We start from the raw sequence: 281,789 nt of genomic DNA, 5'->3' as shown, positions 1-281,789 counted from the left end.
AGAGTCCGCCTGCTGTTGCAGGGGACACGGGTTCGTGCCCCAGTCTGGGAAGATCCCACATGCCACGGAGCGGCTGGGCCCGTGAGCCATGGCGGCTGAACCTGCGCGTCCGGAGCCTGTGCTCCGCAACGGGAGAGGCCACAACAGTGAGAGGCCCATGTACCACAAAAAAAAAAAAAGAAAGAAAGAAAAGAAAAGAATTGGCCCTTTGGCTGCCCAAAAAACGTTTTCCCTTTAGGAATATGTTCGGGTTCACTCAGCGCTAGGCAGGGAGAGAAGAATGCTGTGTCAGCTTAGTTACTGCTGCAAAGCAAAGGACTGCAAAACTTAGTGACTTTGAGTTACAACAGTGTATTTGCTCACAATCCTGTAGGTAGGCAATTTGAGCTGGGATCAGCTGGTGGTTCCACTCTTGGATATCTCTCTGCTCAATCATGTGGCTACAGTCAATGGTAGGATCGTCTGGGCTGGAAGTTCCAATGGCCTTGCTCACATGTCTGGCAGTTGGTGCCGCTGTCAGCAGGGGTGCTTTGGTTCTCTTTCACGCTCCCTCTCATCCTCCCGACCAGCTTCCTTGCATGGAGGGCTCAGGGCAGCACTGTACTAGGGCCCAGGCAGAAGCTGCAAGGTCTCTTGAGGCCTAGGCTCTAGATTTCACATAATGGGAGTTCTGTTGCATTCTGTTGGCCAAAGCAAGTCACAAAGCCAGCCCAGGTTCAAGGGGTGAGGAAATAGACTCCACCTCTGGATGGGGAGCTGCAAAGTCACATTGCCAGGGGACTCAGCTACAGACAGGGGAGGAATGTTTGCGGCCATCTGTATTAATCTGCTCGGGCTATCCTAATGGAGTACCATGGACTATTGGGCTTAAACAACAGAAATGTATTTTTTCAGTTGAGGTTGGAAGTCCAAGATTAAGATGTTGCCAGGTTTGGTTCCTGAGGCCTCTCTCCTTGGTTGAAAGTTGGCTGCCTCCTCATTGTGTCCTCATGTGGACTTTTCTCTGTGCGCATGCATCTCTGGTGTCTCTTCCTCTTCTTATAAAAACACCAGTTATATTGGATTAGGGTCCATCCTTATGACCTCATTTAACCTTAATTACCTCTTTAAAGGCCCCATCTCCAAATACAGTCACACTAGGGGTTAGGACTTCAATATATGAATTTTGGAGGGACACAATTGGGTCCATAACATCATCTTTGCAAACAATCTACGCAATGCATTTAGTTATAAACACATTACAAGATATTTTACTCCATTTACTTGTTTTGATTTGAGTACAAGGTTTATTTCTTTTGGGAGAATAAATCTTTGGGATGAGACTCAGAAGCTGTCTAGCCACTAACTGGACTGTAGCCTGGCATCTACTGTTACCCTTTGTGAAATCCAAACCATTAGGACCTTCAGGGATATCACAAGCAGGTATTCAGAGATTTGGGGAGGGAGGAGCGATCCTGTTTGGTAACTGGCCTCACTCATTGCCGAATACCCGGCACTGCTATAATTTTTTTATAATCAAAATTTTACATAAGGAGTTCATCTGTCTTTGATAAGGCTGTTACTAATTATCAGGGAAAAAAAGCTTGGAAAGGATGAATATTTTTCTCTTTTTTTAATCCCTGCTCCCCAGAATGTCCTGGGCCTGCGTCTTGCTGCCCCATTCCATCGTGTAGCTTGCCCCCCCCACCCAGCTGCCTAAATACTCTTAAACATTGACAAAATACCTTTTAGTCATAAATCAAAGAAAATCAAAAAGTTTCATTTCTTTAAAAGATTTTGTGGGAACTTCCCTGGCGGTCCAGTAGTTAAGACTCTGCGCTTCCACTGCAGGGGGGTACAGATTCGATCCCTGGTCGGGGAACTAAGATCTCGAATGACGTGCACAGCGGCCAAAAAACAAAAATAGATTTTACTTTGATTTAAAAAGACCATTGTTGGCAACAAAGAAGTTTTTACTATATATATATTTTTTTAAAGATTTATTTTTGGCTGCGTCTGGTCTTAGTTGTAGCATGCAGGCTCTTCATGGTGGTGTGCAGGCTTCTTTCTAGTCGTGGTGCGAGGATTTTCTCTTCTCTAGTTGTGGCGCGCAGGCTCCAGGGCACGTGGGCTCTGTGGTTTGCAGCACGCGGGCTGTCGTCCAGGCGCTCGAGCTCAGTAGTGTGGCACGCGGGCTTAGTTGCCCCGCGGCATGTGGGATCTTAGTTCCCTGACCAGGGATGGAACCCGCGTCTCCTGCATTGTAAGACGGATTCTTTACCACTGGACCACCAGGGAAGTCCCTCAAAGAAGTTTTTAAAGCTTCCTGTCCAACTTGTAGCACTCACACAAGCTATGCTAACACTATGCATATGTACATCTTTATCATCCAATTTTCTGAAAGCTCTAGTGATTATAAGATTATAAACACACACAGTGGGTTCTCCCATAATTGCCAAACTTAGCAGATTAAAAACAAAAAACTCTTTTTCTCTTCAAGTTGCCTATAATCAGGGTATAAACAAGTTGATGATGATGAAATCTGTATAATTTAAAGGGCTCCAGACATACAGTGCAAGCCATATTTTTGGAGGTTTTTTAAAAAAAGCATTTTATTTTATTCAAATAGGCTCATCTTTTTATTCATAAGCTAAAGATCTTCTTTTGTTTCCCTCTGTCTTCTTTAATTGTGTCACTTCGGGGTATATTTCTGTAATAGAGACTATATAGCTTATTGCATGTTGGGTTATACCATACTATAACCATTAGGGCAAGATCCCAAACAAAAACAATTCACCCCTCTCTATCTATGGCCCCTGAGTGGAGATATTAAATTGAAGTATGTATGTTACAAATCCAGTCACCATCAGAAAGAAACATTCAGTAATGACCAAGGGCCTACACTTTAACCAACCCTTTGATTTGTTCTACCCAGCACCCCAAGTGCCCATGTACACACTTACAATAACAATCTTCCTAGAATCAGAGCTGATACAAAGGCCAGCTTGTGTTTTCAGCAGTGGAGGCAGTGCTGGGCATAGACTTGGAATTTCCAAGCGAATTAAGGGAAACTTGTCCTATCTGGTGAAAGCAGGGGACTCAGGGATCAGCCTTCCTAAAATTTGGGGCACTGTGTTAAATTATCAGCAGTCTCCTCCAGGGAATTCCCTGGCGGTCCAATGGTTAGGACTCCACACTTTCACTGCGGATGGCCCGGGTTCAATCCCTGGTCGGGCACTAAGATCCCACAAGTGCCGCGGCACGGCAAAAAAAATAATAATAAATTTAAAAAAAACCCAAAAACCGTCCCCTCCCTTTCAGCATGTGACTGACTCAGGGCAGTGAACAGGGGCCCCACTGCTCCATCTATATCATCTATATCTATATCCCTATGAATCATGTATTTATTCATATTTTTTATAATTCATGTAATCTATATTTGTATTTTAATTTACATATATAATGTAAAAGTTGCAGACTTTAAAATCGGTAACTGGCTATATTGCCTATGATGTATATTAAATAACACATGTCAATCATAGCAATCCTGTCCCATCTGAGCAGGCCTAATGCTCCAAAACCATCACTTTGCACATTGAATACTGGGTAGAGTGTTTATTCTCTTAAACACGTTTTGTCAAAGGCCTCGCCAGTTAGGGCTTTTAACTGCTGTAAGCTTTGTACCTGTTTTGTCAGTAAAATTAATAATTTTAGTACATCGTATTCGAAGACCACAAGATGTTCACTCTGCGATTTACGGTCTTGGGAGAGCCAGACACCCCACGGTGCCCGTCCTACTGCGGCAGGATTTAATTTTATTAAAGTAACTTCTGAGGGGCTTCCCTGGTGGCACAGTGGTTAAGAATCCACCTGCCAATGCAGGGGATACGGGTTTGAGCCCTGGTCCGGGAAGATCCCACATATGACGGAGCAACTAAGCCCATGCGCCACAACTACTGAGCCCGTGATCCACAACTACTGAGCCGGTGCACCTAGAGACCATGCTCCACAATAAGAGAAGCCACCGCAATGAGAAGCCCGTGCACTGCAACGAAGAGTAGCTCACTGCAACTAGAGAAAGCCTGCACGCGGCAACAAAGACCCAATGCAGCCAAAAACAAATAAATAAAATAAATTTATTTAAAAATTAAAAAATAATAAATTTTTAATTAAAAAAATAAAGTAACTTTTGAGAGTTTTCCTAAAACCCTAACTCAAAGAACGCTTTTTATTTTGCGTAAACTATAGAATAAATGAACGAAGAACCACGGCACAGGCATGAAAATCCTAGCGGGTGAGTTACAGAGTTTACGATTGTAACGCCCAGTGCACGAGGCGCCACGCCCTGATGTATGATCTTAGAAAACCCCAACAGTAAACTCCACCTTCTGCCCCTCCTACACTTGAACAATCTGAACTTCTGAGGCTGTATTCAAACCCACCACCCGAAATCCCCAAAGCCCGGCTTAAGTGGCCCGGAACACTGGACTGGCATCTACTGCGCATGCCTCGAACCCATGACCAATGGGAGCCCGGAGCAAGGGAGCGGAGGCGGGACTATATTATTCTCCGAACTCGCGTAGCTTCAAAGAACAACAAGGACGAGAACTCGCTCATCGACCAATCAGAGGCCACGGCGGTCGCCTGCTCTCCCCACCTGTGAGCCAATTGCCGGCTTCGGTGCGTCACGAGCTGCTTCGAAATTAAGGAATCGAGGGGGTGGTGAAAGTGGTTAAGATGGCAGATGTGAGAAGGCTGAGGGTGAGACCACAGAGTGAGGCTCGCCCGAAGCAGGTGGGAATCATCTTGGGACAAGCAGAATTGTGACACTCCCCTCTCCATTAGGGAATGAGGCAGCCGTCTTATCCTTCCCCCACAAACAAAATGGTATGTTGCAAGATGGCCACCCCCTCCGCAGTGGTATGATCCTGGGCGACAGTTCCATTTTGCGTTCCTCCCCACGCCCACAGTGGTCCATTCCAGACTGCCCTGTTAACAGTCTTGGGCTCACACAGTCAAGGAAGTGGGCGGCCCTTGGGACCCACTGACCGGAAAGTTGAAACTCTTAGAGTCACACACTTTCGGGTGTGTATTCTTCTGGTGTCACAGACTAGGAAGTAGACACTTGGGGTCACAGATCGGGGTAGGGGGTAGGGAGTACCCATTTAGGGAAAGTTGGTGGTGACTTTGATGTTGTGGGCAGTGTAGGGACCAGGAGGGGACCTTTAGCTCCCCGGCTGGTCCGAGGTTAGCAGCACAAACCTAGAAGGGAAGGAGAGAGCTGGCTGGCACAGTGTTTTCCCGTGCAGGTGGGAGGAGTAGGGCAGGAAACATGTGGTGGGTGGGACCTCCGAGGTTGGCAGGGAGGTCTCCAGGAACATGTCACGGCCCTGGAAGAGTCTAGCTGGGCCCACACAATGGATCTCTGAGCTGGACTTTGCAGCAAGGAAAAGTAGAGAAAGGGCAGTGGGAAGGTGGCCGTGTTCGGTCTCTGACCATCCACCAATGGTGGTGGGACCTGAACGTCTGATGGAGGAGGGTGAGGAGAGGATTGGTGCAGGAGTGGGGAGAATGCTAGACTGAGGGAAGGATAGTTAATTCATCCAAGTTACTCAGCTATTCCATGAAAACAAACAATGCAAAATTATAACGTGTTAAGCTCTGCCCTCATCAGATGAATTATCTCATTTAATCTTCCCAATAGTCACTACTATTATTATCTCCACTTTATGGGTGAGAGAACTGAGGCACTGAGGGGTTACCAGACTTTAAACAGCTGGTAAGTGCCAGAGCCAGAGCCAGGCTGTAGGGCTCCAGAATCTGGTTTTATCCACTGAGCAATTCTTAATCTCTACAGTCGTCTCTGCTTTTCTGTGCCCACCCTGTCCTCACTCCATCCTGACCAGGACTAGAAATCAGCCCCTCTCCTGAGGGCCCCTAAAGCACCCATTTGCCCATAGCATCAGTGAACAGTGTAGACATCTCTGTGGGAGGGGCTGGCCCCTGCACACTCTGAGCTGTTTTTCTTCCCTCTTTCCCCATGCAGGGAGGTGAAGAGAGGACAGGGGAGCCCAGTGGGAAGAGGGCAGTAAATCACAGCATAGATATCTAGACTGTACAACGATTATTCAACAAATATTGATTGAGCTTTTGCATGCAGGGTCTTATGCTAGGTGGTGGAGGTATGGCAATGAACAAGGCAGACGAGGGTCCGGTTCCTGCCTGCCCTGGAAGTGTTTGGGGAATTCCTGGTAGGCAGACTTTGGTTATCACAATGATGGAGGTGCTTTGGCATTGAATAGGCAGGGGCCTGAGATGCTGGGGGACAGCTCCACACCACCAAGACTCGTAACATCCATGATTGTCATTCCTGGATGGTAAAAAGAGGCCTCCCAAAATGTTTCTTATGAAAAGGGAGCATTGGGTCCAAGGGTTGGGAACTGCTGTTTCCTTAGGCCTCTCCCCAGGAAGCACCCCTCAGTCAGGGGTAGGGAGGACCACGAGGGGCAGGAAGGAAGGGGGAGGAGAAGGATGGCATGGCAAAGGAAATTTTGCCACCTTGGCCTCAGTTTGGCCTTTGAGGACAGCGGTAGTGAAACAGGAGGGAAAGGAGCAGGGCATAACTTTTAAAAGAATGGCATAGCCATAAGACATGACAAAAACTGACTAGAACCGACTAGGTGCAAGATGGTGGAAGATTCAACTTCCAGTAGACCTTGAGCCTCATTATACGCTCATTGTAATACGTTAGCATACACTAAATGACACATCCATCAGCGCCATGACAGTTCCAAAGCTGACCATAAAAGGTCAAAAATGGGTGGTGGCCCAATTCCTGGAAATCCCCGCCCCTTCCCCCAAACAGTTGGAATAATCCTCCCACTCATTAGCCTATGAAATCACCCAGCCCATAAAAACTAACCACGCTGTATTTCGGGGCCTCTCGCCTTCTGAGATGGCCCACACTCTGCAGAGTGCTTCTCCTAAGGCCATTCCTGCCTTTTGAGATGGACCGCATTCTGTCTGTGGAGTGTGTTTCTCTCTAAACAAATCCACTTCTTACCTATCACTTTGTCTCTCACTGAATTCTTTCTGTAAGGAGACATCAAGAACCTGAGCTTCATTAAGTTCTGAGACTAGGTGTGTGATCTCAATTAAAAGACAGTGGGTTCAAGTCCCAATCTGGATTTTGGCTGGGTTCGAGTCCCAGCCTGTGGGTTCAAGTCCCAATCTCAGTTGTGCGCGATTTCAGCAGGACCCTGCCCATTCCTATATCTCCTCCGTGGGTTCAACCGCGTGGCAGTGACTGGGGTGTGGAAGACACTCCCATGTCTTATAACTGACAATGTCTTATTACCTACTCAGGACTTGAGGCATGGCAGTCAGAATCTTGTAAGCAATATCCCCTCAAAATAAAGCAAAATAAGCACAAGATATAAACAGGAAATGACTCTCTGTCTGGTGATCCCTGGGGGTTGGCAGAGAGAGAGGTGATGGGGGAGCATCAGGTGGGTGTAAGTTATTAGGCATATCCTGGTTCTTGGGGGTTCCTGGGTATTCACTGGATTACTAAGAAGTACGTTAAAACTTTTGCTCCCCTCTGTGGTGGGCTGACTTGTAAGTATTCAATCCACTCTCCTGCTGAGAACAACCAGAAAAGCTAGATTAGGGTTTTTGTTCTTTTTTAATCTATTTGAAGGTCCAGGAGAGCAAATTACCTTTGAGGTCATCACCTCACCAAATACTGTCATCCAGTACAGAAAAGCAAGAGTTGATGGGAACAAATAAAAGTAAAATAAACCAGCTCCAAATTATTAGTGCAGGTCACCAGAGCAATTCAATAATCTGAATAAGATGAAAAATGATTGTAAAATGATGACTAAATCACTGTTTTCCAGGGTGGGGAAACTCATTCTATTAGGGACTAAAATAATAAAAATCTACTTTAGGTTTTTCATTTGGAGAAAAATATAAGTTTTAAACCTGTCTGCTCCTTAGAAGAACAGGAAATATACAACTTTTAAATGTTAATTTACAAAATAACCAGCAAATGTAGCAGAGGTTTAAAGCCCCCTGATGTAGACTTAAAGGGGACAGATCTAGGAGCGGAGAAAGAAGGAGAACAAAAGACAGAGAAGGAGCAGAAGAATTTTTTCTGGGGCCCCATGTGGCATTTAACAGTTTAGGAACCATTTCTCACATAATTGGCCTCAGCTCCACCACTCACAAGCTGTGTGACCTCAGGCAAGTTAGCTAAGCTTCTCTGGGCCTCAGCTTCCCTATCAGTAAAATGTAGATAGCTGGAGTGCTTACCTCAGGGGGTCGTCTGTGCCCATGAAATGAGTACATAAGTGTGAGGCACTTAGCTAAAGATCAGAAAACACTAAATCAAATTAGACATTAACCCCTCATTCATTCCTTCAAGAAACATTTATTGAGTGTCTAGTTAGTGCCAGATACTGAAGAGACGCCTGGCACACAGTGAGAGCTCAATGAACAGTGTCAACATGAATGAATGCAGTGGCTTCCTAAGGAAAAATCAGGACCTTGCCCTAATGAACAGGCTGGAAGGGGCTCCAGGCCGGGAGGTATGAAATCACCCGGTAAGTTGGGAGCACCATTCGCTGGGTTGTGAACAGAGAAAGGAGGGAGGGAGGTTGGAATTGCCACACCAGAAGGGGCCTTGAGCCTAGGCTTAGGAGAGAAGCTTGGCACCTGCAGGTGTGGGAGCCATACAGGTTTCCAGGTAGGACTGTGGGTCCTGCCTTGAGATGTGCTGTTTCCCTTCAGGTACCTGGGAATGCCAGGCACACCCCAGACATGCTCAGCTCCCCCAAGCTGCTGTATGCGTACCTGAGAACTTCACGTCTCCAAACAGGCAACAGGCCCAGGGAGGAGTGGGGACCGAGCTGGCATTCACTTGGGGAAACAGTCTGTCAAAGTTAGAGCTACGCAAACCCTACAACGCCCCAATTCCCATCCTGAGTGTGCATGCCTACGTGGACCAGGAGATGCATACAGGAGGGAACACAGCAGCCTTGCTGCCAACCACAAAAGCCAAAATCAGCTCAGATGTCTGTTAACAGGAGAATATGAACAAATTGTACAGTAACACAATAGAATACTATATAGCAGTAACAGGCAAATATGAATCTTAGTAACAGAGCAGGCGTGGAGCATCCTGACGAAAAGTGCACACTCTGTACCCAGCCTGCCTGGCATGCAATCTGGGCTCTACCACTTGCTAGCTAGGACTACTGGGGAAATCATTTAACCACTCTGTGCCTCAGTTTCCCTCCATCAAATGGGCATGGTAAAAATTGTGTGTGTCCCCCGGGCTGATGTGAGGATTTCAATGAGTCAGTATTTAAATGAGTCAATATTTCAGAACAGTGCCTGGCACACACGTTCAGTGCTACATGAATGTTTGTTAGATAAAAATAGAATGTTGAGTGGGGGGAAAGACAAGTCTCCAAATATCACATACTTTCAAAAGTTCAAAGGCAACAGCAACTAAACAAAATGTTGTTTAGGCATTTATATATGCTATAAAATCCATTTCTTACAAAAAGGGGATGATAAGCAGCAAGTAATTTGGGAGCTGCAGGGAGGCAGGGGTAGGGATGGGGAAGATGAGCTGGGTGCGAGCAAGTTGTTGGGGTCTCAGGAGAGGGGTGGGATCCCAGGCGCTCGCTGTGTAATTAAAGGAAAAGCTTTAGCACAGCAACCCTTCAGCGCTAGGGGCCTTGGACCTCGGGCCCAGACTAACTAGATGCTTTGGGGAGGAAGGAGGCCGCCCAGCCCATGACTGCTCCCCGCCACACTGCAAAAATGCTGCAGTGGCCTAGCTCTTGCTGCCAGCCAACCAGGGGGAGGAGGGCCCGAGCTAGTTAGAGGGAGATGGGCCCCAGACAGTAAGAAAAAAGGAGGAGGACATGAGCTGGTCCAAAACATGGGTCTAACCAGTCAAATGGAGGAGGGCCCCAGTCTAAGGGAGGAGGAGGAGGCCAGGCCCACTGAGGGGCCCCTGGAGGACTTGTTTCCCTTGTGGTTTTTTGCACTTCCTGTTCCCCTGCTCGCTGCGAAAGTTCCTCTTCTTACCCTGCACTCAGAGCCTAGCCGGAGAGGACAAGGGCAGGAGGCACCATGAGTGGGGGCCCTTCGGGAGGCAGGCCTGGGGGCCGTGGAGGACCCGGGGTTCAGCAGAACATACCCTCCACCCTCCTCCAGGACCATGAGAACCAGCGACTCTTTGAGATGCTCGGACGGAAATGCTGGGTGAGCTGGGGATCTCCTGGCCCTCCCTGTCTCCCTTTCCTCTTCTTCCTCTCCTCCTCCTCTTCCGCCTCTTCATCTTCCCCATCCTCCCCCTCTCCTCCTTTCCCCTCCTTCCTCTCTCCTCATCTTCCCCATCCTCCTCTCTTTCTCTTTCTTCCCCTCCTCCTCTTCCTCTCCATCATCTCTCCTAGAATCCACTTACCCCCATTCACCAATCCCAGGAAGATCTTGATGTCCATTCAGTTTCCCTCTGGCTGCAGCTCTTCCTTCAGAGCCATGACAGCCATGGGCAAGGAAGGACCAGGTCTGGTTCCCAGACCCTCTGGCTGCCCCTGACCAGATTCCACTGAGTCCTGCTCTCCCCTCCCAGACGCTGGCCACCGCGGTTGTTCAGCTGTACCTGGCGCTGCCCCGTGGAGCCGAGCACTGGACCAAGGAACATTGTGGGGCTGTGTGCTTCGTGAAGGATAACCCCCAGAAGTCTTACTTCATTCGCCTTTACGGCCTTCAGGTGACCCCCGCCCCCCACTGGACAGACAACCCAGTTTTCAACCGACAAACCCAGAGCTGTGTCCATAGCCCTGAGCCCTCAGGCAGATCAATGAACCCCTGAGCCCCAGAACCAAAGACTTCATCCAAATGTCAACCTCTGGTTTGTCTTTCTAAGTCCGCGATGACTGACCCCAGAGTCTTCATGTCAAGATCTATAACCCCCAATATTAGTATACCTCCTAAGTCTGATCTGTTCCACAAACTCCAAAAAAATGAGTACTGTATTTTTACCTGAACCTCCAATCTGTTCGAAACTCAACATTTTGGGTCTCAGAAATCGCCCATCAAAACTCCTGAACTCCAGAATTCTGCCTAGCTCCTAAGTCATAAATCTGTTCCACAAATCCTCAACCTAAACTCTCTAAGCATAAACCCCAAATTCATCCTTCTAAACCATAAAGGTAGATCCAGTAGGACCACATCAAGATCCCAGGGCCATAAAATATTGACCAAACCCCTAAGCCATAACTCTGCTCCACAAACCTCAAATTGCACATACGTTGGCTAAACCCGCCTCCAGAAAAACCTCCCAAGTCTATATGTCTGAACCTCAAATCTCAACCCCAACTCCTAATCCTGGAGCCCTACCTGCCCAAATGAAGGCCCCCATAAAAGGGGGGATTTGGGATGATTCTACGAATGGGCTCAGTTTCCTAGGACTAGAGTCCAAAATCCTCAAATTCAAGCCCCCAAGTTCCACATCTAGGGCCCTGGACCCCAAATCCAAATCTCTCACTGAAGTGTCTGATTCCCATACTGTACCCCAACCCTCCACATCTGACACCTAGACCCCCAACTCTCCGATGCAGAGCTGGAAATCTCCAAATCAGATCCCTGGGCCCCAAGTTTGTATACCATGTTCCCTGTCCAGAAAACAGAGGCCTGCCACCCAGGGCACGCCTCAGTGCCAGTGTGTTCCCCACTTCTCCAGGCTGGCCGGCTGCTCTGGGAACAGGAGCTGTACTCACAGCTGGTCTACTCCACTCCCACCCCCTTTTTCCACACCTTCGCTGGAGATGTAAGTGACCACCTAACCCCTGGGCCTCAGTTGGGGTGCAGGGAGGAGACGGGAAATGTGGGGTGGGCCTGGAAGGCCACTGACCCCCCCACGCACGTGCAGGACTGCCAAGCGGGGCTGAACTTCGCAGACGAGGGTGAGGCCCAGGCCTTCCGGACCCTGGTGCAGGAGAAGATACAAAAACGAAATCAGAGGCAAAGCGGAGGTGAGGAGGCCTTGGGGGAGGAAAAGAGGTTGAGCAGAAGTGAGCGCAAGAGTAGGGAGCTGGAAAAGCCCCTCTCATGGTTCTGGTTCCCAGTCCACCTGTCTCTCCACAGACAGGCGCCAGCTCCCCCCTCCACCAGTGCCAGCCAATGAAGGTGAGTCCTCTAGTGCAAGGAAGAGTAAGAAGGGGCTAGCCCAGGAGCCTGTGGCAGGGTTGCGATAGCTCTCTACCCATTCCGTCTTCCCAGAGAGAAGAGGAGGGCTCCCACCCCTGCCCCCACACCCAGGTGGAGACCAAGGGGGTGAGTGCTATTCTTCCCTGTGTCTCTACATGGGCAGGTGGTGGGGGGGTGAATGGATACACAGGTGGGGAGTGGGTGGATGGATGAGTAGGTGGGTGGGTGCAGCGATAAGTGGGTGAATGTGTGGGTGGATGGATTGGTGGTGGAAAGATGGTTGAACGGGGGCATGAATTGATGGAAGGATGAAAATATAGATAGATGTATAAGTGGGTGTAGAGATGTATAGGTGAGTGGGTATGTGGATAAATGGATGAATACATGGATGGATGATTGAATAAATTAATTAATGAATGAGTGATTGAATGAATTCGGTAGTGAATAAATGAATAAGTGACATAACATTTCAATCGGTGAAGAAAGTAACTATTGAATGAGTGAACAAATAACTTCACAAATTAGTCGATGAGCCAGTGAATAAATGAGTCAGTACTTAAGTGATAAGCATGAGTAAATAAATTAATTAATTAATCAATGAATGTATGGATGGTTTGTGGCTCCCACCCAGCCGCTTCTCCATAAACCCTATCTGGACCCCTCATCCACTCCCTCCATGACCATCAAACACACAGATTCCCTCAACCATCTTCCTGTCTCTTGCTCCTATGCTCTGGTTGGTAGGTAAATGGGTCAGTGGCCCAGTCACCCATTTTTCCCCACAGGCCCAGCAGCTGGCTCACTGTCCCTGGGGCTGGTGACAGTGGACATCCAGAACCCAGACATCACGAATTCACGATACCGTGGGCTCCCTGCACCTGGGCCTAGTCCAGGTGATAAGAAACGCTCAGGGAAGAAAAAGATCAGCAAGGCTGATATTGGTGCACCCAGTGGATTCAAGTGAGAATCTCTCCCCAGTGGGCCCACAGATCCTGGGGGTGGGGGAGCAGATGAGCAGGTGGACAGGAGGATAGTTGAGTGGATGGAAGGATGGGAAAATGGATGGGTGGGTGGGGGAGTAGGTAGATGAGTGGATGGGTAGGTGGGTGGGTTCAAAGCCGGGGACTAGGGAGAGGCACCAAAGGCACCAAGGTTCCCAACTTTTACAGAGGCAGTCACTCTCCGGGCCATGCAACTACAATTCATGACTCAGAGAGTGAATGCCTCCTGAAATTTTGCTCCTCACTCACCTCAAGCTAGTCCCACCCTAGTCCCACCCTGGGTGGGCTGGTGGGTGAGTGGATCGGTGGGTAGATGGATAATTGGATGAATGAATGAATGGGTGGATTGGAGAATGAATGGATGGGGAAATGGGAAATGGGTAGGTAGATGGATGGGTGAGTGGATGAGTATGTGGTCTGATAGGTATATAGGCTGATTTGTTCACAGACAAGGTGGATGGGGATGGATAGGTGGTCAGATATATGGATGAATGGACAGTTCAATGGGTAAATGGACAGAAGTGTGTGGTTGAATGGGTAGTCAAGTGAGTGAATGGATGGAAAGATGGGCACATGGGTAGATGGATGGGTGGATGGACAAGTGTGGGTTAGGACAGATTGGTGGACAAATGGGTAAATAGATGTGTGTGGACAGATGAGTGGGGAGACAAATGTGTATAGATCAATGGTCCGACAGGTGAATGTGAATGGCTACGTGGGCAAATAGATGGGTGGATGGATGGTGGAAAGAGGGCTGGGCGGACAGATGGGTACCACAAACTATGGACCCCTTCTAGTTCCATAACTACTGCTCTCACTCCTTCATTCACTTAAGACTCATACGTTAATTCTGGCCCCTCAGAGTCCCTCTGGGCAGGAGAGGGCAAGAGGGCTTCACTAGGAAGAGAGGGAAGGAAGGGCCGTGGGGCTTCACTGGGATCTCCTCACCTCCCCCAGACATGTCAGCCACGTGGGGTGGGACCCCCAGAATGGATTTGACGTGAGTAACTCCAAAGTCCCCTGGACCCCACTCAACTCCCACCTACCTTTCCATAGTCCACTGCTCCAGACCTACTCCCCAGACCCCACCCTTCCCACACCCCTCTTAGATCCCTCTCTGAGGTGGACCCCATGATAATCTGTGCCCCTTCCCTCCCCACCTTATTCTCACACCCCTGCCCCGGCCTTTTACCTCCTGGGCAGGTGAACAATCTGGACCCAGATCTGCGGAGCCTGTTCTCCAGGGCTGGAATCAGTGAGGCCCAGCTCACTGACGCGGAGACCTCCAAATTTATCTATGACTTCATTGAGAACCAGGGTGGGCTGGAGGCTGTGCGGAAGGAGATGAGGCGCCAGGGTGAGCCCCCCTCTTTCTGGACACCCCCTTCTTCTCCAACCCTGGTAGCTGATCTCTAAGAGATACATTGCAGGCACTCAGTCCTCATGGAAACCCCTATACCGCTCAAATTGGGAGTTGGTCGGTTAGGATACCCATTTTACAAATGAGCAAAACTGAGGCTCTAAAGAAAACTATAATAATAGCTCTGTGTTATCTTTCCCCCTCAGAGCCGCTTCCACCACCCCCACCGCCATCCCGAGGAGGGAACCAGCCCCCCCGGCCCCCAGCTGTGGGGAGTAACAAGGGTCGCTCTGGCCCACTACCCCCTGTACCTTCGGGAGGTGCTCCTCCCCCGCCAACTCCCCGGGGACCCCCACCACCGGGCCGAGGGGGCCCTCCGCCACCACCCCCTCCAGCCACTGGACGCTCTGTACCACCGCCCCCTCCCCCCCCTGGAGCTGGGGGGCCGCCCCTGCCTCCACCACCACCACCACCACCGCCACCACCCAGCTCTGGGGTCGGACCGATCGCTCCCCCACCCCCTCCTCCTCTGGGGCTTGTGGGGGGCCTGGCCCCTGGTGGGGGTCGGGGGGCGCTTTTGGATCAAATCCGGCAGGGAATTCAGCTGAACAAGGTGAGGGCCGGCGTGATGGAGGATTGGGGGACTGGGACTCTGGGGTGTGCTGCACAAGTCAGGATATTAGGGGGCCAGGGCCGAGACTGATGGGGGTCCCAGGATTTGGGGGTTGAGTGATAGGGTTGGGAGGTTGGTGGGGAGACTGGAGTGTGTGGGAGGAGAAAGGATGATGAGGGGCGGGGAGAAGCGCTTCTCTCACAGGCCCTGAGCCTTGTGTGCTGGACCCTGCTTGCTGCAGACCCCTGGGGCCCCAGAGAGCTCAGCGCTGCAACCGCCACCTCAGAGCTCCGAGGGGCTGGTGGGGGCCCTGATGCACGTGATGCAGAAGAGAAGCAGAGCCATCCACTCCTCGGGTAAGAGCTCCCCCTCCCCTGCGAGCCTGCCATTCGGAGCCCATCCTGCCAGGACCCCGACCCTGGTTCCCAGCTAGTGTCAGCCTAAAAACACCCCTAACAGCCACCATCAATAGTAACATTAGCCCATATGTTGATGAGAGCATGAACATGAATCTTTTATCAGTCTCTTTTTCTACAACGTTAACTGTCATTATGTAACAGTAATATGATTAACTCTATCTTTGACAATAGTATTAACATTAATCCCATATGTTCAATAGTATTAACATTAGCCGCTATGTGATGATAATATTATAAGGAGCCCCCATCTTTGACCATCATATTGACTCTAACTCCATGTGTCAACAGAGTAACCTTAACACATTATGTGATAATATAACTAACCCAATCTTTTACAATAATGTTGACATTAATCCCTTAATGTGTCAACAATATTGTCATTATATGACAATTATATGAGGATAATATTAACCTCAACCTATTATGTGACAATAATATAATTAACTCCAACTTTGACAATAATACTAACATCAACCCCAGGGTCTGTTCACAAGATAAACATGAATCCATTACATGACAATATCATAACGAACCTCATCTTTTGACCATGACATCATCATTAACCCCATTCCGTGTCAACAATGTTAACCTTAACCCATTATGAAACCATAATATTGTAATTTCCTCCACCTTGGCTAATATTTAAATCCACCCCATTAAGTGATAAGTCTGTTAAAATCAACCCTTTGTATGACAATAATATCCCAACTAACCACACATTTTTGACAATAATATTAACCTCAACTCCAACTAGAACCCAGACCCCAGCTATAGTCCCTACCTTGCCCCTAAATCTCCCTCCTCTGAGGGGGTCCCTTCTTCATCCAACACACAGGCCCCAGATCTAATTTCCAAGCATGAGATCTCAGTCCCCCAGGGTCCTGAGCCCCAACCTCCCAGGTCCTAGTAACCCCCCTCCCTAGGGCTTTTGAACCCTCCTGCCCATCCTGAGTTCTACTCTCTCTCTCCCTCTAGACGAAGGGGAGGACCAGGCTGGCGATGACGATGAGGATGATGAATGGGACGACTGAGTCACCAACCCCCCACTGTTCTGTGCTCACTCCCTTGGCAGCCCTGCTCGCCACCCTCCACTTCCAGGCCCCTAAGCCCTGTTTCTTCTCCACCCACCCCTTCAATGCTGTTATCTCTGACTGCCCCCCCAATACTCACCCTAGCAATAGTAGGGGACCTTTTTATACAAACTTTCTCAGTTCTCCTCACTCAAGGATTTTTAAACAAAAATAAAATAACTGTCTTTTTGTTTCTTTAAATCTTACTTCCTTTATATTCCAAATGTGGGAATTTGGGGTCCTTTTTCCCCAAAGTCCCTTTTATTCCCATTTCATTTATTTAACCTTATAGGTATACATTCATTTATTCCCTCGGTCATTTAGCCTGTACTTCTTTGTTTCCTTCTGCCCTTTTTTCTTTCCACAGATATTTATTACCAGGAACTACTTTAGGGGCTAGGGATAAGGCAGTGGGGAAAAAACAACAAAAATTCTTGGTCTTGTGAGGTCAACATTCTAGGGCAGAAGACACACAAGAAACAAGGAATTAAATCGAAACAAAAGATAGTTATAGGACTTCCCTGGTGGCGCAGTGGTTAAGAATCCGCCGGCCAATGCAGGGGACACGGGTTCGAGCCCTGGTCCGGGAAGATCCTACATGCCGCGGAGCAACTAAACCCGTGCTCCACAACTATTGGGCCTGCACTCTAGAGCCCACGAGCCACAACTACTGAGCCCGCGTGCCACAACTACTGAAGCCCGCGCACCTAGAGCTCGTGCTCGTCAACAAGAGAAGCCACCGCAATGAGAAGTCTGTGCATGGCAACGAAGAGTAGCCCCCACTCGCCCCAACAAGAGAAAGCCTGCGTGCAGCAACAAAGACCCAACACAGCCAAAAAATAAAATTAATTAATTTTTTAAAAAGATAGTCATAGATCATGATAAGTGCTATGATGTGCTGAGGGGAAGTGACATTAAGATGGAATGTTCAAGGAAAGCCACTTGGAGGAGGTGACCGTTATTCTGGATCTAAAGAGAGAGGAATCAACCATGTGAATATTTGAGGAGAAGGGCATTCCAGGCAGAGGAAACAGCCAGTGCAAAGACCCTGAGGTGGGAAAAAGCTTGGTGTGAGGCTGAGTGTGGTGAATGTGTGAGAGAGTTATTTGTTCAATCACTTACTTATTTTTTTTTAAAAGTTCAATCAACATAATATTAGATCAAGAGAGTACTCGATGGTCAGACTTCCCCATTCTCCATGCACACAACTCACACACTACGATCCTGATGGGCAGGATCTCCCTCTCAATTTTAAAATTTGGTTCTGCCCAGTTCCCAGTGCAAACCAAGTCCTGGCCAATGGCAATGGAAGAAGCAAAAACTTAATAATCAGATAGATCTGCTCTAGAACCCGGGCAAGATGCCTCACCTCTGAGCCTCAGTTTCCTCATCTATACAATGGAGGCAACAATATGTAACCTTTTCCAACTGGGATCCCACTGGGTCACCCTCGTCCTCTAGAACTTTCTCTCCAGGAAAAAAAAAAGCACAACTCAAAACTGTCCGTGGTGTTTAAAGCTGTTTCCAAAGGAGTAATTAGAAACTCTTGTACATCAAAGCCTAGAATAGAGGTGGCTACTCCTTCCCATTTCTGAAACCTGGTGGATTCAAGATCTCAGATTTCCTACCTTTAGAGGAAGAAGAAAGCGGGGAGGAAGATAAAGGTGAGGAGGAATTCAAAGAGGGCAGACTTCTTCCATCTGCAAGACTAGTGGAAGAATTTCTGAACCATCCAAGGGCAGCTTGAGGGTTTAGGGGAGGGCAGAGGTGTGGGGAGTGGAGCTGGCTTTGCCCCTTAAGAATTCTCCCACAGCCGTGGAAGCTGGAGAAGGGGGGAGCCTCAGGTTCCCTTTAATTCTTTCATTACTCTTCATCCCCTACTCCACTACCCACCCAACCCTGGTCGGTTCCCGTGGCGAGCACTGAGTCTAGGAAGGGCCTATCATATCACTTCTCCCCCACCTCCCCTCGCCAAACCCAGAGTTCTGTAACCCCTTGGGCAGGCTTTGTCCTGGAAAAGACCTTACATCACACAACCTCTGAAGCCCCAGGAGCACAGGCTAGAGCAAGCACAGACCTGTGGTAAAAGAGTTGACTGTGGGTGAGTTGCTTGACCTCCCTGGGACTCAGTTTCCTCAGTCTTTAAAATGAAGATAAAAATTAAAGTAGATGGTGTCTGCAAGGTTCCTGCCTCCTTGTAGGCATCTATAAGCATCAGATGCTGCTACTGCTGTTGTTACTATTGTTATTACTGGGTGTCCCTGATCTTGAGTCACCATTGATTACAAAATGCATCGTTATTCTATGTATCGCTAAGAAAGACAAAAAAGTACTGCCAATTAAATTATGCCCCATCAGCGCTTGTAAGACACAGCCTGATTCCAGAGATGTTAAAAAATTAAATGCTTCTGGAGCCCTGGCTGGTGATGTTGTTCCTTAACCTGCATTCTGGCTCCACATGTATGTTCACTTGTGAAACTCATGACATGGGTCACCCATGGTCTATGAGCTTTCTGTATGTGTGGTACAGTCCATGTGAGGTTTACATTAAAAGCAGGTCAAACTTGTGCAGCTTGGAATGGATAAAACCTTGTATTGGCCTCACACTGGGAGATGCAGTATACACAGCTAGGCACTAAATTAATTCTGAATGAACAGACGAGTGGCTGGGAGTAGGACACAGTAATAACAGGGTAGCCTCTTACTTTGAGGTCTCTTGAAAAGGTGCTAGTCCAGAAAGATTCATTTTCTTTTGTTTTATAAATTTGTTTATTGTATTTATTTTATTTTTGACTGGGTTGGGTCTTCGTTGCTGTGCGCGGGCTTTCTCTAGTTGCGGCGAGCAGGGGCTACTCTCTTCATTGCGGTGCACAGGCTTCTCATTGCAGTGGCTTCTCTTGTTGCGGAGCACAGGCTCTAGGCACGTGGGCTTCAGTAGTTGTGGCACGTGGGCTCAGTAGTTGTGGCTCGCGGGCTCCAGAGTGCAGGCTCAGTAGTTGTGGGGCACAGGTTTAGTTGCTCCACGGCATGTGGGATCTTCCCGGACCAGGGCTCGAACCTGTGTCCTCTGCACTGGCAGGCGGATTCTTAACCACTGCGCCACCAGGGAAGCCCCAGAAAGATTCATTTTCTAGATGAGTAGGAGATGCCCACCCAAGGTCATTCATCCGAGGTTTTACAGATGCAGAAACTGCCTAAGGTCACATACTTTAGTAAATGGTGGAGCTGGGATTGAACCCAGGTACTTGGGCTCTAGAATCCAAGCCTTTACCCACTACACTGTACTGTTTGGGGAAGACCAAGGGATGCTTCCCAATACCCATAAACCTCTACATTTTCCCCTAGATTCAGGCAGAAAGAGGTCATGCCTTAAACCACTTTCGTGGGTTGGACAAGCCTCCTGGACTCCTGGGATTGGGAGGGTCCTGCCTGCCGGGGGAGACTGGGGGCATGTGAGGACCAGCATCGGACTCTGTTCTAGAAGGAATAAGGGAGGGAAGGGGAATCTATGGTGGGACTTCACTGTTAACTGTTCCACTCACGGCAAGCAGGGACTAATGGAACCTCAGCCTGACCAGCCATTTATCCAACCGGTGCACAGGTGGACTGGCAGGCACAGAATAACCGTTTGGTTAACTGTATAACCGTTTGGTTGACTACATAACTCATGGACTGACAGGGAGAGGGGCAATTTGAGGAAATGACAGTGCAGTTTTCTGACACTGTGAGCTACTGAAAATCGAACTGAATTACAGCCCGCCTGGGACAGGCTGGGGCTGGTGACCTGATGGTGCAAAAGATGGGCAGCCTCCTGAGGGACTTACAGGCTGGCTGACTGATGATCCACGCTGCTGCTGCCTGCCTCGGTGGCAGGATGTTGCAAATGGCTGACTTGTTAGGAATCACACCCAGCCCGAGGGGCTGTCTGGATGTTACACTGTCTGGCGATGTGTAAAGGAGATCTACCCTGAGGGAATTTCAGGCTGACTGATGGACAGATCTGTGGCCGCCTGATAGGCAACTGTATCTGGTGACTGACTGTCTATCCTGACCAAATCACAGCATGCTTGACAGACTGTGTGGCCAGTCGGATGCTGAGAATGGCTACCTGGCTGACTGATATGAGGGGCAGACTGAACGAGTCACAGACCAGCTGACCCACTGAAAGATGAGTATAGCTGCCTGACCCCATGGCTGTCCATGGATAGAATCACAGCCGCCCCAAGAGGGCCCCGGGGTCAGAGGCTGCTGACTGACCGACCAATGGGGGGCATGCCTTGCCTGAGAAATGACAGATTGTTGACGACTGACAGGTTGCCTGGAGGCTTTAGCTGCTGTGACTACGTGCTCTGAGGGAATAAAGTGCCTGATCATGGTGTGAATGAGGAGGAACCTGGGGGAATTACAGAGTGACCAACTGACAGTGGAGAGCGTGACTGCCAGGGCTACATTAGATGCTGACAATGACAGCCTGTCCTGACATAATCACAGCCAGCCCGAGGACCCGGCTGTGGCTTCCTGGGCGGTGGTGAGATGATTCTCCCCAGAGGATTCGGAGCTACTCCCAGAGCCAGGGTAGATAGAGAGCCCGGCTGCTGGACCGACTGTCGGTGCTATGAAGGGACAGTCTAAGGGAATGACAGGCTGGCTGACGAGCAGTGAGTAGCGTAGCTGTTGTCAGAGCCGTGTGTCTGCCTTGAGGGCCTCGCAGCTGGCCCGAGGGCACGAATGGATGCTGCTATTGACAGACTGACAGCGTGAATGGGGGGCGGAGGTCTGATGAGACAGTGGTCGTGGTGATTGTCTGATTTGAGTCGGGTGACTGACTGAGCAAGCTGTATGTGGAGGTAATCCACCTGGGGAGTCACGGCCTGCTTGGGGTTAAAATGTGGTGACGGACTGACGGCGGTAATTGGGGGTCTGACAGGACGGAGAATCCCCCAGTGCAGCTGGCTGACAACGTGATTGGCTGACAGCGTGACAGACAGACCGGCTTACGGGCAGGGCCTCCGGCAACCTCAGCTGCCGCCGTCGCCGCCTCCGCCTCCCAGACGCACTCTGGGAAAGCGCCGGCGAGCACCCGCCTTCTGGACCGAGCCGGGAGGCGGGGAGGGATCCGGTCACGGCTCGCCGGTTGGTCCGCGCGGGCGCTGCTCGCGGCGCGGCGCGGCCAATAGGCTGCGCGTTCTCGGCCACGCCCGCGCGAGCTCTCCTCTCGCGAGGCCGGTTAGGCCCGAATGTAGTTAGCCGTGGGGAAAGATGGCGGAAAATTTAAAAGGTGAAGCAGTGGCGGCAGCGACGCGGGCCCGCTGGCCGGGCCGGGTGGGCTGGAGGGGTGGCGTCGCTGGCTCGGGGCCCCGGCGTCCGAGGCCACGGGGTCGGGAGCCGGAAGCTCGGCGCCGAAAGGCTGGAGCTCGGGGCGCGCGGGCCTGGCGCGCGGGGCTGGGCGGGGCTGAGGGGAGGGGGCGCGTGCCTCGGAACGCGGCGGGCAAGGGGCTAAGTGGGGACACGGGAGGGGCGCGCGCGCCGCAGGTCGCGACCGGACGGCGCGCGCACGCACGGGGGTTTGTCTGGGAGGCCGCGCCCGCGCGCGGGAAAATTGGTCGCCGGTGACCGTTACCCTCTTGGTGTCCACGCGAGACGCCGGAAGGGGAGGGGAGGGAAGGGGACGGACCTCCTTTTCAGAGTTAGGGGACGGGGGACTCTTCTGGGTGAGGGTATCTCCTCGCAGCGTGGTGGGGGAGGGGTTTGCGGCAGAGAGGGCTCGCCCAGGAAGAGGGGAAGGGGGCTTCCCTAATGGGAGAGCTGGACTCCCCCATGCGCGGGGAAGGAGGGGTGACTCAGTGTGTTGGGGAAGGTGGGCCCCTCTGGGTGAGGGAAGCTGCGGGGAGGATGGGTTCCACAGGTGTGAGGGGGAGCTCTGAGGGTAGGAGAGTCCATCTGTGGTCAGTGCGGAGACAGCAGCTGATGTGAGTTGGGACCACGTTAGCGGGGCTTCAAAAGCAAGTTAAGGATTTGAAAGGGAGAGGCATCACAGGGAAAGGAAGGCGTTGGGTACAGGCCGAGTCTCCACTAGGCCTGCCTAAGTGGAGGGGGGGAAATGCACACGTAATAATTTTGCAAAGCTCTTGTACATTTGTAGGTTGACATCTAGAGTATTTCATCATGAGTTTAAATGTTTGGTTTTTGTAATGGAAGGTAGAAAATATTAAACATTTTTAAAAGATGAAATAGGATAAGGACTGATTGACTATATTTGGAATAAGGGTTTTGTGAAATGATTTGATAAAATGGCTTCTAAAGCACAGTAATCAAGAATATGTCTTGAACCGAAAGAAGCCTTTTTAAGTAAAAAAATCTGTGTGTCCTGAAAACTTTTGGTAGCCCCCCAAAACATTCCAGGTATATTTAAAGTAATTACTGTCACTAACCTATATTGTTCTGTCTGTTCTTGAATTCAGAGCACACCCCTTTGGGCCAGCTTTACCCTTCACAGAAATGTGGATGAGACAGAGAAAATCAAAATGCAGTGTGAAAAAATATACCTTGTGGGTTTAAGGCACCTGCACTAACCATTTGGGGAAGCTTCCTGTAATCTAATACCACTCCACAATCTCTTATTCATAATTCTGAAATCCAAAAAGCCCTGAAAACTTAAATTTGGTATCATTCAGTGGTAAAACTAGGCTAGATGGAGGGACTGTTCAGTGCCACTATCTTGCAGCTTTATTTCTTCTATGTTTGTGAAAATTCAGACTTTTGCTACAGAACTATTAATGTATTTGATTATGTCTTGATGCCCTGACCACACTAGGGGTGTGTTAGGGAATGTATGGGATATACCTAGAACTGCACTTGTAAAATCTAAAAAAGAAATTTGGATTCCAAAACATCTGGCCCCGGGAGCTTCAGATAAAGGATTATGGACCAGTCTTTCTAGTTACGCCTTTGTTTGGTGCCCTGGAGGTTTTAATCCCATCCCTACCCACACACCTTGGAGAAATGCACCCTACTGAGATGGAGGGGGTTGTTCTCTTTCTTTTGCAAAGTGGGGAGAAGGATGATTAGGTCTTGAACTCCAGGCAGGTTTGCAGGCAGTTTAAGGAATGGTATAGAGGGAGCTGGAAGCTCTGGGAATAGATTCCTTTAGGACAATCCATGCAGCATATCCCACTTGGAAGTCTGCTGCTCCAGGGAAAGCCTTGGACAGTGAGCATTGAGATGGGAGTGGCACATTTTTGTTGTAGAAGGGTCTTAGCATTGGGAAGGCCTGTGGGAAGGCCTGTGGATTAAATTTCACTGACTCTGAGGTAGTCCTTTGGAAGTCCCAGGGAAGATTTGGGGTCCTCTTTGACCCCTGGCCTTGCCAGGATGCCCAGCAATAGTTCCTTCATGGCCCCCTTTGTTCTAGGCTGCAGTGTGTGTTGCAAGTCTTCTTGGAATCAGCTACAGGACCTGTGCCGCCTGGCCAAACTCTCCTGCCCTGCCCTTGGCATCTCCAAGAGGAATCTCTATGACTTTGAAGTCGAGTACCTGTGCGATTACAAAAAGATCCGCGTGAGTCTGGGGTGACCATGGCCGGGGCAGGGGTGACTCAAGGAAGCTGGCTTCCTGCCCCCTTACCCCCAATTACCCACATCTGTTTCCAAAAGTAATTTTCTCCTCTGATCTGAAAAAAATAGGATTAGTAGGCCCTCTTATCATCTCCATTTTACAGGTGGGAAAACTAAGTGGCTTTCCGAGAGGGGCAGGAGCCAGAATGAATCCCCAGATAAATCTCTCCTCCCACCTCCCTAGGAATACAAACCAATTGCAAAGATTGAGATGTTGACCCCAGTAGTGGAGATAATGACAGCTAATGGTTATGAGCACTTTGCCTGCCAGGCACTTCCTTTCAGAAACTCATTTAATCCTGCCAGCAACATTGTAAAATGGGAACTGTTATTGTTGCCAGAGGAGGTAATGGCAGGATGGTTAAGAGAGCAGCCTGGAGCCAGCATGCTTGGGTTCAGATCCTGGCTCTGTAACCCCGGGATACTTACCCAAATTCTCTGTACTTAATTTTCCTCATCTATAAAATGGGTATAATTAGTAGTATCTACCTCATATAGAGTTGTGAGGGTTAGATTAGTTAATACATGTAAGTTGCTTAGAACAGTACCTGCTACATAACGAATGCTAGAAAAATGTCAGCTTTTTTTTTCTTATTTACAGATGAAGAAACAGGCCCAGCAAGGTTAAATAACTGCCTAAGTTTACACTGCTAGGGAGCGGCAGTTTCAGGATTTGTCTAGTTGTAGAATCTGTGTAGTTAAACTCTATCCTATAGCTGCCGCTCAGCAAGAAAAGATCCCTCTGGCTGCTGTGTGGAGAACAGACTGTAGGGGCAAGGGTGGAAGCAGGGGGACAGGTGAGGAGGCTGCTGCACTCCAGGTGAGCAATGACGGTGGTGACGGTGACAGAGGTGTGAAGTGTAGGATTCTGGATGTAGCTTGAAGGCAGGGCTGACAGGATCTCCTGAGAGTGGATGTGGGGAGTGTGAGAAAAAGGAGTCAAGGATGACTTGGAGAGCTGGACTGAACAGCTAGCAGGAGGGAATATGTTTGGGAGATTAAATTAAAAGTTGGGATTTAGACAGATAGTAAGCGGGAGTGAGGGATTTGAACCCAGTGAGCCTCACTCTAGAGCCCATGCTTTTTAACCACTGCACAGAGTCATTCCAGGAAACGGGGGGAACAGTTTGGGTGTTGTCCACAGGCGTTGGGATGGAAGTCCCATGAGGGCTGGCCCAAGGGTCTCGTCTATCACTTACAGTGACCTCATCCCTCCCCATCCCACCTCCCAGGAACAGGAGTATTACCTGGTAAAATGGCGTGGGTACCCAGACTCAGAGAGCACCTGGGAGCCACGGCAGAATCTCAAGTGTGTGCGCATTCTCAAGCAGTTTCACAAGGACTTGGAAAGGGAGCTGCTCCGGCGGCACCACCGGTCAAAGCCACCCCGGCACCTGGACCCAAGCCTGGCCAACTACCTGGTGCAGAAGGCCAAGCAGAGGCGGGCGCTCCGGCGCTGGGAGCAGGAGCTCAACGCCAAGCGCAGCCACCTGGGACGCATCACCGTGGAGAACGAGGTGGACCTGGATGGCCCCCCACGGGCCTTCGTGTACATCAACGAGTACCGTGTCGGTGAGGGCATCACCCTCAACCAGGTGGCTGTGGGCTGCGAGTGCCAAGACTGTTTGTGGGCACCTGCTGGAGGCTGTTGCCCTGGGGCGTCGCTGCACAAGTTTGCCTACAATGACCAGGGCCAGGTGCGCCTGCGAGCCGGGCTGCCCATCTACGAGTGCAACTCCCGCTGCCGCTGTGGCTATGACTGCCCCAACCGCGTGGTACAGAAGGGCATCCGCTATGACCTTTGCATCTTCCGCACGGATGATGGACGTGGCTGGGGTGTCCGCACGCTGGAGAAGATCCGCAAGAACAGCTTCGTCATGGAGTACGTGGGAGAGGTAGGGAGACGGGGCTGTGCGCAGCTCTCCCCACGTGTGTTCCCACCGTGCGCGCCCAGCTCTCCCCACTGTGTGCCTGCAGCTTCCCTGCTTTCCCTGTGGGAAAGGTGTTGAGGGGGTTAACCTGAGTGTGAGAGGGACATCCTGGCAGGGGCGAGTATTCCAAGCTGGTAAAGGCACGTTGAAATACCTCCAGACTGGGTTGACTTCATAAGGGTACCTAGCAAAGAGGAAAGCGGGAACTGAAATCCAGGCAGCGTTCCTTTTAACAGGCCGTGTGGTCTGCACAGGATTGCGTCACCTGAAAAGGCACTTCCTCTTCTCATTTCATGAGGGTCCAGCTTATCACCAAGCTGTGTCTACCCAGAAGGAGCACCTTTTACTTATCTGCACAAAAGGAACACAGTCTGGAGTAGGACATAGACATGCCTTGGGGAGGTTGGCTACCTCCTCTTTTAGCCGCGCAGGACACTGGGGAAAGGCGGGCTGTGTCCAGCAGGCTAGCCGCTGGACCAGACGAGCCCCACATCTTAATGGCTTTGCATGCTATAAGTCCGTTTGCTCTACCAGTGTGGGCATTTGGGTCGTATCCTTCCACACGACGGCGTGGCCACCTAGGTTCTTTCCCTCTTGTGCCTGTGCCATGCCTTAGAGTCGCCTCTGATCCTCAGCATTGCCTGGCAAGTAGGCTGGGGGTTGCAGAAGGGGAGATTTCTGAGAGGCCAGGCCTGGACGCGGTGCATATCATGTCTGCCCGCACCTACTGGCTGGAACCGAGTCACTGGCCTTACCTCAGTGCAAAGCAGCTGTGAAGTGTGATTCAGCCATATGCCCAAGTGGAAAACAAAAAGGGATTTGGGTGAATAACTAGCAAGTATCTGCAACAGCAAGTGTCATCTTCTAAGATGGGACGTGGTGGGCATTTGGAGTGGGGCAGTTCTTTGTTACGTAGGACCGTCTCATGCATTGGGGAACATTTAACATCCCTGGACCTTGACCATTTAAATCCATGAGTGTGCCTTGTCACGATGACAACCCCAAACACCTCCGTATTTCTGTGGGTCTCTTAGGGGTATGACATGGCTGGGAAGTGACAGAATTGGCCTAAGGGACGCACACCTGAGGATGTCTACACTGTAGTGATAACACTGATGAAGAGGAGAGGCTCCTGCTCTGAGGAACTGTAAAGTAGAGAGGGTCATAGCCCCCGGAGCTGGGAGCGGGGCAGAGACCGTCTAGAAGCAGAGCAGTCCACACTGCAGAGGACCCTGACAGTCTGGACAAGGAGATGTCCACACCCCAGATAATCCCAGTGGTTGGGTGGAGGAAATGTCCACATGTTGAAGGACCTGACAGTCTAGAGGAAGAAGGAGGTGACCACAGCCCAGAGGGTTCCTGACAGTCTAGAGAAGGGGGGGTCCTGACAATCTGTAGGAAGAGGTGTCCATGTCCCAGAACGACCTGAGGAAGAGAGCAGGCTCTCCAGAGGACCCTGGCGGTCTGACTTAGGAAGTGTCCACACCCACACTGCCCTGACACTCAGGAAAGTGAAGTGTCCTCACTCCAGAGGGATAATGACAGTCTGAAGGAGCTCAGGTCTACACCTAAGAGACTCTGACAGCCTGGAGGAAGTGTCCACACCCTCAGCGCCCTGACACTCTGGTGGAGATGTCCAGACCTTAGAGGGACAGTGACAGTGTGGAAGAGATGTCACACCCCAGAGCTATGTTAGCAGTGCAGGGGATGAGGTGTCCACACCCACAGGAGTCAACAGTCCTAGAGGAAGTCCAGAGCAGTGGGTATCCCTAGCTTCACTGCACTGACAGTCTTTGGAGGAGCTGTCAACAGCACAGGAGAATCCTGACAGGCAAGGAGGAGGAAGAGTCTTCATCTCACTGGCATCCCAAGGTCCCCTGGGCCCAATACTTTTCCCACCATTCTTCCTTAGTGTCCTTACTCCTCCACGCTGTAAACATGGCGGTTTCTGGGGACCCTGCGGTGCTGTCCTACCGGGTGTTATCAAGGGCATATCCCCGACCCGTTCACCACACTGTCCTCCTCCAATCTGGACCTCCGTTCACTCTCCACCTCTGCACTGACAGTCCTTCCACGTGAGCTGCCCTTCCACGTTCTGTCAGAACATCTCCACCCTCACCCAGCAGAGAACATAGCCTGTGTTATCAATTCTGAAACATGCACTTTCTTCATATTTTAACAACTCTGAAATGAAAGTGAGTCTCGCTTTAGTTTAATTAAATGATGGCATATCATCATTTAATTAGCAGCAGTTTTTCCTTTCTCGGGAAAGGGCGCACAAAATCAGGGAGCCTGTTAGATTTTGACAAGCTACGGTACTCATAACCACTCCTAACACAAAAACAAACAGAAATCCCTCTCACATCTCTGATCTTGTTGGATTTTGACAACAGCCCCTATCAGGTTGGGATGATTGTCACTGTCATCTCCATTCGACAGATGAGAAAACTGAGGCCCAGAGAGGTATAGTAAAGTGCTCAGTCACCAAGCTAGTAAAGTGGGTAAAAAAGGCCCAAATGTCTAAAACTGGTGTGCTGCCAAACCTGGTGGAGTGTTGTTTTTTGGATTTGGGGGAGCGGGGTTGGCTGAGGAAACAGGGGCAGGGAGAGAACATTCAGGATCCCATATCTGGGACGGGGCAGAGCAGCAACTGGACTCTGAGTCTTCTGGTTCCCATTCCCATCAAAACCCTTTCCCGGCTGCCAGCTTCTAGCCCATCTGTCTTCCCCAGTCACTCCAGAGAATTGCTGGGGAGCAGGGAAATGGACTGATTTGTTCTCAGGTTTTCAGGGTGGACCACCCCTTACAGAGTGGGAATGAAAAGAAGACAGAGAGAAGGAACCGTTTGTGCCCTGCAGGGTTTGCAGTGTGACTCACTCCTGGGGAGACTGGGGGAGCAGGTAGGGGCAGAACAGGCAGGAAGATGGAGACTGAGGAGGAGGTGGGCATTCCCTCTGGTTGGGGAGGGGCCCAAAGGGAAAAGCTGGCCCAGACACCACCCAGTATGCTCATGAGCCCAGGAGAGGCTGTCCTTTGATCCCAGGCTTCTGAAGGCAGCGGTGGGTGGGGATTGGGAGCTTCAGGAAGGCTGCACAGAGAAGTGACATCTTTGGGAGCTGATGTCACAAGGAAGAGTATGTGGGAGGTGGAGGGAAACTGACCTTGATATACTCTTCCTCAAAATGCTTCTGTGGCTCCTGTTTTGTCCCTCAGGAGAGTCCCCACTTTTCAATCTGGTCAAAGCCCTTGTGTGATCTGCAGTTTGCTTTGATGGTGTATCTTTTTTCCACTGCCCCTTAAACTCTAAGCACTGTGGGTGTCTGAGTCCATCTATGTTACCAGATTGTGACCCACAAGGGCCAGACTGGACCTGGTCCCTGTGACTTCCCCACCAAATTGACCCCTGAGGGCCAGGACAAAGCCTGGTTCCTGTGTCTCCCCCACCCAACTGTAACCCCTGAGTACTGGGACCAGGCACAGGGTAGGCCTCATGAAAATCCACTGAATGAATGAATGAACAAACAAAAATTGAGGGTATGGGGGAGCCAGTTTCCTCACGGAATGGAGCTGGAGTATGGGGCAGTGAGCAGTGCGGCCTGAGGGATAGGCCTTGGTCTTCTAAGGGGGTTGTTGATTGGCATTCAGCACGGAACAGAGGCTGGAGGTGATGGTGGAGGAGGCAGGGAGGAGGCTAGAGAAAACGGAGGCTGGTCAAGACCAGAAGTAGGAAGAGCAAGGTCACTGGCTGGCTTGAGGATGAGCAAGGAAGGAGGCCCGGGTGGGTCTTGGGCTTATGCCCAGTGTGGCAGGAGGGTGGTGGTGGGCAGTGGGTCTCTGATGAAGGGAGAAGGAAGGAATAAGGGGTGTGGCGAGAAGAGAGTGCCTGAGTTGCCTATAGAACCACTGCTGGACAGAGGTCAGGTCTCCGAGCTAGAAAGCAGGATACAAATAATGGGCATCTGCTGTGTGTCTGCTGTGTACTGTGCTGGCACTTGTGTCTGAGGGCCGGGCAGAAACCCGGGAGTGGAGAACGAGGCCGGCCCTGGTCTAGGGGCACCCAGGCTGAGGAGGGGGCAATCTTGGCTACCGCGGGACCTCACCCAGAGGCATGTGCCCAGAAGAGGGGACATGAGGGATGGAGAGGAGGGATGGAGTGTGGCAGGGGCTGGGGTGAGGAATCCGTCACCAGCATTTGGGAGGCAAGGACAGGCAGGGCTAGGTTAATGGTCCAGTTACTAGGACAGATGGGGACCCATCTGGGGAGGAGGAAATGCCTACTGCTGTCTTAAATACCAGTTGTTGGCAGTGTGCGGTGTCAGGGCTGAGCGAGGTGCTCTACTCTGTGCTCTGGTCCCCTTTCTTTCCTCTTCCATCTCTGAGTTTTTGGCCTTGGTCTCTTTTTTGTGATCTCAGACTCCTTGGGGTCTTGGGCCTTTTTTCTGGACCTGGATCTTTTGCATTAAGATTCTGTCTGTTTCTAACTCTCTGCCTCTAGCTCTCTCTTCTGAGTCCCCTTCTCATTCACTCAGTCTCCCTTTTCCCAGGCCTCTCTCTTCAGCTTACTCTCCATGTTCCTTTTGCTGTCTGCACCGCCCTGCACTGGCTCGGTTCTCTAGTGCTGGATCCTGCAGCGCCTCAGGCTCTCTCGCCCTGGATCAGTCAGCCTCTCTCACCCCCACTCTCCCCACCCCTCTCTGTTGAGTACTGGGTCTTCTTCTTTCTCACCCTTGATCTGGGTCCCCTCACCATGTCCTACTATGGGTATCTCACTATGGGGACCTCTGTCTGTCACTCCTGGACCTTGTGGCCGCCCTCCGCCTACCGTTGAGACTCCCAGTGCCCTCCAGAGGGCTGAGAAGGGCTGACACACCCTGTGCGTCACTGCCTCGCATGTGTCCACACCGCCCAGCCCCGCTGAGCCAGCTGCAGGGTGCGGGTGCCTCCTTGCTCCCTTGTTCTCCTCCAGGGGGGCCATGCTAGGGGGTCGGGAGCTGTGCTGGCTTTCCTGAACCTTCTTGGCCAACCTCCCCTCCCCTGTGGCCTTCTCCTCAGATCATTACCTCAGAGGAGGCAGAGCGGCGGGGCCAGATCTACGACCGCCAGGGCGCCACCTACCTCTTCGACCTGGACTACGTGGAGGATGTGTACACCGTGGACGCCGCCTATTACGGCAACATCTCCCATTTTGTCAACCACAGTGTGGGTACCCCGAAGGCGGGCGGGGGGTCGGGAGGAGCAGGCTGGGCCCCTCCTCACCCTCCCACTGTTCTTTTTTGCCCAGTGTGACCCCAACCTCCAGGTGTACAACGTCTTCATAGACAACCTTGATGAGCGGCTGCCCCGCATTGCTTTCTTTGCCACAAGAACCATCCGGGCAGGCGAGGAGCTTACCTTCGATTACAACATGCAAGGTGGGGGTGGCAGGGGACCGCGGGCAGGGACACACGATGACGTGGGGCACAAGGACCCTTCCCCAAGGAACTTTAAGATGTTCTTACTCCCAGTCTCATATCTGGACTCCTGGACCCCTGCCTACCCTTTGGGGGTCCCTTAATTCCCAGCCACTGGACCCCAATTCTGATACACTCATGCCACCTTCTCCCAGGGCTCCCGGGGGAGGATGTTTGGCTCAACAGTTATGACACTCCTCCTGACTCCAATCTTGTCTGAATTTCCCCAGTCCCCCAACCCTCCCCACTCCTAACCCCCTTTGGCCTTCCTCATTCTAAGCCTCTGGACACCCTTGTGGCCTCCAACCAGTCCCCTTCTTGACCAACTAGCCACCTCTGAGACACTCGAGGGGGGATCTTTGGCAGGAGAGTTCAGATGCCCCTCTGGATGCCCAGGTGACCCTCCATTCCTGACCCCTGCCTGACACAACCCTCTTGGTTGCCCCTGACAGCTCCCTGACACCCCTCCTCCAAGAACCCCCAATCCCTGGCCATCTTCCTAATACCTGAACACCCATCTAGTGCTAAGCCCTGGCCCTTGCCTGAAACCACCAACCCCATGACCCCTTCCTGACCCAGACCTCAGACCTGCTCCCATCCCCTAAGATCCCTGGGTCCCGTGGTAAAAAGGGCAGTGGGACAACTTCATCTAGGCCTTCTATCTAACAAGTACCCCCCCCACCCCCGGCTATGACTCCACAGTGGACCCCGTGGACATGGAGAGCACCCGCATGGACTCCAACTTTGGCCTGGCCGGGCTCCCCGGCTCCCCCAAGAAGCGGGTCCGTATTGAATGCAAGTGTGGGACTGAATCCTGCCGCAAATACCTCTTCTAGCCCTTTGAAGTCTGAGGCCAGACTGACCATGGGGGCCTAAATATGCGTACCCCACCCACCCACTGCTGCCCTCCTGTTGAGGAACGACTGCCAGGGCCTCCTGCCTGCCTCTGCCTGCCCCCACCTGCCCCATGCTCGGCGCTGCGGGGCCATGGGGAGGACAGACTACAGGAGTTCCCTCTCCCTGTCCCAGCCCCATCCGTGGGTTGCACTTACCCCTGCCCACCTTCGGAAGTGATTTTTCAGCACCAGGACTTTCTGCAGTTGGGATTTCATCGCCTAGCAAGGAGGTCCAAGGGCTGAGCCCCAGCCCAGACCCAGAATAGAAAGACGTTTGTTTTTGCACCTGCTTCTGCCTGGAGCTTGAGGGGTCTGTTGCAGGCCCTCTCCCCACTACCCCAAGGGTGTGGGGAAGCGGCCCCAGGACAGGCTGATACCAGAGCCCAGGGTTCCCAGCCCACTGTCTCCCCTACCACAGAAACGTTGTGCTAGTGAAAGAAAGGGGGTCTCCAAGGCTGGGGTCTGAGGCTGGTTCCTGCTTATGCTTGCATGCTCCTAGTGTTGGCCTAAGAGCCGTAGGGTCTCTTTTTCAGGGCTGTGCGTCTGAGAAGTGGACACCCACATGCCACTGGAAGGACAGTGGATGCCCATGGCCTGTTGGCCAGTGAAAGGCAGTCCAGACTTTCCCAGCCCTTAAGGTGGGCTGGGACTGAGCTTTGCCTTTGGGAGTACATAGAAGGTGCCCAGGGCTCTCAGGAGCTCAAAGGGTGCTGGGAGCTCTAAACCTGGGGTGCGACGACTGCTGGGAGTACCCAGAGCTGGAACTGAGACCTGGCTAGGCTGTAGATAGCACTTAGGACAAAATGTGCATTGATGGGGCGTTGATGAGGTGCCAGGCACTGGGCAGAGCACCTGGTCCATGTGGATTGTCTCAGGGAAGCCTTGGAAACAATGGAGGTGGATCCCAGGAACGGGCCCATGTGGCAGAAGGCAAAGCGCAGGCCAAGAATGGGGGTGGGGCTGGCTTACCCACGAGGGTGTGGTGAGGCGAGGGGAGCCTCTGCTGCCTCCCAGCCCTGGCCCTTTGTGCTCACCTTGGGTCCACTGGTCTCAAAAGTTACCTGCCCACAAATGTACAAAAGGTGAAGGCTCTGATGGCTGCCTCGCCCCTTGCTTCCCCTGTGAGGTCTTCTCTAGGAAGCCTTCCCTGACTACCTGTGCGTAGTGTCCCTACGTGACATTGTGTGCCCTGCCACCAGATCTGTGTGTCCGTTTATATGTCCGTCTGTGTGTCCGTGCTCCCACCCCAGACTGACCTTCAGGCATGGACTGAATCTGATTCTTCTCTTGTATATCCCTCAGCCCTACCCAGCCTGGGATGGGCATCAATAAAACAAATTATTGACTGAACAAACCAAGGTGTGGGGATTGAAGACCTTGTGTAGGTGGGGGTTGGGGAGGTGAGAGGCTGGGAGCCGGGGGCGCCCAGGAACGCAGTCCTCCAACCTCAGTCATTTGACTAACACTCCCCACAGTGCACCACTTGCACCGTCGTCTACATAACATCCTGACCTAAAATAAGCTTGCTTTATACTTAAATTTTATAATGCACTGAAAAAGCAAACTAAATCCATTGCTGTTTAAATGGACAAACCATTATCACTGGCCGTAAACAAAAACCAGAGAAATAAATACAGTGGAGATAGATACAGAAATAAGACACAATTCTAGCTGGATCCTCCCTGCTCTTCAAAGTTTTGAGCCCAAAGCCTGCCTACTGCATTCAAAGAGAAAAGTTTGTGTGTGCTGGGGGAAGGTTTTTCTGCAAATATTTATTGAGCACCTATACGTGCCAGGGTATAGAGCAGATAACAATGAGATGGTGTTTCAAGTATATGTACTTGTTTTTATCACCCCTCAACCTGAACGTGAGCCAGTGCCCTTTGGTTTTGCTCAGAGACTGCACATGCTGTGGCACATACCCAAAGATTTCAAAGACCTCACACACAGGTGACAGAATCCTCAACAGCTCAGAGACCTCAGGGCACCTAGGGCATGAGCCTCCAAACAGCTCATAGACCTTATACATTGGATATTGACCCCAAACCTCAGGGACCTCACACCCTGGGACATACATCTCCCTACAGCTCAGCAATCTCATACCTAGGCACAAACCCCACATCACTGAGGCTGCACTGAAGCCAGGGGACACAGACTTCCAAAGAACTCCGAGACCTCAGATGCTGCCTCATACACTGCATTGGATTCATGGGCTAGAGATGCACAAACATCTCAAATACCTCACAATCTGGAATACTGCTCCCCAAGCTATTTGGAGCCTTCACACCCTGATCATCGAGTCCCAAACTGCCCAGAGGCCTCATAGCCTCAGATAACCCCCCAAAACAGCTGAGATGTGACACCCCAGACATGGACCGCCCAAACACCCGAGAGACTTCATACTCTGAACACAGATCCCTAAGTTATTCCAAAACCTCATACCTTAGACATGGACCCCCAAGTTGCTAAGACACCCCGGAACACAGAGCACTAAACACCCCAGAGCCCTTGCTCCCTAGAACACAGTGCCGCAAACAACTCAGACTCAAGTCTTGAACAGAGACCCCAAAGAGCTTAGAGATCTCAGAGCCCAGAAACAGACACAGTTCAGAGAATTCCGACTCTGGGAAACATCTATACATGGTTCAGAGACCTCACACCTTCTGACACAGACCTCTAAACAGTTCAGAGTCAGGGCATCCTAGGAAAGACTACCAAGCAATTCAGAGACCTCACGCTTTGCAACCCACATACATACCCAAAGAGTTCAGAGACCTGAAAATCTCACTACAGGCCCCCACAAAGCTCAGAGACTTCACAGCTGGTGATAAAGACCCACCAACTTCTTGAAGAACTTACAAACTTGGGTAAAGATGGAGAAATGGTTCAGAGACCTCAAACCCTCTTCTCAGACCACCAGACAGCTGAGAGACCTCACAACACGAACATGATGCTAGACAGCACCAAAATCACATCCGCTGGGACACGGGACCTAACCCAGCTCAGCAACGTCACACTCTCGACAGATTCCTGTTCAGAGATGTCACGTACTGAACACAGATTTCCCCCAAATAGAGCCTTCAAACACTGAGACAGACCCCCAAACAGCTCAAAGGCCTCTTATTCTAGTTCACAGAAGAGCTCAGAGATCCGAAGATCTGGACATGGATCCTTTACACAGCTTCTAGACTTCAGGTCCTGTGATACAGACCCCAGATAACTCTGAGGTCACACGTCCTGGACACAGACCCCAAACAGCTTAGAAACCTCACATCCTAGGCTAACATCCCCAGCAAAAATCACAGACCCGCAAACGACTGAGAAATAGCACACCTTGGACTCAGACCTCAAAACCACTCAAGGAATTTGCACTTTGTACTCATATCCAGAAAGATTTCAGATACCTGACCTTTATGGACACAGATCACCAAACAGCCCAGAAACCTCACAAACCTGGGCAAAGTCTGCTACAAATGGCAGAGAGACCTCATAACTGGGACACAGACCCACAACAGCTTGGGGACCTCGCATCATGGAGGCACAAAAACGGCTCAGACACAGCACATCCTGGCTACGTGTGCCCACACACAAGCACCTCACATTCTGGGACAGAAACCCCCATAGAGTTCATTAACCTCACAGCCTGGAAAGTAGACCCACAAACAGGCCAGAGACCTCACATGTCAGACATACCACACCAAAATGCTCAGAGTTAACAAACCTTACACCCTAGGAGACAGACCCCTACACAGCTCAGAAACATAATAACCTGGACACGGACCCCCAAACACCCAAGAGACATCATAAACTGGTGACAGAACCCCAAACTGCTCAGAGACCTCAAACTCTGGAAACAGACCCCCTAGTAAGTCAGAGGCCTCACATCCTGGGACAGAGACTCCCCCAACAGGAGCTACCTCACCCTTGGAAACATACCCCAACGGTTAGGGATCTCAATATCAAGGGATACAGAGATCAGAGATCTCACACTCTGGGACACAGAGGTCTGAACCAGTAGAAAGACCTCAGCAGAAAGACCTCAAACTCTGGAAGCAGATCCTGAAACTGCCCCGAAAAATCACACCCAAAGACAAAACCCCCAGCATCAGAGAGAGCTCACTCCCTGGGACATGGGCTCAAAACGGATCAGAGGGGTGACACCCAAACAGCTCAGCCACCTCTCCCCTGGAACGAGAGACTTCTAAGTAGTTCAGAGACATCATACTCTGCACAGAGACCACTACAGAGTTGAGAGATTTCACACACCGAATAAAGACCTCCAAATAGCTCAGAAAACTCACTAACCGGCACCCACCCACCCCCATCCCCCCATTAAAAGCTCAGAGAACTTGACCCTGGAACAAACCTCTAATGAGTCAGATAGCTCACACCCTGGGACTGAGGCCTCCGGAAAAGAAGACTTCACACCTGAAAATATGTCCCAAACGGGACCACAGACTCTAGGACAGTCACCCAAACAGCTCAGTGAACTCACCCCTGGAATGTAGACCAGAAGAAGCTCAGAACCCCCAAATCCAGGATTCAGAAATCCTTCTGAGACTTAGGATATAGACCCTAAAGTATAATTCAAAGAAAATATGCTGGACGCAGAACATTGAATAACTCAAGAGACCTCAAATTGTGAGACATACACACCCAAACAGATCAGGAAACTCACGCCCTGGGACACACACACACACACACACACACACACACACACACACACACAAACAGCTCAGAGAATTCAAATTCTAGGAAATCATGCCCCGAAAGAACAGACCTCACATCCTGTGACATACTCACATAAAGATCAAAAACCACACAGGCTGAGATATACACCCACAAACATTTCAGAGAAACAGCATCCAGGGACATATAACCACAAACAGATCACAGACCTCAATCCCTGCAACATTTGCACATAAAAATACAGACATGTCGCATGCCGGGATACATGCCAACAAACAGATCAGAGCATTCATATCCTGGGAAATACACCAAAGAATGGACAGACTGGGTACTCACACCCACAAAGAGACCAGAGACTCAAATCCTGGGACACAAACCCAAAACACCTCTGACACTATGGAGAACAGTATGGAGGTTCCTTAAAAAACTACAAATAGAACTACCATATGACCCAGCAATCCCACTACTGGGCATATACCCTGAGAAAACCATAATTCAAAAAGAGTCATGTACCAAAATGTTCATTGCAGCTCTATTTACAATAGCTAGGAGATGGAAGCAACCTAAGTGTCCATCATCGGATGAATGGATAAAGAAGATGTGGCACATATATACGATGGAATATTACTCAGCCATAAAAAGAAACGAAATTGAGTTATTTGTGGTGAGGTGGATGGACCTAGAGTCTGTCATACAGAGTGAAGTAAGTCAGAAAGAGAAAGAGAAATACCGTATGCTAACACATATATATGGAATCTAAGAAAAAAGTCATGAAGAACCTAGGGGTAAGATGGGAATAAAGACACAGACCTACTAGAGCATGGACTTGAGGACACGGGGAGGGGGAAGGGTAAGCTGTGACAAGGTGAGAGAGTAGCATGGACATATATACACTACCAAACGTAAAATAGCTGGCTAGTGGGAAGCAGCCGCATAGCACAGGGAGATCAGCTAGGTGGTCTGTGACCACCTAGAGGGGTGGGATAGAGAGGGTGGGAGGGAGACGCAAGAGGGAGGGGATATGGGAACATATGTATATGTATAACTGATTCACTTTGTTATAAAGCAGAAACTAACACACCATTGTAAAGCAATTATACTCCAATAAAGATGTTAAAAAAAAAACAACCACCTCTGAGACCTCACATGCTGGGACAAAGAAAGACAGGTCAAAACCGTGTGACCTGGGACACAGAGTCCCAAACAGGTGAGACACCATACACTGTTGACGGACATACAAAAACAGACCCTCACATCCTGAGACACACCACCACTAGGGATCAGGTGTCTCACGTCTTGAAGTACACCCACAAACAAATGTGACAGCCGGGGACAGGGACCCCCACATGGATCAGAGACTTCACACCCTTGGACATACACCCACAGACAGGTAATAGACCTTGCAAGCTGGAAATACACACAGCACTAGATGAAATACCTCTCATGCTGGGACATAGACCCTAAAAGAGGTCAGAGAACTTATGTCTTGGGACATATGCCCACAATCACAACAGAGACCTCAGACCCTGAGACACAAAACATCAGACAGAGAGCATACACCACGGAATGTACACCCACAAAGGGATCAGATACTGCCCACCCTGGGACATACATCAAAAAAGACCAGAGAGAGGCACATTCCAGGAAATATACTTTAAAATCCTGGGAAACAGCAAAACGTACACGCAAAGTGGAGAGAGACACACATTCTGGAATACTCACCCACAAAGAGATTAGAGACCTCAAACACTGGGACATTCGCCCACAAGCAGATCAGAGACCACACAACCTGGGACACATACCAACAAACAGTTTGGGATTTCACATCCTGGAATAAACAGCAAGAAACAAATCAGAGACCTCAAAAGCTTGACAATACACATGAAGATATCAGGGCTATCACATACTGGGACATATAGCGACAAAATGTTCACAGACCTCACATACTGGGAAATACACACAGAAACAGATCAGAGGGAATCCCCTGATGGTCCAGTGGTTAGGACTTGGCACTTTCACTGCCGGGGCCCAGGTTCAATCCCCGGTTGGGGAACTAAGATCCTGCAAGCTGCGTAGCATGGCCAAAAAAAATAAAAATGAAACAAAGAAAGAAAGAAAGAAACAGATCAGAAACCTCGCATCCTAGGACACACACCCTCAAATAGATCACAGACATGAAATCCTGCAAAACACCCACAAACCATTTACAAACCTTGCATCCTGGAACATACAACAAATCAGAGACCTCACATCTGGCAACTACACCCAAAGAGAATACAGATAACACATCCTCAGACAGACACCCAGAAGCATATCAGTGACCTGAGGTTCTGGGAAGACAACAGCAAACAGATCAGAGACCTCGCATCAGCAAAATAAACACGCAAAGTGGAGAGAGACACACATTCTGGAATACTCATCCACAAACAGCTCCCCCAAAAATCACATATTGGGAAATACACCCACAAACACCTCAGAGACTTCACATCCTTGGACATTCACCAACAGACCAGACACATCAAAACCTACAAATCAGGCTTCCCTGGTGGTGCAGTGGTTGAGAGTCCGCCTGCCAATGCAGGGGACACGGGTTCGTGCCCCGGTCCGGGAAGATCCCACATGCCACGGAGCGGCTGGGCCCGTGAGCCATGGCCGCTGAGCCTGCGCGTCCGGAGCCCGTGCTCCGCAACGGGAGAGGCCACAACAGTGAGAGGCCCGCGTACCGCAAAAAAAAAAAAAAAAAAAAAAAAACCCTACAAATCACACATGGAAATCAGTCCTCATATATAGGGGGATACACCCACAAATAGATCAGAGGGCTCAAGTCCTGGGATGTACATTGACAAAAAGATTAGAGACATCACAACCTGGATACAAAACAAACAAACAAAGACTTCAAAGCCTGCAACATCCATCCACAATCAAGTTAGATACTCCATGAGCTGCAAAATACACCCAGAAAATACACCGGATGGCAGACGGGACATCTTGTGGTATAGCCCACAAACAGGTCAGAGGATCCAAGCACTGTAACTTCAAATCTTTCTCTCTGACCTCACAACATCTGCCATCACATCACCTTTTGTGACTTTACTTATGTCACCACATAGTCCTCCCTGTCTTGACACACACAGTCACTTGGTCTTCTCTGATCCTGAAGGTTCTGCCTCTGTCATATAAAGATTATACTGTGACCATACTGGACCCTCCTAAGTACTCCAGGATAACTGCCCCAATCTCAGGATGCTTACTAATACATATCTGCTAAGTCCCCTTTTCCAGGTAAGACAACACATTAACAAGTTCCAGGAATGGGGTGAGGACATATTTGATGATCCATTATTTGAGCAAACAGAATATACATGCACAAACAAAAAGAAACCTCACATCCTGGGACATACATCCATGAAGTGCTCAAAAAATTCACATCTGGAACCACTCACCTCCAAAGAAATCAGAGACCTTCCACCCAGGGACATACATGCAAAAGATGAGAGAGCCGCACATTCTTGGTGCTGTAACAAATCACCATAATCTTATTGTCATAAAACAACACAAATATGTTATCTTACATTTCTGCAGATCAGAAGACTGGCAAGGAGTCTTACAAAGTAAAAGTCAAGGTGTCGGCAGAGCTGGCCTCCTTCTAGAGTTCCTAAGCGAGAATCCAGTTCCTATAGGCCGCCTGCATTCCCGAGCTCATGGCCCCTTCCTCCATCTTCAAAGTCAGCAGTGTTTCATCTTCAAATGTCTCTCTCTTTGTATTCATCTATCTCTATCTCCATCTCTCTTTGATCTCTGCTTATGTCATCACGTCACCTTTTCTGACTCCACTTCTGTCACGACATTGTGTTCTCTGACTCTTGCCTTCATGCTTCCCTCATATAAGGACACTTGTGATTACACTGGGCCTACCCAGGTAATCTGGGATAACCTCCTCATCTCAGGATGTCTAAATTAATCATACCTGCAAAGTCCCCTTTTCCATGTAAATTAACATAATCATAGTTTCCAGGGATTAGGAAGTGGACCTCTTGGCGGGGGGCTGTTATTCAGACACCAAAGACATACATGCACAAACAGCTCACAGAGCTCACGCTCTGAGTCATACACTTCCAAATAGATGAGACACCTCCCACCCTGTCATATTCCTCCAAAAAGAACAGAGAGACATACGTTTTGGAACACATACCCCAAAAGTGCTCAGAGTCCTCAATCACTTGGAATTAAACTCACCATCTGGGACATACACACACAAATTGCAGAGAGAAACACATTCTTAGACATAAACCCACAAAGAGCAGCAAACTGAACAGACCTCACACCTTGGATAAACCCACACAAAGAGATCAGGCACTCACATACTGTGATAAACACTCACAAACAGATCAGGGACCTCACAACCTGAGATAGATACCAACAACCAAATCAGAGATCTCAAATCCTGCAATATACACCCACCATCAAGTCAGAGACCTCATATGCTAGGAAAAAAAGGACCAGAAACCAATCATAGACCTGAGATCTTACAACATATGCCCATTAAAAGGTCAGAGAGCTTGTATTTTGGGACATCCTCCCAAACAGGTCAGAGGTTTCAAAACAAGGGAAATGACCCACCGAGAGCTCAGTAACCTCACAGCCTGGACATACACACCTTCAGATCAGGTAAGTATATAGATATAGACATAGATATAGATATATAGACACAGACTCACACATATATCAGCAAACAAACCAGAAATCTCATAAGCTTGGAAGTATCCTCCCCAAATATCAGAGATCTGACAACCTGGAACGTGCACACCCCAAGAGCTCAGAGAACTCACATCCTTGGGATGAACATTCATAAAGAGTTCAGAGACCGAACACTTCCTAGGACAAGCCAAAAGCAAATGGACTAGAGAACTCAGGTCCTGGGAGAACACCCTCCTACAGGTTGGAGACTTCACACTCTGGTTCACTGGCCAGTGAACACATCAGACATTTCACACCATCAGATGCTACCCACAAACAGATCAGGGCATTCACATCCTGGGACACAGACCAACAAAGGGATTACAGACCTCACCACCCGGACATGTAGCCACAAACAGATCAGAGACCTCAAACAAATAGTTCAGAGGCCTCACACCATGTGATATACACCATCAAACAGATCAGGGAGCTGAAATCCTGGGATATGCATCCACACACAGATTAGAGACCTCACAACCTGCACATGAAGTCACAAAAAGACCACAGACTTCAAACTCTGCAACGCATACCCACAAATAGATCAGAAACCTCAAGCCTTGGGTCATATATAACAAACAAATCAGAAAGTTCACATCCTGGGATATATTCCACAATGTTGAGGTCATAGATACCTGAGACCCACAAATGGATCAGAGACCTCAAGTCCTGCAACCCACAGTCACAATCAAGTCAGAGATCTTTCAGGGTAAGAAAACACCAGAAACAGATCAGAGACCTCACATACTGGAATGTGCTCCCCAGATCAGCTCAGACACCTCACATCCTAGGACACGCACACACAAAGAATGTGTGGAGACCTCACATTCTGAGACATATCCCCACAAACAGCTACAAGACCACAAGTTCTGGGACACACATCCTCAAACATTCAAAGACCTTTCAATATGGTTCACACACCCGCACACAGATCAGAGACCTCCCACCATCAGACACACACTCACAAACAGATCATGGAGTTCACATCCTGGCATGTGCACCGACAACCAGATAGAGACATCACAACCCGGCACACTGTTTATTTCCTATCGCTGTTGTAACAAGTCACAATCTTAGTATCATAAAACAACACCAGTTCATTACCTTACGTTTCCACAGGTCAGAAGCCAAAAAATGGGTTTCAATGGGCTAAACTCAAGTTGTGGGCAGAGCTTCATTTCTCCTGGAGGCTCTCTGGGAGAAGCTGTTTCCTTGCCTTTTCCAGTACCTGAAGCTGCCTGCGTTTGTTAGCTCGTGGCCCCTTCCTCCAACTTTAAAGCCAGCAGCGTTTTCATCTTCAAATCTCTCTCTCTGATTTCTATTTGTGTCATCACATCTGCTTCTCTGACTGACCGCTCTGTCTCTCTCCTATAAGCACCCTTGTGATGACACTGTGCTCACCTGGAAAATTCAGGATAATCTCCTCCATCTCAAGATGATTACTTAATCACACCTACAAAGGACTTTTTAACTTGTTCCAGAGATTAGGACATGGACAGCTTTCAGGGACCTTTATTCCACCAACCCCAGATATACTTCCACAAGCAATTAAAAACACCCCATCCTGAGATGTATGCGCATAAGTAGCTCAAAGACCTCACATTCCATGCCATACAATTCCAAGTAGGTCAGACACCTCCCAACCTTGGCCATACATCCAAAAAAGAAGTGAGGCACACGTTCTGTGTCATCTACCCACAAACAGGGTAGGGACCTCACAAACTGGTACATATAACCACAAATAGAAGACATCTCACATCCTTGACAAACACACACAAAGAGATCAGAAACAAATACTGAGATAGAAAGGCAAAAACAGAACAGAGACCTCATCTGAGAAATGCGCCCACACACAGAAGAGAGACCTTGTATCCCAAGGCATACACCCACGAACAGATCAGAGATCTCAAGTCCTGCAACACACACCCACAATCAAAGAAGAAACCTCACATTCTAGGAAAAACACCTCGAGGCTGACTGTATACCTGACATCTTCACAGAACACCCACAAAGAGTTCCGAGGGTTCATGTCTTGGGACACAGACCCACAGAAAGATCAGAGACCTCAAGCCCTATGAAATACAGCCATAATGAGCTTCAAACCTCACACCTGGATATACACAGCGAAACAGATCAGAGACCGCTCATCCTGGTATGTATATATGCATATACATATGTATTTTTATATATGTATATGTATATATGTGTATCTATATATGTATATACATACATCACCAAATGAATCAGAAATCTCCTATTTCAGAAATACCTGTGAAACATCCAAGACCTACCAACCTAGAAATAACTCACAGACATCTCAGAGACCTCATATACGTACACACAAAAACAGTGCAGACAGACTTAGAGAGCAAACTTATGGTTACCAGGGGGGAAGGGTGGGGGGGGGGTGGGATAGTTAGTGAGTGTGGGATTGACATGTACACACTACTGTATTTAAAATGGATAAACAACAAAGACCTACTGTATAGCACAGGGAACTCTGCTCAATATTATGGAACAACCTAAATGGGAAAAGAATTTGGAAAATAATAGGTACATATATATGTATAACTGAATCACTTTGCTGTACATCTGAAACTAACACAACACTGTTCATCAACTATACTCCAATATAAAAGAAAAAGTTAAAAAATAATCAGTGCAGAGACCTCATATCCTGGGACATGCACTCACAAACAGACCAGAGCCCGCATGTCCTGGGATGTACACCCACAGAAATCTCAGAGCCCACAATTTTAGGGGGACACACACTCTCAAACAGGTCAGAGATCTCTCGCCCTGGTTCACACAGCCACACACAGTTCAGAGACCTCCACCATCAGACACACACTCACAAACACTGTGGAGTTCACATCCTCAGACAGCCAGATAGAGACACTGCAACCCGGGACACCGTATTCGTTTCTTATTGCTGTTCTAACAAATCACCACAATCTTAGTATCATGAAAAAACACAAATTTACTTATTATATTACATTTGTGTAGGTCAGAAACCCCAAAATGGGTCTTACAGTCCTAAAGTAAGGTGCGAACACAGCTGTCTTCCTTCTGGAGACTCTAGGGAGAATCCATTTTCTTGCCTTTTCCAGTTTCCAGAACTGCCTGCATTCTTGGTCCCTGGCCCCTTCCTACACCTGCAAAGCCGTAATCACTTCATCTTCAAATCTCACTGATCTCTGACTCTGCTTCCATCATCATATCTCCTCCCCGATTAGGGCTCCCTGGTCACATGCCCTTTGCTGGGACCTATTATTTGCCCAACTACAGACATATGTGCACAAACAATTAGAAATGTCACATCCTAGAATATACTCCCAACAACAGCTCAAGGACTTCACAAGCTGGGACACATACCCACAAACATCTCCATCATGAGATCACTGTATCTGACCTGGCCCATGTCATTACTTTGTGTTCCTGACAATAACCATCCTGTAGCCCTCATTTCATTGGATTACATTGGACCCACCTAGAAAACCTAAGAAAATCTCCCCATCTCAATATGCTTAATTTAATCACATCTGCAAAGTACCTTTTAACACATAAGGTCACATCTTCACAGTTTCCAAGGATGAGAACATGAGACAAGGATTACGACATCTTTAGGAGGCCTTAAGTCAGCAGAGCAGAGACATACACACACAATTAGAGACCTCACATCACAAAACACACACCTCCAAAAAGCTCAAAAAGCTAAAATCCTGGGGCATGCACCAGAAATAGCTCACATCCCTCATCCGGAGTCATACATCTAGAAAGTAATCAGAGACCTTCTACCCTCAGACATATATCTGAAGAGAGCAGAGAGATGTACATTGTGGGACACATACCCACAAACAGACAGACCTCACACCCTTGACTAACACGCCAAAGAGACCAGAAAAAAAAACTTTACATACTGTGATACACACACAAATGGATCAAAGACCTCATCTGAGAAATACAACCAAAAATGGCTCAGAGACCTCAAATCCAGCAATAAGAACCTACAACATGTTAGAGAGCTCATATAAAGTAATGAGCTCATATAAGTAATTAAAGATACTTGACATCTTGGAGAATATACCGACAAGGAGATGAGAGAGATCAAATCCTAGGGCACATACCTGCAAACAGATCAGAGACCTCAACCCTGAGATATACATCCAAAAAGAGCTTGGAAACCTCATACCTTGGATATACACACTTTAACACATAATAAACCTCTCATCCTGTTATATGTTTGAGCATATAAATCAGAAATCTCATACGCTTGCAAATAACACCAAAAGCATCAGAGATCTAACACCCTGCGGTATACAACCTCCAACAGCTCAGGGAACTCACGCCTGGGATATACATCCACAAAGGGCTCCGAGACCTCACGTCCTAGGACCTGTATTCAGAAACAGATCAGAGAACTCACATCCTGGGAAAACATCCTCAAACACATCAGAGTCGTTCTAACCTGGTTCATTTACCAGAAAACAGATCTGAATCTTCACACCATTAGACATATACCACCCCGCCCCCTCCTGACACACACACAAAGATCAGAGAGTTCACATCCTGGGATACACCTCAACAAACAGATTAGAAACCTCACAACCTGGACATGTAACACAAAGAGACCACAGACCTCAAACCCTGCAACCTATGCCTTCAAAAAGATCAGAGAGCGGCTTCCCTGGTGGCACAGTGGTTGCCGATGCAGGGGACACGGGTTCGTGCCCCGGTCCAGGAAGATCCCACGTGCCGCGGAGCGGCTGGGCCCGTGAGCCATGGCCGCTGAGCCTGCGCGTCCGGAGCCTGTGCTCCGCAGCGGGAGAGGCCACAACAGTGGGAGGCCCACGTACCGCAAAAAAAAAAAAAAAAAAATGAGAGATCTCAAACTCTGAGAAATATACCAACAAACAGAACAGGGGACATCACGGGATATACTCCAGAACACATCAGAGACCATATACAACCAGACACCCACAACTAGATCAGAGATCTCAAATCCTGCAACGTATACTCACACAAGTACGTCAGAGACCAGACATGCTATGAAAAAGAGCCAGAAATAGATCACAGAACGAATATCTTGTGACATATACCTGCAAAGAGATCAGAGAGCTCATAGACAAGGACAAGTATTCACAAGAGATCAGAGGATTCGGGCCAAGGGACATACACTCACAGCGAGCTCTTTGAAACCTCACAACTTGGATATTCATAACTAAACAGATTAGAGACCTCATATTCTGGTAGATGTACCACCAAGGAAAGCAGAAAGTTCACTATCATCAGAAATACCTCCAAAACACACCAGAAACCTAATAACCTGGAATGCAAACCACAGACATCTTAAAGACCTCATATACTATGGGAGTTCCCCAGCAGTCCAGTGGTTAGGTCTCAGTGCTTTCACTGCCATGGACCTGGGTTCAATCCCTGATCTGGGGAACTAAGATCCCACAAGCCACAAGGCCAAAAAAAGACCTCATATACTGGACATACACCCTGAATCAGCTCAGAGACCTAGCATCCTAGGACACATACAGATTAGAGACCTCACATTCTGAGACGTAAACCAACAAACAGCTCAGAGACCACAAATTTGGGGACACACACCCTCACACCATCAGACGCACATTCACAGATGATGGAGTTATCATCCTGGGATGTGCACTTACAACCAGATAGAGACATCACAACCCGGGACACTGTGCTCATTTCCTATCACTGCTGTAACAAATTACTACAATCTTAGTGTTGTAAAACAACACTAATTTATTATCTTACATTTCTATAGGTCAGAGACCCAAAACTGAGTCTTACAGAGATAAAATCAAGTTGTTGGCAGAGCTACCTTCCTCCAGGAGGCTCCAAGAGAGAATGCACTTCCTTGCATTTTCCAGTTTTAGAGGCTGTCTGCAGTCTTTGGCTCATGGCCCCTTCCTCCATCTTCAAAGCCAGCAGTGTTTCATCTTCAAATGTCTCTCTTATCTCTTTGCTCTCTGCTTCAGGTGTCATATCTCCTTCTCTGACTCTGCTTCCATCATGACATCACCTTCTTTGACAGCTCGCATTGTCACAGTGTTATTTCTGACTCTCACCATCCTGCCTCCCACACGTAAGGACCTTAGTGATTACACTGGGCCCACCTGGATAATCCAGGATAAACTCCCAGCATTAAAGTGATTAACGTAACTGCATCTGCAAAGTCCCTTCTGCCAGAAAGTTAACATAGTCACAGGCTCCAGGGATTGAGACATGGATATCGCTGAGGGCCAGTCTTCAACTGAACAGAGACATACGTGCATAGACACATATCTTGGGATACACACATCCACAAACTAATCAGGGAGCTCACACCTGAAATACACACCCACAAACAGATCAGGGACCTAAAAACCTGGAAAATATAGGCATAAAGAAATTACAGGGACTTCCCTGGTGGCGCAGTGGTTAAGAATCTGCCTGCCAATGCAGGGGACACGGGTTCGAGCCCTGGTCCGGGAAGATCCCACGTGCCGTGGAACAAGTAAGCCTGTGCACCGCAACTACTGAGCCTGTGCTCTAGAGCCCATGCGCCGCAACTAATGAGCCCACGTGCTGCCACTACTGAAGCCCATGCACTACAGCCCGTGCTCTGCAACAAGAGAAGCCACCGCAATGAGAAACCCACACACCACAACGAAGAGTAGCCCCTGCTCACTGCAACTAGAGAAAGCCCACGTGCAGCAACGAAGACCCAATGCAGCCAAAAATAATAAATAAATAAGAAATCACAGACCTCAAATCCTGCAACATAAGCCTAAAAACAGTTCAGAGACCTCACGTGCGGGGTAGTACACCCAGAAATAGATTAGCATTCTCACACCAGCACATATACTAACAAACATGTGAGAGTCCTCAAAGCCTGGTACATACACTCATAAAGAGTTCAGATATATCACTTGCTGGAATTCACTTCTAAACAGATCAGAAACCTCACAATATATACCCACAAACCCATCACGGCCCTCCCTCCCTGGGACATACACACACAAAGAGCTCAGACACCTCACTCTGGGACATTCACCACCAAGCAGATGAGAGACTTCAAGTCCTGGAATATAAAACAAACAGATCAGAACACCCACAACCCCGAAAAAATTCGTGAGCAGACATCACATACTGGAACATAGGAATGAACAGAGAAGGAACTTCATACCATGAAACACAACCACAGAGAGGTCACAAACCTTACACTCTCTGGACATACACACCCTAAGAGATCTAAGACTTCATATGCTATGGTATGTACCCAAAAACAAATCAGAAATCTCAAATCTTGGGAAATAATCCTCCTAGCAGATCAGAGAACTCACAGCGTGAGATGTACACCCATTAAAAAACAGAGAGGGCTTCCCTGGTGGCGCAGTGGTTGAGAGTCCGCCTGCCAATGCAGGGGACACGGGTTCGTGCCCCGGTCCGGGAAGATCCCACATGCCGCGGAGCGGCTGGGCCCGTGAGCCATGGCCGCTGAGCCTGCGCGTCCGGAGCCTGTGCTCCGCAACAGGAGAGGCCACAACAGTGAGAGGCCTGCGTACCGCAAAAAAAAAAAAAAAAGTAGAGAAACACACAAATGATCAGAGACCTTAAATCCTGGGAATTAGGCCCACAATGAGATCTGAGACCTTACATCCTGGGATATGTACCCTAAAACAGATTAGAAATCTCACCCCTGGACAAACATACCCAAACAGATCAGAGACCTCACATCCTGGGACAAATGCCTACAAACAGCTGGGGTTCTTACATCCTGGGACATAAATGCACAATCAGATCAGGCCTTACACCCTTGATAAACACACACAAACAATCAGAGACCCCCATTCTGTGATGTACACCCACAAAGAGATTAGGAACCTCACAACCTGGGACATACATACATAATATACCAGAGAACTCAAATCCTGCAGTATCCACCAAAAACAGATCAGAGACCCCACATACTGGGAAAAACGTTCAGAAACGAAGCAGAGTCCTCTCAAATTGGAATATATCACTCAAAAGAGAGGAGACAGCTCATATCCTGGAAATACACCTACAAATAAATTAGGGGCCTCACATCACAGGACATACACCCTTACACAGGTAAGAGACCTTACCTCTCTCATTGGGGAAATACATTGAGGAATAGATGACAGCCTCACGTCAAGGGATATACACGCCTGAAAAGATAAGAGACATCACATGATGGGACATATGCTTGCGAACAAGTTGGCAATGTCAAACTCTAGGAATTAAACCCATAAATCAGCAACCTTACACCCAAGGACTCACAACCACAGATAGGTCAAAGACAACATTTTTTTACACACACCCATGTAAGAGACCTCACATATAGGAACATACAATGACAAACAGTCACAGACCTCACATCCTGGAACATACAATGACAAAAAAGGTCATAACCCTCAAAAGGTCATAAACTAGTAAATAATCCCCCAAACTGATCAGAGACCTCACACCATGGGACCTATACCCAAAAAGACCTCATAAGCCTCACACACTGAGACATAACCCACAAGAAAAAGAAACCTTACAACCAGGTTCATTCAACCCACAAACATATCAGAGGACTTACATTTTTGACATACACCCATGAACAATACCTCACACACTGGTAATTATAGTGACAAGAAGATCACAGATCTCAGATCCCAGGACCTATATGCACAAACAAATCAGTGACCTCTCACTCTGCGACAGACATCCACAAACATATCAGAGCTCTCCCATTCTGATGAATATACCCACAAATAGATCGGGACCTCACAACTGAGACCTATACACACAAAGAGATTGGAGACCTCACATCCTGGGATATTGCAGAAACAACCCAGATACCTAAAATTCCAAGACATAAAGCCACAAACACAACACAGACATCACACCTCGGAATTATAACCATAAGAGATGAAAGACTTCAAACTCTTGATACGGCTATGAAAAGATCAGAGACCTTACATACAGAGACTTATATGGACAAACAGATCAGGGACTTCTTACTGTGGGACATACACCCAGAAACAGATCAGAGTCCTCATGCTCTGGGAAATACACCCACCAACAGACCTTGACATACACCAAGGAAGACAGACTTACACAGTAGTGTACAGCAACAAAACAGATCAGAGACCTTACATTCTAGGAAATATACCACCCAACAGACCAGAGAACTCACACCTTGGGATATATACCAACAAGGAGCTCAGAGACTTTTCACCATGGGACACACATGCCCAAAGAGGTCAGACACCTACATCATAGGTCATACAGCCACAAACATACTTGAGAACTCACATTATGCAACCCTCCCAAAAAAAAACACAGGTCAGAGACCTCATTCCCTGGGACATATGAACACAAAAGTATCAGAGAGCTCATATCCTTGACATATACCCATGAAGAGGGACCTCACATACTGAGACATATACAGGGACAGAGAGATCTGAGACCTCATTCTGGGACATATACCCAGAAATAGATGACAGATTTCACATTGTGGGACATACACCCACAAAGAGTTCAAGGAACTTACATACGGGGAACTATACCCACAAACACTTTAGAGACCTCACACCCACACACACAAACACAGCAGAGACCTCACACTCTGGGACATACACCCTCAGATAGAATAGTCCTCATATCCTGCAACACACACTTAACCAACAGATCAGAGTACTTATACCCCCAGAAAATCACAACCAAAAAAGCTCAGAAATATAACAACCAGGGAAATATATCCACAAAGAGCTCAGAGACCTCATATCTTGGGACATATACCACAAACAGATCAGAGAGCTCACACACAGGCACATATACCCACAAAGAGATCAGAGCTCTAACATCCAAGGGCATAAACCCCAAAAACAGATCAGAGACTTTATACATTTGACATACACCCAAGAAGAGAGATCTCACATCCTGTGACATACAATGACAAACAGATCAGAGGTCTCATACCCTGAGATATATACCCTCAAGCAGATCAGAAACCTTATACCATTGGACATATACCCACAACAGAGCAAAAACCTCATGCCCTGGATATATACATCCAAATAGATCAGAGAACTCACATCCTGGAATATATACCCACAACCAAATCAGAAATCTCTCATCCTGGGAAACAAACACCCAAACAGATCAGAGAGACATCATAACCTGAGACACACACTCAAAGAGCTCAGATACCTCACACCCCGGTATATATACCCATGAACAGAGACGTCATATACTGCAACATTCAGTCACAGTCATGTCCGGGATCCCACACATTTGGGACGTACATCCACAAACAGCATAGGAACCTTATAACACCCATAAACCGTTTAGAGAGCTGAAGCCCTAGGACACAGATTCCCCCTGCCCTCAAAATCAGTAATATCAATTCTGGACACAGACCCTCAAACACCACAGAAACTTCATATCCAGGAACTCAGTGGCCCAAACAGCTCTGACACCCAGTGCCCTGGATGCAGCCTCTAGTCACCTTGGTGATATCGCTTTCTAGGACATAAAAATCCATATAACTCAAAGAAGAAACAAAACCTGTACACAGTCCTTCAAAGAGTTCAAGGCTGTGAAACCTGAGACACAGACTCCCAAACACCTCAGTGCCCTCATATCCAGAACAGACTGCTAGAGGGCTCAGAGACTTCAAATCCTGGACCCAAGTACAAAGTATTTTAGAGATGTCATACCCTGGGATTAAGGATCCCAAATAGTTATGATCACATTCTAGACATGAACAGAAAAACAGCCCAGAACTCCCTTAATTTTGGACCTAGATCCTCAAATAGTTCAGAGATCTAAAACACAGAGAGAGAACCCAAAGAGATCAGAGACCTAAAAATGTGAAACACAGAATGCTTAAAACATGCAGATATGGATACAGGTTACAAAAAACTCAGGAAACTGGAACCATGAACAGAGACTCTCAAAGAGCTCAGAAACACCACAAATTACCCCAAAATTTAGCAGCTTAAAACAATGGTAAGCATTAATTATCTCACACAGTTTTGGGGAGTCAGGAACTCAGAGCAGCTTAGCTGCATCATTCTGGCTTTGGTCTCTTGGGCTACAGTCATCTGAAGGCTGGAGTGGGGCCAGAAGCTCCACTTCCATGTTGGATCACTCACATGGCTGGTGAGTTAGTGCTGGCTTTTGGCTGAGGTACTTCAGTTTTGTGGTACAGGTGTCTCCCCAAGGGGCTGCTTGAGTGTCCTCACAACATGGTGGCTGGCTTCCACTAGAGCAAGAGATCCAAGAAAGAGCCAGGCAGAAGCCAAAATGCCTTTTAAACTTCCCTCTAAGTAAACACTGCTCTGCTGCATCCACAAATTGGTAAATTTTATTATCATTTTCATTTCATTCAAACTATTTTTAAAATTTCTCTTCAGGCTTCTTTGACTCACTGAGCCTCTGCACCCTCCCCCTCAGCCCCTGCCTCTTGAATAAATGCACAAACCTGTCTCTCTTATAATCAGACTTACAGTTTTCACAAAAGGAACAATGTTTTTTCCTCACTGTGTACCCTTGCCTCATGGTATACAGCCTATTATGTCTGTTCTCAAGAGAACAGCTGAAGTAAAATTGTGGATTTCGTAGAGATGGAGACACAATTCTGGAGAGTGTCTACTCTTTCTTGAACCCAACATACATTTATAGTAAATGATATGTGCACGTTACTCCTACATTCCAACTGAGACAATCTCAGACCCACACTGACCCCTGGCCAGAGAGGGCACTTACCTGGATTGCATCCCTCCCCTGACCCCTGAATTCTGCTTTCAGAAGTCAGGGGACTGTAGGTGCGTGGATTGTACATTGTCCTATTGACTCAGAGAAGTCTTGTAAAACCTCAGCAAATTAAGGTTTAGAAAGATGATCCAAAAAATTAGACTCTCCTACCATCCAACCAGGACTTGGGGGTTCCAGACTCTGAAATAAGGTCTACCAGGCTCCAAAACCTATGTGAACTGGTAGTACTAGGTGTGAACAAGGCCTGAGGGGAGATGGACCCCAACATCCATATGAGCAATGCCCATCCTGAGAGACAGGGGTCTCCACTCTGGAGCTGATGTCAGGAGACACAACAAATACCTCCCTATAATACGATCTCCACAAAGAGTGTCAAAGGAGACCCTGTGACCTCCAGAACAAAGGGCAAGACAGGTTCTGAAGGAAGCCGACCACCTATACTTCATGATCCAGACGAGGAAGCTGGGCTTGCTATGAATCCATGTGAAGGAGTTCACAACCAATCACGTGACCCCCACCTCTCACTGCCTTCATGAAATGGCCAGGGATGGTGGGGGTGCCACAAACACCTCATGTCTGGATTTTGGTACATGATGAGGTCACTCATTCCTGACACAGCACCCCAAAAAGCTCAGAGCTTTCAAACATTGGGGCAGAGACCCTGAGACAGACCAGAGACTTCCCATCCTGAGACACAGATCCAAACATCTCTCAGAGAACACAAACCTCAGAAAAAGACCCCTAACTGCTCAAACACGTCACACCCTAGCCCCCAGGGAATATGTGGCAATATCTAGGCACAGTTTTGGTTGTCAAGGCTGGGAGGGCAGAGGTGCTATTGGCATCTAGTGAGTGGAGATCAGGGGTGATGCTTGTCGGTGCTCTTTAGCCAAAGACCCCCACCCCCAGGAACATACCTGTAGTTAAACAAGTTGGGCTTATTACTCATTGCAGTGAAGAAGAACGTGGGGAACCATGGGACATCTTGGTAAGAGGGTGTTCGAAAGAACGGATCACAGAATCTGGGCTTCAGTTGAGTGGTTTGGGGGAGGGTCTAAGGAAGTGGGGGCTCACTCTAGATTGGAGGCTGTCAGAAAGTGAGGGAAATTTTGATTGGGTATCTCAGTAAACCTTTAAATCTATGGGGAGGGAAAACTAGAGTAAGGATAAAGCTGAAATTGATAGAGGAGTAGCAGTCACTCATTTTAACCAAAAGAGGGAAATATTTGGTATCTTGTGGGTGGCAGAGCGAACTTGTTTTTGTCTGTGCTTAGATAACATTATAAAGTGGCTTTGCTTTGTCTCATTTTAGCATGGTCTCAGAATAACCTTGTCTGAGGTTAGTATTCTGTGAGATTGTTTATGTCTAATAAGAGAATAACATAGCCTAGCTGTGAGTGCCAGGATAGCTTCTGAATGTTGGGGGCTGCTCCCTCTCTCTCTCCCTCCTTTCCTTTCTTTCTCATGCTAAACATCTGTTATGGGTTGAATTGTGTCCCCTCAAAATTCACATGTCGAAGTCCTAATCCCTAGGACCTCAGAACGTGATCTTATTTGGAAATAGGGTCATTGCAGATGTAAGACGACGTCATACCGGAGTGGGGTGAGCCCCTAATGCAGTATGACTGGTGTCTTTATAAAAAGGGAAATTTGGGCACAGAGACACACACAGGGAGAACGCCATGTGAAGATTAAGGCAGAGATCAGAGTGATGCAGCAAAAGCCAAGGAATATCAGACTGCCAGCAAACCACCAGAAGCTAGGAGAAAGGCATGGAACAGATTCTCAGCCCTCAGAAGGAACCAACGCGACTGACGCCTTGATCTCGGACTTCCAGCCTTCAGACTGTGAGAAAATAAATTTCTGTTGTTTGAGATACCTAGTTTGCGGTACTATTTTTTACAGCAGCCCTAGCAAATGAATACAACATCCTACAATGCCCTCCGTAAAGAATTTTCCAATTCAAAATGTCAGTAGTGCGTGGTGATCATTTTGTAATGTATAGAAATATCAAATCATTATGCTGTACACCTGGAACTAACATAGTGTTGTAGGTCAATTATACTTCAATTTAAAAATGTATTACTTAACCGCTTATTCTTTTTTTTTAGTGTATTCGTCTTTTTTTTGTTGTTTTTAAGTTTAACGGTTGTTTTAATTCTGCTTTTAATAACAGAAATCTATTCACACTGGCTTAAAACACAGAGGTTTTTTCTTATTCTTTCACACATCTTAGTTAGTTTTTTAATTTAATTTTTTATTTTATATTGGAGTACAGTTGATTTACAATGTTGTGTTAGTTTCAGGTGTACAGCAAAGTGATTCAGTTATACATATACATATATCCATTCTTTTTCAGATTCTTTTCCCATATAGGTTATTACAGAATACTGAGAAGAGTTCCCTGTGCTATACATATCCACTTATTCTTGATTTGGGGAAAATTCATCTAGAATACCATAATCCAAACATTCAAGGTCTGAGTTTTCACTTACATAATAAATTTCAGCAATATCCAAAAAAGAAAAACACAAAATTGTCAATAGTGCGGAGGTTGAGAAACCCTGCCTTAGATACAGAACCCGAAAGTACTTACTAACCTCAGAATCTCTGATAAAGACCAATAAAAAGTAACTGAGAGTACACACAGCTTTGGACATAGACCCCCAAAGTGCTCAAAGACCTCACACCCTGAATACAGAAGCCTAAACAGCTCAGAGAAGACATGCCCTCAAGAGACCCCTAACAAGTCAAAGACAACATTCTCTGGGGCAGAAACCACCAAGAAGATGAAAAACCTAGCATCTAGAAACAGACACCAAATGCTCAGAGATATCACAGCATGGGACACAGATCCCAAGAGAGCTCTGGGTCTAAAGAGCTCAGATATTTCACACCTTGGACACACAGCAAATAGGTGAACAACACCTCATGAACAATAGTATCATTCATTTCCTGCTTTTAAAATTGTATTATGGTTATGTAAGTTCTTTACATTAGGGGAAGCTGGGCAAAGGGTATACAAGAACTCTGCACTATTTTTGCAATTTTTCTCTAAGTCTAAAATGATTTTAAAATAAATTTTTAAAGAAAAAAAAGATCAAAGAACATAAAAGGGAATTTATAAAACTTAAATACATCGTTCCACAAGCTCAGAAAACAATATTAAGCCCCTTTAGTAGTCAGAGAAATGCCAAAAACAAAAATGAAATTCAACTTTAAGGAAAAAAAAAAAACCGGCATACCCAAGGACAAAGACCCTCAAAGAGCTTAGAGACTTCACACCCTGGGACAGAGATCCACAAACGTCTGGAAGACCTAAACCCCTGTGATGCAGACCCCCAAAACAGCTGAGAGAAATTTCGCAGTCTGCTCATAGATGTCATGCCCTGAACTGAGATTCCAAAAAATGAGATTTCACATTCTGGACACGGTCCTCCAAACTGCACACAGCATATAATAACCAACTTATGAGTTGACTGAATTGAGAACCACTCTCCTCCTACTCACACTCAGCCAAACACCTCCCCTGCCTGATGCTTAAAATCCCATCATTAAAAAGTTTACTCCTTTGACTTAAGACTTGCCTCCCTTCAAAATTCTCCTTTAACTGCCACACACCCCTCTATCCTAGAGCATGAAATCACGCATTGCTCTCTAGTCATTTATGGCCCAACCCCTCACCCTACTACACACACACCACCATCACACACCCCAGTCAGGCCTGGTCCAGAGGGGGCAGGAAACCTCCAAGTCATCCTCTCTGCGGGGAGGAGGGGATGGCTTGAAGAAGGATCATGAGATCGCCTTGAACCTTCGCTGCAGGGCTCAGACCTACAGAGGCAGCCTGATACAACGATGTCATGAACCCTGGAGAAGAATTTTTCTCAGTGCTGTTGTGAATGGTGAATGGATCCTCTAATCAATATAATGGGACGTAATAAGCATTGTTTTAAAAAGAGAAAGAACAGGTAGAAGAGAATAGAAAAGATTACCCGACACATTCTGTGCCAGCCAATAATGCCAGCTTCTTTTACAGGTGCGCAAACTGAAGTTCCTAGATAGGATTCGAACCTATAGTCTCCAGTAGCCAAAGCCCTGCCTCACCAACCCCGAACTCCAACCCGGGAACCATAGCGCCTGCGCCGAACCAGCAGCCAATGGCAGCCCGGTGCCGGAGGACCCAGCTCGCAGCCTATACGTGATTCCGGAAAACCTCGGTACCCTGGAAGAGCTTGGGTAAACAATCTAGCGGCGGCCAGTCAGAGCCTCAGAGCAGGACTTGATCCCGCCCTACTCATTCAGGAGCCAATCACCGCTCCGCACCCTTCCACCCACTCCACACCCCCGCTGTTGATTAGAATCGGTAGGGCCAACGCAGGCGGGACCAGACGGCGGCTTCCAGATAGGTGGGGGCTCTATGCTGAGGGTGGGGTTATCCCCACCCTGGCCCCCGGGGCCAAGGCCAGTCAGGGCATCGCCATTCTCTCCGTCTGGGGTAGGGGCCGATCCACGCGTGGGATCTTTCGTGTCCCCAAACATACAGTGGTTTCTTCCAAAATACACGACCCCTCACCCCCGTGGTACCTCCCAGAGCAGACTGTTCCATCTTCGCATCACGCAATAGTGTGTCCCGGAGCTGCAAAGTCTCATCCTTAACTCTTCATTCCCAACCCTCATGCCCTTCGTGTATGCGATCTAAGAAGGGCTGTTTCATGTCAATGTCCTGAGGGTCATTCAAACTTCGGTTCATGCCAAAGCAACTAGACTCTCTCTCTTTTTCATATCTTCCTCCCCCGGCCCATGTTCCATCCCCGTCTCCCTCTTACACATCCCTCGATAGACTGTTCCAGCCCCATAATCTGATGATCTTGTTGAGAGCCATGCCAAGGGATCCGACCCCTTGCTGCAGAGCAGTGGCCTGTAAGAAGGCATTCGTTCCCCTGATGCCACTGATGGAAGTGTGAATTTGTGTGCCAGTATCTATCAAAATAAAAAAATGACACCCCCTTCCCACTAGAATGACAGTACCAGCAGGGTGTATATGGATTTCTAGTTCCCCTGTGTCTCTGCAGCACCTAAAACTGTGCCCTGTATACAGTAGTTGCTCAAAGGGGGGGGGGGGGTTGTTGAATAAGTGACTCCTTTGACCCGGCAGTTCCACTTCTAAATATGTGTTCTAAGGAAATACACATGCACAGGTCTGTGTGCACAAGAATGGGAGGAGCACACAACTGGCGGGGAAGGGTGATTCATCTTATGCCATGGAGTACGGGCTGGCTGTGAGACAGAATAAGACCCCAACACTGGAAACATACCCCAAATCGCTCAGGGTTGTCACATCTTTGAACACAGAGCACAGAAGAGCTTGGAGAACTCACACGATGAGGCATAGATAACCAGTTAGTTCATAGATCTTATCCTCCAGTCACAGACTCCTACAAACATCTCAGAGACTTCACTCCCTGGGACACCAAAACACCTCAGGGACCCTCCACACCGGGACGTGAACCCCAAATAGTTCACATACCTCATACCACGGACACAGGCCCCAAAACAGCTCAGACACCTTGCCACCTGAGATTTACATTAAAAATCTGGACAGGACTTCCCTGGTGGCGCAGTGGTTTAAGAATCCGTCTGCCAATGCAGGGGACACGGGTTCGATCCCTGGTCTGCGAAGATCCCACGTGCTGCGGAGCAACTAAGCCCACAAGCCACAACTACTGAGCCTGCGTGCCACAACTACTGAAGCCCGCGTGCCTGAGCCCGTGCTCCACAACAATAGAAGCCACTGCAGTAAGAAGTCTGTGCACTGCAACGAAGAGTAGCCCCACTCGCTGCAACTAGAGAAAGCCCACGTGCAGCAGTAAAGACCCAACACAGCCAAAAACAAATAAATAATAAATAAATAATTTTTTTTTAAGAATCTGGACAAAGACCTCACGCTCTTGCCATACACCACAAAACAATGCAGAGGCCTGGACACAAACAGAATGAGGGTGCCACACATGTACCTGCAGGAAGGACTGTCTAAAGGACATAATGTTAATGGGCGAGCAAGTGGGAAAAAAACGCTCAAAGATATAAGATGAGCACGGCCCTGCAAAGTGCTCTGAGATCTCACACCCAAACAGCTCAGAGAGCCGTGACACAAACTTTGTGCCCCAAATCATAATCACTTCAGTGATCCCACTTGCTGTGATATTGACCCCAAACATCTCAGAAAGGTGACATCCTGCACATAAGTTCCTAAGCAACTCAGGAGCCTCACACCCTGGGACAAGACACAGAACCAAAAATAGTACAGCGACCTGAGACTCTGGAAACAGAGCTCTGAACAGCTAATGAGACTTTATACTCAGGAACACAGACATCCAAACACTCAGAGACCCCACACCCTGGAAGAAAGTTTCCAAAACAGTGCAGAGACTTAATACCCTCTAACAAAGGCCCCTAAACATCTCAGATACCCCAAAACCCTGAGACACAAAGTTTACAACAATGTAAAGACCTCATACCTTGGACGCAGACCTGGAAACATTTCAGAGACCTTACAACTTGGCACACAAGTTAGATAAATAAATAGATCAAAGATTTCAGACCCTAGAAACAAACCCCAAATAGCCTATGAGACTTTATACTTAAGCACTCAGACACTCAAAAAACGCAGACACCTCACACCTGGGAAAAGGGACACTGATACAACTCAGTGACCTCACTGCCTGGACACAGACCCTAATAGATCAGACATATCACTCTCTGCAACCGAGACCACCAAAAAGTTCAGAAACCTCATGCCTGGAAACAAAACCCAAATTACTCAAAAACGCTACATCATGGAACTCAGGATGCACATGAGCTTGGAAAACTTGCACACGAAGACCAAGAATCCCAAACCACTCACAGATCTCCAGACACAGGTGCCCAGAACCTGATAGACTTTATACACTAGACACAGGCCTCTAAAACATTTCCCAGATCACACATTCTGGGAAAAAGACCTGCTGAGAGAATAGAGATGCCCTACCTAGCATGACACATCCCCATAAATAATTTTGGAAACTAACCCCAAATAGGGCAGGGATATCACAATCAAGAAAGTAATCCCTACCCTCCTACACTGTTGGTGGGAATGCAAATTGGTGCAGCCACCATGGAAAACAGTATGGAGGTTCCTCCAAAAACTAAAAGTAGAGTTGCCATATGATCCAGCAATCCCATTCCTGGGCATATATCTGGAGAAAACTCTAATTCGAAAAGATACATGCACCCTGTGTTCATAGCAGCACTATTTACAATAGCCAAGACATAGAAACAACCTAAATGTCCACTGACACGTGAATGGATAAAGAAGATGTGGAGGGAGACGCAAGAGGGAGGAGATATGAGGATATATGTATATGTATAGCTGATTCACTTTGTTATAAAGCAGAAACTAACACACCATTGTAAAGCAATTATACTCCAATAAAGATGTTAAAAAAAAGATGTGGTATATATATACAATGGAATATTACTCAGCCATAAAAAAGAATGAAATAATGCCATTTGCAGCAACATAGATGGACCTAGAGATTATCATACTAAGTGAAGTAAGTCAGAAAGAGAAAGACAAATACCATATGATATCACTTATATGTGGAACCTAAAACTTATCTACGAAACAGAAACAGACTCACAGACACAGAGAAGAGATTTGTGGTTGCCAATGTGGGGGTGGGGGAGGGGTGGATTGGGAGTTTGGGATTAGCAGATGCAAACTATTATATAGAGAATGGATAAACAAGGTCCTACTGTATAGCACAGAGAAATATATTCAATATCCTTAATAAACCATAATGGAAAAGAATATGAAAAAGAATATATATATATATATATATATATATATATAAAACTGAAACTGAATCATTTTGCTGTGAAGCAGAAATTAACACTGAGAATAAACTATACTTTAATAAAATAAATTATTTTTTTAAAAAAGGAAGTAATCCCTAATAGGACAGAGAAACCACGCCCTGAGACTGACATCTCTGAAAGGAAAAGAAATTTCACATCCCAAACGAGCTCAGAATCCAAAGACCTTGGACACCTCACACCCTGGAACACAAAGGCTGAAACAGCTCTGGGGACTCACACCTTGAACACAGACCCCAAACAGCTCAGAGACCTCACACGTCAGGACACAGACCCTGAAACACCTTAAAGGCATCACACCATGGCATGACACACTCAACAAAAATACCTCAGAAACCCCAGGCTCTGGAAATATACCAGAAATAAATACAAGACCTCATTCTTGTAATTGAGACCCACACAAACATCAAAGACCTCACACGTGGAAACATCTGCCAAAAGGCTCAAAGATTTCACATGATGGGATTTAGATCCATAAGAGTTATGAGGTCTCATATCCTTGACAGAGACTTCCACAAAGTTCAGAAACCTTAAACTCTGAACCCACATCCCCCCAAAACCCAAATCCTCACATGCATGGGGAAAAATACATCCCAACAGCTCATAAAACTTACACTGAGACAAAAAGAAATATAAACACCTCAGCAATCTCATTCTGTGGTACTAGGCTCCCAGACCACAAAGAACTCACACACTTGGACACAGAACATAAAACAATTCCAAGTCCTTGTACACTGATTCCCAAGAAGCTCAGAGATTTCATAGGCTGGGACAATGACTCAGAAACACTGCAGGGAACTCACACCCTGAGACACAGCGTCCCAAAGAGCGCAGAGATCTCACACTCAGGGCATAGCAGAAAACATTTCTGAGGCCTTAAGCTTTGGACCTGGACTCTCTCCACCCCCTACTCCCACCCAACCTCACAGACCTCGCGAGTTCACAGAAAATCCAGAACAGAGATCTCACATCTTGTCACACAGAATACTAATACCTCAGAGACCTTCAGACCTGAACACATACCCCAAAAAGGTTTGACAACTCTTACCCTAGGATACACAACCCCCCAAGGGCTCAAACAATTCACTCTGGGGCATAGATGGAAAGTACCTCAGTGATCTCATCTCCTTGAGATTCAGCTAACCCAAACAGCTCAGAGGACATGACACAAAACCCCAAACAGCTCAGAGATCTCATGCTCTGGAACCCCAATCCATGAACAGACAGTGATCCCACACAGTCACACAGATGGCTAAATAGACCCCATCCCTTGGAAACAGAATAGAGGTCAGAGACATCACACCCTTGACAGTGACTGTCAATAGGAACAGACTCTTCACACCTGGAAACATCCCAAATGGCTCAGAATTCCCATCATGTGACACAGAACCCCAAAGAACACAGAGACTTCATAGCCTGAACTCAGATCCCCAAATATTAGAAAGTTCACATCCTGGGACCCAGACCCCAAACAGCTCAGAGAACTCACACCCTTGGACACAGGCCACAAAACAATTCAGAGACCTCAGGCCATGAACACAGATGCCCATGAGTTCACAGACCTCATGTGTTGGGACCAGGATCCAAAATTTCCCAGAGATTTCACACTATGGGGTACATGCCCCCTAGAGAGTCTTTGCAGCCTAGACATAGTCACCAGTCACCCAAAGTGTTCAGACATCTCACACCTTGGACACAGACCACAAAAAAACCCACAACAAACAAACCTATTCAGAAACCTCCTACCTTTGTAACAGATTTCAAACAGGCTCCTAAATAGCTCGCAAACTTCATGGAAACCAATTGGCAAAGAAATCTCCAACTTGAGACATAAACCTGATCAAATTCTAACAGACCACTTAGTAGTCAGAGGCATCACACCCTTACACAGAAACCACCAAAAATGTGAGAGACCTCACACTTTGGAACATACACCAAGTGACACAGGGATTTCATGGCATGGTACACAGACCCAAAGGAACTCAGACACCTCATGCCCTTCAGACAGTTCAGATCCCCAAACAGCTAAAAGACCTCATTTCTTGGACCCTGACTAAAAAATAATTCATAATCATCATAACATTAACAAACAACCCAGAGAAACTCAGAGACCTCATGTGTTGGGACACAGATATGCAACCACTTCCAAGACAGCACACTGTGGAACACACCCAGGGACACAGTAATTCAAACAGCTCAGAGAGCTCATATCTTGGGACAGAGTCCCCCACCCCAACGACTCAGTGGCCTCATGCTATTGGACAAAATCCTACACATGCTGTAGTTCAGAGACCTCAAACTCTTAAGAAAAAATGCACAAAATTTCATATATCTCATACTCTGGACACACATTCCAAAAGAGTTCAGATACAACATACCATAAGGCACAGAGCATCAGCCTTGGAATTAAGATTTTCCAAAAGGAACAGAAACATCATGCCTAAAAGCATACCCCAAATGGTTCAGGAAACTCACACTATGCAAGACAGATGCCAAAGGAGTTCTGAGAATTTACATTCTAAGATCTGGACACCAAAATAGCTCAAAGACCTCACACCCAAGTATACAAATTACAAACACCTTAGAGCTGTCATTCCTTGGGATTCTGGCTCATAAATGGCTTAGAGACTTCAGTCACTAGAAACAGTACTTTAGTAACATCACACCCTGGGACTGATACCCCGAAATGGAAAAGAAACTTAACACCTGGAAATATACCCCAAACAACTTAGGGAACTCACGTCATGGGATACAGAAACCAAAGGTTCTCAGAGACCTCACCCACTGGACAGACACACACACATAGTTCAGAGTTCTCAAATTCTTTGCCACAGGTGCCCAAATAGTTGAAATAAATCCTAATTCAGATAGAAACCCCAAAAGAGTTGAGAGATCACATATTCTGGAAAATGATCTTCAAACAGTATAAGGATCTTCCACCTAGAACCATGATACCCAGAACCACAATACCCAACTGTAATCTGAAGAGTGTGGGGAGGAGTTGGGGTGGGAATCTCTGGGGACTTGTTTTTCTTTTTTCTCTCCTGGCTTTCCCCCAGTGGTGGCCCCAGTCCAGAACCATATGGCAGTAGTGTAGGCAGCTAAATCTCCAAGAGAAATGACATCATTCTGGCCAGAGGACCAGGAAAACAGGCCCCTGAAAGCTGGAGAATGTGGAGGGCAATGCCATAGAAGAGAGAGCTGGAGAAAGGAATCCCCTAATTCTGTGCATAAACTTACACAAGTCTCCAGCTTGCTCCTGAGCTGTACATGCATGAGCAGACCCAAACAGGATAGCAAAGCTTTGAAAATGGAACTGACATCAGAACTACTGTCCACAAAAGGCGAGACAAAACTTGTGGTTTGAACCCAAACAAGGGGATTGTCTGGTAAAAGAAATAAATCATTACTTTAAGGAACTTAAGAAGACCTAGGGACTACCCTCATGGTCCAGTGGTTAAGAATCCACCTTCCAATGCAGGGGACATGGGTTCGATCCCTGGTCTGGGAACGAAGATCCCACATGCAGCGGGGCAACTAAGCCCACGCGCCGCCACTACTAAGACAGCGCGCCACGACTAAGACCCAATGCAGCCAAATAAATAAAAAAAATTTTTTTAAAGTGACTTCCCTAGTGGCACAGTGGTTAAGAATCTGCCTGCCAAGGTAGGGGTCATGGGTTCGATCCCTGGTCTGGGAAGATGCCACGGAGCAACTAAGCCCGTGTACCACAACTACTGAGCCTGCACTCTAGAGCCCGCGAGCCACAACTACTGAGTCCGCGCACCTAGAGCCCGTGCTCCACAACAAGAGAAACCACCGCAATGAGAAGATAGAAGAGTAGCCCCCACTCGCCGCAACTAGAGAAATCCCGCGCACAGCAACAAAGACCCAGTGCAGGCAAAAATAAATAATATAATAATAATAAAATAATTAAATTTTTGAAAAAGATTATGAAAAACCTTTATCAGATAAGATGTTTTTATCTGCAAGTAACAGAAACCAACTTGAACCAGCTTGACCAATAAGAGTCAATAAGATCAGCTCACAAAAGAGCAAGTGGGCTTTGGGCTCACTTAATGCTGACCTAGAGGCCCCAGATTCCTCCTACCTCTCTCCCCTGAAATATCCCGAGGCTAACAAGACTTCTTGGCGTCCATAATTACTAACATTTGCAAAGTACCTACTACCTTGAGTGCAGGAAAGGGAGGAGGGGACTCCAGAGTGGCTAAGCAAATTGCCCGAGGTCATCCTGCCAGGGTGTGGCAGAGCTGCGATCCCAGCCCAGGCCATCCAACGTTAGAAGCCAGGCTCTTAACCACTGTCAGTCCACACTGACCTGTGCTGGTGGGGGCACCCCGGTCCAGAGACCTGCCTTCCTGAGTGAGTGAGTGGGGGCTGGCGGACCAAATTTCCCGGTCTGGTGAGGGGCTGCGTCTCTCAGGCACAAGCCAGCCCTCAGCCTGTCCATCACACACGACTTTGGAGCTGCACTGGGATATTGTCAGGCTGCCCATTTCCTTATCTTGCCTCTGCCTGGCTGGGCTAATCTGAGCCTCTGCAACCCGCCTATTGCTCTACGGTCCAGTCTGCTACCCTCAACTCCTTGGTTTTCCCACGTTAAAATTTTTCATTCTCATCTCCAAGAGCTTTACACATGCCACTGGCACATTCTGTCTCCCGGTCTTCTGTTCGGTTAACTCCTTATCCTTCAGATTTCAACTGAGATGTTACCTACCCAAGGACCCCTTCCTGGCGTCCCCAACTGTAGGAGGTTAACTAATAGCCCTACAAAGTTATCCACCTCCTAATCCCTGGAACCTGTGAATGTTCACTTATACGGCAAAAAAAAAAAAGACTTTGCAGATGTGATTATGTGAGGGATCTGGACACAGGGAGATTACCTTGATTATCTGGTGGGCTCTAAATGTAACCACAAGTGTCCTTATAAGAGGGAGGCTGAGGGAGATTTGACATAGACAGAAGAGGAGAAGATGCACACACAGAGGAGGCGGCAGTGTGACCATGGAGGCAGAGATTGGAGTGATGGGGCCACAAGCCAAGGAATGCCAGCAGCCACCGAAAGCTAAAAGAAGCAACAAATAGATTCTCCCCTAGAGCCTCTGGAGGGAGTGCAGCCCTGCCCATACCTTGACTTAGGACTTCTGGCCTCCAGAGCTATGAGTGAATAAATTTTTATGTTTAAGCCACCATGTTTGTGGTACCTTGTTACAACATCCCTTGGACACCAGTATACCCTCTTTGGCTCTGTTGGTTGCCCCCCTTTAGAACATTCCTGATGAGGAATATTAATGCTTAGCTGCAGACTCATCCAGCAGATTCTGAGCTCCAGGAGAACAGAAGCGGGTCTGCCAAGTTCCCTGTTGTATCCCCAGCACCCAGCACCAGTGCACCCAATAAATAATAAAAAGGGAAGAAAGGAAGGAAGGGGGGCAGGCCATCCACAAAAGTTCTGGTTTTACTGAGAGGGAAGCTGTGGGGACAAAACCTCAAGACGAGAAGAACAGCTTTGACTGAGCCCTGCTTTCAGGTGGCAGTGAAATAGTGGACAGAGGGAGGCTGGAAGGGGCACCAGAGAATCTGCCCTTCCCGCAAGAACTCTGAGGCATGAGTAGGGACACTGAGTGGGCATCAGCTTCAAAGCTTCAGCTGCAATCACTGGAGGTTCCTAACTCCCCCATCCCTGCCTCCAAGGGCCTCCCAAGGTCCCAGGAATGCAGACCTCATCTTTCTCTTCTGTCTTTCTTGAGCCCACTTAGCCTCAGCAGTTTAGGGCTGTAAAGTCCAGCAGAGGCCATCCTATCTAAACTCCTCACTGAACAACTGGGGAAAATGAGGGACAGAGAGGGCCAGGGACCTTTCAAGGTCACCTAGTGTGACATCAGTAACAGAACTGAAGCTGGAAGCTGAAAACTGGACCCAGATGTGAGCCCCTGCTCTGCCCCAGGAGTCCCTTGTACACACTCAGAATGACCTCTTCAAGGACAACCAAAATGACCTTGATCCCAGAAGGATGAGAGATCCTTGCCCCTGCCAGGTGGAAGGAGACAAGAGCCAAGTAGCTTCTGGACCTTCCCCAATGAAGGAGTCAGTGGACCTTCGCTGTCATGTAGTGAATTCCAGAGCCCAGCCCCCATGTCCAGGTCAAGTCTACAGGGCGATCAACCCATGGTGTGCCCTTTGAAACCTTTGACCTCAACTCCCTCTGGTACAGAAGAGAAACCAAGGCCCAGAGATTGCAAGGGACAAAACAAGCCACACAGCAACTCCAATGCAGAACTAGGGCTAGAACTCGACTCACCTTGCCTCCCACTCTGTGGTTCTATGGTAGATGCTTCCCACCGCCTCCCCTACTGTCCTTACCCCATTCCCTCCCTCTCTACTACCTCGTTCCCACTCTTTTCAGATGGTAGATGGAGATCCCCAGTCCTTAAAGAGGATAAGTTCCTCCCCCAGACCAAGTGAATAGATTATGATTGATCTAAATCAGTCATAGTTATTTTGCCTCCTTTGGAGAGTTATAAATTGGGGGAGGGGGACATTTGATGCTGCTTTGGCCAATGAGATATGAAGGATAATCTATAGGGAGGGTTGTCCATCTCAAATAAAAAGACAATGCGTCATTAAGAGAAAGCCTTTGTCCAGATCCCTTTTTCCTGCATTGGATACAGATGTCAGGGCTGGAAGTGCAGCGGCCATCTTGTGACCACAAGGCAATAAGCATGAAGACAAAAGTCAGCATGCTTAAAGACGGTCAAGATGAAAGAGGGAAGGAAAAATTTGACGCTGCTTACAATATCATTGAGCCTGGGACTGCCCACCTCAAATTTTCTGGTAATGGGAGGACATAAACCCCTCTCACTTGAAGGCAATCTAATAGGGCTTTCTGTTACTTGCAGGGAGAATAATGCTTTACTGAGAAAGACACTTTTCACATAATCTCTTTTTTTTTTTAACATCTTTATTGGAGTATAATTGCTTTACAATGGTGTGTTAGTTTCTGCTTTATAACAAAGTGAATCAGTTATACATATACATATGTTCCCATATCTCTTCCCTCTTGCGTCTCCCTCCCTCCCACCCTCCCTATCCCACCCCTCTAGGTGGTCACAAAGCACCGAGCTGATCTCCCTGTGCTCTGTGGCTGCTTCCCACTAGCTAGCTATTTTACGTTTGGTAGTGTATATATGTCCATGCTACTCTCTCACCTTGTCACAGCTTACCCTTCCCCCTCCCCATATCCTCAAGTCCATGCTCTAGTAGGTCTGTGTCTTTATTCCCGTCTTACCCCTAGGTTCTTCATGACTTTTTTCTTAGATTCCATATATATGTATTAGCATACAGTATTTGTTTTTCTCCTGACTTACTTCACTCTGTATGACAGACTCTAGGTCCATCCACCTCACTACAAATAACTCAATTTCGTTTCTTTTTATGGCTGAGTAATATTCCATTGCATATATGTGCCACATCTTCTTTATCCATTCTTCTGTTGATGGACACTTAGGCTGCTTCCATGTCCTGGCTATTGTAAATAGAGCTGCAATGAACATTTTGGTACATGACTCCTTCTGAATTATGGTTTTCTCAGGGTATATGCCCAGTAGTGGGATTGCTGGGTCATATGGTAGTTCTATTTGTAGTTTTTTAAGGAACCTCCATACTGTTCTCCATAGTGGCTGTATCAGTTCACATTCCCACAAGCAGTGCAAGAGTGTTCCCTTTTCTCCACACCCTCTCCAGCATTTATTGTTTCTAGATTTTTTGATGATGGCCATTCTGACTGGTGTGAGATGATATCTCATTGTAGTTTTGATTTGCATTTCTCTAATGATTAATGATGTTGAGCATTCTTTCATGTGTTTGTTGGCAATCTGTATATCTTCTTTGGAGAAATGTCTATTTACGTCTTCTGCCCATTTTTGGATTGGGTTGTTTGTTTTTTTGTTAGTGAGCTGCACGAGCTGCTTGTAAATTTTGGAGACTAATCCTTTGTCAGTTGCTTCATTTGAAAATATTTTCTCCCATTCTGAGGGTCATTTTTTGGTCTTGCTTATGGTTTCCTATGCTGTGCAAAAGCTTATAAGTTTAATTAGGTCCCATTTGTTTATTTTTGTTTTTATTTCCATTTCTCTAGGAGGTGGGTCAAAAAGGATCTTGCTGTGATTTATGTCATAGAGCGTTCTGCCTATGTTTTCCTCTAAGAGTTTGATAGTGTCTGGCCTTACATTTAGGTCTTTAATGCATTTTGAGTTTATTTTTGTGTATGGTGCTAGGAAGTGTTCTAATTTCATACTGTTACACATACCTGTCCAGTTTTCCAAGCACCACTTATTGAAGAGGCTGTCTTTTCTCCATTGTGTATTCTTGCCTCCTTTATCAAAGATAAGGTGACCATATGTGCATGGGTTTATCTCTGGTCTTCCTATCCTGTTCCATTGATCTATATTTCTGGACCATACTGTCTTGATTACTGTAGCTTTGTAGTATAGTCTGAAGTCAGGGAGCCTGCTTCCTCCAGCTCCATTTTTCGTTCTCAAGATTGCTTTGGGGCTTCCCTGGTGGTGCAGTGGTTGAGAGTCCGCCTGCCAATGCAGGGGACACGGGTTCGTGCCCCGGTCCAGGAAGATCCCACATGGTGCAGAGCGGCTGGGCCCGTGAGCCATGGCCGCTGAGCCTGCGTGTCCGGAGCCTGTGCTCCGCAAAGGGAGAGGCCACAACAGTGAGAGGCCCGCGTACCGCAAAAAAAATTTTTAAAAAATTAAAAAAAAAAGATTGCTTTGTCTATTCGGGGTCTTTTGTGTTTCCATGCAAATTGTGAAATTTTTTGTTCTAGTTCTGTGAAAAATGCCAGTGGTAGTTTGACAGTGATTGCATTGAATCTGTAGATTGCTTTGGGTAGTAGAGTCATTTTCTCAATGTCGATTCTTCCAATCCAAGAACATGGTATATCTCTCCATCTATTTGTATCATCTTTAATTTCTTTCATCAGTGTCTTATAATTTTCTGCATACAGGTCTTTTGTCTCCTTAGGTAGGTTTATTCCTAGATATTTTATTCTTTTTGTTGCAATGGTAAACGGGAGTGTTTTCTTAATTTCACTTTCAGATTTTTCATCATTAGTGTATAAGAATGCCAGGGATTTCTGTGCATTAATTTGGTATCTTGCTACTTTACCAAATTAATTGATTAGCTCTAGTAGTTTTCTGGTAGCATCTTTAGGATTCTCTATGTATAGTATCATGTCATCTGCAAACACCCCACTTTCACCAATGGACAGATCATCCAAAAAAAAATAAATAAGGAAACACAAGCTTTAAATAATACATTAAACAAGATGGACCTAATTGATATTTACAGGACATTCCATCCAAAAACAACAGAATACATATTTTTCTCAAGTGCTCATGGAACATTCTCCAGGATAAATCATATCTTGGGTCACAAATCTAGTCTTGGTAAATTTAAAAAAATTGAAATCGTATCAAGTATCTTTTCCGACCACAACGCTATGAGACTAGATATCAATTACAGGAAAAGATCTGTAAAAAATACAAACACATGGAGGCTAAACAATACACTACTTAATAACGAAGTGATAACTGAAGAAATCAAAGAGGAAATAAAAAATACCTATAAACAAATGACAATGGAGACACGATGACCCAAAACCTATTTTGGGTTCTAAAAAGCAGTTCTAAGAGGGAAGTTTATAGCAATACAATCCTACCTTAAGAAACAGGAAGTATCTCAAATAAACAACTTAACCTTGCACCTAAAGCAATTAGAGAAAGAAGAACAAAAACCCCCAAATTTAGCAGAAGGAAAGAAATCATAAAGATCAGATCAGAAATAAATGAAAAAGAAATGAAGGAAACGATAGCAAAGATCAATAAAACTAAAAGCTGGTTCTTTGAGAAGATAAACAAAATTGATAAACCATTAGCCGGACTCATCAAGAAAAAAAGGGAGAAGACTCAAATCAATAGCATTAGAAATGAAAAAGGAGAAGTAACAACTGACACTGCAGAAATAAAAAAGATCATGAGAGATTACTACAAGCAACTCTATGCCAATAAAATGGACAACCTAGAAGAAATGGATGAATTCTTAGAAATGCACAACCTGCCGAGACTGAACCAGGAAGAAATAGAAAATATGAACAGACCAATCACAAGCACTGAAATTGAAACTGTGATTAAAAATCTTCCAACAAACAAAAGCCCAGGACCAGATGGCTTCACAGGCAAATTCTATCAAACATTTAGAGAAGAGCTAATACCTATCCTTCTCAAACTCTTCCAAAATATAGCAGAGGGAGGAACACTCCCAAACTCATTCTACGAGGCCACCATCACGCTGATACCAAAACCAGACAAAGACGTCACAAAGAAAGAAAACCAGAGGCCAAGATCACTGATGAACATAGATGCAAAAATCCTCAACAAAATACTAGGAAACAGAATCCAACAGCACATTAAAAGGATCATACACCATGATCAAGTGCGGTTTATCCCAGGAATGCAAGGATCCTTCAATATACGCAAATCTATCAACGTGATACACCATATCAACAAATTGAAGGAGAAAAACCATATGATCATCTCAATAGATGCAGAGAAAGCTTTCGACAAAATTCAACACCCATTTATGATAAAAACCCTGCAGAAAGTAGGCATAGAGGGAACTTTCCTCAACATAATAAAGGCCATATATGACAAACCCACAGCCAACATCGTCCTCAATGGTGAAAAACTGAAACCATTTCCACTAAGATCAGGAACAAGACAAGGTTGCCCACTCTCACCACTCTTATTCAACATAGTTTTGGAAGTTCTAGCCATAGCAGTCAGAGGAAAAAGAAATAAAAGGAATCCAAATCACATAATCTCTTAACTACCCTTTGAGATGGCCAGGCTAGGTTCTAGCATGTCCTTTTTATGGACAAGGAAACTGAGCTACAGAGCGTATGTGGTTTAAATGTCTGGATCTGGTGGAAAGGCAGGCATTTTCTTTTCTTTTTTTTTTTTTTGTCCGTGCCACACTGCTTGCAGGGTCTTATTTCCCCAACCAGGGACTGAACCCGTGCCCTTGGCAGTGAAAGCGCAGAGCCCTAACCACTGGACAGCTGGGGAATTCAGGCAGGCATTTTCTTTGGGGTAGAAATAACATTCCTTAAACAAGCACTGTCCCAGCACACTGTGTGGGCCTGTGTCATAGGAACATCAAATGGCCCTGAAAGTTGCATGGTTTGGAAAACCCTGGCTGCTGCCCCACTAGCCCCGGAGGCTTTGTCCAAGAAGAAGCACTGGGGCCAGCACTGGGGGGGAAGAGCATGGTAGGTCTCGGTTACAACAGCAGAAAGTGCCTTCATTCTAAGGAGAAGAAGAAATCCACTGTTGGAGACATTTAGTGAAATCAAAGCTGTCTTTAATCCATCTATAGAAGGTTGTGGCTGAATTCTACCAACTCTAGATGTACCCCGAAGCCCATTATTAAAGCCAAACCAAGCTTCGGAGCACCAGCACTTCATTCACCTCTGGGCCTCTGAAGAACAGGGTCCCATGTCCAGGGTCCCCCCAACCCCGGCAGGGGAGCCAGTGTCCAGCTTGGAGGTTCAAATGCCCTCCCAGCCCCTCACCCTGGCCAGAGTTCTGCCTGCTGTAAAGGAAGGACAAGCAGCTCCTAGAAGCCAGTAGGACCTCCCAGAAGAAGCCTCTCCTGTCCATGGACTCCTCAGCTTGCAGAGCCCATTTCCACAGAGGATTCGATCCACACAACACTGTGTATGTGTTCAGGAATTAATTCTCTTGCAGTAACAAACCAACATCACAATGTCAATGGTTTCACACAATAATAAACATCACAGACTACTGTGAGTGTTCCTGGTTGATAGGTGGACTTCCATGTGGTGGCTGAGAACCCCGGGGTCCTTGTACACTGTGGCTTCACTCTCTGCTGGGGCTCTAGACCTCCAAAAGATGGACAAATGCAAATGGAGAAAACACCACTGTTTGTTAAGGACACATGTCATTTTAGCTCAAGTTCCATTCAGCAGGACTGGTCATATGACCCCATCCAGGTGCAAGTGGGGGTGGGAAATGTAATTTCTGGCTGGGCAGCTGCTTTGCAACAGCTCAACATTAGGGAAGATGAAGTATGACTTTGGGGGACAGCCAACTGTCACTGTGATACCCTGTCAGATGGGTATTATCCCCAGGAATCTCAGGCTGGTGCAAGCAAGTGACTTGTTCAAGGTCACACAGTTAGATCCGTGATTACAAACTTGGTGTCCACTCTCCCAGCTCCTTGCCCCATGCCACTGGACCAGCCAGTTCACTGCTTTGAATTTTAGGAAAAGTCTTAGGCCTGGTGCTTTATTTTACAAAGCAGTTTTAACTTGAGAACTTCACTTCACCCTCAAAATGTCTTGGCAAAGGAGGTGGGAAATAAGTGATCCCCATTTCACAGATAAAGAAACAGTAAGATAGGGGACTTCCCTAGTGGCACAGTGGTTAAGAATCTGCCTGCTAATGCAGGGGACATGGGTTCGAGCCCTGGTCCGGGAAGATCTCACATGCTGCAGAGCAACTAAGCCCATGCGCCACAACTACTGAGGCTGCGCTCTAGACCCCGTGAGCCACAACTACTGAAGCCCATGTGCCACAACTACTGAAGCCCACATGCTCTATAGCCCGTGCTCCGCAACGAGAGAAGCCACCGCAATGAGAAGCCCACGCACCACAACGAAGAGTAGTCCCAGCTCGCTGCAACTAGAGAAAGCCCGCGCGCAGCAACGAAGACCCAACACAGCACCCCCCCCGCAAAAGAAGTATATGTTACATTCAAAAGTCCTAAATACAGTAGATTTCAGTGTCCTTGCTCTCCTAATCTCAGTGGTGGTGTAAGACTGTACAATGAAATAAAAACATAAAAAAAAAGAAACAGTAAGATAAACTCTGAAGATAAGTGAGAAGCCCCAGGTCACAGGCACTACAGACCTTCCAAGCCATAGATTATAGATGTTTCCTTTCCTCAGGCATCACCAATATGGACCAAAAGAGGCAGTCTGTGGGTCTTACGTGGTGATTAAAAGTGAAGCACACATTCTAGAGCCTGTCATGTGTGTGGCTTACGTGTGTTAAAAGATAAACTGAGGCACATTTAAATTTTCAGGAGTTTATTTGAGCAAACATTGGAACTGGGCAGTGCTTGGAAGTGGTTAGGAGTGCTCCACGACAGGAGCTCCAGGCAAGGCTTTTTTTTTTTTTTTTTGGTACACGGGCCTCTCACTGTTGTGGCCTCTCCCGTTGCGGAGCACAGGCTCTGGACGCACAGGCTCAGCGGCCGTGGCTCACGGGCCCAGCCGCTCCGCACCATGTGGGATCTTCCCGGACCGGGGCACGAACCCGTGTCCCCTGCATTGGCAGGCGGACTCTCAACCACTGCACCACCAGGGAAGCCCCAGGCAAGGCTTTTGTGGGGCAGATGTAGAAGCAAAGTGAGATTATTCGATTGGCTAGAGCTGAAGAGGGTGTTTATTTGGGAAAACCCAGTTGGCTGTTTGTGATTGGTTTTTCTTAAATTTCAATTTCTCGGATACAAGTGCATTGACTCTGGCTCATGTTGGCTGCAAGGCATCAGAGCCGCCTCAATCTAACGGGCTCCTTGTTTAACTACTTGAGCAGGTGGTATTTGAACTTTCCCTTCTTCATCAGTGGTCCCCGAATGCACACCTTCAGCATCATTCTCTCCCCAGCCTGGACCCCAGGAGAGTCCTCTCCCTATTCTGTGACACCATGAGTGTGCACACTACTGTGTGTGAGGCCAGAGGTGTCCCCACCCCAGTGTGTGACCCCAGGGTTATCCAAATGCCAATCTGTGTGACCACACTTGTGTCCAAATATCATTATGTGTGACCCCAGGAGTGCCCACCCCCCAAGCTGTGTCACACTAGCAGTATCCACACCCCAGTCCCAGTGATCATGAGTGTTCAAACCCCCTTATGAGTGACCCCGGGAGTGTTGACTCCCCAATGTGTGTAACTCCACGAATGTCCATTCTCCAATATGTGTGACCCCCATGAGAGTCCCAATACCCATGTGTGTGACCTCAGAGCCACCCACACCACAGCCTGTCACCTCAGCAGTGTCTGCTCCCCAGTCTATACCGAGGAGTGTCCATCAACTACTCTGTGTGACCGCAGGAGTGTCCACACCTCAGTCTCTAGCCCCAGGGGTGCCGACTCATCATTTCTTTGACCACAAGAATGTCCACATCCCTTTCACTGAGATTATAGTGGTGTCTACAACACAGCCTATATGACTGTAGGACTGTCCCCGCGTCAGTCACTATGACCCCAGGAGTGTCCCGTCCTCTGTGGAACACCATGGATATTCATACCCCAGTCTGTGCAACACAAGGAGTGTCCAGTCCACAACATGTGTGATTTCAGGAGTGTCCACTTCCCAGTGTGTTTAACTTCCAGAGTGTCCCAAACTCCCTCTGTGTGACCCTGGGAATGTTTACTCTCCAGCACGTGTGACCCTTGGAGTGTTCACGCCTCTGAGTGACCTCACATCTGTCTACACTCCAACCTGAGTGACTCCAGGAGTGTCCAAACCCCCATCTTTGTAGCCCCACATCTGTCCACACCCACTCTATGTGACCTCACTGCTGCCCACACCTCAGGCTGTCTGACCCCAGAAGCACACATCCCAGTCTGAGTGACCCAAGAGGTTCTATTCTACAATCTGTGTCCATGCCCCAGGCTAACTGAGCCCTGGGGTGTCCACACCCCAGTATGTGTGACCCTACGAATATCCACTAACCACTCTGGGTGACTCAGGAGTATCCACCCCCTAGTGTGTGTGAGCCCAGAAGTGTCCACATACAGATCTGTTTGACCCCAGGACCATCCACACCCTAGTTTGTTTGACTGTAACAGTGTTGACAACACTAACCAATCTGACCCCGGAAGCATCTACACTCCACTCTGTGTGATCCCAAGAGTGTGCCGTGTCCAGTGTGTGTGACTCCAGGAGTGTCCACGCCCCAATGTGTGTGACTTCTGGAAAGCCCGACCCCCATTGTCCACTGTGTATTCTGCCTCATGTGGACGTCACACTCCTGTCTATGTGGCCCCAGGAGTGTTCACACCCCACCCTGTGTGACTCCAGGATTATCCACACCCCTGTCTCTGTGACCCCAAGGGTGTCCACAAACCAGTCTGTGTGGCCCTAGGATTGTCCACACAGCAACCACCCAATGGTATGTTCTGAGACGGTACTAGATTCCTCAGCGCTGCCATTCCTGCACACCCTGTGGGTGTGACCTGGGGGATTGCTGCTCAGGCCTGATTCAGGGGATCGCTCTGTCCCTAGCTCCCTCCAACACCATAAAGTGGTCTCTTCTATCCCTATTTCCCCTCACGCTCTCCAGGGGACCATTCGGTTTCCATATCCCCCTCCCCAGCCACACGCACACGTGCACACCCACATCCCCAAATAGAGAGTCCCAGCCTCAGCCCCTGCAGGTCTTGTAGAGAGCAAAGGCCAAAGCAGCCAGCCTCCTGCTGCAGACCCTGCCCCACAGAAAGCAGTGGAGAAGAAGCCAGTAAAGGCACCACTGATGAGAGCGAAACCTTCCAGGACCTTGTGAAACATCTAAAATTGGACACCCTCCTCTGCAACTAGAATGTCAGCTCCACGTGGGCAGGGACATTTGTCTTTCTTGTTCTCTGATGTCTCCCCAGCACCTAGAACAGTGCTTGGTACACAGACCTCGCTCACTAGGTGTCTGTTGAACGAATGAACCCTTTGACCCAGCAACCCCACTTCTAACTTGAAAATGTACACACATGCACAGAACTGTGTGGGCAAGGCTGGTAGGAGCAAACAACTGGGAGAACCTTGTAAATGTCCATTTCTAGCCAATGACTGTTGCAGAGTGAAATGAATGGTGGGGGTTTACGATGTACCACAGAGCCCCGCCCGATGTGCCGCAGAATGAGTGGGCATTCTCTCACCCTGTGTGTGCCTCTGGGGTGGGGGTGCCTTCCACAGGACATGCTGTTGACAAGGAAAAGTAGTGGGTGGGAGATGGTTATGGTGACACTGCATGCGCGTGTGTGTCTGTGTGTGTGTGCATGTGTGCGGGCCTGTGTTTGGAAAGGAAACACCAGAAACTGACAGCAGTGGTCATTTTTGGAGAGTGGAGTGGGGATCACCTGTGTAGGTGTTGTTGGAACCTTTTATACAAACCTCTATTCACATATTATTTGTGTAACTCTTCATAAAGGAAAATCTTATGCAAAAAACAATATGCATAGCACAGAGCATTTGTGTGTCTGTCTGAGTGAGTATCTGGGGTGTGTCTAGGTACAAGAATCTGAAACTCACATGCCCCAGGGGCTGGACAGGTCATCCTCAAAAGAGAGGGCGCTCAGCTCAAGGTAAGGCGAACAGCAATGGGGCTGATGAATGTTCCCTCTTAGCAGTGAAGGCTGAGGGTGGGGTTGAGAGAGGGGTGGGGACGGGGAGGACTCCAGGGCTCACACCCCAAAAGGATTCAGAAACACTGCACCCTGGGACAGAGAACACTTAATAGCTTCGCAATCCTGGCTTGGAAACAGACCCATTATAAGTTAGAGTGGTTATACTCTAACTTGGACTGTTCCTAACTTCATACCCTGGACACAGACTCCCAAACAGATCAAAGATCTCACATTCTGCAGACACAATCTAAATAGATCAGAGGCCTCACACCCTAGAATAAAGGTCCCCCACAAAACTTTGGGATGGGTGGGTTTTCTATGTTATTACAAAGTAATCCCTTATTATGGATTGAATGTTTGCGCCCTGCCCCCCAAATCCATGCCTTGACGACCTAACCCCCAATGTGACGATACTAGGGGCCTTTGGGAGGTAATTAGGGTTAGATGAGGTCATTAGGGTTAGATGAGGTCATTAGTGCTCTTATAAGAAGACACCAGAAAGTTTCTTCTTTTTCTCTGCCATGTGAGGACATGGCAAGAAGGTGGCCATCTGCAAGCCAGGAAGAGAGATGTCACCAGAACCCAACCATGCTGGCACTCTGATCTTGGACTTCTGGCCTCCAGAATGGTAAGAAAATAAATTTCTGTTGTTTTGGCCACCCTGTCTATAGTGCTACATTATGGTGGCCTGAGCTGGCTAAAACACACCTTAAGCTTTTACTTTCAAGGCGCTGAGTTTTATGTCAGAGTCCTTATACTTGCCCCATCTACCTCGGTCAACACCAGCAGTCCCCGGTCCGTGGCCCTCCCATTCCTGCCCCTTGATCTCCAGGCACTGAGCCAGAGGGTTGTCCAGAGGCCGGGGGCAAGGAAGCCTACCATGCTGCGCCATCTGCCCTGCAGGCTGCCAGCCAGGATGTGGAGCAGGATTTCGGAGAAGCAGGTGAACAGTGTGGCCCATGGGGGTCTGGGGCACTGGTATTGGCACCAAGGCTGGGCGTTCCCAGCAGGGCCTGGTAACCTGCTTCCCTTTCATGCGGGCTATCCCGGTGTGCTTTCATCCATTTTCCCGTCCTCTCTTCCTTCCTCTTTCTAAGACAAGCAGAGGGCAGCAGAGGGACATGGAAAGTCCCTGTTCTAACACACAGTCTGCCATCAGCACGTCTGCCAGGAGTGGGCTGCTGCTTCACTCGGCTCCCGGCTCCCTCGGGGCGGTTCCGGGGAGCCAGTTCAGCCAGGGCCATCTGGATGGGGTGGGGTGAGGCGGGGAGGGGCCAGGAAACAGCGCTGACCTTGAGGTTTGCTAGAAGAATTCCAGGGGTCCCTGGCACCCTGAAGGAGACTTTGAAGAGGACTTTGTTGAAAGATAGAAGCCTTCCCTGTGGAGGAGGCAGGAGGGAGAGAATCATATTTTGGATACTCTAGTTTATATATATTTACATATATAATATACGTATATACACATACGGTTGTTGTGAGGAATAAAGTGGATTATATTTTGTGTAGTGCTTAGAACAAGGTTTGGCACACTGTAAGCTTAAGTGATTACTATGTCTTGCTGTGGAAAGGGAAGCTGCCTGCCATTCCAGTAAACAATGAATGTTGCCTGCCCTCAAGCCATCAGCCACTGTACCCGCAGCAGTGCGCCCTGGAGGAATTTAGGACAGAGAAAAACAGGATACTGGCCCTAGATAGTTAACATGCATATCTGAGAAATGATTTCAATGAGCCCAGACTCTTGCATCTTCTCATACATAAAGCACTAAAATCATTAACTTGGAATGTCTGCTTTTTGTGATTAGCAGCAATCTTTTGATGTTTGACTACATGGTTGTTTTGGGGTTTTTTTCCAGCAAAAATTCTTATATATCCAGGCTCCTCCCTTACCTCTTTGGGGCAGTTCCTGAGAGCTATCTGCGAGGCTGTCTCCTGGGCTACAGTCCTCAGTCCTCAGTAAGGTCCTGAGATAAAGCATAACCCGCAACTTTTAGGCTGTGCATTTTTCTTCAGTCATCTTTTTCAAAACCAGCCTCCCTAACCTCGCCTTGAAAACCTTGCATGATCTGGCCCTGTCTTCCCCTTCTCCTCCTGTCTCACTCTTGGATTCTAAGCCACATGGGCCTTCTTCCAGTTCCTTAAGAGAGCCAGCTTTGCTTACCCTTGAACTTGCAAGGATGGAGCTCTGCATCTGCAAACCAGAATCCGGGGAGTGAATGAGCTAGCAGGGCATTGAATAATGGGAGGAGTAGGTTGAGCTGATTTCCAAAAATTGATCAAAGTTGGGGGATGTGGCTAAAGCAGTGCTTAGGGGAAATCTGTAGCTCTAAATGCCTATAGATCAGAAAAGTTGAAAATCAAGTACCTAAGATTTCATATCAGAGTCTGGAAAATAACAGCAAATTGAACCTGAGAAAGTGGAAGGAAGGAAATTATAAAGATAAGAGCAGAAACTGGTAAATTGGAAAACAAACATACAACAGAGAAAATCAATAAAGTCAAAAATTGGTTCCTTGAACAGATTAATAACCTATTAGTAATTTCTGTTTTTTCCTCTTAATAAGTTAAGAGAAAAAGTATAGAATACCAATATCAGGACTGAAAAGGGAGTGCTATTACGAATCCTACAGACATTAAAAGGTTAATAAGACTTTTTTAAACATACGACTTTATTTTCAATGAAGCCCAAACATCAGTCATTTTCTCATTCTACTGCTTCTGTGTTCATATGTATCCTCTATATCCATGAGGACAGCAGAACTCAGGAATTTTGCTAATGCCTCCTTCACTCATGAAAATAGAAAAGCACAGTACTTTTTTAAAGCTGGGGCTCAAGTGAAATCAACTATTTAAAATGTAATGGTTTGAAATGGAATTGAACACAGTAGAATAGAACAGGATAAAATAGCATAGGGTGGAATGGTATAGCATGGTGGAATGGAATAGAATAGAATAGAATAGAAGTCAGATTTGTGCCAGGCACGGGGCCTAATTATTGTAGTAGATATTCATTAACTGAACAAATATTATTGAACATCTGCTAGTTGTCTGGGATTCAGTGGGGAACAAAACAGAAATCTCTGCTCTTACGAAGCTGATATTCTAATCAGGGAGACAGATATTAGCATGCGCAAAAGGCTTTGAGGCCCACACTGGTCAGAATGGCCATCATCAAAAAATCCACAAACAATAAATGACGGAGAGGATGTGGAGAAAAGGGAACCCTCCTACACTGTTGGTGGGAATGTAAATTGGTACAGCTACTATGGAGAACAGTATGAAGGTTCCTTAAAAAACTAAAAATAGAGTTACCATATGACCTAGCAATCCCACTCTTGGACATATTCCTGGAGAAAACCATAATTCAAAAAGATACATGCACCCCAATGTTCATTGCAGCACTATTTACAACAGCCAGGACACGGAAGCAACCTAAATGTCCATCAACAGATGAATGGATAAAGAAGTGTGGTACAGGTATACAATGGAATATTACTCAGCCATAAAATGGAACGAAATTGTGCCATTTGCAGAGACATGGATGGACCTAGAGACTGTTATACAGAGTGAAGTAAGTCACAAAGAGAAAAACAAATATCATATAATATTGTTTATATGTGGGGTCTAGGAAAATGGTACAGATGAACTTACTTGCAAAGCAGAAATAGAGACACAGATGTAGAGAACAAACGTATGGATACCAAGGGGGAAAGGGAGGGTGGAATGAACTGGGAGATTGGGATTGACATATATACACTACTATGTATAAAATAGATAACTAATGGGAACCTACTGTATAGCACAGGGAACTCTATTCAGTGTTCTGTGGTGACCTAAATGGGAAGGAAATCCAAAAAAGAAGGGATATATGTGTACATATAGCTGATTAACTTTGCTGTACAGCAGAAACTAACACAACATTGTAAAGCAACTATACTCCAATAAAAATTAATTTAAAAATAAGGGCCTGGGGGCTTCCCTCGTGGCGCAGTGGTTGAGAGTCTGCCTACCGATGCAGGGGACATGGGTTCGTGTCCCGGTCCGGGAAGATCCCACATGCCGCGGAGCGTCTGGGCCCATGAGCCATGGCCGCTGAGCCTGCGCGTCCAGAGCCTGTGCTCCACAACAGGAGAGGCCACAACAGTGAGAGGCCCACGTACCGCAAAAAAATAAAAATAAAATAAGGGCCTGGGACTTCCCTGGTGGCGCAGTGGTTAAGAATCCGCTTGCCAATGCAGGGGACATGGGTTCGAGGCCTGGTGTGGAAAGATCCCACATGCCGCGGAGCAACTAAGCCCATGCACCACAACTACTGAGCCTGCGCTCTAGGGCCCGCGTGCCACAACTACTGAAGCCCGCGTGCCTAGAGCCTGTGCTCTGCAACAAGAGAAGCCACCACAATGAGAAGGCTGCGCACCGCAACGAAGAGTAGCCCCCGCTCACCGCAACTAGAGAAAGCCCGCGCACAGCAACGAAGACCCAATGCAGCCAAAAATAAATAAATAAAATAAATAAAAAATAAGGGCCTGAGGGCTAAAGGTACAAGGATGGCCTTTATGAGGAACAGGCAAAAGAACAATGTGGCTTGGAGTTCAAGAGCAATGGATGAGGCCGTAGAGATTGGGGGTCATGGTAGAGAGTCTGGAAATTTAACAAGATGACCATGACATCATCATCGTCATTGTTAACTCTTACAGCACTTGCTATGTCAGGCATTGTCCTAAGCCCCCCCCTTTTTTTTGGTCACCCCCCTCACACACACACACACACACACACCAGCCTGTGGGATCTTAGTTCCCCGACCAGGGATCGAACCTGGGTCCCTGGCAGTGAGAGCTGAATCCTAACCACTGGACCACCAGGGAATTCCCCCCAACTCGTTTTTTTAAAATTGTTCACAGCAGTCCTATAAAACACATATAAAATCATGCCCACTTTCCAGAAGGGGAAACCAAGGCACAGAGAGTAAAATGTCAGTCTGGCTCCAGAATCTGTTATTTTAACCACTATACTCTGCAACTTATAGTGCACAGGCATCTTATAATCCTGTAGCAGATGAAATGTAAATATACAAATTACTAAAGAATGCGAATCAAGAGAAAGATCTGGTGGGAGGTGTGCTGAAGGCAGGAAGTGAGGGGTGGGGCGGTGTGCCCTCCCACTGGGTGTCAAGGTTGATCTGTAGGCACACATGCCCAGAAACATTTATTGCATCTGAGATGCTCCCTTCTTGTCCTGTCCTCTGTTATCGTAACTGTAGAGTGAGAAAGGAGGGGACTGGGTTAAATTGGCCAATAAAGGGCTTGTACTCATGGGGTTGGGCCTCCTCTGTGTCTTATCATTTCTTACAAAAGAGATCAATTCCAGCTCAGGGAAAACAAGGGAGAGTTTGGTTTCGGTCTCCACTCCCCTATCTTCACCTCTATCCCTCTGGAAGAAGGAAAAGAACAAGAAAACAGTGGAGAGTGGTCATGGCAGACACATGGACTCTTATGAATCTACACATGAGCAATAAGTACTGAAGATTCCTCCCAGGACTTTCCCCTTGAAATGGGGGTAGAAGGAAGTATAGTCACCGAGGAGGTGAGAGGAGGTGGGGAGAAGGAAACACAGGAAACATGGGTGTGACTAGTGGCAGTGTGGTCTCTTCTCTTTTTTCTCTTTTTTTAGTCATGGAGGGACAACAGTCAGACCCCTTCCCTGTGTCTTATCCATAAACTTGACCACATTGTGATGACAGTAAAGAGCATCAAAGACACCTCTATGTTTTATTCTAAGATCCTGGGCATGGAGGTCATGATTTTCAAGGTAATCACTTCCCCAAATGCCAAATTGCAGGTGGGGTAAAACTTGATTATACTATTTTAAAAAGTAACTTAAAACTCCAAAGCGCACACACACACACACGCGTGCGCACACACACACACGCGTGTGCACACACACACATGCGCGCGCGCGCACACACACACACACACACACAAGAATCTGTGAGAAAAATTTAAAGGATCAATGGAGGAGATTCCAAACTCTGAATAGTAGGACTTCCAGAGAGAGAATGGAGAAAAAAGGAAGGGAAGAAATTACCATAGAATAATGCAAGAGAACTTTCCAGTCTTTATATGGAAAGGGTTAACTGAGTATCTGGCACACTGACACCTAGATATGTTCCTATGAAATTACAGAACATCAAAATAAAAACAAATCTCCTAGAAGCTTTCAGAGAGGTTAAAAAGTAGTTCAACTACAAAGGAAAAGGAAATATGCAGATTTCAGATTTCCCAAGAGTCAGAGACCAGAAGACAATTGAAGAACAACTTCAAGATTCTGAGGGAAAACATTTCAACCTAGAATTCTGTGACGAAGCTATTAATCAAGGTGAGTATAGAATGAAACATTCTTAGACATAAAAAGATGCAGAAACTTTGTCTACTTGCTTTGAAAATTACTTGAGAATATGCTATATCAAAATGAGTGCTTAATCCAGGAAAAAGAAAGACATAAAAGTCAGGACACCGTGGATCCCAAGAGGAAGATCCAGAAAGATACCTAGAAAACAATCAGTCCAGTTTGGATCAGAAGGAAAGGTCTCAAGAAAAAGAGCTTCAAGGTAAAAAGGAGGTTTCCAAAGATTGACTACAATCCTTGAGAATTTGGAACATCAAAAGTGGGAGGTGCACAGACACTGAATGTGTCTTAAACTGAAGGGGCCCATGGAATGGCAAACAGGGTAAAAAATGTAAAACTAACACAGAATGCTATGCATAAAAATAGAATTATGCAATATCAGACTGGATATATACATAGCAAGACAGACAGCTCTTAAAAGATCATGCTGAATGAAAAATGAAGAAGCCAAATCAGGTCTATAGCATGGTACCATTTATAACATACACACATAAAAAAATACACTTTTTACAATAACTTATGAAAAACCAAAGGATGAACATCAAACACATTAAAATCATTGCCCAGGGTGGGGACAGGAATGAAGAATGGAGATAAAAAGATTAAACATACAAATAAAACTAGAGAAGGGTCTTGCGTGGCCCAACAATGATAGTGAGGCATATGAAGCCTCAACCCCCGTTATTTGGACACACTTGAGTGAAATTTCAGTATATCTAGGATCAAGAAAAGTCCTAAGAGCTGCAGTAGTGGAGGGTGGGTGCATCATCTATAAAAAGAATGAAAAACAGATTAACATCAGACTTCTTATCAGCAATACCAGATTCAGGAAGACAACGAAGCCACATATTTAAAAGGCTGTGAGGGGACTTCCCTGGTGGTCCAGCAGTTAAGACTCTGCACTCCCAATGCAGAGGGCCCGGGTTTGATCCCTGGTCAGGGAACTAGATCTCACATGCATGCCGCAACTAAGAGCCTGTATGCCACAACTGAAAAAAAAGATCCTGCACGCTGCAGCTAAGACCTGGCACAGCCAAATAAATAAATATTTTTTTAAAAAATAAAAAAATAGGGACTTCCCTGGTGGCTCAGTGGTTAAGAATCCATCTGCCAATGAAGGCAACATGGGTTCGATCCCTGGTCCAGGAAGATCCCACGTGCCGCGGAGCAACTAAGCCCGTGCACCACAACTACTGAGCTTGCGCTCTAGAGCCCGTGAGCCACAACTACTGAGCCCGAGTGCTGCAACTACTGAAGCCTGCGTGCTGCAACTACTGCGTGTGCCTAGAGCCTGCGCACTGCATAGAAGAGTAGACCCCACTCACCACAACTAGAGAAAGCCCCAACACAGCAATGAAGACCCAAAATAAATAAATAAAATACATTTATTTTAAAAAGTAAAATATTAAAATTTTTAAATAAAAAATAAAAGCCTGCAGGAAAATAACCTACAACCTCAAATTCTATACTCAGCCGAACTATCATTCAAGTGAAATAAAGTCATTTTCTGATAGAATGGATGTAGTATCCATCATGGTGAGATGAAAGGGACATAAAATGATTTTTTAAAAAATGGCAGAAGTTGAGAGGCACAGGAGAGGGAGGCAGGATGAAGAGGATAGTCGGGCCAATGAGATACTATGTTCGTCCATCAAAACATAAAGACGAAAGTGGGTTATTTTAAAATTGTAAAGGAACCAAAAGACGAGCTAAAACCGATGACAGAATTTCGTTGGGAGGGGTAGTAATGTGGATGAGCTAAATTCTCATTTATCTTAACAGGGAAAGGATAGAAAATGTCTGAAGTTGCTAAATCAAGACATAGTGGCACATCAGTTAGGGATTGTTTGGAGGCATGTGGGAGAAAATTTAACTACCAGCGGGTTAAATAAAATAGAGTTTTCTTTTTCTCTCATTCAACAATCAGTCCAGAGGTAGGCAGGAAGGGCTCGGGCAGTGGCTGGAAGGAGGAAGTGAGTGGGCAAAAAGCATCAGCTTAGTGGGGTGGGGAGGTTCCCAGATGCATTGCTCACAGCCTCTGCGGACATCTCATCGTCTCGTCTTACATGGTCACCCAGCAAGGAATGCTGGGAAATGCAGGTTTTTAAAGCTGGGTGTACAATAAACCCCACTGAAACTTGGGTTGTGTTTAAAAGAAAAGGGGAGAAATGTATATTAAGTAGACAGATTGCAGTCTCTGCCATGGGTAGTATAAACATATTATTTGGAGGTATGGAAATAATTTCCAGAAGAAACATATACACACGTTGAAAGCAGTTTGCCTCTAGGGAATGAGACAAGTGTGGGACAACGGGCTGCTGTTTTTCATCAAAAACCTTGTTCTACTTTTTATTTTTTAACCTTGTTGGGGTAGGTAGGGGGCTTTGCCTCACACTCATCTTGGAGGTTTAGTTCCAGGTTGTTTTCTCTCCCCAAATAGGGAGACCGGAAAGCATTGTGTTTTGGAGACCAGAAATTTAACCTCCATGAGGCGGGAAAGGAATTTGAACCCAAAGCCGCTCACCCAGTCCCTGGCTCCCTGGATATATGCTTGATCACAGCCTTTGAAGGAAATGGTCCAGCACCTCGCGGTGAGTCAGACTTCCATCCTCTTTTGAGAAAGCTGCTGCAGATGCAGTGAAAACAGAAGCATGACTCAAACTTCAGACATAACAGGTTTCATCACATCCAGATAAGATCTATGCACAATTGTTTATTCACTATTTTTATTGACATCATTTTTCCCTGTAAGCAAATGTATTTTTTTTTAAATAAACTTATTTAATTTATTTTTGGCTGTGTTGGGTCTTCGTTGCAGCGCGCGGGCTTCTCATTGTGGTGGCTTCTCTTGTTGCGGAGCACGGGCTCTAGGCATGCAGGCTTCAGTAGTTGCAGCATGCGGGCTCAGTCGTTGTGGCTCGTGGACTCTAGAGCACAGCCTCAGTAGTTGTGGAGCACAGGCTTAGGAGGATCTTCCCAGACCAGAGGTCGAACCCATGTCCCCTGCATTGGCAGGCGGATTCTCAACCACTGCGACACCAGGGAAGCCCACAAATGTATTTTAAAAGAAAACTTTACATCACCCTTGTGAAAAAAATTATACCTAAACTCTATTTATATAAATACATTTATGTAAAAAGAAAATGTTCAACCAAGTCAATGAAAACCCATTATATCTTGGCATAAAGGGGAGGTAACTGTAAAAACAAACAGCTATAAAAGCATCACAATGCCATTAGATTATAGCCACTTCCATTGCCCCACTCTCTGGGCCTGACAAATTTAGATGTGGCAAGTGGTTAAGGACTTCGCATCCACCAGAGACTTTCCTCTTTGTATAATCAGAGGACTGAAAGAGGATTGAAGAGGGAATAATTTCTGACTCACTGTTATTTAATTTAGTGTCCTTGTAATACTTAAAATGATTTCATTTGAAGGGGTCATTTGTTCTCCTTTTGGGGAACACAGATTGAGGTATTAAATACACTTCATGCAAATTGACCTGGACTGCTTTGGAAAATATCAGTGAAAAAGTCTGGTTTGGAAGGAAAGTGGGTAAAGCATTGGGATTAAGGGTATGGACTTTGGCCCAGACTTGCCTGGGTTTGAATTCTGACTCTGCCACTTACTAGATAACACTAGGTACATTATCATCCCCATTTGACAGATGAGGAAACTGAGGTACAGAGCAGTTAGGTACTCTTCTTGAGGTCATAAAGCTAGTAAGTAGCTGGAGCAGGGTGAGGGAGGGAAGAATGGTAGGAGATGAAGTGAGAAAGATACAGGGGTCTTCTAGGCCACTGTAAAGAATGAAATTTTGGTCCCACACATGGACTGTGATGAATGACTTTTGTTCTCTCCTCCCATTTCAGGCTTGTGATGTCCCCATTGAGGAGGGTCCAGTCCCCAGCATGGGGGAAAAAGGGGGCAAAAGTATGTCCATCTACTTCCAAGACCCTGACAGAAACCTCACTGAGGTGTCCAACTACATCTCCTTGTGATGGAGGCTAGCTCTCTGCCATCTTGTCCCCTGCTATGTCGCCCTTTCCCTTCCTTCCTGCAAACCCTCGCCCAGGCCCAGAAACCTCTAAGAACTGAGGACTTAGGCACTTCACACATCCTGCTGGAAGATCTGAGGCAGGTTTGGGACCAACATGTCTGAGTGTCCTCCATCCAAGCTGCCCCAATAAATTAATAACTTTCAATTAATATGAACTCTTCATTAATTACTGTTTCAGCTTTATGTATGGGTGTTTGTCTAGGACGTGAGGTCTCTGAGCTGTTTGGGGGTCAGTGACCAGGGTATAACATCGTTGAGGACCAAATTTAGGGTCATTGCCTTCGGATTCAAGGCCCCTGACAGATTTCTCCTTGTCAGTGAGCCCATCCTTTTTCACCCTTTTTGATTCATCTCACTCCTTCCAAGTGCTGCCTGCTGTTTCCTCCACCACATTGGCTTGACTGAACCCCAAGATCTCTGTGATTCCCATGGGGCCTTCACAGCCCAGATGATACTACCTTGTCCTGGAGCGCCTTAGCTGGTCTCATCCCCGGGGAATGTGGCACTTTCTACCTTTGGATCTGGTACATTCAGACTCATCTCAACTGAGGCTCAGCTCCTGACAGAGTAGACAGATGGGACAAGAAAAAATTTCCTCTGTTTCTGTTCCCTTCCCCCACCATTTACTCAGTCAACCAACCAATAAACATACATTGAGCACCTACTGCGTGCTTGGCCCTGTTCCAGGCATTGGAGACACAGTGTTGAACAGAAGAGATAAGCACATCTATGTTTGTGGAGCTGCCATTCTAGTGGGAGAGACAGAAAAGAAATAATATTAAGTAAGGAAAATATCAAGGGTGTTAGAGGATAAGTGCTTTGGAGAAAAAGAAAATATGGAAAAGTGGTGACACAGATAAAAATCACTGGGGCAGTTTCCAATGTGTAATGGGATGGTCAGGGGAAACCTCACTAAGGAGACATTTGAGCACAGACCTGAAGAGATGAGGGAGGGAGCCGCGCCAATAGCTGGAGGAAGAGCATACCAGGCAGAGAGTACAGCCAGTACAAAGGCCCTGAGGCATGAAGGGGCCGTGGCTAATATGTGTGAGGAACAGCGAGGAGGAGGCTGTGCAGCGGAGCAGAGTGAGTGAGGGGGAGCGGCAGGAGGTGAGGTGGGAGAAGTGGAGGCACAGATGACGTGGGGCCTCACGGGCCATGGAGAGGACTCTGGGTTTTACTCTGAATGACAGGGGAGCCGCAGGAGGGTCTTGAGCAGAGGAGGTCCATGATCTGACTTAGGATTTAACAGGCTTCCTCTGGCTGCTGTGAGGAAAATAGACTGCAGGGTTGAGGGTGGAAGCTGGGGGATCCTGAGGAGGAGGCCACTGCAGTGGTCCAGGTGAGCGATCCTGGTGCTGGCAGGGGAGGTGATAAAAAAAATGGTTAGATTCTGGAGATACTCTGAAGACGGAGACTGGATGAGTTCACCAAGAGAGAAAATGTCAACTAGAGAAGAGGCCCAGGGACATTTAGAGTTCTGGAACAAGAGGAGGAAACAGCAAATGAGGCCGGAAAAGAGGAAAGGGGAGAGTACGGTCCCTGAGCAAATAAGAGATGGATGAAGGAGTACATATGAGGATCTCCTGGAGGTGAGGGAGCCCCTAGTCCTGTGGACTCTGGTCTCTAAACAGTCTCCAGGTGGTAGTTCAGCCATGCCCTCTGAGTAAACTCCCCCCAGGGAGCCCCCAAAATGTTGGGAATAGAGGATGGTTAAGGATGTGAGTTTCAGCACACGAAAGGCTTTGCCAAAGGCTGTAGCAGGTTTCCTGCCTATTTTTACAAAACAGCTTGTCTTGGACCCAGATGTTATATGCCTAGAGATAGATGATTTATGGAAGGAAGGAAGGAAAGAATGGAAGGGAGGAAAGAAGGAAGGAAGGACAGCAAATGGGTGGATAAATGAATGGGTAGGTGGATGGGTGGATGGATAAATGGTTGGGTAGGTGGATGGATGGATAGACTGGTATCCCCTGCCCCAGGAAAAAACTCTTCCACGTGTGTGTACACAGAGAAAGACATATGAGTTTGTAAGTTACAGGTTTGCTGTAATAAGAAAAAGACTGAAAACAACCCAGATGTCCATCAGCAGATGAATGGTTAACCAGACTATAGTATATCGATTCCATGGACTATTACTTGGCAATAAAAGGGAATGAACTTATGAGGCCATCATTACTTCATACCAAAACCAAAGACATAATTAGAAAAGACAACTATAGACCAGTATCTCTTTTGAATATAGATACAAAAATCTTCAACAAAATACTAGTAAATAGAATTCAGTAACATATAAAAGGATTATACACCATGACCAAGTAGGATTTAGACAAGAATAATCCAAATGCCATGGGCTTGGACCAAGCTCTGGAGCCCCAGAAGATGCCAGGAGGGAGGGAACAAGTCAGGGAAGGCTTCCGGGAAGAGAGGGGAAGAAAGGCCGTTGGGGCTGAGTCTCAAATGGAGGCCTGATGGAAAGGATGCTTGGCCCAAACACCCACCCCCACCCCTGCCCCCACCCTCGTCGGTCTCCCCCAAAGCCTGGCCTGGCCCTGCCGATTCCCTTATCTGCCCACTCCCAGCTGCCTCCCTGCTGGCTGAACTGCCGCCACAGGCTTCTGGGCCTATGCCCCCTCCACAGGGATGGGGGAGGGAATGGGGTGAGGCCTGGCCTCAGAGCCACAGGGTTTTGGCCCTTGATGGAGGCAGAGCCCTGAGGCCCCCACTCCCCACCCTTTACTTCCCTTCCTGAGCCCTTTCTCTGCTCCAGTTATGAAGAAATGGACTGTAGGTCCAGCAGCCAAACCCTTGTCTGAGACATGCCTCCAGCCTGCCCTTCCCAAGTGGGGGCAGCTTTCCCTACCTCATCCCAACATTGCAACCGCTATTTCTAGTAATAGTAACAATGAGGAGAGTTACCACTACAGAGCTCACCATTTATGGCGTGCAGGCAGGCCCTGTGTTGAGTGGCCTTTCAACAACATTTGAGGTGGATTCTATGATTATACCCATTTTCCAGGCAAAGAAACTAAGGCTCAGAGGGTGGCCTCCCCAGGAATCATGCAACAAATCAGTCAGAGCTGAGACAAGAACCCAGGGCCTTAGACGAACATCATTTCTCTGCATCTACTCCCAGTCTAGAAGATGGGGGCAATTATATGCACTTATACCACAAGGACCTGGTGAGAATAGGATAAAATTATGCATGAAGAACATTTAGCACAGTGCCTAGGGTGGCAGGGCAAAATAATGCTGCTGTTGTTATTATATTAATGCTAGGAAAAGTATTAGTATCAGAATTATTATTATTATTACCATTAGCGTTGTTGATAGAATTAAAATGAATATTAGTTCTAGAATTAGTATTAATATTCATAAAGTACTCGTGTTAGATTACAGTTAGTATTATTATTACTGTCACTATGAAAACTAGCATTAGTGCTCATATCAATATTAGAATAGTAGTAATTAGAATTAGTACTGGTATTGGTGTCAGCATATTATTAGCATTAGTACTAGAATTAGTAGTAGTGCTGATAAAAAAGGGCCAAATACTATCCTTCGTATACAGTAGGTACTCAATGAATAAATAAGAATACTTAATATTTATTGAGATTTCAGAATCAAATGAGTTAAAATCACTTAATGGATTAAATCTCATTTAGTCACCCTAATCACCCTATGGAGTAGCCGCTATTATTACCCCATCTCTTCAGATGAGGAACTGAGGTCCAGAGGGGACAGTAACTCACCCAAGGCCACACGCCAGTCGGTGATAAGGGCAGCCTATAAATGAGGGTGGACTGGCTCCAGAGTGGATGTCCTGAAACCATCGCCACTTGAGTCAGAGGAGTCTTTGTCCTTGTTCTTACTGACAAGGGCTTGGCACAGAGTGGGGCACAGAGCAGGAGCTCAATAAATGGCCTTGCTCTCTTTCCTCCTCAAATCTCCCATTTTGCATATGAGGACACTGAGGCCCAGAGAGGTAAGATGAGGATGGTAAACTCCCTCTGGGGTGGGCCAGTGACTGAGCAGACCCTACTGACCCAGGGCTCCATCCTTGCCCTCTGCCCTTGGTGGGTCTCAGTCTCCTCATCTACAGAATGGGTGGTCAGGGGAGCTCCCTGTCCCATGGAGTCCCAGGGCCATTGACTGGTTAGTCTTACCCACTACAGGGACCCAAGTTGGACACCTACTACATACATGTGTGTTCAATGATTTTACATGGGGAAAGTGCCCAGAACAGGCCAGGCACAGGTCTGTGTCAGCAATGAGACACTGGTCCTTGTCACCATTGTTACTATTTGGGGGAGGCAGGACAGGGCAACAAGGTGGGGACTGAGGCGCAGGGGTCCAGTGACTCTCTGGAGGTCCCTCTCAGCAAGTTGAGGGCAGAGCCACAGGCCACATGGGTCCACATCAATCCACACCCCCTCCCACCCCACCCTGGCACCACTTGCCCAGGGCATACCCCAGGCTGCTACCTGGGGTCTCATGGACTTCCTCTCAGACTCTCTGTTTCTGAATCTCTGTCTCTGTCCCCCTCTCTACATCATCTTTTTCTCCCTTCTCAGTTTCTCCACCTGTATCCTTGGCCTCTGTCACTTTCAGGCTTTACCTTTCCCCTTCTGTCCATCTCTACCTGCCTCCCGCTCTCTTTGCCCCTCTTTCTATCTGTCCGTAACTGTCTCCGGCTCTCTCTGTGCATCTCTCACCCTTCTGTCTCTCATTCCTTTCTGTGCCCTCTGTCTCCTCCCAGCTCTAGGTCTCTTTCTCTCTGTTTATCTGCATCTCCCCATTCCCATCTCTCTGTCTCTCTGCCTCTCTCCCTTCTCTATCCCTTCAATCCTCCTTCCCTTCCCCCACCCTATCCTACTCAAGGGTCCACAGAGGAACCAGCCCCAAGTCCCACCTGTTTCCCGCCTCCAACGCCGCATGGCGGGCAAGAAGTTGAGGCCGCTGTCCCTGGGTGTCCCCCACCGAGCCCCGCCCCCCATCCCAAGACAGCCTGTTACCACCACGGAGCCAACAGCCACACTGGCCTCCATCTGATAAGACTTATCTGCTGCCCCAGGGCAGGCCGGAGCTGGCGTAAGCCCCAAGTGGGGCGCTGAGTGAATGTGCCTCTGCCTCCCGCCAGTCCTGGCCTGGTCCCCAGGGTGGGCCTGGGTCCTGAAGATGTCCCACGGACATCTTGATTCAAATTCCCACCAAACCTCTTTGAGCCTCATTCTTGTCACCTGCAAAATGGGTACAGTCACATACCTCCTCTCCCTTTGGCCAGGAAGACACATACATAAGGGCCCAGCCCACACTTGGCTAAGCACACAGTAGGGGCTTTACAAACACTCACTGAAAAGCCGAGAGGTCATGAAACCACATCTGCTATTTTCATTTTATCTTGGCTTCAGCCCATTTTGTTTGGCTGGACACTGAAATCCACAGAAGCCCAAGTCAAACAGGGTCCAAGAATCCATGAGGTGGGCAGGTGGGGTGGAGGAAGGCCCCCACTGCCCAAGAGGTGCCCCACCAGGAGGGGGGCCCGCCCCCTCCCCTGGCCCGCCCCACCCACTGGGGCACCAGCCACTCCCTGGGGAGGAGGGAGGAGGGAGAGGGGAGGGAGGGAGGGAAGGAGGAAGGGAGCCTCAAAGGCCAAGGCCAGCCAGGACACCCCCTGGGATCACACTGAGCTCGCCACATCCCCAAAGCAGCTGAACCCTCCGCACCAACCAGCCCAGGTCAGTCTCAGCCCTTCAAGAGCCCCCAGCAAGGCAAAGCCTGGGCCTGCTGCCCCTTACTTCAAGGCTATTCCCCCAGCTTGCTCTAGGCTCCCCAACCCACCACTGGTCCCCAAAGTGTCTACCACCCCTGAATCCCCTGACAGCTCCTCCAGACCACCTCTGTCTTTCCAATCCCCATCTCTACCCCAAATCTACTCCCCAAACCCCACCTCTCTCTGCCCTGCCTCCCATCCACTCCTTCCAAGGTATCTATGCTCCCCCGATCCCTTAAGTCTGCCCACCATACCCCACCTCTGACCCCTGAAACATGCTTTCATCCTGCCAAATCCTACCTCTGCCCCAAATCTGACTTTCACTCGCCCAAACTTGTCTCTGTCTCTGAATTCTCCACAAAGGCTCACTCTTGTCCCCCCATACCTATTTCTGCTCCCCAAGCCCTTGTCTACTCCACAACATCCTTGTCTCTGCCCCCAATCCTCTCTCTGACGCCCCAAACCTGTCTCTGGCCTGCCAAACCCTAGCTCCACGCTCTTACCCCCATCTCCACCTCTCAAACCCCATATTTCTTCCCTGTGACTTCTCTCTGATCCCCTAAAACCATCTCTGCCCCAACCCTTTGTCACTCCAAACACCAAGTCTACCCCCCCAAAATCTGTTCTGTCACATGAATCCTCATGTCTGCCTTCCCTAAACCCCATCCTAGCCCCCAAATATTTTTGTGTCCCCCCAGGTGTCCTCTCTGGCCCCAACTCTTTCTGTACTCCAATTTTATCTCTGTTCTCAAACTCCTCCTGTGCTCCCATAAGCCATCTCTAATCATCAGACACATTTCTGCCTGCCTGTCCAAATTCCACCTCCGCTCCCCTCAGACTTGGACCCTCAGACTTTTCCATGACTCTTGGAATCCACCCCGACCCCTAAACTACATCTCCAGCTTCTCAACTTTCTCTCAAACTTTGGCTCTGATCCCCAACCCTGTCTCTGCTTTCCCAACTTATTTCTGATCCCCAATGGGACCTTTCAAGCAGATCCTTCTCTGCTCCTCAAACCCATATCTGCTTACCCCAAACTCCACAGCTGTTCTCCAAACTCTGACTCCTCACCCCCATACCTAATCCTCAAACTCCACCTCAAACTCTCCCAAGAGTTATCTGCCCCCATATCCCAGCTCTGCTCCCTTCAGTCCCGAGGGACCCTCCCTTGAGGGCTGGGATAGGGACGTTACCTGGGGTGAGGGGCCGGGCGGAAGGAGAGTTGAGGGTGCCGGCCTGCTGCCTGCTGCCCGTTGGGGCAGCACTTACTCTAGTGGGGCAGCTGATAAGGAGCTTTCATATCCCCCAGCCTCGAGATAAACTTTATCTCTGTCTGGAGAGTGATAACTGGGGGTGGCGGGGCTGGGCCCCTGCCATGGGAGGGGTGGGCAGTCCTGGACCCACCAAGGTACAAGGTGCAGGGACGGGGGGCAGTGGGGCTGGAGGGAGATTGGGGGTGGTGGTGAGGTGAGAATGAGGGTATAAAGGAAGAGTGGTGATAGAGACAAAAAGAGTAAGAGACAAACAGAGACAGAGAGAAGGGAGGAAAGAACAAAGAGAGATGGAGAGAGAGAAAAGAAGCAAAAGACAGAGACATGAAGAGAAAGAAGAAAAACAGAGACTCAAAGAAAGAGTAAGAGAGACAGAGAGACAAGAAAGAGGGGGAGACCCAGGAACAGAAAAGGAGAGCGAGACAGGAACTCAGAGAGAGATACAGATAGAATCATGGCGAGACAGAGAGGAAAGAGATGGATGAGGAGATGAGGAGGCAAGACACTCTCCCTAGGGAGAGACAGCAGGTGCCCTGGACCCTAGAGGAGGTTGGTGGTGGGCACACTGACAGATCCATCTCTAGCCCAGCACAACCCCTAACCCCGGGCCCAACTCTTAGCCTGTCTATACAATGGGTCACATAAGCGGAGGAAGATGGTCTTCTCTATATTTGTCACTCCACCCTACAGACAGGGAGACCAAGGCCTTCAGATTCACTGGGCAAGTCAGGGGCAGGGGTAGGTTTCTTGCCTCTTCATATGGGGCTGTGTGCAGGAGGGTGTGTTCATGGGTACGTGAGTAGTCAGACAGACATGGAAATAAGGCCAGAGGAGCCAGAGAGAGAGACTAAGGAAGAGACAAACAAGCAGAAAGAAACAGAGTGGGAGAGATGTACAGACACTCAGAGAGATGAATGGAGAGGGAAAAAGAGAAACAGAAAAAGATACAGAGAGCAAAGAAAGAGATAGAGAAACAAAGAGATAAAAAGAGAGATAAAGAAGGAGAGAGACAATCAGACAGAGACATGGGAGGACAGAGAAAGGGAGGAGGAAAAACATTAAACATTTATAAAAGCACAGAAAGAGAGAGCAAGATGTATCATGGTAGCATAGAAAAATGGGAGGGAAATACAGAGAGCCAGACTTGAGAAGAAACAGGGTCAGGAAAAAAGAGACACAGGGAGACAGAGATACACACAGGGAAGGACAGAGGCAAATGGGCAGAGAGACCAAGCTGCCTTCTCCTAAGTCTTAGCTCGAGCCCTGTCACCACCTCCTATCCGGCAGATAGGGAAACTGAGGCCTGAGGATGGTGGGGACTGAAGGAACTTGAAAGCAGAACTATGGCAGACCTCCCCAGGGGACAGGGTATGGGTAGAGGGAACACCTCCCACCTGTCCCCCTCCTCAGAGGAAGCCAGTGGCCTTGGGGTGATTTCAAAAGTTGGGCGGGGATGGCAGAGATAAGCAGTGGGGGTACTGACCCCCCCATGGAGCAGGGAGGAACTGAGGGGCCCTCCGTCTGCAGACCCAACGGAGGTGGGGGAGGGGAGAGTCAAGCCGGAAACCATGGGGTTTCTGAGAAAGTCAGAAGGCAAGATGCAACAGATAGGGATGAAGTTGGGGAGCACAGGAGGGTGAACCCCAAGGTCCGGGGGGTGACCAAGGAGTTCAAGGGACTCTGGCTCCACACCCCAGCCTACCCCACCTCGATTCTTTTAGAGGCGCAGGGGAGAAAGTGTGGGGGCAGAGGGGAGAAGAGGAAGCGGAGGAGGAGGAGGAGGAGGAGGAGGAGAGGAGAAAATGAGGAGAGGGAGAAAGAGATGAGCAGAAGGGGAGGGAGAGGAGAAGGATGAAGACAAAAGATGGGAGGGGAGGGAAAGGGAGGAGAAGGAGAGAGGAGTGGAGCAGATATAGAAAGGGGAAGGGGGGAGGTGGCTGAGCAAAGGGGAGGTGGAGGAGGAAGAGATGGAGGGAGAGAAGGGGGACCAGGGAGAAGAGGAGGAGGGGGAGAGGAAGAGGGGAAGAAGAGAGAAGAGGGAGGGAGGCAGGAGTAGAAAGAGAAGGAAGAAGGGGAAGAGGAGGAGAAAGAAGGGCAGCTGAGAGGAGGGAGGAGGGAGAGACGGGGGAGGGAGGAGGGCGAGGAGAAGAAAGGGAAGAGGAGGAAGAGGAGGGTACAGAAGAGGGAGAGGAGGAGAGGAAAGATAAATGAGGAAGAAGGGGAAAGGAGCAGGATGGGAGTGAGAGGATGGAGTGGAAGATAAGGGAGAGATGAGGGAGGGGAGAGAGGAAGAGGAGGGGGAGAGGAGGCAAGAGGAGGGTACTAGGGAGATGGAAAGGGGGGATAAGAGGATTGAGGGGATGGAGTGGGAAGAGGGAGAAAGGAGGGAAGAAGGGGTGGAGAGGGGAGAGGAGGGCTTCTGTGTTGAGGACCCCTCCTGTTCTCACAGGTCAAACCCCAGAGGCCCCATGGAGTTCCCTGGCCTCGGGGCCCTGGGGACCTCCGAGCCCCTGCCCCAGTTTATGGACCCTGCCTTGGTGTCCTCACCACCAGAATCGGGGGTCTTCTTCCCCTCTGGGCCTGAGGGCTTGGATACAGCAGCCTCCTCCACCACCCCCAGCACCGCCACGGCTGCAGCTGCTGCACTGGCCTACTACAGGGATGCTGAGGCCTACAGACACTCCCCAGGTAACTTCTTTGGGTAGCTGTCTTGGCACTGGCTCTGTGTTATTGGGGTTGCCATGGAGACCCTTAGCTAAGGCAGAATCCTACTAAGAAGTCATCCTGAAAATGGCCGGAAGCCTTCACGTGGCTGTGCTGACCCCTAGTTAAGTCCAGACCTGGGAATGCCAATGCTCCCCAGCCTGCCATCTTGGGATAGCTATACTGGGAAGCAATGATGGAAGTAGGTGGTGGCCCGAGTTGCCAACTGATCTATGGGCTCCAAATCCCAACAAGTCATCCTCAAAGCCCACTTGGAAATGGCTGGAGGTTATTTCAGTTGCCAGAGTGACCAGTGGGGCTCAGGACCCAGGAGTCACCCAATGGCCAGTAGCTATTCTGGTCACCTGCAGAAAGGTTGGAAACTTGGCCACCATGTTGGGGCTCTTGGGCATCATTAGACCCTGAAAGCAAGATGACTTTAGACTGATTGCTCTTCTTCTTTCCTCCTCCTTTTCCATACCCCCCAATAGTCTTTCAGGTGTACCCACTGCTCAACTGTATGGAAGGCATCCCAGGGAGCTCACCATATGCTGGCTGGGCCTATGGCAAGACCGGGCTCTACCCTGCCTCGACTGCATGCCCCACCCGCGAGGACTCCCCTCCCCAGGCCCCAGAAGATCTGGATGGGAAAGGCGGCGGCAGTTTCCTGGAGACCTTAAAGACAGAGCGGCTGAGTCCAGACCTCTTGACACTGGGGCCTGCACTGCCTTCATCAATTCCGGTCCCCAGCAGTGCCTATGGGGGCCCTGACTTTTCCAGTACCTTCTTTTCTCCCACTGGGAGCCCCCTCAATCCAGCAGCCTATTCCTCCCCCAAGCTTCGTGGAACTCTGCCCCTAACCCCCTGTGGTGAGGTTCTCTAAAAGGGACTGGGAGGTGGAGGTTGGTGGGGGGGTGGTGGTCTAGGGCGAAGCTGGACTGAGCCTGGCTCCCTCTTCCCCTCTGTCCACCCCACCAGAGGCCAGAGAGTGTGTGAACTGCGGAGCAACGGCCACCCCACTGTGGCGGCGGGACAGGACGGGCCATTACCTGTGCAACGCCTGTGGCCTCTATCACAAGATGAACGGGCAGAACAGGCCCCTCATCCGGCCCAAGAAGCGCCTGGTAAGACCCAGGCCTGCCTCCACCGCTGTGCTCACCCTGTGCAGGGATTCCAGTCCTCACGCTCTACAAGAACCCACATCCCCCACCCCTTCTCCATCCACAAAGGAAGCCAGCTTTGTATGGGACCGCCTATCCTCAACCTATCCTCACAGTCTGCAAGCAGGAACCCCATCCTCTCCCTGCACTGCAGTTTTCATCCTCGGCTTCACACTGGGATCACCTTGGGGCACTTCGAAACCACTAGGGCCTGGGGCCCTCCCCACATGTATTGGTTTAATTGGTCTGGGATGCCGTCTGGGCAACAGGACTGTTTCTAACTCCCCAAGTGATTCCAGTGGATGGCCAAAGTTGGGTACTACTGGTGTATTCCCCCATATAATACCCAAAATCCCTATCCCGGCCAGGAAGTCCTGTCCTCACCCACACAGAACCCCCAGCCTTCGCCCTGTCAGAAACCCTGCCTTAACCTGACCCTCACCTCTTTTAGTCCTCCACCCACCAGTGTGCTCATCCTCACATTCTCTCTCCCCCAGATTGTCAGCAAACGGGCAGGTACCCAGTGCACCAACTGCCAGACAACCACCACCACACTGTGGCGGAGAAACGCCAGTGGCGACCCTGTGTGCAATGCCTGCGGCCTCTACTACAAGCTACACCAGGTGCCCCGGGGCCCCTCGGAGCCTCCCTCCTCTCCTCCCGCTTCCCTTCCTTCTGCTCCTCCCTTCTCCCTTCCCTTCTCCGTTTGTTATTCTCCTCCCTCTTCCTCCATGCCCCCTCCACCTTCCCCACCCCTCTCTCCTCCACTCCTTCATCTCCTTTCTTCCTCCTGCTCCCTCCTCCCTCCTCCTCCCTTGGCCATCAGCTAACTTCCACTCCCCCGTCCTAGACCAGGGGCAGCTCCCATTAGCCTGAAAGGCTTTGCCAAGCTCAGGGCCTCACAACCTCGGGATTCTTGAGGACGATACCTGTGCCACACCAGGGGCGCACTCCCTAGTCCTTGAACCAATTCCCTATTCTTAAGAAGTGGGGTGGAGAGAGCATCCCTGGAGGAGACGTAGAGGCAAGATGTGGAGTTGGGAAACACCCATGGCCTCCCTCTTGGCAGGTGAACCGACCACTGACCATGCGGAAGGATGGTATCCAGACTCGAAACCGCAAGGCATCTGGAAAAGGAAAAAAGAAACGGGGATCGAGTCTAGGAGGTACAGGAGCAGCTGAAGGGCCAGCTGGCAGCTTCATGGTGGTGGCTGGGGGCAGCAGTAGTGGGAATTGTGGGGAGGTGGCCTCAGGCTTGACATTGGGCCCACCTGGCACTGCCCACCTCTACCAAGGCCTGGGCCCCGTGGTGCTGTCAGGGCCTGTTAGCCACCTCATGCCTTTCCCAGGGCCCCTGTTGGGCTCACCCACAGGCTCCTTCCCCACAGGCCCCATGCCTCCCACCACCACCACTGTGGTGGCCCCACTCAGCTCATGAGGGCACAGAGCATGGCCTCAGGGCAGGGGTTGGTGTCCCTCCCCTCTTGTAGCCAGATGTCTGTCCAACCCAACCCTCTGGGCCCCAGACAAGCCTTGGCGTGGACATTCAAAGCTTTTGTAAAATAAAACCACCAGAGTCCTGAAACTGAATGTGTGAGTCTGTGTGGGACTAAATAAAGAACAGTGGTGGGGGGTTGTGTATCAGTGTCCGTGATTCTTTGATGACAGTGTGTGGCTGCCGTGTATGACCATGTGAGATGGCACGCAACGCTTCACGATTGTGACAGAATATGTGACACCGCGTGTGACGGCGTCCAGGTTGTATGAGACAGCACATGCAGCCACACGTCGTGGTGAGAGTTGGTGTGCAGCGGGCAGTAGGGATGAGGCTGTATGAAACGATGTGCGTGACTCCAGATGCCTGCAAGAGGCCAGGCACGGGTGACTGTGTGAGCAGACGTGGAGGTGTGCCCGTGACAGCGTGTGCTGAGGAAACACATGGGGTTGTGCACCACTTGGGGTGACCTTTGAGACAGCACGACAGCATATGCACTGGGCACAGAAGTGGATCCATACACATTTTGGAAAGTTGAACAAGAACTACTGTGTGACAGTGTGTGAGGCATAACAGTGTGACCGTGAGGGTCCGCGTGTCAGGATGTCTCTGTGGGTCTGGTGATGAAAGTATTTCTGTGCAAGTCTGTGTGTGTATGTGAGCGTATTGTGTGGTGTGGGCCATGTCAGTGTCTCTAAGTGGCTGACAATGGGAGCAGCCCTGTGTACACATATTTATTGAAGTGTTAACATGTATAGTTTCAGTTGGTGTAAGCTAGGGACCCTCTTCCAAGGGACATTAGACATGCTGAGGACAGGAAAGGGAGGAAGGGGTGGGGCAGGAATGGTAGCTGTCAAGAAGGTCAGAAGGCCAGTATGGGACCATGAGGTTGTCCATGGGCCTTCCTGTCACTCATCTCTTATCTCTTTCAGCCCAGCTCAGCCTGCAGCCCTGTGGGAAATGGTAGAGAACGAGAGGGGTAGATTAGGAGGACAAAATAGCCTCTGGGGGTGATATTTAGACCCTGGAGGTCAGGGAGCTCCCCACAGTACCATCTCCCTCCCCAACGTACCTACTCACCTGGGTAAACTGCTCCCCCCAGAGTGGCATCTGTACTTCCATTTAACAAACGCTTCCACAGAAACAGTCACCCAGTCAGGTGACATCCTAAGCCAGACAGGTTAAGTGGTTCACCCGAGGCCACACAGCTGATGGCACAGGGTTAGCCAGGCTCCATGGCTCAGGCTTCCCAACGGCTCCTAACAGCAAGCAGCGCCTTTAACTGAGTGCTCACTGTGGGTCGGCAATGCTGAGAGGCTTCAGTTGCTTTAGTTCATGAATACCTGAAAAAAAAAAAAGACTAAGGAAAGTACACTCATGCTCCTTTTACTAATGAAAAACTGAGGCTCAGAACTTGCCCTGACCACGCTGAGTTTAAGAAGTGGATTTTAGATGGGCGACCCTCCTCTACCAAAGTGAGCCTTGCTCACACTTAACTGGGCTGCTTCTCTTTACAGCTTCTCCGCCTGAAGCCCCAGAGGTGGGGACTGTGGGCCCGCACATCCTGAACACAGTATGCGTGAGCAGCTGTCCTCAACAGAACAGCACCCCTTCAGCAAGTCACCACACTAGCCCACTCGAGAATCACAGTAGGCCACACTCCTTACAGGAGCGCTCCCTGGCCCTGTAAAAGCCTCCTGCCTGGCTGCCCCATGGAATCCCAGCCCTCTTACCCTGGAGGAGCCCCTGTCTTCGTCTTGAACAGAAACCCCTCTCAGGGCACTTCCCTGGTGGTCCAGTGGCTAAGACTTCACGCTATCAATGCAGGGGGCCCGGGTTCCATCCCTGGTCAGGGAACTAGATCCCACATGCATGCTGCAACTAAGAGTTCGCATGCCACAACTAAAGAGCCTGCATGCCGCAACTAAGGAGCCCACCTGCCGCAACTAAGACCCGGTGCAACCAAATATAATAAATAAATATTTTTAAAAAAGAAACCCCTCTCAGAACCTGTGTGGAAATGTGCCTGGCCCCACCTTGTTCAGGAACCCCAGTCCTCACTCCCTATAAGAACGGGTGCCCTAGCCTGGTACAGGAATCTGGTTCTGGAACTCTAAGGGAAACCTTTCTCTAATTATCAACAGGAAACCCATCCTGAGTCCGGACAGGAACACCAGCCCTCACCTTGCACAGGAGTAACCCCAGTCCTCCCATATGGCACAGGAACCTATGCCTTACTCTGGTTAGGAATCTCTGAGCTCACACTGTAAGGAAGTCCCTGTACCACCCCTAACAAAAATGCCTGTCTTGACCCTTTCCCCAAGCCTCAATCTCTTTATAGGAATCCTGTCTTGACCTTGGACAGGACACCTCGTCCTCACACTGTACTGGAGCTGTGCCCTCCAGGTAGCATTTTTAAAATACTTTGCTCACAAGAAAATCTAGTGAGTGTAGAAAATCTAGACTGAGTATAGAAGCCCTTGCCTCCACGGTTGACGACTCCTGATGATGTCACTCTGCACAACAATCCTGATCTCGTGACCCACCCCGTAGAGTACGAAGGAACCCATGGACTAACTCTCAACATGAACCTCAGTCTTGAACTTACACAGAAAACCCTTTCCTGACCCTGTGTCAGGGACGCCTGTCCTGACCCTCTACTTTAAGCCCATATCTCATCCGATACAGGCACCTATGGCCTGACCTGGCACAGGACTTCCTTCCCAGACACTGTACAGGGCTTCTCATCCTCATCCTGTGTTAGCTCCATGGCCCTGACCCTCTACAAGAAGCCTTGAATACAACTGTACTGGAACTTCTGACCAGACTCTCTGCAGAAAACCTCTTCCTGACTCTCAACAGAAATCCTTAACTTGACTCATTTATAGGAAACTCTTACCTGATCCTTTACAGGAACTCCTAACCTTCCCCTCTGGAAATACTCTCCTGACCCTGCACAGGAAGCCCTGTGACTCTCTATGACAGCCCCTGCCCTGGGCTTGTCCCAGAAGCCCCACACTCGCCCTGCATAGGAGCTACTGTCCTGAGCCAACAGTAGAAACACTAACTTGAATCTCTGAAGGTGACAGTGTCCTACCTCTGCACAGGATCTCTGTCCTGACCCTGCGTGGGACCGCCCTCTGAGTCCCAGCAGGAACTTGTGTCCTGAGCTGGTACAGAAAACCCCGCTCTCACCCTCCACAGGAACCTCTGACTTGAGAGACATCCAAGAAATGAACCAGTATAAAAACATCTGGAGCTTCCCTGTGTGTGGGAGTGACATATCACACTTCCAGGCCTGGCCCCTAGAAGTCTCTCACACAGTCCCCCACTTTCTCTTTCCCCATCTACCTGCTGAATAGTGAGAACTCCAAGGGCTCAGAGGAGAGCAGAACTGCAAAATGGAAGTTGCCTGGGTCCATGAATGACCAGTAATAAATATTCACAGTGGATTCTGTATGAGTAAGAAACATGTATTGGGGCTTCCCTGGTGGCGCAGTGGTTAAGAATCCGCCTGCCAATGCAGGGGACATGGGTTCGAGCCCTGGTCCGAGAAGATCCCACATGCCGCGGAGCAACTAAGCCCATGTGCCACAACTACTGAGCCTGCGCTCTAGAGCCTGTGAGCCACAACTACTGAGCCTGAGTGTCACAACTACTGAAGCCTGCGCGCCTAGAGCCCGTGCTCCACAACAAGAGAAACCACTGCAATGAGAAGCCCGTGCACCACAATGAAGAGTAGCCCCCACTCGACACAACTAGAGAATGCCTGTGCACAGCAATGAAAACCCAACACAGCCAAAAATAAAATAAATAAATTTATATAAAAAAAAGAAACATGTATTTGTGAAGCCCAAGATTCTGGGTTTTACAGCAGCTAACATAATTCAGCCCAATTAATAACAACCTCTTGACTGAACTGGACATGAACACCTAATCCTAATATCTATATGAACACAGATCCGAACCTGTACAGAAACACCTGTGCTGACCCTGAATTGGGCTGCCTAATTCTTCATAGGAATCTGTCATGATGCAGTCTAAGGAGCCCCATCCTGAATTTGTATGGGAACCCCTAGTCTGGAGCTCCCTAGAAACAACTGGTCTGCCCTGTATAGAAACCCCTGCTTAGTTCAGTAGAGGAACAACACTATAGAAACTATAGGAATCCCTATCCTCACTCTGTCCAGGAACATTTGCTTGACCCAGTACAAGAACACCAGAAATGACCTGACCCTGTCCATGAACCCCTGTCCTCACACCTCACACAAAAGGAATACCTCTCCTCAGGAAACATGTAACCTCTGCACTCAACCTGTAAAAGAATCCCAGCCAGAAAAAGGAAACCAAAGACTGACACCCTACAGCAGGGATCATCAAACTATGGCCTTCAGGCCAAAGCTAGACTACAGCCTGTTTTTACATTTTTTAAGGGAAAGAAAGAAAATAAAGGAGACAAAGGGGAAGGAAAGGGAGGGGAGGGAAGGGGAGGGAGAGAAGAAGGAAAAGAAAGAAAGGAAAGCAAAGAAAGAAAGGGAGGGAGGAGGGGAGGGGAGGAAGAAAGAAAATGTCACAGCAGCAGTACGTGGCTTGCAAAGCCTAAAATATTTACTATCTGGCCCTTTATAGAAAAAGTTTGCCAACCTCGGCTCTACAGGAACCTCTCTTCTGACTATACAGAAAAAATAGGCCTTGGCCTTTACAAGACTTCCTACTCTTTTACTTTGCAGGCATCACACCTCAGAATGTTCCTCAGTGTGTATCATTGTATATATGTTTTCTTTGGTGTATCTGGAGGTTTAAAAGTCTTAGGGCTGTGACCCTCTTCCACTGGGACAAAAAGACACGTTCAGGTAGAAAAAGAGTGGAAGGGAAGAGAAGGCTGGAACTGGGGTTTGCAAGAAGGTAAGAGGGCCCGGCTACTGGGCGGCGGGGCTGTCAATCTGTTAGTTAGTCAGCGATGCTGAACCCCAGACCGCTTATCTCTCCCTCCCCAGCCTACAGCCCGGTAGGAAATGGTGAAGAATGAGAGAGGGAGATTAGGAGGACAAACCGGCCTCCTACGGGTCTGACATTTAGGCATTTAGACACAGTGTGGGGGGGAGTTCGGGGGTGGTGCACAGTGGCAACTCCCCCTACCCCCTAGGCACACACTTTCTATTACAGCTTGGGGGCAGAGGTGACCCAGTGGAGGGAGCCGACAGGGAGAGCCGCCGCCTAAAGAAAAACTCCCCTCCTGAGGTCCATTCTGGCTCCGGCACTATAATTACCACAATTTTCCAGATGAGGAAACTGCAGCCTAGAGATGCTCAGTAACTTGCTCAAGGTCACATGGCTAAGTCGCATAACCTCAGTTTCCTTATCTTCAAAACAGCTTTAAGGAACTACCTCATAGAATTGTGGCCTGCGACAATGCCTGTCACATATTACTTGCTATCATCACAGTTATTTGCCTCTACTAAGACTCCTTCCGCTCCACCATTCATTTTCCCGGCAGAATATTAATAGCTAACATTTGGTGAGTGCTTCCTGTGTACCACCTTAGCGAATATGAACTCAGAAAATCCTCACATTTATTAACATCACCACTCCCATTTTGGCCGCCACCAGCCTTGTCCACTTCCCACCGCGCTCCAGGCCCACCAGCCCGCCCTCACTACGTCATCACGGCGCGTCCCGCGGGAAGCCACTGGGAGGAGAGAAGACGCCCCTTTCTAACGGCCTTGCTTGCTTGCACTCTTGAGTTAATCGCACGGTACAGTTGGCGCCGGTCCGGAGGGCTCCTAAGGTAACACTTGACAGGGACGGAGGGACGGCGGCCATGGCCGCCAGGACGACAGCGGCGGTGGCTGGGGGAGGGGCGAGGTTGACCCCGAGCGCATCGTCCAGCCGCTGGCGCGCGCTTCATACAGACGCAGCACGGCCTGCGACGCCAGCTCCCGCGCAGACCCGCAGTTTGTGAGTTCGCGGGAGGTGTGGCCCGCACGAGGGGCGCGGCCTTGCGGCAAGACCCCCAGTGTGGGAGGGATTGGGGCGGGCTGTAGAGAGCCCCGGCCCAACGGAAAAGAGGGTGCTCAGGGAATTTTGAGGCGTAAGCCAAAGGCGGAGTTTGAAAAAGGGGCTGCGCCCGCGTCGACGGCGGGGGCGGGAAGGGGGAGGGGCTAGCGGGAGGTGGCTCGGAACTGGCTGAAGGAGCTTGGTGAGGCGTTAGGGATTGGGCCTGGGTAGGGGGTGGGGCCTGGTGGAAGGAAAGGGGCAGTCCCCTGAGGAGCTGGGCTTGTTGAAACGTTAGGGGCGGGATCTAGCCAAGTGGAAGGTGCCGGTCGGGCCGAAAAGGGGTGGAGTTAAGTGGATCGTTAAGGGTGGAGTCGGGGCCCTGGCTGGGTCTGGCTGAGTGAAAGAGTGGGTGATTATCCCGGGAGATTGGCTGGAATGGGCAGGTTTGAGAAGGGGTGGGGTCTGGGCGAGGCTTTGAGGAATGAAAGGGTCTGGGAATGGGGCTTGATAGAGCGGAAGGGGCGGTGATTAGCTGGAAAGGGAAGGCTCTAGAACGGACTGAGCCAGGGGGTTAATTGCTCTGTGAAAGGGCAAGACTTTGAAAGGAGAAAGAATAGTGTTAAAGGGGTGGAGCCTAGTGGAATGGGCGGGACCAGGTAGAATGGACACCCTGCTGGAGGGAGAGAGCCTTCAGAGGCAGAGTTTAGGAGGTGGTGTGGAATAGATAGCAAAAGGGATAGAGACTAGCGTAGGGGGCGGGGCCTGGGAAGGGCTGGGATGTAGGGTTTTCAGGGCGTTGGGCCCTTTCAGAGTCACCTCCACCCCACCCCCAAGAAACGCGTGAGGGGTGAAGTCTCCCCAGCCATGACCTCCACCGGCCAGGATTCCACCACAACCAGACAGCGAAGGAGTAGGCACAATCCCCATCCCCCCGCCCACGACTCCAGCGTCACCTCGGTGAGACCCCAGACCTCGGTGAGGCCCCACACCTGCCCTGATGAGGGGGAGGGGGAGCAGCGGACCGTGCGTTGGACTCTGACCCTTCTCTCTGTTTGGCAGAAGCGAGGTGTTAAAAAGGGTGCCATACTCCGCTCCAGCCCCAATCTAGCGGAGGTAAAGAAGAAAGGCAGAATGAAGAAGCTTAGTCAAGCAGCCGAGCAAGACCTAGTCGTGGGGCTGCAAGGGCTGGTGAGAGGGGCCTGGCCGCAATTTAACCTCCTGTGACAATCAAAACCCTGAGCTTCTCCATCCTGGACAGTGTGGGATGCTCCCTCTGACTCAGGCCCTCAGTGCATCAGTCTCTCCCATTTTTTTTCCTTGCAGGATCTGAACCGGGAGGCCAGGACACTGTCTGGCACTGGCTTGGTGTTCGATGAGCAGCTAAATGAATTCCACTGCCTCTGGGATGACAGGTGAGGCTGGCTCCTCCAGGCCATACCCAAGCCATACAAAGACAAACACTTAGAGCCCATTAGAAGAACGAATCCTGTCTTAATCTAGCCTAGAGAATGGAAGCAGATGATTTAGGGAGATGGGGCTCAGGCTTGAATGGGTTGTTTTCATTTAGTCAACAAACATTTATTGAGTGCCTTCTGTGTGCCGGAGATGGTGATACAAATGTGTCAGACAAGACCGACAGGGAGCTGACAGATGAGTAGGAGAGCAGGTCACTAAACCGCCATCAGCAGTGTGAGGTATTTAATGAAGGAGGACCTAAGACCAGAGCTTTCAAGAGTGTTTAATAGAGGACCCTAGACTAGCATCCAGGGTTCCCAGAAGGATTCCTTGAAGAAGGGATGTTTGTGCTGAAATGGAAGAATTACACTTCCCATTCAGTCACACATTACAATCCATCAGCAAATTCTTTTGGCTCTGTGTTTGAAATGTATTCAGTATCTGACCTTTCCTCACCGCCTCCACTGCCACCACCATCATCACTCACCTAGACTTGCAGAGGCCTCCCTGTTTCCACCCTCACCCCTGCTGCCTGTTCTTCACACAACAGCCTAAAAAAATATGTACGAGATGATATTCTCTCTCTTAAAGTCCTTCAAGGGCAGGGTGTTACCCTGAAGGTAAAGTTCAAATTCTTCATCCTGGCCTCTAAGATTCCATGTGATCTGGCTCCATATCACCACGGTGACCTCGTCAGCCAATCCTCCCCCTCATTCGCTTTGCTTCACTTCACACACACTGATCCCCTTGCTGTTCTTCCAACATGCGAGGCACTCTCTCATCTCAGGCCTTTACCCTGGCCAATCCCTTTTCCAGAGATTCATTTCCACCTACTTGTCTCCTAGTTAACATTCACATCTCAAGGAGACCCTCCGAGAGGACTTTGCCTAGCCACTCCCCTTCCACCACACCTGAGCATCAAGATATTCCTAGCCCATGCCATTGTTTGTCCATTATTATACTTATGTGTTTACTAGTTTAGTATCTATCTCCCCTATCCCAGTGGAAGACTCAGGATGGCAAAAGACTTCATTATTGAATACATATCTACCGTCTCCTGAGGCGCTAGGGACAGGCAGTACACAAAACAAACAAAACTCCTGCCTTTGTGGAGATTACATTTTAGAGGAGGGAGACAGATAGTAAACAAGGAAAAAGCAAGTGATAAAGTGTGTTAGAAAGAGAAGTGCTGTGGAGAAACACTGAAGCGGGAGGGAGAGTAGCAGAAAGTGCAGTGGAGGGGACTCTTCAGTTTTAAATACGATGATCAAGGAAGGCCTTACTATCTGAGCAGGGATCTGAAGGAGGTGAGGGAGTGAGCTATGGAGGCATCTGGGAGAAGATTGTCCTGGGCAGGAAGAAGAGCTAGTGGAAACGTACTTGGTTTGACTGAGGAACAGGGAGGAGCGCAGTGTAGGAGAAGCAGTGAGTGATGGAGAGAGCAGTAGGAGATAGGGGTCAAAGAGGGGATGGGGCAGGTCGTCAAGGGCCTTCTGGGGCATGGGGAGGACATTGGCTTTTACCCTGAGTGAGCTGGGAGCCAGGAGAATTTTTTTTTTTTTTTTGCGATACGCGGGCCTCTCACTGTTGTGGCCTCTCCCACTGCGGAGCACAGGCTCTGGACGCGCAGGCTCAGCGACCATGGCTCAGGGGCCCAGCCACTCCGCGGCATGTGGGATCTTCCCGGACTGGGGCACGAACCCCTGTCCCCTGCATCGGCAGGCAGACTCTCAACCACTGCGCCAGCAGGGAAGCCCCAGGAGAAGTTTTTGAGTAGAGGAGGGACGTGACCTGATTTGAGTTTTAACCAGTGTCTGGGCTGCTGTGCAGAGAAAGGACTGTTGGGGGAGCAAGGGCAGAAGCTGGGAGGCCAGCTGTGTGCAATAGCCCAGGCGAGAGATTATGGTAGCAGCAGTGGGGGTGATAGGAGAGGGCCAGGCTCTGCATATATCATGAGAACAGAGACCAACAGACGCCAGGGATGACTCCAAAGTTTCATGCGTCAGCAGCTGTGGAAGGGTAGATGGGGAAGATGTGCAGAAACAGATGTGGTGCTCACCAGTGTCATATATATCTGTATCTATATCTGTATTTGTATCTCTGTCAACCCAGCTTCCCTGAAGGCCCTGAGCGGCTCCATGCCATCAAGGAGCATCTGATCCAGGAGGGCCTCCTGGATCGCTGTGTGTCCTTTCAGGTGAGTCCCCCAGCCGACATCCTGGGCAGAGGGCAGCAGCTGGTGGGACAGCCTGAGCCTTAGCACTTTATTCCTCATGTCTCCCCAGGCCCGATTTGCCGAAAAGGAGGAGCTGATGTTGGTTCACAGGTGAAGGCTTAGGGGCCTTGTAGGGATGGGGAGGAGGCTGCCCTGGGCCAACCAGGGCAGGCCAGATGCTTTGGGAAGGAATGTCATGGGCTCTGTGGTCTTGGGCAAGTCACTGAGCCTTTCTGAATCTCAGTGTCATCACCTGTAACTTGGGGGCTAAGTAAACATGAGCTCCTCAGGAGGGCTTGATATGTGTCGGGTACTTAGAATGGTGCCTGACATATCATCAGTCCCTGATGAGCTCTTTTTGTTATTATAATCTGATGTGTAAACAGATGATGGATATGTGGACAGATCAGGGGGTTCCCCCAGGGGGCTGAAGGAACCCAGAGTAAGAGTCCTGATGTGGTATGGCTCAAGGAAAGTTAGTGTGGCAGAGGGGGTATCTTAGCTGAGCTTTAAGAGGAGAAGAAGAATGAGTCCCATGAAACAGAAGGCTGAGGAAAGGGAGATGCAGACAGCTGGAACTGTCTGGTCAAAGACCTGGAGGTACTGGGCTTCCCTGGTGGCGCAGCGGTTGAGAGTCCGCCTGCCGATGCAGGGGACACGGGTTCGTGCCCCAATCCGGGAAGACCCCACATGCCGCGGAGCGGCTGGGCCCGTGAGCCATGGCCGCTGAGCCTGCGCGTCCGGAGCCTGTGCTCCGCAACGGGAGAGGCCACAACAGTGAGAGGCCCGCGTACTGCAAAAAAAAAAAAAAAAAAAAAAAAAAAAAAAAAGACCTGGAGGTAGGATTTGATGTGGCCAGAGTAGAGGGCAAGGGTTGTTACTGGAAATGAGGCAGGCTGAGGAAGAAGCAGGGAAGGTATCCTACATCCCAGCTATTCCCTGGATTGACAGTTGAGGAGGCCTGACTTGTCCAGGGGTTTGGTGCATGGAGGACTCAGCTGGGAAGGGGATAGGGCCCTGGTTCAGGGCCAGGGAGGGAGGCGGGCCCCTGAATCCCATCCCCCATCTATGTACCCAGTCTAGAATACATTGATCTGATGGAGACGACCCAGTACATGAATGAGGGGGAACTCCGTGTCCTAGCAGATACCTATGACTCAGTTTATCTGCATCCGGTATGGATGAGAACTGTGAGGGCAGAGGGTGGTGGCAATCCCGGGGTCCCCCATCCCTACATCCACCCCACCTTGGAGCGGGGCAGCTGAGTGGACAGGGCTGCTATCTCCCTCACTCCCTCTCTGGCTCCCCACTGTCTCTCCAGAACTCATACACCTGCGCCTGCCTGGCCTCAGGCTCCGTCCTCAGGCTGGTGGATGCAGTCCTGAGGGCTGAGATCCGGAATGGCATGGCGATCATCAGGTAGGACCCACTAGCATAAGGCTTTTTTACTTTACAAAAAATTCCTTTCTCAAATGTAAAAGGTAATGGTATGGGAAGTATATTCACATGGTTCAAGAATCAAATGTTAAAAAAGGTTGGGGGTCCGGTACAAGTAAAAGTCCTCCCCACCCCCGTCTCCAGACACCTGCTTCCTTTCCTGGAGGCAGTCGCTGTCACCAACGACTCTTGTGTCCTCCCAGAAATAGTCTGTGCCATTCATGGAATAAATACCATATTTTGTTGATTCTAAGATGTATATTTTTTTTCATATTTGAAACATCTTGAAATCCAGATGCATCTTATAAACAACGGTGTCTCAGAATTCCTTTGGCAGCATTTTCTGCTTTGTTATTGGCATGTAAAATCACAGTACATCTTCTCATCATTGGCATCTCAGAAGTGATGAAATGCAGAAGACGTAGCTTTTCTCCTACCTCCCCTTTTTTAGCCACAAATTATGGTAGCACTCGACACACTCCCTGTATCATGCGTTTTTCACTTATATATCTTGGAAAGCTTTTCTCTTAACAGTGTATAGCCTAGACCCATGTAGAACGCCATTATACAAATGCACAGTAAGTTAACCTGCCTGCTACCACTGGGCATTTTGGTTCTCTCCAATCATTTGCTGTTTCCAAAAAATGCTGCACCAAATATCATCCATTTATAAACATGTTATTTCACCCTTTTTGTTATATAGGTTGTGGACTAAGTCCCCAGGAGCAGAAGGACTTGGTATGAGGGTGTATGCATTGATAATTTTAATGAGCATTATCAAATTTCCTTCAGAGAGAGAAGAGTAGACTGGGGGTGAGGATCTGAGGGACCCAATTACTCAGTTCCTGGCAGATGTGCAGGCATCGGCACTGGGGGAGTTGGTGGTCCAGGATTAGAGAGCAGGGAAGAGTCCATCTCTGAAGAGGAGGACCCCTCACCACCATCAATCTGTGGCCTTCCCTGCCCTTCCCAGGCCTCCTGGACACCATGCCCAGCACAGTCTCATGGACGGGTATTGCATGTTCAACCACGTGGCTGTGGCTGCCCGCTATGCTCAACAGAAGCATGACATTCAGAGGTCAGCAGCAAGCAGCAGGGCGGGTGTAATGAGGGTGGCACAGGGTTGGGTATCTTGGTCTAGGCACTTCCCCCAGATGCTCCTTGATCTTCTTACATAGTGCCCCCCTCTCTCTCACTCACAGGGTCCTTATCGTGGATTGGGATGTGCACCACGGTCAAGGAACACAGTTCACCTTTGACCAAGACCCCAGGTATGCCCGGAGTACCACCCTAGATGCTAGACTCCCAGCCACCCGCCACCTTTACAGGCGCAGCCAGAAGGGGCCCAGGAGGGAAGGGGAAGCATTCACATTTGTTGGGCCTGCCCTGGCAACAGGCTTGGTACTGCCCTCTGTGTGTCTGCTGTCTCTTAATTTCACTCTGAGGCAGGGACTGTTGGGTTCCCCATTTTACAGATCAGGGAACTGAGGCTTACAGGTTAAGAGGTCATAGAGAGAAGAAGTTGAAGAGACGAGATTTGAGCCTACAAATGCTTGGAGATCTCGTTCACCAATTTATCCTGGAGCTGGAGTGAACCTCAAATTACTACTTTATGTTTTCCGATTATGACAATACTGCAAATTTTATTTCTTTAAAAAATTAAAGGGAGTTAGTTCCCTGGTGTCCTAGTGGTTAGGATTCCGGGCTTTAACTGCCTCTGCTGGGGTTCAACCCCTGGTCGGGGAACTGCGATCCTATAAGCCACATGGCATGGCCATAAATCAAACAAAAAAATTAAATATCGAAACGTCTAAAGCAGTGAGTCTCCTGTAATTCTTATCACGTCAAAAGTAACTGTTGATAGTTACAGAATTTTTCCTGTAGATGTACGAATATTCATCATTATCATTATTATTATTAACATACTACCACTACATTTTCTTCAACAACTTGCTTTTTGCATTTAACAGCATGGTTTGGACACCTCTCCATGTTAGTTCCTCTGAAAAGCATCTTGTTCTTTGTAAGAGCTGTACAGTGTTCCATTGTATGGCTATACCTTTGGCCATTTAACCCCAGGACGTTTATAGGTCTTCCTAGTCTTTGCTCTACAGATAATTCTACAGTGAATAGTCTGGTAAATATATAATTTTATACTCCTCTGAGTATATCTGTAGGATGAATTTCCAATTCGTCAGAGGGTCACTGTGCTTGAAAGTCTAGAATCTAGTGCCAGACTTCCCTCCAGAAAGAGAACCACCTTACCCTTCCTGCAGAAAGTGATTGAGCCCATCCTTGTCAGTAGGGGACACTACTAAATAGTTGCTGTTTTATCCAGCCTTTTATTGAATTGACTGCATAAATTCCACTTATTCTCATGGTTCCTGAGCTCCTGTGGCCCATTATCTAATCTAGGTTGGTTGTTCTCCAGACATTGCTTTATTATTTTCCACCATTCAGTGTTGCTGACAGATGTCTAGATGTCAGTCTGATTTTCATTCCTTTCCGGTATATTTTCCTCTCTGGGAGGTTTTAGGTTCTATTATCCCTGGTGTTGTGAATTTTCACCCTGCCCCTCATTCTGCTTACCAGTGGTAGATATTTTGCATCTGAAGACTCATGCCTTTCTTAAATCCTCAGAAGTTTTCTTCTATTAGATTGTTGATGATTTCTTCTACTGTGTCCTCTCTGGTCTCTCTGTTAGTCAGATGTTAGACTTCCTGGGTTGATCCTCTGTGTCTCTTATTTTTTATCTCATGTCTTCTGTCTCTTTTTTCCTTTTGCTCAGTGTCCTGGGAGATTTCCTCAACTTTACCTTCCATTCTTTCTTTTAAGCTTCAAGAGCACTTTCTTCCTCTCTGTGTTTATGCTCTACTAAGCTTTAGTTTAGTTGTTTTCCTTGTCTTCATAATAGTATTTTAAGGGCTATCCAATTTGTCTCCAGCCAGGACCCTCCTGATGGAGTTAAGAGATTGAGAGATGGGGAGCTGGGAGATTGAAGGTCATGGATAGATTTTTTTCATTTATACATTCTTATTCATAAAGAAGAATGCATTGAATATATTCACAATTCTTCATATCTATGCATATAGTCATATATCCACAAAATAACACAGCTATTGCCTCCAATGCACTTTTAAAACGAAAAAGAATGATTAATGACATTAAGGAATTCTTGTTATTATGCCTAAGAAAATTAACAAGAATTCATTTAGTAAACTAAAGCTTAGTAGTTAAAAGAAACAAGTAAATTTAGTGAATTGGTTATTCAGTGAATTGGCTATTCAGAATTGATTTTGTGAGCATTGACCTGGATCTGTGCTTGACTTCTCCAGAAGGGAAACCTCAGATTGTCTTGGGTGACTTCCCAACCTGTTCAGCATGGGAGAGGGCCTGCTGTGGCCCCTGGAGCCTCAGACTACTTTCCAGAGACGTGTTGAAGTCTCTAATTGTCTGACATCCTTTCTCCCACTTTCTGTCTTCCTGGGTTGATATTTGTTTAAAATTCCTTTGCTATCTTTTGACTAGGATTGTAGGATAATGAGGAGGTATACCTGTGCTATCAGTCCACCATTCTTTTACTGGAAGTCAGTTGAACTTATTTTAAAATCTCCTTCTATTTGCTTTATAAACTTAATTTCCTGGGTGTTAGTTCTTCTGTTTGTTGACTTTGGTGGCTCTCTTGTGGGGTGGACTTTCTTCAAATCTTTTCTTTATTCCTATCTTTCCTGATGATAACATTTATGTTCTACTGTATGTTTATCTGTTAGAGTCAAAAGTAAAACAGTCAAAAAAAAAAAAAAAAAAAAAAAGTAAAACAGTCATCTCCCATCTCCTCAAGACCAGAGCTTTCACATGGTCTTTATCCCCCAATTCCAAAAATCCTTGTATACCAATTGCATTTAATTTCACAACTGTATTATCAACATTTATTAAAATGTGACTGTTAAGTTTGTCTAGATTTATTGCTTACCACTATTTCTTGCATTTCCCTAAAAAAGGAAAAAAATGCTGCCTTAAGTCCTTTCTGGAACAAGGCAGGGGGTGGATGAACAGATGGATGGAAGGATGGATGAGAGATACTCATTTTGATCGCCTCAGTCAGAATCAAGCCCTCCTACTTGGCTTACTATCAGAACATATACCATTGTGTCTTTTCAGTATCTGTTCTGTGTCAGCCCCCCTCACTGCTCTGAGTGCTCAGTTTCTCACCTAGAAAATAGAAGAAATAGTAGAGGTAGCCTGTAAGGTATTGGAGACAAGGAATTGCCCCCTCACTGGCCTCATGGAGCCCCAGCCAGCATCCCCACTCCAGCTCCACGTACAGAACCAAGTCCCACCCCTCCTAACCCCTAGGCCCTGAGTCTCCCCACTTCCTTCAGGGAAAATACTAAGCTCCCTAGCCTTGCCTGGCGTTCTTTTCAGCCTTAGCCGGCTCCCGCCAACTAAGAGTCTCATGCCTCTGTGGGCCTCCAGTGTCACAGGGTGTGTCCTGCTGGTGGCTGGGCAAGCATGATCTAGAGTCCCCCACAGGGTCAGGAGCCCTAGGGGGTGGGATAGACTTGATAGCTCTCAGGGTGTCAGAGCTAGAACTGGGTGGGCACTGAGAGGGGCAGCAGTGTTTGCTGAGGGAGCAATTTCAGTAAGAGAGCAAATGAATGAGTGAGTGAGGTAATGGATAAATAAATGGAAGAATTAATGCATGAGAGGATGAATAAGCTGGCAACTGAATGGAAGAATGAATGAATGTATGAATTAAAGAATTCATGGGGAAATTAATGAGAGAATGAATGAATGGTTGAGTCAACTGTGGTAGCTGTGGGTTGGGGGTTTCTGGGGGGACCGATTCCTCAACCCCCACCTCTTTTTTTTCTCTGCCTCTAGTGTCCTCTATTTCTCCATCCACCGCTACGAGCAGGGTCGGTTCTGGCCCCACCTTACAGCCTCCAACTGGTCCACCACAGGTTTTGGCCAAGGCCAGGGATACACCATCAATGTGCCTTGGAACCAGGTCAGTATCTGCCCACCCTTTGCCCCCAAAATGAGGCCCACCCCTGCCCTTCAGGGCAGATGGCAGGACGTCCCCATCATGCCTCCCTGTCTGCAGGTGGGGATGCGAGATGCCGACTACATCGCCGCTTTCCTGCACGTCCTGCTGCCAGTTTCCCTTGAGGTCCTGGGGGTCTGGGGTGGGTTGGGGCAGAGGCGATGTTGAGGGAAGGGCCGTGAGGGCAGGTGGCCTCATGTAGTTCCTTCCCTCTCAGTTCCAGCCCCAGCTGGTCCTGGTAGCTGCTGGATTTGATGCCCTCCAAGGGGACCCCAAGGTAAGGCAGGTGCACTGGGATGGCAGGAGGGCAGAAGGGGGCCGCACAGAGCAGGGCTGACCCTCCTCGTCCCTCCAGGGCGAGATGGCCGCCACTCCGGCAGGGTTCGCCCAGCTAACCCACCTGCTCATGGGTCTGGCAGGAGGCAAGCTGATCCTCTCACTGGAGGTGAGTGACTCACTTCGTCTCTCAGCCCGTGGATCCTGGAAGACATAAGAACAACTTTCAGTCCTGTCCCAGCAATTCCACTTACTAGCTGAACAACCTCTCCTAAGTCACTCAGCTTCCCTGTGCCTCTGCTTTCCTTATGTAAAATGGTCGTTAGAATAGTAGTAATCATCCCATAATACTGTCCAGCACATGAAATGAAGTCAGCCTTCAAATGCCCTGTTGCTTGGGCTTCCCTGGTGGCGCAGTGGTTGAGAGTCCGCCTGCCGGTGCAGGAGACGTGGCTTCGTGCCCTGGTCCGGGAGGATCCCACATGCCACGGAGCGGCTGGGCCTGTGAGCCATGGCCGCTGGGCCTGCACGTCCGGAGCCTGTGCTCCGCGGCGGGAGAGGCCACAGCAGTGAGAGGCCCGTGTACCGCAAAAAAAAAAAAAAAAAAATGCCCTGTTGCTTGACAACACCCTACTCTTCTCTGGTAACATCTGGTTCTTTCCTGCCCTCCCTCATGTGAACTCCTTCTCCCAGGGTGGCTACAACCTCCGCTCCCTGGCTGAGGGCGTCAGCGCCTCGCTCCACACCCTTCTGGGAGACCCTTGCCCCGTGCTGGAGTTCCCTGGCGCCCCTTGCCCGAGGTGAGCCCAGGTGGAAGAGGGGAGAAGTAGGCCCCTCATTACCCACTCAGGGGCCAGTTGGTCACATTTTCCTCTCCCTTGCCCTCCAGTGCCCAGGCGTCTATATCCTGTGCTCTGGAAGCCCTTGAGCCCTTCTGGGAGGTCTTCGTGAGATCAGGTAGTTGTCAGGGAGTGCGCTGGGTGGGGGGTTGGGCAGGGAAGGAGCTGTGGGAGGAGACTCCTCCAGACCCCACTCTGACTTTCCTCGATGCCTTGGTGGGGGAGGGTCAGGCCCTCTCTCACTGGGCCCTGGTTTCAGGCCTCCCACCCCTTTTTAGGTTTGGGTAAACTGAGTTCCAGAGTATTAAGGGGATCCAGGGTGGGGGAGTAGGAGTAGGGTGAATGTGGCCTCCCCATGCAGCTGAGACCCTGGAGGAGGAGGACACTGTGGAGGGGGACGATGTGGAGGAGAAGGAGGCGGAGGGACCATGGCAGCCCCCTGAGCTCCCAATCCTGACGTGGCCGGTGCTGCAGGCTCGCACAGGGCTGGTCTATGACCCACAGATGATGGATCACTACAACTTGTGGGACAAGTATGCAGTCAGAGAGCCGGGCTAAGTGGGAGGAGGGGAGGGAGCCCCCACTTCAAGTGCACTAAGCCCTGCCTCCGACTCCCCCACTCCTAGCCACCACCCCGAGACGCCTCAGCGCATCAAGCGTATCATGCACCACCTGGAGGAGTTGGGTCTTGCCGGGCGCTGTCTCGCCCTGCCCGCACGTCCAGCCACGGACGCTGAGCTGCTCACCTGCCACAGGTCAGACCCCTGTGACCCGGTTGGGGTGGGGCCTCAGAGCACGCAAGCCACCCTGGGGGCTGGAGCCTGGGCTTGCCTCTGTTATGTGGAGCTGCTGCGAGACACAGGAGAGGACGTGGAGGGGACAGAGTTACCTGGCTGTCCCCTTGAGTGCCCCCTCTGTGCCTCCAGTGCTGAGCACGTGGATCGTCTGCGGGCCACGGAGAAGATGAAGACCCGGGAGCTGCACCGCGAGGGCGCCAGCTATGACTCCATCTACATCTGCCCCAGCACCTTCACCTGTGCGCAGCTGGCTGCTGGCGCCGCCTGCCGCCTGGTGGAGGCTGTGCTGGCAGGAGAGGTGCCTGCACTTTGGGGAGGGGACCTTGGGCTCCAGGAGAGGAAGTCCTGGGGGTGGAGGGTGGGGAAAGAGGCGGCTCTGAGAGGTGGGCCAGGCCTGAAGAAAGGGGGCATGTAATGGGAGGAGATCCCAGCTCACCAGAGGCCTGGCTCCTGGGGAAGTGCACCCAGTGGAATGGGGGCTACAGGCTTGGGGGCCCCTAGCAGCTGGTGGAATAGTAGAGGGACAGGAGAGATGGAAGAGGAGAGGAAAGGGAAGGGAAAGCGGGGAGGGTGGGTGGTCTAATCTTTGTTCCCTGCCCCTCCCCCAGGTTTTGAATGGCATTGCTGTGGTGCGTCCCCCCGGCCACCATGCAGAGCGGGATGCCGCTTGCGGTTTCTGCTTCTTCAACTCTGTGGCTGTGGCTGCTCGCCATGCCCAGGCCGTCAGTGGGCGTGCGCTGCGGTAAGTGCTCCCTGCCCCCACCGCCTGGTGCTTACGCAGCAGGCCCTGTAGTACAGCCCCCAAAGTTACCCTGAACCACCCAAGGGTCCAATTGCCCAGCACTTCCAGAAAAGGACCAAGGATCTAGCCTTTCAGTGCTTACCCAGATAGGATCCCCAGATTGCGGCAACCAGGTGCTTATAAAACAGCATCTAGGGTCCCCTTCCCAGAATTTCTGGCCCTGATGACTATCCCAACAGAAGCCAGGGTCCGGCCTCTGGTGCTTCCTTCAAAAGACCCACAGTCTAGCCCCTGGCACTTACCCATACAAGGCCCGGGATCTGGCCCTGAGCACTTGCTCGGGCCCACAGTGAAGCCCTTAGGACTCTGATAGGACCCACAAGCCTGCTACCCAGTGCTTTCCCCAGGGACCCAGGGTCCTCCCATCCACAATAAATGCCCCTGCATACAGACTCCAGGGGTCTAGTCCCTGCCCTCCCCCAGGGGGCAAGTGTCCTGGGGTAACTGAGAAGCTGTCCCCTCCCTCCTCAGGATCCTGATCGTGGACTGGGACGTCCATCATGGTAATGGAACTCAGCACATATTTGAGGAGGACCCCAGGTGAGGGGCTGTGGCAGGGGGTGGGGTGTGGTCAGGGAGGTGGGCGGGCCATGCCTCATGGGTGCCTCGCTAACCAGGCACATCCCGCCTTCCCACCGTGTTCCTGCAGCGTGCTGTACATTTCTCTGCACCGCTATGATCATGGCGCCTTCTTTCCTATGGGGGACGAGGGCGCCAGCAGCCAGATAGGTCAGGCTGCAGGCACGGGCTACACCGTCAACGTGGCCTGGAATGGGCCCCGCTTGGGTGACGCCGACTACCTGGTTGCCTGGCATCGTCTGGTGCTTCCCATTGCCTATGAGGTACGATTTAGGACGCACGTGACAAGACTGTGTGGGTGGCAGCAGGCGTGCATGTGTCCGATGTCTCAGTGACTGATCCTGTGAGAGGACCTGCAGGTGGCTGCTGTGATGGCTTTGGGGGAGGGTATGTGACTCTGATGGCCTTTGGGTATGTTTGTGCAGTGGCTGTATGTGACTGCCTTCTGTGTGTAACTGTGAGGACTTGGGAGTGTGCGGGGGTGGTCTTGCCTGGGGGCGTGCCTGGCTGTGTACCTGTCCTGTGTGTACACCATCACTAGTGCCTATCTGTGTGTGATGGTGGCCCCATGTGACTGCCATCTCTGTGGAACTGCACGTGCCAGGTGGAGAGGGGTTCGAGCACGTGTGAAACTCTGCACGGGGAGCTATTTGTCACTACCGCTGCTCTGTGTGGTGGGTGTGATATTGTACGTCATTGACATTGCTCTCGCTGACAGCTAGTGTGTGACTTTCTGCATGTGGAAGGCTGTGTGTGACAGTCATCTCTCTCTCCTATGGCCTATATACATTTCCCTGACTCTGTGTGAGTGGCTGTAGGTAACTGCCTCTTCCGTGTGTAAACTGTGTGTATGTGTGGCAAATCATGTGTACATGACTAACTCTGAGGGTAGATGAACGTGAGCGCCATCTCTGTGACCTCTGTGCAGACATGCGTGTTCAGATGTGTATGTGTGTCTGTGCACAGTTGGCTGTGACTATCTCTGTGTGTGTGTAACTCTATGAAATAGTATGTGTGACCATGTGCAAGCGACCACCTCCTGTGGGTGCAACAGCACATGTGACTATTGTGACTGTGGTGGTGGCATGTGTATGATTGTGTTTGTGCAGGGGTAGCTGTGGATTACTGTTCCCTCTGAGAAACTGTGTGTGCGTGTGTGACTAGTACTATGTATAGTCTGGTCTGTGTGAGACTGTCTGATTGTGTGTGGGTGTATGTGACTGTATGTGACCATCTTCTGTGTGTGGCACCTGTGTTGTCATCTTCTGTGATGGAAACGTGTGCACCTTTCTTTGGTACCATGTGTGTAAAACCCTGTGTTGTGCCCATGTGTCCCATGTTTGACCCAGGGAGGGGAGTGTGTGCCTCTTGGTCTCACCCTTGGGTGTGTATGTGAGGACATATCTCTCCGTCTCATGTCACTATCTCTTGACATGAGTCTCCACATCTCACAACTCTGCTTCATGACCCTGTCCGTCTGTTTCTCACATCTCCATATCTCTGTATCTCGGGTCTCTAAATCTGTGTCTGATGTGTCCACGTCTCTGAATCTCTCTTGTGTCTCCATGTCCTCCCCTCCCTATTTTCAGGGCTCTGGTCTTGTGTCTCCCGGGCTCCAGGTCCCATGTCTCCATCTCTCTGACTTGCATTGCCATGTCTTCGTTTGTCCTTGTCTGTGTCTCTAGGTCTCCCTGAACTGCTGCCTCCCCACGCCCCCACCCTCATGCTCATGTGTCTCTTCTCTCCCTGCCTTAGTTTAACCCAGAACTGGTGCTGGTCTCAGCTGGCTTCGATGCTGCCCGGGGGGACCCACTGGGCAGCTGCCAGGTGTCGCCTGAGGGCTATGCCCACCTCACCCACCTGCTGATGGGCCTGGCCAATGGCCGCATTATCCTTATCCTAGAGGTAGCTGTCTCGGTCCCTCTTCCTGCGGTGGGAGGGTGGTTGGGAAGACTTGGATGTCCCCACCTGGGGTTGTGGGCACACAGTGGGCATTAGTAATAACACCAGCATTAGCAACTTTAATTGAGCACTCACTATGTACAAGACACTCTTCTTGGCACTTTACGTGCATTATTAATGCATTTACTTAACAAAGCAGCCTTGTGAGGTAAGGTCTACTGACCTCATCATTTTCCTCTCTCAAGATCAGGGAAACTGAGGTACAGAGAGCTGCGGTGACTAGCTGGAGGTCACACATTTAATAATGACGGAGTCAGGCCTTGAACCCAGGCAGCCTGGCTCCGGAGTCTTTACTTTTTACCTCTACTTGAACTACCTCCAACAAAATCCTGAGACAAAGGAAATTCACTGACCTTTTGTAAAGTACTCAGTGCCCCCACCCCCTGTGCCTCAGTTTCCTTGTCTGTAAGGTGTGGATGGCCAATCGTGGAGGGGTGCCTGGCACATGGTAAGCCCTGTGCAAGAGCTGTGGCTTCTTATGGTTATGCGTTGTTCGTACATTAGTTTAACCCACTCAGCAACCTTCTGTGCTGTCATTTGTACTCCTTCACAGATGAGGACAATAAGTCACAGAGAGATTAATTGGCTGGTAAGATGTCCCACTGTATGCCCAGGCCTGCCTGTGGCAGGGCAGGGTGGTGGACCCTTTCCTCAGGTAGCCCAGGTTCCAACCTCAGTGCTGCCTCTTACCAGCTGTTAAGACCTCAGACAAGTCATCTAACCACTGTGAGCCGCAGTTACTTTATCTGGAAAAAGAGCAGAGACTGGGGTTCCTGTAGAGTGTGAGAAAAGAGGGTTCCCATACCAGGTCAGGATACAGATTCACATAGAGAGAAAGACCAGTTGTTCCTGTACCAGGGCAGGGCAGCGCCTTCTGTGGGTAGAGCCAGGGGTTCCCATACTGTGAAGGCAGGTTCCTGCACGGATTCAGCACATGCGGTTGTGAGGATTCAGTGCTTAGAATAGGGTCTAGCACACAGCAAGCACTTAATGAACGTCAGCGCTTACTAATGTTGCCATCAGTACTGTCATTCTTGTGGTTATTATTATCTTGCACTTTATGTCACAATTCTGTCCCCCTCAACAACCACCTCACATAGTGGGCGCTGTCCATCTGACAGGTGTGGGTTCTACTTACTTGTCCCCAGTACCTACCCTCCAGACTTGCAGGACCCCAAGGGGAGACTGGGAGGCAGGACATCTCATCTCCCAAATTCCCTGAGGACCTCCCTCATCATACCTTTCCCTCCTCTTTTCCTTAACAAAGGGTGGTTATAACCTGACATCCATCTCGGAGTCCATGGCCGCCTGCACCCACTCCCTCCTTGGGGACCCGCCACCCCTGCTGACCCTGCTGCGGCCCCCACTGTCAGGGGCCCTGGCCTCGATCTCCGAGACCATCCAAGTCCATCGCAGATACTGGTGCAGTTTGCGGGTCACAAGTGAGTGGGTGAGGGGAACTGCGGGCAGTGGGGGCTCAGGGGAGGGCAGGGATTAGAGGTGGGAGAAGGGATAGCACCCACACTCAAGGATCTCCCTTCCATGGTTCCAGAGGTCAAAGATAAAGAGGGACCCTCCAGTTCTAAGTTGATCACCAAGAAGGCACCCCAGGCAGCCAATCCTTTGTCAGCCAAGGGGATGACCATGCCAGAAGGGAACATTCTGGAGGCAGGCACAGGGAAGGCCACCTCAGCAACATCTGTGAAAGAGTCCACTTCAGGCCAGACTACGTCAGAGACAGCTGTGATAGAGTTCACTCAGGACCAGTCATCAGAGACAGCCATGGGAGGAGCTGCTGCGCTGAACCAGGCCACCTCAGAGGCAGCCACGGGGGATGCCACGCTGGACCAGACCACCTCGGAGGAGGGTGTGGGGGGAGCTGAGCTGATCCAAAGCCCTCCAGCCTCATGCACTGACAATCAGACTCCTCCAGCGTCACCCATGCAAGGAGCCACAACCCAGATATCCCCCAGTAAACTGACTGGAAATCTCAGGACCTTGGAACTAGACAAGGCACAGGTAAGGCCCACCACACCCAGGTAGGGGGAAGAAGGGACAAGAATCAGGCCTCCCGGATTCATCTCTTATCTCTGTGTGTATAGGAACCCCCAGAAGAGGAGGAGCTACTAGGAGAGGCAGCTGGAGGTCAGGACATGAATGAGTCAGTACTGATGCATGTCACTGGAGACCATGCTGACACTGACCAAGTGAGCTCTGGGAGAGGCTAGAACAGTGGCTTCCTTCTCATGCCCATTTGTGCCTCCACATAGGAGCATGGGCTATAGGGACATATAATGGGGAGGTGGAGTCCCTACCTTACTCAGTTTCACCCACCCCCAGGCCATGTTTTACGCTGTAACACCACTGCCCTGGTGTCCCCATTTGGTGGCAGTATGCCCTGTACCTGAAGCAGGCCTGGATGTGACCCAACCTTGTCAGGACTGTGGAGCCCTCCAGGAGAACTGGGTGTGTCTGTCTTGCTACCAGGTATGCAGCCGAGGAAAGGGATAGGGTGGAGGTTGGCCCAGGAGCAAACCACAGGTGGGTGCTGATTCCCCACCCAATGCTCGCTCCCCAACCTCAGGTCTACTGCAGTCGTTACATCAATGCCCATATGCTCCAACACCATGAAGGCTCGGGACACCCGCTGGTACTCAGCTACGCCGACCTGTCTACCTGGTGTTACCACTGTCAGGCCTACGTTCACCACAAGGTGGGCCCTGGGCAGACCCTCTAATGTGTGCACACTCACTCACACTCCCCCCTGCCCCTCCACACCTTTTGTGATTGCATAAGGGGCGAATGGAGACCCTTCTGCATGTGGGATAGGCCAAGAGACAGGGCGGTTGAGGGCTGGAGTGGGGGTAGCCTCCTGGCTGAGGTAGAGGGGTGCTCACTCTTACCTCCCCTCTCTTGCCTCCTCCTCAGGCTCTCCTAGCTGTGAAGAACATCGCCCACCAGAACAAGTTTGGGGAGAACATGCTCCACTCACACTAAATCCCAGAGTGTGCTCCTCTTCTTCACCTTCTGAGACCCAAGATAGACCAGCCTTAGTTCATTCCAAGCTATACCTTTGATGAGGGGTAGCCTCACTCCATCCCATCCTGAAGACCCTTTACAACTCCCCCAGGGTGCTGATTTAAGTGTATATATTTGTAAGAGGACTGTGATCAATTATAGATCTCCCACTGCCTGCTCAAGGGACTCCATCTACTCTGCTCCAGAAGGCAAGAGGAGCAGCTCAGTGACCCCAAGAGGGGGCTGATATAAAGATGATACTTTGGAGGGGAGGGGGATCAACTGGCAGGTATGGCGGGGTTGCATATGTAATAAAGTACAAGCTATTACAAAACTTGGAGAAAGCTTTTAATCTTGAGTGGGTAAAGAAGCTCACCCTCCTGGCCAACAGGGCTGATGAGTAATGAAGGAATGAGGGTGTGGGTCTTTATCAGGTCAACCCCCTGCTCATCCAAAAACTAACTGGAAATAGAGCAAGCAGCTTGGCTGGCTCCATAAGAGATTAAATGGTGGGAATCTGTGAGAAAATGAGCTCCTGCCTTAGAAATAGGAGCCTCACAGCCAGTCCCAGCTACACCCTGGGCTGGGAAGGCAAGAAAACTATCATGAAGTGTCTTCATTAGGCCTCAGTGTCTTCATCTGTCTTTGTCTTGATTGGGGGGTGGGGGGTCCAGGTTTAACATACTTGGATTTGGTCGTCATGGGTAGCTTCCTGGGGGAAGGAGTGTCTACCACTGACCAAGGGTGGGGAATTGTGGGATAATTTTAGGGTTTTATTTCTCCCACATAATGAGAATTGCTTTGGCAACTCAAAGGAGTCTGGGCTGAGGTTTCCTGGACTTTTCTTCATGGCCACCCTCTGACCCCAAGATGACCACCAGAGCCCCACCCAATCAAGAAGAGGAGAATGGGACGGGGAAGGGTCAGCTCAGTCATCCATTTTGAAGGAGCATTGTGGTTGCCCCTGCCCTCACAACTCCTGCTTACATTTTATTGGTCAGAATTGTGTCACATGACTGCCATAGCTGCAAGGGAGTCTACAAAATGGTGTAGCTTGGAACACGTCCATCTCAAATCAGGTTCTTTCTGCCTTTACAAAATAACCCCTCCTCTGCAACTCTCTCCCTCCAGGACCGGACGCAACTCTCTCCCACGCTACCAAAAAGCCCACTTGAGGCAGCACAAGCTCCAGGGCCTTAGGCTCTCACAAAACATTTGGCAAAGTCTGGACATTCAGGTCAAAAATCTGACACACCCCCCACGCAGTAAAAACACAAAATCACGTCCCAGGTGGGGATAAGGTAAGGAAGAGGTGCAGCAGGATGCACGGGGCACACAGCGGGGGTCAGCGCTCACAGCGCACCCCAAGAAGACCTCCTTTGCGCACACTTGCCTGGCGGGCAGTGACCCAGCACTCACCCCGGGGCGGGGGACAGGGGTGAGCCGGCGGAGGGGTCCAAGGGCGGCTGGCTGCGCATGCGCACTCCCTCCCCGCCCATCCCCACCTCGCCCCATACCCCCAGCTGGGACCAACGTCTCATTCCCTGTCAGTCCTGTCAGAGCAGCAGAGGGTTCGGGTCCCAGCGCCACCGGCCTTCCCGGGACACAGGTGAGCCGGGCCGCCCAGGCCCCCCAGCACCGACCTGAGAGGTCCTTCCACTTAGGGCTGTGGGGGTATGGCCGAGGTCGGGTGTTGGGGACCCTCCCCTGTCTCCTCCCATCCTCAGGGGCCAGCAACCCTGGACCGCCTTTGTAAGGACGGGCCTGGGTGAGGGTGTGGGCGCCGAGCGGGGAGCCGGGAGCTGAGCGGGGAGGTCCAGGCCGAGCACGGGGTCACGGCTTTGGGGTGAAACTGGGGGTCCCCTCTCCCAGCCCCACGCTGGCCAGCCACCCGGGCTTAGGGGATACGTGTATGGGGCCCGGGCCAGCCTGGAAGGAGGTGGGACTGCGCTTGGGGGGGCGCCCCCTGCTCCCCTCAGGTCAGGGAGGTGACACAAAGGAAGGGGTACGGGTGTGGGGGAGAGGCCCCCGACAGTACTCCACTGGCACTTGGCACTGCGCTGCTTCCGTATTCCCGTGTCGCCCTGCCATGGGCTGTGTGACCTCGGGCCAGTCACCGCGGCTCACTTCCCCGAGCCTCACGGCTCCTTGTTGACGAAGCGGCCATGGCACCGTCGGCCTAGCGCCCCGCCAGGTGTCGGGAGGTCGGCCGGCGCTCCGCTGCCAGTGTCCGGTGCTCTCGGTGTCAGCCCCAGCGACCCCCCGCCCAGAGCGAGGGCCCCCTCACCAGGCCCTGCCTCGGGTGACGGCACCCACCTCTCCAGTCGCCTGGACTCCCTCCCCTTCTTCCCAGTCCCTCAGCAAATCTTGTCAGGCCTGCCTTCGGAACATCTCTGAATCCCGCCCGGCTTGTCCAGATCCCCCACTGCTGGCCCGCACTACTGCCCTGGCCTCCTTGCTGCCCCCCTCCCCTCAGCTCTGTCCTCTGCTTACGTCTCCTCATCATGGCCCCCTTCTTCCTGGGCGAGCACATTCCACAACTCTTTTCAGGGATCCTCTCTGGGCTGAGGGCCCCACAGCTAGATCCCCACCTGGGACCTAGCCCCCCAGCCCTGACCCCCGGATCCCAAACTCCACAGAACTCCCCCTCCACCCCTACCCCCTGTGGATCCCTCAAACCTACCACCTGCCCCCCAGCTGCCACTGTCCCAGGGCTTCCTGGGATACTTGGGGCCGCAGCCATTATGATGCATTTCCTGAGGCCACACACCGAACCAAGACCAGGATGTGTATTGAATGGGTTAATGGTGACTTAGTATTAATAGTGAACGCTAATTGAGTACCTGCTGTGTGCCCATCCTCTTCTAACTACATGGTAATTTACTTGCTTATCTTGTTTATTGTCTCTTTCTCGCTTTCAGAATCTAACCCTCCCAAGGGCAGGGACTTTATTTTGTTCTCAGCCATATCCCCGCCCCCCACCCCACCCCCCATCCCCGCACCCATCACAATGCCTGGCACGCAGGAATGTCCTCGAATTAATGAATGAAAATTAAATTATAATAGAAACACCTAACATTAACCAAGCACCTTCTGCCTGCTTATCACCTATTGCTGAAACATTTTTTACTGATTTATCTTTGTTGTTGTCTGTCTTCCTGACTAGAATGTCACGTTCATGAGGGCCAGGGGTTTCTTAATCTGTTTTTTCCCCACCTCTTTGTCCTTTCCCCACCTCTTTGTCCTTGCCCCACAGTAGGTTCTCAACAGCTGTATGTTGAATGAGTAATAAAGACTAAATTCCAATGACAATGGCTAACAGACCTCATCATTTGCTTACCTATTTGGTTTATTGTCTCCATCTTTTAAAACGTAAACTCCTGGGGGCAGGAATGTTGCTCGGCACAAACTATGACTAGCAGTGTGCCAGGTTGGGGTCCAATGGTGACACAATCCGAAACCAAAACCGACGAAATCCCTGCCCTCCCTCCGGAATGGGGAGGGACTGCTAATGGGCAGGGGGTGTCTTTTCCGGGTGACTGGAAATGTTCTAAAATTAGACTATGGCGATGGTCACACAACTCTGTGAATGTACTAAAAAACATTGAATTGTACACTTTAGCTAGGTTAACTTTACGGTATATAAATTAATTAAGCTGTTTTTAAAATCTCACAGCGTTTATGTTGTAAAAGGGAGTGAGAGAGAATAAACAACATAAATAATGTATTATAGTATATTAGGTGATTAGCACACACTAGGCACTCAATAAATGTTGATTCGATGACACCCACCTGTCCCCTTGCCCCTAAATGGTCTCACCTAACCTCCAAACCCCCCACCCCCATTGTCTTTCTTCTCTTTCCACCTGCAGGGCCTGCTGTCCACATCTCTTCCCTGAGCTGCCCACTTGGGGCCATGGCGCTGCCAACAAAGCCTAGCATGATTGATCTGGGCCTGGGCACCTGGAGCCCTAGCTCCCAGGAGCAGAGCCACAGGGCTCGGGCACCCTCCAGGGGTGTTGGCAAGCAGCTGCCTGAGTACAAGGCCGTGGTAGTGGGCGCGAGTGGCGTGGGAAAGAGCGCGCTGACCATCCAGCTGAACCACCAGTGCTTCGTGGAAGACCACGACCCTACCATCCAGGATTCCTACTGGAAGGAGATGGCCCTGGACCACGGAGGCTGCATTCTGAATGTGCTGGACACGGCGGGGCAGGCCACTCATCGGGCCCTGCGTGACCAGTGTGTGGCGATTGGGGATGGTGTGCTGGGTGTCTTCGCCCTCGATGACCCCTCGTCTCTAGCCCAGCTGCAGCAGATGCGGGCCACCTGGGGCCCGCACCACACCCAGCCCCTCGTCCTTGTGGGCAACAAGTGTGACCTTGTGACCACCACCGGAGATGCTCGTGCTGCTGCTGCAGCCCTCGCAAAGAGCTGGGGGGCCCCTTTTGTGGAGACCTCAGCCAAGACACGCCAAGGTGTGGAGGAGGCCTTTTCCCTGCTCATCCATGAGATCCAAAGAGTCCGGGAGGCCATGGCAAAGGAGGCCATGGCAGGGCCAGGTGGGGATAAAGGCCGGCACCAGAAGGCCATGTGCCGCTGTGGCTGCTCCGTGGCCTGAAGTTCTTGGTCTAGAAGAGTGGACCCTCCCCCAGACCAGGGTGGTGGTTCCTTCACTTGAGACCCGCCCCCCCGCCCGCCCCCCCCACCCCGCTCCCCGACCCCAGCAACTAGCTGTGTGGGACACTGTCGGTGTACTGGGGATAGATGGACCCTTCTCCTGGGGAGGTTTTCTTTTGGTGATGGGCTTTTTGGCAATGTGGGGCCGTAGCGTTGGTTATATATTATGTCAAGTTGATTTTGTGCAAAATTAAATAGTGTTCTTAGGTTTCAAACCTGCCTCCATGCCAAGTGTTATGTGGGTGGGAATGAGACTGGGGAGAATGTTACTTGAATTGTGAGAATTATTTCATTCAAGAAATGTGGGGGAGACCCCTGTGTACCAGGCCCTGCTTTGGGTACAAAAGATATAGAGGCAAGCAAGACACTAAAAATCCCTGCACTTGTAGATATAACATAAGGCTATGTATTAAAGGCGGGCAAAGGAATAGAGTGACAGGGAGGTCAAGGAAAGCCTTACTGAGTAGGTGACATTTGGGCAAAAACTTGTGGATAACTAGGGACAGAGGGAATAGCCAGTGCACAGGCCATGACCACAAACCAGTTACCACACCAACTCCCAATACCTTCAGGGATGGGGTAAGAGTACAGATAGAGTGGCTTCTATACTATATAACTAAACATTACATATCAAACTAACAAAATACATCCTATCCTCCTACCTTGACTAATACACTTTCTCAAGGCCCAGAGAGTTCCATGCCAGGAGGTGATGGTGTTGGGAGGGCTGACCCCTGGCCGGGAGTGGCAGCCCACTCTGGTTCTCTTCCTGCTGGTAGCCCCTCCCCATATCAGGAGGCAGGGGCTCATGTGTGCAAGTGGCCGTGCCAGCACCGCCCAAGCTCTACTCACATGCCGCACAAACAGCCACCCCTTGACCACCACTTGGTCCCCAGGAGGATGGACCCCCAGAAGATGCCGCTGAAAGTGGCTTCAAAGCCTTCTGGGCTCCCCATTCCCAAGCGAGGCCTAGAAACGGCACAGAATCTGGGTGGGCACTGCCATTGTCCATATGGATATCTCCCCAGTGAGGAGAAGCGAAGACTGAGGCAGGGGTTGTCTCAAAAGTGCAGGATGGAGGGCAGGGGCCCCTTTTCCCTCGTCTGAGGGCAGCAATCTCCAGCCAGTCCACCGTCCCCCTAGACACTGCCACTCAAACAAGCACATAGTTGCTTCAGATCATATTTATTGTGGGGTCAGGGGTGGGGATCTTGGGGTTCCAGGGCAGCAACAGTGGCTGTCGGGGTGTCAGGGGCGGGGCGGTCCTGGGCCGCCGGAGTACGCGCAGGATCCAGGCGGTGCTCAGGGCAGGAGGCGGCGCGCTGGGGCCTGGGGTGCGGGGGTCTCCAGACGCTTTACGCGCAGCAGGGCCCCCAGTACGCCCTCAGGGGGGACCTCAGGGCCCAGGTCCTGGTCAGCGGCTCGGCGGAGGCGACGCGGGGCAGCCACAGCTTCGGGGTCTGCGCTTCCCGCGAGGATCCGCCCCAACAAATACCTGCAGGGGAGCAGAGCGGAATGCAGTGAGGACGTGTCCGTGCGTCAACGCCCCGGCCCTAGGACCTGGACAGCGCCGCTACCCCGGACCGCCTGGGGACCTGGCAGCCTCCTCCCACCCAGGTATCCCACTGCTTCCTGGAGACAGATGTCTCCGCCTTCCATCCCTGAAACTATAGTTTCCCTCCCTCCCATTCGGACGAAGGAAGCCGGCCAGGCATCTCTGCCTCCACACCCTAGGTCCAGGACTAGAAAATTCCCTCCCAGGCTTCCAGGACCTAGGTGTTCGCACCTCCACCCCGTGAAGCAGGCCCCCGCCGCTCCTCGCCCTCCTCCTCCCGGGATATAGGCGCCCTCCCCCGCCCCGACCACCCCTTGTGGGGGGGACCTCAGCAGCTCCGGATCCAGGTCCAGCGTCTCGTCGCCGGCGTCCTCGGCATCTGGGCCCGTGGGGCCGTCGTCGTAGACTGGGGGCCGGGGTCTGAGTGCCGGGGCGGGGGCAGGGGCGGGAACAAGCTGGGCTGCGAGGGCGGCGGGGTCCAGGCGGGCGCGGAGCAGGGCTCGGGCGAGCTGCGCGGCTGGCGCGTCGGGGTCGTCCTCCAGGCCCAGCGCCGGGTCGTTGGTGCGGGGTGCGCCCCAGACGCGCAGCAGCTGCGCCAGGGCGCGCGCTTGCTGATCCTCAGCCTCTTGCGCCTCAGCCCGCGCCCGCTCCTGCCGTTCGGCCTCCAGCAGGTGCGCCAGCGCCCGCGCCAGCTCCTGCACAGCCCCCGCCGCCTCTCCTCGAGTCGCTGCCCGCCGGAAGCGGCGGGGAGCGCTGGCCTCAGCCTTGGGGGGAGAGGCTGCGCCCAGGCTGCGGGGCTCCTGCGGGAAGACAGGTGGGGAGCGAGAGGTCGTCAGCGCCCGTCAGGCCAGGGACCCCCAACCCGGGGGACTTCGTGGATCTCAAATATCCCTAGATGCCAACATGCCAACAAAGGCGCTGTGGCCCCTCAAATATGAGTAGACACCCCTAAGGTCAATGGAGACCCCCAAATATCTCTGGACACTCTTAGGACGACCAAAGACCCCTAGATTCACCACCCCTAACGATTTCCTAGTGACTCAGAACTTGCCCCAGGGCTGTTGAAGACCAGGGTTGTTTTTTTTTCTTTTCCGGTACGCGGGCCTCTCGCTGTTGTGGCCTCTCCCGTTGCGGAGCACAGGCTCCGGACGCGCAGGCTCAGCTGCCATGGCTCACGGGCCCAGCCGCTCCGAGGCATGTGGGATCTTCCCGGACTGGGGCACGAACCCGTGTCCCCTGCATCGGCAGGCGGACGCTCAACCGCTGCGCCACCAGGGAAGCCCAAGACCAGGGTTTTTTTGTTTGTTTGTTTGTTTCATAGGAGTAGCGATGGTAGATATGACAGCTATGGATTTTTCTATATCAATGCTGTGGACAACAGGAACCTGTATTTGCATTTTATAGATTCCTATTGTCCACTTGTTTTACCCAAAAGATAGCAGACTGTTCTGCACCTTGCTTTTTGGAATCTATATTTAGATCAGTACCTTAAGAGCATCCTTTCTCTCTTCCTTCCTTTCTTCTGTATTGATTCTCTTTTGTATGGATGTATAATAGTTTATTTAACCACCCCAATTGATGAACATTTAGGGTGTTTCCAATCTTTTGCTATTCTCATAAATAATGTTGGGATGAATAACCGTGTCCATATATCATTTGGCATGTGTGCAAGTCTATCTGTAAAATAAATTACCCAGTGACTAATTTTCAGTTCAGGCAGTTTTGAAACAATTTCAATAAGTTTAAAGAAATAAAAGACTATCAAAAGTATGAGAGAGAGGGCTTCCCTGGTGGTGCAGTGGTTGAGAGTCTGCCTGCCAATGCAGGGGACACGGGTTCGTGCCCTGGTCCGGGAAGATCCCACATGCGGCGGAGCGGCTGGGCCCGTGAGCCATGGCCGCTGAGCATGCGCGTCCGGAGCCTGTGCTCCACAACGGGAGAGGCCACAACAGTGAGAGGCCCGCGTACCGCAAAAAAAAAAAAAAAGTATGAGAGAGGAACTAATGACCATTAAAATAACCATGAAGATTTGAAAAAGAAACATCTAGAACATCTAGAAAAACACTTTTAATGAAATCAAAAATTAAATGGGCAAGTTAAACCGCAGATTCGATTGCAGCGGAAGGAATAGGATTGAACAGAGCTTGGAAACAGATCCACACACACAGACACTTGCTACGACAGAGGAGACACTGCAGAGCAGTGGGTACAGGACCAACTCCTTCAATAAACTGTGCAGGAAGAACAAGTGATCCAAATTTGGGAACAATGGAAAGGAAAGACAAATAAACTTAACTACATTCAAATTAAGGATTTCTTTTTATCCCAAGACATCCTAAAAAGAACGAAAAGTAAAACCAGAGTGGGAGAAGATGCTTGTAGCACAGTCAATAAAGGATTAATGTCCAATAAACAGAGAATGCCTAAAAAGCAGTAGGAGAAAAGCAAACTAATATAAAAATAGGCAAAATTGATGATCAAGTATTTCACAAAAGAGGAACCAAAAACAGTTACTAGGGCTTCCCTGGTGACGCAGTGGTTGAGAATCTGCCTGCCAATGCAGGGGACACGGGTTCGAGCCTTGGTCTGGGAGGATCCCACATGCCGCGGAGCAACTGGGCCTGTGAGCCACAACTACTGAGCCTGCGTGTCTGGAGCCTGTGCTCCGCAACAAGAGAGGCCGCGATAGTGAGAGGCCCACGCACCGCGATGAAGAGTGGCCCCTGCTCACCGCAAATAGCGAAAGCCCTCGCACAGAAACGAAGACCCAACACAGGCAAAAATAAATAAATAAATAAATAAATAAATTTTAAAGAAAAAAAAACAAAAAAGTTACTAAACAAATGAAAAATAGTGAACCTCATTAGTAATCAGGAAAAATGCAAATTAAAACACCAGTGAGATACACTATGCAGAATACGTCCAAAAGATTGCCAAAATTAAAGTCTGATAATGTCAAATGTTGACATGGATATAGAAAAAATGGAAGCTCTTATACATTGCTGCTGGGAACTCAATGGTTAAGATAACTTTGAGGAACAATTTGGCAATGTCTTAAAAGATGCACATATCCTACGCCCCACTCCTGGGTGTTACACCTCAGACTAGCTTTTGCACATATACTGCTGGACACAAGTGTATGAAGAACTATAGCAGCACTGTTTGTAATAACATAAAAGTGAAGGGAGGGAAAAAAAGAAAGAAAAGCTGGAAACAACCCAAATGTTGTTGCTGACGTATTGAGAATGTATCTATAAACCATGATATACTCATGGGATAAAATATTATGCAGCATGGGCTTCCCTGGTGGCGCAGCGGTTGAGAGTCCGCCTGCCGATGCAGGGGACACGGGTTCGTGCCCTGGTCCGGGAAGATCCCACATGCAGCGGAGCGGCTGGGCCCATGAGCCATGGCCGCTGAGCCTGCGCGTCCGGAGCCTGTGCTCCGCAATGGGAGAGGCCACAACAGTGAGAGGCCTGCGTACCGCAAAAAAAAAAAAAATTATGCAGCAATAAAAATAAATGAATTATAGCCACATACTTCAATGCGATGAATCTCACAACCAATGTAGAGAAAAAAAAAAAAAGCAAGTTACAGAATTCCACTGCAGACTGCCTGCGACTACTAGACACCCTGATGACTTCCTAGTGACCTCTAGTGACTACCAGGAGCCACACACCCAGTATGATTCCATTTCTGTGAGGAAAAACTAGACAAGATATTGTTTAGCGATACATACATATGTGATAAGCTGCAAACAAAAGTAAGGGATCAATTAACAGAAAATACAGGATAATTATGGAGGAGAGGGGCTGCCTTAGGGAGAGGCACCCAGGGGCTTCTAACAATTGGTCATGCTCGATTTCTTAAGCTGAGTAATGGGTACACAAGAGGGTTATCATTATTTCTTACATTGTATATACATATGTTTAAATGTATTATGTCATATATAAAAAATATTTAATTAAGAAAAACACCATCCTTGACACAGACAGCCTTGAACTCTTCATGAAGAGGATGTACTCCAAGTGCCCTTGATGCCCACCACCCCTCAGACACCCCGGGGAATCACACACAGTCATGGCCTCACACACACTCATTTGGACTGACAGGCCTTGAGATGTCACATATGCAACTCAACACTGCCACATCCACACGCAAGGAACTGCACATGTTCATGCACACTGATGCTCACGCGGTTACAATCGCCAAGCCATCCAGATGCAAGAACAAGCACCACCCTTAAAGACATAACGCAGCACTGAAAGAGACATCATGGCTCCTCTCCCCACAATGACACAGCTCCACAAAGAAGCAGGGAGGAACAGCCTCGTGAACACACATACAAAATCCTAGTCACTCAGTTCAACAGAACCAAAATGGGATATGCACTCAGGGGTGCAAAGACCACTCTCTCCCAAACAAAAACAAGATCACACAGACACACAGAAAGACACGCCCATAAGTCACGCCATTACCATAGAATTCACAAGCACAGTGTCACTGAGAAAAGTCACACGCAGAAGCATCACACACTGCACACCCAGACCCACACTGGCACCTTTGTATGGACGCTCGGAAGCCCTTACATGAAAAGACGCACACAGGGAGAGCACACCCTCACGTCCCTATCATCACATCATGCGCACACAAACCATGCGCACACAAACCGATGCCCCTGCCTTAAATCGCGCTAGTCCCATGGACAGCGCCACAGGCGGCGGGCGGGCCGAGCCCGGGCGGACCAGCAGAGTGCGGTGGCCCGACTAGCCCCGCACACTGCCACCCGCACACCCAAGAGACCAACCCCGGCATGGCCTGGGTACAGACTGGCGTCTGGACCCCCGGCCACCCGGGCCGATCTCTCCGCACGTCCCGGGAGCAGGACCAGCGAGAAGAGGAGCCAGAGGCCGGGCACCGACCCTCGCTGGTAGCATCCTCCACCCCACCGCCACCCCGCGCCCGACCCGCGTCGCACCTTTACCGGCCTTGCGCAGAGCGCGGGGGGCGGCTCGAGTAAGCCCAAAAGCAGCAGCACCAAAAGGCCGACGCCCCCGGCCCGCGGCCCGCGGAGCAGCGGCGACCCCGCCATGCTGCCCCAGCGAGCCGGGCTCCGGACGGGCGGACTAGCTGGCAAGTGCGCAGCGCCTGGGCTAGCGGGACACGGATGCGGTGCTCTGCGGCTGCGCACGCCGGGGAACCCTGCCCACCCACTCCCGCCACCCTACGCAGGCGCAGCCTAGGAGCTCCCGCAGCCCCTCCATCCCGCCCGTTGCCATGGAGATGCCCAAGGGGCAAGGTGGCGAGCTGGAGACTGCGATGGCGGTTACCATGGCGGTCGGAGGGCAGTTGCCAGGGCAACAGACCTTGCTGTCGCCTCAGCAGACAGGCAGGAAAAAATGACGCAGTGGAGGGGAATGAGGGTCTGGTGTTCGCCTCTCCCTCCTTGGGGAGAAGATATATGACTTTGTTCATTGGATAAACAGTTACGGATGCCCTATGGACCAGGGCCTTTACAGGGTGATGAGTTCATTCCAGGTGATGTGACCATACATAGGTCAGTTCACCATTCTAATGTGCAGCCCCTTACCTGCATAAAGGGGTTACTGGTAGCTGCTTCCCAGAGTGGCTTTGAAGGTTTAATGACATTCAGCAGGAGCTCAATAAAAGTTCCTTTCTATCCTCTCCTTGTCTGTTTGCCAGTATCTTCATCTCTCTATGGCTTTGTGTTTCTCTTTCTGACCCTATGTGTCCATAGCTCTCTCTGTCTTCCCCTCCCATCTGTCTCTCCCTGCCTCTTATTCTTTCTCTCCCTTCATCTCCACAACACTCCTCCCGTCTGTCTTTATTTTGTTGTCTGTATCTACTTGCTTTTCCGTAGATATATAGATAGATACATTGATAGATTTTACTCATATATTGTTCCAAAAGGATTTCAAGCATCAAAAGGATTCGAAGTATTTCTTTGCATTCCTTCATCAAAGGAAACAAAACTTTGGTAAAATTTGTGTATCCATAGGGGGAAAAATGTTAGGAAGGGCACGTCAGTGGTATGGAAGGGCATGTCACTGGGGGCAGGGAGAGATAACTGATGGTTTGTCACGTTCTCCTTTACACTTTTCTCAGTTGTCTGGGAAAAAAAGATTCAATGAATAGGTATTACTATTATAATCAGATAAAAATAAAGATATTTTCATTTTGGTTGGAATTAAAACAAAGTATGGTAACATGACATAAATCAAAAGTGAGGAAAAGAAAGATCCATTTATGTTGTGAATATGTCTAATCCATTTATTCTAACTGCCTCTATCTCCTCAGTATTACAAACAACTTTACAGTGAAAATCCTTATACACATCCCCTTTGGACCTGAAGAGTATATACCCAGGGATGATGTATTGGACATGCAATTAAGATGACTCCCATGATCCTTGCCTTCTGATGTTCACATCCTTGGGTAATCCCCTCCCTTTGAGTGTGTGTGTGTGTGTGTGTGTGTGTGTGTGTGTGTGTGTGTCCAAAGGTGACCAGATGTACATGATTACATGTAGATAATTATGTTAAAAATGAGGTTGAAATGATCAACTTGTGAGGCAACTCCCACTCCCTTGCTGGCTTTAATGAAACAAGTGGCCACTTTGGGGAACCTCATATAGCAAGAAACAGAGGGTGGCCTTTAGGAGCCTAGGGTGGCCTCCAGCTGACTGCCAGCAAGAAATTGAAGCCTTCAGTCCTATGACTTCAAGGAATTGAATTCTGCCAACAACCTGAGTGAGCTTGGAAACAGATCCTTCCCCAGTCGAGCATCAGATGAGATTGCAGCCCTGGTAAACACCTTCATGTCAATCTTGTGAGACCCTAAGCAGAGAAACAAGTTAAGCCACACGCTGACTCCTGACCCACAGAAACTGTGAGTTAATGTTTTTTCAAGTTAAGAAGCTTATGGTAATATTGTTACACAGCAATAGAAAACTAGTATAAATGGGATAATAAGACTTCTATAGAGGGACTTCCCTGGCGGTCCAGTGGTTAAGACTCCATGCTTCCAATGCAGGGGGCACGGGTTCGATCCCTGGTTGGGGAACTAAGATCCCACATGCTGCACAATGTGGCCAAAAAAAAAAAGACTTCTATAGAGAAAATGTTAAACTTCACTAATAGTTATAAAAGATGATCTGAATAAATGAAGACACATGAAGACACATTTCATGCTCTTGGATGAGACTATTTCATATTATAAATATTTCAATTATATCCAAATTAATATATAATTTCAATATAATCTTAATTTAAATCCCAGCTGAATATTTTAAAGAAAATCAAGAAAACATTTCAAAATGTATATAAAGAGTCCACACAAAGCTTATACATGAATGTTCAAAGCAGCATTTTTCACAATAGCCCCCAAATAGAAACAACTCAAATGTCTACCAACTGATGAATGGACAGACAAAATGAGGTACATCCATACAATGGAATATTACTTGTCCATAAAAAGAAATGAAGTACTGATACGTGCTACAATATGGATGAAACTTGAAAATATGCCAAGTGAAAAAAGCCAGACACAAAAAGCCACATATTGCATGATTCCGTTTATGTGAAATGCCCAGAATAGGCAAATCCATGGAGATAGAAAGTTAATTCGTGGTTGCCAGGGGTTGAGGGGAGAAGAGAACGGAATGGCAGTGGGTGCAGGGGGCAGTTACTGCAAATAAGTACAGCGTGTCTTTTTGAGGTGATGAAAATGTTTTGGTGTTAAATAGTGGTGATGGCTGAATATACTAAAAACCATGGAATTGTACACTTTTATTTTTTTTAGGGCAATATATGACTTATCTTCATTTCAAGTAAAGATATCTTTATCTAACAATTAACAATGTCCTTTTATTCAAAAGTACCTTTAAAATACCATTTAGTCCCAACGACAATTTCTTTTTTTTTTTTTTTTTTTTTAATTAACATCTTTATTGGGGTATAATTACTTTACAATGGTGTGTTAGTTTCTGCTTTATAACAAAGTGAATCAGTTATACATATACATATGTTCCCATATCTCTTCCCTCTTGCGTCTCCCTCCCTCCCACCCTCCCTATCCCACCCCTCCAGGCTGTCACAGAGCACCGAGCCAATATCCCCGTGCCATGCGGCTGCTTCCCTCTAGCTATCTACCTTACTATGTTTGTTAGTGTGTATATGTCCATGACTCTCTCTCGCCCCGTCACAGCTCACCCTTCCCCCTCCCCATAACCTCAAGTCCGTTCTCTAGGAGGTCTGCGTCCAACGACAATTTCTTGAGATGGAATTGTTCTCTTTACAGATGACGACATTAATGCTCTGAGAGAATATATTGAATTGTACACTTTAAAATGATGAACTTTATGGTATGTGAATTATATGTCAATAAATAAGTATCTATATAAAAGAATAAAGGTCTGTGAAGAGCTAAATTAATTCTGAAAAAGAGAAGTAAAGAAGGTAGACTTTACTTACCAGGTATTAGAATGTGTTCTAAGGCCAGAAAGGTAGATGGTGCTTGGAAAACTGGAAGAAAATAAGCTGGAGCCCTACCTCACACCATATACAAACAGTAACTCCAGACGGGTTAAAGACCTTCATGTAAAAGGAAACACTATAAATTAATAGAAAAAATAGCCTATGTGACCTTGATATGGGGAGGGACTTCCTGAACAAAACTTCAAAAGCACAAACCACAAGGAAGAATGTTAATGACAGTATACACATCAAAATTTACAATTTCTGGGGAATTTCCTGGTGGTCCAGTGGTTAGGACTCCCTGCTTCCACTGCAGGGGGCATGAGTTCAATCCCTGGTCGGTGAACTAAGATCCCACAAGCCACACGGCACGGCCAAAAAAAATTTACAATTTCTGTTTAATGAAAGATCCTATACACAAAGTTAACAGACATAACAGCAAATATCTACTTGCTATGGCTGAAATTACCAGAGGTTAAACATCTGGAATATAAAGGTGCTTTGGGAAATCATCAAGAAAAAGACAGGAACCCCAAAGAAAAATGGACAAAGGATAGGAACAGACAGATCACAAAAGAGGAAACCCATGGGGTTATCAGGCATATGAAGACATGCTCAATTTTACTAATGATTAGAGAAGTGCAAATTTTAGAAAAAACAGTGAAATATTACTTTACCCCCATCATATTTGCAAAAATTAGAAAACCGAGTCACACAAAGTGCTGGCAGTCATGTGGGGATACAAGAACCTTCACGTACTGTTGGTGAGAGTCTGGGCTTGAGCAGCCATTCTGGACAGTTGTCTGGAGCACTCAACCAAATTTAGCCTCTACACCAGAGCTGTCAAGTACCCAAGAGGGTCTACCACCCATAGTGAAGGGGGGCTGGGAAAATTCCCCCTGAGAAAGGGTATCTATGCTGAGAACTAAAGGTCCAGGAGGAGTTACCCAGGAAGTTGGGTATAAGGGAAAAGCATTTCAGGCAGAGGGAACTGCGCAAGAAAAGGATCTAAGGTGAGAAGCAGCATGGCACATTCATGGCACATAAAGTAAGGCCAGTGAGCCTGAAGCACAGCAGGGACATGTTCTGATTTGCTGTATTTTGAAGCCTTCTGGGAGAGTGTAGCAAATTGGTCTAATGAGCACACACATCTGTTGATACCTCCCTTCCTTCCCCAAATTCTCCCAAAGCAACCCCAAAAATACCCTGAAAAGAAAATCTTCAGTGGTGCCTTTCTTTCTTTCCTTCTTTCTCTGTTTCATTCATTCTTTCTTTAATTTTTAGTTTATATTGAACTATAGTTGATTTACAATGCTGTTTTAGTTTCTGGTGTACAGCAAAGTGATTCAGTCATATATATATATATATATATATATATATATATATATATATATGTATGTGTATATATATATATATATATATATATATTCTTTTTCCAATTCTTTTCCCATTTAGGTTATTACAGAATATTGAGCAGAGTTCCCTGTGCTATACAGTAGGTTCTTGTCGATTACCTATTTAAAATATAGTAGTGTGTATATGTCAATCCCAAACTCCCAATTTATCCCTCCTCCCCCTAACCTTTCCCCTTTGGTAACCATAAGTTTGTTTTCTAAGTCTGTGAGTCTATTTCTGTTTTGTAAATAAGTTCATTTGTATCATTTTTTTTAGATTCCACATATAAGCGATATCATATGATATTTGTCTTTCTCTGTCTGACTTACTTCACTTGTATAATAATCTCCAGGTCCATCCATGTTGCCAGTGGTGCTTTTCAAGGGAGCCATCAGGGGACCGAATATTCTCTAGGAGACTACAGATGGAGTCAAGCCATATGGAAAAGAGAGCTAAGGGAACCACAATCTAAATACAAGGGGCAAGGATGGACTTTTGCAGAAGTCCACCCTGAGTGGAAGCAGACTGTGTGGCTTCAGGCTGGAGCACTTAATTGCCAGTATGAGCTCCTCCAGAGCTCTGTCATTCTAATTCCTTCATTTAAAAAATATGTATATTTATTTATTTAGGCTGTGCCGGGTCTTAGTTGCAGCATGCATGCAGGACGTAGTTCTCTGACCAGGGATCAAACCCAGGGCCCCTGCATTGGAAGCATGGAGTCTTACCCACTGGACCACCAGGGAAGTCCCTCTAATTCCTTTAAATAGCCTGTATTCACTGTAAGTCCCAAATTCACATCTCTAGCCTGGGCCTCTCCAGATTCAAAATCCAACTGCCTCCTCAACATTTCCACTTTGGTGTTTCATAGGCATCTCAATGCTAACTTCCCCAAAATCGAACTATTGAGTCACTGCCTCCAAGGCCTGCCCTTCCACGACAAAGACAAAAACAAAACAAACAAAAACTCTATTCCTCTCTCAGTCTCCCCTATCTCTGTAAATGGTCCCTTATTCACCCAGCTTCTCAGGTCAAAAACCATAAAGCATCCTTTTTTACACTTTTATTGGAGTATAGTTGATTTACAGTGTTGTGTTAGTTTCAAGTGTACAGTAAAGTGAATCAGTATATATATATATATTTTATATATAGTAATGTGTATATGTTAATCCCAATCTCCTAATTTATCACCTCTCCCCATGTTTCCCCTTTGGTAACCGTAAGTTTGATTTTGAGATCTGTGAGTCGGTTTCTGTTTTGTAAAACGTTCATTTGTATAATTTTTAAATTAGATTCCACATAAAAGTGATATCAGGGGCTTCCCTGGTGGTGCAGTGGTTAAGAATCCACCTGCCAATGCAGGGAACATGGGTTCGAGCCCTGGTCTGGGAAGATCCCACATGCCACGGAGCAACTAAGCCCGTGCGCCACAACTACTGAGCCTGTGAGCCACAACTACTGAAGCCCACGTGCCTAGAGCCCATGCTCCGCAACAAGAGAAGCCACCGCAATGAGAAGCCTGCGCACCGCAATAAAGAGTAGCCCCCGCTCGCCACAACTAGAGAAAGCCCGTGCGCAGCAATGAAGACCCAACGCAGCCAAAAATAAATAAATAAATACATATTTTTTAAAAAGTGATATCATATGATATTTGTCTTTGACTTACTTCACTTAGTATGATAATCTCTAGGTCCATCCATGTCGCTGCAAATGGCATTATTTCATTCTTTTAAAAACCATAAAGCATCCTTGATGCCTCTTTTTCTCACCCCCACATCTAGTCTCTGAGGAAGTCCTTTTGGCTCCACCTTCAAAATAGATCCATAATCCAATCCCTTCTCATTCCCTCCACTGCCAGCACTGTCATCAGTCATTTGGACCCTTGCAGTAGCTCCCTCACTAGTCTCCCTGCTTCTTTCCTTGCCTCCTTACAGTTTCTTTTCCTCATAGCAGCCAGAGGTATCCTACTCTAACTCAAGTAATTTCTCTTATGTACTCAGAATTCCCTCCTGGCTCCCATCAGAATAAAAGCTAAAGTCCACGGTCCCACATAAAGCCTATGGTCCACAAGACCCTGTGAGATCTAGTCCTTGTTACCTCTCTGACCTCCCATCCTACCACTGTCCCCCTCACTCTCTCTGCACCTGCACTGGTCTCCTTTCTGCTCTTCATACATGCTGAGTGTGCTCACAACTTCAGGCTCTTCGCTATTTGCTATTCTCTTTGCATGTGCCTTGTTCCCTCATTTCATCCTGGTCTGTTTAGATATCGCCCCTTCAGAGAGGCCTTCCTTGATATTTCTACCTCAAGTTTTCTGTCTCTAGAGTCTGCTTTATTTTACACTGTAGCACTTAACACTTCCCTTCATCATATTACCTCTATAATGCTTTATATATACCGTCTCCCCAACTACAGTGCAAGTTTCATGGGGATAGAGTCTTCAATCTCTTCACCATTGCATCCCCACACCTGGAATATAGTAAGAATTCAATAAGTATGTTTAAAGCATTGAGTTAATTTAAGAATAACCAATAATACAAAACGTAAGGACTAAGAACAAATGGAACAGGAAAAGAATGAGAGGAAACAAAAGTAATCAAAGGAGTATGGAATCTTCTTAAATATTGATGATACTACACTCGCAAAATAAGAATGGGCCATGTGAGGGGGCAAGGAGCATTGGAAAATCTTTGTATCTTTCTCTCAATTTTTCTGTGAACCTAAAGCTGCTCTAAAAAAGTATAGTCTTGGACTTCCCTGGTGGCATAGTGGTTAAGAATCCTCCTGCCAGGACACGGGTTCGAGCCCTGGTCTGGGAAGATCCCACATGAAGCGGAGCAACTAGGCCCGTGAGCCACAACTACTGACCCTGTGCGTCTGGAGCCTGTGCTCCACAACAAGAGAGGCCGCGACAGTGAGAGGCCCGCGCACTGCGATGAAGAGTGGCCACCACTCGCCGCAACTAGAGAAAGCCCTTGCACAGAAACGAAGACCCAACACAGCCAAAAATAAATAAATAAATAAATAAATTTATTTTTTAAAAAAGAATCCTCCTGACAACGCAGGGGACACGGGTTCCAGCCCTGGTCCAGGAAGATCCCACATGCTGCGGAGCAACTAAGCCCGTGCACCACAACTACGGAGCCTGCGCTCTACAGCCCGCGAGCCACAACTACTGAGCCTGCGTGCCACAACTACTGAAGCCCGTGCGCCTAGAGCCCGTGCTCCGCGACAAGAGAAGCCACTGCAATGAGAAGCCCACGCACCGCAACGAAGAGTGGCCCCCACTCGCCGCAACTACAGCAAAGCCCGCGTGCAGCAACAAAGACCCAACGCAGCAAAAAAAAAAAAAAAAGTATAGTCTTGGGACTTCCCTGGTGGTCCAGTGGCTAAGACTTTGCGCTCCCAATGTAGGGGGCCTAGGTTCAATCTCTGGTCAGGGAACTAGATCCCACATGCCGCAACTAAGAGTTTGCATGCTGCAAGGAAGATCCCGCACACAGCAACCAAGATCCGTGCCACAACTAAGACCTGGCACAGCCAAATAAATATTAAACATTTTAAAAGTATAGCCTTTTTTTTTCTTTGCTGCACCACAGGGCTTGCGGGATTTTAATTTCCCGACCAGGGTTTGAACCTGGGCCCTGGCAGTGAAAGAGCCGAGTCCCAATCACTGGACCACCAGGGAATTCCCAAAAGTATAGTCTTTAAAAAGAAAAAAAGAGGCTGCTATGAAAAGAGCAATCGGCAGACACAGGGCTGAATAAATAGAATGGCCATAACTGAAAACAGAATTAGTAATTCGAAAAATAATTTTGAAAAAGTCTTTCAAGTATGAGGATCCAAAAAGACCAAGAGATAGACAATGGAAAAGGGAAGTTAAGGGCTATGAAATATTGATGCTGAAAATTCAACATGCATCCTCCTTTCCTCAGTGCATTTGCAAATGCTATACTTATTTAGAATCAGCTGCTCCCTTGAGCACCTTGTATAAATATCAGCCTTGTCCTCCAGACATTACTCTCTAACATTACACCCTGTTCATTCCCTTTATTGCATTTAGTGCAACCTGTATTTATATATTTGTGGGTTGTCTACCTCCTTCCCCCATTAGAATGTAAGTTCTATAAATAAGAGCAGGGGGAATTCCCTGGTAGTCCAGTGGTTAGGACTCAGCTCTCTCACTGCTGTGGCCCGGGTTCAACCCCTGGTTAGGGAAATAAGATCCCAAAAGCCATGCAGCTCAGCCATAAATAATAAATAAATAAATAGCAGGTATGCCATCTGTAATGGTCATGGTTGCATCCCTCTGTCACTATGTCCAACATAAAGTATGCATGTTGTATTTGATTAATTAATTGATTGATTGATCCTGGAGAAATTTAGAACTCCAAAGGTAAAGAAGAAGCTTCAAAAGATGTAAAATAGGTCACATAAAATATTACAGGAGTATCGGAGTTTTCTCAGTCAGCATAGTACTCTAACACAATGGTGCAATATCTTAAAAGCTATGAGAGGCAATTTTTAAGCTAAAACTCTTTACTCAGTCAACCTAGTATTCAAGTATGAGGGCAAAATAAAGATCTTTTAGGGTATCTACAATTTTGATTATTATGTACAAACCATCTCTGAAAGAATTGCAAAAGCGTGAACTGAAAGAAAAAAAACAAACAATGACAAGAAACTTCCCAATTTGGTGAAAAACAGGAATCTATACATCTAAGAGCTCAACAAACACCAAGTAGGATAAACTAAAGGAGATCCATATCTATACGCATAGTAGTCAAACTGTTGAAAGCTAAAGACAGAGAAAATCTTGAAAGCAACATGAGAAAAATGACTCATCATGTACAAGTGTATCACAAGAAGATTAACATCTGACTTCTCAACAGAAACCATAGAGACCAGGAGGCAGGGAGGTGACATATTCAAAGTGCTTAAAGAGGGAATTCCCTGGTGATCCAGTGGTTAGGACTCTGTGCTTTCACTGGCAAGGCCCCGGGTCCAATCCCTGGAATGACTGTCAACCACGAATTCTATATCCAGAAAAGATACCTTTTAAAAATAAAGGAGTAGATTTACGTTATATGTATTTTACCACACGTTAAAAATTTTTTAAATAAATTTATTTATTTATTTATTTTGGCTGCGTTGGGTTTTCATTGCTGGGCGAGGGCTTTCTCTAGTTGTGGCGAGCGGGGGCTACTCTTCGTTGCGGTGCACAGGCTTCTTATTGCGGTGGCTTCTTTTGTTGCAGAGCGCGGGCTCTAGGCACACGGGCTTCAGCAGTTGTGGCACGCAGGCTCAGTAGTTGTGGCTTTTGGGCTCTAGAGCACAGGTTCAGTAGTTGTGACGCATGGGCTTAGTTGCTCCGCGGCATGTTGCATCTTCCCGGACCAGGGCTCGAACCCATGTTCCCTGCATTGGCAGGCAGATTCTTAACCACTGCGCCACCAGGGAAGTCCCAATTTTTAAAAAAATTTTTAAATGAGGGAGAAAGTGACAACATTTTGTTTAGTAAACAAAAACATCACTAAACAGACCCACAAGAAATACTAAAGAGAGTCCTTCAAGCTGAATTGAAAGGACACCAGGGGACTTCCCTGGTGGTCCAGTGGTTAGGACTCTGCCCTTCCACTGCAGGGAACACGGTTCAATCCCTGGTTGGGGAACTAAGATCCTGCAGGCACTGGCGCGGCAAAAAAAAAAAGAAAGGACACCAGGTAGTCACTCGAATCTGCATGAAGAAAAAACAAAGAACACTGCTAAAGGTAACTACAGAGGTAAATATAAAAGACAGTATAAATATGTATTTTTTAACTCTTTTCTTCTGTTATCTGATTTAGATGACAAATACATAAAGCAATAATTATAAAACTGTTGATGGACTTATAATGTATAAAGATGTAATTTACCTAATGATAATAGGGCAAAGGAGGAGAAAAGGAACAGAGCTATATTGGAGCAAAGTCTCTGTATGTTATTGAAATTAATGAATAATAATTTAAATTAATTATTAATTACTCAATAATTTGAAAACTTCCCACAGAGATGCCCAGATCAAGATGACTTCACTGGCGAATTCTACCAAGCATTTAAAGAAGAATTAATAGCAAATTTTCACAAACTCTTCCCCAAAATTGAAGAGGAGAGAACATTTTTCAAGTCATTCTATGAGGCCAAAAGCAAAATCAGACAAAGGCAACCCTACAAAAGTACAGACCAATATCTCTTATGAATGTAAACTCAAAACTCCTCTTCAAAATTCTAGCAAACTAGGGGTGGTGGTGTGATGAATTGCGAGATTGGGATTGACATGTATACACTGATGTGTATAAAATGGATGACTAATAAGAACCTGCTGTATAAAAAAATAAATAAAATTAAATTCAAGAAAAACATTCTAGCAAACTAAAGCCAACAACATATAAAAAGGATTATACACCATGACCAAGTGGGATTTATCCTGGGAATGTAAGGTTGCTTAATATCTGAAATCAATTAATGTAGTAGGCCATAACAATAGAATAAAGTACAAGAACCACACGATCAACTCAACAGAAGCAGGAAAAGCATCTGACAAAATTCAACACCCCTTCATATGTTTTTATCGTGAATCAACATATCATCAACAACCTAGGAGTAGAAGAAAACTTCCTCGACATGATAAAGGACAAAAATCCCACAGCTAATATCACACTTCTTTTTTTTTGTCACAAGAAACTGATCTTTACTCAACAAAGTTCTACACAAGTGGAATCTCATGCCACCTCGGTGCCAATCCCCAGCACAACACAGTGACAAGTGGACAGACCCTGGAGGAAGTGGGGGGAGGGACGTGGGAATGAGAAGGACTGCAGATCCAGGCCAGTCTGGGTCCGCAGCCCTGGGCAGGGGAAAAGGTTGAGAAGCTGAAACTTCATTGTGCAAAAATCAACCAAAAATATTTTTAAAATTAAATAGTTTCTTAAAAAAAGAAAGAAGAAAAGGAAAGATAACTAGAACGCCTTTCCTGAAGGTGGTTGGAGCCACCCATCCTGGATGGAAAAGTGGTTACCAATCCCATCAGACAGCCAATCCATCCACATACCCCAAGACCCAGCAGAGAATGCTCCAAAGAACCTAACGTCCTACTTAATGGTGAAAGACTGAAAGCTTTTCCCCCAAGGATCAGGATTAAGACAAAGATGTTCGCTTTACCACTTCTATTTAACATTGTGCTGAAGGTGGTAGCCAGGGCAATTAGGCAAGAAAGGGAGATAAAAGGGATTCATATTGGAAAGGCAGAAGTGAAATCACTTCTGTTCGCAAATGACATGATCTTGTACATGGATAATCTTAAAGAATCCACAAGAGGGCTTCCCTGGTGGCGCAGTTGTTGAGAGTCCGCCTACTGATGCAGGGGACATGGGTTCGTGTCCTGGTCCGGGAAGATCCCACATGCCACGGAGCGGCTGGGCCCATGAGCCATGGCCACTGAGCCTGCGCGTCTGGAGCCTGTGCTCCGCAATGGGAGAGGCCACAGCAGTGAGAGGCCTGCGAACCGCAAAAAAAAAAAAAAAAAAAGGGTTGAGGTAAACTTAACGTTATGTGTACCTCAGTCTGGTCTTTGTGTCCCTGAGAATTGCTTTGTTTAGTTTCATCTGCCCAGAATCAGGAGGGTTTTTATTCCTGGCCCAATAGCAGTGATGACTGGCCTTTGGCCAAAATCTGGAGACACCAAGTCACACAAGCACCACCCTTCTGAAACACTGCAGTTCTCAGGAGGACTTCTCAGTCTAAAACCGTGCCCCTTGCAGGCCAAGCACTTGCTTCCTTCATGTTTTCTCACTGTAATGTCAACACATTATCTCTCTAAGTGGCAATTTTCACCAGGGAAATTTTGGAATTGAAATAACCACTTTGAGAAACTTTTGCCATGAACAAGATTGTCCATTTGAGAGATTCCTTACAACAAAAAGGGCAGAAAAACCACACGAAGAGCTTGTTTTATTATTTTTTTTAATATTTATTTATTTATTTATTTGGCTGCACCAGGTCTTAGTTGCGGTACTCAGGATCTTTGTTGAGGCCTGCAGGATCTTTAGTTGCGGCATGTGGGATCTAGTTCCCTGACCAGGGATGGAACCCCGGCCCCCTGCATTGAGAGCCCTGAGTCTTAACCGCTGGTCCACCAGAGGAGTCCCGAGCTTGCTTGTTTTATCTGTCTCAAGGAGAGAGATCATTTTGTTTAACATAGGAGACACCCTCCTCTTCATTTCTGTATTTGGGGATTAAGAAGTGCTGATTTTTTAATAGTATGCCTTGATAAAACTGTCAAGGGCCTGAATTATTGTTTAAATCAGCTGTAATAACTCTCTTTTGAGTATGTTTATGTCAAATCGCATTTTCCTGCAGCCAAAATTCTTCCCTTCTCCTTTCATAGGGAAATGTAACTAGCCTTTTACAGTGATAATTTCATATTCATCTGAAGCCACTACAAAACCCTTATCAAAATGGACAACAAATGAAGGAATTTCTATATAGCTTTCCATTACTTGTGTAAACAAAGAATGCTGCCTACCATTCCAGTTCTATAAGGATTAAGTCATTAGCCGTTGCAATCACTCACCTACGAGTATACCCTGAAAGGAATTCAGGGGGAAACATTCTATGTTTTGGATATATGGGCCCCTAGGTAGTTAAGATGCATATCTAAAGAAGAATTTCAATGACCCCAGATTCTTGCATCTTCCCATATATAGATAAGCACTAAAATCCTTAACTGAGATATGGGGTGTGTGTGTGTGTGTGTGTGTGTGTGTGTGTGTGTGTGTGTGAGAAAGAGAGAGAGAGAGATATGGGGTGTGTGTGTGTGTGTGTGTGTGTGTGTGTGTGAGAGAGAGATATGGGGTGTGTGTGTGTGTGTGTGTGTGTGTGAGAGAGAGAGAGAGAGATATATGGGGTGTGTGTGTGTGTGTGTGTGTGTGTGTGTGTGTGTGATTAGCAGTAATCTTTTGCCAAGATGCATGCTTGAGTACATGTATTTCCCAGCCAAAAAAATTATACATTTACTAGTTCCTCCCCTACCTCTTTGAAGCAGTTCCCATTTCTCGGAAACACTGAATAAAACTCAACTGACAGCTCTTATGTTGTGTGTTTTTTCTCCAATTGACACTTGAGATCACTATAAGAAGAGTGGAGGTTAACAAAAATGCTTCATGATAATAGCCACAATAGCAGAGAAAAATTGGCCTTGACACTGAACCAACATTGATGGGGTAACTTTAAGGGTCTTGCTGAGATGGTTCCCTTGCATGTCACACCTCATAACAATCATGACAAAGACTGAAAAGGTAGGGTGTGGATAGAAACCAATAGCTCGAGGCCCTTTTGAACACCTCCAAAGGGCTATGAGCAAGTTCTGGCTGTGGTTTATTTTCCAGGTGAACTGAGTTTTTCCTACTGGTCAGAGAGTTATCACTGTAAAGGTAGGGAAACTGCTTGCCTTTGTATTCCCGACTCAACTTACCTCTCCAGTAGCAGGGACAGGCATTGCACTTATTTAAAGAACTCTGTTATTTAAAAACTCTGTAAAGTTTTAACTTCTCAGAAACTCTACAGCCATTATCACCTATAATCTTCAGAAAAAGTGGAGAGACCTAATGGAATTTGGAAAGTAAAATCAACAAACTTCTAACCCTAACCCTCAAACTTCCAGGGACTAAAGTATTGCCATTAGCCTTGATGGCAATAAGCTCTAACCCCTCTGGGGACCACCTATAGTTAGCTACTTCTGAGTTAATAACAGACTACCCTAAGTGTTTTGTAATTGCACCTCAAATCCTAGATTCTACCCTCTTACAGGCCAATATGACTTCATACTACTAGAGACTCGTGTGATGCCTCCAGATGTCCCCATAACAGGTTCAAGCTGCATTTCCAAAAAAGTCTGCACGATCAAAGGGAAAGCTGCCCTTGAGCCTCAGCGGAAAAGACCTTATTAATAGGCTTCAAACTGAGGATTCTTAGGAATTCTCCAGAAGCTGATGACTGCAGATTTGGATGGCTTCTGCTCAAGGTGACAGAACAAGATTAATTTTCTGATTCTTCAGCACCTTTTTTTCTTTTTACTTCACTATTAATCTTGACTATTACTGTACCTTGACACCTTCTAGTAACCAAGTAAAATATCTCTCACCCTGTTACTTTTGACCCGCTATGGATTCCCTCTGTCACTTAGGGGAAAAACGAAACTATCTTGTGTGTTTTCTCAGACTACAGCTACTATGAATTTGATTGCTGGATCTCGATCTCTCTCTCTCACTCTCTCTCTCATGCAGACTCACACGCCTACCTCAAACTGACAAAAATGCAATAGCTCTTCTTTTAAATACCTCAGAAGGTAGCTTTCTTTCTATAGGTCCTCTCACATTTCCCTTAAAAAAAAAATCCCAAACCTCGATCTTGTAAAAATTGGCTGTTGGCCTCAGAGAATGCTTCTGCTGAAGTCGCTGCAACCCTATCAGCAAGACCCAGCCCATCAGGAATGGGAGCTAACAGTTGGGGCAGTTTGTTCTCTTCAAACACACTTTAGCCTGTTTTGCTGCTACTGTTTAACTCCACTCAAGAAATCCACTCTAGAGGACTTCCTTGGTGGTGCAATGGTTAAGAATCCGCCTTCCAATGCAGGGGACACAGGTTTGAGCCCTGGTCCGGGAAGATCTCACATGTCGAGGAGCAACTAAGCCTGTGCGCCACAACTACTGAGCCTGCACTCCAGAGCCTGCAAGCCACAACTACTGAAGCCTGCGTGCCACAACTACTGAAGCCCGTGCACCTAGAGCCCATGCTCCACAACAAGAGAAGCCACCGCAATGAGAAGCCCACGCACTGCAATAAAAAGTAGACCCCGCTCGCCGCAAATAGAGAAAGCCTGCACACAGCAACAAAGACCCAACACAGCCAAAAATAAATAAATAAAAATAAATAAATTTATAAAAAAAATAGTTCACACCATCCATGAAAACCTTCAAGTAACACCCATAATTAGGATGGATAATGTGTTGTCCCGGAAATCATGTTGCAAGTGACCTCTGAAACTCTATACACCGTAAATAAGACTATAAATCCCAGCTTTGCCATTTTCAGGCAGTATAACCATGGGCAAGTTGCTTTACCTTTTTGTGCTTTCAGTTTCCTCATATGTATAATGAGCGTAAGGAAAGGAAGGTTCCTCTGTCACCTCCGAAGTGATCACTGGCATATCTGAAGTGATCACAGGCTTGCAGGTAATCTGATGACACTGCAGATCCCCTGGAGATGGCCCCGATCGGTCAGTTCCAGAGGTTGGCCCTAAATGGGCTCCTTGAGATGGTTGCCAGGTCCCAACATCAGAGCGTAGATCTCTAAAGGTGTATCCCTGGGGAAGGCAGCCCTCCCACCCCCCTGGAGGACCTGGGATGGTAGGGGTGGAGCTATGAGGGCTGTCCTGCCCAGCCAGGTCCTGTTATCCAACTGCCACTAAGAGAACAGGGGAAATGAGAACACTCAGACCAGCAACTCAGAGTAAGGTATGCACCCAACTCTTCTGTCTTACTTTCTCTCCCACTTCTCTTTTTCTTTCTCTGCCCCTCAGCTTCTCTCTTTTTTCTTTGCTATCTCTGTCTCTCCCAATATGTCTCTATCTCCTCACTTTCATCCCCTCTTTTCCCTGTCTTTTTTTTTAATGTGTACTGCTTTTTCTCTTGGTATCTGTTTCTCTGCATCTCCATTTCTCCTTTGATGTCTCTGTAAACTGGCTATCTGTCTCTTTCCCTATCTTTTCTCTCTGTCTTTGATTTCCCCTCGTCTCTCTCCCCAGCCTCTCAGGGTCTCTGCCTGAGGAAGTGGACAAAGGGATTTCCCCACTCCACTGTCAGGGCTGGAACCTCTTGCTCTTCTCTGATTCTGTCCACCTCTCTAACCCTCCTCATCCACCAAATATCTTCCCTTCCCCACCGCGTGCAGACAGGTGGATGGCAAACTCCAGGACTCAGGGAGGGTGAGAGTCACCAGCCAGAGAAATCAAAGCAGAGAGATGAGGAAGAAGAGCTGAGAGACAGATCAAGACATAGAGGCAGAGTAGGGGCTCAGGCGAGGAGGGAGACCGGAAGGAAGAACCTGAGGGAGAGCCACTGAAATCCTTATGAGAGAGAAAGAGAGAGAATGCAGTTTGGGCATCTCTCTGCCTCTCTGAGGCCAGTGAGCTGGAGGGTAAGTGGGCAGGCAGCCTGAGGAGGCCTGGCCTGACAACCCTTGTCGGTTCAGCCCCTCAAACCAGCTCAGAACTCTACACCGCCACCTCGCCTTCTCTCCCGCCTTGGCCTCCACTTTGACGCTGAGGGTCTTCCCACCTGCATTTCTGACCCTCAAACAGCTCCTTCTTGCTCCTCTTCCTGTCTCTGTCCTTTCTCCTCATCTCTGTCTCTTTTCCTTTATTTCTTGTATGTCTCTCTGCCTCTCTTTCTATGTGTCCATTAGTGTCTCTATGTCCCTGTGTATGTCCCTCAATTCCTATTTCTCTCGCCATCTGTTTGTTTCACTCTTGCCTTCTCCGTCTCCTGCCTTTTCTGGGTCTCTGCAATCCCCCCCACCCCCGGTGGAAACCATCCGGGGTCTGACCCCACATTCCCTTCTTCTGGGAAGAGCAGCAGGCCCGCGGTCAGGTCAGGGGGCGGGGCCTGAGGACTCGCCCTGGACCCAACTCCCCCCGCAACTCCGGAGACCTGCACGACACCGGACACCCCAGCCCCACCTAGGAGCCGGGTGACGCCGCGGCAGCTAGGCTCCCACGAAGCCCCACCACCACTCGATGCCGCTCTACAACTCTCAGCCGAAGCCCAGTCCTCCGCTACTAAACCCAGTACTGGTCCCGCCCGGCCCAGCCAGCAGCCCCAGGAGCCAGAGCACAAGGCCCTGAACTTCACCATGAACCGTTCCACGGCCCCACGGCTCCAACAGCCTTCCAGACCCGGAGACCTTGAGCGGGGTCCCAAAAGTGGGAGGGCGGGGCGCCCGAGCATTTGAGGTTCCCGAAGCGGCGGGACCTTAAGGAGCAGGAGAGGGCGGGGTCTGAAGACGGGAAGAGGTAGGGTCTAGAGGCTTCTGAGGGCGGGAAACCTGGGCCTGCAGGAGGCTTAGAGGGCAGGGCTGAAAGATAGGGAGGGGGTGACCTGGGGGCGGGGCCTGGAGACAAAGGGTCTGTGAACAGCACAGCAGCCTGAGGTGGGCAGAACCTGAGGGCTCAAGGAAGGAAAAGGCTCAGGAGAGCTAGCGGGCCTGTTTGATAGGAGCAGGGTGGGGCCAGGAAACGCAGCGGGGATGGGGCCTGGAGGTGAGGAAGGGCGCGGCCTAGGTGTACCGAATGGGCGGGACCAAAGGAAGTGGCCTGGAAATACAAGGGTTGCAGCCTGGGATACCCAGGGTCTGACTGGCATCCCGGTCCTACCCAGGCAAGTGTATTGCTGCTGCTGGCGTGGCCACGGAGTCGGCAAGTTCGAGGCCAGGGCCCTGCTGGGGCACTGAGAGAGCTGTGTGCACGGGGCCTGCTACGTGCGCCTGGCACTGAGTCCATCAAGCAGCGTTGCAGTTCTACTACCTCCGAGGACCACTAGGACCTCGTTGGGGCCTTCAGAGGCCTGAGAACTCCGCATTTGCACCCCCAGGGAGCGAGTTTGTATGAGAGGGCATTTCCACCTCTTTGCAATGGCTTGCATAAAAGGGACAGTTGGTGTGTCTCCCATGAGGCCACCTGCACCCCCGTGGAGGCGTCTGCCCCACACATGTAGGTGTTTGCATGCAAGAGACAGTGTTTGGAGCCGATGTCCATCCGAGAAAATCTCTCTCCCATAACCCCCACTCCACCCCCAAAACGAAACCTCATCCGGTACCCTTAAATACTGACAACCCTGAGCATCGCAGAGCAGAAATCTCTCTGTAGTGCAGAAGACAAGATTAAGGGTACCGTCTTCAAGGAAGCTGGGTCTCCCCGACCCCTACTTCCATCCCAGGTCCCTGGTGAGGCCACATGGAGGGGGAATTAACTTCACAAACGGGGTGACTGGTATTCAGAAAGACAGAGTTCACTGTGAGGTCAGATTTCCCAGTCTTTGCAATGGGGACATGGGGGAGAGGGGTCAGAGGTGCCGCATGCTGAACCACCCCTCTACCCCAGCAATCCTGTGTTCACTCATTTCTTTCCCAAGCCTGTTCCTCTTCTGTCTGCTTGTGATTCAACACTTGGCCCCCTTATTCATGTACTATTCACATCTGGATTCATTCCCCCTCCTACACATTCATCCCACAAACCTTTACTAGAGCCCACTCTCTGTGGGACTCCAAATCCTAGGGCTCCCAAGTCCCTGAAGAGGGCTCTACCCCTTGTCCTAGTGAGCAGCTCCAATGGGTGGCTCAAGGAGTACATACATAGGCATTTCAAAACTGGCTTTAAATACTGATCAGGGTGCCATGCAAAGGGACTGGGGTGAGAGCTTGTTACATATGAGTGGGGGCTGGGGTGCCTGAGAGAGAAGGGACCCACCCATCAGGGCAGCTGGGGTGCCCCACCCCCAACCTGGGATAAGGGAACAGAGTAGAGGCCCTCTCTGGAGGGTCCCAGGGCCAACCGGGAGCCAGCCCTCCCTTCGAGGTAGATCATCGCGGAGGGAACCAAGGAGGAGCTCCCACGGTGGCGATGACAGGCGGTCACTTCCTCAGTGGTATTGCTGATAGCTGGGGTAGCCTGGGGCTGGGGTACCCTCCTTAGGGGGCAGCTGGCTGGGGTCCTCCAGGAATGGGGGTGCTGGAGCAGGGAGAATTGGATAAAGATGAGTGGAGGAGGCAAGGCAGAGCATTTCCCACCTCTCCCTGGCCAGCTTCACCAGGAACTCACCATTGCGGAACTGCTGGGCAGTGTAGCGAGTGAGGAGGATGCCAACACCCTCGATGAGGGCCAACAGAATGCCTCCCATCATTGCTGAGCCCACCATGGCCAATGGGCCACCTGGAGGAATGAGGAGGCACAGGGAGACAGGTGAGAGCAGGCAGAACAGGGTGGAAGGGGCTGGGGCCTGGGGATGGGGCACTCACTGCGGGCAGCCAGCACAGCCCCAGTCAATGCTCCACTGGTGATGGAGTTCCAGGGATCTTCCTTGCCCCGCAGCCGCACCAGACCGCAGTCGATGGTGGAGAACAGGCCCCCCCACACTGCGAAGCTACCTGTTGAGGGACCACAGCCTAATTAGTGTTTGTGGGGAATCCCCAGAATATACGGCTCAGGGTCCAGGGACTCCCAAGGCTTGAATGCTCTGGCAAAGAACGGGGGGAAAAACCCAGAGGCAAAGGCAGATGGCAAACTCCTAGGGGAGAGCCCCCATCTGTCTCTGTGGTAGCTCCTTCAATCTGTCTGTAATTGCCATCGGCACTCCTTTCACCTTCACAGGGGGCTGACAAGTATTTTACGGGCAGATTTATCTGCTTCTATATGGCTTTTTTCTTGGCCCCGCCATGCACTCATTCCTCTCAGTTCTCTGACCAGGGATTGAACCTGAGTGATGGCAATGAAAGCCCGGAATCCTAACCACCAGGCCACCAGGGAACTCCCTTCTATATGGCTTTTAACAGAGCAACTTTGATCTTTGTAACTACCACACAGAACTGGAATTCTGACCTTGGTTTCAGGGAGAAGGAAAGGGGTTAGCAAAGCCAGTTAACAATACAATAGTTAAAATGTTTACTCAAGTCTTACTGTGTGCCAGGACCTGATCTACACACTGCATGTTACTTGACTTCTGAAAATTTATATTAGTTAATACTATCAAAGCGCTTAACAGAGCAACCAGCACTTAGTAAGTACTACCTAAGTTACATAAATTACAGAACTTATTGTTTTGTCATCCCCATGTTGCAGATGAGGTTCAGAGAGGTTAAGCCACTAGCCCAAGATCACACAGCAGGGAAGAGCCAGGGCCTGGATTTAAACTCCAGAACTCACCCATATGAAATTGCTGGGAAACGTCACTCCCCCAGGAAGTCCCAGGCAGAGGTGGGACTAGAATCTGGACCCCCAACTTGCAGTCTAGACTCAAAGGAGCAACCAGCTCAACTCTGTTATCACATCTGTCTCCCCAAACCTCTCACCTCCAATCTGAGGGGCTCGGATCCTCACAGCGTTGACACTGCCTCTCATTCGGTGCCGAATTCCCTGGAGGAAAGTGAGGAGGAAGGGAATCAGAGCCCGGTTGAGGCCACTGGCAGACAAGGTTTCTAGCTTTTAAGAGAGGGATGGGGGCAGGAAACCTGGAGGGGTATCAGGGGTAGAGATGTGGGGAAGGGGCCAAGAACTAGGGGGCTGGGGAGCACCCCAATATAGGTGCTCTAAGAGCTGGGATGAGAAATCATTCATTCATTCATTACTTAGCACCTATGTGCCAGGCACCATGCTGTGTGCAGGGATACAGCAGTAAACAAGGTAGACCTGGCCCCTACGCTCTCAGAGCTCACATTATAGTGGGGGAGACAGATCCTAAATAAGGGTACAGATAAGACAGCTTCAGACAGCAATAAGAACGCTAGAGGAAATAGGAAAAAGAGCTATGACAGTGGCTGAAGGGTCAGGAAAGACCTCTTTAAGGAGGGGGGCATTTATGCTGAGACCTTGAGGATAAGAGGGAGAAACCTGGACAAAGATCCAGGAAAGAGAGCTCCAGGAGATGAGGGGAGGGACAGGGCTAGACAGAGAAATTACAGAGACCTTGACAAATGCATGGCATTTAAAGTCATGACATTTGATGAGGTCTCCCAGGAAGGGGAGGGGGGTTGTCAGAGATAGAGAGTGAGAGAGAGAGGGAATAGATTACGTTAAATTAAAAGCATTTTCTCAGCTTTAAGGCTGTCCTCCTCCTGCCAATTAAACTCCTGTCACTTCCCTCTATCCAGGCTTCCAACCCAGAATCTGCCTCTAGGTAAAATCTGACTGGCTTTGCACACACACATTTAGGTTTTGGTGATGACCCTTTTGACATCACAGCATTTCCACAGAGGAGCTCCAGTTGGGTGGGGGGTGAGGGGCAGAGGTCATGTTTGCAGTTCCTCCAAACTTCCAGATCCTGGAGCCAGGCCTGGCATATAGTAGGTGAGCAGGCACCAGAATGAATAAGTGCATGTGACTGGCAGCTCCAAGCAGTTTTCAGAACAGTATCCCATGTGGGCAGGGCAGGACCCCCGCGCCACCCAGGGAAGGCCAGGACTCACGACAGGGGCATTGCGGAAGCCCTTAATGGCCTGGAAGACTCCACCGCCGATAACACCCATAGTGAAGGCGCCACCGCAATCATCCACAATTCGCCATGGGCTGCAAGCGGGAAGGGGAGGATGGGGTTAATGTGAGCCCTCCCTCTTGCCATGTCACAATGACTCTTTCCAACTGGGAGAGACTAAGTCACCCAAATGGGAAGCAGAATTTCAGATAATAGATTATTCTCCCCCTCATTTAAGCAAGAAATAGTGCGAAGGAGGGAAAATATTAGTCTTTGCCCTGTCCGCCCCTCCCCTTCGCAGCCAACCAAGAAATCAACCGCTTTACTACTATCAATGATTAAATGAATTGATAACAAGCAAAGAGTTGGCAAGTTTAAATAAGCGCTACAGAAGTGTTAAGCTAGCACTGTTACTAAAGCAGAACGGGCTCGCACCCCCCTTTCCCACAATGAGCACGTCCAACCAAGCCACGCCCTCTTTTTTTTTTTTAAACCCGTACAACTGGGAAAAACCAATCGCAGACCGGGGGGATGATCCAGCACCGCTCAATACCGCACCACCCCCTCGGCTGGAATGGATTCGACCAGCGTGTCTTTTCGTTAACAAAGAGAGACTGGGAGGTACGAAGGCAAGGGAAACGTGGAGTGGTTCGCCCTTGCACCGCACCTTCTCCTTTAGGCACACAGTTGTGGCCCCTCTTAACGGAGCCCGAGTAGGAGGAAGGGGAGGGGAGCAGAAGGAGACAACAAACGTCTAAGAGTCTCCCGAGTCTGGGACGTGGCGCTGTGTGGCCGATGCCTCCCCCGCCCGCCTCCCACCGCTGGCCGTGGCGCCCCAGCAACAGTCCCGAGGCCTGCGCCCCTCGCCGTACCAAGGCTCCCGAGCGTACTCCTCCATGGCGCCGGCGTCCGGCCGCGCAGTCTGACTAAACCGCGGGCGGGCCACGCCCCCACCGTAAATGCACACAGGCGTTCGAGCTTTCCACCTATTCCAGGGCAATGATTGGGTCGTTTCACCAGAAGAAGTCAGACCAAGGGGCACTCTCATTGGCCAGCCAAGTTTGTGTCATCCTTTCGCCGCAGCCTGAGCTTAGCCCAGTTTCCTCCAGGCTCGGAGGGAGAGGACCTCGTTCTGGGGTTTGGGAGAAGAGAGTCGTGTAGTCCTGGCACTCATAGAAGCGACGAGAGAGAGACGGCCAGTCTGTCAGCTTTCCACTACCCGCGTGACTGTATTGGTAATGTCGGGGTGGGCGCATTTTTTGGAGCTGGAGGTGTTGCGCTCTGCTCCCCCATCCCAGCGCCTTGGTTCCTTCCACCCGGTAGTCTTCGGGGGAAGTTGGGTGAGCCCATTTCTGGGGCGAGGGGCAGCCGCGTTTGGCCCCTGTGGCAGTGGGCGGAGCCTGGGCCTGGGAGAGGAACCCGGTCCTGGAGCACCCGGCCCGGGAGAGGAGGGTTGGTGAGAGTTTTGGTGATATTGCCATTTATCCCTTCCACCTTTTAGCGTAGGGTCTGTCGCCCAGCTCCTAGTGTAGGTGGGGGTCCAGATGAGTACTTGCTGAGGGGAGGCGCTTGGTTACAAGATCAGATTCAGTCCTCATCTGAGCTGTTTTTTGGTCTGTCTGTTCTTCCCTAGGTCTGTCTGCTATCCGCTATGCCGCTGCCCGTTGCGCTGCAGACCCGCTTGGCCAAGAGAGGCATTCTCAAACATCTGGAGCCCGGTGAGAGAGCTAAGAGCAGATAGGCCTACCAATGTGGCAGGCTTGACAGGCACTTTGTTGTTGATACTGCCACTTGATACCTAGCATGGACCTACTTCGCACCAAGCAGTGGGGTGGCAGGCATTTCATTGTTAACAATGCGTATTCCTGACACCCATTCCTACCGTATGAGGAGGCGGGTGGGGACGGGGAATAGACATTTCATCCTTAATAATACTGACAGTTGACGTGTATTTTTGGGTCTTCTATATCCCAAGTTTAATCCATCCATCAATCCCTGGAAGTGGTTACAAATTATCTAATAGTAAGGATAGTAACAGTTGACAGAAGCTGACATCTACCGCAGCCTCCTGTGGGCCAAGCACAGTGGCAGGATGCTAATACTTTGCTCTTTACCATACTAATAGATAACATTATTTTAGACCTACTGTGGAGCCAGGCACTGTGCTAGTGATATATACCTTATTGTTCACCGTATCAATAGCTGACATGTATTTTGGGTCTACTTGAAGTGTCATACACATTATGGTGAACAGTATATAAAATAATGATAGGATCTATCATTTCAGCCTACTGTGCTGCTGTTGCTAGTATTTCTACCTTATTGTAAGTAATAGCAAAAGCTGGCATCTAGTTTGGGCTAGGGTGTTCCAGGTACTGGAAAACTCATCTTATTTTCACTTTATTGATAAGTGACATCTATTACAAGCCTGTTGTGTGCCAAGCATAGATCTTTGGTTAATAATACTGATAATGATCATTGATATGACATTTACTTTAAGGCTGTTGGTACCAGGCCCTGTGCTGATTGTATATATCTTACTAACAATACCGATGATTATAGCTGACATCTATTTTGGGCCTGTTGTGTGACAGGCACTCTGCTGTTGCTGACATATACATTTCATTGTTAGCTATAGGTGAAATCTATGATAGACCTATGGAGGTCCAGGTACTCATACACCTTTTTCATTCTGTTGATAGTAACTGACAACAGTTGTAGGCCTCAGGAACTGAATAGATTCAGAGAAGCGTTTGGATAAATCCCTTGCTATCCAAACTTGCTAGTCAATATACCGGAGTCAGAAACCTCATATTCACCAAGCCAGATAAGTTCAGGTAACATTATGTCATATCTGAACCCAGAAACAGAACAGATTTGGGTAAATTTTTTGGTAAATCCTAATATTCAGATACTTGGATTTGGAATGTGAGCAATATTTTTTAGGGCACTTGAGACCTGGCACACACACGTGGTCCATGTGAATGTGAGTGTGTCTCCCCAGGCCCTGACTGCAGGATGGGGATCCCTCTGGTCCTTACTGCTGTCCTCCTTTCCTCCTTGTCCTGCCAGAACCGGAGGAAGAGATCATTGCCGAGGACTATGATGATGATCCTGTGGACTATGAGGCTACCCGGTTGGAGGGCCTGCCACCAAGCTGGTACAAGGTGTTTGACCCTTCCTGGTGAGTCTGGGGATGCAGCGGGGTGGGCTGGGGGCAAATGGGGGCCACAAAGGAAGACATCTGGGGGTCCCTCCCTGTAGGGTCCTGGCATGGGGCAGGTACAGGCAGAGATCGGGGAGACGAGAGTTGAGGCTACAAGGAGAGGATATCTGTGCTGACATTCCTTCTCTCCCTCCCTCCCTCCACTGCCCTGCAGCGGGCTCCCTTACTACTGGAATGTGGACACAGACCTTGTGTCCTGGCTGTCCCCACATGATCCCAACTCCGTTGTTTCCAAATCTGCCAAGAAGCTCAGGAGCAGTAATGCAGGTGAGTTGGCAGATACAAGGGTGCCTCGAGTGTTCTTGCAGTTCTCCAGGAGGGGTCAGGTAAAAGACCAGGGCGGGTAAGACCAGGCAGACCCAGCCCCAGGCAAAGGAGGCTGTTGAAGGCAGAGGCTGCTGGGTCCTGAGGTGGGAGGCGGAAGGTCACAAGGCTTTCGTGTCCCCAGATGCTGAGGAGAAGTTGGATCGGAGCCATGAGAAATCGGACCGGGGCCACGAGAAATCGGACCGAGGTCACGAGAAGTCGGAACGCGGCCATGAGAAGTCAGAACGGAGCCATGAGAAGTCTGACAGAGACCGGGAGCGTGGTTATGACAAGGTGGACAGAGAGAGAGAGCGGGACAGGGATCGGGACCGGGACCGCGGGTATGACAAGGTGGACCGGGAAGAGGGCAAAGAACGGCGCCACCATCGCCGGGAGGAGCTGGCTCCCTACCCCAAGAGCAAGAAGGGTAAGCTGGGGTGAGGCAACGGGGGCACCAGGGGGGCACAGTGTAAGGAAGCCCTCGCTTGGCTTCACACGAGTGCCTGAGCCTGGGGCCTGGCAGCCTCAGGCTCCATTTCTTCTGGGGATGGGAGAGCTCGGTGATCGGGGACTCCTTGTGCCCCCGTCGAAGACCCCACTCTGCCACCTACTTCCGCAGTGGCAAGCCGGAAGGATGAAGAATTAGACCCCATGGACCCCAGTTCGTACTCAGATGCACCCCGGTAACTGACCACCCCTCGAGAGCCCTTCCTTTTTCCCCTCGACTCACTGCACCGCTGACTGTTCCTTTCTTCCTGTCTCCTTTCCCCCTTTGTCAGTTGTGGGTGGGTGGGAGGTGCCTGCCACAGTACACATATTATACATTCCCGCCCCCGCCCCTTGTCACCCCCAGGGGCACGTGGTCAACAGGACTCCCCAAGCGGAATGAGGCCAAGACGGGTGCAGACACGACAGCAGCCGGGCCCCTCTTCCAGCAGCGCCCTTACCCATCCCCGGGGGCTGTGCTCCGGGCCAATGCCGAGGCCTCCCGAACCAAGCAGCAGGACTGAACCTTCCCCAGCCCGGCCCACCCTGGGGTTCTTAATAAAAGCTTTTCGGTGGATCATGCCCACGAGACCTGAGTGCTTCCTTCTCTCACACTTTTGAGACTTCCCAACCCAAGCCAGCAAGATGCAAAACACATTTTATTTACAAAAACTCACCTAAGAAATAGTGTAGGGGTAGCAGGGGCATGGGGGTGGTTGGGTCCTGTCTGGGCCAGAGTTTAGTCATGTCAGCCCTGCGTGGGAGAGGGGGTGTGGGGACAGGGGGTTCGGCGTCTACCCGCCCCCCCCACCAGTACTGATCAGAGCGTTTGGTCCTGGCTGGACCAGGGCAAGAAGGGAGAGTGAGGCCAGGCCAGCGTCTTCAATCCCAGCGGCTAGGAACCCTTCACCTTGGTGAGCAACCTGTGGTGGGAACGGGGAGGAAAGAAAAACACAGAAAGCTGGGGTGGGCTGGCAGGTGGACGTCCTGAGCAAGCAAGGATGACTAGGGAGGCTGGTAGTCCCCAGGGTTAGTAACAGAGCCCATGTGGAGAGAGCGGGTACCCTGGGTCAGAAAGCTACACGTGGACTAAATAAATACAATATCTTTATTTGGCATTGGGTATCCTGACATTTGTTCATTACAGTTCCTTAAAAAAACAAACCAAAAAATCAGAACAAATTAATCAAAAATAAAGATCCAACGGCCCTATGTACATATAGCAAAGACAGCCCAGGCATTATGCGCGCACGCATGTGCGCGCGCACACACACACACACACACACACACACACACACACACACCCCATATACACCCTGGGAGACAGTTAAGGGGTCAATAAGCTTTGGGGAGTGCAGGGGGCAGGTTCCACATTTCAGCAATTTAAAGACACCCCTCCCCGTGAAGGGTGCCTCGTACAGCCAGTGGGGTATCATGAGTGTGGCTGGCAGCTTTATTTTTCCTCTCAGGGTATCTTAGAAAATAACCCTGCATCCAGCAACTGACAGTGTCTTAGATTCCATGAGATTAGGCCACTTCAAGGACCTCCCTTCTCCATTTTTCCCACACCCTGGATCATTCATCTGATTACACCACAAACCCCCAAATCGCAAACAAATGGCCCCTACTGCACCCTCCCCTTGAATGGGCTGATGCAAAAATCTCAGCTGTCGCCCCCCTTCCTCTCTCTCTGGGTGCTCACAAGAGGCCCATTTTCAAGTCCCTGTGTTAGGGAAGCTGCCCCAAGGCCACAAAAAGAGCTACTAATATGATCCAGTGTGGTTGTCAGGGAGGAGAGAAGGCCTCAAGCTATCAGAATCGGAACCCCACACATAGGCATCAGTCATTACTAAGGAGTTGTAGGATTTTTGTCCAATTTGTCCCTACAAAGGTGGAGGGATTGCTGGGAGGGACTCTCCCAGGCATGAGACACAGGACGCCTCTGGCTGAGGGGGGCAGACAAAAAAAGCCTTGAATAACAACACCCCCAACCCGGTCCCCAAAGAGGTTAGACTGAGACAGAGGAGGCAGCTCTAAAAACCCCTGGCTACAAGGAAGGGTTCACGTGATGCCCTGCCCTAGTCCCACAGGCTTCCAGAATTCTCGAGAACCTGGAAGAAAAGACCCTTCCAACCCCATGGGAGCCAGGCCCCGGTGGCAACTTGGGTCCTGCAGATGCCCAACACCCTCCACCCAGTGTCCCTCCCTGTCTCCCCCCACCGCCACCGCCAGCCCTCACTTCACCAGCACTGACTTTGGCAGAAAGGGCTCCGTGCTGACGTCTCCACGGTGGGAAGACAGCTGCGGTGGCGGTGGCTGCCCCGGAGGCTGCTGGTGAGTGCAGGGCCCAGAGGTGGAGGCAGACGCGGAAGCTATGGCTTTGGCTGCACCTCGGGGCAGGCTGTAGAGGTAGACGGCACCGATGACCAGCCCTGCACCAAGGGCAAACAAAGGGTCCACGTGGAAGCCAAAGAGGCGGATGGAGGCAACAGTGGACAGCACAATGGACAAGGAGGTGGCAAAGCCCTTGAGGATATTGTCGGCATACTTGACGACAACAGCCACCAGTAGCCCGCCGAAGGCCTGGTTGAGCACCACGCCCCAGACAGCAGGCGTGTACCCGAAAAAGAAGCCGCGGTGGGCTACAGCGGTGCCCTCGGCCCACCAGAGCCCCACCAGGCCCAGGGCTGTGCCGAAGAGGCCCAGCTGCAGGTTGCGCAGCCACACGGAGCCTGAGCTGCCTTTGAGGATCTTCTCAAAGTAGACACCTGCAAATCCCGAGGACAGACAGGACGCCACGACAGCTGCTAGGCCCGCCCCAGGGTTCTGATCCAGAGGCCGCGGGCTCCCACCGCCGGCTTGCTGTGCCTGGACAATGGCGACTCCGGTGAAGAGGAGCAGCAGGGAGGCCCACTGCAGCCGGGAAAGGCTGCGGTTCAGCATAAGCACGGAGAACAGTGCCGTGGTCAGGATCTTCAGCTGGTACGTGACCTGCGAGTGGCATGTGGAAGACACTGAGGGCTGCTTCCGACCCCCAACATGTACATGTGGGGGACGGCACCCACTGTGGGCCCCCAGGCACAATGGAGGGACAGGGTGGGGTAGATAACCATAAAAACAGCAAAAATATCCAGCCACTGGCCACTGACTGAGATGCCGCTAAATAGCTCTGAGGCGCCTCCCAGAAAGCACACAGGAGGATGGCTGTGCAAGGACGTCCTGGGCCACACCCAAGTCCACATCCCAACCCCATGTCCTAGCTGTGTGACGAGGGACAAAGCACTTGCCCTGTCTGAGCCCTGACATACCATCTGTAAATACGACTGATGTATGTGAAGCACCTCACACAGCAGGTAATGAATGAATGGTAAACATCCTGATGAGGGAGGTCTTGATAAGGATGTGTTGATACAAATGAATCAGCCATGAAATGACGTCAGTAAACATTTACATAGAGCTTACTATGTGCCAGGTGTGGGTCTAAGCACTTCACATGAATTCGTTTAATCCTCACATATGAAGTGTGTTATTGTAATGTCCAATTTAAAGATGAGATGGAGAGGTTACGTGACTTGCCCAATATCACACAGCTGGAAAGTAGCAGAGCTGGGATTTGAACCCAGGCAGCCTGGCCCCAGAATCCAGGCTCTTTAACCATCTTAAAGGTTGCTTGTAAATAGCCTAAAGCTTATCCATCACCAACCAAAGGCTCTTCCCAGATATTACTTCTTTTAGTCATCTCAGTGAGTAGCTACTATTACCATTTCCATTCCCAGTTCTCACAGATGAGGAAACCGAGGTTGAGGAAGATCCAAGGACATTCTGGAGGAAACACAGCCCCCGCTCTCTGCAGCCCTCCCTCCCCAACATCCTATATCCCCCACCCCAGCCAGTTCCTGGGCTTGGGGCTCACCTGGAAAGTGGCAGCTGGCAGGTTGGAGATGGCAACATACTGGAGGTTATTCTGCAAGGTGTAGATGAGAGAGGGCACTGCGAGCTTGAGTGTGTCCACATACTGCACCAGGACAGCCTCGTGGAGGAAAAGAACCAGGTGCTTCACGTTACCTAGGTGGAGGGAGGAGAGCCCTGTTTAGCGCTGACTTCTAAAGATGGGGATCCTCTAAAGGACAGGACTGGGCCTGGTCCTGTGTCTCCCCACCACACTCCAACTCCCTGAGGGCTAGAATGAGGTCTGCACTCTCGGTTTCTCTAGAGTACAAACATGTCTCCAGCAAGCCTTTCGGATACTCAGTCTGAGAATCACAGACCATATTTCACTCATCTTAGAGCCCACCTCCCTGGCACAAAGTCCCAGGGCAAGCACTCAGTACAGTTTGTGCAATGAAATAATCAGCACTAACTAGGAGCTTGTGAAGTAGAAGCTCTAGGAGTGTGGGTGGAAAGCTGTTTACCAAGCAGAGGGAAAGTTTTAGACTCAGCTTTTATTTTTTTTAAAGATTTTTTTGATGTGGACCATTTTTAAAGTCTTCATTGAATTTGTACAATATTGCTTCTGTTTTACATTTTGGTTTTTTGGCCGCGAGCCATGTGTGATCTTAGCTCCCTGACCAGGGATCGAACGAACCCACGCCCCCTGCATTGGAAGGCGAAGCCTTAACTACTGGACTGCCAGGGAAGTTCCTTAGACTCAACTTTTAGACTTTTCCTAGTTCCTTCCTAGCCTGAGAGCTGCCTGAGGGCAGGGGCCATCTTCCACTTGGCCGCCTCCTTCTGTCAGCCCCACACACACCAAGCATTTGCCCCTGTCACATGGAAGAATGCAGGCTTGACTCTAAAGCAGAAAGTCTGGTTGGGACCTGCTCCAATCAATAAATGAGAATAATTTCCTATATAATAAGACCTTTGCAAATCTCACCCCACTTTTTTGCAGTTCATCTTTTAAGACTCATCTGACTTCTTAAAAGAAGTCCCTCCTCAGGGAGAACCCCACAACCACTGCACAAGGTTACTGCAGGAACTCCTGCTGATGCTCATTCACAAAACCCTGCCCTTTCCCTTCAGGGCATTAATCCCAGGAGTAACTATCAACCTCTAACCCTTTACCCAAATTCCCTGGGCCCAGGGGTTTGGGTGTTCAAGAATGTCCAGGTGTTAGAAAGGTAACACGGCATATATGCTATACATTTCACATAACACACACAACGTATATGGCGCTGCACACCGTAATCAAGCACATTCATATTTCTGCAGTGACCCGTGGACACATTCACACCAAATGAGAAAACTAAAAAAATAAAACGGGGGGGGGGGTTGCTGAAATTGTAGATAAGAGATGAAAGCTGTGATTAACCTGTAGCTATTTGTTTCTCCCCATCTAAAATATCAGCCCCCTGAGGGCAAGATGCACGTCTGCATCGCTAACATGTCCACTTCCACAGCCAGAACATGGCCTGCCACACAGTGTTCACTCGAACCGTCTCAGACTCAATCTAGAACAGAGCAGATGAGTTCCTAAACTGCTGCCTCCCAGGGCCCTGGAGCTAATGAGTGGGTGAGAATGCTTTCTTCAGTGTAAATACCTAGGGCAGAGCTGCATGCGAGGCCTTTATAGAGAAATGACTGGGCAACATTTTAAAGAAGGCCTTTGGGGAGGTGTTTAAGTTAGTAAATAAATTCAACTTATAGGAAATATAGAGGACAGAAGAACATGTTAAATGAGACCAGTGGGAGGCACTCAGCAAAATCCAGGCTACCCGAAGTCTACAAGACAAACAACCTTATGTCTTCGAGAAATTAACTGCAGAGAGAAAAAAAAACAGTTGGAGGGGAAACTAGAGGCTAGCCGACCTAGAAGACACCAACCAATTACAAAGCACTGGCTTTATATAAACCTGATTCAAACAAAATTTTTAAAACTTTTATGACATTTGAGAAATCATTACGAATTTGAACACTGACTGGATATTTGATTATTTGATTAACTTAAAAAATTATTGTTAATTTTTTGATGTATGATTTCTAGGAGTCATGACTGATTGAAGTCATTAGTTTAAATGTACCGAAATATTTACTCAAGATAATAAGAGGGAATTTACTTCAAAATAATACTTCATGTGGGACATACTTCAATATAACAAGGTGGGGCTTCCCCGGTGGCGTAGTGGTTGAGAGTCTGCCTGCCGATGCAGGGGACACGGGTTCGTGCCCCGGTCCGGGAAGATCCCACATGCCGCGGAGCGGCTGGACCCGTGAGCAATGGTCGCTGAGCCTGCGCGTCCGGAGGCTGTGCTCCGCAACGGGAGAGGCCACAACAGTGAGAGGTCTGCGTACCGCAAAAAAAAAAAAATTAAAAAAAAAAAATATATCAATGTGCAGGAGTAGGTAAACAGACACATAGATTGGTAGTGAGTGGATAATCACTGATGCTGTTTAATGGCAGAGTGGCCACGAGTTGATCATTGTTGAATCTCGGTGATGGGACATGGATATTTTACCATTTTATTATTTTCTCTGATTTTGTGTTTGAAATTCTCCATAATGAAAAGTTAGAGAGAAATCAATAAATCATCATGTAAGGGTCACCTGCTACCTTATGGGCACAGACTGTCTCATTCCTTCAGTGTTTACTGGCCAGCTCCTGGGGAGTTAGGGGTATAAACATGTGGATGCAGCTACTCATAGCTGGAGGTACAAGGCAGCCAAGCCACACTTACACAATCCCCAGGCATTTTCATAGACACAGAGATAATCCCCCAACCAAACCCTCCACGTGGGAGCGGGTACATACACACACACACACACACACACACACACACACACACACACACACTGCCACCCACCGACTCCAATGCAGCCCCCCTCCCTGCAGCCCCTCTCCCTGGCTCATACCCCTCTTCTGTGCGAAGAGCAGCAGCAGGCAAGTGAGACCTTTGAGCACTTCAGCCATGACCACAGCAGTGGTGGCAAAGAAGCGGTCCCCAGGCAATGTGCGGGCATAGCGGATGCTGAGGATGAGGGAGGCATTCTGGACCACCAGCACAGCTAGGGATATGTATTTGAGGCGCCGGTGAGCTGTGGGGAATGGAAGGAGTAAGGGGGAAGAAGGGGTCAAAAGCTGCTGTGGCATAACCACACTACCACCCTCCCCTCTCCTTTCTCAACCAGGATCCTCCTAGCCACCGCTACTTCCTCCTTCTGCCTGCCTATCCTGACCCAACGTGAGTCTCATCCCTGCCAGCTTCCACTGCCTCAGCCACAGGCAGGAAGAGCCAGAAAGGGAGAAGTGGGCCTCTCCCTGTCCAGCCCATACCTGGAATCCTTGCTGAGGTGTCAGGAAATGGGTGGGGCAGGTCCTGGACACCCACCTCAGCCCTCTCTCTCCCTCCCCTGAGTGAGAAGCAACCCTGCCCTGGGCAGAATACCAACTGCATCCTCGACATTTATTGAGTGCTTACTGCGTGCCTATCATTGGGATAAGGGATTTATATGGATCACCTCAACAGACCCCTACATGGCTCTGATCTCTGAATGAACTATCAGTGTTCCCATTTTATGGATGAACAACCAAATATTTATATGAAATGATGGTTCTATTTAGTGAATGATTGTCTCATGTGAAAAACGATACCCTAATACAAGGAATGAGACCACTGTATATAAGGCACGTCCATCCCTTAAGGAACGTTCTCTCATCTAAATTATTCCATTCCCTTACACTCAGAATGGTCTCTCCAACCCTTCCCGCCTATGATGACTGATTCCTCCCTGCCCCAGAATGGTCTAACAAATATAAGAAATGATTCCCTCACTGTCCAAAGGATTGAATCCCATGTAGTAAATGGTTACTCCACTAAGAATGGTCTGGGTCCCTTAACGATATAAGGAAATATTTCCCTATACACCAATCATCCTCCCACCACCGCATACCCCCACCCAAGGAATTATCCCTTGTCCTGCTCACACTCACAATGAACTCTCCCCGTTATAAGGAATGGCCTGGCACCCTCAGAACGTCCTTTCTCCGCCATATAAGGAAGGCCCCTCCCACTGCAACATACAATGAACTATCTCCATCAGGAAGGGACCCCTAGAATGGTCTTCTCCCCATATAATGGACATCCCTATCCTCAAAACATTCTAAGTCATATAAGGAAGAACCTGCCCCACCCTAACTCACAATACCCCTGTCCCTTTACAAGGAAGAAACCACCTCCCTCAGAACAGCTCCTCCCTTCTGTAAGGAAGAACTCTCCCGCTCTCAGAATGGTCTCTCCCTTGTATAAGGACGGACCCCCACACACACTCAGAATGGTCTTAGTGGTCTTAGCCTCCCCAAAAGGAAACACCCGCCTCCAACTCAGAATGGTCTCTACTCCCCATTTGCAGAAGGGACCTCCCCATCACCCTCAGAATGGTCTCTTCCGCGCCCCCAAAACACACGTCCTCCTCCCACCCTCCCACTCCCCACACATAGGTTGGTCCGTACGGGATGCTCCCTCTCGCCTCAGTGAGGAACCTTTCTGACCCCCCCGCGATCCCACCCCCCGGCCCGCCGCCGACTGCTCAGCCACAGCCTGTCTCACCCGCAGTCGTGGTCCCAGGCTCCAACATCCCTGCAGAGACCACCCCTGGCCCGGCCGCCGCGGGGGAACCGCCGGACCCCACCGCTGCCATGTTGGCATCTGCCTGGCCCGTCCCCTCGGCAACAGTAAGCCACTTCCGTGTCCGTTACTTCCGCTTCCGGGACCCTGGGGTGGGGATGGGGCGAGCGAGAAGCTTCCCAGAGCGGTGGCTCTCCTCGTTCGCTCCTGAACGCTAGTTTAAGAGAGGTCTCAGGATTTCCAAATTCCGTTGAGATCCGGAGGCAGGGCACGCAGCCGGCTCAGTCTCCCACCGTCTTTACAGAGCCTCTTTAGCCCACTCCCGTTACTAAACCCGCCCTCATCTTCTTTGACCCCGCTTTCCATATCGCCCGCCCATTCTGTCTCCTCGTCTCTTTGGTTCCGGTGTCTGTCTCCTGTCTCGGCTCTTTATTGCCACCTTCTGATGGCACCGCCCTTTCTGCATCAAAACTCCTGGGTCCTTCCGGGTTGGACTGAAGTTCTTTTCCCTTCTGCCGGCGAGGCCAACCCCCGCCCCCTGGAGAGACAGCGGGCATCTGGGAGGGAAGTGAGACTTTGAGGGAACAGGGCAGGTGAGGGTCAGGCAGGTAAGCGAGCAGATAAAGGCAGGGCAGTTAAGGATATACTAGTGAAATGGCACAGGAGAGTTCAGACTGAGAAGGGAGGACAAGTGAGTCACCATTAAGAATGGAAAAGTGAGAAGTGGGTAGGTAAGCCAGTAGGTGAGAGGTTTACAGGTTAGTTGTTTTTTGTTGTTTTTTGCCACGCTGCCTGGCTTGCATGATCTTAGTTCCTCGACCAGGGATTGAACCTGGGCCACCGCAGTTAGGACTAGCACCTAGTCCTAACCACTGGACCGCCAGGAAATTCCCTAGGTTAGCTGTTGAAAGCAGGGCAAGAGAAGGTACAACTGAGGTCCGGACAAGTGCAACTATGATAAAATAGGGCAGGGCAGGTAAGTCAAGAGTTGAGGAAGTTGAAGTGAGCGGGATGAACAGGTAAGAAGACAAGGAAGAGGTGAAAAAGGTAGAGGCAAAACAGGTGACTCCACCTTGGACGTTATTAGAAAACAAGGAAGGGCTAGGAAGATTCCCGTCAGCGCTCAACCCCCACCCTGCCCTCACCAAGCCCCAGAAAGGGCTTTTCTTCTCCCATGGGGAAGGTATTTCCTCCCCTGGGGTTGGGGGAAAGGAGTTTTTTCTGCCTCTGAGCTGACCATCTTTGATTTGGGAGTGTGTCCCAGACATCTTCAATGTCTATGGTATCTCCAAAGCAGCCCTTCTGCACATACGGGGTGCTACATAAGAGCTGAGGGGAAAATCAACTTTTTCTTTCACCTTAAATGAACCCATAAAAGATCTTCAGGATGGCACCACAAGACTGAGGCTTCCCGTGGGCAGAGAGGTCCAATCCATCTCCCTCTTGGCTCAGCATTCAGTAGATGCTCCACGAATGCCTCACCACATCTACAAATGGCCAGTCGCTTCTGATTCTATTACATTTATTAAATAGTGGGTTTCCACACATGGCTTTTTAAATAATCCAGGCGGGGGAGAAGGAAGAGGAAGATACAGTTGGAGCTCTCCTTCCCCAATACATTAAGTATTTACATTTCAGCAACTGGACAACCCTGGCTCAGAAGGAGGCAGCAAGAATCAAAAAAAGGTGGAGGGTGGGGCCCTAGGAGAACAAACAACAAGACATTTCCCTCACCCCATCCCCCCAAAAACCATCCACCCCATCCTAGTGGACTCTAGTAGTGTCCATCTCCCATCCCCTCCCAAATCATGAAAGTGGGGTTTCTCCTCACCAGAATAAGAGCACTTGGGATAACAGAGTAGGGTCCCCTCACACACACACACAAAAGCCCTGGGACAACAATAGGGCTTACCTCCCCCAGAATAAACAACCCTGGGCTGAGGCAGGCAAGCAGCTTGACTGAATATGGGACCCTAGGCTAGGGGAAAGTGTCCCTTTGCTAAAATAAGAGCCGCTGGGGGTATTGGAAGGAAAGCACCCTTGCCCAAGTCAGAGCATTTAAACTAAGTTTGTGTGGTGGTAGCAGGAGGTGCCAGTGTAGGGGTTACTGCTCATCAGAATAAGAGCCCTGCAGGCTCAGAATGTAATTTCAACCAAATAAACACCCTTAGCAAAACAAGAAGCAAAGAAGGACCCCCTCCAGAATAACAGAGCATACGTTCTGGGAGGAAGGCTCCTTAGCAGGATTGGGATAGGGACTAGGTAAACTTGGCTTATGTCTTCTGACACCTGATCCCCAATCTCTGACCCTAGTAACACTGGATTTTTAATGACCTGTAAAACCAGATCAACAGATGTCCATCTATCCCTGTGGCGTGGCCATGGGATGGCTATTCCAACTAATGGGGGCCCTGGCCAGGACTAGGGCAGTAGGGACCAGGCCAAAGGGGTGGAACTCCCTTTGGGAGTGTTGAGGGATGCATCCTCAGCTGGTGTCTGCATCCAGGGGTCCAGCAGGATCTCCTCCAGTGTGGGTCGGGCAGAGGGTTTGGGGGCCAGGCACCGGCGGATTAGGGCACAACAGTCTGCAGATCAGAAGCACACAGGAGATTAGCAGTGAGTTGGGGGCACCAATCCCTGGGAGGGATGAAGTCTGGTGGGCTAGGGTGGGTGGGGCCTCACCTGGGGAGACGTGGGCAGGGAAGTGGAGCTCAGCCTCCAGAATCTCCTGGTCTCTCTCAAAGGGAATGTCCCCACATACCATGTCATAGAGGAGGATACCCAGTGACCAGACAGTGGCTGGAAGTGCGTGGTACTGATGACGAGAGATCCACTCCGGGGGGCTGTACACCCTTGTCCCTGCACATAAGCCACAGGTTAGACCATTCTCTGATAATGCCCTTCTCCCATCCCACCCTCCCCAGGAAGTATGGTTGCTTCACTAGAATTAAGAGAACTCACTGTATGAGCAGGGTCCCCTCACCAGAATAGAAGCTCAATGGAATAAAAGCACTTAAAAGGTACAGTAGGACCTCCTTACCAGAAAAAGAAGACTCAGGATAATAGCAGGATCCCATCATCAGAATAAGAGCCCAGAACAAGATCAGGGCACTGTCAGAAGATGGACTTATTAGAGAGCAAGGCTTGAAAGCCCCTAAAATTAAAACTCAAGAACCTTATAAAGGTGTACTATAGATCAAGGGTTACAGGATACCCCAGCACTGGAGGTCAAATGTCAAGAGGCCAAAAAGATAAAAGGTGAAAACTCCCCCCACAGAGATTTAGGGAAGCCTTACCATCAAAGTCAGTGTAGGGTTCATCATGAAGCAGGGCGCCAGAACCAAAATCAATGAGTTTGGCACAGCCCCGGCGGAGGTCCATCAGGATGTTCTCATCCTTGATGTCACGATGGACAACTCCACGGGCATGGCAGTGCCGAACAGCTGCCACTACCTGGGCAAAGAGACAGCGGCTTCGGCCTTCACCCAACGGGCCCTGCTCTGTGATGTAGTCAAAGAGATCCTGGGCAGGCAGAGGCCGCTCAAGGACCAGCATGAAGCCCTCTGGTGTCTCGAACCAGTCAAGCAGGCGGATCACACCAGGGTGTCCACCACCTGCACCCACCTTCCATAGCAGTGCCACTTCCAGTGGGCATGTGACTGAGTCTGACTGGGGGGGGGGGGGAAGCAGGGAGAGAAAAGAGAATACAGACATCAGGCTAGCAGCTTTGAGGCTGACTTCTCGCCTGAACTTAAATCATAGCTCCTCAGCCTCCTGACTGTGTGGCCTTGAGCAACCTGCTTCCTTCCCTGGGCCTCAGTTCTCTCATCTTAAGGGCTTAAACTCACATAGCCATTGGGAAGGTGATTCAAGCTTAAGGCTATGGGGTGGGGAGGGATAAATTGGGAGATTGGGATTGACATGTTAGCACTACTATATGTAAAATAGATAACTAATACGGACCTACTGTGTAGCACAGGGAACTCTACTCAATACTCTGTAATGACCTATATTGGGAAAGAATCTAAAAAAAGTAAAAGTGGATATATGTATATTTATAACTGATTCACTTTGCTGTACAGCAGAAACTAACACAATATTGTGAATCAACTATATTCCAATAAAATTTAATTTTAAAAAAGCCAAAGCCTTTGCACATCTGGCATGTAATAGGAGCTCAGTTCATTTTTGTTTTTGTTTTTGGCTGTGCCACTTGCAGGATCCTAGTTCCCCAACCAGGGACTGAACCTGGGCCACAGCAGTGAAAATGCCGAATCTCAACCAGTGGACCACCAGGGAATTCCCTCAGGAAATGTTTGAGGAATAAATGAAGGTGGTTCTTAACAAAAGGCCTTCAGCAGAAGCAAGTGATAAACACTATTATGTAGTAATTTATCTGTTTTGTCCACTGACATCTGTAAAGAGACTAGAATAGTACCTTACACACAGTGTTGCTTGATAAATGTTAAAAATGTTTTAAATAGATAAAAGCACTTTATAGCATAGAATCTGACGCAGTTAGCACTCAATAAATACTATTATTGTGTGATGGTTTGTCTGCTTTGTTCATTGCCATAGCTCAAACACTAGAACAATGCTTGGTAACAGGGCAGAGCTCAATACATAGTTGTTAAATAGGTGAAAGCAATTAGTAGAAAAGGACTAGCACAAAAAGAGCTCTCAATAAATGTAATATTTTGCCAAGTGCCTAGAATTGTACCTGGCACGTTCTAGGTGCTAATATACAGTTGTTAAATAGCTAAAAGTGATTAACTGCAAAGGAACTGGCACAAAGTAAGAACTCAATAGTGTCATTATGTGATATTTTGTCACTGTCACCAAGCATCTAGAACCGTGTTGAATGAAAATACTTAGTGGAAATTGGAACACAGTAAGCTTTTATGATGAAGCAAAGTCTGAGGCATACAGTCGGTACTCAATAAAAGGCATACATGTTACTGGTCACAAAACCCGCCCCACTCTCGAAGCCCTGCGCGGGCACACGGACTGCCAGAAGCAGCCTTCCTGCCTGAGCTGGGGCCCTCTGCCGGCCAGTGCACTGACTTGCACAGCCGCAGACAGGTTTTCTCACGGTGATGAAAATTCCGCTACTGCGCAGGGGCACCTTCTCCCTCTGGGTCCCACAGCCTGCTCAGGCGCAGTTTCCCCAGAGCCCGCCAGGGGGCGCTCCCGCCCCTACAACTTGCCCAGACCCGCCCTGTTGTCCATTAGCGCTCTAAAGGCAGAAGAGAAGCAGCCACCGTCACCATGGCAACCAATGACCTCTGCCCCTCTTTCCTCACCAGCATGCCCTGCGGGCAGCCCCTGAGGCAATGTTTAGAGGCTGAGAAAGGAGGGTGGGAGGGGAGAATCCAGGGCTCTAGGGGAACTGGGGTGAGTCAGAACTGTATGGAGGTGTGGATATCACCACAGGGGAGTAAACATGGGCTGGTAGGAGTGTTCTCACCGTTACAGGGCCCAAGGAGTTATACAAACCATAGAAAGGCGAAATCCATCGTCAGAGATGGCGTCGCCAGGTCAAAAAGGACTGCAAAGATACTCACCCAGGGGGACCAGCCCAGCACGCGATTCCGGGGGATCACTTTGATGGCCACCTGAAGAAGCGGGCTGAGGTGAGGGAGCCAGCACATGACCCTCAGACCTCTCCCGGTCTGGACCCTCACCCTAGTCTTTCTGGTCCCAACCAACCACTCCACACCACAACCCCAAATGAGCTGGTGCTTCTCCCCTGCCCTCCAAGTCTCCAAAACCAAGTACACCTCTCCCACCATCTTTGGCCCTGGGCTCTTCCTTCTCAAGGCTTCAGGACCCCTCATTCCACGTGACGAGTTCTGAATTTCCTAACACCCCAAGCCCTCGATCTTCCCATCCAGCCCCAGGACACCCCAACCCTGTAGGGGGGGTCCTGGTCCTCACGGCTCCACCCTGGACACCTGCCTCCAAAATCCCAAAAATCTCAACTCTAGGTCCCCACCTTCCCACATATATACACCTCTCCTGGATCGCAAGGTCTAGAGTCCTCACGACCCGCCACTCTCCAGTCTCACTCCCTGGACTTCCAGAATCCTTGCCCTGAAACACCCCCTTCCCACACATACCCACCTGGACCGCCACACACACACACACACACACACACACAGGCGCGCGCGCGCGCGCGCACACACACACACACACACACACACACACACACACACACAGGCGCGCACTCAAGACACCCTCAGCAACCCGGATCCCGGCCCTCACGACCCTACCACTCGCACACTGTAGGCTCACTCCCTGCTCAATTAGCATCCCAGCCCCGGGGCTCCCGCCGCTGCCACACACACCTGGCCCTCCCAAGACCCTCGTGGTGGATACCTGGAGTCGGTCTGTGACGCGATGTCCTGCGAAGACGGTGCCAAAGCCCCCCTTACCCAGGAGGGGGCCGAGTCGGTACTCGGCCTCGAACGCTTCCCGATCCTTGCCTCCTACGCAGGCGGAGGCGAGGAAGTCAGGGTGGCGGCGTGCTGAGGCCGGCCGCGACCCTCTCCCCCTCCCCCCGCGCCGCCCTCAACCACTTCAGCCCGCCCGGCCTGGTCGCGCGGTAGGGGAGCCTCTCTCACCTGGCGGCGGCGTGGGGGTCATGGGGGCCCCCGGGAGCCCCTGCAGAGGCTTAGTCAACATGGAGGAGGAGCTGCGCAGATTGAGCCCGCTGAGCCCGCAAGGCGTGGACGCCCGGGGCAGCGAGGCCGGGGAACCAGGACTGGGGGGCGCCAGGATGGAAGGTAAGGAAACTGGTGGCCCAGAAGAGCCGGCAAACAGCGCAACCTTAAGATTCGCCGCGCGCGCCAGCCCCGACGCTACTGAGACAGGGCACTAGCTTCCCGAGAGAGTCGCCCCGGGCGACGGCCCCGCCCACTTGGCTTTGATCAATCCGGACGCAGCACCTGCTGTACCCCAGCCAATCGGAGCCAGCCCTTATTTGCATGCCACCCTAACGTTTCAAGTACCCCCTTATGCAAATACATGCCCGGATCTTCCGCGGGGGCGGGGTCTGCATGCAAATGAGGGGGCGCGTGCGAAGAGGAAACTGGTTTTGGGAATCCCTTTTGCAGCAAGCGCGTTTGTTTTGGTTGTTGCGCGGAGTTGTTTTTATATATGTGTCTGTATGTGTATATATAAACTTAAAAAAAAACCTGCACCGCCTCCTTTCCTAGGAAGTTGGTTGGCCGCCGCTGCCTCGAGATTAGCGCGGAGATAACGCCAGGCCTTCTAAGGGTTCTAAGAATCCCGGCCTGTGGTTATCCAGGACCCTGTCTCCGGAAGGGTGCTCCTCAAACCAGGACCAGAGCCCTCTAGGCGCCCGGCGGCCTCCGCCCGGAAACTGAAGCCGGGGATCCTGGAAGAACCTGTTCAGCCGTCAGGGAGGGCTAACCTCCCTGACAACCACCTCAGGGGAAGCGCTGGTCCAAGGCACCGTTCCCATGCCCGGAGGCCACGGCCTGTGGGGTGTTTGTGGAACCCTTAACGTAGACAGACCTGGCTAGACCCAGCCATGAACCCAGTCAGCAGGTCTAGAATCTGGAATGGCGGGGGGGGGGGTTCTTGGGGTTGGGAGCAAGCCAGAGTAGTGGTGGCTTGGGGTGTGCTTCTGGATGAGAGAGACAGGGGCTACGAGGGCTCGGGGAGGTAGTAAAATACCCTCAGTCACAAATTTGGGAAAAATAGGCCTCATGCTGCAAATGGACAGACATGCACTCCAAAGACACACACACACAGAAGCAGCATGTGAGAAATACACAAACACATACGGCCAGACACATTCACATGAACTTGTCCTAGACACACATGTACATATGTACTGTCACACAGAGGCTGAAATCTACTGTCAGGCAGGCATGCTGCCAGAAAATTATGTCCCAGAATGACACCAGAGATGCACTGTTACAGAAAGGCACTCCAGATAGATTCACATAGACCTACACTGCCATGTGACAAAGACACAGAAATGTCCTGTCAGACATACCGCCAGAACTTGTCACAAAGATACTGGCACCATCAGACATACAGTGTCACAGAAAGACTTGTACTGTCCCAGAAATGAGACCCAGAGTCTGTCACAGGAAGACACACAGATGCTCAAGACACACATGCACTGCTCCAAAGGCAGACATATACTTATGTGATAGAGCCACAGATAGGCAGTGTCACAAAAACAGACATGGATTGACCCAGTCACAGTCACAGACACACACACACACACACACACACCAGCAGACATGCAGTGTTGTCACTGAAACTGTCCAGAAATAGCTACCCAGAATCTGTCACAGGAATACAAACGGACATCCACCCTATCAGAAAGAAACCACAGATGCCCTGTCACAGACAGACCCACACAGACATGCACTTGTCTCAGAAACAGACACAAACTGTCAGAGATAGAGTCCCACACTCAGTCACCATCTGACACACCTGGAACTAAGCCCTTGTCACACACACTAGAGAAAGACACTGTGAGATGCACAGAGACTTGGACTCACCACAGTCTCACACACACACACAAACACCCAAAAAGCAAATACACACATGTACTCTCCCTTATTCATCCAACATTTATTAGGGGTCTACTTAAGCCTGCAAGGCCCTAGAGGGGGTGCAGATATTAAGAGATACACAGATAAGTCAGGCATCATAGCCCTTGCCCAGGAAGTTGACAGTACAGTTACTGGGAAAGGAGTAAAGACATATTTGTAGATAGAGGTGAGAATGTGGACAGGGTCACACAGGACTTCTCAGGAGACCCTCTACCCATCTTGAAAGACAAGGTTGGAGGCTTGGGACAGAGGAAAGGCAAATTCCAGGCAGAGGCCAAGGAAAACTGGACAGAGCGGCAAGATGAAGTAGGCAGGGGCCAAATGGTGCAGAAATTTCAACATTAGGATAATAAATAATACCTGCTAACATTTGAGCTCTCAGAACATGGCAGGCACTGCGCCGTCGTACATTATGTTGACCATATACACTCTCTCAATGCTCACAACCAGAGAGAGCATGAGGTAGTAGACATTAATCACCCCTGTCCCACACATGGGACACTTGAAACTCAGAGAGCCTGTGATTTGACCAAGGCCACATAGTTAGAAAAAGCCGAGGTTTCAAACCAACTCTCCACACATGTGCTTAACCAGTGGATTCCACAGAGACACCCTGCAGACAGCCATACCCTCACCTGCAGAACTGGACACACATCCTTCCACAAGAACCCCATTATTGAGGGACATCAAAGACAACTGACAAAACCTGAGGGCCAGCCATCCTTCTCTGCCTTGGCTTCACCTAGTCTAGGAAGGGCAAGGACAGAAGTGTCCAGAGAACTGGGGAACATGAACAAAAAAAGGTTTAGCTATTCCTCGGTTTCTAAAACCAAGTGTGGGGAGGTCCCCTCTGGTCGCTTCCACTAAACTCATGTTGCTATGAAGCAACCGTTGTGGCTGACCAAAGCATTTCCTAATCAAACAATCACAAGGAAAGAGCAAACATATTGGGGCGAGAGGCAGGCAGAGAAGTTGGAAGTTCAGTCCCTGCCTTTAAGCTCACAGTTCTCTGCTCCCATCACACCCCAGGAAATAGAGTGGGCAGGCTACATCCTGTGCCAATAGTGAGGCAAGGACGATGGGCAAAGACAGAGCTTTCTTGGTGGTAACAGGTCCAAAAGCTGGTTTAGTAACCAGTGAATCAAATATGAACAAACTCTGGGCCCCCAGAGAGACCCCAAGGGAGAGCATACGGCCCTTAGAGGTCAAGCCAAGGTCTGTGCCATCACCGCCTCTGATCAGAGGCTCACCCACCCCCTGTCCCACACAGAACAGAGGCGCTCAGGGGAAACTGACATTTGGTTTTATTGTGCCAAGGACATTACAGATGGCGGATCTTGCTGACACCTGCAGGGCATGGGTGCCCCATCTGCCAAGGCTGCTCCCACCCCCCACACTCAAATCCTGGGCGGTGGCCATAATCCTCAAAGGTGCCCCCCACCCCGAGATTCCAAAATGACTGGTGGTGGTGGTGGAAGCATAAGGAATGCAGCAAGGTCAGAGTCTCATTGTCCAAAGCCCACTTGACACCTGCCCCCCCTTGCCCTCCCACCCCACCCTGGCTCACACTAGACCCTGCCCGCCTCCACAGAGCTGGAGGCCAGGGACATCAATCACATCTTCGTGCCCCGTGGCCTGCCTGCCCCCAAACCAGAGAGATGCCACTTTCATAGAGCCAGTGCTGTTGTCTACATCACTTTTTGATTGGTTGATTTTATAAGATAAAAGTAACGTTTTAATAAAGAAAAAGTTCAACATTGAAGGCTCAGACATTCTTGGGGTACTGGGAAGGGGATTTTCCCACTTCTTCCTCCCACCTCCCCGGCATCATTTGTGGTGGGGTGACAAGTTTCTGATCTTGGAAGGAATCGGGGACAAGGAGACTTTCCTCTGTCTGAATGTCTCTCCTCAGGGGCTGCCTGGCTGCCAGTTGGTTTGTCTCTGTGTGCCTCTCGCCTACCTTCAGCACCCTTGCCCGAGTCCCCTGTGGAATGCAGGGATGGTGCTGTGCAGGGGGCAACAGGGCACATCAGCTGGCGAAGAGACAGGTGATGATGGTGGTGGCAGCGATGAGAGGGCGCGCAGGGTGGGCTAGCCGGAGGGAAGTGGGGAGGAGTGAAAGGAGGGGAGAGAGGGAAGAAGGAAGAAGGCAAGAGGGAAGAAAGCCAAAGAAGGTGGGGTGGCACCAGAGGGCAGGAGTGTGGGGGTTGGGAGATGGTCTCCAGTCTCTGGGTCTCCATCAACTCTTGTCTGGGGGTGGGTCTCTGTGCACTTTGTTTTTCTTCATACTGTCTAGGTATTCCTGTTGGGACACTGCCAGCACCGACGCTAGGATCTCATCATCATCCCAGTCGTTCAGGCCTGCTGGGCAAGAGGAAGGGAGAAAGGATGACAGAGCACTTTAAAGCCTGCCTTCTCCTTGCCCTTTGCTGATCCCTGGCTCTGGAGAGATCCCATTCAGGCCCCCATCACTCTTTTCTCTAAGGAGAAGACTCCTCTGGGCCTACAAAACCCCACTCAGATCCGCCTCTGGGACAGACTCTTGGACCTGAAAAATTCTCTTTTCCTGGGGAGATGGCCAGAGGCCCAAGAAGCCCCCTTTGCAGGACAAGCTGGTTCTGCCATCTCTCCCCAACTCCCAGCTGGCCCCTGGACCATAGACAGAGGAGGCTTACCAAAGGCAGAGGGGGACATCTGCTGAATGAGGGCCCGGCACTCCAGAGTAGGGTAGAGGGACACGAGGGGAGAAGTAGCCCGGTCGGCCCCTGTCGAAAACTGGCTGCTCGTACCTGGGGCAGATGGACAGTCAGAGGCAGGGCTCAGGACCTAGGCAGGACCTCCTGACCCCTGCATGCTCCCTATCAGCAAGTCACTGACCTGGTGCACAGGGTGAAGGAGGTTTGGCAAGAGCTAAGACAGTGCCTGGGGAAGGAGGCTTGATGCCCAGCTCGGCATGCAGCTCAGGGTGCTCGGGTGACGAGGCTGAACTCCGCTGCCTTGGGGACCGGCTGGTCCACTCCTCCAGACCACTGGAGGCTGCTGCTGTGGCAGAGCTGCACGTGGCGCTGGCTTTCCGGGGCTGCAGTGAGCAAGGATGAGGAGGTAAAGACCAACACCAGTCGCAACCCTCCTCTGCCCCATTCCCAAAGGGCTCGCTCCCTCCCAGGATCCTGGCTATGATATAGCTTCTACATAGGCCACCACCATTCCTGTTCACACAATGGACCACAGGATGAAGGTAAGCTCTTTTAAAGCCCCTCTCACACCCTTACAGCCAATCTGACAGGAAACCAGTTACCTCCACCTTCAAAATAGATCCAGAATCTATCCCCTTCTCACCCCCTCCCTTGCCAGCACTGTCGTCAGTCACCAGAACTGCTATGGTAGCCTTCTCCTTTTTGGTCCCCTGCTTTCACCCTTGCCCCCTAGACTCCATTCTACACTCAGCAGTCAGGAGGATCCTGTTAAATCCTAAGTCAGATCCCACTCTTTCTCTGCTCACAACCCTCTCATGGCTTCTGCCTCATTCAGAAAAAAAGCCAAAGTTCTCACCACAGCCCACAAGCCCCTTCCAATCTGGCCCCACCGCCTTCCGACTCCATCTACTACTACATTCTCTTCTGCCACAATGGCCTCCAGGCTGCTTCTGAATCACACCTGGTGTGCACTTACTTCAGGGCCTTTGCTCTAGCTGGCCCTCTGCCTTCCCTGGCATAGGCACTTAATCCCCTCACCTCTGCAAGCTTTTGCTCAAATCTCACCTGCTCTGAGGCCAACCCTGACCATGCTATTTAATACTGTGAACTCCCAGCCCCACTCAGTCCTACTCATCCCCTTTATCCTGCTCTACATCTTTCATGCATACTACCTCTCAATTAATTTATTCATTATGTTTATTTTGTTCCACTCTGCATAAATGTAAGTACCACAAGTACAGGGATCTGGGACTGCCCGGCTCACCAATGTACCCCTATACACTGAGAACAGTGCCTGCAATAAATATTTGTTCAACGAATTACTCAGCTCTTGCCAATGTCTATTAATCACTCTAAACTCCTTGTGATTCCTCAAATGCCTGGCTGTCATGCCCCACTCCCCGCCCTAAAAATTCAACCTTTCTGTGTGGAGACTGACCAGAGCCCTCACCTTCACTGGTCTCCCAGCCAGGGTCAAGGGTCCCACTGATGCATGTGTTTCCCTTAACAGACAGAATCACTGAGGGTGGAGTGGGCCAGACCTGATTTTACATCCTCAGCACACAGCCTGCCACACAAGAACATTCAGCAAGAGCCTGTCCCTCTGAAACTATCCATGAACCCTGCATGTCACCATCAGTGGCTGCCCTCCCTCACTCCTTAAAAGAGCTAGTTCTGCACAAGCGTTGAGAGTTCTAAGGCACAATGCCAAGACTAAGGCCAAGATAAGGTACAGACGGGGCTGGGAGCTTCCTTCTCTCCCAGATGCCAAAACTGCTTAGTTTTTTTCTGCCTGTTTGTGGGCAGAACGTGGGAATTAACAGGTTCTTAGCCAGGCTAGTGACAGACCCCAGGACCCACCTGGCTGGGGCCACGGACTTGGCGAGCCTGTTTCTCCTGATCCCTCAGCCACTGCAGGTAGGACTCCCGAGCCACCTGCTCCTCAATGGCCTCATTTGTGGCCTCCCAGTCTGTGGCCCGCTTCTTGTCTTCCAGCATCTGCTGTTCAATCCACGACTCCTCCGATGTTTTTATGGCATTCTTCATCAGGGACTGCTCTGCAAACTGCAAGGAGTGGGGGAGGAACAGTGATGTGGGCTGACACTCTGAACTCTGGCCAAGAGCCAGAACTGGCTCAGGGAGGTGGGCCCACAGGCCCGCAAGAGAGGAGGCACAAAGGCAGGTACTCTTACTAAGCAACCCCCTGGGCAGGCTGCCTATTCATCAGGGGCTGGGGGAAGGCAGGTTTGGGTTGTGGGACGTGTCATTCCAAACTCCTATACTCAGAAGCTCTGCTCCCAACCCCAAGACACCTCAACTGAAGTACTAAGTCTGGGGCAGTCAGGTGTTCTCCAGCCAGGGCTAGAATTTAAAGAAGCCTCACCCAGTGACGACTCAGTTGTTGAGGCCTTCCTCACCTATGCCCAGATGGGACAAGGAGAAAAGATCACCCGAGAAGTGAGCTCTGTGTGCACAGGGTAGAGGGACTATTGGGGCATTTAACTGGACAAGAGAACAGTGTCAGCATGGTGTGAGGTGCTATGAGTTGTGGAACACTGTGTGAGAGTGTTCTCTGTCAGGCTGTGAGACATAACAGATTTTTAAAAACGGAATAATGAAAAGTATCAGTGCATATCCCAGGGAATAAATGTGAAGTATTGCTCAGTGAAACTTATTTTAATGCACATATACACACCACACACCAATGTGTGCATGCACTAAGTAATGATGTAAAATGTAATTTTTTACCCATGGGTAACAGTCCAAAAAGAATGTAAAACTCTGTTAGAATAAGCCAATTAAAAAATGGGGAAAAAATCTAAACATACAACTTCAAAGAAGATATACAGATGGCAAATAAGCCCATGAAAAGATGCTCAACACCATTTGTCATTAGGAACTGCAAATTAAAAATAACAACAAGGTACCCATCAGTTAAAGATATCAGTAAGAACTATAGCTTCATGTAGATATGGATGGTTACATATAGAAATATTTCTAGATACGTGTATACACACAGGTTAGTATATACACATATACTTCCTTGTTTTGTCAGCTGAAAGGGCCTAGAAACAAGGATACCCCAATAGCAAGGAGCAAACTCAGCACTCAGATGCTGGTTTCTAATAACATTCTCCAATAAAAGGAACTAGGACTCCTTGGGAGAAATGGCTGGTTCTAGGAATGGGGCAGGAAATATACAAGGTGAGCCTGGAGCACCTTGCAGTGCCAGAAAGTAAGTATTCAAAACAAAATAAAACAGGGACTTCCCTGGTGGCGCAGTGGTTAAGAATCGCCTGCCAATGCAGGAGACACGGGTTCAAGCCCTGCTCTGGGAAGATCCCACATGCCGTGGGGCAACTAAGCCCGTGCGCCACAGCTGCTGAGCCTGCGAACCACAACTACTGAGCTTGCGTGCCACAACTACTGAAGCCTGTGTGCCTAGAGCCCGTGCTCCGCAACAAGAGAAGCCACTGCAGTGAGAAGCCCGTGCACTGTTAACGAAGAGGAGCCCCCGCTCGCCGCAACTAGAGAAAGCCCGCGTGCAGCAACGAAGACCCAACACAGCCAAAAATAAATAAATAAATTAATTAATTAAAATAAATAAATAAATAAATAAAAGAAAAACGAACAAACCAAGAAACACCCCGCGCTCCCAAAACACACCACCACAATGATGGGGGTATGTCAGAGACGCAGGAACCAACAAAAGGAGCTCCCAATAGCCAAAATTGGAAAAATTTGAGCATCAAATAAAAATACTATTGGATTATAATCCAAAGTGTAAAAGTATTAAAGATATACCCATCAGTCCACAATGATACAAATGATTGAATAAATTAATAATGGAGGGTAAGAGACAAATCTCCCTTGCAGAAGAATTCCAAATAATTTATGTAGATACTCTGCTCTCAAGAAGATGGAGTGTATCCTCTTTTTTTTTTTTTGGCTGTGTTGTGCGGCTTGTGGGATCTTAGTTCCCCAACCAGGGATTGAAGCCGGGCTCTCGGCAGTCAAAGCACGAGTCCTAACCACTGGACTGCCAGGGAATTCCCTAACCCCACTTTTTTTTTTTGCGGTACGCAGGCCTCTCACTGTTGTGGTCTCTCCCATTGCGGACCACAGGCTCCGGAAGCGCAGGCTCCGCGGCCATGGCCCACGGGCCCACGGGCCCAGCCGCTCCGCGGCATGTGGGATCTTCCCAGACCGGGGCACGAACCCGTGTCCCCTGCATCGGCAGGCGGACTCTCAACCACTGCGCCACCAGGGAAGCCCCCTAACCCCACTTCTTAAGTGTGGGCTGTAAATGACTTCCTTCCAAACAGTACAGCATGGAAAAGGGGGTGGTGTGGGGGAAGACTAATTTTACAGTGGAGAAAACTTGATAAACGCTACTTCTGCCAGATGATCAAGGTCGACATCAACAGTTATAAATCACGTTCACAGTATACACTGTTGATATGATGTGATGAGAATGGCACTTTACCACTGTGATCCTCCTCCCTGAAACCCACAGCCCCAGTCTAATCATGAGAAAAACATCAGACAAATTCCGAAAGAGAAACATCCTACAATATAGCTGACCAGTACTCCTCAAAACTGTCAATGTCACCAAAAACATGAAAGTGTGAGAAGCCATCACAGACAGGGGAGCCTAAGGAGATATTATGACTTTAGTTAATAATGATGTGTCAATATTGGTTCATATATTGTAACAAATGTATCACAGTCATCTGATATGTGAATAATAGCAAAAATGTGTGCAAGGGGGAGCAGGGTATATGGGAACTCTTTACTATCTTCTCAATTTTTCTGTAAATCTAAAACTATTCTAAACAAGTCTACTAAAAAAAAACTTAGGGCACTCACATTTTTAACAAAAGGAAAAAGAAAAGATACATATGATCAAACCACAGAAAGTCACGGATGAATCTTAAGTGTACAGTGTTACTTGAAAGAAGCCATTGGAAAAACTACATACTGTTATGATTCCAATTATATGACATTCTAGAAAAGGCAAAACTATAGAGTCTGTAAACAGATCAAAAACAAGGAAATTCAGAAAAACTGTCACAGAAATATGGTCTTTAGTTAATATATCAATATTGGTTCATTAAGTATGACAAATACACTATGCTAATACGTTAATCATAGGAGGGTATATGGGAATTCTATAATCACAATAATTACATAAATCTAAAACTGTTCTGAGATTAAAAATTTAAAAAACAAAACCAAAAAACCTTTATGCTAGAGGGTGTGTTGGTGTTAGGGTGTGTTTCCTAAAATGAGGCAGGAGCACTTTCTGTTTGTAGGAAGTGAAACCTGAATAGAAGATACCAAAATCCCCAGCAGACAACTGTTTATGAGACAGAGAATCAGAATCTGTCACTGTGTGCTGAGAAAATGTACTGCCACCTTCTGAGCACCTATTAGGCACCAGGCCCAGTGTTAGGCACTTCCTGTATCGGCCAAGCTACCAAGTCAAATTACTTGTACAATCTGCCTTAGGTCCCAAGCCAGTAAGTTGTGGGGCCAGGCCTACACTCCAAGTCTCTGTGACCATAGTTGTCTGTACCTGCTGAGGTTCGGAGGAGGATCCATGTGGGTGCCAAGACACCCAGACCAAGCCCTGGCTCACAGTTCCCAAGTGTGACTCCATATCCCCAAATGCCAACCCTTAACAGGCACAAAAGATGGGTGAACCAGCTCAGACAGGCAAACCAAGACCACAGAATGAGCCCTGAGAGATCACCTTGGGTAACTTCCTAACTTCACAGAGGTGAGACCTTACGGGCGACTCAGAGAGGGGACAGGATATTTTTGTGGGCTAGGGGCAAAACTGAAACTCCAACAGAGATTTCTGGTCTCTATATCCAGCATCCATTCTGGGCATGGGGACCTGCTTACCCCCGGTTTGAATGATGGCAGGCCCAGCCCCACGCCAATGGTGGCCTTGTTAGGATTCACCACTGAATTGTAGTGGATATTCCGATGGTAGCTGACACGGATGGGTTCATCCTCATTTTGATGGATCCCATGGAATGTGTTGATGGGTTCTGCAGAGAAAGAGAAGGAGGGAGCATCCACAATGGGCTGGGTGGGGCAGGCTCGGACCAGGCGTGATCAGTCGCTCACCAACACCACAGAAGTACCTGTGCTGTACTGGTACACCTCCACGGGCCGGTTGTACATCTCTGCCATGGCCTGCATCTCAATGTGGTTGCCATGGCAGTTGTTTTTCCGCTTCCGGTTGATGTAGGTGGTAAAGTCCTCTGTGACATAGTTAGAGAAGTAGTCGGCATTCTTCATCTGCAGAATAGATCAGAGGAGCAAGCTCTATGTGGAGAAGAGATCCTCCCACTCTGCCCCCGCCCCAAGGTCTCTGCAAAGTCTCACCAGATAGTCCATGCAGTGCTTTCGCACAACCTCATGCATGTCCTGGTCTCCATACACCTGGTCAGCTGTGGGGACAGAAGGAGAGGCTGGGGTCAGAGCTGCCACCAAAGAAGAGTTCTGAGTCACAGAACATCCTTGGGGGTGGAGGGCTGGGGGCCAGGGAAATGCCCTTTCCTACCCTAAGGCATGGAGAGTTCTTGGCCTTGTGGGCTGGAATAGGGTCATGAAAATAGAGGCAGGCAGGGACAGTCTTTAAGAACAAGAGTACAGGTAAGAGGGACACAACCACAGGCCTCTTGAGCAGATGACTTTGTCAACAAAGATTTTAAATCCCTAAGTGGCCTTAAGCACCTTCAATTCCACATACACCCCCTTCACTTTTCACATGAGGAAACTGAGGCTCGGGGAGTTTGTGGCTTGACCAAGGTCACACAGAAGTCAAGTCTGTGACAGATTCAATTCTATAATTCAGTTTCCTGACTCTCAGGAGTCAGTATGGCCTTTATAAGGTTAAAAAAAAAGGAAAGGAAAGGAAAAGAAAAACAACTGGGCTCTAAGCCCAATTCTGCTAGGTACTAGTGAGCAAAATGACCAGAGGCAAATGACCCAAGTGTTCTGACCTTCATATGCCTCACGTGTAACATGGGATGGAGCTGGATGCCTTCCTGGCAGGGCTCTCGTGGGATTAATGAGATAATAGGTGTGAAGTGACTAGCACTGGGTTTGGGACAGAGCAGTCACTCAGAGCCCCCTTTCCTGTAGTGGGGCCTGAACGTGCAGTACTGCGAAGGTGATAGAGGTGAGTAAAATCCTGCCCCTATCTGCAAGAAGCATGTATTCTATAAGAGAGATAAGACACATATGCACCTAACTTAAGCTTAATTCAGGAAAGGCAGCCTGTGGCCCAAATGGTCCAGGCATTATAGGGTTTTGGTCACAATAAGAACTAGGCTCCCTCTGCCTCACTTAAGGATGTTCAAACATGCTGTTCCCTTTTCAAGACATTATTTCCATCCTCCTTGTCTGCCTACTTATCAAATATCAATGTATTCTTAAAACAGTTCCCCACCCTCCAGAGCACCTTTTATCACCAGATTTATCAAAGGTGCGTACAGACTTCATCTGCCTGATCACACTGGGTTCCCACTGAGGGCAGAGGGCAGTTCACATCCAAGTCCACCCCCAGCTCAGAGCCTGATGCAGTGCAAGAAATTGGGAACAGTTTGCTGAGTGGATGGGAAGGCTGCGGGAGCCAGGGAGCCTTCTCCCTGAGAAATTAAAGTGGGCTTGAAGATGAGGCACACCTTATGTCCACTGGCTAAGACGAAGAGGGAATTTCCCTTTGTCTCCCCAGACCGTTGCTCTGACGGGATCTCCCTGGGGCACTGGGGCAGGGGCAGGGGCAGGTCCTGCAGGGAACACTGCAGAGTTCTTCCATGACAGCCAGTCTACCTCTGTGAAGAATCGCTAGAAGAACGCCTTCGCTGCCCTCCCCTTCCTTCCCTGGAGGGTTATGTGAGATAAGGAGAAAAAGGCCGCTCTGAGATAGAAAACGGGGCCCATGCCTGTCTCACGTCCTCCTGGAGGTGCAGAGACCTGAGAGGGATGGGGAGTGGGGGCTGTGAAGGCGCGAAGGGGTAGTCCCTTCACTGATGTAAACAAGGATGTGGGTTCTGCGGCCACACTCTCCCCTGCCCCACCCCCCAGCAGCACTTCCAGCAAGTCACATGCCCTGTGCACAGGCTGGGGGCCCCTGTCGCTGCCTTTCTTAGAAGCCAGGACCACAGAACCCGCTGTGGCTGCCGGAGCTGCCCGAGGAGCTATTTCTGTAGAATAAACTTGGGGTGCCAAAGAGGCAGTGCTGTCAGCAGCTGCAGTAAACAGGAACTGAGACAGGAGTGAAGGGGTTAAAAAATAGGGGTTGGTCTATCAGGCTCAGGGAGGTGGCTGAGATGTTCCTAGGGAAGGGTCAACAGGCATTTCCAGGCCTGGGAGGTAGATCTACCCGACCTAGATGCCAGATGCAAGAAGTTGGGGGAAAGAGGGGAGACTGTAGACAGGGAAGGGAGTTGGGGGAGAACCTTCCCATGAGGGTCCCCCCATTGCCCTGTCACTGACTCCTTTGCCTGACAGAAAGGCTCTTCTGCCTCCTAGCTATGTGGCACTGGAAAAGGCCTTTAACCAAGCTATGTGGCACTGGAAAAGGCCTTTAACCACTCTGGGCTGCAATGTCCTTATCCATAAAGTGGGGGAGATAACTCCTCTTCCTCTCATGGGGCGTTGTTAAGACTACGGGGATGGTCTGCCGAACACCTAAAGCATACTAGGTGTTCAAGAGCCAGGGCTCCTGTTTGTCATAAGGAGGACGATGACTCCTTCAGATAGCCAGCCACCCACAAGTCAGCTAGAATGTCACCGGAACCACTTATTAAGCCCTTCCTCATTTCTGTTGCACTTCATCAGCCAGAGGAAAGCCCCAAACTCAAAGTCTAGGTTGTCCCTCCTCATGAAGGCAGAACTGGTTCTCTACCTTTGCTGAATCCAAAGGTCCACAAGCCTACATTCTGTGCCTATAGTTCAAATCTTCAGCAACCAAACAGGCCTCACAAAATGGGTTCCTTACATGTGGGCAAAGTATGACCTTCTCTACTTATCTATAAAATGTAAAATACCACCTTCTCTACGGTACATGTATTTAATCACAGCTTTTGGGAGGGGGGAACCCACCTCACTGGTTATAAGATGTACCCTAGTTTGGGGATCACCAACATGTAAGAAAATGTGCATCTCTGAACCAAGGAAACAGAGCAACAGTACCTTTCCAATGAGGGAGAGTAGAAGGATCTTTTGAATGACATAAGGCAGGAAAAACACCCAGTGCAGGGCTAAGAACACAGAAATCCTCACTCAGGAGATGCTTGTCTGATTTTGCCAGCCCTACCTCTGTCCTCCAGAAAGCCCTCCTCCTCCCGAGAAGGTGGCACATGGAACCAGGGGCTGAGCTGGATTTCCCTGTGGAGTCTAAGGTGGAGGGAAAGGGCCCAATGGTCCTGCAGAGGTAGGGGAATTCACAGCACTTGTTTTGATAGAAACCGAAACTCCTCCCCTTGCTGACACTGCACTTGGCAATCTGCACCTGCTCTCCCCTCCCGGAGTCCAGCTGAAAGGGGGTCCCCACTACCTCACCTCTGTCCCCAACCTAAATAGGGCTCAGAAATCCTCAGTACAATACTACAGTTGGTTCCACCAAGGCCTTTTCACATTCTAACTCATTCCATTCTTACCCAAAAAAACCCTACTTTCCACAGGACAGATACTGAGGTACAGAAATGTGGCATAGTTGGCCCAAGGTCACACATTTGGGAGGTTGAAGGAGAGGCCAGGCTTTCAAGGTGTAACTGGTAACTTCAAGCACTGACGCCCCAGGTGACATTACCACCACTCCCAATCCAGCTATCACCTTAGCCACCTGACTCTCTAGGCCAGGCCTGATCCTGACTGCCTCAGTTTCCCCACCAGCACAAGCAGGAATCAGCTGGAATGCAGGAAAGGCCTGAAAGTGGGCAGAGATTACAGATATCAGGGGCTGTACCCCTCACTAGGGCCACAGAGGTCAGCATGAACTTTCCCTCCCCACACCCTACTTCTGTCCTTTCTCTGAGCATACAGAGACACCAGCATAGAAATGCATATGTGCATGCACACAACCAGCAGATCCTGCCAAAGATGTTCCCTGAGGCCAAATACCCACACAACAACCCTCACAACTGCAGAGAACTATCGCATCCAACAAGTAGATGCCCTTGCCACCAACCAGGAAAGACTGAAGGCTGGACAAGATATGAGGCTGTACAAACTGAGGACCCCTCCACACCTCCTTCCTAGCCTTTGCCACGGGGCCTGATGGAAGCGGGGAATAGCCAATAGCTCTAACAGACTTGTCCCAACCTCCCTCCCCTGCTGCCTGGGGGAAGGTCCCCCAAAATGTAGTCACTGTTTTTTGAGGAATTATGTGGAAGAGCAAGACAGGAGAGCCTGGACTCTCTAAAGAGTTTAAGGGGAACTTCATTAGAGGTCCAGTGATTAAGACTCCATGCTGCCACTGCAGGGGGCATGGGTTCAATCCCTGGTCGGGGAACTAAGATCCCACATACTGCATGGTGCAGCCAAAAATAATAGTAATAAATTTTTTAAAAAAATAAATAAAGAGTTTAAGTACAAGGCCCTACAATTTGTTTTAGAGGCACCTGGGGATTACCTCCCTACCAGGCTGCTGCCTGCCTGCCTGCCTACCTGCCTGCTGGAAGAGCCACAGCGAGTTCCACTGAGGACAGAAAAGGAAGCTTGGTGTGTGCAGGGAAATCTAAAAACAAACCACACGAATGTGTGTACAAAGCAGTAGGGGGAGACAGGACCTGCTCTATTCCCTGCTTCTCTCCTGGCCCAGTGGGAACCCTGGCCCCACTGAGGGGATGAACCAAAAATAAGGCCTCACCTGCCTGTCAAGCAGCTGTGGTGCATACCTGGCCTGTGGCCCCAGCTACCCCAACTGGCACACCCTCAGCGGGGGAGACAGCAGAACTCAGCCCTCTCAATAGCCTGGTCTCTGAGATGCCTGCTCCTCTACTCAAGAATGCCCATTGCAGGACTTCCCTGGTGGTCCAGTGGTTAAGAATCTGCCTTCCAATGCAAGGGACGTGGGTTTGATCCCTGGTAGGGGAACTAAGATCCCACATGCCGCAGGGCAGCCTGCATGCCACAAATAGAGAGCCTGCGCACCACAACGAAAGATCCCGTGCGCTGCAACTAAGACCCGATGCAGCCATAAATAAATAAATAGATAGATAGATAGATAGATAAATAAAATGCCCACTGCAAAGATGGGAACACTGAAGGAGGCAGGGCAGAGAGAGGTCAACAGAAGCTGGTGTACATGGTGGCCCATGGGATTCTTCTCCTTCTGGCCTGGTTCAACCTCAAACACCAATGTTCTGATACTGGCTGTGTGACCTAGATAATAAGGCCCTGACTTTCTCTTAAGGCCTATTTCCCTTTTATAGAAGAGTCAAAATTGATCTAAGATCCATTCCTCCAATGCTGATAGTCCATGTTCCAAGACTAAAAGGTCCAGAGCAGTGGGCCTCGCTAATGTTTCTGGGCCCCATCACTGTAACGTGCACAGTCCCAGCTGTATCCCCAAGGCCCACGCAGACACACGCACATGTGGCTGCCACTCTGCCCACAGAGGCTGAGGCCGAGGCCAAGACCAGGGCCAGGGCCAGGGCCAGAGGTTTTTGCTGAGTCAAAGCCATATAGAGAGAGGGAGGGAAGAGAGATGCAGACTCACGTTTCCAGGAGGAGGTTATCTGAGCATAGCAGGGGCAGGGTGGACCACAGGATACCTCTGGGACCCAGGCTCCCAATTCCACTCCACCCAAGCCTGTGCCAATGCTCATGAGTTCCCAACAGGTGGTTGTGGAAAAGAGAACTGGGCACAAGCAGTGGATATTGGTTCACACTGGGGACACCCAGACCTCAGAGGTAAAACAGAGGGTAGAAACCCACCTGCCTCAGGATTCCTAAGAGTAGAGGACCACAGGTTCCTAGCTGGAAGAAGTAAGACCCAGAGAGGTCAAGGAATAAAGCCAAGGTCACCCAGCCAGTTGACAGCTAAGCTAAGAAGCTAGGGCTTCCCTAGGGTCATAGAAAGAATGTGTCCTTTGGGCACCTCTTGGTTCCCATGCAGTTCTGCCACTAATGACCCTGAGCATGTCACTTCCCTTTCCTGAGCCTCAATCTTCTCACCTGTCTCATTGGATAATGATCGCAATTTTGCAGGTGAACCTGAAGCACCCTGAGGAATGCCTAGCAATCACTCGGGGTCAAGGAACGACAGAGTGGTCTCTATGTTGGTCCCCCCTCCAATTCCAGCCCTCAGTTACGTGGTCCTTCTACTATTCAATATGTGGCAGCCTGTAGCCCTTCTCGCCAGAGCCTAGGGTAACTACCACCTGTCCCTGTCCCAAGCTAGGCTGGAAGCAAAGGGGCAGCAGAAAGCTTGAGGATAAAGTCCCCTTCCCAGGCACATGTCCTGTGCACTCTGCCCCAGGGAAACCTCAAGGTGAGGCCTAGAGACCCGGGGATCATGTACTTCTCAGGGAGAGACCGTGGGGCTTCTGAGGTTTTACGAAGAAAACCCAAGGGCAGCCCAGTCAGAGGAAATGTGTAGCCATAGTGCTGATAGGGAAAGGCCTTCAACCTGTCATGGTCAGCTCTTCCTGTAAACTTAGGCCCCTTACTAGAAGGCCCCAATGAGGGGGAAGGGTCAGAAGGTGTTTGGGGAGAACAGCTAGATGGACACACACTTAAATTTTGTTCTTGACATGGGTTACTGCCAAGCCAGGTCCTCACCAGGCCCAAGGTCTGCCTCAAAGACCACCCAAGATCCAGATGCCCAGCTGCATTCTCTGACCCTCACTCCACCAGCAGCCTTGCTTAGCCCACATTCAACCTAAGGTCTCGGCACAGGCCTAACACCTCATGGGCCCCCACGTCTTCTTTCTTTGCCTTCCTTTGGTCCAAGATGCCCCCAAACCTAGCTCTTTCTCTAGGAAACATCCCAGGGAGAACATGGACTTGAGCCACAGGGATAGGAAGGTTGGAGTTTTCCCAGCCCAGCAGATTCCATTGCCTGAACCTCTTCTGCTTGGTAGAATAGGGAGGCAACCAGTCACCCCACCTAACTTTCTTTCACCCACTCAAACATTTGTGGCTCTGAGGCACCACTAATAATAGCACTCAAGCTTTATCAATGTTATTGTTCCATGAGAGTCTACCAAGTCAGGCACTAAAGGGATTTACTAAAGTAATCTCATTTAACCATTATAACACGACATCTTTTAGCCTCATGGTACACAGGTACCTGAGATACAGAAAACAGGCTCAGGGAAAAAAGAGGGGCTTGCCCAGGGGCACACCAAGAATCAGTGGTAGAGCCAGAAGTGGAGCCTGAGTCAGTCCAGCCCACCAACAGACATGATGGGTCTGCACAGACTAAGAGAATAGCAGACCCAGAAGGGATTCAATGAGCCCTTCAGAATCAACACCATTCACAGATGGGAAAATGGAAGTTATGAGTCAGGGGAAGAACTAGAAGAAAGGGCTTCTGACTCCCAGCTCAAAGCTCCTATTGGAGGGCACTTTTCCTTGGGAGATATCAGAGCTCCAAAGGGAGGATCAGATCACACTCCCAGCTTCCTTTGGACACCAGCACAGGACCTCACAATTGCTTGTTGAGTCAGAGATTCAGAGCCAGAGAAGCTTCAAAGATCTAGCTCAGACTGGATAGTAGATGGTATTAAGGAATTATTAATTTTGTTAGGTATGATAATGGCATTTTTGTTATGTTAAAAGAGAAAGAGAGGGCCCTTATCTGTCAGAGAAACATACAGAAATATTTACAAATGAGATGATCCATGATGGGGTTTTGCTTTAAAAATACTCATTTCAGAAGAGTAAAAAAGAGTGGGTGGGGTAGTGATGAAACAAGCCTGGCAATATGTTAACGATTATTTTGAAGATGAATGATGGGTACATGAGGGTTCACTATTCTTCTTTCGTGTAAGTTTAAAAAAAGTTCTATGATTCCAGGGCGACAGCTTTGTGCTGCAGTTAAGAGGCCTCAGACTAACCTAACCCAGACTCCGACTCCCGACTGTTCTATGTATTTCTGACCCTAGGTAAGTCATTCCCTATTTCTGAGATGTTTTTCTCATCTAACAACTGGAAGCAATAGTCCTACACTTACCTAGCTTGGAGGAGAATTAAAAGGGTTTCCTGTAGTGTCTGACAGAGAAATCTGTCCCTAAGTAATGTTACTTTCTTTATCACTATTATTGCTGTTATTACTCTCATACCACCATACTGCCTCATGACTGAGAGCTAGAGGCCAGACACTAACTTGAGGCTGGGGCCTGGAGTCCCTAAAAGATCAGCTAACTCTGCCCCCAACCCTGTCACACGGGTTACTCCTGACAACTGGGACACAGCTCAGGGGCAGCCCTAGGCCCTTGAAGGCTGAGGCAGAGACTCACCTACAGCCCGGAAGAGACAGGCGCCGTCCTCCTTCATCTGCTTGATGATGAAGCCCTTCTTGTCTCGCAGGGCCTTTTCAAACCAGTGCTCCTGCTGGAGGGAAGAGGTGGGGGTCAGCAACAGGAAAGGCCTGTACCCTCGCCCCAGGGCCCTGCCCCTGAGCTCGCAAGGGGCCCAGATGATTGGCTGAGAGGACAATGGGCAGGGTCCAGTTCTCTGCCCTGCTTGACAACTCTATGTGCATGTGAAGCAGGAGGAGACCCTTTCTTTTAGGGAATCAGTCACTGTGTGAGCAGACTTGCTCCCAGAGGGGTCTCAGCTGCCCTAAGGGCAGAAGCCCCATCTGTATTCTGACCACTGCTGACCATGCTGAGAATCCAGTGTTGGGCCTTCCCCTAGGCAGCCAGAGGCCCAGACCCAGCAAGTGCCTGGGGGGGAAAACCTGGCTCTACCTCGAGAAGTTTCACCTGGGGACCCCCTCTAGTCACTTAGGGTAGGGGAGATGTTTAGGAGGGAGTGACTGGCAAGAGTCTAGTTCCTGAGCTCCACATACAGCTAGGGAATTCCAAGATATACTGTATAAGGCAAAACATATGCAAAGTATGATGTCACTTGTGATAGAACACATTTAACATATATATATGCATATGTATACAAACACACATGCACACAAAGTTGGGAAGACTTTACACAACAAAATATTATCCCTAAATGTTGGTATTACAGATGATTTTACTTCACCACCTCCTTTATAAAAAGAGGTATACAATACCTTACCCAAAATTCCAAACTTCTAAAAGCTTTTAAAATCAAGTCTTTATCTAACTCATTTAGCATCACAATCCGACCTGAGTTGACAAGAACCCATTTATTCCACCTAGAGGCGAATATTCAAACATTTCTATGCAGAAACATTCAGGTGTTTGACTATGACGGGAGGTGTTACATAATACACAGTACACATACCAGGTGACTTTCCTAAATTCTGAAATTTTTCTGAATTCCAAAGTACAGCTGGCTCTAAAGGTGTGGGGTTAAGTGAATCTGTACAAGTGTGTATTTTCAGATGTTTTTAAAAAAAATAATGGAGAGGGACTTCCTGGTGATCCAGCGGTTGAGATTCCACGCTTCCACTGCAGGGGGCACGGGTTCAATCCCTGGCCAGGGAACTAAGATCCAGCATGCCGCCTGGCGTGGCTAAAAATAAATGAATGAATGAATGAATGAATAAATAAATAAATAAATAAAGGAGAGATGAATAGGCGGAACATATAGGATGTTTAGGGCAGTGAAACATACTGTTACATACTGTTTAGGGCAGTGAAACATACTGTTACATACTGTTACATACTGTAACAGTGGTTACATCATTATACATTTATCCAAACCCATAGAATGTACAACACTAAGAGCAAACCCTAATGTAAACTATGGGCTTTGGGTGATTATGATGTGTCCATGTAGGTCCAATGATTGTAACAAATGTATCATTTTGGTGGGGGACACTGATTATGGGGGTGGCTCTGAATGTGGGGGGGCAGGGGGTATATGGGAACTCCCTGTACCTCCTGCTCAATTTTGCTGTGAACCTAAAACTGCTCTAAAAAATAAATCTATTAAAAAATAATGTCCGTGTCACTTAAAACACGTTTTCCATCTCAAAACAAAACGAACCAGAAGCAGCAGATCTTTCCCAGCCTCCTCGCGCCATCTGCTGGCCACCAGAAGAAGCCAGCCTGAGCCCGCATCAGGTCTAGGGACCAGAAATCCCAAGGCTGCTGCTCCTTGGGGACACGACCCAGCCTAGGGATTTACAGGATCTGGGCTAATGCCAATGAGACAGAGGAGGTCACCTCTCTGCAGGCCATTTTTAGCCAGCTCAGGTGAGAGAAATTCCTGGCAAAGTAGGAAACACAGGGTTTAGAGGCTAAAAAGCTCTGGGTTCCAACCCCAGCTCTGTCACTCACTTGTTGCATGAGTTCAGGTAAGCTACCTGAACTCTCCAAGCCTCAGCCTATCAAACGGGGGATATGTGATCTGTCCGACAGCTGTCAAGAGGTTCAGAGGGGCTTCAGGACCTGAAAAGGCTTTCTAAACAACATACCATGCACTGGTGAGGTGGTCATCAGTAACAGAAGAAGGGGCAAGACCAGCACAGACAGAGATGACATACAACTGAGAGGCCCTCAGAAAGTCCCAGGTGAGTGGCTAGACAGGAGGGGATGAAGAGAGGGTGACAAGGGAATAGCCAGTAGCCCCACCATCAGGGCCCGCACGCCAGGAAGGTGTGGCTGGCTTTCCAGAGATGACAAAGGCACCTGGAAGCTCTTAATGGGCTTCCACAGCACAAACTCTTGTTTGGGTACAACATTCCAGCAGTCCAGGTGTCCCTCCTGCCCTGAGGCTGTCACATTGGACTGGCCTACTCCAGCCAGTTCCCCTATCCCTGACCTGCAGGGTCAGCCATCTCCCAGCACCATGGCGCCTGCCCTAGTCAGGGGTCTTCAGCAGGGAAGCTGCAACTATGACTACAACCCCAGACTGGACAGAAGAAGTAGTTCTAAAAAAGCAGGGCACACAGCAACCTCCTGCCCTCAAGGATGGGGGGAAAAGAGATCGAGAGGGGACAGGGGATCAAAGAGGACGAGAGTGGCTCCTACTTACTCATCCAACAAAGGTTTACCAACCAGCTACTAAGTCAGACCCTGGGCTGGCAATGAGGACAGAAAAATGAATCAAATTTGGTCTCAACCTTGATAAATTCATGAACTGCTAGAGGGGTGGGGAAACAGGCAATGTCCACACTGAAGTGTGAGCAAGGGCTTTGAAAGAGGTGAACACAGGTGTGCTGTGAAACAGAGGAAGGGACCTGGCCAGTCATTAAGGCTGGCACTTGAGAGGAGGTGCCACCTGGGTAAAGGAGTAAAACACCAAGACCTCCAGAAATGCTTGTTAATTGGATAAGAGATCACTTCTGTCACTCCAGGGATGCCAGAGGCCCAGCAATGAGTTCAGCAGAGCTAAAGTCCTGGATAGGACTAGGCAAGTAAGCAGGGCAGGGCCAAGAAAAAAGATGAATTCATATTAGCCGAATGCCTGCCCATGCCAGGTGCCAGATGCAAAAGGTGACCTCATTTAACTGTCCTTACCACAGCTCAGGTGGCAGAAAGCATTATCTTCATTTTACAAAGGCAGAAAGGAACTGGGGTTCGGGCACCAGCAAAGCCTAGCGTAAAGGCAACAAGAGAAGCCTCATGAGTCACAGCATGGAGATGTACCTGGCAGCCCATTTGGGAAAATCCTGATTTGTCCTTAAAAATGAAGAAGGCCTGAGCATTCCCCTTGCACAAGCAAGGCTTTGGTACTGGGGCAGCCAGACTAGCATCTGGGCCTGGAACTGGAGGCCAGACCACTAGCCACCCACTGCCTTTGGCACCAGCAGCCTTTAAAGCAGGCTCTGGCTGAAACCCCTTCTCTCTCTCCCTCTGCGGGGAGAAAACAGGGAGGTCATGGTCCTGGGCTCCAAAAAGAGCTTAGAGTCCCAAGAGCTCAGAGCACAGTCTTTTCCTTTCCCCAGCTGGATAGGAGCCTCCAAAGAAAGTGCCAACTTGAGAGTCGTTTAGGAAAATGGCCCAGGAAGGAAGGTCTGGCGGAAGTGAAAGGTGGGAGCTGGCCCAGGCATAAGCTACATCAATGTCCAGGCCTAAGAAAGTCAAATCCAGACCCTGGGACTTCCCTGGCGGTCCAGTGATTAAGATTTTGTGCTTCCACTGCAGGGTTCGATCCCTGGTTGGGGAACTAAGATCCCACATGCCGTGCAGCGCAGTCCAAAAATTAAATTAAAAATAAATAAAATAAAATAAAAATACAAAAAGTCCAGACCCTGAATCTTCCAAGCCCACTGCTGAACCTGTGGCTGACTCCCTCCACATCTCTGAGCCTCCACAAAGGGGTTGGGCAAAGCTCTCTGACACCAGGAGATCCAAGGTACAAGACTGCAACCTACTGGTCCAAAGGCACAACAGAAGTTGAAGCAGGCTGTGGGACCCAACTGACTGAGGTTTCAATCCAACTCCACTAATTATTAGCCATGTGATGAACTGCTCTGAGCCACAGTTTTCCAATCTGTGAAATGGGATAACAAGCCTCCCAATAATAGGGATACTGGGAAGACTCAAATATTATAGGACCTTGCCCAGTATGAGAGCACTTAATGAGTTCCCTTCCTCGCCCTGGAAGGGAAACAAGAACACCCCTGTAGAAGGCTGAATAATGACCACCCAAAGACATCAGGCCCTAATCCCTGGAACCTGTAAATGCTACAGGAAGAGGATCTTTGCAAATGTGGTTAAGAATCTTGCGATGGGGAGATTATCCTGGAGTATCAGGGTAGGACCTAAATGCAATCACGAGTGTCCTTAGAACAGCAGAGGAAGACCTGATACAGACAGAGGAGGAGACCACCCATACACAGAGGAGAAGCAGGCAGAGGTCAGAGTGATGCGGTCAAAAACCAAGGAATGGGAGTAGCCATCAGAAGCTGGAAGAGGACTGCATTCTCCCATAGAGCCTGTGGAGTGAGTGTGGCCCTGCCAACACCTTGATTTGGGCCCAGTGAAACTGATTTCGGACTTCTGGCCTCCGGAACTGTGAGAGAATAAATTTCTGTTGTTTTAAACCACCCAGTTTGTGGTAATTTGTCACAGCAACCACAGGAAACAAATACAACCTCCTTGTAGCACTCCCTTGTGTGAGCTGTGAGGCAACGTGGCAATGCTCACATCCCACAAGATCCACCCTGTTTGCATCCCCCCAGGGAAAGGGTTAGAATTAAGGCTGCAGGGGCCTGGAATCCCCCCTCCCAGCCTGGGAAGCTGCTGACTCTGTCTATTGATGAATGAGTTGCCACTGAAACGGGGAGGAGGCAGGGGGAGATGGCAGCAGCAGTGGCAGCTCATGGACAGATGTCTTCCCAGAACCCACGGCCAAGAGGTTTTTAGTATTCTGGGCTACACAGCTCTGTCCCAGCAAGCCTGGTGCCAAGACCACCCCTCTCTCCCCCAAAATACCCAGGAACACTGGCTCTGCTCCACGGGCTAAACATAGGCAACCCATCCAATGAGAAACAGACAGACACACCGCTAAGGACTAACACAAGCTCTCCAGGGCAGAGGAATCGGAAAAGAGCAAAAGGCCCCAAACCTACTGCCAGGCCACTGGGGTAGGGGGGTGAGGGGGATTAAAAAATGAAGATTCTATTATTCTGCAACAAAAAGAAACAAAGTCCTGATGCATGCTACAACATGGATGAACCTTGAAAACATTATGCTAAGTGAAAGAACGAAGTCACAAAGGACTGCATGTTGTATGATTCCATTTATATGAAATATCCAGAAAAGACAAATCAATCAAAACAAAAAGTAGATTAGTGGTTGTCAGAGGCCGAGAGGGGATAAGGGGATGGGAGATGATGATGATGCAGGGTTTCCTTCTGAGGTGAAAAAAATGTTCTAAAATTGATTGACTGTGGTGATGGATGTACAACTCTGTGACTACACTAAAAGTCACTGAACTGTACACTTTGAACTGGTGAAATGCATGATGTGTGAATTATATCTCAAGAAAGCTGTTAAAAACACACACACAGGGGGTTTCCCTGGTGGCGCAGTGGTTAAGAATCCGCCTGCCAATGCAGGGGACATGGGTTTGAGCACTGGTCCGGGAAGATCCCACACGCCACGGAGCAACTAAGCCTGTGCGGCCACAACTACTGAGCCCGTGTGCCACAACTACTGAAGCCTGCGTGCCTAGAGCCTGTGCTCCGCAACAAGAGAAGCCACTGCAATGAGAAGCCCGTGCACTGCAACGAAGAGTACCCCCACTCACTGCAACTAGAGAAAGCCCACACGCAGCAACAAAGACCCAACACAGCCAAAAATAAATTAAAAAAACAAACAAACAAAAAAAAACACAAACACACACATAGGGACTTCCCTGGCGGTCCAGCGGTTAAGACTCCATGCTTACACTGCAAGGGGTGCAGGTTCAATCCCTGGTCAGGGAACTAAGATCCCATATCCTGAGTGGTGAAGCCAAAAAATAAAAACAACAACAAGAGAAAACAAAAAACACACACACAAAGGCCTACAGCAGTGGCTGGTGAGAGGGAAGCTGGTAACTGCTTGAAACTTCATAGCATACTCCCAAAGCCAAGGGGTCCCACTCAAAACTTTCACAATGGATGGGGGGAGTAGAGAGCAGAGAATTAAAGAGATTACAACTAGCTTCAAAGCAATGAGTACAACTTCCCTCCCCACCACTACCCATTTTATGGATGGAGAAACTGAGGCCCAGAAAAAGGAACTACCAAAAGATACAGGACTCAAACCCAGACCACCCAGGCAGAGACCACTTCCTGCTATACCACTCTGCCTCCTCACCAGAGGAATCAGCAGGTTCCTAGAAGCCAAATGAAGGGTTTTTGCCAACAAAGATCAGTTGTTGCAAAGGCTCCTAGGAAGAACCCAGATGATCCTGGGGAAACTTCAAGAGAAGAATCAGCCAAGGTCCAAGGTGGGCCAGGTCAGGTATTCAGACACTCAATAACCTTGGGCATGGGTGGACTTTTGGCAGCTAAGCAGGAGATCCTGGGATTTGAACTCAGGCCTGCCAGCTCCAAAGCCTAAACTTTTTCTACACATAACCCTACCTCCAAACCATCCAAGAGGTCTCCCAACAGGCAACCCCCGAGCTTATTCACCACAGCATAGCTGGCCACAAAAATCACTGTCTGCCAACCCTGAGCCTCACACTGACCAGGCGACTTGTCCTGACCACCAAGCTTGGATGGTTGAGAGGGAACACAGAGGCAGGGGAGAGAGGAGAGGAACCCAGTTCTGCCTCGAAAGACACCTACTGTTCCCTGTCACCTCCAGGCCCAAAGGGCTTTGGTGTGAGCTCCCTAAAATCCCAAAGCTAAACAATACCTCACCAGCTCCTTACCTGACCAAAGAGAAAACTGTGGCCCAGAGAGCACAGGCAGAACTATTCTGCTTCATCCAGAAAAGCCCCATCAGAGCCAGGGTGGGAACCCAGGCATCCTGGCTTCAGTGTCAGGTCCACCCTCTCCCACCACTTCAGCACACGGGCCCCCTTCACAAAATGCTCTGTGGCGTCCTCAAGCTCAGGACGCTCTCAAGCCATTCTTTTCAGAGGGGAGACTCTCGGCAAGGCAGCCATACCTGGGAAAGGAAACCCCTGACAACACCACCTTCCTAGCACTGGGACCCCCAGGGTGTCAAAAGGGCTCCTAAAGGCAGTAGATACAGTAACAGCACCAGGACAGACAATAAGTCTGAGTAGTCACAAGGACCAGATTCACCATCTGGGCTCCCTCTCAACAACTCCCCTCTTTCCCAAGGATCTAATTGGCCTCCGGGTTACAAATGCCCCCAGTGACGGTTCAGGACTAAGCCTAGGGCTGCAGGAAGAATCTCCCCTCTTTTCATCCCCAAGTTCAACCAGGTGAAGCAAAAAGAAGCATCTTCTTCCTCCCTTTGTCCCAAGAAGTGGGAGGACATGAAGCCTCTCCTCCGTCATTGGGAAGGGAAGGTATCATGCAACCACAGAGCTTTACTTCCATGTTCTTATGGGAACAATTACAAGGGAGGGACTCCTAGCCCAGGAGATGCAAAGGGGATGTAAGGAGGTGTCTTTCTAGTCACCATGGCAGCACATGACTTTCTCTCTGTTCCTGGGACTCCTCGTTTCTGTGGAGAAGGAAAGGCACACTTTACTGCAACCAGTGAGAAGAAATAACTCCTGGTCCTCACCCTGGCAGATGATTTATCCTGCCTGGAGAAGTAGTAATGCATGGAAAGGGAACAAGAACAGGAGCTCAAAACCAGGCCCTGGCCCTGGCCCCCGTGAAGTACACACCTGAACCAAGAGGGAGAGGAATGTGGGTGGAGAATTTCCTGCAGTGGGGATGTCCCAAACCCCTTCCCTGTCTGTGGGAAGAAAAAAGCTTATTGAAAGAAATTCAGGAAGCTCAGAATATTTCCCTGATCCAGGAAATTAGAAGCATAGCTGGGTCAGGGAGAGACTCAACACATCTCCTAGCTCTTGAGGGTAGGCCTCAGTCCTCATGTCCCCAGTACCTGACACCTTTCTCACAGAAAGTAAGGAGAACTTCCTAGCCTGAGCAGGCTCAGGTAGGCAGTTCTTATGACTGTGAAAAGCATCCAGGTCCTTCTGTCCAATGGGGGAGGCCTCAGGCCACATTGGGGAGGACTTCCCGTCCCTCTCCCTGGTGAGAAAGGATTGCCTGGTTGGGGAGAAGGGAGGGGAGGAGGAGCCTCATACCCAAGGGGGGAGCTCAAGCCCCTCCCTAAGGTGAAGGATCTCTTGTCCCAGAGGGGAAGCTCAGGCCCCTGCGAGGAGGCTCAGACTCTTTCCCCCAGAATCCCACCTTACCCATGTCCCCAAGAGTAATGAGCAGCCCGCAGGACTTAGTTCAAAGTGGAAGGGGGGCTTAGGCTCAAGTCCCCAAGGCATGAAATCTTATGCCCCCAAAAGGCCTCTAAAACTGGGGTACACGTATGCTGAGAGAAAGTTCAAACTCATGAGGGGAGATGCGGAACCCTATTCCCCAGGGACTCTACCCATGCCCCAAGGGAAGGGTCTCAGGGCTCAAATCTGGTCAGGGGAGACCTCCTGCTCCTGAGGAGTACCTTAAGTTCCTTGAGGGGGAAGCTTGGACCTCACCTCTAGAGACACACTGGCCACTGGGGTATGTATGCATCTCTTGTCCTTGAGGGAAAGCTCAAGAGTCCTTGGCACAGTGTCTCAGATGCCCAAAGAGAATTCTCAGACCACTCCCTGAGGAGAAAAGTCCCCTAAAGACCTCTGTGGAGGGGTATCAGTCTCCTGAAGAGGCTTCAGACCCAGTCTCTGAAAGCCCCAGTCCATAAGCAGGGGCAATCCTAGGTTCCAGTATCCGAAACAGTGAGTCCTATTTTCTTGAAGAAAGGTTCAGGCCTGGTGCTGGGGGGGCGGGTGTCTAGACCTTAAAAATAGCTTAAGCTCCTAGAGAGAAATTCAGACTCTTGTCTCCAAAGAGGTCTCAGACCTCTTTGAGAAAGCACAGACCCTTGTCACTTAGAAGGGGATGAATCTCATGTACCCTAGTAGACTTTCTGGTCCCAGGGTGTTGGTTTTGACCCTTGTTCCCATAGGGAAGGGGATCTTAGGGGGGTATGTATGTGTGTGTGTCAGGCCCTTGACTTCTAGAAGAGGGAGTCTCAGACCCCACTGCTGCATGGTCCTGTGCTGTATCCCCCTGAGAAAGAGAAGGGGGTTGTCCTATATAGAGTGTCTCAGACCCCTGAAACGGTTTTGGTATCTTGGGGACACTCATATCTCTGAGATCTCCACCTTACTTGTATTCCCTGGAGAAGAAGCCTTAAACTCTTATCCCAGAGGAGAAGAAATCTCAAGTCACTGAACACAGACCAAGGTCCTCTGGAGAGTCGTGAGACTCCCCTCTCAGGAGGCATTCCATCTTGCCTGTCTCTCCTGGGGAGTTCCTACCTATTGGCCCTACACGAAGAGGTCCCTGGGCCCAGAATGACAACTACGGCCCTAGGAGACATCACAGACCCCACTTTTAAGTCCTCCATCTTATCTGGGGCCTCTAACCCCAAGTCCTTGGCGGGAGAAATAGGGTCTCTCACACCCCCACTACCAGAGAAAAGAGTGCCAGTCTCAGAGAGAAGACAAAGGCCCCTTGGAGCGATCTCAAATAGCCTTCCTTGGGTCCCTACGCAGTCTGGGCATCCCGTCCACCACACCCAGTCACCCGTCACCCCCCGCCCATACCTGCTCGACGGTGGCGGGGTCCATGGCCTCGATGCGCGCTGCAGCCGCTTCATACTCATCCTCACTGTTGTAACCTGCGCCGACCTCCTCCCGCTCAGGACTGGCCCCGCCAACCGCGCCAACCCCAGGGGCTTGACGCCGCCGCTTGCTGTGACCCGGCCCAGAGCAGCAGCCGCCCACGCCCACGGCACTGCCCACGCCCACCACCACGCCCGCCGCGCCCACGCCCGTTGCTGTAGCACCCAACGCGTCACCGGGACCGCCGCCGGGACCGCCGGGGCCCCCGCAAGGAGGAGGAGAGGCCTGCTGTGGCCGGGGTCCCGCCACGGCGCCAGGCTGCACGGCCAGCGCCCAGCGATGGAGGGCACCCGGTGGCCCCGGGAGCGGGCCCTGAGGCGGTGGCGAGGCTCGAGGACGGGTGCCGACTCCCGAGTCACGGTCACGATCGCTGCCACCCACACCCGTGCCGCCGCCGCCCACGCCTACACCCCCGCCGCGGCGAGGCGCCGGGGGCAGCGGCCCGGGCGGCGGCGGCTCGTTGGCGGGGTCGGCGTCGGGAGGCGGTGGTTTCTTTTTGGGGAGAATAGTCATGGCGGCACCGCCGAGTACCCCCCACCAAACTCGGCGCGGGGCACGCCGGGAGAGGACCCGGATGAGGGGGGCTACAGTGGTGCGCGAAGCACGACGGGATCGCCGGGCCCCGGATAAAGAGATCGAGGCACCGGTTTTCGAACGTCGGCGGCGCGCGGGTCACGCGGCCGGAGAACCCGGATGTGAAGTCCAAGATGAAGGCACCGCGGCGAGCTTGTCGTAGCCTTCTCTCCAAGCCCAGCAAGTTTATTGCTATGCTCGTTCCGGCCTTCGGCTTCAAAGGAAACAGAACCAAAACAAGCACCTCTTCGCCCCGCCCCCTCGCAGGTTCTTGAACTACCGGGTGGGGCCCGGGGCGTTGCGCAGGCGCGCCGGGGCGCAGCCCCGCCTCTCGCTCGGAAGTACGTGGGCAAAATCTTCGCCGCCGCCACAACAATTGAGGGCACCAACCAATCGAAGCGGTTGCGTGGGTCCTCGATGATGCCCACGAGCCAATCAGAAGCGAACGATCGCCCTCCCCTGCCCTCTGTCTCAGATTTCAGTCAAAGTCGGCACCCTTGTTCCTTGCCTTTCCTCTTCGTCCCGTCGTGCTCTTGTCTCCCCGAGGCTCTGACTCGCAGGCGGGGGCACTGCAACAGGACAGCGTGGCCTGCCCCGTGCACGAGTTTTTAAATCGCCTCCCTTCCGGGCTTCCAACTTGGCCCCAGTCAGCCGGACTGACTGGAAAATATCAACACTCCCAGAGGTTAGCTAGCCCCTGAAGCATCACTTCCGTTTCCACCCACCAGAAATCCGCCTCCGGTAGAGAGGCGGGCACAGCTTCACCCTGGCAACAGGCCGGGTTCTGCAGTGATTGGTTAAGACATGCCACCACTCAAGTCGAACGGGCCAACCTTGGGACAGACATGCACCATTGGGACAGTGGGTGTTTGGGAAGCAGACACGCCCACTCTGGCACCGGCGCACCGCTGCCCTCATGTTGACCTCCCCGCCCCTGTGGCTAGCGCGCAGGCGCGGCACAGCCTTTCCCCACCCCCACAAGTCCCCCCAATGGTGTTTACCTGAATCGAGCAAAGTTTGTAAACCAGCTCTGTCAGCAACCAGCGTCTCGCAATAAGGTTGGTAAAATTCCTGCTACTGAACGGATGGAGAGCTACAAGCTAATCCTAGCTGTGCCCCTTCTGAGTGATATCTGGCAAGTCATTTAACACCCACCCCATCCTCAATTTCTACTTCTCTGTAAAATGGCAATGATAATCCCAATTTAAGGATCAGAAGTTAATGCTTGCAAAGCGTCTGGTGCTGTGCCTGGCATCTAGTAAGTGCTCAATAAATTAGTCTGCACTGCAGTGCAGTGGAAAGAATCCCAGGCTTTGGAGTCAGGAAGACCTCAGTCCCAGGCACGGTGGACCATTACCAACTGTATGACCTTGAGGAGGTCATTGTGTCTCAAATTTGAGGTTACCCATGTGTAAAACGGGAATGATAATGCCTGCCCAGACTACCTCAGGGAGTAGTTATGGAGTTGAGATGAGCTCATGAACCGAGAAGTTGTTGTGAGAGGTGAGGGCTCCCTGCCAGTCTTAAGAGCCAAGCCATATACAGGCCATCAGAAAGCTCTTCTGAGTGCCACCTAAACGTCTCCCTTCAGATGCCAACCCTAGTTGAAGTTCTTTCCTGAAGGGTGTTGGTAATAAACAGACTATGGTGGTGTTTTCCGCTCTTGAGACTTAATGGGAGGAGAAGACTCACGTTTACTGGGCTTACTGTGTTTAGGACACTGTGCCAAATGCCTGTGTACATTATCACATTGAATCTTCTCAGGACCATCTCACTTGATCCATGTATCCCACTCCCTACTCAATATTTGTCCAGCACTACACATCTAAAACTGAACTTATGATAATAATTGTAGTCAACCTTCACCAAGTACTCACTATGTGCCTGTTACTGTGTGCTCAACAGCTTTGATGTTCCCTTTGACAGTGAATGAATGGCACCCCCTCCAGCCTTTGCCCAAGGCAGAAACCTGGGAGTCAACCCTGACTGCTCCCTCTTCCTCAACTCCCACATACCTGTCAATCCTAAATCTTGCCAGTCCTATCTCTGAAATCTCTTGACTTTCCAACTCTTACTGCCACTATCCCGTCTAAGCCACTATCACCTGCCAACTCGGCAACTGCAAAAGCCTCCTCACTGTTCTTCCTCCCTCCAGGACTGGTTCTCTATAACCCACTCCCCACAGCCAGAATAATCCTTCTGAAATACAAAACTAGCGATGACTTTCCTGTTTATAAGCCTTTAGAGGTCCCCATTATCCTTAGGATGAAGTCCACATCTGTATCATAGCTTCAAAGGCCTTTTGTGATCTGGCCTACTTCTACATCCTCACCCTCGTCACAGTCTCACACTCTCCTCACTAGCTGTGCTGAACCCCTTCAGTTTCCCAAGGCCCTGAGCTGGCGCTCTAACCTCCAGGCCATTGCACATGCTGTTCCCTCTGCCTAAAACATTTTCACTCTTTTGTCTTTTGCCTGGCTAACTTCAGCTCATTGTTCGGCCAGGTTAGGTTCTCTTGCCATCTATATGCTTCTGTAATCCACTAATCTTGGTTCTACTACACTATATTGTAATTGCTTAATTGCCTTCCATGCTCACCTCTGTAGATCAGAGATGATGTCTACTTTGCCCATTTTTGTACCCCTAGGGCTAGCACATGATATGCAGTTAATAAATATTTGGTGAATGGATGAATGATTATTTCACAGATTAGCAACCTGAGGCAAGAGAAGATAAGTGATTCTCTCACCCAGGGACTGGAATCCAGGTCAACCTGAATCCAAGGTCTGTCTTCTCTGTGCTCCACAGAGCTCAGTTACACTAGTCTAGTATATCCAGTAGTCCAGAAGAGAGAATACAGGTAGGGGACATCCACAGGGAAGGGGAATTCGCCAAACTGAGAGATGCTTTTCATCAGGGTTCAGTTCAGAGCTGTTTGCTGTCAGGAAGCCTGGGTTCAAGTCTCCTCTAACCAAGCGTGTGCTGCTTTGGGTCTCAGTTTCCCCATCTGTGAGTGAGGGGGCTAGAGCAGATTATGTCCATGGGGCATGTCTCAGGACCTCCTAGCCTACGTCACTGGCTGCAGATTCACCTCTTCGACCACCCTCTTTCATTTCTCCTAGATCCCCATCTTCCAAAACACACCAGCAACCATCCACCTCCCATACCTTTCCCCTAACAGCCCTTCTACTAGTTAAAAGGAATTGAAATTGGAGTATTTTCAACCCCTCCAGCCCAACCCAGCCCCCAAACCCACAGAGCCAGGAGGTGCTCATCCTTGTCTCTCCTCTCAGGTTTTATTGACTGATGGAAACTACATCTTTGTCAGCCACCAGCTCCACAGGGACAGTGCTGGGGACAGGGAACCTGAGATGATGCCAGATTTCAGCCTGAGAGCAGACAGAGTTCCTGAAGGTGACCGAAGAGGGAGAAGAGAGAGGGATATGTGAAAAGGCATTGTGGGGGAGGAGGAGGAGATCAAGAAGTTCCTCCTGCCTCCTCCAGCTCCCAGAGCTCAGGAACAACCCAGGCCTCAGCCCCTGCCACTTCTGGACTCCTGCCCAAGAACATGGAATCAGCCCATGATCTCCAAACACAGCCCAGCTCTCGCCAGCTGCCAGGCTTTTATCTCAGCCAGTCCAGACTCCAGCCCAACCCAGGAAGGAAGCAAGCCAGAGAAGAGAGAAGGAGGAGTAGTTAGAGGTGGCCCCTATGATTAGGGCAGATGTAAATATTGCAGCAAACTGGGCAGAGGCTTTGCATAATGTCACGGCAGCAGCTGCTATTGCTAGAGTTTGCTGGGGGCCCAGTGGAGGACGGGGTTGCGGGGGACCCATTTCCAGCAGCCAGGGAAGGGGGGTGGTGTTTGTGCTATCTGTGTGTGTTGGGAAAGGCAGCCTGACCCCTGAACCAAGGTCACTGCTGAGGCCACAGCCCATGAAGCCTGTGGTTGCATTCCAAGCTTCGGAATTTGAGAGTTGTTGGGCCCGGTGGAGGGTGGGGACTTCTTCTAGAGGCCAGATCAGAAGTGAGGGTTCTCTTCTATGAACCCCCAAACCTCCACAGCTCAGCCAGAGAGAAGAGGAAGTTTCACCTCTTCTTCTTGGGCCAGAACTCCTGAGGGGAGGAGCATGCAGGAGGCCCGCTTGGGTAGAGGGGCCAGTCCCAGTGTGCTGGGGCAAGGAGGCTAGGGGCCTGAGGAAGCCCAGTGCTTCACCTCCCACAGGGAAAACTGTCTGGGGTGGGGGAAGTTTCCCTTTCCCTGGCTATTTCCCCACCAGGTGGGCCATTCCATGAAACTCCATTGCATAGTTCTCAGTGGGGGGCAGAAGGGGTCCCCAGGCTGCCCTTCTCTGCGTCCCCAAAATATGGCTTTGGAAGGGAGCCCCCAGGAATTGGGAGAGTGCTCTGGATGGGCAGGCCCGTCCCTCATAGGGAAGAGATCTTGACAGTCTCGGGAAGGAGGCAAGGGGTACCCAGGCTGGAGTTCCTGAGGGTGCTGCTGGCCCCACTGCCACCACCGCCAGGGGAGGAAGGTTGGCTCTCATCTGGGGTGTTGGCAGGAGGGGTGGGGATACTGATGATGGCAGCCACGAAGTCCCGGCTGTCGCAGTTCAAGTCAAGGCTGTCATGGGGCTTGGCATTGAGGCTTGAGCGGCTGTGGATAAGGGTGGGAAGATGGAAGGTTCTTTAAAAGTTATTTTAATACTTGCCACGGCGATCATGACATTTACTGAGTGCCTACTAGGTCCCTGGCACTGTGCTAAATGCTTCCCCTGCACCCTTAATTATGGTGGTGCAGAGTGAGGGCTCTGGAGTCAAATAGTCCTGATGCCACCTCAACCACTCTAAACCTCTCTTCTCTCATCTGTAGCATGGGAATAACAATGTTTTCTTCCTCACAGAGATGTTGTGGAGATTAAATAAGATAATAAATGATACAAAATGCTCAGAGTAGTGTCTGCAACATAATGAGCACACACATAAAAGTGTTATCTATTGTGCTTACTCCTTGCAGTGCCAGAGTCCTCACAACAGTCTACTGTAAGATCTACACAATCTGGTCCTTTCTGTTCCTTTCTGATTTTACCTCCTACCACTCTCCCCCTCACTCACTCCACTCTACTTACAGAAGCTTCCTGGCTGTGTCTCTAACATGCAGACCCATTCCTGCCTCAGGGCCTTTGCACAGGCTGTTTGCTCTGCCTGGAAAGCTCTCCCTCTAGGTATCCACGTGGCTCATTCCCTCTCCTTCTTCAGATCTCAGCTCAGATGTCACCTCAGCAAAACCTTCCCCGACCACACTGTTAAAACTGCATCACACCCTGTTCTACACTCTCTATCCCCCATCCCTGATTTATTTTTCTCCTTGGCACTTAACACACTGCATCATCTGTGTATTTGTTTTTTAACTGTCTCATCTCACTAGAATAGAAGTTCCATAAGGTCAGGATTTCTGTCTGTTCTATTCACTGCCAAAACTGAACTAAACTCCTAAACTAAAGTGAATTCCAAAATGCCCCAAATTGTGCCTAGCATACAGGAGATGCTCAATAAATGTTTATTGGAAGTACAAATGAAAAATGAGGAGTTCCAGACAAGATAAGCCCAAGCTTCCAGCATGGAGGAGTTTGGGTTTGAGCTTGACTTGCTAGGAGGCCTGGAGTCATGAAATCTCAGACCCCTTGGTCCAAGCTCTGAGCTTCCCCGGGAGAGGGGTTGCACAGCAGGTCAGCATGCTTACCTCTGAGGGGCAGGGCTCCTCTGCAGCCCTGCCAGCGTGTCCAGCTCCTGCATGCTGCCATGGCTGACCGAGGCAGTGGAGTTGGCAAGGCGGATGGCACGGCGCTTGGCTCTGCGGGGGCAGCAAGAGGATAGCAGGCTGCCAGGCCCCACTGGCTGGGAGGACACGGAAGTGCTGCGGCTGGTGCGGCCACCCAGCGAGACAGCGCCCAGGGCCTCACTGAAGGTTAGCTCATCCGTGAACTCATGGCACTGTGGGCAGAAGGGAGGCATGGTCACAGGGCACCACAAGGAAGCTGACCTCACCCCCAAGCTTTTGCTTAGGCCATTCCTTCCTTTCTGTAAGTCGCTCTCTCTTCCCTTCCCTTGCCCATCCTTCAAGGCTCAGCTCTACTGGGGCCTCTTCCGGGAAGCCCTGTGTGATTTCCACAATTAGTAGTGAGCCTCCCATCCCAGGAGGGAGCTGGCTTGCTGGCAAAGGGACCCCCTTCATTCTGCCACACCACCTCTCATTAGGCCTCACCGTTGTCTTCTCTAGACAATGCAGCAAGTGGTGATGTTGCTGCTCAAAAGCAGAACGGTTCCTGACACACGGCGCCTGTTCTTCCCCACTGCTGCTGTCCTGGAGTGGATAGAGCAGAGGGATGAGGTCAGCACCTTCCTCCTCCCGTCACTGCTCACCTCCCACCCCAATCCAGGCCCCTCTCCACCTCAAGACCCCCGTTCTGCTTGTACTGCAGGAAGGCGTTGGTGGTACCACTCTTTGCCAACCGGATCCTTGCCAAGCGCACCTTCTACAGAGAGAGGAGGAGATAGAAGGTCAGGTAGGCAAACATAAGAGTAGACTGGCTTGGGGTGTGGGGAATAGGAGGTACTCAGATGGAAGGCGCAGTTACCTGCTGTGCTCGGCGCTTGTCAGCACGCTGGTTCTGGTGGTAGATGCGGCTAAAGTTGGACACAATGACTGGCACAGGCAGAGCAATGACCAAGACGCCACTGAGTGAACAGATGGATCCGAAAATCTTGCCAGCAATGGTGCTGGGCACCATGTCTCCGTAGCTGGGGCCGGGGGAGGTAAGCCAAGGTCAAGAAAAATACCCACCCACCCCTCAGTCCCCGACTGCATCCCATCCAACTTGACTCACTCTGCGACCCTGGCCAGGCACTCAAACTCTCTGGTCTCAGTTTCTTGCTCTGCAAAAATTGGGGAATGACCTCTCTGGCCACCAGTGGGGGTCAAATGAGAAATGGGCCCTCAGCCCCTACTATCTGCTGCCCCCATCCAAGCCATGCACCGGGCATCTGAGTCAGCTGGAAATCTATTAATACCAAGCATAGGGGGGAAGGAGGAAGTCAGAGGCAGTAAATATAGCCTCCCGGAGAGAGAGTCCCACCACCACAAACCAGCTAAGGGGCTCTGAGTCCTGGGAGCAGTGCTCTGTTGGTTTTGCTTGTGTCTGTCTTACCTTCTCTAGGTAGCACCCCATCTTATTCCCCCAGGGGAAGCCTTGAAACTGTCCTCATATTAAAAAATAGGGGGGGAGCCTTGAAACTCCTCCCTCCCTTCCTCCATACCACCCCCCCTCCCATGGAGATGGAGCAGAGCCAATCTTACCAACTTGTTTGGTTGGGGGTGGGGGGAGTGAAGCTCAGCAAGGTTCCATAACTGATTTGCTCAAAATCACACAGCATACTCTTGTTCTAACCACAGGACCAATCAGATCCCCTCCAAAGAAACGCAGCCTCTGCAGTCTTCAGCTTCTAGGCCTTTGCCCCCACCCCCTCCCCCAGGATGCCTCTTCCTTATTTCTTTACTTTGACTCATTTAAAAGTCTCTCCAACTTGGCCATTTCTGGCTCTGTGATGTATCATCTCTGACTGTGTCCTCAACTATGAGACATCCTCCCAGGGTTGTTGTGAGGACTGAATAGGATAAAAGGACATCAAAATACCCAGTTCCAACCTGTTCTCAGTGCTTAGTATTTGTCAATACAATCCTGAAACTCCAACCAGAGTTAATTTCTACTTCTTAGAAACCTCAAATCAATTTTTCTGTTCTACTACTAAGGTCCTGAGTAATCCCAATGTATCCGTTCAACAGATACTGAGCAGCAACTGCATACCTAATCCCAGTGATAGGAATTTAGAAAAGGACCACAGTTATCTGCCCTAGACAGTGTCTTTAAGAACAACATGAGTTTGGTGATTTCATTTGATGCGTTTATCCCATTTCCTCTCAAGGACTGGCAGTAAAAAAAAAAAAAATGATGCCGAAAATATCTTGTTCTGGGGAAACATCAAGGAATCACGGAGCCACAGAGGTAGTGCCCCACACAGCAGATGAATCTAAAGGGTTGGGAGACGTGGGTCCTCAAGATGGAAAAAGGGGTGATAGAAAGCGAATATCTATTTATCCTGCACCAGAAACATTCAGATAACTTTCATAACCATGATGTCACTGAATCCCCTCTGGATGTTGAAGTGATCATCATTTCTCATTTTGCAGAGGGGAAAACTAGCCCAGAGAAAACAAGGTCAACAGAAAGAGTGCAGCTAAGACCATCGTTGAACCCAAGTCTCCTGACCTGAAAATTAAGGCATTGTCAGAGCTGGGAGGGATTTGGAGATTAATCCAACTCCCTCACTTTTTAAAGATGACCAAATTGAAGTTCAAATAGAGAGAGAGAGAGAGATCATTTATCTAACCTTTTTAATTTTACAGAAAAGGTGAGTGTAATTGACTGATCGGGCAGCTCCCCACACAGGGTCTGCACTCACCCAAGTGTGGTCATGGTGACAATGGTATACCAGAAGGCCGCGGGTATGCTAGTAAAGTTGGTCTTGTTTGTGCCCTTCTCGGCATAAAACATAACAGTGGCGAAGATGATGATGGCCATGGTAAGGGAAAAGAGGAGAAAGCCCAGCTCAGAGGCACAGCTCTTGAGTGTGTAGCCCAGAATCCGCAAGCCCTGTGAGTGCCTGGAGAACTTGAAGATACGGAACACCCGGAACACCCGCAGGGTGACAAAGGCGCCCGAGACATCTTCGTTCTTGGGCACGAGGAGCCCGATGTAGTAGGGCAGGATGGCCACCACGTCGATGAGGCTCATTACACTCCGCAGGAAGCGGCAACGGCTAGGGGCCGCGAACAGCCGCAGAAGGTATTCACCTGTGAATATGAGTACACAGGCCGTGTCCATGCAGAAAAAGGCCAGCGGGAAGCGCTCGCCACAGGGCTGCTCCCTCGGGGGCCGCCGTGCAGGGCCGCGGCACGGAATGGTCTCAACCACGTTGGCGATGACCGACACAGCGATGAAAAAGCCGGTAACGTAGTAGAAAACGAGGGCTGCGGTGCTCGTGTGTGGGTTCTCGAAGGCCCGCCAGAGCTGCTGCCGCAGGGAGCTGCCAGCCGGCAGGGATGGGCCGTCCCCGGCCTGCTCGGCCTCCTCGTCCTCCGCCAGGCGCTCGGCGTTCTCCTTCTTGCGGTCCCGGTACTCTTCGAGGCAGCAGTCGCCCACGAGCTCAGGCACCAGGCCATAGAAGGCCAGCTCTTCGTCAAAGGCCTGGATGCACTCCTGCCGTGGGCAGTGCAGTCGGCCCGTGCGGTAGAAGTTGAGCACGTGCCGGAACATGTCTGGGTCGCGATCAAAGAAGTACTCGCCTGAGTCGGCGTCATAGAAGAATTCCTTTTCTGAACTGCCCAGCAGAGTGTCTGGGTAGCGGTCGAGCGTGTTCTTCCAGGTCTCAAAGCGCCGTCCGCTCACGTTCACCACCAGAACCTCATCCCCTCGAGTTGCCTTCACCCCCGGCGCGGGGGGCAGGGGCTGCTGGGCCAGGGGCAGCCAGCCCACCGCGGCCGCCCGTGCAAAAGGCAGCCATGTGGCCACGCCTGCTGCCATCCTGCCGCGCCCCAGGCCCACGGAGACTTGTGGGGGAGGGGTTGGACTTTAGGAGAATGTGGCTGTCTCCAGGATGGTGGAGGCTTGGAGAGGCCCTGGGCCACTCGCACAAGGAAACTGGGGGTGTCTAGAGAGGCCAAGAGGAACCGGGAGGAGGACCTAGAGAGATGGGCAAGGGCTTGGGGGACATGTAGAGGGTCTAAGAGGGACCAGGGCGATGTCTTGAGGGAGTGAGAAGGGGCTAGGGGACATGGAGAGGAGCAGAAGAGGAGCGTCTAGAGGTGCCAAAAAGGATCCGAGGGAGTGTTTAGAGACTGAGATGATTCTAGAGGGGTCAGCACTGCCTGAGAGGTATCTGGGGGTGTCTAGAATGAAGCAAGAAACACTGGGGAGTTGTCCACACTCTCAAGAGTTCTGAGGGAAGGAAGAAGGGACTGGAACCGCTTAGTGGGGTTGGAGAGGGGATCGGGGCATCCGGAGGGGTAGAAATGGAACCAGAGGTGTTTGCAAGAGGCTGAGAGTGTCTGGAGGGGGATTCTGAAGGAACTGAGAGAGGTGAGGAGGGTTGTCCAAACTCTCAAGACTTCTGGGGAGAAGATAAGGGGGTTGGAGCCCCTTCGTGGATCTAGGAAAGGGGGTGGTGCATCTAAGGGGTGGCTACAGAGCCAGGAGTTTGTAAAGAGGCTGAGAGGTGTCTTGGGAGTGCCTAGAGCTGCCAAGAATAGCCTGGGGGTGGGGTGTCCACACTCTACAGGAGTTCTGGGGAAGGAAGGAGAGGTGGGGCCCCCTAGCGGGGCTGGAGAAGGAGGTGGGGTATCTAAAGGGTTAGATGGGGCCAGGTTATTTTTCAGAGGCTGAGAGGTGTCTGGTAGAGAAGGGTATCCAGGGGGGCTGAGAAAGCCTGGTCCACCCTCTCAAGAGTTCAGGGGGTAGGGAAGGGACCTGGAGAACCCCTCAGGGCTGGGACTCAACTGGAAGGAAGTTGGGCATAGCCCCAGAGCATCCAGAGAATCAAAAAAGACTAAGATAAGAGGAAGACGGGGTCCCCCTCAAAATGGGTTGGAGGGCAGGGTGGGGTGTTGAAAGGGAGTTGGGTGTGTCTGCAGGGAGGGGGGCTCCTGGGCCTTACAGGAGCCCAGGAAGGCCGGGATCAGGCTGCGTCCCACTGTTGGGGGCTGGTCTGGGGAAACCACACCCCGAGGGGCTGGTGGTATGTGCTGGGCAGCGGCAGAAGCAGCAGCGGCAGCAGGACGTGAGGAGGAAGAGGAGAAGCCAGGCCTGGGAGAGAAGGCAGCACAGGCAGGAGGAGGGGGCTGGGTCCCTGGAAGGAGGCTTGGAAGGACAAGGTCCAGTAGGACTGTCCCAGGATGGGCTAGGGCCTGGGGGCTGGACCAGGGAAGGACAAGGACAGCACTGTTGGTGGTCCCCTCCCCCTCCCCATAGGGCCGTCCTCACCTGTGTCCCCGCTGCAGCAGCAGCAACAGCGGTGGGGCTGGGGGTACCAAACACCGGAGCTCCTGCCCCACTCTGCAGAGCTGCCCAAGTTCTCCACCTCCTCTGGCTCTCTCTCCCCGCCCCTCTGAGCTTGCCGGGAGATGGAGAGGCAGGGAGGGGCCTCGTGGCTCCCAGAGCCCCCTCCCCTAGGACTGCCTGAGAGGGACCCTGGGGAGACTCCGCCTCCTACAAAGCTGGTTGGGCCTCAGTCGCGTCATCTGGAAAATGGGGGTGGCAGGGAGTTTTGCCAATTCTCCCCACCTCCTTCCTGGACTCCCCCCTCTTCCTGCCCAGATCCTACCCCCTCTGCCCCCAGGGGCCCCCACCCCCACCCGTCTGAATCAGCAGCACTTAGCAGATCCGATCGATGGGGAGGCGTCTGTTAATGGCCCCAGAGCGGGGAGTGCCACGGGGAATGATGCAGCGCTGTGTCCCCTCCCTGCCCCCTAGGCTGAAGAAGGGGGGGTGGGGGAAAACTGGTGGGGGGGTGTTTTTCTAGAGGCCAGGCCCCCAAAGCTGCTCCCCAGTGGTGCTGGAGGGGTTAGAGTCCTGCTCTAACCAAGATTGCTGCCGTGGGACTGGAGCACTGTCCTGTTTGCGGATGTGAAACGTCGTGGAGGGGGGGCGGTAAGGGGAGTACAGATGGGGACAAGCCAGGTCCCACCTCCATAGCAGGTTCTCCCCCAGGCAGGCCCCACTCTGAGGTGCAGTCTCCATCATCTGTCCACATCCAGGAGCCTCAAATCATGCCTCCTCCGCTAGAGGGCTCTGCTCCTGGGTAGCAAGAGCACTGGGTACCAAGTGCCTCAGGCATGGGTGGGTTCAAGCCCCAGCTGTGCCACTGACTTATGTCCTTGAGCAAGTGACTTGCATTGTTTTTCTCTTTGTCGGATGGAGAGTTACCCCAGCTTGATAGTGTCTTTGGGAGCAATAAATGGAGTGATGTGAAAGGGGCATGGCACACAGAGGACGCCTTACCTTTAACAATTAAAGGTGTGTGGTGATGGGGGAGCAGTAATGCAGGGCCAATTTTTGCCTTTCAATGGACTTATCCATCCATGTAATCCTCCATTTGCTCATCACACTCCTGATTTGTCCATTTGCCCATCCCTCCTCCCACCCACCACCCACTTATCCATCCATTCTCCCCCTCACACAGCCAATTACTCTGTCCTTCCCTCTAGCCACCCATCTGTCCATTTAGTCATTAATCCACCTACCTATTCACTCATTCATTTGTATATTCACCCCATCTACCCCTACCCATATGGATCCCCCACCACCCAACTATCTGTCCATCTATCCATTGCTCTATCATTTATTCACCTACTCTTTACTCTTCCCATTAGCTCATCCATCTATCTGCCCACTCATCCATCCACACATTCCCCTAGCCATCCATCTATCCATTTATACCCCCACCTATCCATCCTCTACCTATCTACCTAGCAATCCATTTGTCCATTTATTCATCCAGTCACCTATCCATCCATTTATTTCCCAACCTATCCATCACCAATCCATGCAACCTTCTACTTATTTATCAATCAGTCCATCCAACCACTTATCCATCCTCCCATGCATCTACTCATCCACACCCACATCCCATACACATTCACCCACATACATATCTGCAGATATTTCTGCTCCATTCAGTTTGAGAGGCTGGTCAACAGTGACTGGAGACAGGCTGGGTGAGGGTGGGGGAAGGAGAGTAAAGTTGCAGCCAGAGACCACCCTCCCAGTTCCAATGGTATAACCTCCCCACCCCCAGCACATCCCTCATGGTTGGAAAGAATCAGAGCAGACAGTCAGTGGGTGGGCCAGTCTGGCCAGATGGTATTTTGGCTGCACAGCTTTTACACACACACACACATGTTGCTAGAACGCTGAACATGGACCGTGCCCCACCCAGCATCCCCAATCCCAAATGCAGAGTAGCCAGGCTTCCAGACATAAATTAAAAAATAAAATAAAATTAAAAAAGAGTTGGTCTCTGGGAGGGAGAGCTCATGCAGAGATGAAGGCAAAGGCCCCTGGGAGCCAGGGCCAAGAAGGAGGAGAATCCCTGCCCCTCCCCTCAGGATTCCCCACTCCCCAGGGGCCTCGGCCCTAAGACAGGGTCACTAACGCCAGCCACCAGGCCTCCAACCCCTTTAATGTCCAGTCTCCCAACCTATCTGATTTTGGCGCTGGCCCCCATTTTCCCACCACAGCCCAAGGGAATGGCGGGTGGGGAAGGGAGGGAGTGGGTGCAGCCTGCAGGTCTTTAGCTGGCTTCTCCCGGCTCTAGGTCTGGGTCGGGGGACCCCACGCACTCCTTGCTGAGCCGCACAATTTCCTGGGACAGAACTTCCATGTCCTAAGAAACAAATGAGCCATCAGGAGTCAGAGAAGGTGGCAGGCGATGGCACCCTCATCAAGCCTTTGTGTCATCCTTCTCATCCCATCAATGCCCAGCTATGTCTAGCCTGAGACAGGAAGGTATTTGGAGCAGCTCCCAGAGCTCCCAGCAGTGGGCTGGGCTCGGAAAAGGTGTGTGTGGTGTGTGTGAGGGGGTGAGGAGTGCCCGGAGCTAGGGATATGGACATGGGAGTGGATCATCTGCTCTGTGTGGTGAGGCTGGAGGACATGACCCCTACCCCTGCCACCTTCTTGTCTCTAAATGGTGAGCTTGCTTCTCAGAGGCAGGGGCCGGACTTGCATCATTTCTGACTTCCCCCAGAGATGGGGAAATACTTGGGTGGCAGGATGGGTGAGTGGACACGTGGGTGGATGCATGGGAGATCCATGGTAGGCAAATAGGTGGAAAAATGAACTGTTCAGAGGACAGATGGAGGACAACAGGTAGGCAAGCAGGTCGCTGGGTGGGTGGGTAAAAGGTAAGACAAGGGGTGACTGATGAGTAGGTAAGAGAGAGTGATGCATCAGGAAATGGGTGCAGGGGACTTCCCTGGTGGTCCAGTGGTTAAGACTCCACGCTCCCAATGCATGGGGCCCGGGTTCGATCCCTGGTCAGGGAACTAGATCCCGCATGCTTGCAACTAAAGATCCCACGTGCCGCAAAGACCCGGTGCAGCCAAATATTAAAAAAAAAAAAAAGGAGATGGGTGCAAAGGCATGGGCAGATGATTAGACGGGTAGCAGGGCAGATGGACAAATAGTAGGTGGGTTGATGGGAGAGTGGCTGAATGTGTGTATGAATGGATGAGTGGGTGGGTGCAAGGACAGAGGGAAGAGTGAAAGACTAAACTGATAGTGAGTAGGTTGACTGGAGGATGGGAAGATGAGGGGGAAGGAGTGCTTGGTGAATGGGGTGTGTGGAGAGGGGACTGACAGATGACCCAGGGGCTATGTGGCTGGAGAGACAAAGGGGTAGACTGGTAGGCCACACTTGCCTTGTGCAAGTGCATATTCTTGGTGAGCTGTTCCTCCAGCATGTTCTGTAACTTCTTGTTCATCTCCCGAAGGTTCTCGTCGCCTGGCTTCACTAGGTCTCTCAGGACGCTGCCCAGCCCACTACGGTCTGTGTGGCCTGCTGCCACAGACACATCTGCAAGGGCCCAGGCTGAGAATCACCCCCTCGGTCGAGCCGAAGGAGAGACAGAGACAGAGCAGGAAAGAGGGAAACAGAGAGTGGGGGAGAAAAATGGGGGGGGAGAAGCCATCTAATGGAGGAAGCAGAGGCTTTGCCATGTGAGACCTGGCTTCACTTACTAGCTGTGCGGCCCTGAGAAATGGGGTTAGGAACTAACTCATGGAGCTGGAAAAACACATATCTGTATGCAAAGCACAGAGCACACAGTCAGCTCTCAGCAAGCGTCAACTGGTATTATTCTGATTAATGAGGAAAAAACAGGGAGAGGAGAAGATCTGAAAGAAGGGAACAAAAGAAATAAAAATGGGGGATGGAGGAAGGAAGAGGAGAAAGGAGGAAAGGGGAGGAAGAGCGGAGAGAAGGACCCTAAAAGGGATATGCATCCAGAGAATGTAAATTTCCAGAGGTGGAACCATTTAGACAGGCAGTAGGAACAGTGAGACAAGATGAAGGGGGGATGGGGCAGAAAGAAGAGAAGGGAGAGAAAGCAAAGGAAGAGACACAGGGAGGAGAAAGGACAATGGGAATGACGGAGAGACACTAGAGAAAGGAGAGTGGAGAGACGACAGAGACTCAGACAGGAGGGAGGAGCCGAGACAAGAGATGGAATACAGAGCAAGACACACAGGTCCTGGCCTGCCTGGCTCTTCCCTCTAGCACCTGTGGTCTCGGCAGTAACTTTGGTGAGTTCCGTAAGGAGAGGAGAGAAGCCGCAGCTCTGGACACTGGGGAAGGAGGGGGTAGGTGAGGGGCTGGACGAGGGGTGAGGGCTGGGGAGGGGCACTGACCAATCCGGCTGTCCATGACATAGGTCTCGATGATGGCGCTCTTCCGGCAGAGGTCCTCTGCCATGGACGCACTGCTCACCTCCAGGTGCTTCACCTGCAGGGTGGCCCAGCCCACCTCAGGCCCTCAACTGTGCATGTTCACCCATGAGGAGGGGCCTGGCCAGATATTGCCCCACCCCCACCCCCCACTCCTGCCACCCCGGCCTCCTCCCCAAGGGCAGGCCAAGAGGGGACGAGCAGGCAGACAGCACCTTCTCCTCCAGCATCCACTTTTCCTGCTGCGTCTCTGCCAGGCGCTGAAAGAGCTCAGCCACTTCCTCATCTGACAGCTCTGCTGGCCGCGGGGGCTGGGCCTGAGGGCTGCTGGATAAGGACTGCGGGGAAGAAGGCAGAGAGGCCAGCCCAGGCTCAGTGCCGACACCCCAGATAGGATCAGGGGCTGAGAAGGAGAACCAAGCCAGGGTGGGCTTTGCAACTGGGGCTGCAGACAAACTGCAGACAAGCCTCGGCACCCTCAGAGACTCTGGATCCCCCTTTGCCTTTTAAAGGGGGAGACAGGAACCACCACACCATAGCCTTATTGAGACCATGAAGAGAGAGCCTATAACAAATGAGCTCTCACTTCCAGTTGACAGGAAAACTAGGGGAGAGAGAAATGAGCTGAATGATACCACTAGGAAGCCAGCAGGAAAATCCCAAAGGTGGGACATTTTCTTCAGGTCAACTGGGCTGGTCTCTTCTACAGGTTGATGTCATGAAAAAAATGGATCACACTAGATTCAAGAGACTTAAGGCACATAAAGCAACCAGATGCAGCAAATGTGCTCTGAAATTGAATGCTGGTTTCCATAAAACCAGCAATAAAGCACTAGAGAAATCTGACTAAGGTCAAAGTATTCAAAAAGATGAAAATTTACCAAATTGGGAGGGTAGAGATCAACAGGTTACTTGTAGTCTTATTTAGGTTTAAAAAAAAGAGAGAGAGAGGTCTAGAACGGTATGAACTAAGGATTTATAGTGGTGATCTCTGTATGGTGAAGATGTGATTTCTTTGGATTTTTTAAAAAAATCTTTGCTTGTGTTTTTTAAACTTTTCTACAATGTATACATACTACTTACAGAATGATAAAAAGGTTATTTCCAAATAAAAGTGTCTGGCAAGGAAGCTGACACAGACAACAATAATAATAAGTGATAATTATGAGTTGGAAAAAAGGATCTCCCACATGGATAATGCACCTACTATGAGCCACATATTTTATAGCACCAGGAAAGGTGGAATTAGCCCAAAGATGATGAAACAGAGGGTCAGAGAGAATAATTTGTCCATCCCCCATTTAGCAATCTGAATCCAAGTTGGTGAGCTTGAGGAAAAGTTGACAAGAAAATGTGTGTGCTGGGCCCAGAGTAGAAGATGGCTGCAGGGGAGGGAAAAAGGAGGGCCCAGAATTTGGGTAGAAGCTGGGGCTGTAGGTTCTTCCCTGCCCCTTACCCTGGCTGGAACAGTCGAGCTCTCCTTCTCCCGCAAGATCTCGCGGTAGCTGAAGGAGGAGATGCTACTGCTGTCCCCAGTCTGGGTCCGGCTTGGTGAATTCATCTCTGATAGAACCAGCTCCTCGAGCCCTGGGCAGAGAGGGAAGAGAAATCTGAGCCCCAATCCCCCAGGGTCCCAGGGCACCGACTGGCAAGAAGAGGCAGAAATAGATTTGACAGAGGTGGAGAGAGGCAAAGAGACACTCAGGCATGGGTAACAGTGGAAGCCGACAGTAGGGTAGGGAAAGGCAGAAACCGAAAAAGGAGCTGCCTCTCTAGGCAAACACACACCAGAAGTGAAACAAAGGTGAAGATGGGGAGACAGATGGTGATGTGGACACACATGGGCATAAAGTGGTGAATGCACTCAGACTCAGGGTAAAGACAGCTGAAGAGGGCAGAGGGGCACCCCTATGTGCAGAGAGAAGACCCCAGAGAGACAGCAAGCCAGAGCTGATGATAGAGGCAAACAGAGACCCTGGCTAAGGACACTAGTCAGAGCAGAGACAGAGAGAGAAAAGATGGCGGCAGACTCGTAGCCATGCACCTAAATCTGAATTTCACCTAATGGACGGATAGAATGTATGGCACACAATTTTGAATCTGTTTGTTGATCTGTACACCAATCTGTAACAGAACAGAAATAAAAGTCCTCCCTTATAAAGAGAGGTAACTTCAGGAGACCGAGTGCCTCAGCGAGACATTGATTTGGTAAGAGATACACCCGTTTTTGCCATGTCACTTGAAACACAGCCACTAAGCTTGTGTCTCTGTTCTTGCAGCTGCTTCTGGGTGTCAGGGAGGGGGGCTGACACCACAAGCCAAGGATCTCCAGCAAGAGCAGGATGGCTGTGGAGGGACAGGGAGCACGTTTTCTCTCGTTTGTGATATGGGAGATGCACCAGAGCCATCACTGCATCTTATTTATTTAAACATATGTAAAGGCCATTTCTTTCTAAAAAAAAGTCCAAGGCAACTCAAATTTTTCTGTTGTGTCTTCTGCCTTAAGTGGCAAAAATAACATGGATTTTAGCTGCATAATGATCACACGGTAGTGTTGCTGCCTGATTGTAAGTCTGTCTCCCTAGCTCAACAGGGAGCTCCTAGGGGACTGAGATTTGGGCGGGCCTCCTACCAGGGACCCTGGATGTGAGCGAGAGGGCTCAGTCCATATTTATAGAATGAGAGAATGGATACAAGAGACTTAGAGACTCTGGGTGAGGTGTGGGAGTGTATGAGGGATAGTGGGGAGACAAACAGAGACACAGCCGAGAGAGAAGAGAGACAGAGATAAAGGAACAGGGAGAAGAAAAAGGCAGGAGGAGAAAAGGAGAGAACTAGAAAGAGAAAGCCAGGAGAGAAAGGCAGATACAGAGATGACATGAGGAGGCAGAGAGAGACAGAAACAGAGAAGAGACACAGCAGAAAGGAGAGAGAGACACACAGAGAGAGATAGAGGAAGGAGGGACTTCCCTGGCGGCGCAGTGGTTAAGAAGCCGCCTGCCAATGCAGGGGACACGGGTTCGAGCCCTGGTCCTGGAAGATCCCACAGGCCGCGGGGCAACTAAGCCCATGCACCACAACTACTGAGCCCACGTGCCAAAACTACTGAAGCCTGCGTGCCTAGAGCCCGTGCTCCGCTACAAGAGAAGCCACTGCAATGAGAAGCCCGTGGACCGCAACAAAGAGTAGCCGCCGCTCGCCACAACTAGAGAAAGCCCACGCGCAGCAACGAAGACCCAACGCCGCCAAAAATAAATAAATAAATAAATATATTAAAAAGAAAGAAAGAAAGAAACAGAGGTGGGACAGACGCAGAGAAAGGGTAAAAGACAGACAAAGTGCAAGAGGGACAGAAGACACAGGAGAGCCCTGCAGAGTGAAGTATAGGAAGCAGCCCCAGCCTTCAGACCCAAGCTCTGCCTCCCCACACTTCAGCCTCCCCTGCCATCCGGGCCCCTCACCTGAGCGGCTCTTGCTATTGGTGAGGATGTCCTGCAACCGCTCCTGCAGTTTATCCGCCCGTTTCCGCTCCAGGTGCAGCTGCCGTTTGAGGTCCTTGAGCTGTGGGGAACGGGGGAAAGATAGGGGCTGAGGCCCGGTGGGCCCACAGGTGGGGGAGGCCGCAGGGCAGGAGTGGGCCATGCTTGGACACCTTTCACCATCGTACCGCAGCACTGCCCTTCTTCTCCAGGATTCGCTGCCCATCCACCGTGTCCTTCACCTCCTGTGGGATAGAGAAAGCACAGCTGGTGGGTGCCAGAATGGCTGCATGCAGCGTGCTCCCTCCCTGCCCCATTACTGCATGCTGAGGCCCAGGATGTGTCGAGGGACTAGGAGGGACCAGTGGGTGACCTGCTTCAGGCTGCTGATGGTCTTCAGGTGGCAGTCCCGCTCCTCCTGGGCCTGTTGGAGCTGATCCCGCACACCCTGCAGCTCCTCTTCCTTGCTCTGCAAAGCAGAGGGCAGCTCAGGCCGCAGCTTGGGAAACCTCAGTCCTCCCACCAGAGAGGAATGCCATCATGCAATGGGCACCTTCAGCTCGCCGGCGTGCTGCTCCCGACACTGCTTGAGGGCTTCCTCTTGTTCCTGCTGCTGCTGCTGCAGAGATTCCTACAAGACAAGTCCCAGGTCTGGCCACGGCCCCCCCAGAGGACGTCACACCCCCCAGAGGACATCACACCCAGTGAGCGGTGTGAGGGATTGCAGCAGGGCCCCTGCGTATGCAGAGAAGAAACAGAGTGTCACGTTGAGGGCTGCGCCATTCACATCGAAGCCCAACATCTGCATTTACATCTTACTTTACTTAATAAAACATAACGTAGCGCTTACTGCACACCAGGAATGTTGTAGGGATTTTACATATATTAACTCAGTTTATATAACCCTCCCGTAATACCTAGACAGCCAGTATTATTGTTATCCCTTTTTTTACGGATGTCGAAAAACGGGCCACAGAGAAGTAAATAACTTGCCCAAGGCAAGTTATTTACTTGCCCTGTCTGGGCTAGAAAGCAGCCCAGACAGGATTCAAACCCAGGCAAACAACTGGCTCCAGCATGTGTGCTCTTCACTGCTACGTGACACTGCCTCTTATGTATTACCATGAGTTTTCTAGAAAATGGTAGTAAAAGTTCTGGTTGCATCAAAATTAGAATTATTATAATAATCTTCCGACAGAAGTACAATTTCAGAAGGAAGAGGTGCCTTTTCAAATTTGCACATCTGACATTCTGCCCTACTGATTGATGGCCATGGCCTGATCCCCTCCAGAGGGCTGCTGTTGAGCCAGGGGGCGCTGTGGGGATGCCCAAGTCCAGAGCCTCAGAAAGTTCCAGGGCCTGACCACTTCCAGTCCCCTGCTTTGACATGCATACCCCCCAACCAGCCTCTGCACCAACTCACCTCAGCCTCCTTCAAGCGCCGTTCAAACCAGCCCTTGGCTCCATCCATGGAGTGTACCTGAGCTTGAAGTTCTTCCACTGTCTGCTGGAGAGTCTCCAGCTCCCGCGTTCGGGCCTGCAAGAGGGCAGAGCAGCAAGGGCCAGGTGGAGGAGCGGGCGCCTCACTCACGCCATCCCCTGGCCCATCAGCAAGGCTACGCTCCCCAGGTTTTAGACGCAGAGAGGCATTATCATCTGCCCACCCACCTTCTCCTCGCGGATCTGCCCGCGCAGCTCCTCCTCCTGCCGCTTCTTGTCTTCATGTAGCTCACGGAGCTCACGCTCGTAGCGGGCGCGCACCCCCAGCACCTCCTTCTCGTGCCGTAGTCGGACTGCTCCCAGCTCCTCCTTGTGCTGGGACTTCTCCTGCAGCGTCTCCATGGCTAGCTCATCCAGCATGGCCTTCCGCTTCTCAGCACTCTGGCACCCAGGAGAGGGGGGCAGGAGGAGGTCAGTCAACCTCCTCCCCCCACACCAAACAAGGCCCAAGGAACAAGCCGAAGTCCACCTCCTCCCCATCCCGACTGAACGGCTAAGTCACTCACCCGTCCTCATGGAACTGGTCACTTTCTGTGCCCTCCCATTCCCGTGGGCTTGCCCACATCACCTGGCCCCCTGCAGACTGGGCCTCCCCCTGTGGTGTTGCCCACCTTACGAGCCTCCTGTAGTTCCTGGGTCAATTGCTCCTTCTCCTGCCCGAGCTCCTGAAGTTGTTCCAGCAGCCGACTATTGGCTCGCAATGACTCCTAATGTGGGGACAAAAAGGGTGAGTTTGATAAACAGGCCCCAGGAGGTGCTGCGCACCCAGGACATTTCTGGTAGAACATCTCCCTTAACCCTGGTAAAGTGGGTGATGTTCTATTTCTAGATAAGAAACATGGCAGAGGCTGCTAGCTGCTCCCCAGCATTCATTCTCCTGCTATTATTCCGGTTTCTATTGTGGAATCTGAATGGCTATCCTAACTAACTGAAGAGGCTCAGTCTCAAGTGAAATGACTTGGTCTAGGACACACAGGTGCTAATAAGTTCGGGAGTCAGACTGGAACCCAGGTCCACCTGACTCCATGGTCTTCCCACAGCACCTCATGGGAAACTCCACTGAGCCAGGACTAGGGAACTAGGAGGAGACAGGTCAAAGCCAGAGGCGTCACCTGGAGCTGGGAGTTGAGGTCATCTTTCTGTCCCATGAGGTCCTCATACTCAGTCTGCCGCTGCTGCAACTCAGCTGTCAGCCCAGCAGTCTGTTCCCGGAGCGTATTCAGTTCTTGGGTCTTTGCTGTTTGGATCTGGAGAGAGTGGTGGTGATGGAAAGTGGAGTGAAAGGGGCCCCAGGGGCCAGTCACGGGGTGTTCCAGGGAGACAGGGAGAGAGGTGGAAGGAGAGCCAGGAGTAGAGAGAGAGTATTTCAAAGAGAAAAGCAGTGAGAGAAAGAGATCAACAGGGGATTGGTAAGTGTGGTATATTCATACAATGAAATAGTACACAGACAAAGTAGAACAGATCAGTGCTACATATGGATAAACCTCACAGATATAACGCTTCAGGAAAGAAGCCAGACATAGATTGGGTGTCTGATTCCATTTACATGAAGTTGAAAAGCAAGCAAAACTAATCTATGTTGCTAAAGGTCAGAGGAGTGGTTACTTCTGGGGAAGCATTGATTGAGAAGGGGTAAAAGGGACCTTCTGGGGTGCTGAAAATGCTCTATATCTTCATCTGGGTGGTGGCTACATGGAGACAGATAAATATACAGACAGGGATAATTCACTGAGTGTACACTTAAGATTATCACACTTCTTGCAGTTTACTGGAGAGAAACTAGAATGCAAAAAAAAGCAGGGATGGATGTCCAGAGAGAAGAGGGGTGGAAGCCAACAGAAAGGAGAAGCTGAGAATGAAACAGAAACAGAGGCAGGAGAACAGCATGAGGTCCAGACGACGTTGCCCCAATGTGGATCAAAAGCAGAGGGAGATGGGGAGCTGCGGAGGGATCGGCGCAGGCTCCCACGTGTCCTGTACCTGCTCCAGGGCAGCCAGGCTAGTCCTCAAGGCATTGTTCTCAGCCAAAAGTCCTTCCACTTGTTCCTGCGCATCCGCACTCTGGATGGACACCTGGCCCCACCCCCACAACGAGTGAGAGTGGGTCCAGAACAGGAGGACAGGACCTACCCGCAGCCAAGAAAGAAAGGACACACATACACACACCCACGAGAACGACGACCAGGGGAAGCAGGACCCTGGGGCCTTGCCTGCCTGTACAATACCCACTGAGGCTGCCCCCACCCTCACCCCCACCTCCCTGAGCCCGCTCAGTACAATGTACCTGATCTTGTAGGGCTCGCAGAGCTGCCGCATGCTCCAGGAGCTCCCCCTGCCGCTGATCTCTCAGCTCTGCCAAGCTCTGTGGGGACCACGTCAGGGGAGCCCATTCCAGACCTCAGCCTCCCCTGGGGTACATATGACCACACAGACTCCCTCTCTGACCACCTGGCAGCATGCTGCCTAAGTACTTGAGGGCCTTGGACTACCCAGCCATCAGAGATCTCAGGCTCACCCAGACTCTTGGTCATCATCCCCAGGGGCCTCACACACCCCTGTATCCCAGTTCTAAGCACCCCAGAAACCACCTAGGCTCCTGGGGATTTCAAATTCACTCAGTCCCCATCCATAAGATGGTCTCACACTCAGCCAGATTCCAGCTCAGAGGCCCCAGGATTCTCAGACACACCCAACCCCCAGGGACTACAGCTTCACCCAGATTCCTGACCCCAACGCCCAGGGGTTTTAGACACAGGCAACCCCCATGTCTCTAGTTCCCAAGTGTCTCAGACCCACCCAAACTCACCACCCCAGATCCTATAGATTTCAAACTGATACAAGTGTGTAGTTTCCAGCTCCTGGTGAGGTCTCAGACTGATACCACACCTGCCACTCCTGTCCCCAGTCTCTGGGGATCTTCACACCCGGTTTTACCCAGACTTCTGTCCCCAGCTCCTAGGGGCTTTAGTTAGACCCACAAGCCATCATAGCCCCCAATCCAAGGGATCTGAGACTCACTCACTCTAAGGGGAAGGCTGGAGGCTTTAAAGTCACCCAGCCGCCAACCCTTAGGAGCCTCAGACCTACCTAGACTTTTGCTCCAGTCGCTCGATGTCTCAGACTCACCAGTTTTTTATTCACAGCCCCCAGGGACCACCAACTCACATGATCCAACTTCCTAGGTGTCTTAAGACCCAAACCAGCCCCCAAGCTCTGAGGGTCTCAAATGCACTCAGACTCCAGGCCCAACTGTCTTACCCTTGAAAGTCTTATATCCACACAGCCCCCATAGGTCTCAAAGTTACCCAACCTCCAGGGAGTTCAGACTCACTCCAAACTCCTGGTCCCAATCCAGTGACCACAGATTTCTCCAGATTCCTGTCTCTAATCCCCTGGAGTTTCAGATTCATCCAAACCTGTGGCACATAGGCCCCTAGTCCTCAGCCCCGCTGAGATCTTTAATTCATGCAGATTCCTAGCCCAACTCCTAGGGCTCTCGGGGTTCCCTAGTTCCCATTTTCCTAGCTCCTAGGGGGCCCAGGACCCATCCAGTCCCTATATTTCCAACACAGGAAATATCAGACTCCCCAACTAGCCTCCGTAGACCTCAGAGCTCCCCAGACTCCCAGCCCTGTCCCTATCCCAGTGATCTCAGAACCCAACCCCTTACCTGATTGGCAGCCTCAAGTTCCTGCTGCAGCTTCTGAGTTCGAGCCAACTGGGCTTTGAGATCAGCTTCCTTCCGCTGTTGTAACTCCTCAATCTTGTTCCTGGGGGTGATTGGTGGGAGGGAGGGGCACATTGACCACAGACTGAGGCCCAGTCTCCCAGCTCTGCCCCTGTGATCTTCGGTTAATCCTGCTGGGCACTGCCCCATTGTCCACCAATATCCCCAACCCTGGTAGTTACCGGCTGTCATTGAATAGTGTCTCCTTTTCTGTCTGCAGACGGCAAAAACTGGGCACAGAAAGACAGACATATATGGGTCCATTCCACAAGTCAATCCCCTCCTTAGTCCCCGCAAACCCCTTCCCCCCAGCTCTGGAAGAAAGAAATTTACCTTTCTTGTTTCTTTTTCAGTTTCTCGGCAAGCTGGAGTGGGGGAGGAGGGTACAGACAAGTGATAAGAATGAGAATAATATTAATAAAGACAAAAATTTACTTCATGTTTACAGACACTTCCTACTAAGTCCTTTATAGAAACTGGAATTTACTTTTGTTACCTCATGGAATCCTCAAAACAGTCCTGAGAAGTGAGCACCACTGGCTTTACAAATGGGAAACTGAGTCTCAGAAGGGTTAAATAATTTGGTTGCGCAGCTGGTCGGCAGCAAAAACATGACCTCTACCCAGCTCCTCAGGCTCCAAAGCCCAACATTTATGCCTCCGACCTATCGACCGATGGCCATGTCATAGAATAGCTAGGCTGGGAGGCCTGGAAAACAGGATCATGATTGGCTGCCTCACCACTGGGTCTCAAGTTCCTAAGGTAAGAGCCAGCAGTCTATAAATGCTTGGATGGATGGACGGATGGGTGGATGGATAGATGAATGAAAAAGCAGAGATCGGAGGACCCAGAAGGATGGGATGGGGCCTGCCATGCACAAGACATAGAAGGACCACATTAGCCCATTTCATATTGAAAGCAAATCTGAGACATAAATGAGAGTCTCTCCATTTCACAGATGACAAAACTGAGGCTTTGAAGAGATACTCTGCCCCTCTACCCTACCAGGGGAAGCATGGCAGGTGGGGAGTGGGTGGGGCAAAGTCCAGGGAAAGCTCGGCAGCCCCACCTTAGCAAGTTCTTCCTGCAGCCTGGATGTTTCAGCCTGCTTCAAGGTCTGCTGGGAAGGATGAGGGAGGGAGTTGTTATCAGCAAGCAGGGAGGTAAGGCCTGTGCCTTTCCCTGCCCTCCTGCCTTCCTAATCCATCAGCCCACAAGATGGTGATGTCACAGATAGCTCCGTGGGACCACAGGCAGAGCTAGGGCATCTGCCTGCCTCCTGGCACCCCAGCCCCAACAGACCCAGATTCACCTCCAAGCCTTGCAGTTGCTCCCAGAGCAGTCTCTTTTCCTCCTTCTCCATTTCCCATTTCAGCTCCACTTCTGCCAATGGCATGGGGGCCAGGACAGGGGAAGCTGGGCCCCCCAAGGGATCCCCTTGATCCTCACTGGCAGCTGGGGACCTCCCAGCCTCTTTCCCGTAGCGCTCCTGCAGGGCTGGTGGGTAGAACAGAGACATATGATGGATGAAGTTGTCTCAGAAGACCCCTGACACACCTCAAATAGAAGGAGAACTGGCCTTCAACCCCTTAGGTAGCAGAAACCCTGCCTCAGTGGCCATAAGCCTACAAAACAAAGGTTCGCCCCCACCTCTCACAAATCTTTTAAGCCCCACCAACCACGGAAATCCTGTCTACCATCAAATCAGCCCAAGATAATTTCCCAAGCCCCACCCCCATCCCCAAGCCCCTCCCACAGCCCTCCAAGGTGATGCCCACCATCCTCCATTTACAGCTGAATCCTCCTATAACCTCTAATCCCCAGCCACATTCTACAAAGTCTCCTTCCTGATCACCAAACTACCACCCACCACCCCACAAGCCCAGCTGCTCTCCACAAGTCCACACATCAGGACACTCACTCCCACACTTTATCAAACTTTCTTTCAGCTTTCATCCCAGACCCCACTGACAACTTGGGCTCAGAATCTTCCTAACACTCCTTCATTCACTTTCTCCATTTAGCAAACACCTCCTTTCTGATGTTCAATCTGCTTATCAGTAACATTTGCTAGGTACCAGGTGCTGAACTAAGCTCAGAAATATATCACCTCTTATCTCTACTACAATTTTCCAGGTGGTAGACATCACTACATGCACTTCGTAGATGACAAAGCTTTGGCTCAGAGAGGTGAAATGCCTTGTCCAAAATCATACACTGGTTCATGGCAGGGCCAAGCCTGATTCTGAAGCCTTTTTCTTCCCCCAGGGAAGACAACACCTTACTCAAGCCCCAAGGTCCCCACATCCCCAGGAGGGTCTCCATGCACCTGCCACGTTCTTCTGCAAGGCTGTGTTCTCTGCCTGCAGTCTCAGCAGCTCCCCATCCACAAGGCTCCCGGCTTGGGTAGCCCCTGCCCTGGTAGCCCCATCCTTCAGTTGCTGGTTCTCCCGCTCCAGCTGTTCCATCTGGCTACAGAGCTGAGCAGGGGACAAGTGAGGTAGCAGAAGAGCAAAGAATCAGAACAACATTTGCTGAAATATACATAGCATTTGGCCCATGTACTTTACAATTCATTTAATTCCCATAACGCCCCTGTGATGTAGAGGCTCTCATTACTCATTATCCCCACTTCACAGATAAGGACACTGAGGCACAGATGTTAAACAACCTCAAACTCAAACACCTGTTAAGTGACAGAGACATGGAAGATGGAGAATACTGAGAACAATTTTCTGCTTGCCCGCTTTCAACCTCACAGTTGCAATCCAAGACCGCAGGCTCCTCTGGAAGTTGCTGGTCCAAGATGTCAGCATCATGGATAGCCCCACTGCCAGCCTTCTTCTGTGGAGGGGTCTGCGTCTGGGAGCCGAGGCACCACAGACAGCTTTCAGAGCATTTCCAGGGTTAGCACTGCCCATGGCTCCCTCTCGTTAGCCCTTGGAGAGCCCGTGGAGAGGAGTACAACGCAAATAAAACTAAGCCAGCCCCCTGCTCAACTCCTGAAGAAAACACAGTTCACACGGCAGACCTGACAAGATCCTATGTCCCCATTTTCAGATGAGAAGACTGAGGCCCACAGAGAATTTTTATTTTATTGCCTGGGATATTTTCTACCCAGAACACCATTCCTTTCATCCAGTTCTTCACATGACTGACTTTTTTGCATCCTTCAGTGCTCTGCTCAAATGTTACCTTTCAAGTAGTATCCCCCAACACAGAAATTCCAATACTCTCTAGCACAGCATTGTTTGCTTCTTTCTTACCTAGCACGAATTGCAATTAAATTTACCTAACATGTTCTTAGTTTTTTAAATCTCTGAAAATGTTTGGATCATAAATTGTGATTCACAATTAAATTTTATTTTGTAACGTAGGTCATAAGCATAGATTCGGAAGCCAGACTGCTTGGATGTGAATTTCTACTCTGCCATTTCACCTTGGCACAAATTACTTCATCTCTAGGGGGCTCAGTTTTCCCCATCTGTCGAATAGGGATAGTAATGATATCTCATCGGTTTGCTGTGAGAATTAAATAAGTGAATAATGTAAAGCACATCAAACAGGACCTGGCACACAGTAAACACTATGTAACTGTCAGCTATCAGTGCTATTATTATTATTTGTTTACTATGTTATCATCTTTTTCCCCATCCCACCCCCAGAATAGAAGCTACCCAAGAGGGAGGACTATTTTGTACTGCTCACAACTATTTCCAGAACACAGAGCACATAGTGCGGGCTCAATAACTATTTGTTGAAGGAACAATTGAGCTGAAATATCTTGGCAAATAAGTGGTGGAGGCGGGCCTGGAACTCAGGTCTCCCTGTGAGCATTTCTAGCTTCCAGGAGGAGGAGGGGTAGTGCGAAGGAGGTTTTATACCTGGCTCAGTGCCTAGCCCAGGGCAGGTGCTGAGAAACATGAGCTGGGTTTATAGAGGAATAACTGTCCCTGCCTCGCCCAGCAAGAACCATGATACCACTGAGGCCAGAGGGAGGAAGCAGTGAGAAGTGAGGCGATGAGGTCAGCTGTTATGTGAGCACCAGGGGTTCTGAAATTTCGGGGATGAGGACCCACTGGGAGGTGTTGTCTAAAGAAGCAATGTGGTAAGACCTGCGGGTCAGGACAACCGTTATGGCTTGGTCTGGTAAAAGAAGCTAGAAGTGAGGAGACCAGCGAGGAGACTGTGGGAATACAGGTGGTAAGGGCTGAGGCAGGGCAAGGTCACAGGATGGATATAAAACTTTTAAATAGTCAAGAAATATTTTAGAGGGAAAATGAATTAATAAAAGGATACTATCAGTAGCTAACACCTACATAGCTGATACTATGTGCAAGGCTCTGTTCTAAGTGGTTTATAGACATTAACCCATTCAATCCTCACAAAAGCCCTGCCAGGCAGGTGCTGTCATTATCATCTTTTCCATTTTAAATATTTGGGAACCAAGAAACAGGAAGCTTAAGTGACTTGCTCAAGGTTACAGTTAGTAAAAGGCAGAGCCAAGAGTTTAATCTAGGCCTCTGGCTCTTAACTACTACTTACTAAATTGCCTCTGGTATTGTACCTACACAAAGGTTGTGTTTTTGGTTTGTTTTCTTTCTTAAGGTTTTGAGCCCTACATTCTCAGGTAGAGCCTTGGAAATACCTTTTTTGTTGCTGTGAGACTTTTTCCCTTACAACACATGAAAAACTTAGAAAAGGGAAGCAGCTCGAACATCTTTCCATCCCATACTAAGCATAAGAATTTTACCTAAGACCTCCCGACAACCTGGGGCTCCACAGCATCAGCCCCAAAATATACACAAGGAGACTTGAAGCTCAAAGGAAAGGAGTGACTTGGTCAGGAACCAGCTGACCTCATGGCTTGCAGCCTTCTAATCCCAGCACAGTGGGCGGTCCCATCTGTCAAATCACTGCCCCCCAGCAGAGATCGAGGCCCTGTTTCAGCACCATGGACAGTGACCCAGGGCCAGCCTCTGTCCAACCACCCTCAGCTGCCCTCCGGCTTCAGCCCAGGTGGCCCCTACCCCTTGGACCCCCCTCAACTATCCAGGGCACCAGCACCTTGCTGAACTCGGCCATAAGCGTGCTGTTCTGCAAACGGAAGTCCTCCTCCTGGCTGTGCAGCTTTGCCTGCAGCATCTCATTTTCACTCAGCAGCCCCTCGACTTCCTGCAGTGGCAGATGTGGGCCAGGTCTCCAACAGGGGTAGAAAGGATGGGGCAGTAGGGCAAAGAAACAGAGAGAGGGAGAAAATGACATTGGGGGAGAACATAGGGTACAGAGAATGAGATGGGTGAAATCAGGAGATACGGGGGACAGACAGACATAGGAGGGATAAAAGAGGAGATAAGGAGGGAGGAGAGACATGGGGTAGAGAGAAGGGAAGATGTGGAAGGAGAAAGGGATGAGGGGAGACAGTGGGAGGAAAGAGAGGGGTATATAGAAATAGGGAAGAAAGGAAGCAGAGAAAGATGGGGAAAGGGGGTTAGATAGGGAAGGAGAGAGGGATGGGATGGGGGAGAGAGAAAAAAAGAAAAGGTAGGGCGACAGAGAGATAGGAACAGAGAGATCAACAGAGGGAGAACAGAGAGAGGGGGTCAGGGAAAGAAATGAATCAGGAAGAGAAAAAGGAACAGGAGAGAGAGGAACAGGGGAGAGAGAAACAAGGAGTCAAGAGAGAGGAAGAAAGGGAAAGAAGGAAAGAGAGAAACGATGGCAGAGATAGGAACAGGTGGGGGAAAGAAAAAGAGAAGGTTGGGGAGAGAAACAAGAATCCGAGAGGAACAGAAAGACGGAGACAAAGAGAGACTCAGAGAGGAGGACACAGAGAAAGAAAGGGAGAAGGAAAGACATACAGAGAGAGGTGCAGAGTGAGAGACAAAACAGGAGAACAAAGATAGACACAAAAACACATGGCAGGGAGGTAGTCACAGATGCAAGCACACACACAGAGAAAGAAAGGCCAGTACCAGGAGATCCCAGCATACAGAAATATCCCCTCTAAGACAGTCTCCCAGACACATTTACCCGCCAGGGGTCCCCTTACCTGAGCTTTCTTGCTCTTGCTCAGTGCCTAAAGGTGAGGGAGGTGAGAAGAGAGATAAGGTGACCAGAGATGGACTCCCTCACTAGGGTATGGAGATACTGTGGCAAGTGTCAAGGGGGGACCATGATAACAGGGGGTGAGGGATGGGGGTGTCTTTAACCACAATTTGTAGCCCACAGGAATGATGGAGTGAGTGGGTGAATGAGGAGCACCCTGCTTACATCCTTTCCTCTAAGCTCTTGAGGCTTTTCATGGGTCTTAGTATTTAACCCTTCATAGGCTGGATCTCCGGACTCAGAAATTATGGCTTCACTGTTCCATCTGTCCAAACACATCTATGTGGATCCCTCCCATGCACCGTGGAAACTGCTGTTCCCCTGCTGGGCAGCTGAGGGCATTGCCAGGTTGGGAAATCAGTACCCTACCAAAGAGAAGCCTAGCTTTCTGACTGCCAGACTTTCTGCATTCTGTGTTCCTTCATCTAACAAATATATATGGAGAACATACTGCGTATAACATTGTACTATGCATGGGGACAGAGCAGTGAAGAAAGAGACAAAGGAGGGCCTTGAATGCCTTGAGGGGCCATGATAGGTTATATGCTATCTCATCTTCAAAGGATTTGAGAGGTAGGTTTAGTCTCACTTTACCAACAGGACCAGGACAGGGGTGGGGAATAGGAGCACAAGGCAGGAGTATGAGTGGGGGACAGGAGGCAGGTTCAAGGCAGACTTACTGATAGATTTGATTATTTAGTTAGAAATCAGTGAATGAGTAATTGAAATTAAAAATGAATTAGGAGTAAATGAAAATTAATTAATAAATTAAGCAGACCTAGATAAAATTACCAAACAAAGGAGACTTCCATGAGAAATTTTTGAACGACTAGTGACAGCATGTAACATTAGGCCTGGTTCACTGTAGGTGCTCACTGGACAGATGAATGAGTCAGATGGCTACAGGGAACACATGGGTGGGTGAGTAGGTGGAAGGAGGTACCTTCTGAGCTTTGTTGAACTCCTTATCCAGGTAGGCGACCTTCTGTCGAAGACTGGTAAGTTCTGGTGTGGGGAAAGCAGGGAGTCTCAGCCTCAGTCAGCGGTAAGGAGCTGAAAGGTCCTCCTGCCAGGCCTCTGAGATTTTTTCCCCTTGGCCTCTGTCCTCCAAAGCCACCCCCATCTAATGAGACCCTCTTGGCTCACCAACACCATTCTTGCGTAGTTCATCTGAAAGCTGGTAGTTGTTTGTCCGGAGTTCTAGGAGCTGAGCCTTAGGGAGAAGCAGGGAAGGAAATGACTTGGCAGGAATGTGCCCCCTACCCTCATGAGGAGAGAACCAATCCCCTGAGCCCTACAGACCCTGCTGCCCTCCATGCGCCTCTTTAGTCACTCCTAAGACCCGTGCCTGCTTCATCCCAAATAAGTCCAGCCACTCAGCCTGTCCCACCTTCTCCAGTTCTACTTATATAAACACAGTCAGCCTCACCTGTCTCCCTGCTGCCTCCATCTCTCCCCTTCCAATCCAGCTGTGCCCTCAGGCCATGACAGAGTGCTGACCCAGTCAGTCTCTTGCTCATGTGTGTTCCATGCCCAAAGGATAAAGTCTGCCTCTTCATCTGGACTGGCCTCGTCACACGCTAAACACTGTTCTGTCTTCTGTCAGAGGTGTTGTCTATCCTCTTGGCCAGAGTAGGGGGCAGGGGATTGCCTTCCTCCCTCTTTCCCAAGGGAAGAGAGCCTGGTATTATGACCAATTTCACTGAGTAAAAGGGGGCTTCCCAGGGTCCCCACCCCCAAGGCTCTCAAAATATGTCCAGACCCCTTTCAAGAATTGAGGGAAAGTGAAGTATGGGCCATTCCAAACAGCATATCCCTACCTACCAGCCCTGTAGGTGCTGAGGCCAATTCTTCCCAGACCACCATCCCTTACCCCACCAGGACCTTTCCCTCTCTCCCACGGCACCAGCCTCCATCCCTGGGTGGTCTGCTAAAGGTGAGAGGGCTTGGCCTCTACAGAATCTTTCCTGCCCCTGTCCTCTCCCAGACCCAGTGATCTGTCTCCCCCAGTCCTGATCCAGTTGGAACACCCCTGGCACCCACTTACAGTGTCTATCCATCAGAGCCCAATGGTTTTCCCTTCACTCATGACCAATAGAATCAATCTTCCTCATTCAAGGATCCCCTATACCCCTCAAGATCTCCCCATTCATAATCCAATGGGATGACGTTATACCCTTCAGGGTTTTTCCCCCACAAGGCCTTGGGTGGGCCAGTTGGATTACTCTTACTCACATGGAATACTCTGCACAAGTTACAGGGGCCTTCCCCTTTTTTGGTCCAATTATCTCAGTCTTCCACCCTCAGGGTCCCTCACATAGTGACAACTGGTTTCCTTCATTCAAGGATGAATGGATTACCTGCTCTCACTCGGAGTTCCTCCTGTCCTCCCACAGGACCCTACGCAGGGTTTCCCCCTTTCAGTCTCCACACAAAATCCAATGGCCTTCCCCAGGAAGGAATTCTCTCAACAAGGGCCCACTCTGGCCTTTCATCCATCTCAGAGTCCCCCCAAAAAGAATCAAGTGGTCACAGAACTCAGTCAGGGTACCTCTCCACAGACTGGTGATTTCCCCTCCACGCAGTCCAAGGTATCACTCTTTCACCTCCTCTGGTCCTCTCTCCAACAAGGATTAATCGTATTACCCATTCAGGGCCTTCTTCACCCCACATCTAATGGGATCACCCGTAATCATCCAATGGTACTGCCCTCTCTTGGGATCCGCTACCACCCCTCGCACAGGAGCTCCACCTCCCAGGAACAATGACATGTGGGGTCTTTCCCCAGTCCCCTGACATAGTGGTATCTCCCACAAAAACGTCCACCTCCCACCGATAATGGTATTGCCCTCTCCAGGGCTCCCCCCACCACGAAGCAAACAGCCCAACACCCGCTTCCTTCCTCTCCAGGCAAAAATGGTTTCCCCCTCTCAGGATCTCCTTCCCTCAAACCCCAGCATTACCGTCACCCACCCAAGGTGTCCCCCGCACGGGCCCAAAGGTCTCGTCCCCTCCAAGTCTGAGTAAGGTATCGCCCACGCTAGGACTCTCTCTTCCGCCCACAAGGCTAACAGAATCCATCCCCTCAGAACCCAATTGTATCTCGGAATCCAGTAGTCTCAGCACTCGGAGCCTCAGTTTCCCTTCTCCAGACCAACCCCTTAGGCTCAAGGTCCATCCCAACCAACCCCTGCACAAAGCCGGTGGGACGATCTTTCTCTTCCCCGCCCTCCCGTCGCCTAGCCCGGTGGTCTTTTCCCCGGCGAGCGGCACCTGCATCCGTTGAAACTCCTCCTCAGACAGAGCTTGCGCCATGTTCCTCCCCCCCCACCCCCCCAAGAGCTTTCTGCGCAGACGCAGTTTGTCCCTCCTGTCAGTAGTATTAAGGTCGGACCAAACCACTGGGCAGGAATAGAGGGGGGAGGAGTCTACTCCGGAAGTTCAGCATTTTGGAAAACAAGAGAAGGAAACTGACAGGTTAGGTGAATTGCAATGTAATATTTTACCAGAATCAAGGTCATTTGTTCTGGCTTTTGAGCTCTCATAGACTACTCATTGTGATGCGACACTATGGCATCCCTGTGTCATGGGTGGACTCGTCGCTAGGGATGCGTTTGCCGACCGAAAATCACGCTTCTGTGGTACTCCTTTAAGGAGAATGGTTGGCTTTACCGTAGAAAAGAAAGCGGAAGCTTTCGCACGTCTTGCTCCCGCCCTCCTCCGGGTGACCCCGAAAGGGAATTCCGCCTTTGGTGAAACCGTTGACGTTTTTTTTGTTTGTTTTGTTTTGTTGTTAAAGATTTGACGCTGATTTTCTACATGATGCTGTTGTTAGATAAAGGGCCTAGCCACCAATAAATTTAAAATACCTGTGAGGAAAGAATGGCAGTGACGCAAACGGGAAAGCTGCATTTGAAAAACAAAAATAGGATGACGAAACACCGGGAACATTCAAATAAGTATTAAAATGCATTATAAGCCTCTCTTGTGCTTACCGGCCACCTCTGCAAACCCTGCCACCCAAACAGTAGTTTTTATGTGGGAAAGAAAAAAATTAGAAAGCATGTTTAGCAGCAACATATCTCTACTAGGATACACCCTATTTTCTTTATTTTTTGGCGGGGAGTGGGGGGGAGAAACTTAATTTTGATGCCATTTTAAACGTACAGAAAAACAAGAATGGTACAAGGAAATTCCCTGTACCCTTTTGCCAGATTCATCAATTGTTCACATTTTGCCACCTTTGCTTTATCATTCTCTCTCTCTCTGTCTCTAAATATAAAAATTTTGAACCATTGGCTTCAGCATCCATCGATTATTTTCTAACACCAACATTCCTTTGATACTTGTTAGTTACTCTTCTACTGTAAGGAAGAGCTTTCTCTTCTTCCCCATTTATGTGTTTATATCTGTACAGACTCGTGTTCTTATTTTATTCATTATACATTATACATTATAATCAATCACTATCATTATTTCCTTTGACACTCAAATTGTCCCAGATTTGGCCAGTGGGAGCTCCTTCAAGTTGACTTTTGTGTCCCTTTGACATGCCCCCATCATTTTTTTTAATGCACTTCCTTTCTGGCATTACAAGATGCTCCAGACTCAACATTATTCCTTTTCAGCCCCAGTTGAGAAAGTATTCATTGCTACTAGGGTGTAATTGTTTCTAGGCCCTCTCAGTGTACAGAGCTAGAAAATACATGTATATAGTCTAATCCATGTAAACACACATCTATATTTATATATTTTGCTATAGGCATATATACTTTAAAAACATAAGTACACTACTAATACCTTCCATTTCAACACAACAACACAAGATTCATTCTAGTTTCCTTACTTTTCATATTTGTAAGTCCCTTCTCCAACAGAAAGAAACCTAGCTCCCAATATCCACAATAAATTTACTTATTTGTGTAATTATATAATACACATTAACTCCAGAATTGCTAACCCACAAGACTGTGAAAAACAAATCTACCAACTACAGGTCAATACTTTTTTACAGTTTCTTTTGTCTTCAGGTTCCTGGTGGTCTGTAGTCAAAATACTGTGTTTAACAAGCCTATTGTAGCTTCAATATTTGATGCAGTTCCTTTTTGTTTTTAATCTGATGGTAGTCAAAATACTGTGTTCAAAAATTACTTGGGGGAACTTCCCTGGTGTCGCAGTGGTTAAGAATCCGCCTGCCAATGCAGGGGACATGGGTTCGACCCCTGCTCTGGGAAGATCCCACATGCCACGGAGCAACTAAGCCCGTGCGCCACAACTACTGAGCCTGAGCTCTAGACCCTGAGAGCCACAACTACTGAGCCTGAGCTCTAGACCCCGAGAGCCACAACTACTGAACCTGAGTGCCACAACTACTGAAGCCTGCGTGCCTAGAGCCTGTGCTCTGCGACAAGAGAAGCCACTGCAATGAGAAGCCCACGTGCCGCAACCAAGAGTAGCCCCTGCTCGCCGCAACTAGAGAAAGCCTGTGCGCAGCAATGAAGACCCAACGCAGCCAAAAATAAATAAATATAATTAATTAATTTAAAAAATTACTTGGGTTAGTTCTCCCTCTTCCCACCACCCCCCATGAGGCTGCACGATTCATTTGAAATATTGTTAGGTTCCTTTGTTTTCGTTTGAATTCCATTTTGCCCTCCCCTCCACCCCCTTGTTGAGGTAACTAATCTATTTAATTTCTGGTTTATCTTTTCTGTTTCTTTTCGCACAAATGAACACATATGAAGGGGAGCAGAAATGCCACACCAAAACATGCCGCTTTGATTTGCACTTCTCTAATAATTAGCTATATTGAGCATCTTTTCATGTACCTGTGGGCCATCTGTATGTCTTCTTTGAAGAAATGTCTACAAAATGTTCCACTTTGGCGTGTGGCTTATTTTAAGCTGAAAGCAATCAAGACCCAGCACACTCAAGAAAAACGTTTACCTCTCTTTTAACTGCTTAGAAGAATTTAGATAGGGGTCTGGCCCAGAAAGAGAGCTATATCAGAGATAACTTTTTATCTGAAAGACTTACCCACGTGGCAGGGCAAACATTTGACTACCAAACATCTGCTCTTCTTATCATCCTGTGAATTGCCCTCCTCCCATTTGAAACCCCTTTGAAGCCCCTATTCCATTCCTTAGCTCAGGATGGCATATAAGCTTCAATTGCCTAACTACTTTTGGGTCTCATATTTTTATAGGTATCCTGTACATACGAAATTAGTTTTTCTCCTCTTACTCTGTCTTATGTCAATTTAATTATTAAACCAGCAAAGAACCTAGAAGAGTAGAAGGAAAATTTTTTCTGCTCTGACACATACATGTATATTATCTTATTTATCCTACATTAAGGGTAGCATCCTATAACTATTCTTTTACACTTTGCATTTTTCATTTGATAATATCTTCTTTCTCCCTCTCTCGGTCTCAGGTACATAGTACCCCATTTTGTAGATGTATCATAATTTAGCCACTCTTCTATGTTTGCCCATGTAGGTGGTTTCCAATATTTTGCAATTATAAACAATGCCAAAAAGAATAACCTTGTACCTATAGGTATTTTTTTATTATCTGAGGTGTATCGTCAGGGTAAATTCATAGAACTGGGATTGCTGCATCAAAAAGTGAATATCTGGATTTAGTTGATACTCCCAAGTTCCCTCCCAAAAGGGCTGTTCCAAGTTCATTCCCACTATCGACGTGTTTGAGTGCCTGTTTCCCCACAGACTAGCCAATAGCCTGTGTTGTTGTATTTTTAAATTTTCTCCAATCTCAGAACAAAGAAATGGTATCTCATTGTAGTTTTTTTCCCGCTCATTTTCATCAGACCAAATGATCTGCCTGCTGTGGGAAAATGGTTTCAGCCAGGGCTCTTTTTTTTTTTCCTTTTTCAGCGTATGAACTTTATTGAGATATATTCTCTATCTGTATACCCCTCTACCTATTTTGAGGGTACAATTCAATGAGTTTTGACAAACACATACAAAGATGTAACCACCACCACAATAAATATATGGAAAAATTCCATTACCCCCAAAAGGTTCCTTACTGACCCATCCCAACCCTCCACTCCATCTTAGGCAACCACTGATTGGCTTTCTGTCACTGTAGATTATATGTGTTTTTGTAGGGTTTCATACAAATGGAATTAGACGATATATACTCTTTTGTGTCTGGCATCTTTCACTCAGCATAATGCTTCTGAGATTCATCCAAGTTGTGTGTACCAGTATTTTTTCCTTTTTATTGATAAGTAGAATTCCATACTGTGGATATACCACAATTTGTTTATCCATTCTCTTGGTGTAGTTTTAATTTGTTTTTCTCTACTTATGAGTGAAATTGTGCTTTTCATATAAGTTAAGGCCATTTTAATATCCTTTTTTAATCTGTGAATCGCCCACATCTTTTGCCCATTTTTTCTAGTGGCTTTTTGGACTTTTTTCCCCTTAATTTTCAAGAGTTCTTTGTATATTGGAGATATTAACACTATATTGCAATATATGTTGCATATATATTGTCCCATTTTTTCAGTTGTCTTTTGACCATGTTTATGATCCTAGGAGCTAGAAAATCGATGTATGCATGCTAACCCATGTATACACACATATCTATAAGTATTTCTGTATCTATTCATCTCTCTCTATATATATTTTTAATAAATTTATTTATGTATTTGTTTGTTTTTATTTTTGGCTGGGTTGGGTCTTCATTGCTGCACACGGGCTTTCTCTAGTTGCTGCGAGCAGGGGCTACTCTTGGTTGCGGCACGTGGGCTTCTCATTGCGGTGGCTTCTCTTGTCGCGGAGCACAGGCTCTAGGCACGCAGACTTCAGTAGTTGTGGCACGTGGGCTCAGTAGTTGTGGCCTGCAGGCTCTAGAGCGCAGGCTCAGTAGTTGTGGCACATGGGCTTAGCTGCTCCGCAACATGTGGGATCTTCCTGGGCCAGGGCTCGGACCCATGTCCCTTGCATTGGCAGTCAGATTCTTAACCACTGTGCCACTAGGGAAGCCCCCATCTATATATTTTAAGATAAACACAAATTCATACTGATATTCCAGTACCACGTAGTACATTCTAGCCTCCCCTTCTTGCTCATCTGTAGCCTTCCATTCCAACAGTGAGAAGCCCAGCTCCAGCCATCCACCACCCATTTACTTAATTGTTTGATCCCAGTGTATATGTATAGCAATATCAGAATTGTTAACCTGTACTCCTGTGGGAAACAACTTTACCAAAGTGGAGTTAAGTGCTTTTCTATGGTTCCCTTTGTCTTTAGCCTTGGAGTTTCCAGTCAAAATACCATTTTCCAAGGTTACTTAGATCAGCATACCTTCTCCCCATGCTCTTCAGCGACATTATGTCATACGTTTAGAATAAAGTTAGATTATATTGTCACAGCCTCCATTCCATACTGGGATTCCCTGACCTCCTGGTTGATTTTTAAAGTTTTTCATACATTAAGATGCATTTGTGTGTGTGTGTGCTGTAAAGATCTATGGGATTTTTTTATTATTATTATTTTATTTTTTAACATCTTTATTGGAGTATAATTGCTTTACAATGGTGTGTTAGTTTCTGCTTTATAACAAAGTGAATCAGTTATACATAAACATATGTTCCCATATCTCTTCCCTCTTGCCTCTCCCTCTCACCCTCCCTATCCCACCCCTCCAGGTGGTCACAAAGCACCGAGCCGATCTCCCTGTGCGATGCAGCTGCTTCCCACTAGCTATCTATTTTACGTTTGGTAGTGTATATATGTCCATGCCACTCTCTCACTTATGTCAATTGACCATATATGTGTGGGTCTATTTCTGTTTTGTTTTGCTTTTTTTGCGGTATGCAGGCCTCCCACAACAGTGGCCTCTCCCGTTGCGGAGCACAGGCTCCGGACGCGCAGGCTCAGCGGCCATGGCTCACAGGCCCAGCCGCTCCGCGGCATGTGGGATCTTCCCGGACCGGGGCACGAACCCGCGTCCCCTGCATCGGCAGGCGGACTCTCAACCACTGCGCCACCAGAGAAGCCCGTGTGGGTCTATTTCTGGAGTTTCTATTCTCCTTCATTGACATATTTGGTTGTCTCCCCCGCCCCCAGTTTTATTGAGATATAATTGACATACAACACTGTATAAGTTTAAGGTGTACAGCTTAATGATTTGACTTACATACATCATGGAATGATTACCACAGGGAGTTTAGTTAACACCCACATCTCATATAGATACAAAAGAAATGATTTTTTTCCCTGTGATGAGAACACTTAAAATCTACTCTCTTTGGGACTTCCCTGGGGGCACAGTGGTTAAGAATCTGCCTGCCAATGCAGGGGACACGCGTTCGAGCCCTGGTCCAGGAAGATCCCACATGCCGCGGAGCAACTAAGCCCGGGCACCACAACTACTGAACCTGAGCTCTAGAGCCCGCGAGCCACAACTACTGAGCCCACGTTCTACAACTCCTAAAGCCCGCGTGCCTAGAGCCCATGCTCCGCAACAAGAGAAGCCACCGCAATGAGAAGCCCGCACACCGCAACGAAGAGTAGACCCTGCTCGCCGCAACTAGAGAAAGCCCCTGCGCAGCAGTGAAGACACAATGCAGCCAAAAATAAATAAATAAAAGTTAAAAAAAAAGAATCTACTCTCTTAACAATTTTCAAGTATATCATACAGCAGTGTTAACTATGGTCATCATGTTGTACGTTACATCCCTAGTACTTATTTATCTTAGTACTTATTTATCTTATAACTGAAAGCTTGTGCCTTTTGACCACCTTCATCAAATTCCTCCCCCCTCCATTTGGCTGTCGTGATATCAATGCCACAATATCCTAATTATTATAGCTTTACAGTAAGTCTTGACGTCAGGAAGTGCAAGTCCTCCAAATTTGTTCTTGGTTTTCAAAGTTGTTTTGGTCCTTTGCATTTCCATATGAATTTTAGAATCTACTTGTCAAGTCTAGAAAGAAAGAAAGGAAGGAAGGAAGGAAAGAAGGGATGGAGGGAGGAAGGAAAGAAGGAAGGAAGGAAGAGAGAGAGAAAAGAAAGAAGGAAAGAAAGGAAGGAAGGAAGAGAGGGAGAGAGAGAAAGAAAGGAAGGAAGGAAGGAAGAAAGAAAGGAAGGGAGAAAAAAGGAAAAAACCTTGCTGGGATTGTATTGAATCTATATATCAATCTTGGGAGAATTGATGTCTTAATAATATTGAGTATTTTGATCTGGGAACATGTGTATCTCTCCATTTATTTAGATCTTTAACTTCTCTCAGCAAAGTTTTGTACTGCTGAGACCTGTACTGTGCGTACAGGTCTTGGGCGTGTACTTTCATATTTTTGACACTATTATGAATGGTATTTTAAAATTTCAATTTTCTATGGGTCATTGCTAGTATCTAGAAATACAGTTAAATGTAGTATATTGATCTTGTATCCTGCAATCTTGCTAAAGTCACTTATTAGCTCTAGTAGCTTTTTTGTAGATTTCATACGATTTTCTACACAGATGATCATGTCATCCCCGAATAAAGACAGCTTCATTTCTTTCTTGCCAATCTTCATGCCTTTTCTTTCTTTCTTGCCTTATTGCACTGGATAGAACCTCCAGTACAACGTTGAACTGAAGGGCTGAGAGTAGACATCCTTGCTTTTTTCCTGATCTTAGGGGGAAAGGCATTCAGTCTTTCACCATTAAGTTTGATGTTACTGTAAGTTTTTTCATAAATGCTCTTCATCATGTTGAGGAGATATTACCTTTTACTTCTAGTTTTCTGAGAGTTTCTTTTTTGTTGTTTCTTTCTTTCTTTTTTTTTTTTAAGCCAGGAATGGATGGTGGATTTTGTCAAATACTTTTTCTGCATCTTTGAGATAATCACATGTTTTTTCTTGCATGGGGTAAATTCAACTTTGTTTTGATGTATTATCTTTTGTATATACAATTGGATTAGATCTAGTAAAATGATTAAAACTTTTGCATCTCTGTTTGTGAAGAATGGTTCCATATGGTTTTCTTATACAATGTTCTTTGGTTTAGTATCAGTGTAATGCTAGTATCATAGAATGAGTTGGGAAGTATCCCCTCCTCTTAAATCTTCTGGGAGAGTTTGTGTAGAACTGATATTATTTCTTCCTCAAGTATTTGGTAGAATTCCCCAAGGAAGCCATCTGGGCCTGAACTTTTCCTTGTGGGAAGATGTTTTATTACAGATTCAATTTCTTTAATAGATACAAGGTTATTCAAGTTTTCTGTTTCTTCCTGAGTAGGCATTGGTATTTTGTGTCTTTCATGAAATTTGTTGCCAGAATTATTGTCATAAATATGCTCATAATATTCTATTATTCTCTTTTTAAAATTGTGGTAAAATATGCATAACAGAATTCACCATTTTAACCATTTTTAAGTGTACAATTCAGTAGCACCGAATACATTCACAGTGTTATGTAACCATCACCATTGTGTATTTCCAGAAGTTTTTCATCATCCCAAACAGAAACTCTGTACCTATTAAGCATGAACTTCCCATTGTCCCCCAACCCCCAACCCCTAGTAACCTTTATTCTACTTTCTTTCTCTGGTAATTTGCCTATTCTAGATACTTCATAAAAATGGAATCATACAATATATGTTCCTTTATGTCTGGCTTATTTTGCTTAGCAGAGTGTCCTCAAGGTTCACCCATGTTGCAGCATGTGTCAGAATTTCATTCATTTTTATGGCTGAATAATAATCCATTATATGTAATACCACATTTTATTTATTCATTCATCTGTTGATGGACACTTGGGTTGTTTCCACCTTTCAGCTATTGTGAATAATGCTGCTATGAATGTTGGTGTACAAGTATTCCCTATTATCCTTTTAATATATGTAGAACCTGTGATGATGTCACCTTTCTCACTCCTGATACTGATCATTTGTATCTTCTCTCTTTCTATCCTGATCAATCTGGTTAGAAGTTTATCAATTTTACTGATCTTCTCAGTAATATTGGTTTCATTAGTTTTCTTTATTGTTTTTCTGTCTTCTATGTCATTGATTTCCACTCTCATCCTTATTATTTTGTTTCTTTTGCTTATTTTTCTCTTATTTTTCTTTTTCCTTAAGGTGGAAGTTGGGGTATTTGATTTTAGATCTTTCTTGTTTAGTATAAGCATTTTGGTACTATAAATTTTCCTTTAAGTATTGCTTTAGCTGCATCACATAAATTCCGATATGTTTTCATTTTTTTCAGTTCATTTTATAATTTCTTCTTAAAATTCTCTTTATAATTTCCCTTTTGATTTCCTCTTTGACCCATGGGTTATTTAGAAATGTATTATTTAGTTTGCAAATATTTGGGGACTTTGTAGATCTACTTTTCTTATTAGTTTCTAATTAAAATCCATTGTGGTCAGAGAACACAGTATGACTTGAATCCTTTTAAATTTCTTAAAACTTGCTTTATGGCTCAGAATATGGTCTTTCTTGGTAAATATTCTATGTACACCTGAAAAGAATGTGTATTCTGCATTTGCTGATGGAATCGTCTATAAATATCAGTCAGGTCAAATTGGTTCTGATTCAGTCTCCTACATCGTTACTGATTTTCTGACTGATTGTTCTACCATTTATTGAGAGAGGAGTGCTGAAATCTCTGACTTTATTCATGGACTTGTCTACTTCTTTTTGCAATCCTATCAGTTTCTGCTTCATTTATTTTGAATCTCTGTTATTAGATTATTGACATAGTTGGGTTTAAATCTACCATCTTACTATTTGCTTTCTATTTGTCCTATCTGTTCTTTGTTTCCTCTTTCTTGGCCTTCTCATGGATTTATTGAGTGTTTTCTATAATACCATTTTAGCTCCTATGTTGATCTATTAGTTATAACTCTTTGTCTTACTTTAGTAATGGTTTTAGGGTTTAACTTATTTTTAACTCATTATTTATTCATCTTTAACTTTTTTTTTACAATATGCTGTCCAATGATGGTGTACTATTTCATGTATAGTATAAGAAACTTATAACAGTGTATTTCCATTTCTCCCTTCCCAATATTTGTGCTATTGCTGGCCATACATTTTATTTCTTTTCTTTTTTAAAATAAATTTATTTATTTTATTTATTTCATTTTTGGCTGTTTTGGGTCTTTGTTGCAGTCCACGGGCTTCTCACTGTGGTGGCTTCTCTTGCTGCAGAGCACAGGCTGTAGGCACATGGGCTTCAGTAGTTGTGGTGCCAGGGCTTAGTTTCTCCGCGGCGTGTGGGATCTCCCTGGACCAGGGCTCGAACCCATGGCCCCTGCATTGGCAGGCAGATTCTTAACCACTGTGCCACCAGGGAAGCACCCCTTTACATTTGGCACTCAAGACAAGTGCCTCACCTGCCTGTCCCTAATCCTAGCTCTGGTTAAGTCTTGCTTTTTATTTTTCTGGCCTTAAAATTCTTGCCTTTAGGGAATTCCCTGGCAGTCCAGTGGTTAGGACTCTGTGCTTTCACTGCTGAGGGCACGGGTTCAATCCTCGGTTGGGGAACTAAGATCCCACAAGCTGTACAGCACAGCCAAAAAAGAATAAATTAATTAATTTAAAAAAACCCTTGCCTTTAATGGGAGCTTTTAGTCCATTTACATATTATGGAATTATTGATATGGTCAGATTAAGCTCTATCTGGTTATAATATGTTTTCTATTTGTTCCTTCTGGTTTCTGATCCTCTGTTCCTCCTTTCCCATCTTCTTTTGAGTTAACCAAATATATTTTAATATTCCATTGTTATTCTTCTATTGGCTTTTCATCTGTACCTGTTTTCATTATTTTCTTTAGCAGTTGCCCTGGTGATTACAAAATGCATCCTTAATTTATCCCAGTTGACTCAAAGTTAATATTTTACTATCTCATATGAGATGGAAAAACCTTGCAAAAGTATAGTTTCATTTCCCAAATCCTGTCCTTTGTGTTATGGTTATGTATGCTATAGCTATACACATTTTATGTTACAATTCAGCTTGATCCATTTGAAGCATGTTTTTAGGATACTTTGGAGAAGATCTACAGTAACCCTTACTCTAGGGCTGAAGTAGCCTACTCTTAAGGCATGGTCTTTCTGGAGTGTCTGTTTCTCAGTGGGGTATTGGGTGAAGATTCTGCACTCAGGCTGGTCAAAATCCCTGTGTCTCCCAGAATTGTGCAAGCATCGATTCAGTTCACATTAGCCCAGGACTGATCTCTGCTTGGCCTCGCAGTGTCTCATTCTAAGCCTGCACAGCCTAATATTTGGCCAAAGACCTAAAGCAATGCCTTTGGTGACTTCTGGAAGTCTGCCTCTACAAAGCTCTTTTTTCTCCAATACCATGCCTGCTAGACCGAAGTCCCGAAATCTGGTCTCTCCCACCCGGCTCAGTTATATTGCTATTCTCTTCCTAGGCTCCACTTCCCTCCAAGGGGCTCCTGAAACTGACCCAGGTAGAAAGAAAGTACAGTCTAGGCTTACTGTTTGCTCACCTTAAAGTTTTGCTCACTAACTTTATTTTTATTTTAACATTTTTATTGGAGTATAATTGCTTTACAATGGTGTGTTAGTTTCTGCTTTACAGCAAAGTGAATCATATATATATATATATATATATATATATATATATATATATATACACACACACACACACACACACATACATACATACATACATATAGCCCCATATCTCCTCCCTCTTGGTCTCCCTCCCACCCTCCATATCCCACCCCTCTAGGTGGTCACAAAGCACCGAGCTGATCTCCCTGTGCTATGCGGCTGCTTCCCACTAGCTACCGGTTTTACATTTGGTAGTGTATACATGTCCATGACACTCTCTCACTTTGTCACAGCTTACCCTTCCCCCTCCCCATATCCTCAAGTCCATGCTCTAGTAGGTCTGTGTCTTTATTCCCGTCTTACCCCTAGGTTCTTCATGACATTTTTTTTCTTAAATTCCTTATATATGTGTTAGCATACGGTATTTGTCTTTCTCTTTCTGACTTATTTCACTCTGTATGACAGACTGTAGGTCCATCCACCTCACTACAAATAACTCAATTTCGTTTATTTTTATGGCTGAGTAATAGTCCATTGTATATATGTGCCACATCTTCTTTATCCATTCATCTGTCGATGGACACTTAGGTTGCCTCCATGCCCTGCCTATTGTAAATAGAGCTGCAATGAACATTGTGGTACATGACTTTTTGAATTATGGTCTTCTCAGGGTATAGGCCCAGTAGTGGGATTGCTGAGTCGTATTGTAGTTCTATTTTTAGTTTTCTAAGGAACCTCCATACTGTTCTCCATAGTGGCTGTATCAATTTATACTCCCACCAACAGTGCAAGAGGGTTCCCTTTTCTCCACACCCCCTCCAGCATTTATTGTTTCTAGATTTTTTGATGATGGCCATTCTGACCAGTGTGAGATGATATCTCATTGTAGTTTTGATTTGCATTTCTCTAATGATTAGTGATGTTGAGCATCCTTTCATGTGTTTGTTGGCCATCTGTATATCTTCTTTGGAGAAATGTCTATTTAGGTCTTCTGCCCATTTTTGGATTGGGTGGTTTGTTTTTTAGATACTGAGCTGCATGAGCTGCTTGTAAATTTTGGAGATTAAGCCTTTGTCAGTTGCTTCATTTGCAAATATTTTCTCCCATTCTGAGGATTGTCTTTTGGTCTTGTTTATGGTTTCCTTTGCTGTGCAAAAGCTTTGAAGTTTCATTAGGTCCCATTTGTTTATTTTTGTTTTTATTCCCATTTCTCTAGGAGGTGGGTCAAAAAGGATCTTGCTGTGATGTATGTCATAGAGTGTTCTGCATATGTTTTCCTCTAAAAGGTTTATAGTGTCTGGCCTTACACTTAGGTCTTTAATCCATTTTGAGTTTATTTTTGTGTATGGTGTTAGAGAGTGTTCTAATTTCATTCTTTCACATGGAGCTGTCCACTTTTCCCAGCACCACTTATTGAAGAGGCTGTCTTTTCTCCGTTGTATATTCTTGCCCCGTTTATCAAAAATAAGGTGATCATATGTGCGTGGGTTTATCTCTTCTGCCCACTAATTTTAACATTTAGCGTTTAGCTGTGGATCCACTCCCCAGTAAGTATTACTGTGGTATTCTAATGGTAATTTTCTATTTATCTCATTCCTTCTATATTTATTATTTGGAATTCGAATGCAAGCAAGAGTTGTCCCATCTCCAGCATTTATTTACTTACCCAATTATATCACTGATATATATAAGCATGGAATCATGGATATTTAGTTTTTGGACTACAGTACAGCACTACCATTTTTTTGTTGCTCAAATTGCTCCATATTTGGTTATTGGGAGTTCTTTCAGGTTGGCTCCTGCATCTTTATGACACACTCCCATCTTTTTTTGTTTAGATTCTTCCTTACTTTCTGGTACCACACAGTGCTCCAGGCTCATCATGTGTTTCCCTGCCCCGGCCTTAAAGTCAGCCATTTCTCCAAGGAGCCCTGGTTCCTTTCATTGGAGAATGGCATTTAGAAACCAAGATGTAGGTACTAGATGTGCTTGTTGCTTCTGGAATAGCACAATGTCTAGGCCTTCTCAATGGGCAGACAGAAACTGTCCAAGGAGACCAAGAAGATATGACAGCTCAACCCAATGTGGTAGGGAGCTTCTAAGATGTCCCCCCCCAGTGGTCCTACTGCTATTCATGATCTTGTGTAATCCTCTCCCGTGAGTAACTTGCTTATAACCAACAGAATGCCTCAATGGTCAGGGTATGTCACTTCCATGATTAGATTACAAGAGATAGTAACTTCTGTTTTGCTAGCAGACTCTTCTATTGCTGACTTTGATGAAGCAAAGTACATATGCTGTGAGCTGCCTCATGGAAGGAAAGGCACACATGGTAATGACTGAGTGCACCTCCAGCTGACAGCCAGCAAGGAACTGAGGCCCTCTGTTTAACAGGCTGCAGAGAACTGAGAACTGCCCCAAACAGTTGCATGTGAGTGCAAGTATGGAGCAGATTCTTCCCCAGTCTGGCTTTCAGATGAGTCCTCAGTCCTGTCCACACCTCCCCTGATTGTACCTTCTTGAGAGCCACTGGAGTAGAGGAGCCAGCTAAGCCAGCCTGGCTGCCTGACCTGCAAAAATTGGGAGATAATGAATGCATGATTTTTTAGCCACTAAGATTGTGGTAATTCGTTACACAGAAAGAGATAACAAACAGAGTATCCTTATTTGGATCCTAGAACAGAAAAAAGACATTCATGGAAACACCAGTGAAATCCAAATAAAGTCTGGAGTTCCTAGTACTGTGCCGATGTGATTTTCTTAGCCTTAATAAATGTGCCATGGTTATTCAGGCTGTTAACATTAGGGGGAGCTGGATAACAGGTATGAGAACTCTCTACTGTCTTTGCCACACTTCTGTAAATCTAAAATTATTTCAGAATACAAAGTTAAAAAAAAACACTTCTGGGTATTACATGTTATCTTTGTAAAATAAAGAGAATATATCCAATTTGAGGAGAAAAAAAATAAAGCTATCAGGGAGCCACCAGTCTGGTGGTAGAGGTTCAGCAACCAGGCCCTAGGGCTCACAGTATGTTAGGCTAGAAAGGGGCAGGCAGCAAGTGTGGTGGTCACAGCCTGATGGGGGTGACACAGGATCAGGCCTGATACCTGTCCTGGGAGTCAGTTCGGTTGAGAGATTCCAGGAATATTTTTTCCCCAGCCTAAGATACTTGTGTCTGTTCACTTCCATTTAAATTCCCCACAAATGTCAACACCTGTTCCAAAACCGAGTTGTTTGCTTGTTCCTCTACCTTTACGGTTTTTGTCTTTGCCATTTCCACCATCTGGAATACCTCTACTGTCTGCCAGGAGATATCCTCATATACTTCCTTATCAGCTTCAAAAGTGAACTTGCGGGCTTCCCTGGTGGCGCAGTGGTTGAGAGTCCGCCTGTGGATGCAGGGGACACGGGTTCGTGCCCCGGTCCGGGAAGATCCCACATGCTAGGCCTGTGAGCCATGGCCGTTGAGCCTGCGCGTCTGGAGCCTGTGCTCCGCAACGGGAGAGGCCACAACAGTGAGAGGCCCGCGTACCGAAAAAAAAAAAAAAAAAAGTGAACTTGCACGAAAATCTTCATTGGCCCGTCTGTCCTCAATGACTTTGTTCAAACCAGAGCCCTCACTTACCTAACTTTACCATTTAGCGCTTCATCCATTTACCAGCTGTATATCGTCAGATAGTTACTTAAACCCTGTTCTATTCGTGTTTCTTCAAACGTGAAATAGGAGTAAGAATCAGTACTTTCTTGATGAATATTCCTTAGAATAATAAATTGGGTAAAACAGTTAGGAGGCTGCCTAGCAGATAGTTAAGGACTGATTGCTTTTGTTTGTACACTGTTTTCTCCAGCCCCTCTATCTAACTTCTTGTACCCATCCCACTCAAATCTGTTTCTTCCAAGAACCTCATGAGCCATGCTCATTGCACAGACAAAAAGCAAGGACAGGAGACTCTTTGCCAAAGTTAAAAGCGCATCAAACACGCCTAGCATTTATTATCTTAATCACAAACCTACAGACCCCTTAGTACACCCTCCTCGGGGCTCGGCCCCAACAATCCAAAGCTGACAACCTTGGGTGTATGGGGTAGGAGGGATGGGGATGGGCAGGGAGTGTCTCTTGATAACTCTGAAATGGGGAAGATTTCTCCAAATGGAGAACTAGGTGGAGGCCAGAGGTTGGGGGTGACCTAGCTTCTGAGTAGGGGGTCAGTAAAAAAATTTCATAAAGAGGGTGTATATATGTTTTTGCAATCCTCCCCCTAAGCCTCTGCCTTGGTGAGACAGGCTTCTACTTGTTCCTGGGCTGGGGAACTCCCTGGAAAGGCCCCTTCCTTTATCTTGTTCCTCTACATGTTGTAAAAGAGTACTGGGGTGCTGGTTCTGGGAACATGGACCCAGTACCCCCTTATCTCCATCACCTCCCCAATCTACCCTTCAAGGAAGGAGGTAAAACTCTGCCCAAGTGTGGGGGTCTAACTCTCACTCACTCCTGATCTAGGTCTGGAATGTCAACCCACAAGATTTCAAGATCTGCCCCCTTCTTCAAGGGCCAGGTCGGCTTAGAGCCCTCCTAGGTTAAGTCACAATGGTCCCAGGTTAAGGCGGGGGAGCTTAAGTACCACTCCTCCCTGCAGTGTGGAATGATTGGATGGGATGTTGCTAAGAGACGAGGGCTGTGATCTCCACAAAGTTGCCTGATCTTACTGACTCCTCCACTGAAATACCTGCGCCGGGCTGTTCCTATAGGGAAAGGGCGGGGCCTGACTCCTCCATTGCTAGAAGGCCAGGACTGAGTTCCCAGGTAAAGGGGTTGGCTCTCATCCTCACTTCTGTTCTTTGCCTGCGCAGGGCAGGGTTCATGGGGAAGGGGCAGCGCTTAAACCCCCAGGGTGGGACCTCCATTTTGACTCCTCTTCCTTGCCAGGATAGACTAGACTGTTGGTTCCAAGAGAGGGAATGGAGCAGTATCCTGACACTCTGTATCCCAGGAAACATGGCTAGGACAGTCCCTAGGGGCCAGGGGCTGACCTCATCCTGTCTCCTTCCCTCACCTGGGCAAGGGCGGGTCCCACGGGGCAGGGGTGAGGCTGCGTTCTGCAAGAGACAGGCCCTGATGCCCCTACCTTCTCCATGTCTGAAATACCTGCATTGGCCTGTCCTGTGGGGAAGGGGTGGGGCCTCATCTGACTCCTCCTCCTTGCCTGGTTATAGGGGTGGGGCCTCATCAGTCTCCTCTTCCCCCAGTACACCTGGGCAGGGCAATCTCATGAAAAGGTGGGGGAAAAGGCGGGGCCTCATCCTGACATGTCCTCCTTTCCTGGGTGGGGAAGTCCCAGGGGAGGGGTGAGGCCTGATCAGGACTCCTCCTCCATGCTGAAGCTGCTGCGGCGACTGCTGGCCTTGGAGACTGCAGGGGATACTGAAGAAAGCAGGGGATCGGAGGCAGCCCGCAGTGGGGACAGGGCGCCCCCTGACAGTCCCCCCACCACCCCCTCCTCCTCCTCCATCAGAATGTCCTCCAGCCCCAGGTGGAAGGGGTCCCCCAGATCCCCCAGGTGGTCGCTGGGAAAGTGCAGGTCCAGAAGGGCATCTGAGGGTGGCGCTGGGGGCTGCTGATGGGGAGTACTCTGGGCAGGTCCCCCCGCTGCATGAAATGTTGCTGTGCCTGGCCTGCCCTCCTCTTCAACATCCAGCTGCTCTGGCTTGAGACTGTCAGAGGCTGAAGTTGTGGCCAGTGAGAGCAGCCCTGGGGTGGGAGGCACTGGCAGACCATGGATCTGGGCCTGCAGTTCTAGCTCCTGCAAAACGTAGCGGGGTGGGTGGTGGGGGTGGGATAAGATGGAGTTCAGAGTCCCTCAGAGGCAGAGGATATAACAGTTAAAAGGGTAGGCTGCCTGGGTTCGAATTCAGCCTCTGCCATTCACTAGTTGCGTAACTTCAGGCAAGTTGCTTACCGTCTCTGAGCCTCAGAGTCCCAACCTAGAAAGTGGGTATAATAATGGTCCCTGTCTCACAGGATTGTTGTGAGGATTAACTTAGTAAATGGAGATAAGGCTCTTGTCATAGTGCATGGCACAAGATAAAACACTGTGTCCGTTAACCAATATTCATTATTATTTTTGCTAATGTTATGATTACTACTTATCATCATCATCATCATGTGAGTCAGGAAGCCCGGGGATCCCCCAAATATGCCAGGAGGAGAAATCCTAGCCTGTTCTCCCTCTGCCTCTGCCTCCAGGAAGCCCCCCTCACCCCTGCCACCGCCTTCTCCTTCCAGACCTGAATTCGGAGCTGCAGGCTGCGGTTGGCTTGCTCCAGGGATCGCTGCCGGCTCTCCAGGTCTTTGGAGCGCTGTTGCTCCTTCTGCAACTTGCGGATGTAATCCACAGAGGCTTTCAGGATGGTGCCCTTGTTCCAGCGCATCTCCCTGTGGGGCCCAAGGGGGAGGAAAGAAGGGAATGCTGCACATGGAGTCTCTCGGGAGCTGAAGGGGGCGATTGCACCAGGTAGATGGAGCACCCCGCCACATGCCTACAACTTGAGGCAGAGGGACATCAAGGGTACAGAATGCTCGGATGAAAACCACCTGCCTGGAACCTTCCAGTGATGCCCCATCACACCCCGAACCCAGAAAGCCCTCTCTGACCTGATCCCATACTGCTCCTCTTACCCATGCCCATCTGATTCATCTCACTGCAGCCACACTGGCTTCTCAATGCTCCTAGAACATGGAAAATCATTCCCACCTCAGGGCCTCCATCCCAGCTCTGCCCTCCACCTTGAACACTCTTCTCTCAGACACCCAGATGGTTCCTGCCTCACCTCTTTAGGCTCTTTATTCAAGTATTTCCTCATCAGTTGAGGCCTGCCCTGTCCCCACCCTCCTCACCCCAAACTGTGACCCTCCCCAATATCCCATCTTCCCTCCGTTCTTGATTCCTCTCCACAACACTCATCATAACCACCGGAGTTTACATATTTATCTTCTTTGCTGTCTGTCTGCCCCCACTAAAACATCAGTTCCATGAGGTCAGGGATTTTTGTGCATTTTGTTCCCTCTGGTATCCTCAGGGCCTAGCATGGTACCTGGCACAAAGCAGAAGCAGCTCAATACATTTTTTGAGTAAATAAAGGAGGTACTAAATAAGCGGAAAACTGTCTATGTCGTACAGGGGGGCAGATGACGTGGACCATAATGTCATGGACCATGGACCATAATGTCATGGACCATAATGTCATGCACCTAAAATTTTAGATGGGAACACGGTGAGGGGCTGCCACCCTGCTCAGGGTGAGGAAAGCTGGGTGAGAAAGGGGCAAAGGAGCAGGACTGCCTGGGTGGTTCCCACTTAGGGCGGGCCCACCCGGGAATGACTTTCAGGGAGTGGGGCCCCCACCCCACCTTCCACCGGCCTGGGGCTCCTGGCCCAGACTCACGGGTCACTGGACTTGGGGATGAGGGTGCCCAACTCCTTGATCCTGTCGTTAATGTTGAATCGCCTGCGACGTTCAACTTTGAAGGCGGGGGAGAGAAAGAGAAAGTGGGAAAGAGTCGTCAATAGGCTGAGAAGCGAAGAGGAGAAACTGGGGAATTGGGAGGCTGCTGCAGGGAGAGGCCCCCAAGGAAGGCCGGGCGCAGAGTGAGGCTGGGCTGCACAGCACGTGGGCAGGAGCACGCGCTCTCACTCACTCAGGTTGTGATTGTCTTTCTTCTGCCGTTCCTTCAAAAGGGCCTTGGCCTCTGTCTCTGGAAGAGAGTGCAGGAGGTGGTCAGGGCCTCTGGGCCTGGGAAAGATGACAGACGATGGTGGGCAGCATGTGCAGCCACTGGGGTAGGCTTTGGTGGGCGCAGGCAAGGGGAGTGCCACCATTTTTACAATTTTTAAAGAAGCCATGGTGACAGGCCACTTGTTAAACCCAAGAGGAGAGGGAGTGGAGTGAAAGCAGGACCACGGGCCATATGGACAAAGATGGCAAACAGCTCCCATTTCTGTCTGTTTAAACCCTCTTCCCTTAGAATCAGGCCTGACCCCCAGACCTGGTAGATATGGGGCTCACCCTGGGGTATATGATAATTGCACGGGGCCAAGACCCTAGCCCTTACCAGAGATCTCCCGTTTGATATTCGGCAGCTCAGCTGGACAGGAGTTGCTGACAGTGATGGCTGGCGTGGCCACACCCTGACTACTGTACACATCAAGCAGATTCCCTGACACAGGCAGCTGCAGGCAGGGAGAGCGGAAAAATGATGGTTGGAAACAGACCCCAGGCTCGGCCCCTTCTTCGACCAGGTTCCTGACCCTCCACACACCCCAAAGATGGGCTCCCTCATGCAAGGATTGGCTGGCCCAGCATGGAAACCCTTCCTTCTCCTTCAAGGGAATTTCACACAGCCACTCAACAGGGAAGACAGGGTCAAGGGGACCTACCCTGCTTTGCTGGGGGACTAGAGCCTGCCTGGCCTGCTCATCGTGTCCCCACAGCCCCTCGAATCCCCCAGTGACTTCTGAAGCCCCTCTCTCAAACCCCAGCATTGGCTCTGAGAAGTGCTAGAAAACCACCCTTCTCAGGTCTTTGTCAGCTCCAATGCAACATTTCAGCCCCTCCTAGAGCTACATTCCAACTCAGCATTCTTGGAACACTCCAACCCAGTCTTCTCAGACCTTGGGAAATTGTCATGGCAACATTCCACCCAAAATCTGGCCTTTTGGAGAGTTCCAGCCCAATCTCCGGTCTTCTGCTGTGACTGCGTTGCATATAGTCTCCGGCTGCCATGCACCGAAGTTCTCATCTGGCACCCTCTTGCACATTCTGATCTCTCAGGATTTCTTGTCCAACTACTCAACAAGCACTGTTTTTATGTCAGCCTAGTTTTTTTTTTTTTCTCTTTCACACTCTCCTGGATACATCCTAGGGCAATGAACTAATCCATAAGTAATCAGTCCCACCTCTTGATGAGTTTTCATCTCCTGAAACCCCCACTAGACTGCTGGATCCATCCAATCTCTAGCTGTGCCCAAATCAATGAAAAATTCTGATAAATTGGTACCATTTTTACATGTGCTTCTATCCTCTTGATAAGTTGGAAAGAAGTAAAGCTTATAGGCACTTGGTATGTCCCAAAACGAGTTATGAGACTCTTGGAATGTTCAGAACCAGAATGTTAAAATTCATTGGTGCAGCTCCTGCTCTAGAAAGTTTTATCAAGTCTTTACAAGGACCCAGCCTCTCGGCACAGTTCACTTTAAGAGATGTGGTATGTTCTAGTCACTTCAAGGTCCAACCACATCAAATCTGGACACCTTTGGCATATTATGTTCCAATCACTTCATGGTCTGCGTGTGTCTTCATGACCTGAATGTCCTGGTACATTCAAAACGCTACAAGATAATCTGTATAACAGAGAGCTTCTCTGTTAATTTTGGCCTATGTTGTTAGAAATAAGATTATACCTTGCATGTTTAGAATAAGTTTCTGTCCATCTCTGCACTAAAAAATTTAGAGAGTTACAAGCTCTAAAGTGCTATAGAGAAACATCACTTAGGGGAGGAAGGTGGAAGTGTATTTATGTTGGAGTGTAAGCATGTGTGGAAGCCTCGCAGCACCAGGACTTGGCCCTGTTCTTAGAGCATCCTCTATCCATTCTCTACCTGTCCTGCTTCAAGAGTTCCAGCTGGCCTGCTGTGAAGCCAAGAGCTACTTTGGAGTGCTGGCTGCAGGATTAAGCCAATTCTTATGCAACTGACTCAGTTCTTAATGGCCATTTCTTCTAAAAAGTTTCTTTTGTGTGTGGGGGAGGGTGTGGGTCTTGGGATAGGGGTGAATTTGAGGTTTAAAGTTTAAACTAGAAATAAGATGATGTGGTCTGCTTGCTCTCTGTTTAGATAGGCTTTAAGACCAATTGGATTTACATGGAGGCCAGGCCAGAGAATGGTAATCGATGACTTGTGTGCAGACAAGCATTTATCCAGGTTGCATTGTCCAAATTGGTTTGTTAAAGCTCCAGGTTACATTCTTACACAAAGAAAAACATTCAGTAAACATGAGACAAGTTTAGGAAAACTTAATAAAAAAAACCTGTCTTATACTCAAAACAAACAAACAAACAAAATGCTACAAGAGCCCCACCTCTTGGTCCCTCCCACAGTGAAGCTTCAGTGCTTCGGTATGCCCTAATAGCTCCATGAAGTCCCCACCGTGTAGATATCAAAATCTACAAGGTTCACCTCTCCATGCAGTGCAACATGGCCCCAGGGCACTGGTGTGCCCCATTCTCAACATACAGCCTCTATCTCTATCTCAGTACAATCCAAGGTGACAGTCTCTTATGTACACAGCTAGCCTGCCCGAGTGTATATAAGATATCCCTCAGTGATAGACGGATGCGCTAATTTTTAGACCAACCTCCCATCTCAGGGCCTCACCGTGCTGGGGAGCTGCAGCCCCGTGGTGCCTCCAGGCAGATAGCTGAGCATCTCATCGTTGTAACTGGACTCCAGGCTGATGATCTCATCGATGACATCATCAATCTGGGAGAAGAAATATGGAAGAGCCTTAGAAGAAGCTGGGGCAGGGGGAGCATGGGAGGGTCGTCTGCAGCCACTCACCTCCTTCTCTGAGCTAGACCCGATGGTAAGCAGTGCCATGGGGCTGTTGGGAGCACTGCCAGTGGGGCCAGTAGCATGGGCAGCCTCAGGGGCGGGAAGTGGCTGGGCACTAGCAGCCCCCGGTGGTGGGGTGAGGGCCTGGGACGCCAGCTTGGGCCCAAGTGTGGTGGACAGGTACTGCTTCACCTGCTGCCGGCGCGCCTGCTGCAGGTGGTAGCGCGTCGGGTTCTCCAGATGGGTCTGTACCTGTGGAATGTGGGGGAGACAGGATGGGAGGGAACAAGGTAGAACAGGGCTCAGAGGGGTGACTCTGAGCCCCAGCTTGCCCCACAGAAGTCATCTGTTCCTAGGCTCAAGATGGCAAACCAGGCCCAGAATCTGAGAACCCTCTCCCACCCCCAAATACTGATTAAAGTCTCCCCTAGGACCCAAACTCCGTTTCTCAGAGATCCTTCACAGCCCTCAAGATCTACCCATGGGTGGCAGAATCCTTCACAGTTTCTGGAGCACCCTGTCACAGTCCCCAAGAGGCCCCCCGCAAAGCTGGTGACCCCACCTAACAGACATGGGAACTATACATGGCTTCCCAAGACACTCCAATGACCAAAGAATTCCTAATGCATAACCATATGTGAAGTGCTTCCTACAAAGCCACTTCACAGACTCCAGGGCCCACTCAGGGCACTCATGAGCCTCCATGATCCACCAAGACATCCTATGGCCCCCAAGAACCCCTCACAACTCCACAAGAACGCCTTGGAAACCCTAAACACAATGGGATACTAGCACAGCCCCCTTTTAACAGTACCTGAGACCTTCCTTAGAGCCCCTAGGACCTCGTCCCAAAGCCACCAGGACCAATCCTCAGTCACCAGGAGCCCCTCCCAGGGCCTCTGGATGTCACCTTACCTTGAGCACCTCCCTGGGCACCTGAGCAGGGGGAGGACGACCCAATGTGTGGCCCCCAGCAGAGACGCCGACCACAGAGATGGCAGGAGAGGCAGGTGCAGGACTAGGGAAGGGAGAGGCTGCAGCCTGTTCCCGACGCTCACGCCTCTCCTGCTCCTGGGCCTGGGCCCGCATTAGCTGCTGCCGCAGCAAGACCCGCGATGAAGAAGATGACGACATGGCAGGGGTCCTGGAGCCCCCTGCAGAAGATGATGCAGAGAGTGTAGCTGGGGTGGCTGGTGTGGCCTGCAGTGATATTGGGAGGCTGTGGAATGGGAAATACGGGGCCACAGGTAAGCTAAAAGTCTCGGCCCAAGCCTAAGGAGTCACAGTGCGATGGAGCAGACATTCGAACCTGGCCTGTTCTCTGCCTTCAGAAGCCACAATGTGGAGGGGAGATAAAGGAACCAGACCTGGTCACAACCCTCAGGGGTCACAGTCTGGTGGGGGAACTTTAGCCTGCAGTCCTTATGGTGAAGCCTGGATTTGGGCCTGTTCGTATATCAAGCGGAGATACCATTGTTCAGCTCTGCGAGCTATTTACAGGAGAGCAGAAGGAAACAGAATTGAGGTTGTGGGAGTAGATACAGACACAGAGGGCTCATTAAGCTCAATTTGGGGCTGGAGATGCTCCCTGAGCTCCTGGGGGTGGGCATCAATCTATATGGGCAACCGCAGGCCCTTCTTCCTCCCCTGCCTGGGCCTCTGGTCCCAGGAGCTAGTCAGTCTCGAAAATCTCAGAGATTTCACAATCCTCCCTTCCTGCCCCTCTTCCAGGTCCCCTCCCCTCTCTTAGAGCCCAGGCCCATGACTCAGCACATTTAGACTTTCAAGCTTGGGGGAAAGAAGAGACCAGCAGGGGTTCTTCAAGGGCTGGGAGTGGGTGAATTTGTTGAGTTGGGGGGGGGGGTGACCAGGGGTTATGGGAATGGCTCCGCCTACTTGGGGGCTGGGCTTGAGCAGGCCACGCCCTGTGTCTGGGAACTCCAGGCACGCTGCAATTTTTATCTATGAATGGATGTGCAGGTGGGGGAGGAAGCAGGGGAGATTTTGTCTGAGATACTAGAATCCTAGCTTGGCCTCCTGCTTTCCACATGCTCTTTCTGGCTCTTAATTTTACTATCTGGAAAATTCAGGCTGGTGAGAGAATGGGTTGGGCTGGCACTGAGGGCCTCTGCCCATCAAGAGGGGATGGAGGGGCCTGAGGAATTGGGAGGGGAGTCAGAGAGAAGAGACATACCTTGAGCGTAGAGATAGGGGCTGGCTTTTGAGCTCGTAGAAGCTGTCAGGATCAAGGACGTTTTCTAATTCGATGTCAGCAACAATCCCGGATTCCGGAAGCAAAGAGTTCAGGCTGAGGGTGGGGGGAAGGCAGGGTGATGGTCAGTGATTGTATGGAGACGTCATTCCCCTGAGAGAGACAGAGACAGAGACAGAAGAGAAAAGAAGAGAAGAGAAGCATACACCAGGAGAGAGGAGAATAGAGTGTATCCCTCACATTCAGCCACTTTGCTGAAACCACCACCATGAATTCCCATGTCTTCTCCCCTCTCCACTCTCTTTTGCTCCGTGTTACCCATAGTTCCTTAAGATTAAAAATAATAAGCTTGAACCCCAGATCCTCGATCTAACAATCACCTGGGTGTACAACCTGGGTTTCAGGAGAATAGAAACGAAGAGTTGAGGAATGACAATTCACTTTGTGGGATTCCTGACTTTGCATTCAGAGTTCTCCCAGCCCCCACACCCCCCATTGTTTTCCTGGCTGCTGAATGTGAGACCACATAGGTCCACAGGCATACTGCACGGTAGGGGCTTCCCTCGGCAGAACAGTCCATTGTAACACAAACTGAATGCATCACAAAGAGAACTGGGGTAGCTGATTCACTTTACTGAAGGATCCACTACTTCCCAAAAGAGCTCCCGGCCACCAACCCTGCCCCAGCCAGAGTTTGTGGGATGTGAACACGCATCCAAAAACAAGATGGAAATAACAAAGGCTCCCCTCAGTCCAACAATCTGGATTGACAAGAGGGAGAATTTGGGTGGATGATCTGCTTTATAGGAACATTCTTTTCTTGGTCAGAGGAGCTTGCCCAGCACTCTCCAGTTTTTTCGACAGATCAAAACACAAACACACCTCCAATACCAACACCCACTGACACACAAACTAAGAAGCCATGTACACCAGTCCCTTTCAACTATCGCCACTACTGTGATGATCTAGGTTGCTATAAAGGCATCAGGAGATGGTAAATTCATATATTGAAAGGCTCCTGCTCAACCCTCCATGCTGGCTGCAAGACCCTAGTGTGTAGGGGACATTAACATGCAGGCAGATAGATATGCATCCTTGAATTTAGTCAAAGATTTATAATCCTGAGATTGTCGTTGACTTGCCCCTCCCCAAGAATCTGTCTTCCTCCCTTTCCTCACTCACAGACGGGGCCCTAAAACCACCCCAGGAAGTCGGGAAGAGGAAGCTGGGGAGCCGCTGAGCTCAGCACAATCCCAGGCAGAAAGTAGGCGAAGCCCCCTCCCATGCTCACACTTCCATTGCACAGAAGTTGGAAGAGGTGGGCACTGAAATGAGCAGGGTATGGACAGAGAAGGCTGGGGCTTCCAGGCCCACTGATGGAAGTGAGGCTAAGAGGTCAGAGAGGACCCACCCAGGCAGGGATGGTGCAATTGGTGCTCATTCCAGCTCTAGGGTCAGATTCAAGATTGCCTCCAGGGCCTGAGAGACAGACTGGGAAGGTGAGATAAAAAAAAAAAAAAAACCTCTGTGTCTGTGTGTGTGTAGGGGGTGAAAAGAGCTGGCTGAGAGGCTAGGGCAGGTGGCAACAAGAACAAGACCCTCCTGTGGGTTCCCAAATAAGGTCTGAGGCCTTCTCTGGGCTAAGAGGTAGCACCATCTCCATTGCCTGTCTGTCTGACTAGTTTCCCATTCAAGCCCCTATGGGGTGTGGGAAGAGGGCTTTTCCACTACCCAGCTGGATGGGTGGGCAGGCGAAGGGATTATTCTGATCAAGTCTTGATGAATGTTGCTTTTCTTGTTCACTCACACACACTCACAAGGCTGGTCCCACGCAGTATATCCGAGATACCCCCAAATCCCTCCAGAGTCATTTTATCCCCAAACACAGCCTCCAGCAACCAGCCACTGGGAGTCACCAAGCTCCCAAGACAGCACCTCTATCTCCCAGGACGTCTTCTCTGAGGGAAAAAGTCCCTTAAAAATCAGTGCCTCACCTACAGAGTGCCCCCTCAAATTCATTCCCCTCATATCTGACTCAAAGACCCCAAATTCAGCCTCTAGTCAGAGTCTCAGTCCCTGAAGTTCAGCTACCCTAGACTAGTTTTTGGACACAACAGAATCAGCCCCTCGAGACCGAGTCAAGGGCCCCCGCCAAATCTGAACTAGGCCTCCCTTACTGCACTTCCACGACTCCTTTAAGCCTCAGTCCAAGCAAGCCACCGCCAGATTCCTTAGGTGCCCCCCCAAGTCAGGCGCTCAGACGTCCTCCAAGACTAGGCCGGGGCCTCCAATCACAGTCCTGGGCCCCCGCTGCCCCCAGATAAGGCCCCCGGGAACCCCAGTTAGCACTACCGGTCCCAGGCGGTCCCGCACCTGAGCAGCTGGGCCGAGTCGGCCGGCCTGCGCTCCTCCAACAGCACGAACACGGCTCGAGGGCCCTCCGCGCTGGCCTCTACGCCGTCCCGAGCTGGCTCGGCCGCATGAGACATGACGCCCGGCCCCGGGCGAGCCCCGCCAGGCCGGTCGGGCCTCGGCCCGGTCCCCCTAACAAAATAAGAGTCCCCCTCCCCCGCTCGCCACCGCCTCCTCCGCTAAGCCATGGATCGAGCTCTGCGCGGGCGGGCGGGCGGCGTCGGGGAGATGGGATGGGCTGTGAGTCATCCCCCGCCCAGAACGGACCAAACCGCCCCCCCAACCTAACCCCGGACGACCGCCCTCCTCCCCCTCGTCCTCTTCCCCCTCCTCCCTGGGCTGGGGAAACTCCACAGGAAGTGACCGCACTGAGGATAGACAGCTCGCTGGGCCACGCCCTCCGGGTGAGGCGGCCAATCGTTGAGGGGTGGCTCAAGGGCCCGCCCTAAGCTACGCCTCCGAAGCCGAGAGAGAACTAGATTCCGCAGGCCCTTATTCCGAGAAGGGGGCACCGAGGCCACGCCCTCAGAGACAGAGGCAAATCAATGAGAGGTAATTAGATTGAACCACGCCTCCTCTTCTCAAATTATCCCTCCGCAAGATATTAAGCCGCTCCTTGGGTTCTCTGCGCCTGCGTACTGATGGCCAGTCTGCGCGCGGAGGGTCTCCAGGACACGCTTCTAGCTTCGGAAACGCGCCCTCTATAGGCCAATATTCATAGTATCCACTCTCTAAACCGCGCTCCAACTTTGATCTAGCGGTGCCTCCTCAGCCAAAGCCATAGCATAGCCTTGAGGCCTAGGCAGCTACATTCCCGGAAGGTGCGCGCCAGAAACCCCACCCTTTTGGTACCTACAGTCCAGCCGCCCAGCTGGTTTTCCTGGAAGCGGTCCGCCTACTCTATGTCATTTAGAGCGGTTGTTGTACTAGGTCGTTGCGCTGCACTGTAGGTGCTTAGTGAATCCTTGGCAGATGGATGAATGAGTGGAAGGATGGAAATTAGATCTGGCCCCTTCTGTGGTTGACTTCTGGAATTATAAAGACCAAGGTTTGAATATGGGCAAGGGACTTACCCTCTCTGAGCCTCAGCTTTACTGGTCTGTCAAATGGGAGTCATAATACCTGTTTGACAGGGTTGTTATGAGGATTGGAGGTTATTTTTGAATAGTGCTAGCAGGTTGTTTGACATACAATAATCTCTCCAAAAATTGATTCACTCATTTGTGCACTGATTTAACATTTATTGAGCTCCTCTGTGTGCTAGATACATGCAAGCCGGCTTGCACACAGCAGAGGGTCCCACCCATACGTTCAGATGCACAGTCAGCTCACAAAATACCCAGACCTACGACCTTCCCTTTATCCCTCCCAACATCCCGAGATCATGCCCATCAGTTGGACCACTGGGAACTTCGCTGAGCGCCCATTTGCCTTGCACCTTCCTGTATTGGCACCCTTATTTCCCAAGTTGGCTTGGTAAACACGCACATCCCCACACGCTCACACACAAACATTACCCACATAATAAAGACAATTCTTCCCAAAATTAATCTTTAAAAAAACAATACATTACCAATAAAATTTGCAAAATGAAACTTGTAGACCTGATGTTAAAATTCCTACGGTGCCTTAAATACACAAGAATATCTAATTTTATAAAAGAAAAAGAAAGAGGAGGGCGTCATCTTACCAGATTCAAAATATCTGACAAAGCTCTAGTTATTAAAACATTGTGGGACTTCCCTGGAGGTCCAGTGGTTAGGACTCCACGCTTCCACTGCAGGGGGAGCGGGTGGATCCCTGGTCGGGGAACTAAGATCCCGTGTGCTGAGCAGCCAAAAATAATAAAATAAAATAAAATAAGCACAGGGAAATACAAACATAAAAAGAAACATCATGATATGGGAGTAGGAATAGAAAACTAGATCAATGGTACAGAAAAAAAAATCCAAAAATCGACCTAGGTATTGTGGGAATTCATAAATGACAAAAGTGATATTTCAAGTCACTGGGAGAGAGATGAACTATTTACTAAAGTAGTTTGGGGAGAAATGACTGTCTTTTGGGGGGAGGGATTAGATCCCTAATTTACTCAATTCAGAAAAATTAATTCCAGATTGGCTAAAGACCTAACCATTAAAAAAGAACCTATAAAAAATATCAGAACAGGGCTTCCCTGGTGGCGCAGTGGTTGAGAGTCCGCCTGCTGATGCAGGGGACACGGGTTCGTGCCCCGGTCCGGGAAGATGTCACATGCCGCGGAGCGGCTGGGCCCGTGAGCCATCGCCGCTGAGCCTGCACGTCCAGAGCCTGTGCTCCGCAACGGGAGAGACCACAACAGTGAGAGGCCCGCGTACCGCAAAAAAAAAAAAAAAAAAAAAAAAAAAAAAAAAAAATATATATATATATATATATATATATATATATATATATATATCAGAACAAAATATGTTTGGAGACTATGTTTAAGTCTTTGGCAAAAAAGTAGGCCTTCTTAAACAGGATACAAAAAGCAAAAGCTATAAAGAAAAGTAACAATAAGCAACATTTACCGGTCATTCTTGGCATTTTATCTGTATTCATTCATTTTAATCCTCAAAACAGACCTCTGAGGAGGGTTCCATTTATTTTCCCAACCTACAGATTAGGAAACCAAGGTACAGCAAAGTTAAGTCACTTGCCCTAGGTCACACCAGTTTATAAAACCTGGGATTGGAACCCAGGCACACTTTTTAAAAAAAATTTTTTTTGTATTTTTCTTAGTTTGAATGAGGCTGCCATCTTCTTCTTCTTCTTCTTCTTTTTTTTGTGGTACACGGGCCTCTCACTGTTGTGGCCTCTCCCGTTGCAGAGCACAGGCTCCGGACGCGCAAGCCCAGCGGCCATGGCTCACGGGCCCAGCCGCTCCGCGGCATGTGGGATCTTCCCTGACCGGGGCACGAACCCGCCTCCCCTGCATCGGCAGGCAGACTCTCAACAACGGCGCCACCAGGGAAGCCCGAGGCTGCCATCTTTTTTTCCATTTATTTTATTTTATTTATTTTATTTATTTATTTTTGGCTGCATTGGGTCTTCATTGCTGCGTGCTCTCTGTCTCTGTCTCTGTCTCTCTCTGGAAGCTGGGGTTTCATTGCAACGCAACTGAGGAGCGGGGTGAATGGGAGATATGTAGGGAGAAGAGAGGGCAGTTGGATGGTGAAATTGGGGATGTTTATAGAGAGATATGAGGGGTGATTGAGGGTGGTTTGGGGTGAGGTTGGGGTCTATTACAGGATAGTTGGCACACAACTAAAGGACCACCACGTCTTCAAGAGGAATGGGGCTGTTAGAGGACCGTTTAAGAGTACAGGTGGCAGCTTTTGGAGGGTAAATTGGGAATACTCTCTGGGGGGTTGGAAGATGGTTTGAGATGCAGTTGGAGGGACTATGGAAGGTTAGTGTGTAGTCTTTTGTAGTTTAAGGAGTTGTTAATAGAACTGTTAACTGTCATAGGATAGTGTGGTAGCCTAATGCCCCCCCCAAAAGATATCCATGTCCTAATCCCTGGAACCTGTAAATGTTACCTTATACGTCAAAAAAAAAATGGTTTACACATGTGATTAAATTAAGGATTTTCAGATAGAGAGATTATCCTGGATTATCTGAATGGAACCTAATTGTAACCCCTAATTGTAAGCCCTTATAAGAAGAAAGAAGAGAGACAGATTTGACAAACCATAAAGGAGAAGGCATTGTGACCACAGAAGCAGAGATTGTAGTGATATGGCCACAAGCCAAGGAATGCCAGCAGCCGCCAGAAGCTGGAAGAGGCAACAGATTCTCCCCTAGAGCCTCCAGGGAGAGTATGGCCCTGCCGACTCCTTGATTTTGCCCAGTGGAATTGATTTTGGACTTCTGGCCCCCAGAACCATGAAAGAGTAGATTTCTTTTTTTTTTTTTTTAATTTTTGGCCGTGCCACGCAGCATGTGGGATCTTAGTTCCCCGGCCAGGGATCAAATGCACTCCCCCTGCATTGAAAGTGTGGAGTCTTAACCACTGGACCGCCAGGGAAGTCCCATAGATTTCTTATATTTTTAATCCACCAAATTTGTGGTAATTAGTTACAGCAGCCACAGGAAACTAATATAGATTTTGGTACCTGGATATGTGATGCTGCTGTGTCTTAGTCTGCTTGGGCTGTCATAACAGAATACCACAGACTGTAGTATTAAACAACAGAAATTTATTTTCTCACAGTTCTGGAGACTAGAAGTCCAAGATCAAGGTGCCATCTGAGTTGATTTCTGATGAGAACCGTCTTCCTGACTTGCAGATGACTGATATTTGCTGTGTCCTCACGTGGTCTTTCCTTTGTGCATGTGCACTCCTGGTGTCTCTTCCTCTTCTCATAATGACACCATTCCTATTGGATAAGGGCTCCACCCTTATGACCCCATTCAACCTTAATCATCTGCTTAAAAACCCTATTTCCAAATACAATCATTTGGGGGGTTAGGGCTTCAACAAATGAATTGGGGGGGTTGAACACAATTAATTCCATAACGCGTTGCAACAAATACCTAAAAGAATTGAAGTGGCTTTGGAATTGGATAGTGGGTAGAGGCTGGAAGAATTTTGAGGCACATGATAGAAAAAGCCTAGATTGCCTTGAATAGACTGCTAGGAAAAATATGAATGTTAAAAGCACTGCTGGTGAAGGCTCAGAAGGAAATGAGGAGCACAGTAGAGAAAGCATACATTGTCTCAGAGAATACGTATATCATCATAAACAGAATATTGGTAGAAATATTAATGTTACAGGTGCTGCTGTTAACAGGGCTCAAGGAAATGAACATGTTATTGGAAACTGGAGAAAAGAAAATCCTTATTATATAAGGCAGAAAACTTAGCTGAATTGTGTCCTACAGTTGTGTGGGACAAGCAGAGCTTGTAAGTGATGGACTTGAATATTTAGCTGAGGAGATTTCCAACGAAAATGTTGAGGTACTGCCTGGTTTCTTCTTGCTGCTTATAGTAAAATGTGAAAGGAAAGAGATAAATTGAGGGAAGAACTGTTAAGCAAAATGGAGCCAGGATTTGATAATTTGGAAAATTCTCAGGCTGTCCAGATTGTAAAAGACATAAAATTTAGGAGATTCACTGTCAGGAAAGTATGCTCTGGAGAGAAAGCCAAGGGTGTGGCTGGACAGCCTTTTGCTAGTACTAAAGAGATTTTGTGTGTGACTCATGGATCCTCTCAACCATCTCAGTAGAAGTCAGGAATAGAGATGGGATTATCCATGAAAAATTTGAGGAGGACCCTCTTGTCTAATGATGTGAATCCTTGTGCCTTCCATGGGAGATCCAAAAGATTTTTCAGAATGTTATACTGATGGAAACACTGCCTGATTGGCTTGAAAAAAAAAAAGAGATAGGATGAAATTAAGGAAGGATTTTGGACTCCCAAAATTTTACTGGAAGGATACAGGCTAAAACTACTCAGCAGCAAACATGTGCTACCCTTCAAGGGAAAGAAAGAATGACTCTGAGGACACAGCCTTGAGCCCAGAGGTAGAGCATCAAGCCACAGAGGATTTATTATTCCCAGGCCTTGAAACTGAATGAAACTTGCCCTGCTGGATTTCACCATTTCCTGGGACCAGTGACACTTTTTTTCCTTCCGTTTTCTCCCTTTTGGAATAGGAATGTCTATGACTCTCATCATATGCCTGTCCCACCACTGTGTTTTGGGAACAGATAACTTGTTTTCTAGTTCCACAAGTCCAGACCTGGAGAGTAATTTTACCTCAGGGTGGATCATACCCAGAGGCTCACTCGTGCCTGATTTAGATTATTTAGATGATGAGATTTGAAACTTCTGAGCTGATGATATTAAAGTCAGATTTTGAACTTGAGTTGATGCTGTAATGGGTTGAAATTTTGGAGTATTGGGATAAGGTACATGTGTTTTTCACATAGAGTGGATGTGCATCTTTGGAGGCCAAATGGTGTACTGTTGTAGGCTGAATGATGCCACCACCAAAGATATGCACATCCTGATTCCTGGAACCTTTGAATGTAACTTAGATGGAAGAAAGAGAAGAAAAGAAAAAGAAAAGGGACTTTGCAGTTTGTAGATGTGATTAAGGTAAGAATTTTGAGATGGGGAGATTATCTTGGATTATCCAGGTGACTCTAATCGTAACCATAGTGTCCTCGTAAGAGGGAGGCGGAGGCAGATTTGACAGAAAAGAAGGCAATGTGACAATCAAGCAGAGATTGAAGTGATGTGGCCACAAGCCAAAGAATGCTGATAGCCACCAAAAGAGGAAGAGGCAACAAGCAGATTCTCTCCTAGAGCCTCTGAAGGGAGCATGACCTGGCTGACACCTTGATTTTGGTCTTTTGGCCCCCAGAACTGAGAGAATAAATTTCTTATGTTGTTTTAAAATTTTTCTTATGTTTTAAACCACCAAATTTGTGGTAATTCATCACAGCAGCCACAGGAAGCTAATATAGATGGCTTAGGGGTAGATTTGGGGTTGTTGGAGGGACTTAGAGGTATGCTTGGAGGTGATTGAGGGCAGTTTGAGGGTATAATTGGGGCATTTGAAAGTGTTTGGGTGCAGTTGGAGCCATCAAAGGGAAGACCGACGTGGGGTTGTGGGAGTCACCAGAGGGTGGTTTGGAGGTATGGTTCTTGAAGGGTGGTTTGGGTGGTACGATTGGAGAAAACTGGAAGATGTTTTGTGGATATAGTTGCATGTCCCTTAGAATCCATGGGGAGATTGGTTCCAGGACACCCCCATGTGTGAATACCAAAATCCAAGGATGTGCAAGTCCCTTATATAAAATAGCATACTACAGTTAGTCCTCCCTATCCCTGGATGTGGGACCAGTGGATATGGAGGCCAACTGTAATTTAAGACAGCTATAGCTGTCATTGAAGAGTGGTTTGGAGGTATAGTTTGGGGCTGTAGCTGTGGGACCAAGGGAAGGTAGTTAAGGGGTATTTAGAGGCAGAGTTGGGGGCTCTCGGAAGGGAAATTGGGGGGGCGAGGTTTGTAATTGTTGGAGAGTAGCTTGGGATTAGAGTTGGGTATCACTGAAAGGGCACTTTGGGGATATTCTTGGGATTTAGAGGGCAGTTTGAGGGTAAAGTAGGGTCAGTTGGAAGGTTTGGGGATGAGGGTGAGGACCTGGTTGGGTAGTTTAGTGAGGAAGTTTGAGGAACAATAGTGTGGTTTGGGGATATAGTTGAAGGTTGGTGGGTACAGTCTGGGATGCAGTTTAGCGGCCTGTTTTGAGGTCTGGATGTCAGAGGGATTTTATGCGTTATAGTTGAGGAGCTATTAGTGGGTGATTTGGGGGGCAGTGAAAGATCATTGGAATACTATTCTCAGCAATAAAAGGAACAAACTGCTGATACATGCTACAACATGACTGAACCTCAAAAACATTATGCTAAGTGAAAGAAGCCAAACACCAAAAATCCACATATTGGATTTAAAAGGCAAATCTATAGAGACAGAAAGTAGATTAGCAGTTGCCTGGGAGTGGGAATGGGAACAGAGATTTTTTTTTTCTTTTTTTAACATCTTTATTGGGGTATAATTGCTTTACAATGGTGTGTTAGTTTCTGCTTTATAACAAAGTGAATCAGTTATACATATACATATGTTCCCATATGTCTTCCCTCTTGCGTCTCCCTCCCTCCCACCCTCCCTATCCCACCCCTCCAGGCTGTCACAAAGCACTGAGCCAATATCCCTGTGCCATGCGGCTGCTTCCCACTAGCTATCTACCTTACTACGTTTGTTAGTGTGTATATGTCCATGACTCTCTCTCGCCCTGTCACAGCTCACCCTTCCCCCGCCCCATATCCTCAAGTCCGTTCTCCAGTAGGTCTGCGTCTTTATTCCCGTCTTACCCCTAGGTTCTTCATGACATTTTTTTTTCTTAAATTCCATATATATGTGTTAGCATACGGTATTTGTCTTTTTCTTTCTGACTTACTTCACTCTGTATGACAGACTCTAGGTCTATCCACCTCATTACAAATAGCTCAATTTCGTTTCTTTTTATGGCTGAGTAATAGTCCATTGTATATATGTGCCACATCTTCTTTATCCATTCATCCGATGATGGGTACCTAGGTTGTTTCCATCTCCGGGCTATTGTAAATAGAGCTGCAATGAACATTTTGGTACATGACTCTTTTTGAATTTTGGTTTTCTCAGGGTATATGCCCAATAGTGGGATTGCTGGGTCATATGGTAGTTCTCTTTGTAGTTTTTTAAGGAACCTCCGTACTGTTCTCCATAGTGGCTGAACCAATTCACATTCCCACCAGCAGTGCAAGAGTGTTCCCTTTTCTCCACACCCTCTCCAGCATTTATTGTTTCTAGATTTTTTGATGATGGCCATTCTGACCGGTGTGACATGATATCTCATTGTAGTTTTGATTTGCATTTCTCTAATGATTAATGATGTTGAGCATTCTTTCATGTGTTTGTTGGCAGTCTGTATATCTTCTTTGGAGAAATGTCTATTTAGGTCTTCTGCCCATTTTTGGATTGGGTTGTTTGTTTTTTTGTTATTGAGCTGCATGAGCTGCTTATAAATTTTGGAGATTAATCCTTTGTCAGTTGCTTCATTTGCAAATATTTTCTCCCATTCGGAGGGTTGTCTTTTGGTCTTGTTTATGGTTTCATTTGCTGTGCAAAAGCTTTGAAGTTTCATTAGGTCCCATTTGTTTATTTTTGTTTTTATTTCCATTACTCTAGGAGGTGGGTCAGAAAGGATCTTGCTGTGATTTATGTCATGGAGTGTTCTGCCTATGTTTTCCTCTAAGAGTTTGATAGTTTCTGGCCTTACATTTAGGTCTTTAATCCACTTTGAGCTTATTTTTGTGTATGGTGTTAGGGAGTGATCTAATCTCATACTTTTACATGTACCTGTCCAGTTTTCCCAGCACCACTTATTGAAGAGGCTGTCCTTTCTCCACTGTACATTCCTGCCACCTTTATCAAAGATAAGGTGTCCATATGTGCGTGGGTTTATCTCTGGGCTTTCTATCCTGTTCCATTGATCTGTCTTTCTGTTTTTGTGCTAGTACCATACTGTCTTGATTACTGTAGCTTTGTAGTATAGTCTGAAGTCAGGGAGCCTGATTCCTCCAGCTCCTTTTTTCGTTCTCAAGATTGCTTTGGCTATTCGCGTTCTTTTGTGTTTCCATACAAATTGCGAAATTTTTTGTTCTAGTTCTGTGAAAAATGCCAGTGGTAGTTTGATAGGGATTGCATTGAATCTATAGATTGCTTTGGATAGTAGAGTCATTTTCACAGTGTTGATTCTTCCAATCCAAGAACATGGTATATCTCTCCATCTATTTGTATCATCTTTAATTTCTTTCATCAGTGTCTTATAATTTTCTGCATACAGGTCTTTTGTCTCCTTAGGTAGTTTTATTCCTAGATATTTTATTCTTTTTGTTGCAATGGTAAATGGGAGTGTTTTCTTGATTTCACTTTCAGATTTTTCATCATTAGTGTATAGGAATGCCAGAGATTTCTGTGCATTAATTTTGTATCCTGCTACTTTACCAAATTAATTGATTAGCTCTAGTAGTTTTCTGGTAGCATCTTTAGGATTCTCTATGTAGAGTATCATGTCATCTGCAAACAGTGACAGCTTTACTTCTTCTTTTCCGATTTGGATTCCTTTTATTTCCTTTTCTTCTCTGATTGCTGTGGCTAAAACTTCCAAAACTATGTTGAATAACAGTGGCGAGCGTGGGCAACCTTGTCTTGTTCCTGATCTTAGTGGAAATGTTTTCAGTTTTTCACCATTGAGGATGATGTTGGCTATGGGCTTGTCATATATGGCCTTTATTATGTTGAGGAAAGGGGAACAGAGATTAAATGTATTTGGTGCCGCAACTAAGACCCGATGCAACCAAATTAATTAATTAATTAATTTAAAAAGGTATTTGAGGGCTTCCTGGTGGCGCAGTGTTTGAGAGTCTGCCTGCCGATGCAGGGGACGCAGGTTCGTGCCCCGGTCCGGGAGGATCCCACATGCCGTGGAGCGGCTGGGCCCGTGAGCCATGGCTGCTGAGCCTGCGCGTCCGGAGCCTGTGCTCCGCAACGGGAGAGACCACAACAGTGAGAGGCCCGCGTACCACCAAAAACAACAACAAGGACAACAAAAACAAACAAACAAACAAACCAAAAACAAAAACAAAAAACAACAACAAAAAAGGTATTTGGGCATGAGGGATCTTATAGGGATAATGAAAATGCTCTAAAACTGGATTGTGGTGATGCTGCACACTTTGGTAACTTTACTAAAATAATTGAATTGAATTGAGTGCTTAAAATGAGTGACATTTATGATACGCAAATTATACCTCAGTTAAGTTGTTTTAAGAAAAGATCATTGTCACAACAACGTGAATGTACTTAATGTCACTGAACTGTACACTTAAAAATGGTTAAAACGGTAAATTTTATGTTATAGATATTTTACCACAATAAAGAAAAATGTAATAACTGCAAAAAAAAAGATTGTTGGAGGATGCTTTGTAATATATTAGAGTCACTGAAGAATGAATTAGGGTGTGGATAAGAGTCATTGGAGGGCTTGAGGGACACATTTGGGGTCACTGGAGTATGATTTGGAGGTTCAGTTGGGTAACTACAGAAAGTTAGTGGTTATGGAGGTTTGTTGAGGACTGTTGGAGAGTCCCTCAACTTCGGGGTCGGAGTTTGGATCAGTGGAATGTGGTTTGGAGGTGGAGAGGGTGTTGGAGGGTAGTTTGAAGTGCGGCTGGGGGATCCACCTTGAGTAGTTGGGAGTACATGGGAGTTTTGCCAGGAGTGGGGTTGGTCAGTGGAAGGTTTGGTGGTGGTGGTGGTGGTGGGAGTTCATGGACCATGGTTTGGAGGTAGAGCACGTGACTGTTGGAATTGATCTGGCGTGCAGGTGGGGGCCACTCCAAAGGTAGTTGAGAATGTTTGGGGTAGTGTTGAGGGCTCTTTAGTGCCATTTGGGGATCAATAGAGTATGGTTAGGACGGTACATGGAGAGTGGTTTAGGGTCATGGAGGGTGTTTTGGGTGCATATTGGGGGTAGAGGGAGGGTGATTTGGAAGTGATCGTCGGAGGTTAACAGTTTCAGGGCTGATTGTAGATGGTTTGGGGGAACAACTTGGGGGTATTGGAGGGTAGCTTATTTGTACAGCTTGGGTGTCCAAGGAAGGCAGATTGGGGGTACTGCTTTGGGATCAATGGACAATAGTTTGGGGATACAATTTGGGAGATGATGGAGTGTGGTTTGGAGAGCATTTGGGGCACCGGAGGGTAGTTGGGGGAATTTAGAAGTGTGGTGGTGGCTGATAGAAGGCAGTCTGTGGGTAATTCTTGGGTGCTCATTGCGGGGTGAATTGGGGTGAGGGGCGCTAGTCTGATTACTGAGGGGGCGTGGCCTCGGTAGGGGACAGCTCCACGGCCCTCGAGAAAGCGTGTGCGCAAGCGCTCCGAACTGGTTCGCTCTTGGCGCTCCCAGGGCAGGGAAAAAAAAAAAAAAGAAAAGAAAAGAAAAAAAAAACAAAAAAAGAAGACCCGAACTGGCGCCTGCGCACTTGGTCTCCGCCGCTGCTGTGGTCTCGCGCCCCGCCCCCTGTCTCTCCCCCCGCCACCCCGCCCCTCCAGGCTCGCGCTCAGCGGCGGAGGTGGCGGTGCCGCTGGGAGCGGACAGACCTGAGTTGAAGGTGGGGGGCCGGGGTCCACTGCCCTCGGCCGAGCGGCTGCTACCCTCCCACCCTCCCCGCGCCCCCCGTCTGGCCCCCAGGGTTAATAGTCGCACGGCCGAACGCGGCCCACAGGCAGGGCGCGGAAGGGTAGTAGGCACGAGCCCGGGAACGAGCTGGGGGCAGCGAGGGAGGGGCGCTCCCACCACTCTTTCAGGCCTGCACCGACCCCGCCTACGCCGCGGGGCGAGGACCCTCGGTGAGTAACGCCCGCTTGGGGTTGGAAGGGAGGAGACGGCGGGGTGAAGGCCCGGAAACGCTGACCTGCGATGTACCTGCTCGTGCACCCCCGACCTCTGACCCCGTGGTCTCCCCCTCGACCCCTGCCTTACCTGGCTACATCTTTTTTTAACCTCGAACCCCGGCCAGTCTTGGCCCCAGGAGCTCTGGTCTGACCCCTGACCTAACCATATTTTGGCCTGGTGTGATCCTCAACCCCTGTTTTGTACCTCTAAATCCAGTCCTGACCCCAAACCCCATCCAGTTATGTTCTCAGCATCCTTGACCTGACCCCAGATCCTTGCCTGACCCTGTTCCATCTCTGAAGCTCATCGTGCCTTGTCTTGATCTCCCCAGTTTCTGTCCTGATGCTTGACCTGCCTATTCTCTTGTCCAGTCCCTGAACGCCTTCCAGTCATGTCCTGTACCCCTAACCCCAGTCTGATCCAGGTCTGTCCCAATTCCTGACCTCTGACTTATGTACTTTCTCCCCACCCAGTACTATCCCCCGGGTCCCCCTCCTGTCTCCTGAACTCCATCCTGGCCCACCACCTTTAGACTGTCCCTCTTGCCTCCTGCCATGTCCCTGCCCCCAAACCTATGCTGTTTTCCCTTGTCTTCTCTTGGCCCATCACTGTCCTCATTCCTATTCTCATTCTGTCGTGGTCTTTTCCTGTTCCTTACCTCCACCCTGAACCTGCTCTTTTCCCTATCCTCTTCCTTGAACCGCTGTCTTGGCCTGTCCCCCATCATGTCTTCTGACTACCGTTTTATACTGATCCTGATCCCTGCCCTCCTCTTTTGTCCCCTACTATCCCCTACTTTTTCTCTGGCCTTTGTCCATCCTAGCCCCTGGCCAGTGTCCTGGATTCTTCTCTGTCTTATCTTTTGACCTCCATCCTACAACTCTGATTCTGTTTTGTCCCTTATACCCCTTCCTGTCCTGAGTCTTCATTCTGCCCCAACCCCAGGCCCCTGTTTTGCCCCTTCCCATGCCCCTCCACGCTGTTCAGATCTCCCTCCTTCGTAACACCCACTTTCCATCTCCTCTGAGCCCAGAAGGACAGGGGTTCCATTATACCCTGGCCATGAACTTGGAGGTTCCACTGTACCTATTATCTCTGAAATTCATCCCAAATGCTTCTTTTAGCATGAGCAAGAGCAAGCAGCCTTGTGGGCCCCGTGAGGCTGAGGGAGTTTTCACATGTGATTTCCCCCACCCAGTGATCTCACACAGAGCTTGCATTTCTCTCCCTGCCCCAGGAGGGCATGGAACTCTTCCTGTGCCCCCTACCCTCTCCAAGTGTGAAAGAACACCCTAAATTATTCAATGACTCTCTGGGAGTCTTGGAGGTCTGGGTCATGTTTCCAGCCTTGCTAGGTTGGGGGCTGCCCCATGTAGGGGTGGGGGACTCAGGGGTATGTGTGAGTCTTCTAGATCACGTTACCCCCGTCTCCTGGTCTTGATCCCAGGTGCAGTGATCCCTGCTTTTCTGGCCTGGAAAAAAGTCCATCCTAGGCCAGAGGCTTCAGGGCTTGGTAGGGGTAGGATGGGGGCAGGAGTTTATCCTCCTCCTGTCAGCAGTAAGCAGTACAAATCTTGATGCTGAGTCCATTCTACCTCTGTGGGCAGGTCTGTGTGTATTGGGGGGGCTCTGTTAGAATCAGGCTCATCCAGTAGTGACAATAACAACAACAAGAAAAATAAGAAGTTCTCTTACTGTCTGAATCACCTTGATTTTGAGGACAGACAGGGAGAATTTGAATAGTGAGGAAGTAACATGTCATTCAATTATGTTTTATTACCGTATTTCTCATAGAGAATAGTGA

At 49.1% G+C, this 281,789-nt stretch overlaps 15 protein-coding genes, 1 long non-coding RNA gene and 1 other non-coding gene across 39 annotated transcripts; 8 read left to right on the top strand and 9 right to left on the bottom strand.

The window, feature by feature from the left end:
• The first annotated feature begins 10,095 nt into the window (after window positions 1–10,095).
• Window positions 10,096–16,871, top strand: WAS (WASP actin nucleation promoting factor). The gene is made up of 12 exons (XM_060002970.1): window positions 10,096–10,257; window positions 10,628–10,768; window positions 11,741–11,827; window positions 11,930–12,032; window positions 12,145–12,186; window positions 12,280–12,333; window positions 12,993–13,167; window positions 14,166–14,208; window positions 14,412–14,565; window positions 14,775–15,181; window positions 15,423–15,537; window positions 16,576–16,871. The coding sequence occupies exons 1-12, from the start codon at window positions 10,126–10,128 to the stop codon at window positions 16,629–16,631; spliced, it is 1,509 nt and encodes a 502-aa protein (XP_059858953.1). The 5' UTR covers window positions 10,096–10,125; the 3' UTR covers window positions 16,632–16,871.
• Window positions 16,872–25,423: 8,552 nt separating this feature from the next.
• Window positions 25,424–32,621, top strand: SUV39H1 (SUV39H1 histone lysine methyltransferase). The gene is made up of 4 exons (XM_060002709.2): window positions 25,424–26,178; window positions 31,267–31,413; window positions 31,496–31,625; window positions 32,367–32,621. The coding sequence occupies exons 1-4, from the start codon at window positions 25,447–25,449 to the stop codon at window positions 32,498–32,500; spliced, it is 1,143 nt and encodes a 380-aa protein (XP_059858692.1). The 5' UTR covers window positions 25,424–25,446; the 3' UTR covers window positions 32,501–32,621.
• Window positions 32,622–79,101: 46,480 nt separating this feature from the next.
• On the top strand, window positions 79,102–88,646 carry GLOD5 (glyoxalase domain containing 5). The gene is given in 5 exon segments (XM_060002514.1): window positions 79,102–79,164; window positions 83,889–84,026; window positions 87,064–87,182; window positions 87,184–87,214; window positions 88,496–88,646. Coding segments are annotated over 5 exon segments (480 nt in total). The 3' UTR covers window positions 88,625–88,646.
• LOC132418582 (uncharacterized) lies at window positions 87,334–95,712 on the bottom strand. The gene is made up of 4 exons (XR_009518022.1): window positions 95,650–95,712; window positions 89,336–89,432; window positions 89,142–89,242; window positions 87,334–87,653 (listed from the first exon to the last, which is right to left on the bottom strand). It is a non-coding gene; the product is annotated as an uncharacterized lncRNA (long non-coding RNA).
• A 2,483-nt stretch (window positions 95,713–98,195) lies between these two features.
• On the top strand, window positions 98,196–101,123 carry GATA1 (GATA binding protein 1). Its single transcript, XM_060002513.1, has 5 exons — window positions 98,196–98,415; window positions 98,922–99,299; window positions 99,409–99,554; window positions 100,088–100,213; window positions 100,660–101,123. The coding sequence occupies exons 1-5, from the start codon at window positions 98,196–98,198 to the stop codon at window positions 101,026–101,028; spliced, it is 1,239 nt and encodes a 412-aa protein (XP_059858496.1). The 3' UTR covers window positions 101,029–101,123.
• A 5,656-nt stretch (window positions 101,124–106,779) lies between these two features.
• On the top strand, window positions 106,780–125,835 carry HDAC6 (histone deacetylase 6). 11 transcript variants are annotated; one of them, XM_060002504.1, is made up of 29 exons: window positions 106,780–106,873; window positions 107,893–108,057; window positions 108,142–108,270; window positions 108,406–108,494; window positions 110,650–110,734; window positions 110,823–110,863; window positions 111,831–111,927; window positions 112,074–112,171; window positions 113,163–113,267; window positions 113,392–113,460; window positions 117,074–117,200; window positions 117,297–117,362; window positions 117,454–117,513; window positions 117,592–117,681; window positions 118,206–118,312; window positions 118,402–118,469; window positions 118,713–118,884; window positions 118,978–119,106; window positions 119,278–119,446; window positions 119,757–119,890; window positions 120,422–120,490; window positions 120,600–120,792; window positions 122,285–122,434; window positions 123,759–123,933; window positions 124,044–124,510; window positions 124,594–124,698; window positions 124,832–124,978; window positions 125,076–125,204; window positions 125,420–125,835. In XM_060002504.1, the coding sequence occupies exons 2-29, from the start codon at window positions 107,947–107,949 to the stop codon at window positions 125,486–125,488; spliced, it is 3,450 nt and encodes a 1,149-aa protein (XP_059858487.1). In that variant the 5' UTR covers window positions 106,780–106,873; window positions 107,893–107,946; the 3' UTR covers window positions 125,489–125,835. The 11 variants fall into 11 exon arrangements, 10 of the variants coding, with proteins under 10 accessions (XP_059858487.1, XP_059858488.1, XP_059858494.1 ...); XM_060002505.1 differs by having other exon boundaries at window positions 106,783–106,873; window positions 107,917–108,057; XM_060002507.1 differs by lacking the exon at window positions 106,780–106,873 and adding an exon at window positions 107,436–107,525 and having other exon boundaries at window positions 107,917–108,057.
• A 3,590-nt stretch (window positions 125,836–129,425) lies between these two features.
• ERAS (ES cell expressed Ras) lies at window positions 129,426–130,127 on the top strand. Its single transcript, XM_060002991.1, has one exon. It carries the CDS (start codon window positions 129,426–129,428, stop codon window positions 130,125–130,127), a length of 702 nt encoding a protein of 233 aa, XP_059858974.1.
• A 1,227-nt stretch (window positions 130,128–131,354) lies between these two features.
• On the bottom strand, window positions 131,355–136,929 carry PCSK1N (proprotein convertase subtilisin/kexin type 1 inhibitor). Its single transcript, XM_060002990.1, has 3 exons — window positions 136,720–136,929; window positions 132,069–132,541; window positions 131,355–131,681 (listed from the first exon to the last, which is right to left on the bottom strand). The coding sequence occupies exons 1-3, from the start codon at window positions 136,831–136,833 to the stop codon at window positions 131,489–131,491; spliced, it is 780 nt and encodes a 259-aa protein (XP_059858973.1). The 5' UTR covers window positions 136,834–136,929; the 3' UTR covers window positions 131,355–131,488.
• An 8,846-nt stretch (window positions 136,930–145,775) lies between these two features.
• Window positions 145,776–145,847, top strand: TRNAE-CUC (transfer RNA glutamic acid (anticodon CUC)). Its single transcript has one exon. It is a non-coding gene; the product is annotated as a tRNA-Glu (tRNA).
• A 10,229-nt stretch (window positions 145,848–156,076) lies between these two features.
• TIMM17B (translocase of inner mitochondrial membrane 17B) lies at window positions 156,077–159,914 on the bottom strand. The gene is made up of 6 exons (XM_060001721.1): window positions 159,777–159,914; window positions 158,900–158,999; window positions 157,787–157,850; window positions 156,737–156,865; window positions 156,540–156,650; window positions 156,077–156,449 (listed from the first exon to the last, which is right to left on the bottom strand). The coding sequence occupies exons 1-6, from the start codon at window positions 159,800–159,802 to the stop codon at window positions 156,361–156,363; spliced, it is 519 nt and encodes a 172-aa protein (XP_059857704.1). The 5' UTR covers window positions 159,803–159,914; the 3' UTR covers window positions 156,077–156,360.
• A 69-nt stretch (window positions 159,915–159,983) lies between these two features.
• On the top strand, window positions 159,984–163,506 carry PQBP1 (polyglutamine binding protein 1). The gene is made up of 7 exons (XM_060001720.1): window positions 159,984–160,139; window positions 160,538–160,622; window positions 161,977–162,088; window positions 162,285–162,397; window positions 162,579–162,863; window positions 163,056–163,119; window positions 163,290–163,506. Exons 2-7 carry the CDS (start codon window positions 160,556–160,558, stop codon window positions 163,444–163,446), a joined length of 798 nt encoding a protein of 265 aa, XP_059857703.1. The 5' UTR covers window positions 159,984–160,139; window positions 160,538–160,555; the 3' UTR covers window positions 163,447–163,506.
• A 69-nt stretch (window positions 163,507–163,575) lies between these two features.
• SLC35A2 (solute carrier family 35 member A2) lies at window positions 163,576–171,738 on the bottom strand. 6 transcript variants are annotated; one of them, XM_060001917.1, is made up of 6 exons: window positions 171,466–171,738; window positions 169,772–169,954; window positions 166,836–166,987; window positions 165,691–165,913; window positions 165,167–165,354; window positions 163,576–163,845 (listed from the first exon to the last, which is right to left on the bottom strand). In XM_060001917.1, the coding sequence occupies exons 1-6, from the start codon at window positions 171,554–171,556 to the stop codon at window positions 163,717–163,719; spliced, it is 966 nt and encodes a 321-aa protein (XP_059857900.1). In that variant the 5' UTR covers window positions 171,557–171,738; the 3' UTR covers window positions 163,576–163,716. The 6 variants fall into 6 exon arrangements, with proteins under 6 accessions (XP_059857900.1, XP_059857896.1, XP_059857897.1 ...); XM_060001913.1 differs by having other exon boundaries at window positions 165,167–165,913; XM_060001914.1 differs by having other exon boundaries at window positions 165,177–165,913.
• Window positions 171,739–172,994: 1,256 nt separating this feature from the next.
• PIM2 (Pim-2 proto-oncogene, serine/threonine kinase) lies at window positions 172,995–178,341 on the bottom strand. The gene is made up of 6 exons (XM_060002652.1): window positions 178,107–178,341; window positions 177,862–177,971; window positions 177,048–177,098; window positions 174,780–175,152; window positions 174,166–174,342; window positions 172,995–174,068 (listed from the first exon to the last, which is right to left on the bottom strand). Exons 1-6 carry the CDS (start codon window positions 178,165–178,167, stop codon window positions 173,905–173,907), a joined length of 936 nt encoding a protein of 311 aa, XP_059858635.1. The 5' UTR covers window positions 178,168–178,341; the 3' UTR covers window positions 172,995–173,904.
• Window positions 178,342–180,085: 1,744 nt separating this feature from the next.
• OTUD5 (OTU deubiquitinase 5) lies at window positions 180,086–208,502 on the bottom strand. Of its 3 annotated transcripts, none has more exons than XM_060002410.1 (9): window positions 207,149–208,502; window positions 197,269–197,362; window positions 189,176–189,240; window positions 188,932–189,088; window positions 188,687–188,835; window positions 184,637–184,840; window positions 182,958–183,159; window positions 182,756–182,869; window positions 180,086–182,444 (listed from the first exon to the last, which is right to left on the bottom strand). In XM_060002410.1, exons 1-9 carry the CDS (start codon window positions 207,737–207,739, stop codon window positions 182,320–182,322), a joined length of 1,701 nt encoding a protein of 566 aa, XP_059858393.1. In that variant the 5' UTR covers window positions 207,740–208,502; the 3' UTR covers window positions 180,086–182,319. The 3 variants fall into 3 exon arrangements, with proteins under 3 accessions (XP_059858393.1, XP_059858395.1, XP_059858394.1); XM_060002412.1 differs by having other exon boundaries at window positions 197,269–197,359; XM_060002411.1 differs by having other exon boundaries at window positions 180,086–182,441; window positions 207,149–208,501.
• Window positions 208,503–212,227: 3,725 nt separating this feature from the next.
• Window positions 212,228–217,440, bottom strand: KCND1 (potassium voltage-gated channel subfamily D member 1). Its single transcript, XM_060001782.1, has 6 exons — window positions 216,320–217,440; window positions 214,438–214,600; window positions 214,252–214,335; window positions 214,065–214,163; window positions 213,543–213,793; window positions 212,228–212,456 (listed from the first exon to the last, which is right to left on the bottom strand). Exons 1-6 carry the CDS (start codon window positions 217,438–217,440, stop codon window positions 212,228–212,230), a joined length of 1,947 nt encoding a protein of 648 aa, XP_059857765.1.
• Window positions 217,441–220,756: 3,316 nt separating this feature from the next.
• Window positions 220,757–241,493, bottom strand: GRIPAP1 (GRIP1 associated protein 1). 3 transcript variants are annotated; one of them, XM_060001631.1, is made up of 26 exons: window positions 241,444–241,493; window positions 239,317–239,383; window positions 239,114–239,175; window positions 238,115–238,141; window positions 237,130–237,237; window positions 234,392–234,542; window positions 233,375–233,559; window positions 233,132–233,179; window positions 232,396–232,427; window positions 232,245–232,292; window positions 232,006–232,105; window positions 230,620–230,697; window positions 230,316–230,408; window positions 229,448–229,582; window positions 228,947–229,042; window positions 228,504–228,716; window positions 228,259–228,372; window positions 227,389–227,466; window positions 227,209–227,304; window positions 227,024–227,080; window positions 226,818–226,917; window positions 224,813–224,943; window positions 223,572–223,694; window positions 223,321–223,414; window positions 222,333–222,487; window positions 220,757–221,296 (listed from the first exon to the last, which is right to left on the bottom strand). In XM_060001631.1, the coding sequence occupies exons 1-26, from the start codon at window positions 241,483–241,485 to the stop codon at window positions 221,204–221,206; spliced, it is 2,526 nt and encodes an 841-aa protein (XP_059857614.1). In that variant the 5' UTR covers window positions 241,486–241,493; the 3' UTR covers window positions 220,757–221,203. The 3 variants fall into 3 exon arrangements, with proteins under 3 accessions (XP_059857614.1, XP_059857615.1, XP_059857616.1); XM_060001632.1 differs by lacking the exon at window positions 241,444–241,493 and adding an exon at window positions 239,600–239,723; XM_060001633.1 differs by lacking the exon at window positions 237,130–237,237.
• A 15,185-nt stretch (window positions 241,494–256,678) lies between these two features.
• TFE3 (transcription factor binding to IGHM enhancer 3) lies at window positions 256,679–268,128 on the bottom strand. Of its 4 annotated transcripts, XM_060002916.1 has the most exons (11): window positions 267,910–268,128; window positions 265,519–265,632; window positions 264,240–264,543; window positions 263,331–263,576; window positions 263,148–263,252; window positions 260,828–260,945; window positions 260,414–260,470; window positions 260,161–260,236; window positions 259,003–259,150; window positions 258,675–258,699; window positions 256,679–258,139 (listed from the first exon to the last, which is right to left on the bottom strand). In XM_060002916.1, exons 1-11 carry the CDS (start codon window positions 268,023–268,025, stop codon window positions 258,075–258,077), a joined length of 1,374 nt encoding a protein of 457 aa, XP_059858899.1. In that variant the 5' UTR covers window positions 268,026–268,128; the 3' UTR covers window positions 256,679–258,074. The 4 variants fall into 4 exon arrangements, with proteins under 4 accessions (XP_059858899.1, XP_059858897.1, XP_059858898.1 ...); XM_060002914.1 differs by lacking the exon at window positions 258,675–258,699 and having other exon boundaries at window positions 256,679–258,518; XM_060002915.1 differs by lacking the exon at window positions 258,675–258,699.
• Between the last annotated feature and the right edge of the window lie 13,661 nt (window positions 268,129–281,789).

The sequence above is a fragment of the Delphinus delphis genome, chromosome X, assembly GCF_949987515.2.
Source record: "Delphinus delphis chromosome X, mDelDel1.2, whole genome shotgun sequence".
In the NCBI taxonomy this organism is placed as follows: domain Eukaryota; kingdom Metazoa; phylum Chordata; class Mammalia; order Artiodactyla; family Delphinidae; genus Delphinus; species Delphinus delphis.
The sequence above is the reverse complement of the archived record's forward strand: the minus strand, read 5'-3'. Positions and strand labels throughout refer to the sequence as shown.

Bases quoted from the DNA above. Each gene is read 5' to 3' on its own strand.
- WAS (XM_060002970.1), top strand. From the start codon at position 10,126: ATGAGTGGGGGCCCTTCGGGAGGCAGGCCTGGGGGCCGTGGAGGACCC. The intron at 10,258-10,627 runs GTGAGCTGGGGA...CTCCCCTCCCAG, and splicing joins TGCTCGGACGGAAATGCTGG to ACGCTGGCCACCGCGGTTGT. The intron at 10,769-11,740 runs GTGACCCCCGCC...CCACTTCTCCAG, and splicing joins TTCGCCTTTACGGCCTTCAG to GCTGGCCGGCTGCTCTGGGA.
- SUV39H1 (XM_060002709.2), top strand. From the start codon at position 25,447: ATGAGGGCTGGCCCAAGGGTCTCGTCTATCACTTACAGTGACCTCATC. The intron at 31,414-31,495 runs GTGGGTACCCCG...TTTTTTGCCCAG, and splicing joins CCCATTTTGTCAACCACAGT to TGTGACCCCAACCTCCAGGT. The intron at 31,626-32,366 runs GTGGGGGTGGCA...ATGACTCCACAG, and splicing joins CTTCGATTACAACATGCAAG to TGGACCCCGTGGACATGGAG.
- GATA1 (XM_060002513.1), top strand. From the start codon at position 98,196: ATGGAGTTCCCTGGCCTCGGGGCCCTGGGGACCTCCGAGCCCCTGCCC. The intron at 99,300-99,408 runs GTGAGGTTCTCT...CCACCCCACCAG, and splicing joins TCTGCCCCTAACCCCCTGTG to AGGCCAGAGAGTGTGTGAAC. The intron at 99,555-100,087 runs GTAAGACCCAGG...TCTCTCCCCCAG, and splicing joins TCCGGCCCAAGAAGCGCCTG to ATTGTCAGCAAACGGGCAGG.
- HDAC6 (XM_060002504.1), top strand. From the start codon at position 107,947: ATGACCTCCACCGGCCAGGATTCCACCACAACCAGACAGCGAAGGAGT. The intron at 108,495-110,649 runs GTGAGGCTGGCT...CTGTCAACCCAG, and splicing joins CACTGCCTCTGGGATGACAG to CTTCCCTGAAGGCCCTGAGC. The intron at 124,511-124,593 runs GTAAGGCCCACC...CTGTGTGTATAG, and splicing joins TGGAACTAGACAAGGCACAG to GAACCCCCAGAAGAGGAGGA.
- ERAS (XM_060002991.1), top strand. From the start codon at position 129,426: ATGGCGCTGCCAACAAAGCCTAGCATGATTGATCTGGGCCTGGGCACC.
- PCSK1N (XM_060002990.1), bottom strand. From the start codon at position 136,833: ATGGCGGGGTCGCCGCTGCTCCGCGGGCCGCGGGCCGGGGGCGTCGGC. The intron at 132,542-136,719 runs GTGCGACGCGGG...GTCTTCCCGCAG, and splicing joins TCTGCGCAAGGCCGGTAAAG to GAGCCCCGCAGCCTGGGCGC. The intron at 131,682-132,068 runs GTCCCCCCCACA...GCTCCCCTGCAG, and splicing joins CTGGATCCGGAGCTGCTGAG to GTATTTGTTGGGGCGGATCC.
- TIMM17B (XM_060001721.1), bottom strand. From the start codon at position 159,802: ATGGAGGAGTACGCTCGGGAGCCTTG. The intron at 157,851-158,899 runs GTGAGTCCTGGC...ACTTTCCTCCAG, and splicing joins GCTTCCGCAATGCCCCTGTC to GGAATTCGGCACCGAATGAG. The intron at 156,866-157,786 runs GTGAGAGGTTTG...GTCCCTCAACAG, and splicing joins CCGAGCCCCTCAGATTGGAG to GTAGCTTCGCAGTGTGGGGG.
- PQBP1 (XM_060001720.1), top strand. From the start codon at position 160,556: ATGCCGCTGCCCGTTGCGCTGCAGACCCGCTTGGCCAAGAGAGGCATT. The intron at 162,089-162,284 runs GTGAGTCTGGGG...ACTGCCCTGCAG, and splicing joins AAGGTGTTTGACCCTTCCTG to CGGGCTCCCTTACTACTGGA. The intron at 162,864-163,055 runs GTAAGCTGGGGT...CTACTTCCGCAG, and splicing joins CTACCCCAAGAGCAAGAAGG to TGGCAAGCCGGAAGGATGAA.
- SLC35A2 (XM_060001913.1), bottom strand. From the start codon at position 171,556: ATGGCAGCGGTGGGGTCCGGCGGTTCCCCCGCGGCGGCCGGGCCAGGG. The intron at 165,914-166,835 runs GTGAGCCCCAAG...TGCCACTCGCAG, and splicing joins TGCCAGCTGCCACTTTCCAG to GTCACGTACCAGCTGAAGAT. The intron at 163,846-165,166 runs GTGAAGTGAGGG...TTCCCACCACAG, and splicing joins TTCTGCCAAAGTCAGTGCTG to GTTGCTCACCAAGGTGAAGG.
- PIM2 (XM_060002652.1), bottom strand. From the start codon at position 178,167: ATGTTGACTAAGCCTCTGCAGGGGCTCCCGGGGGCCCCCATGACCCCC. The intron at 177,972-178,106 runs GTGAGAGAGGCT...CCGCCTGCGTAG, and splicing joins GACCCCCACGCCGCCGCCAG to GAGGCAAGGATCGGGAAGCG. The intron at 177,099-177,861 runs GTATCCACCACG...CCGCTTCTTCAG, and splicing joins GCGTCACAGACCGACTCCAG to GTGGCCATCAAAGTGATCCC.
- OTUD5 (XM_060002410.1), bottom strand. From the start codon at position 207,739: ATGACTATTCTCCCCAAAAAGAAACCACCGCCTCCCGACGCCGACCCC. The intron at 182,870-182,957 runs GTCAGTGACTTG...CATCTGCCCCAG, and splicing joins TCCTTCACCCTGTGCACCAG to GTACGAGCAGCCAGTTTTCG. The intron at 182,445-182,755 runs GTAAGCCTCCTC...CCTCTTGCCCAG, and splicing joins GATGTCCCCCTCTGCCTTTG to CAGGCCTGAACGACTGGGAT.
- KCND1 (XM_060001782.1), bottom strand. From the start codon at position 217,440: ATGGCAGCAGGCGTGGCCACATGGCTGCCTTTTGCACGGGCGGCCGCG. The intron at 214,336-214,437 runs GTAACTGCGCCT...CTCTCTCTGTAG, and splicing joins ACAAGCGCCGAGCACAGCAG to AAGGTGCGCTTGGCAAGGAT. The intron at 212,457-213,542 runs GTAAGCATGCTG...CCTTATCCACAG, and splicing joins AGGAGCCCTGCCCCTCAGAG to CCGCTCAAGCCTCAATGCCA.
- GRIPAP1 (XM_060001631.1), bottom strand. From the start codon at position 241,485: ATGGCGCAAGCTCTGTCTGAGGAGGAGTTTCAACGGATGCAG. The intron at 234,543-237,129 runs GTGCTGGTGCCC...TCCCCTGCTCAG, and splicing joins TTATGGCCGAGTTCAGCAAG to CTCTGTAGCCAGATGGAACA. The intron at 229,583-230,315 runs GTACAGGACACG...CACTCTCTCCAG, and splicing joins GCCTGGCTGCCCTGGAGCAG to ATCCAAACAGCAAAGACCCA.
- TFE3 (XM_060002913.1), bottom strand. From the start codon at position 268,025: ATGTCTCATGCGGCCGAGCCAGCTCGGGACGGCGTAGAGGCCAGCGCG. The intron at 263,577-264,239 runs GTAAGGTGACAT...CACATTCCACAG, and splicing joins TGCCCAGGGAGGTGCTCAAG to GTACAGACCCATCTGGAGAA. The intron at 259,151-260,160 runs GTGAGTCTGGGC...TGGGCCCCACAG, and splicing joins ATCCCCAAGTCCAGTGACCC to GGAGATGCGCTGGAACAAGG.